The 259295-nt window shown below is 40.7% G+C and overlaps 27 protein-coding genes, 11 long non-coding RNA genes and 2 pseudogenes across 61 annotated transcripts; 19 read left to right on the forward strand and 21 right to left on the reverse strand.

The window, feature by feature from the left end:
* Nucleotides 1–491: 491 nt before the first annotated feature.
* LOC124196213 (DNA helicase MCM9-like) lies at nt 492–4149 on the forward strand. The gene is made up of 12 exons (XM_046591093.1): nt 492–650; nt 735–831; nt 902–1498; nt 1563–1782; nt 1855–1885; nt 1985–2077; nt 2139–2248; nt 2314–2460; nt 2591–2994; nt 3159–3179; nt 3248–3399; nt 3463–4149. Exons 1-12 carry the CDS (start codon nt 593–595, stop codon nt 4077–4079), a joined length of 2547 nt encoding a protein of 848 aa, XP_046447049.1. The 5' UTR covers nt 492–592; the 3' UTR covers nt 4080–4149.
* A 329-nt stretch (nt 4150–4478) lies between these two features.
* LOC124196216 (BUB3-interacting and GLEBS motif-containing protein ZNF207-like) lies at nt 4479–7560 on the forward strand. 3 transcript variants are annotated; one of them, XR_006875625.1, is made up of 8 exons: nt 4479–4775; nt 4862–4988; nt 5056–5407; nt 5492–5609; nt 5670–5928; nt 6001–6067; nt 6714–6863; nt 6991–7560. XR_006875625.1 is itself a non-coding variant. In XM_046591097.1 (7 exons), exons 1-7 carry the CDS (start codon nt 4608–4610, stop codon nt 6739–6741), a joined length of 1119 nt encoding a protein of 372 aa, XP_046447053.1. In that variant the 5' UTR covers nt 4479–4607; the 3' UTR covers nt 6742–6867. The 3 variants fall into 3 exon arrangements, 2 of the variants coding, with proteins under 2 accessions (XP_046447053.1, XP_046447054.1); XM_046591097.1 differs by lacking the exon at nt 6991–7560 and having other exon boundaries at nt 6714–6867; XM_046591098.1 differs by lacking the exons at nt 6714–6863; nt 6991–7560 and adding an exon at nt 6202–6535.
* A 544-nt stretch (nt 7561–8104) lies between these two features.
* Nucleotides 8105–11663, forward strand: LOC124196215 (18S rRNA aminocarboxypropyltransferase-like). 2 transcript variants are annotated; one of them, XM_046591096.1, is made up of 7 exons: nt 8105–8411; nt 8472–8545; nt 8608–8718; nt 8781–8994; nt 9064–9237; nt 9306–9344; nt 11372–11663. In XM_046591096.1, exons 1-7 carry the CDS (start codon nt 8234–8236, stop codon nt 11638–11640), a joined length of 1059 nt encoding a protein of 352 aa, XP_046447052.1. In that variant the 5' UTR covers nt 8105–8233; the 3' UTR covers nt 11641–11663. The 2 variants fall into 2 exon arrangements, with proteins under 2 accessions (XP_046447052.1, XP_046447051.1); XM_046591095.1 differs by lacking the exons at nt 8105–8411; nt 8472–8545; nt 8608–8718; ... (1 more) ...; nt 9064–9237; nt 9306–9344 and adding exons at nt 9800–10748; nt 10812–11059; nt 11123–11298.
* Nucleotides 11654–15312, reverse strand: LOC124196214 (probable aconitate hydratase, mitochondrial). Its single transcript, XM_046591094.1, has 12 exons — nt 15194–15312; nt 14492–14770; nt 14271–14420; nt 13974–14210; nt 13818–13908; nt 13503–13747; nt 13317–13433; nt 13067–13234; nt 12746–12989; nt 12340–12683; nt 11850–12277; nt 11654–11788 (listed from the first exon to the last, which is right to left on the reverse strand). The coding sequence occupies exons 1-12, from the start codon at nt 15224–15226 to the stop codon at nt 11761–11763; spliced, it is 2364 nt and encodes a 787-aa protein (XP_046447050.1). The 5' UTR covers nt 15227–15312; the 3' UTR covers nt 11654–11760.
* A 965-nt stretch (nt 15313–16277) lies between these two features.
* LOC124195330 (photoreceptor-specific nuclear receptor-like) lies at nt 16278–24656 on the reverse strand. Of its 4 annotated transcripts, none has more exons than XM_046589681.1 (8): nt 23614–24656; nt 18799–19468; nt 18612–18715; nt 18386–18500; nt 18028–18233; nt 17390–17871; nt 17000–17308; nt 16278–16933 (listed from the first exon to the last, which is right to left on the reverse strand). In XM_046589681.1, the coding sequence occupies exons 1-8, from the start codon at nt 23630–23632 to the stop codon at nt 16712–16714; spliced, it is 2127 nt and encodes a 708-aa protein (XP_046445637.1). In that variant the 5' UTR covers nt 23633–24656; the 3' UTR covers nt 16278–16711. The 4 variants fall into 4 exon arrangements, with proteins under 4 accessions (XP_046445637.1, XP_046445635.1, XP_046445634.1 ...); XM_046589679.1 differs by having other exon boundaries at nt 17390–17898; nt 23614–24634; XM_046589678.1 differs by having other exon boundaries at nt 18386–18715; nt 23614–24634.
* Nucleotides 24657–27055: 2399 nt separating this feature from the next.
* Nucleotides 27056–34209, reverse strand: LOC124195329 (spatacsin-like). The gene is made up of 10 exons (XM_046589676.1): nt 33970–34209; nt 33757–33904; nt 33482–33689; nt 32557–33414; nt 32344–32489; nt 32023–32284; nt 28613–31955; nt 27837–28551; nt 27618–27775; nt 27056–27552 (listed from the first exon to the last, which is right to left on the reverse strand). The coding sequence occupies exons 1-10, from the start codon at nt 34128–34130 to the stop codon at nt 27183–27185; spliced, it is 6369 nt and encodes a 2122-aa protein (XP_046445632.1). The 5' UTR covers nt 34131–34209; the 3' UTR covers nt 27056–27182.
* A 2563-nt stretch (nt 34210–36772) lies between these two features.
* Nucleotides 36773–75903, forward strand: LOC124195327 (protein dead ringer-like). The gene is made up of 9 exons (XM_046589675.1): nt 36773–37210; nt 46627–46731; nt 49451–50383; nt 63929–64001; nt 67294–67477; nt 69166–69494; nt 72457–72761; nt 72857–73112; nt 73399–75903. The coding sequence occupies exons 1-9, from the start codon at nt 37097–37099 to the stop codon at nt 73542–73544; spliced, it is 2445 nt and encodes an 814-aa protein (XP_046445631.1). The 5' UTR covers nt 36773–37096; the 3' UTR covers nt 73545–75903.
* Nucleotides 75904–78454: 2551 nt separating this feature from the next.
* LOC124195451 lies at nt 78455–78903 on the forward strand. Its single transcript, XR_006875197.1, has 2 exons — nt 78455–78595; nt 78694–78903. It is a non-coding gene; the product is annotated as an uncharacterized LOC124195451 (long non-coding RNA).
* Nucleotides 78904–80221: 1318 nt separating this feature from the next.
* Nucleotides 80222–81466, reverse strand: LOC124196165. The gene is made up of 4 exons (XM_046590979.1): nt 81436–81466; nt 81202–81225; nt 80924–81127; nt 80222–80863 (listed from the first exon to the last, which is right to left on the reverse strand). The coding sequence occupies exons 1-4, from the start codon at nt 81464–81466 to the stop codon at nt 80283–80285; spliced, it is 840 nt and encodes a 279-aa protein (XP_046446935.1). The 3' UTR covers nt 80222–80282.
* A 2736-nt stretch (nt 81467–84202) lies between these two features.
* Nucleotides 84203–87003, reverse strand: LOC124195562 (probable serine/threonine-protein kinase samkC). Of its 3 annotated transcripts, none has more exons than XR_006875273.1 (6): nt 86324–86955; nt 85351–85599; nt 84986–85296; nt 84590–84903; nt 84355–84529; nt 84203–84298 (listed from the first exon to the last, which is right to left on the reverse strand). XR_006875273.1 is itself a non-coding variant. In XM_046590043.1 (5 exons), exons 2-5 carry the CDS (start codon nt 86453–86455, stop codon nt 85007–85009), a joined length of 837 nt encoding a protein of 278 aa, XP_046445999.1. In that variant the 5' UTR covers nt 86456–86489; nt 86877–87003; the 3' UTR covers nt 84986–85006. The 3 variants fall into 3 exon arrangements, 1 of the variants encoding a protein (XP_046445999.1); XR_006875272.1 differs by having other exon boundaries at nt 85351–85821; XM_046590043.1 differs by lacking the exons at nt 84203–84298; nt 84355–84529; nt 84590–84903 and adding an exon at nt 85656–85821 and having other exon boundaries at nt 86324–86489; nt 86877–87003.
* A 1817-nt stretch (nt 87004–88820) lies between these two features.
* LOC124195560 lies at nt 88821–90494 on the forward strand (annotated as a pseudogene).
* Nucleotides 90495–93696: 3202 nt separating this feature from the next.
* On the reverse strand, nt 93697–97505 carry LOC124195554 (pollen-specific leucine-rich repeat extensin-like protein 2). The gene is made up of 4 exons (XM_046590034.1): nt 95627–97505; nt 94664–95371; nt 94545–94595; nt 93697–94481 (listed from the first exon to the last, which is right to left on the reverse strand). Exons 1-4 carry the CDS (start codon nt 96949–96951, stop codon nt 94046–94048), a joined length of 2520 nt encoding a protein of 839 aa, XP_046445990.1. The 5' UTR covers nt 96952–97505; the 3' UTR covers nt 93697–94045.
* Nucleotides 97506–106901: 9396 nt separating this feature from the next.
* On the reverse strand, nt 106902–113409 carry LOC124195561 (mRNA-capping enzyme-like). 2 transcript variants are annotated; one of them, XM_046590042.1, is made up of 12 exons: nt 113235–113409; nt 112913–113089; nt 112743–112845; nt 112430–112663; nt 112188–112370; nt 108575–108707; nt 108109–108320; nt 107863–108048; nt 107696–107793; nt 107437–107627; nt 107256–107344; nt 106902–107213 (listed from the first exon to the last, which is right to left on the reverse strand). In XM_046590042.1, exons 6-11 carry the CDS (start codon nt 108678–108680, stop codon nt 107262–107264), a joined length of 876 nt encoding a protein of 291 aa, XP_046445998.1. In that variant the 5' UTR covers nt 108681–108707; nt 112188–112370; nt 112430–112663; nt 112743–112845; nt 112913–113089; nt 113235–113409; the 3' UTR covers nt 106902–107213; nt 107256–107261. The 2 variants fall into 2 exon arrangements, with proteins under 2 accessions (XP_046445998.1, XP_046445997.1); XM_046590041.1 differs by having other exon boundaries at nt 106902–107344.
* Nucleotides 113410–113628: 219 nt separating this feature from the next.
* LOC124195568 lies at nt 113629–114720 on the forward strand. Its single transcript, XR_006875274.1, has 4 exons — nt 113629–113852; nt 113910–114153; nt 114220–114332; nt 114398–114720. It is a non-coding gene; the product is annotated as an uncharacterized LOC124195568 (long non-coding RNA).
* Nucleotides 114691–116498, reverse strand: LOC124195563. The gene is made up of 5 exons (XM_046590044.1): nt 116367–116498; nt 116152–116242; nt 115923–116088; nt 115638–115849; nt 114691–115568 (listed from the first exon to the last, which is right to left on the reverse strand). The coding sequence occupies exon 5, from the start codon at nt 115485–115487 to the stop codon at nt 114735–114737; it is 753 nt and encodes a 250-aa protein (XP_046446000.1). The 5' UTR covers nt 115488–115568; nt 115638–115849; nt 115923–116088; nt 116152–116242; nt 116367–116498; the 3' UTR covers nt 114691–114734.
* Nucleotides 116499–117167: 669 nt separating this feature from the next.
* Nucleotides 117168–121694, reverse strand: LOC124196166 (annotated as a pseudogene).
* LOC124195567 lies at nt 121230–122389 on the reverse strand. Its single transcript, XM_046590048.1, has 2 exons — nt 122198–122389; nt 121230–122033 (listed from the first exon to the last, which is right to left on the reverse strand). The coding sequence occupies exons 1-2, from the start codon at nt 122234–122236 to the stop codon at nt 121740–121742; spliced, it is 333 nt and encodes a 110-aa protein (XP_046446004.1). The 5' UTR covers nt 122237–122389; the 3' UTR covers nt 121230–121739.
* Nucleotides 122390–125054: 2665 nt separating this feature from the next.
* On the forward strand, nt 125055–127138 carry LOC124195574. Of its 2 annotated transcripts, XR_006875288.1 has the most exons (4): nt 125055–125449; nt 125528–126040; nt 126121–126247; nt 126340–127138. It is a non-coding gene; the product is annotated as an uncharacterized LOC124195574 (long non-coding RNA). The 2 variants fall into 2 exon arrangements; XR_006875287.1 differs by lacking the exon at nt 126340–127138 and having other exon boundaries at nt 125059–125449; nt 126121–126334.
* A 2169-nt stretch (nt 127139–129307) lies between these two features.
* On the forward strand, nt 129308–130393 carry LOC124195570. 2 transcript variants are annotated; one of them, XR_006875283.1, is made up of 3 exons: nt 129308–129382; nt 129797–129876; nt 130205–130393. It is a non-coding gene; the product is annotated as an uncharacterized LOC124195570 (long non-coding RNA). The 2 variants fall into 2 exon arrangements; XR_006875282.1 differs by having other exon boundaries at nt 130208–130393.
* A 528-nt stretch (nt 130394–130921) lies between these two features.
* LOC124195576 lies at nt 130922–131810 on the forward strand. 2 transcript variants are annotated; one of them, XR_006875292.1, is made up of 4 exons: nt 130922–131098; nt 131192–131315; nt 131381–131522; nt 131751–131810. It is a non-coding gene; the product is annotated as an uncharacterized LOC124195576 (long non-coding RNA). The 2 variants fall into 2 exon arrangements; XR_006875291.1 differs by lacking the exon at nt 131751–131810 and having other exon boundaries at nt 131381–131714.
* A 784-nt stretch (nt 131811–132594) lies between these two features.
* On the reverse strand, nt 132595–134446 carry LOC124195571. The gene is made up of 5 exons (XR_006875284.1): nt 134273–134446; nt 134110–134206; nt 133821–133992; nt 133528–133600; nt 132595–133058 (listed from the first exon to the last, which is right to left on the reverse strand). It is a non-coding gene; the product is annotated as an uncharacterized LOC124195571 (long non-coding RNA).
* Nucleotides 134447–150758: 16312 nt separating this feature from the next.
* LOC124195573 lies at nt 150759–153468 on the forward strand. Its single transcript, XR_006875286.1, has 4 exons — nt 150759–151126; nt 151189–151299; nt 151539–151708; nt 153245–153468. It is a non-coding gene; the product is annotated as an uncharacterized LOC124195573 (long non-coding RNA).
* Nucleotides 153469–156542: 3074 nt separating this feature from the next.
* On the forward strand, nt 156543–157675 carry LOC124195572. Its single transcript, XR_006875285.1, has 2 exons — nt 156543–156782; nt 156927–157675. It is a non-coding gene; the product is annotated as an uncharacterized LOC124195572 (long non-coding RNA).
* On the reverse strand, nt 157525–158909 carry LOC124195564 (eukaryotic translation initiation factor 3 subunit D-like). Of its 2 annotated transcripts, XM_046590046.1 has the most exons (5): nt 158715–158817; nt 158553–158659; nt 158351–158493; nt 158023–158291; nt 157525–157648 (listed from the first exon to the last, which is right to left on the reverse strand). In XM_046590046.1, exons 1-5 carry the CDS (start codon nt 158800–158802, stop codon nt 157638–157640), a joined length of 618 nt encoding a protein of 205 aa, XP_046446002.1. In that variant the 5' UTR covers nt 158803–158817; the 3' UTR covers nt 157525–157637. The 2 variants fall into 2 exon arrangements, with proteins under 2 accessions (XP_046446002.1, XP_046446001.1); XM_046590045.1 differs by lacking the exon at nt 157525–157648 and having other exon boundaries at nt 157902–158291; nt 158715–158909.
* Nucleotides 158658–160014, forward strand: LOC124195566. Its single transcript, XM_046590047.1, has 2 exons — nt 158658–159489; nt 159592–160014. Exons 1-2 carry the CDS (start codon nt 159413–159415, stop codon nt 159956–159958), a joined length of 444 nt encoding a protein of 147 aa, XP_046446003.1. The 5' UTR covers nt 158658–159412; the 3' UTR covers nt 159959–160014.
* A 122-nt stretch (nt 160015–160136) lies between these two features.
* LOC124195558 (GATOR complex protein NPRL3-like) lies at nt 160137–162823 on the forward strand. Its single transcript, XM_046590038.1, has 7 exons — nt 160137–160277; nt 160348–160437; nt 160508–160614; nt 160691–160867; nt 160927–161832; nt 161905–162170; nt 162232–162823. Exons 1-7 carry the CDS (start codon nt 160247–160249, stop codon nt 162398–162400), a joined length of 1746 nt encoding a protein of 581 aa, XP_046445994.1. The 5' UTR covers nt 160137–160246; the 3' UTR covers nt 162401–162823.
* Nucleotides 162684–166288, reverse strand: LOC124195555 (kinesin-like protein KIF2A). 2 transcript variants are annotated; one of them, XM_046590036.1, is made up of 15 exons: nt 166131–166288; nt 165962–166056; nt 165770–165871; nt 165514–165583; nt 165337–165450; nt 165114–165267; nt 164864–165056; nt 164598–164795; nt 164395–164529; nt 164164–164340; nt 163967–164099; nt 163753–163907; nt 163519–163689; nt 163277–163457; nt 162684–163210 (listed from the first exon to the last, which is right to left on the reverse strand). In XM_046590036.1, the coding sequence occupies exons 1-15, from the start codon at nt 166177–166179 to the stop codon at nt 163017–163019; spliced, it is 2121 nt and encodes a 706-aa protein (XP_046445992.1). In that variant the 5' UTR covers nt 166180–166288; the 3' UTR covers nt 162684–163016. The 2 variants fall into 2 exon arrangements, with proteins under 2 accessions (XP_046445992.1, XP_046445991.1); XM_046590035.1 differs by having other exon boundaries at nt 165328–165450.
* Nucleotides 166289–167638: 1350 nt separating this feature from the next.
* LOC124195559 (toll-like receptor Tollo) lies at nt 167639–170003 on the forward strand. Its single transcript, XM_046590039.1, has 3 exons — nt 167639–167874; nt 167967–168504; nt 168828–170003. The coding sequence occupies exons 1-3, from the start codon at nt 167695–167697 to the stop codon at nt 169769–169771; spliced, it is 1662 nt and encodes a 553-aa protein (XP_046445995.1). The 5' UTR covers nt 167639–167694; the 3' UTR covers nt 169772–170003.
* LOC124195557 (nuclear pore complex protein Nup54-like) lies at nt 169687–172882 on the reverse strand. Its single transcript, XM_046590037.1, has 8 exons — nt 172654–172882; nt 171914–172345; nt 171583–171855; nt 171354–171504; nt 170861–171293; nt 170527–170790; nt 170343–170459; nt 169687–170269 (listed from the first exon to the last, which is right to left on the reverse strand). The coding sequence occupies exons 1-8, from the start codon at nt 172709–172711 to the stop codon at nt 170171–170173; spliced, it is 1827 nt and encodes a 608-aa protein (XP_046445993.1). The 5' UTR covers nt 172712–172882; the 3' UTR covers nt 169687–170170.
* Nucleotides 172883–177241: 4359 nt separating this feature from the next.
* Nucleotides 177242–177774, forward strand: LOC124195575. Its single transcript, XR_006875290.1, has 3 exons — nt 177242–177426; nt 177497–177535; nt 177607–177774. It is a non-coding gene; the product is annotated as an uncharacterized LOC124195575 (long non-coding RNA).
* LOC124195569 lies at nt 177766–184742 on the reverse strand. Of its 7 annotated transcripts, none has more exons than XR_006875276.1 (8): nt 182021–184736; nt 181750–181952; nt 181573–181688; nt 181388–181502; nt 181120–181290; nt 180843–181036; nt 180580–180697; nt 177766–178266 (listed from the first exon to the last, which is right to left on the reverse strand). It is a non-coding gene; the product is annotated as an uncharacterized LOC124195569 (long non-coding RNA). The 7 variants fall into 7 exon arrangements; XR_006875281.1 differs by lacking the exon at nt 177766–178266 and adding an exon at nt 180257–180506 and having other exon boundaries at nt 182021–184742; XR_006875280.1 differs by lacking the exon at nt 177766–178266 and adding an exon at nt 180436–180449.
* Nucleotides 184743–203259: 18517 nt separating this feature from the next.
* Nucleotides 203260–204893, reverse strand: LOC124195383. The gene is made up of 7 exons (XR_006875164.1): nt 204737–204893; nt 204497–204672; nt 204357–204427; nt 204168–204274; nt 203948–204098; nt 203694–203882; nt 203260–203632 (listed from the first exon to the last, which is right to left on the reverse strand). It is a non-coding gene; the product is annotated as an uncharacterized LOC124195383 (long non-coding RNA).
* Nucleotides 204894–206129: 1236 nt separating this feature from the next.
* LOC124196522 (succinate dehydrogenase cytochrome b560 subunit, mitochondrial-like) lies at nt 206130–207515 on the reverse strand. Its single transcript, XM_046591644.1, has 4 exons — nt 207371–207515; nt 207200–207265; nt 206880–207106; nt 206130–206806 (listed from the first exon to the last, which is right to left on the reverse strand). Exons 1-4 carry the CDS (start codon nt 207382–207384, stop codon nt 206559–206561), a joined length of 555 nt encoding a protein of 184 aa, XP_046447600.1. The 5' UTR covers nt 207385–207515; the 3' UTR covers nt 206130–206558.
* Nucleotides 207516–208414: 899 nt separating this feature from the next.
* LOC124196518 (CD2 antigen cytoplasmic tail-binding protein 2 homolog) lies at nt 208415–209701 on the reverse strand. The gene is made up of 3 exons (XM_046591637.1): nt 209472–209701; nt 208614–209407; nt 208415–208548 (listed from the first exon to the last, which is right to left on the reverse strand). Exons 1-3 carry the CDS (start codon nt 209617–209619, stop codon nt 208447–208449), a joined length of 1044 nt encoding a protein of 347 aa, XP_046447593.1. The 5' UTR covers nt 209620–209701; the 3' UTR covers nt 208415–208446.
* Nucleotides 209702–209726: 25 nt separating this feature from the next.
* Nucleotides 209727–211494, reverse strand: LOC124196517 (28S ribosomal protein S29, mitochondrial-like). The gene is made up of 8 exons (XM_046591636.1): nt 211293–211494; nt 211012–211225; nt 210846–210938; nt 210639–210775; nt 210377–210537; nt 210181–210322; nt 210025–210117; nt 209727–209965 (listed from the first exon to the last, which is right to left on the reverse strand). The coding sequence occupies exons 1-8, from the start codon at nt 211419–211421 to the stop codon at nt 209765–209767; spliced, it is 1170 nt and encodes a 389-aa protein (XP_046447592.1). The 5' UTR covers nt 211422–211494; the 3' UTR covers nt 209727–209764.
* Nucleotides 211495–213306: 1812 nt separating this feature from the next.
* Nucleotides 213307–216047, forward strand: LOC124196515. Of its 2 annotated transcripts, none has more exons than XM_046591634.1 (8): nt 213307–213705; nt 213846–213952; nt 214132–214242; nt 214311–214502; nt 214573–214639; nt 214763–214837; nt 214945–215220; nt 215328–216047. In XM_046591634.1, exons 1-8 carry the CDS (start codon nt 213589–213591, stop codon nt 215613–215615), a joined length of 1233 nt encoding a protein of 410 aa, XP_046447590.1. In that variant the 5' UTR covers nt 213307–213588; the 3' UTR covers nt 215616–216047. The 2 variants fall into 2 exon arrangements, with proteins under 2 accessions (XP_046447590.1, XP_046447591.1); XM_046591635.1 differs by having other exon boundaries at nt 213308–213628.
* A 483-nt stretch (nt 216048–216530) lies between these two features.
* Nucleotides 216531–217778, forward strand: LOC124196523. The gene is made up of 2 exons (XM_046591645.1): nt 216531–217054; nt 217126–217778. The coding sequence occupies exons 1-2, from the start codon at nt 216645–216647 to the stop codon at nt 217568–217570; spliced, it is 855 nt and encodes a 284-aa protein (XP_046447601.1). The 5' UTR covers nt 216531–216644; the 3' UTR covers nt 217571–217778.
* A 3666-nt stretch (nt 217779–221444) lies between these two features.
* Nucleotides 221445–222917, reverse strand: LOC124196521 (tetratricopeptide repeat protein 9A-like). Of its 2 annotated transcripts, none has more exons than XM_046591642.1 (5): nt 222622–222917; nt 222298–222537; nt 221987–222156; nt 221740–221925; nt 221445–221637 (listed from the first exon to the last, which is right to left on the reverse strand). In XM_046591642.1, exons 2-5 carry the CDS (start codon nt 222459–222461, stop codon nt 221519–221521), a joined length of 639 nt encoding a protein of 212 aa, XP_046447598.1. In that variant the 5' UTR covers nt 222462–222537; nt 222622–222917; the 3' UTR covers nt 221445–221518. The 2 variants fall into 2 exon arrangements, with proteins under 2 accessions (XP_046447598.1, XP_046447599.1); XM_046591643.1 differs by having other exon boundaries at nt 222298–222553; nt 222622–222909.
* A 64-nt stretch (nt 222918–222981) lies between these two features.
* LOC124196519 lies at nt 222982–225457 on the forward strand. Its single transcript, XM_046591638.1, has 2 exons — nt 222982–224421; nt 224623–225457. Exons 1-2 carry the CDS (start codon nt 224244–224246, stop codon nt 225276–225278), a joined length of 834 nt encoding a protein of 277 aa, XP_046447594.1. The 5' UTR covers nt 222982–224243; the 3' UTR covers nt 225279–225457.
* A 315-nt stretch (nt 225458–225772) lies between these two features.
* Nucleotides 225773–226959, reverse strand: LOC124196520 (RRP15-like protein). 2 transcript variants are annotated; one of them, XM_046591641.1, is made up of 4 exons: nt 226851–226959; nt 226291–226780; nt 226037–226202; nt 225773–225973 (listed from the first exon to the last, which is right to left on the reverse strand). In XM_046591641.1, the coding sequence occupies exons 1-4, from the start codon at nt 226864–226866 to the stop codon at nt 225839–225841; spliced, it is 807 nt and encodes a 268-aa protein (XP_046447597.1). In that variant the 5' UTR covers nt 226867–226959; the 3' UTR covers nt 225773–225838. The 2 variants fall into 2 exon arrangements, with proteins under 2 accessions (XP_046447597.1, XP_046447596.1); XM_046591640.1 differs by having other exon boundaries at nt 226291–226783; nt 226851–226958.
* Nucleotides 226960–259295: the final 32336 nt, after the last annotated feature.

Raw genomic sequence — 259295 nt, forward strand, 5'->3', positions numbered from 1 at the left:
AATAAATGATGGTTATGTTTAAAATTCAATCATTGAACTTTATGTGTAAAAATAGGAACATCTGAGTTGAGCAAACTAAACGTAAATAACTTGCAAGGATATTGGACTGTAACAGAAAAATCCTGTTTTAAAACCAAAAAGTCTGTGAAGAAAAGTGTGAATTGTGGATAATTCCGACCTAACAATAGGCCCTGAATTTGTCATTTAAGACAGTTTTCAACTGGCTTACGACTATCCCTTCGCGGCGAGCTGATAAGCTTGCTTTTCTATCTTAGCACTTATCTTTAAATTGAAAATTGCAAAGAATTTCATGGGTTATAGAAAATTTTCAGCGTGAAAATTGATTTTGTAGAAATTTAGGGGGATTTACAGGGATTTTAAAGAATTTTGGGGTAAAAAGAAAAAAAATGTGTTTAGGGATATTTCTGGGGATTTTTCATTTTGTTTTCAGGGTATTATTTCCCTGATCTGGCAACTTCTAGGGGCGCCTGTTTTTTAGAAGTGGGAGCACTGAGTTTCACGTGATTTTTTGTATTCACATCAATGAATGTTGTAGAGTGGTTGATTGAATTATAGTAATAAAAAAAAAGTAATGGTGATGGATCTCACTGATTCGAATTGTATTTCTACTGCACACTCAAATTTGTCAGGTATGTTGTGATGTATAGAAGTCTTTGAATTAATATCAATTGCTTTGATGTATATTAATATATCTTATTGTTGGGGAATTGAAGAACTTGTTATTGAATATGTTTTGAATCAACATAGACAAGATTTGATTTCAATATTAGAAGCCCAAGATGTTGAACTACATTACTCTGTTGTAGTCCAGTAAGTAAATTTTGTTCCAAGATCATAACATTTATTATGATATGACATTTATTTTGAAATTTTTTATTAGCTTTGTGCTACTGTTGGAGACTTATCCTAAACTCTGTGAAGCAATACTTTCCAATTCTTCAAAGCACCTCCCTATTTATGATGCTGCATTAGTTAAAGCTGCAAAACAATTGCATGCATCCCTAGAAGACGATGAACAAATGGAATTAGTTCCCAAAGAAAACATTCACTTTCGTGTGACAGGGTTACCTCACTGTCCAGAAGTTCATAGATCTACTATGCCAAAGCTAAAGGATCATGGAAAATTCCTTTGCATTCAAGGTACAGTGATAAGAACAACTCAGCAAAGAGTTTTAGAATATCAGAAAGAATTCAAATGCAAAAAGTGTGGACATGAATTTTTGGTAAAAGCTGATTATGATCAGTATTACATAATCAAAACTCCACCTCAATGCCCAAATTCTGTAATAAATTGCAAGTCTACTGCATATCAGCCTGTCGAAAAGTCAACACCAACATACCGAAAAGATTATCAAGAAATTAAATTGCAAGAACCAGTTCACAAACTTGCTGTTGGAACAGTTCCCACTTCTCTTTGGGTTACTTTAGAAGATGATTTAGTTGACAAGTGCAAACCAGGAGATGACATAATTGTTTGGTAAGCTTCTAAAATGCAAAAGCAATTTACATGGATCATTTTAAATGTCAAAGGAAATATTTAGTGGATTGGTAAAGCGCCGTTGGCAGCCGTTTGTCCGGGATCAAAGATCGGTTTTAGAACTCGTCCTCAAAGGAAATTTTATTGAGGTCATGAATGAAGCTAAAGTTTTGAACAGCGTTGTAAACGAGGAGTTAAACGATGGATTTAAAAAATTTTGGCAGAAATATGCCACATGTCCTCTAGTTGGCCGAAATATTATTTTGTCATCATTCTGTCCTCAGGTGAGATATTATACATAAAATATTTTTTTCTGTTCCTGAAGACCTAGCTATTTATTATTATGATCTACGCAGATTTACGGACTTTACATAGTCAAACTGGCAGGTACTGACTGTTCGTGCATTTCTCCTTCCTTCTACAGCAATAAGCTATATTCCGTCAGCTGTAACCATTTATTATAAAAAATAATGACTTTTTTTTTAGCTGCCATTGTTCTTGCTGGAGGAGTCACCAGAAGGGACGATTCTGGAACCAAAGCAAGGGGGGAATCTCATTTACTCCTTGTCGGGGATCCGGGTATATTACTCAGACCGACAAACCCAACTTATCTTCCAATTAATCCAATATTTGATTTTAGGGGCAGGAAAATCACAAATCTTGAAATACATATGCAAACTTAGTCCCCGTTCAATCCTCACCACTGGGATTGGAACAACTAGTGCCGGCCTTACAGTTTCTGCAGTTAAGGTAATCCGTCTATGGAACATAGTAAAATTTATTCAATTGCTGTATGATTTTGGATGACAATGTAGGACTCTGGACTATGGCATTTAGAAGCAGGAGCACTTGTGTTAGCGGACGGAGGAGTGTGCTGTATCGATGAGTTTAGTTCCATCCAGGAAAGAGACCGAGCATCGATACACGAAGCTATGGAACAACAAACCATTAGTGTAGCCAAGGTAATCTTATTTAAATTTCTACTTTCATAACTGAAATGAATGGGGGCCAAAGAGCCAAAGAGAGAGAAAAAATGAAGAAATAACCTAGCAACATCATTTCCTTTGATTTATCATTTCCTTTGATTTATAGGCCGGAATGGTATGCAAGTTGAGTACCCGTTGCTCAATCATAGCTGCTACAAATGCCAAGGGGGGTCATTACGACACCAGCCTTAATTTGAGTGTGAATGCTGGCTTGGCCAGTCCTCTTCTTTCCCGATTCGATCTCATTCTTATCCTTATAGACGGTAAAGACTACGCTTGGGACCAAATTGTTGCCCAACACATACTTAATGGGAACGATACAACTAGTGACGATAAGTCTCTTTGGCCTTTTGAAATGATGAAGTCGTATTTCGGCCTCATAAAAAACTTGAGACCGTCTCTTACTCCAGCTGCTAATCAAATCCTATCGAAATATTACTACGCTCAACGACAGGCTGACGATCGAAACGCCGCTCGGACCACTGTGAGAATGCTGGAGAGCATGATAAGGTCTCGTATTCTTTGCTCATTTCTAAGTTTCTTTAAATCGTGTAGGAAATTTTGAAAAAAAACTGCTTTCTATTATTATATGTATATATTTTATAAAGTATACATGCATACTTATAATGGATATCTCCGCATCTTATTAATAACTTTAATTGTATTGTTTCCAGGTTAGCGCAAGGTCACGCAAGGTATTGTGTTTGTTTTGTTTGTTTTTTAACTTGCTTTTCGATGTAATTGAGTACGCTGTCGTATTTAGATTGATGTTCCGGGAGGAAGTTACCGTTATGGACGCAGTTGTTGTTGTGACTTTAATGGAAAGCTCAATGCAATCTGCCGCACTGATTTCGGCTGATAACTGTCTTCACTCTTCATTTCCCTCTGATGCTATGATGGAGTATCAACGTCAAAGTAAGCAATGGCGCATAAAAATTAAAAAAAAAAAAGTTTATTTTTATTGTTTATTTTTTTTAGTCGACCTAGTTTTAAAACGCTTGGGATTAGAGGAATTACTGAATTCTGAAATGAAACGTATGGAAGAAATTGCTGCCTTGCAGATCGAGAATTGTGATGCTGATCCTTTTGAGTTCCGCAAGGATTTGGTTTGTAGCGAAACCCACATTGCTCAAACTCAAGCGATTTTAGCAAATATTCATAGACAAAACCAAGAGAAGAGTGATTTATTTGTAAATGAAGAAAATGAATGCGGTGTGAAGAGGAAACAATTCGATGATGGGCAATCACAACCATCTAAAAAAATTCGATTTTCTAAGGAAAAAATTTGCTCATCATCTAGGTCGAAAGAAAAAACTTTTGATTGTACAGCTGCAAGCACTACAGAATACGACAATGGTAGCCTTTTAAAAGCCGTTAACGTCAACGAGAAAGACACAGAAATGTTAACAAATGTTTTTTCTGAAATGTCGACTTCATTTCCCGATCCAAAAAATGATTCATGCGAAGAAATTCCTTCCATTATAGGATCTCCAATAATATCCTCTACTTTCAAAGAAAACACTAATTCTTCTGCCAACACCAAGTCATCAATTTTCAAGTATGGTAGTGATGACGATACTATATTTGACCTTTGAAATTACTCGAAACTCATTTATTCTTGTGTAATTCGGATGAAAATAAAATACTGGAAAATTTGCCAACTCAGTATAGTTAAAGAGAAAAATAAATCTTTTAATACATTTTAGTAGCGTGATTTACTATGTAAGATATTATTTGATTATCGCAAATAACTCTAAGTACTTTATATTAAGGAAAATCCCTTCTATTCTGCATTCTGCATAAAATTTCGAATCTGGATGTGATGGAGAATATGATACGGATACAAGTATTTATGGAATTTGAATTTGACGCCATGATGTAGGCATGTAGCCCAGCATAGCTCTGGCCCAGCCCAGCTCTGCATGAACATGAATGCCAATAAAGCGAATGGAGTATACACGTGTGTTTAGGGATCAACCAATAGTTTCTGGCTATTGTGAATATGTGACATGATACATGAAGGTTTAATGCCGTAAGCAGTCGGCCATTAAAGGTTTTTTCTGAAGGTTCATCTTAAATTAAAAGAGTATCCAATCTTCTAAAGAAAACTATTTGGTATCGCAATGGGGAGAAAGAAGAAAAAGCCTTCAAAACCTTGGTGCTGGTATTGCAATCGAGACTTCGATGATGAAAAAATTCTTTTACAACATCAGAAAGCTAAACATTTCAAGTGTCATATATGCCACAAAAAACTTTATACAGGACCTGGACTATCTATACACTGCATGCAGGTTGTTACCCCGATCCAATAACTACTAATAATATAAACATTTTTGGTTAAATTCATGTTGCAATTTTATTTAAATCTTGACTTAAGGTACACAAAGAAACACTTGACCGAGTGCCGAACTCTCTTCCCAACAGAGGAAACATTGAAATAGAAATTTATGGCATGGAAGGAATCCCAGAATCTGATATTAGAGATCATGAAGCCCAAAAACAAGGTAGTTTTTTAAGGTCTTCATTTATTTGATTGATGTATTAATAAGATTAATGTTGGTGTTATTGTAGCTGGCAGAATTACAACTGCTGCAGGTGCAGACAGTAGTGATGAAGAAGGAGGTTCTTCAGCGAAACGGGCAAAGACAGCTCAACCTGCAGTTCAAGAATCATCAACACCAAGTATTCAATCCATTGGAACCATGCCGATAACCCCAATGCTTGCATCTCCTTTCATGGGAATGGGTCCCATGAATCCATACTTAGGACATTTACCCTTACCAATGATGGGATCTGTGCCACAAATGCCTCTCCCTGGTGGGGCGGTTTCATCACCTCAGACACCATCTAAGCCTCTTTTTGCATCCTCTAGTAGTCCTTCATCAAGCAACAGTGCCTCCAAACCAGCATTTGCTGCATATGGGTACATGTCTCATATAATTTTTGTAGTTAGAATTATGAACCATTGCTTTCTTCAAAATTACTAACTGTTAATTGTTATTAATAGTTCTGGTGGTGCTGGGGCAACTATTGTTGGTGAATCAACTGTTCCAAAAAAGTCAGGTGTCATTGCTACTCAAGCTGGTTCCAGCAAAATAATGCACCCAGAAGAGGATCTCTCATTGGCAAGTCTTATAATACACATTTGTGAGGGGGAAAAACTAACAAATTAAATGACATATTAGGAAGAGTTGCGAGCCAGGTGCCATCGATATCAAAGAAGCGCTGTACCTACAAGTATGCCTCAGGTATCGATTGCCAGCCCACAAAGTGCTACTGTTACTCCTGTCAGCTCTGTAAGCAGCGGACAAATGGGCTTGCCAATGGGGCATCTCCCAGCCGGGATGATGATCCCGATGCCTATGACGCACATGGCGCTCCCCCCGCATATGCAAATGGGAATGGCCCCTATGGGACTTCTCCGAGCACCGCACATGCATCCTGGTAACTTCTAAAATATCTTCACGTAATAAGGTAATCGTCTCAAAATTGATTTTTGTTTTTCCCATATTAAAGGCATGCCTGGAGGATTCTCTCCATATGGTGCCCCTCTTGGTTTTCCGATGATGCCACCGCGCTTCCGGTAGGGAATTTGAACTGGACTATTCAAAACTTTTGAAATTCCTCGTAGAAAAAAAAACTTCACATGTCGTTCTTTAATTCTCCCTCGCGATCATGACTAATAATTATTGATTTTTTTTTTTTTTTCATAAAAAGATGAATTACTTTTTTTCTACTTATTCATCCCTTTTCTCTCCCCGAGTATGCGTGGTCTTTGCAGGCGCCATCTAAGTGAGTGTAGACATTTTTAAAATTTTTTCTTTCATTCTTGATTGATCGGACTATCCGAATCGTTATACTTGATAACGGCAATGTCAATCACGTAAGTACGTTTAATCACTGATGGTCAGCTCTACTTTCTTTCGCTATCTTCACCAATCTCACACTATAGTGTACCATAATTTTAAGTAACTGGGCGTTTATGTGAATGTAGTTGGTTCGTCCTCTCCGTCTCGCTGAAAGAGAACAATACAAGGCAAGTCCCATCAAACAAAATTTTTACATATATTAATCATAATACAGCTGCTTATTGCTTGAAAAAGGTAAGGTTTTCCCTACATGTTGACTATGTTACTGGCGCAGTTTATGTTGTCTAGGACTAATCTAATGGATGGGTGTACTACAGCCATTGTGAATCGTTTTTTTTATCATTGTTTCGTTTCATACAGGGCTTCCCATGATAGCCTAATCAAATGATTTAAGGTTCTTCGGTGTGCAAAATCTGACGCGTTGCAGCGTTTGGTTATATTTGAGTCTTTTTGATTAATAAATATTATTCAGTTTTTTGTTGAAGAGAAAAAATAAAGAAATATTGAAAGGTGATAGCTTTTTTGTTAATTTTGTAACTCAATACGTGTCATATTTGAATTTATTTTTTCATTGTATTGAATGGTACGCTTCTGAAAAAAATATTACACTACTCACTACTGCCTTATGTTCATCAAGATAAAATAGGAAATGAAGATAATCGATTGGTGTAGAAAAAGACCCTCAAAACTCATTTTATTCGAAAGGATCAGGAGATTCCGATACATCGTAGTTTTCATTTCGATTAATTCTGCCGATTTATTGCTGTCACAAAGAAATGAGAAACATGAATTCGCATTGTGAAGCCACTAATATATTTCCTGACCCTCTGTGGCATTTTCGAAACTCATTGTTTATATTATTACATACGTATCTCATTATTATATTATATTGTTTACATTCTCAATGCAACAGTTCCAGCCGGGAGCTTCCCTGTCTCTATTTCGCCTGTTCATTGATTTTGAAGAACCTCCTTCCCGCCCCTGCCCCCTTTTTTCAAAAATCAAATGTACGTCAGCGCAACCAACTGATGAAACATGAAACAAAACGCTATTCCACATTATTCGGAAAATTTCTTTCAATGCCAAAATCATTTTCTTTGAAATATCAAAATCATTCTTCCAACTTACTTAGCTTTTATAATTGTAGATATCGCGAGGACGCCTTAAAGGTGCCAAAGATACGTGCAATAAAATTTTTTTTCTATGACTACTTCTTCTGTTGTTATTGAGTTGTTATTCAGCATGGGCTTTCAAGATGTTATATAACTCTGTTTAAAATTCTTTGAGAAACGAAGCTCGAAAGTTGTTTTAGGTACAGCGGAACGACCAGAACCCCACCACACGTATTCTTGGTTGTTCTAGTTGTTCTTGTGACAAGCCTAAAAGTTTCGGGTTCTTATTTGAATTAACTCGATCCCATACTAATTATTAATTTTGTTGATTAGTTTAACATTGTAGTGGAATGTTCATTTGACCTGAAGTCCTGAACTGTATAGTGTCTTGACGTAGAATACGTTTAGTCCATCTCCGAATACGTTTATATTTGACAATACGATATAACATGAAACAAAGAATTAGTTGCGGGTTTCCCCCAAATCAAATTTTACTGAACCAGACTACAAGAATAATAGAATAACTATAATGTTCAATTTTTATATTTATTAATAATTATCATTCTAAAGCTCTGACCGATCTGACTTTACTTTAATATTAAATATTTCCCAGGAGGGTTTTGATTTTTTAACAGTGATTATGACCCAATTTGGCAACCTTCATTAGTTTGTCTGCTTGATTGTTTGTTATCAAAATAAAATTTGCATGAAGCACTGTTCTGTGTTCTGTACTTCTGTAACAGTAACACAAACCATACTTTAAAAAATATGGGTAAACCTCGAGATCAAGCTCATCATAGACAGAAGGGTAGAGATGTTAAGAAAGGAGAAAACTCTACTAAATCAGTGCGTTCTAGGAAAACTGAGTGGTCAGAACAACCTGATGTTTCATCTGCAGATTTCGACCGATTGCGTATTTCAGAGAGCGAAGAAGAAATTAATAACGGTATTATATTTGATGAATAAGCTTAAACACATTGTTTTCCTTCTTTACATGTATATTTAGAAAGTAGTGATGGATCTGTTTCGGATGGTGATGAGCAACCTTCATTTCCTGTAGCTATGTGGGATGTAGAACAGGTGGTTTTTTGTCCATTTTTGTGTTTTAAATTGTTTATATCATATTTTTTTTTAATTTTTAGTGTGACCCTAAAAGATGTTCAGGAAGGAAACTTTCACGGTTAGGAATGGTAAAAATTCTACGTCTTGGTCAGAGATTCAATGGTCTTGTTTGCTCACCCATGGGAGAGAAGGTATTTATTTAGATCTACTCCAAGGGATAAATCATATGGATTATTGCAATTTTATCATCTAGTGTGTTTCTCCTTCTGATCATGCAATCATAAGTGAGCATGGTGCAGCAGTTGTTGACTGTTCTTGGGCTAAAATTAATGAGACCCCATTTCATAAAATGAAATCTGCAAACCCTAGATTATTACCTTACTTGGTTGCTGCAAATCCTGTGAATTATGGGAAACCATGTAAGCTCTCTTGTGTAGAAGCATTTGCAGCTATGTTTTATATTGCAGGTACTTATTGCATCAATTTTCCTATGATTAAAAACTGAGAAGTATTAAAGAAACGGTTTATGACCACAGGTTATCAGAATTTGGCTAAAAAATATCTTGACAAATTCAAATGGGGCAAAACATTTATTGAACTCAATCGTGATCTTCTGGATAAATACGCTGCTTGTAAGGACAGTGCTGAAGTAGTTCAAGTTCAACAGCAACATATGACGCTATTGGATGAGGAACGTAATCGCAACAGGGGTAATTTTTAATTGAACAATTAACAAAAGCGGCATTCTGGTTTTTACAGTGATGTTTTGATTTTACAGATTTTATTGATTTACCGCCAGAGGTATTAGATGAAACAAGTGATGATGACACAGAATAAGATTATGATTAAAAAATTAAAAACAAGCTTCTATTCATTTGCAACCAATAGCTGTTAGTTGTAATTAAATATTAAAGTTTGTTCATATTGTTGTTTTTTTACTGTATTCACGTAAGGAACAGATAAGGCATCATAGACTACAACGTAACTTCGTAGTCTATGGATAAGGAAACAATTTATTTCTTCCAGTCATAATAGCTACCATAAGTTGGTTGGAATGAAATTAAGTTGGAAATAAGACAATTAGACATCGCATCTGCGGAAAGTGAGATTTCATATACGAAGTATTTTTCTAAATTATTATTATTTATTAAAAATAGGTAACATAAAAAAATATAAAAAGAAAAGGCGTCGAAAACAATTTTTTAAAATTACAAACGTTTGAGTATGGTTTGATATTATCGGTACAAGAAAGAAATGACAACGTACGTGTACAGCAGCCTAGAGCGGTAGAGCCTACCAGTCTCTACAATCCACGGACTGGACAGTTTCTACTTCCTAAGTTCCTAGACAGTTCGATAAAAATCAGAGAGTGATTTATGTAGGCAAACATAGATTATTGATAGTTTTGTCTTTTGTGGGTTGTTAACAAAAAAAAATGTCAACACCTGATATTATAAAGCAAGAAGTAACATGTAGAAGTGAAATGGAAGAGGTTGATGTTAAGCCCGTCTTGGTTATGTCGAAGAAACTTTCCAAGCTCCATTGTCAAGAAGGTATTCCTGATTCATTGAACACTGAATCAGAACAATGGATTCTTCAAATTGATTGGAGACGAAAATGTCTTAGTTCACTGCCGGAATATCTTCAAAAATATCAGTTTTGTACTTCATTGAACCTATCAGAAAACAATTTGGAGGGTGGCATTGATTGGTTGATTCATTTGAAAAGACTTAAGTTACTGGATTTATCAAGAAATAAGTTTTCCAAAATAACAGATGTATGTGGAAGTGTTTCTACATTAGAATATTTGGATCTCAGCCATAATCAATTGAGAGAACTACCTGAATGGATTTTATTGTTGGAAAAAGTTCGTAACCTGAATCTCAGTTGCAATCCACTAGAAAAATCATTTCATGCCCATTTAAAGACAGCAAAATGGAAAAGCATAGAAATTTGCAACTTAGAAAATGTAAATTTAGTTTCTATTCCAGACTGCATTCAGTCAGCGTATAGTCTCAAGGAACTGTATCTTGGTAATGTGAATGCAAACACTTGTTTACACAAGTCATCATTCTATGGAAGTAACAATACTCTTTGGAAAATCCCCGAGTTGCTGCCATCTTCACTTTCCATACTTGATCTCAGTAATGTACAGTTGTCCAACTTTGAGTATGAATGGAACAATCTACCAAACCTAAAGGAAATGAGGGCCAGAGGAAATGTAAATATTATATTCCTGTGTTCATTTAAAATACCCTCAAATAACATTTAGCTAATTTTGCAGGATCTATTCTGGCCTTCTGAAAATTTCACTGTGTTGGAAATGCTTGAAACTTGTGATCTCAGTTCATGTAAAATGGTTCTATTGCCCAAAGATTTTGGATGTCTCAAAAACCTTTGCTTTATAAATTTGTCATTCAACAAGTTAACTATGCTTCCAAAATCTTTTGAACAGTTTCATAGCTTGAATCATTTAGATCTCTATCATGCTGGAATTGAAACCATTGAATGCAACTTAGCCAGTCTACCTAGGTAGATAAAAAAATTGTATTCTAATAATGCCCATAAATTTTTAAACTCCTTATTGTCATATAGGTTAGTGAAGTGTGATTTATGGATGAACTTAGTTGAACCTAGTGAATTTCTTCCGAATCATTCTAACTTATGCAGCAATCTCCGCGGATCTCTTTTTCTCGGCGAAAAAGAGATTCGGATCGACGAACGAATTAGCCCGTCTATCGCTTCTGAAGACGACAGGGATCATAGTGAAGGTATATCCATTTTTTTTTTTTCCTCTTGAAGAAAACGACTGGCATGTATGTCATAATTTTTATATTTTCGTAGAATCTGATGAGGGAATCAACGATTCGCGTGAAATAACTGCGTCAACCACAGGAACTGGAATTGAAGAATCATGGGACGATGAAGTATTTTCTGATTATGAAGCTGATGAATTCCAACTGGCGGGTCCACCTGTTTTGAAATCTGATGTTTTAAATAGCAATGGGGTTGAAAATCATTTTAACCTGCCTTCTCAGTTACACGCGTCGTCATGTAGTCTAAAGCCTAGTCGTTTCGGAACTATCCAAGGTCAATTTGACGATGTCGATTAAAATAAAGAGTGACTCGATATAAATTGTCTATTTCTCAAGACTATTTTAAATTACATACAATAAACACCAACTTTGCAATGAATTTAACCTAAAACTAAGTCAACGGGTTCAGGTTCCGATCTACTTGCTGGCAGCGACTTGCTTCATTCTAGAAGAGGAAACAGAAAATTAGAACTCTCCCAGTTACAACTAAACTGTAAAAATTTTACCTATTTAGAGCACTGCCTGCTTTAAACCATTCAATCTGCTGTTCGTTCATACTTTGGTTTAAATGAATTGTCTCTGAAGACCCATCGGCATGGTGAATTTGGCATTTCACTTGTTTGCCTGGTGCCAAATCGGCAAGTCCGAGGAGTGAAAGACGATCAGAGGGTTGAATGCGGTCATAATCAGCAGGGTCGGCGAATGTAAGTGGGAGCATTCCTTGCTTTTTCAAATTTGTCTCGTGGATGCGAGCAAAGGATTTTACAATAATGGCTCTTCCTCCCAAATGACGAGGTTCCAATGCGGCATGTTCTCGACTAGATCCTTCGCCGTAGTTATCATCTCCAACAACGACCCAGTTAACACCTTTGGATTTGTAGAAACGAGCCGTTTCTGGCACAGCGCCAAATTCGTTTGTTACTTGGTTTCTAACCTGCAAAAACAAAATGATCTTTATTACCGTGTCTTACAATTGATGAAAAGTATTTATCTCACTTTGTTCATTTCTCCATTTTCAGAATTAATTGCAGTAATCAACATATTATTAGAAATGTTGTCCAAATGACCACGATACTTGAGCCACGGACCAGCTGCTGAAATGTGATCTGTGGTGCACTTTCCCTTTACTTTAATCAAAACTACCATCTTCTCTAGGTCTTTGCCATCCCATGGCTTGAAGGGATCCAGCAGTTGAAGACGCAGGGACTTGGGATCTACGTCAACAGTAACTTTCGTAGGATCCCCTGGGGCTTGATAGGTTTCCTGGCCTGGATCGAATCCGCGAGCAGGCAACTCATCCGCAAACGGGTCGCTCAGTAAGAATTCTTCACCGTTAGCACCTGTACATTTTTTAAAAGTTATGACAATTCGTATTCAGTAAACGTAGTTATTACATTGTTACCCTTAAGTTTCGAAGTTCGTGGATCAAAATCCAAAGTTCCAGCAAGGGCCAGGGCAGTTGTTAATTCTGGCGATGTAACAAAGGCGTGTGTGGCAGGATTAGCATCGTTACGAGCAGTAAAGTTTCGATTGTAGGACGTAACAATGGTATTCTTTTCGCCCTTTTTAACATCTTTACGATCCCATTGGCCAATACAAGGACCGCAAGCATTAGCAAGGACAACGCCACCAAATTCTCGTAGCGTCTTCATTCCAAAAATTAAAACGTTTATACATTTTGAATTTCTGATATAGTTAGAAATAAACTTTGTAAATAAAATACTTCAGCGATGCCGTCGCGTTCAATAGTAGCACGAATTTGTTCGGATCCCGGAGTAATATTGAAGGCGGACTTGGCCTTCAATCCATGTTTAAGCGCCTCTCGAGCGATGCTGGCACATCGACCCATGTCCTCATAGCTAGAATTAGTGCAACTGCCAATAAGAGAAACCTGTCGAAATACAATATTATGTTTGAGGTACAAAGTTCGTAGAAGGAAAAATTTAATATATGCATGAAATATTCGAAATAACCTTGACATCAAGTGGCCAGCTATTCTTTTTGGCTTCTTCACCCAATTTCGAGATAGGATTGGCCAAGTCTGGTGTGAAAGGCCCATTGACATGAGGCTCTAGTTCAGACAAGTTCAGCTAAACATAAAATATTAAATGAGTAAAAAAGTAAAAATAAATATTTATTGATTAGGGAAAATATGTCACCTCGATGATCTCGTCATAAGGCGCATCTTCATCAGCAGAGAGCAAATCCCGGCCGTACGGGTCAATTGCATCTGCAATCGCCTTTCGTTCAGTAGCAACAAGATAGTCTCGCATACGATGATTGTATGGGAAAACGGATGTAGTAGCTCCAATTTCTGCTCCCATGTTGCAAATGGTTGCCATACCAGTGCAGGAGATTGAATCAACTCCTGGACCAAAGTATTCTACAATCGCTCCAGTACCACCTAGGGATCAACGGCATAAACCGAATTGTTAGGACAAACAAAAACGAATAAAATATGAATCGATGATTGCCTTTGACTGTCAAGATGCCTGCTACTTTAAGAATAACATCTTTAGGCGAGGTCCAGCCGTGTAATTTTCCCGTAAGTTTCACTCCAATAACCTAACATTAATAAAATCATCTCGTGAATTGTCATGCAATTACACAGGACTTATTCTTTTATATACCTTAGGACATTTAAGCTCCCAAGGAATGTTCGCCATGACATCGACGGCATCAGCACCGCCAACACCAATGCAGAGACCTCCCAAACCACCTCCATTAGGGGTGTGGGAATCGGTACCAATCATAAGAAGACCAGGGAAAGCATAGTTTTCTAAGATGATTTGGTGAATGATGCCTGAACCAGGCTTCCAGAAGCCAACACCATATTTAGCACCAGCTGTGCTTAGAAAGTTGTATACCTAAGTAGCAATTTTAAAATAGCAACAACAAAGACATGTACTATGTAAAATAAGTTATACTTCTTTGTTGATGTCTATGGCACGTGCCAAATCGTGAGCTCCACCAGTCTGAGCCTCAATTAAATGGTCACAGTGAATAGTTGATGGAACTGCAACACGAGGCAAACCAGAGGAGATAAACTGCAACATAGCCATTTGAGCAGTTGCATCCTATATTAAGAATTAAATATAAGTGTTTAATTCAAGAATGAACACCAGGAAATGAAAAAAAGTGATGTTACCTGCATCGCAACTCTGTCTGGTCTGAGACGAAGATAACTTTGACCACGAACAATTTCTTGTTTCTTAGGATCATCCAAGTGAGAATAAAGAATTTTCTCAGAAAGAGTCATAGGTCTCTTCAAACGATTTTTAACTATCTCCAACTTTTCCTGGAGCTGTGCATGAGGTAGATAACTGGAAGCATCTAACTTGCTCATGGCTACTTTCTGGGCAGCCATGGCCAATGGACTGATGTGAAAGCATCGAGCCTGCATTTCGCAAGCCACAATCCATGATTGCTGCAAACAAATTGAATAACACTGATTACTGATTTTCATTTAAGTATATTACGAACTGTTCATTAAATTTTAAGAAAATGGGACCTAAGAAAATTTACATGAAAATTACTTATTAGCAAATTTTCCAAATGGAACTAGCAGAAATGTAGTTTACATAATCTATTGTCAATTACTAATAGTAATATAACTTGCTGCACCAACACCAACTTGAAATCATAATTATTCTTATAATATTGAAGAATTATTATGTCTTGTAAAAAAAGTTCTATTTTGAACCTCCCTTCTCCTACAGCCAAATGTAATTCCCACATCACAACAAAAACTATAATATGAGACAAAAATAACTAAGGTTGCAAGGAAATTCAATAAATTGTCATGAATTTTCTAGTTGTAACATGAAAAAAATACCGCATAATTACTTGCCTTGAGAACGGTACCCTTCGCGTATAGCGCCATTTTCGCTCAGATCAGCTGCTGGGCTTCTGAGATTACTCAATATCTACTGCCTACTTCCGACAAGAATTGTAACGGAAAACATTGCCAAATATTTGATTTCTAGGGCCACACTCGCTCCCTTCGCTTTTCATTCAATAATCTTTCTCTAAAAATCTATCTATATCTATAAAGTATAATGTCATTCTTTAAATGCTGTGAACAGCTAAATCAATTTTTTACTTGGAAATCTTTTTCCTTTTTCTAGAAAATTTACAACGCGGGAGATAAAAAAAAATATTCGAACGAAACCTCCAATTTTAAAAGTTTTCAAACATCAAGATCAAGATGAAATAGCGTGTGTTGTGTAACAAACCTATCTCGAGACAATATTTACTAGTGAAATTGTTATTTGATCGTTCTTCGTTGTTTAGCCGTATTCTTTATGTAAAAAACGCATACGTCTTTTGGGAAATCATGTTACTGCATAGAAAACCCATCCATATTTTGACCTGCCTACTTCATATGTAAAAGATTGGAGGGGAAATAGGACACATCTGAGTCTACAATGGCGGGCTATATTTTTAATAAAAATATTGTAGCGCCTCAGATCGCACACAGAAACGGCGATAGCCTACTTGTTTAAACAGTTTGTGATAACAAAAGGAACTGGCAGATGTTACAAATGTACAGACATTCATCTCGTTTTCAACAGGATCTAGCGCGGGTTGTGTATATATCCTGAATCCTGTATTTGCACACGTCTAAGTAGTCTTCATAGTATTTTAACAGGTATACAATGATTAACAAAATAGCGACCGTCAGTATCAAGCGATATGTACACACAGGTGTGGTGTGCATTTATTACAACCCTGCAGCGGTTGCATCCTTGAACAATCGATCTTTCGACCACATGCTACATAATTTGGGCAGACGAATGACGACACGCTGCGTTTGTTGATTACATTACGTAGTCGACTGCGTGGCGAGCTATCATCTAGCTTAAAATGAAATCTTGAATTCCTCGAGCCTTTAATTTTACTTTATGTGTAAAAAAAAGAATTAGTTAACGATATTGTACGTTGACGACTGTATTGAATCGTAGGCTATCTATTATTTTAACAGTAACGAGCAAGACAGACAAGCATATACTTGGAACACATTTCTATTAAAGCAAACTAAAACATTTTTCTCAATTTCAGGTTAGCCCTTCAAAAAAAAGAAATCTAAGTCAGTTAGTAATACGTAAAGCTATATAGTTAACATAAACCATTAAATACGATTGAAAGAAGAAAAATATCTATGTGATGGCGAACGTTGACTTAGTTTGACGATTGCACTCGAGTTTTATTGGTTCTATTTTCACCCTAATATTTTTAAGAAAAAAATGATTTTACCCTGCCAGGGATGTGAGATTGCACACATAGCTTTTTAGGAGTAGGTAATATACTGAGGATCCCGGGTCAGCCCGTCGGTCATTCCCATACAAGCAACACCAGAGAATGGAATTTAATTTTTGTACATATCGCAGAGAACCTTTTCCATGGGAGTGGAGCCGATGGTGTGGCGAAAATACAACTGTTCCAATCGGTGGGCTGTAACGTGACGAAGCAGAGGAAGTGTGAGAAGAAGTCGACCGAAACGAGCAGGCCGCTGCGGTTGCTGATTGCGGATGTGCTGATTTAACATCACTTGCGCCTGATCCTGTAGATTCTCAACCTGTATTGGATCCTATAAAAGTCAAGAAATGTAGAAATTGCTCAACAGCCAACATTTCCAAAGTGAAATTAACTTTACCTTCAGTCCACGGGTTTCTGACTTGAATAGGATGATAGCCTTGAGGCATGCAAATTCAGCTGGATCAACAGCGACCACGCGGAAACGCGTAACTAGCTCCGCCAGAAAGCGCAAATCAGTCCCAGTTTGCTGTGAATTTTTGTTGTTGGTTCCTCCGTTATTTCCACCGCCATTGCCACAGCCTAAAGTTGCCGAGTGTGGCTGATTGAAGTGGGCCAGTGAAAACAGCGGATTGTTGTCCATTGGTAAACAGAACTGTATTGCGCAAATGAGGAATAATTCGCTCCACGATTCTTCCAGTAGAATGACCTAAACAAATTCGGTAAATTCAATTCTCAGAACCAAACGACACTGTCTCGTGCGGTGTTCTTTAGTGTCGAGTTAGCTGACCTGATCGCGGAAAGGTAGTCCAGCAAAAGAGGGCAAACTTTTAGCCCACTTGACAGCCATGAAGAGCAAGCGTGCCGCTGTTTCATAAATATTGTCCTGCGGTTGGAAAGTGGAGAGGAATGTCGCAGTAGATGTTTGTTGTTGTTGTTGCTGCTTGTGTTGCTGCTGATTTTCGTTCTGATACCATCCAGCGCTGCCGCTGGAAACAATCGAAGAGAGGGGCGGCATTGGGCCTGGAACAACCGGGGTAAGAGGCGGTGGTTGTGAGTGTGAGATGGAAGGAAGGGATGATGATGGCAGGGGGGGAGGAATGGATTGTTGTTGGATGTGCTGAGGTGACGGCGATCGACGAAACTGATTGACGCCGAAATGCTGATGAAATGCTCCCTCAATGCGAGCCAATTTCCTGGGCGGAGGGGCGGAAGGAGATGGGCTGTCTTCAACGGCGCTAGGAGTTCGTTCACCTTCTCCCGACGAAGTACCTTTGTAGGAGGGACAAGTCAACCAATCTAGTATCACAAGTGACCGTAATGATAAAAACTATATAGCATTTCAAAAATCCAAGTATACGTGAAATTCACAGGCAGCAATAAGCTAAAGATGTTATCTTTGATTAAAGGATGAATAAAAATGTGTACCTCGGTCACGGTCAATTTCTTCTCGTTCAATCTCGGCACGTTGAGCCGCTGCTGCTGAAGAGGCTGCGGCGGCAGCAGCGGCAGCGGCGGCGTGTAAAGCTGCAGCTGGATAATGATGTCCATCTCCTCGTCCACCAACCATCCCGTTGACGTAATGCGCATGAGCAGCGGCCGAGGCAAGACCCATGGCCAGCGAAACTGGAGGCCTAAACATTCAAAAGTTGATCAAATCAAGAAGCGCTTCCTTGTATAGAATAAATAGATGATCATTTTGAGAAAGGCTTATTCTTTCATTTGAATGGGCGTTATAGTACAAGCGACATTGTTAACAACAAACAAGTGTTTCCATGTCATTTACCCGAAAGCTCCGACAGCTGCGGCAGCTTCTCGAATGATCCTCTCGTGATCCATTTCGGCCAGAATTTCCGGTCGAAGAGTGGCGCTGTTACGGGGCTGACGTTCGTTTTGAACAGCTGCGAAGAGCAACGATGCAATATGGAGACCAAAAAGGGAAACAATCAACAGTAACAAAATACAAACAAAACACCAATGTACCACCACCACAACGGTAGACCACGGCTTACCGTCTTTGTTCATTCCCATTTGTAGACATTTTTTCAGGCGACATGCCTGGCACTGGTTGCGATGCGCTTTGTCAATAACACAATGGCCGCTACCAGCTTGACACCTATAACATTTTCGCACAAGAAAAACTACACGTGACTCGCTGTTCTTGTGGGGGAACATCAAAATAAATTCATTATAACGAACCTGTAGATGAGCCGGCGACGAACGCTCCGCTTGAAAAATCCGCTGCATCCATTGCAAGCTAAAATGCCGTAATGTTTTCCTGAGCTGGAATCGCCGCAGACGAGACAAGTCAATCCGGGAATGGCATTCTTACTGCTGGCTCCATTGTTCTCGACCGGCCTGGACGGAACTCCCATTGTGCTGACAGTGGTGATGTTGCTGTTGCTGCTGCCGCTGTTACTCGGAGTCGTGATGCCACCACTAGTGGAGACCGTCACTCCGTTGGGATACTGCGGATGCTGGGAATGATGGCTGGTCTTGCCAGTCGATCCCATTGCGTAGGACATGGGCATCGGCAGCTGAAAGGATCCTCCCAGCACTGGGATGGGGAACGGAAGAGGCGGATAGCCGGTTGCGGATGATGACGCAGTAGATTGAGGCCCGTAAAGAGAAACGTAGTTGTGCGCGTGTTGCGGTTGTTGCGGTTGTCCGTTTCCCAACAGCTTATCGCAGTGACGCTGTTGTTGATCCATGTCGCACGACGAAGTTGACGTCGACGTTGTGTTGGACAGACACGGAGATGGAGTCCGGCTCACTGGATGCTGGCGCTCGTAGTCTCGTCGGCTGTTCCCCAGGACATCTTGAATAGGATGGATCGGAGAATCGCCATCAGAACAATCCCGAGACTCATCTAATCCAATCGAAAGAAAAAATAATTAATTTGATATTACATAAAAGGCAATTTTCTCATTAGCAAAATATTCCAATTTTGTCGACGATAGTAAAGATCTGGTAGGGGAACAATTCAGTAAGCCAAAACCTCACAGATGGGACTCGATGGGTTTGGATTGTTTGCAGATCTTTTGAAGCCTCTGTTGATGATCTGAGGATTACATAAGGATGAAGAGGCTGCACCAAGGCAGAGATGATGATAGCTTGAACGCCATCCGTATGAAAAAGAGGGGTCCCTTTTTTGTGATCGCCCCATGGCCCTGCTGCACAGTCCACCAAACCAGGATTAGGAACCAAGTCCCTAGGATCATTTATGGCCAACTCATCATTTTCCCTTTGGTGCGGCCGCCGCCCACTTTGTGCAACACCACAGTCGACTCTGTCTCTCTCTATGCCACTCTAAATTGTGTTGACCGTGATTGGATCCCCTAGACCACCTCGTTTCTCTATCTCGATTTATGTACGACATTAGGTTTGCATGGGGGAAGACGGAATAAAATCGCTTGGTTGGATTAAGCTATAGGCATTATATAATATGCAGGGCCTGAAATACGTCGCAGTTGTTCCGTCTCGTTACGGCATCGACAAAATAGCAAGAGCCGCATCCATTCCATCAATTGAACGTTTTATTATTATTATTTATTTCCGCCCCGTGTTTTATTATGTAAATAGCAAGGACCAATATCACCAAGTTTAAATAGTTCCCCACTCTGCTTCGATTTCTGTATCGTCTACATGTTTATTGTAATGAGGTAACATAAAAAGCTCTTGGGTCGCGCTGTGAGACCGGCAAACCCTTCGTCACCCTTTTGTTCACACCCTCGTCTATAATCTCCACTTTTTTCCATGTACAGTTCTCTGTACGGATATATCAAGGTATCATTTTTGATGATGAATGAATTGATGCTATAAAATCTATAAAGTGTCAAGCTTTGTAAGTTTATGATAATCGAGGCTACTGGGTGAAATATAAACAGGCGCCCGGCCAATCTATCAAATAGCTGAATCGTGTACCACGGTGATAGATTGTCGGTGCCACCGGCGGCACCGAGGACTTGCTGCTGTCGATTGTCTGCTGCTCCAGCAATCCCGAGTGTACGACATCTGGCCGGTGGGGCACGTGTGCCAGCAGCGATCGTGCATTCGTTACTCTATATAGCTTGAAAGGAAAAGAGCCAACTCGAATGCTATGATTTCACTTTTGACAATCGTTCGTATAAATAACGCCAAAATAAAGTCTCCCAAACTCATTACCATAGAAAGGGTTTGTTGGTTCTTGTTAGTATTTCACCCAGCCTTTACTTTGGCTACAGCACATTCGAACAACTGATTTCATAGTTGATTGGAGTGGATATGTTTGGGGCAAGGTCTTTGCGCTACAAGAGCCTCCCTGGCTGGATCGATTTGACTCGTAGACGAAGAAGAAGTTGACCGACCGATCTTCTCTTTAACTGACTGACGGAGAGAGAGAGAGAGAGAGAGAAGTCATCGCTTTCAAACTCTCGAGACGCACCGCTGGACCACTTTGAGCGATTTCATTTGCATTTGTATATGTGTAGCCCGGCAAAGCGTCTATCCGTTTTCCTGTCGGCATTCATGTTGGGAGTTTCGCTACAAACTTGCAGCCGGAACTAACTATTTCGGGAAGCGACACGGCCTGCCACTTAGGTTCAATCAAATCATCCTAACCCCTGCTGGATGTATCTGCATCTCTTTTATGTATTTTTCCCTTTTTTTCTTTTTATTGTGACTCTTCTGCTGTGTTTGAATGTGTTTGTGTTGGGAGAGAGGGTTCACAATCCATTATTCTGTGGCGTTCGCACACTCTTTCACTCCCTCCTTCCATCCACGCCCCTTTTGCTCCATACATGCTACTACCAGTAGGCTATTATAGCCTCCACTGTATGTGTATATACTGTACACGGATCAGTCAGTTGAATAGAAGATGTAAAGCCATCCCGGATTTAGAATCATTCAATCAACCCCCTTCTCACTCACTCTTTCTTTCCCTTTGTTCCCTTTCTTTTTCTATTTACTCTCATAATTCTTTTTCTCTATCGTATATACTACGCATATCGACTTGTAACGAGTAAATCGATTCATTTAAGCACATTGAAAATGTAACCTTGTTTCCAAAGTTGACTATGCTAACCAGTACAGCTAGGTCATTTTTTAAAACATATATTTGTTTTTGTCTAGCCAACCGTGAGTGGACATTTGTTGTTTAAGATTTTTCTTTTTTCTTTTTTTTAATTCTGACGAACCATGTTATATGTCCTATTTTGTTTATTATGACGTCACAACTGCTGTTGTTTTTTTAAGCCTTTCGTACGGCTGGCTTAAGTTAAAAAAAAAGTTGTTTGGATTGCATCACTTTCACAATGTCATAGCGTCTACAGTTATCCGAAAGCGGATTTCGGCCTACTGATGGTGCATCCTAGTTATAGATTCAGCTGTGTGGTGGACACTCGGAAAATTGGGGAAACTCGTAATATTGATTTCATTTCCGAACGTAAATAGACGATTCACATTGGGATGAAGAGTGCGTACACGTCTATGCACCGGCCAAGAGAGAGATGTCGTATTGATGGGTTGGCTTTGCTGCTGAAGAGTATTAGTTGGCCTACTCTGTGAATTTGTACGGACGACGTGGTGAGAGTTAATAGAATGGAAAGAGTCCTGTGCTCTGCCTGTGCTCGGCATTTGGAAGTCCAGCAGCGAAACGGGACAGGACCCTTTGATTGCCGTCGTCGTCGCACTCGATGCAACAAAAGCTACACACGCGTACGTCTATAGGGGGTGCCGCTTTGTCCCTACTACTAGTTAGTAGGGTCCTAGTAGTAATGGAGGGTAGAGGGAGAACTAGTGCGATGGCCATCCTTTACTCGGGGCGTTCACGGTCGTTTCAAATTCAATTTCCATCAAGAAGCTAATTCAATGACTGGAAACTGGACCTTTTTCTCCAGCACTCTCCTTTCTCGTTTTCGCTCTGTTTATTCGTGTCTCTCGCCTATTCCGCCAGGCCGCCTATCGACTATTAGGTTTACTCTCTCTCCTCAATTCGTGTTAGATTATTTCTCCTCTTTTTTTTGGGTCTATAGGCCTGCTGGTTGTTATCATTGCACTCCTTGTCCGAAATGCATTGATTTTGTCAAATATAATAGGCCTGGAGTGAATATACTTACATGCACACGAATAGCAACTAGACGTCTTACTCCGATATACTCTCTTACTTTTGTAATGTTGTTTTACTAACGGATAATATGGTTTTACGTCTGCATTCGCGATTGAAAATTCAGCAATAGGATTAATTTCTGGGATCATATCTTATTTACTTACATCTATTAACTTGAAAAAAGAATAATTTGAAAAGCCGAAAACTAACTTGATATTACTCTGTGATTATAATATAAAAGACCATGTGTTTTTACAACTGAGTCGATGTACATTTCTGCCGAGATACACGTAGGCCCTAATATTAAAAAATTAGAGATATTGAAAATTAGAGTGCGCATGCTATGTCGTCGAAATAGTTTGTCGTTTGGAGGTAAGAAAATACGTAAAATTTATAGTCACTAAAAATATGTGTCATAGCGAATGTCTGCTAGGCTATCGTCAGAATGTGCCCCGTAACAAAAATGGTCAATGCCCTCGCTATTTACCAAGTAACTCTCAGCCACAGAAGCAAAATGCGTCACGTGTCGCACAGTGAGACGTACATTGTTATGGCGAAAATAAATCCAACTTTTAGCTAGTCGCATAAACGCTGTGCGCCATGAATCAGTACCACCAACAGCAAATGGTTTTGTTCTCCCGGCAAAGCCACATATAGAATGGCCGAGTTGGGGATTACGGCTGGCGGATGGCCTCGGCCACCTGAGCCCACTGATTGGTAGATTAGAAGGCATTCGTCTTTCCGACTCACTTGATTCTGCGTTTAGCTATTCGGCTTACAGAGTTATAAACCACATGCGTCACTCTTCGTTCACCCATCGCTTTTCCCAAATGATTTTCATCTTCTATCCTCTTAGATCTAAGGTCGCCATTTCTAACCAACATCACACTGATAATAATTCAATTGTAGACTATATATAAATGACTTACTTTGGTTATTTCTGTCCATGTTGGTCTGCCTTCCGGTCGAGTTCCGATTTACCTACTCAAACTTTCGATTCGTTAAAATCGTAAGATGCTGCTCGTGATGCACGCGCTGGTGGTGATGGAGAATCGACGGTCGCAATGAGACTGTCAAGTGGCAGAGCAAGTTCTGACTATCTCTAGCTCCCCGATCTCACCTCCGCCACATCCCAGCTTGGCCGCTTCAAAAATTGGATACGGGCTTTCGGGACTCTGGCTCCCCAGTCACCGCATATGAAGTCTCATGGCTTCATCACCCACACTGTTTTCCAGTGGGTGGGCTACATTCACGCCAAACCCCTCCCACATCAGCTCTCAAAAAGTTGCCGTGACTCGAGCCGCCACCGCCGTGGCCGGCTCCAAACTTCACACTTGTTTCGCCGTTGACCAGCCTGCTGACTCGCCCAGTTATTCGACTAATGTTAGACAACGCCAGCTGCTAGTAATGCACTATACGCTGTTGCCAAGGCAAGTCTGGTTTTTTTTTTTCTTTCTCACCTTATTCCAGGTATTTTTTTATAAAATTCATTTTGGCGTTCCCGGTCTAAACGGGGGCAAATGCTGTGTTCCGCCGAGCGTGATTTCTCCCTTCCAACCACAAACTCCGCCCCTCCTGAGTTGCCGCCGTCAAGAGCTGGACGTCAGACCGCACTGCACAGGCCACAGGATTGGGCGTCTACACTTGACGCAAGTTTCCGGCGGCCATCCGCCAAAACCGGCCCGCTCATTGGTTGCCTCTCTTTTCCTTTGATCTTGTGCCGCTCGACCTCCTATTGGCTCTGGCCCTTCTCTCTTTCAACCCCTCGACGCAACACAAAGTCACTGGGCTCCACTCACTCCCTGTCGCTTTTTTTTTCGTTGCTTTTCTTTTCACTTGTATAGTTCACCGAATGATGAATTTTTCTCTACTGGATTTGTCCGCTTTTTGTTTCGCACAGTGTAGCGCTGCTATACGGTCCCCAACTGGTTAACATATGTCTAGATCTCCCATACTTGTGTTGTGTAATGATGAAAGTTGCCGTAATGTCTGCGCCTTTTGTACTGATATCGTGTCTGGCCGGTGAGTCACGCTCAGAATCCGAATAGTCTGAACACTTGTGTAGAGCACCGCAGTAGTACAGCATATTGAGACTAAATGTAGAATTTTGGAAGCGTTGGATGCAGTCAACCGTATAAACGAATGAGCTGATGGGCATTTATATTACTGCGTCGAATTCAATCGCAGAACAAATGGAAATAGATGCTGTGAAACGCCACCAAGTATTGCAATTCAAATACGACAATTAGAATTTGAAGTTGGAATGAGTATTAGTTACTTGTTAGGAAGGCCTGATAGATCAAGCTGCTAGTTCGACAATTACAAGATATGAACGTGGGCTGCATCCAGTTCAAAACAATAGAAACAATCAATAATAAGCACAGTTCACTAAGTTCAAACCAAGGAGTTAGTAAAAGTTACAGCTGATTCTTTAATCCCGCTCTTTCTAGCTAGTGATGAACTTAACGCCCATGAAACTTTCACATCGACATTTTTAGATTTTTTAAATAAAAAAAAACGTCACTTGAGCAACGCACACACAGCTTATTACGTATCGATTATTATGAGCAACTTGTTTATATCTTGTGTGCTATTGCGTCATCTCGCTTGAGGAACAATTTCTGTGATTGGAAATTAATCTCGTCGGACTGAGCCATGACCGGGCTACTAATGCTTTTGTGTCAATCTAATATATGATATAGCACTATAGTAAAAACTCGAAAAAAGATAGAAAGCGGGTGAGGGTATCGAGGATGCGGCAATGTTATGTGGACCTGGTGGATGGAAGGGGGGGACGATGACAGTCTATTCTATAAAGTTACAAGGCAACCGACGATCCGATTAGTCCCGTCAGTGAACACGATGATAACATGCGATGACCGGTTTTACTAGTCATCTTTTCCACCGCCACCAAGGCTGCTGCTGCCGGAATCTCGCCGGATCAATGGTTTCAATGTGTGGCCCTCTTTTCATTGACGCTAGGTATTAGCAAGTATAACCGCCGTGGTCAATCAGGGTGGGATTTGATCCCATTTCCAACCGAGCCTCGGTAAATACATGGGCTATAGCATAAAAGAGTCAGCCGCTTGGAATTGATTGGGACCATGTTAGTCCATATTACTCTTCTAGATCTCTGTCAGTCAATATAGGCCCCCGTCTAAATATATTATGGATATACGTTTGCCGACTACATCTACTACTCGTTATAATCACGACCCGGAAATTGTCGTTCAAACCACTCAAATCAACAACTTTTGAACAACGGAAAAGGTTTCCATGATGAACACAGATTCGATTATTTAATTTTCGGTGTCGACCGCTAGTCACGGTAGCGTGTACTTCAATAAAAGTGTGCGGTACGCAGAAACAGAAGCCAACTCGCTTTCGATCGTGGGCTGTAGTACAGTCGTAACAGGGCAGACAGGAATGATGAAGGCATTTCAAACGCTGGCGAGGACATGGTTCCAGCATTAGTCGAGATTGGATTGCTGCTGGAGTGGTGCGGTGGTGAAAATGGGTACCGCGACTGTATAGAGGAAACCACGCAGGCAACGGCACTTGAATGATCATTTGTCATATCAATAAAGATTGGGAGGAGTTGGAAAGTTGTAAAAATAATCTATAAAATAAACAACACCCAAAATATAAACGTAGTATTTTTTTCCCCATAGTTGCTTCAGAAGTTCCCCTCTCCCAGCTAGGACGGTTGATTTATACTGCGCCCGAGACGGCTAACTTCACTTTGCTCATCGCGCACTTCAGATCGTCTAGTAGTTGTCGGCGAGGCAACAAAAATGGAATGGCTTCGAACTCCCGGGGTCTAGGGACAATCGATAATCCAATAACGAGGGATGTGCTCTCTAGCAACTCGCACTGTGATTTGGACAGTGCGACAGTGCCTTTCTCTGGCACCTCGCTTGCACAAAAGCCTCTGCAGCAGGGGGTCAACGGACAACAAATGGGGACCATAGCAGGTATAGCGTTTTTGATGAAGAAAAAGACCATGGGGTGCGACTGTCAACATTTTTTTTTTTTGGTGCGTGTGTCACCTCCCCCGCTGATTCAGTCCCTATTTACAAACTGTCAACTGCAACACAGAGCTCGCTGTTTGGTTTGGGCTTTGTTCTTGGCAGCTCTTCTTACCGCCTTTCCATCACGTCAATTCGATGCCAACTTTGAAAATTCTATTAATTGCGGTGAGAAACCTTATAGATTTATTCCTTTCATGGAATTTATGTGATCTATCACAAACAATATGAAAAGCGTGATTCTGACTCTATCTAAACACAAAAGTATTTTGGGTTTTCTTTTAGAGTTTTAATATCTAAAATATAACAATTGATTTACGACAAAAAGGAAAGATTTGAGACGTATTGCAAACTCTAAATATATTAGACTTTAACGTAATTTGTTTTGCAACCTAATAATAACAAGAAAATATTTCTCCTTAACTAAATGGAATTTAAAAAAAAAACTAGCGAAGGAATGTTCATTGAATCTATAAATCTTGATTGGCTTTTTTGCCCCATGCCGTATCTTTTAGATATGGAAGCGCCGATGAAGAAAGCAGTTCGCTGACGAGATGTCTAAGATTTAAGCGTGACGCCAGTCGATATTTGGCTTCGGCATCGGTCAACATTGAGACAAGGCGGGATAAACGATCCAGTATTTCCTGCTTTTTGCAGAGGCCGGATTCTTGTTCGAAATCTGTAACGACCTCTTCCACTATCGCCGGTGTGACGGTATGACGCCGCACGAATCGTTCCAAGTACTCTGTCCCACCATTAATGATGTAATGTCTCATCAACGCCTTCCCCCAGGAAATATTGAAGCCGTATCCACGTGAAATGATCTCAGCCTCCGGGTACCTGCCAAAAATCAAAACACTATCAAATGAAAGACGATGAAAAAGATTGTGATAACACAAACTCACGTTAGGGTTTCGCATATGAGAATATCAACTTGAGCTGAATTAAGCCCAAGTATACAATAAATTTGATGGCCATCAATAGCGCGGTTAACTAGATGGATCTGCAACGCAACCAATTCGGCTTGCAATGCGCACTTGTTAGCGTGATTCAATCTTCCAGCCTGTATGGAAAAAAAGATCTTTAGTTTGTTATCAACAATCCAAAACGAATTCTTTACTGACCTGGAGAAAGTATTCGGCAGCATGGGCTAGATTATGCATAGCAGATGTTAGAACCTTTTTCATCTCCGGTCCAGTTCTGAGCATCGGTAAACTGGTGGCGGAAGTGGCTACGGTTGTTTCTAGCGACCAATTCGATAGTGATTTTTTGGCTGGTGATGAATCCACTGTTTTAGGCATTGGCGATCCAATCGGTTTTTTGTTTATCTTAATAATCGATTTGAACGCCAAATCGACGATTGGCTTGAGAAGACCATTGGCCTCATCTTGCCACATTCCCGCCACTTCTGCGTGCATATGAAAATGAAGCGCTACTAATCGAAAAAGCTCTCGGTTTTCTAGGCAATTGGGTCTCAAGAAATCGAGCAACGCCTGTCGCAAGAGCGGGAGGCGATCCATTCCCTTCCTCAAAAGATATTCAAACTGATCGTGCTCCTTCAAGAGTTCGAATACATAGCTCATCTCAGTATAGCGCTGAATTCCGGTCGTGAGTCGAGTGATGAGGATCCACTGTTGATCTAGAAGAAGTTTGTCGATGAAGCATCGGGCCTGACTAAGAATTTGGCCAATGTTCTCGACGTCGCAAGCAAGCGTGAAACTGGAATGAGAGAAAATAAGCAGCTCTACAGCAACTGGCCACTCGTTATTTTGTTCGAGATTTAGCGCCGCTTCCAAAAGAGCCCGTCCTAATTGAGTGGGATCCGCACAAAGTGTTACCCTGAAATGAAATTTATTTAGCCACAATCCAATTTATTATTATTTTTTTAAAGTTTTGTTACCATCGGTTGAAGGTGCCACGAAGAAGTGATACTACCATGTTCGTTTCTGTGCTAACATGTCCATGAGCTGAGCGGGCAGCTTCAATAAGCTCGTCCTTGACTAGAGCCACCACTTGCGTCACAGCGATCCGAGAAGCTATAATCCAGCTTCGAGCTAAATTCAAATGACCGCCGATGGTCAATGGGAGACCCGATTGAGATGGCGTTTCCAATAACATTTTCAGAATGGATATCGGTCTTGAGTGTTCAATCACATAGTCGTATTTTAAATCTAAAGTTACAGCCACTTGGTGGAAAACCGAGAGACGCTGACTTAGTCGGTGTCCGTGCTGAAGTAACTGATTGTCAATGTATTCGACAACTGACTGTCGATCCTTCCATTCCACCTCTTTATCTTTCAGCTGAGTGATTTGTAATAGTCTCTCTTTCACTCTGCTGATATCACCGTTATTCTCCACCAAACCAATCATGAAGAGGATCAAGAGAAGATCAACACTTTGTCGTTGAAACATGGCAGAGAGCTTAAGAGCTCCAACCAAGTCTTCTGCATCCAGGTTTCGGCCGATCCATTCGGAGACTTTTTCTAGAAAAGATTCACTGTAATTTGACTTTGGTTGGGCGTAGGGTAATTCATCCGCTATTTCACTAATTTTGGCCATAAGAAGAGGACATGTCGAGGAGTCTGGATGTTGAAGATCGAGAAGAGACGGCGAAGGGGAATCGAGATCAGCTTCGATCCGCGTTTGCCACCACAATACCTCCAGTTCGGCCAGTGCTTCCTTTGGTAAAGGTTTTACAAGACGCATCCATTTAAGAGCGTGATCCATCATCAAATGAGATTCCCAAGGGCTTTGCGATTTGGGTAAAGTATCGCGGAAGAAGGCAGAAGCCAAATCAGGCCGCACATGGTGGAAGGTGAGGAGTTGATGACAGCGATTCCAAAAGGCCGTTCTGAAGCGAAGAGATACCGTCTGCGTCTCATGTTGATGAGTTTGATTGTCCAGAGTTGTCAAAAGCTGAGTTACAAATATAGAATCCGCTGGCAAATCCGCCATTTTGGCCAGTTTTAATGCTATGCTAAAATGTCTCTGATCAAGAAGAATTTCCACCGCATGCTGGCACTCTTGTTGGAAAGGCAGACTGTTACTTCCGTGCATTAAGTTGGAAATGTTCATCGCAATTCCAGAGTCGACGCAAAGGGTAACTATTTCGGCTAACAGTCCAAAATCTGGAACTGAAACGTCAACGGCCAACGAGTCGAAGGGCTGAACATCCGCCCACATAGTCAACATATCCTGCTGTTGATCGGCGTCTTGGATGAGGTAGCACAGTGCCCAGGAAAGAATATGCAAAGCAAATCCAAAGAGATTCATAGATTTGTGAAATAAAACGATGTCGCAGTCTTCTTCGTACAAGTTTATGGCATCGCGGACGAGTACTAATTTATCACGTTCGGTTTCGCCTTTCATAAAGGAATCGAGCCAATTGAGCATCCGAGTTAGCCAGTGATGAGGAACGAAGATGTTGAAAGCTTCCAGAACAATGTCGAATTTATTGCTGGTCATGGCCTCCAGTACCAAGTTGCTTAACGTTTCTGTATCTGGCTGAATCAAAGTTGTTTCGTTCTCCAACATTGGTGAATTTTCGTGCAAGTGTAATGATAAATACACGCAGACACAAGGGAATGTCAGTTGAGGTTCTAGTACTGCAGTAAGAACTGACAATTGTACGCTGCGGTTAACTAGGGAGGAGGTAAGAAGTTGAGAACCATTGGGGCCGTCCGGTGCTGAGCCTCGCAGAAGTAATCGATAGAAGATTTCGGTTGAAGACTCTACATTTAATGTGAGACTGGACGACGGCTGGACATTTTCATCAGTTGACGCTTGCAGTTTCATGGCCAGTTGGAGATGAAGCTTGATTGGAGAAGGAAATTCCGCTAATACTTTCCAATATCTATCTATGTGATATTTGTAGTTTTGGATGAAAATGAGAAATATCAACCACTGACTCCGACCAGCGCATCGACTTAAAAATTTGATCGGCAAATCGAGGCCGTAGACAGTGCAAAAATCTATCACTAGGTGCCAGCTGTCGACGAGGTCCACTGCATCAGAATCGTCCGAAACATTCTTCAATAAGCAATTTTCAATTTGCTCGCTCATGCTGTTGGCCACATCGACGTCGATTAACAAACCACGACTGACATCGATGAGACTTTTTCGATTTAAGGTGGGATCTTGAATTAGTTGTTGTAAAACGGCCAAGGTACTTCTGATGGGGTGTGAGTTACAGCCCAGCATTTCGATAAGCAAAACACACGATTGTAAAATAGCTTTGTCCCATGGATCTTCTAGGCTGATCGCTTGAATCGCAAAAGGATACGTAACCATCTCTTCCTTTGTTCTTGAGCTTTGCTGTAGATAGAAGAATGCCCGGAACGGTCGACTCTGTTTCAAGTAAAACGTCCAATCCAAGCTTGTTGTGAGACCATGGTTGGTTTCGCGGACACTCTCTTCCCGAGCCGGATGATGATGTTCTAATAAATCCCACTGTTTTTGAGGATTTTTGAAAAATTGGTTCACGTTGATCGGGACTTCTCCCACAAGCAACTGGCGAATTGATAAATCTTCTATGATATTTTCGCAAGCATGCGCCAGCATCGGGAGGCTCTTCAATGACTTGGCCACAGTTCTGCTAGGAAATAGAGTTGGATTCATAAAATGAAAAAACAAAGTCACAAATGGATGTTTAATCCAAAACTCTTCTTCCATAAGCTGGTCCGTCTCTTTAAGCAGGGTGTTATTCAAACGGCAAAGTTCCATAAAGCCATCGGCATCGCAAGAATCAAGTTTCCACGATTGAAATCGTTGCGCTAGTTTCATCCAAGTTGGGCGATCATTCAGATCAATGTTTTCTTCAGCAATCAGGTCGTAAAAGAATTCCGGGTGGAAACTTTGAGCGCAATAATCGAGAGCTGCAGTCGTTATTGTCTGCAATGAAACGTTTGACCGTGGTTGTTGTAGGATATTCTCCATTTGATGAAATCGACCGATGGCTAGTAGCCGGGTAACAAAAGCCACTAAATTTTGACGTTCACATTCGGCGAAGATGCCCTGAATAGCTAGTAGGTTCAACACTGATTCCCGTGTGTCGTTATTTGTGCACTCGGAAGCCATATCGACCATAGCGTTAGTTATTGGCCAGATGTACGGCAAACTTTCATCTACGGTATGACTAGACGGCGACTGGTTCTCAATCCATTTCTTCAGAGTGGAAAGGATCTGCTTATTCAACATGACTTGCCAAACATCTTCAGGTTGAATTCTCGCTAAAACTTCCTCGTCTAATGTAGATCAAAAGATAATTATAATGATGCATGTATAAAAATATATGTTTGACTGCTTCCTTACTCCTAGACTGTAGGAAGGCCTCTGCTAAATAAAGACTTCTTTGTTTTGGGTTCCATCCAGAAACAACTTCCATTGTTAAGACGGGCACATTACCAAGAGAGTCTCGAACGAAACACTCAACCAAAGTGATAAAGTCCAAACAAACCGTCAATTCTACAGTCCATAGATGGCGTTGTTGTAGGATTTCTACCAATTTTTTCCTCGAATTGGGATTGTCGACTTGAAGGCACATTTTCTCCCAAGTTCCAGGAACGTCGCAGCCCTAAAATAAAGTTAAAACAATATAAATCAATATTAGATAACATTTACAATTACCCATACCATATTTTTGATCATAGTTTCAGCCTCGTCAATCATTCGGAAATCATATTCTATGATATCCCGCTGAATTTCACTAATGATTGTTTTCTGAATAAGACCCAACTCTCGAAAGTCGCAGTTATCTCGACTAGATAGCACATACTGAGCTGAAAACAAAGAATATAAAATAATTCAACTTCCAAAGGAAATTATTCAGACAATTTGTAGTCTCACCTAATGGAAGATGGTTGTGAATAAGCGCGTCTTTGATGATGGTGTATTCATCCCATCCTTTCCACTTCACGGACAATTCTTGAATCAATTGATTACCTTGAAAACTGAATGGTTCTTGAGCATTTACAGGCAACAGTTCCTGCCACGCGAAGATTAAATTGAAAATGGTTGCGCAATCAGGAAATTTCTTATAAGCGCGTCCAGCGAACCCGAGACCAAGTCCTAGTATTTGCAACCCGAACGGAGAAGACATCGAGTTTTTCCTGTTGCCTTTCACCCTTAGATTTTCACGATCAACAAGTTTTGTAACCAAAAAATTGTCTAATACGTGAAGAATATGGCAAATTTCTGCTTCACTTCCTTGTTCGGCAATCTTCAAGATGTTGGCTGTACTTTCCAAATGTTGTGAAGTAAGTGCAGTGGTTAGCAAAGAAGCTCGAACATCGATGCTAACCATAACGTCGTTTTTTTCCGCCTCTTTTAGGTCTCGAACGGAATGCATTTTCATTGCTTTATCCACTCGATCAAATCGTTGAGCAAAAATGATAATCTCGAAGACGTCAATTTGGCATCGATAAATCCTTTGCAATGTTATAGTGTTGAAAAGAAGGTATTCATCAGGGTGTTTGGTAAAAACGGCTATACAGCTAGTTCCCATTGAAACTTCAGAAACATTTTTCCCATCTTGTAACAATAGTTTGAGGGCCTTCTTGCCAATCAAAAGATTATCAGTCAACACAGCAAATATCTTTCCATCTGGGCTGCTGCAAATTTGCCTGACAGGACTTATGGACAAACTGTCTGAAAATTCCAGCTGCACTGTTTGTTTAATCTTGCCTTCAAACAATGAGTATAAATCTGTAGAAAAGAAGTAGTATTACATGTTGTTATAGCTTGTTTAAAAATACAATCAGGTAGTACTTACGAAGACTTTTGGTATGAGGTTCATAGTTCACAAATAATTTATCACAGAAACTCCAAACTGCAAACTCTCCTACTTCTAGTGCCCAGATAATGTCAGTATTTTGATCAGATTTCCAAGATAGACAAGCAATTTGTTTAACAGAAGTTTGCAAAATGCAGAAATTCCTTTGAAAACTTAGGCATAGAATTTGTTTCAGACTATCAAATTCCTGCAATGAAAAGACCAATTTGGTATGAGAATTCAGCATTACAATAACACAAGAAGGTCTAAAGTACCAATCTCTTTAGTATAAGGTGTTTCAACAGGGTTTCTGCAGCAAGTCGAACTGATGTGGCAGGGGAATTTCTGCGAAAAGACTTCCATTCTAAATCCCCATTTCTTTTACTCAGAAGGACTTTTGATTCTTCATGATGCCAAATCGTACTATTATACACGAATATGTGAGGCTTTATTATGTAACAATGGCAATAAAATGTGTGTCTACCAACCTTCGAACGTTTTCGACTTCCCAAATGGGTTTGATTAACTCACTCTCAGCCAGCGGCTGATAACGATAAATTGACAATACATGATTTTCATTCAGCACTGAAATATGTTTTCCTTCTCTCGATATGTAAGCTCTCACGACAGATGGATTTTGAAGATCCATAGTAATATGAAGTATTAAGTTTGAACTGGGGAGGACTGCCAGTTTCAGATAACACGTTTTGTTGTTGTGTCAAAACAAAGTTAACAATCGCAATCGCTTTTGTTTATCGATACCTAACAAGTCATCGATTTGTAAACTAAATCAATTCTTTGATTGTATATCGATCTTTTACTAAATCAAATAAATCAAATTTACGGTTATTTTAATGAAATAAAGGTTAAAAGCTATCATAATTGAATGGAATCACAAAATAAAATGATAGTGAATCTAAATGAACAAATTCATGCATCTTAGGAAAAATCTTGACTAAAATTACGGTGTATTCAAAACTTAGTTATTAGTTAAATAAATATAGTAGTAGTTTTTTTTGTGGTTTTTACCAAAGGTTTTTAGTTGTTACCATTGGACCTTTGAGTATTGCTACACAGCAAATGACGGAAACTCACGTATATTTCTAAAACAAAAGGCATGGGTAGTTTATAATCCGTGGTTTATAATTCCCTTAGTCCCTGTAGTTGCATTGTATTATATTTTTTTGTAAACAGTGTATGCCTTTGTTCAATCAATACGAAACCGCGCTTTGCTGATATTTTTTACGCCCTTGACCACGAAGGATTTGACACTTTCCTTGTGATCGTTAGATTGCATGCCATGCATGGTATCATTAAATCGACCTTCAAGTAAAAATCTTTTTCACCATCCCCCCCTCCAAAAAAAAGTTTATATCAAATGCATACACCTGAGGGCTACTGGGGTTCGGATTAAAAAATAACACGTCCCATCGATTGGTTTGATATACTTTATATCCAATCCTAAGGGGAGTATCCTATCGAAATAAATTGGAATTCTTAACGGAGGTTTATACCACATTTTACGACACGTGAATATATTCATAGAGAAAACAGCTGCTTCAGCCGGTTTTCCCATGCGATATATTTGTGACAATGGTAATACAAAACATTTTTTCTGTGTGAAATTTACATGACAAAAGATCTTGGTTGGCGTCTCTATTTAATTACGAACCGTTTTCCGTCTACGGAAGTTTACGAGAAATTCAAGTAAGCATAAAAAACTGTAGTTTCTTCTCCTTATAGGTGGGAGACCAAAATGAAATTCCTAGTTTATATCTATCGGCTTAGGTAATGGAAAAGCGAACGGTTGCTTACCATTGAGGACATCTAATGCGAGTGACCTGAATTGATACCCAGTCCAAGAAGTCTATATCCCCCAGAAAAAGGAGAAATGAGTCGACGAAAAGGTCTCGCTCTCATTTCTGATAGCTTAAACTCTGGTAAGTGGCTTCTTCTTCCCATTTTATGCCTTTTTATTTCCAAATTTTTCCTCTCTTTAAGTAAAAAAACATTCGAGACATGTTCGGAAATGACTTTATGGCACCCACCATCGTACGGTCGTTGACGATACTAAACTGTCGAGTCCCAACTGTTCCATCCTCGTGGTTCAATGCTGTTTTACTATTATTTTTTAGAGCCGTCACCCTCTCTCTATCCCATCTTCATTATACTCTCTCTCCATACCATTCGTAAATCAATCTCATTTACAGTTACCAATCCGCTGCTTGGCATATCGGATTCAACATTTTTTTTTCTTCTTCGTCGAGGAGGAAAAAATTTTCAGCAGACTGTGTGTACACGTCAAATGTGTTATGGACGATCCTATTTCAGATTTTTTTCTCGTATTTTTTTGCCCTTTTTAAAGATCAATTTGAACTCTCGGATAATGGTCCCGACTTCCGTTGCCGTAATTTGCACCACCTGATGATGAATACGTCGGAAATGTTATTATGTTAACATTTGAGTGCAAACATGTGTTGAAATCAAAGATGGCCGACTTTGATTATATCCAAAATAGTTAATAGTGTTGACTATCTTAGAAATTTTGCCGTTCATAGACTTTGGAGTCGACTTACATAATCAATTCAAATGCTTGAGATTCACTGACAGCTAAAGTAATAGATTTTAGCTAAAAATGTGATAATGCACGAAAGACAGGCCTCCTGTGAAAGGTTTTCGTCCCACATGATTGGTGACAAATGATGAGTGTTTTTTTTTAAATACGCGTAATGTCATCATATCCTGCGGAGCGAGCGGATATGATGAAATTGATGGATTCGCTTTTGTTGTGATACCGACAGATTAATTTTCCTGGTGAAATGTTGATTTATCAGTCGGCTCATATCAAAATATTTCTTATTGCAATAGTGTTATCCCGGGTGTTGGCCGATAAAATATCGAAACCATTTTGAAACAATCTCTTATTTTTATTGAAGCATTTTTGGTTGCATCAAAAATAATCAAATGTGATATCGAGTTGATTTTCCAAAATTTGTCTTTGTTAATTTACATCGAGAGGCCATCGTCGTTCCATCACGTTTGATGATCACAGGAATGGGAGGAGCCTATTCTGACGGCAGTCAATGGGATTGGGAAAGCGGGTGGAGAAAGAGGAAAATGGGCGGCGCCAAGCGATCCCCAAGAGTCCTGGCACCTGGTTGGCTTGTTACCGACACCCCGACGAAGAAGAAGAGGGTGGAGGGAGGAAATGGGGGGGGTGGGCTGAAAGGGGGGCGCCACCACACGTTCGATAGAAAAGTTTGGCCAGCCCTTGCTGCTCCAAGGTTTTCGACTGCACTTCATTGATTCAGCTGATCTCGGAGAGACAAGACCACGCCGATTTTTCGACCGTTGTTTTTTTCCGCTTCTTTTTTTTCTTTTTCTCCTCCTCGTGTTCGTGTGTTTTGTTGGCGGCCGGATTTTGACAGTGCTCCTCGTTTGCCACACATAGTGTGTGTGTGTGTGCTGTGTTGTGTGTTTTTCAACTCGAACCAAACAAAGCCAAATTTCGCCAATACCCACCGGGATTTTCGGCAACCGGAAATTTATAGTTGCACATTATAATTCGTGTTGCAGTCGCACTTGGCAGAAGAAGAGGAACAAGAAGATTGATTGATGCTTTTGTCACCCGGCTCCGCTGAGAAAGTGTCCAAAATTCGCGTCAAGAACCGAGAACCCGTGCCCTCCTATCGGATGGATCGCAACGACGATGAAATCGATGCGATGATGGTAAGTCACACACAAAACATTTCCATTATTTTTCTTGTGTCGTTGCGATTTTACTTTATTTAAGCCGGTCGTTCTTTGACCTGTAATTGAAACGTTTTCCGTTTTTCCCCTTGACCAGTTTTATTACGGTTCATTTTTTTGGTGGGGAGGGTACGTTACGTGTTCATCGACCTGCCGTTGAGGGGTACACACGAAAAAAGGATTGCCGGTGACCTGAAAGGGCTACTCCATTTTTTTTAAATTCTGGTAAATTTCCCCTGAAAACAAAGTATGGCACCAAATTTTCTTTGACAGTCACCATGTGTTGTTTAGAGATTATAGCTGCTAGCACACCATGTTGAGGCGTATTTAATCGATGTTGTAGAGATGACCTTTGATGACCTCGCTTTCTTTTCGCATCTATCAGAAAAATCAAAAAATGTCCAGTCATTTTTTCGGGGGGGCTAGGGGGGGAAATTGATAATAGATAGGATTCGGTTGGTGGGGGGATGGAGGGTTAAGTGGTATCAACTCTTTTTGGTACGAAAAATGCCCTTTTCCATCTACTTGATGTTTTTCGAAAAAAAAGGGTGGGTAACCTTTTTTCCGACCCCCTCCTTTTTTTCGTATCGAAATTGGCGTCCTTCCGATCGATTCGAATTGACAAAGGGTTTTCTCTCTCTTGTTGGTGGTGGGCTGAGAAAATAGGAGGAGGAGAGGAACCTTTTTTCTTCTCTACCAACATACAGAGATAGCATTTTTATAATTGGGACTCGAACCATATTAAAATTGAAAGGTCGAATGCTGGGGTTTTTTTCTTTTTTCGTCGGCGGATAAAGAGAATGGACTTAATTTTTTATTTCATTTTATTTTGAATCTTTTTTTTGTTCGATTGTCACATGAAATGATTTCCCCGAAAAGAGATTGGTGCCAAGTTGACCTCTGATGAACTTGGTATGGTTTTTTGGCGATGATTGAAAACGTCTGGAATTGATGAATTAGGAAAAAAGCGTGGAATTTTTCATGTTTGGATCCGGCATATATATATAAGTTGATCCATCTGTATACCACCCACATGGTTCAAGGTCGAGTGAATTTGACCTGTCTCATCTTGAGTTGAGAAAATTAACGTGTATGCATGTTCTATCACAGTCTCGGATGACGAGGCGGATTCGTCAGAGTTTCGTTTCACATGATTCTTTTTTTTTTAAATAAAAATAATCTTTTCTTCTTCTTCTTCTTTTCGTTTTTCCCCAGTTGTTGTTGCTTCTCGATGCAAATGACAAATCGCTTATCATATTTTTGTTTATTTATCGAGTCACGTTCGGACGCCCCTCTGCCATGAGATGAATATCAAAGCTGCACATTTGAATGTCTGATTGATTGGCGCGCCATTGACTTTAAATCGCAAGCATTTGAATAGGCTCGTCCTCTCCCGCTGTCACGACACTTTGACATTTGATAAAAACGGCGTCCAGCCGCGATGGGCCTCCACCTCCCTCCCTCCCCACCGAAAGAATTGAATCGAGATAAAATAAATTCTCCCTCGAAAAAAAACGAAAAAGAAAAAATGATTTCAGCTCAATGAAATATCAATAGAAGCAACCCGTAGAGTGAGTCACGACTGATTAATTATGTCAAGTTGGCCATATGGCGCGGTCCGCGTTTCCTTGCCAACTATGTAATCTGCCAACGAGCAGCTGTAACGGGATCGATTTTAGCCATCCTCAGCGCATTGTTGGTGCCCGACATTATTGGTCACCCGAGACGATCATGCGTCTGAATCGCTTTGCAATTGAATTACGAGAAATAACGCGCGTTTGTGTCGAGTTTCGCCAACAGCTGTAGGGCATGGAAAATTTAAAAAATAAAATAACAACTTGACGAAATAAATAGACATCTTTTTTTTTAAACGTCGAGAAAAAACCGGTTTCGCCAAATAAACCTTTTTTTCTCTCTCTCTCCAACTTTGAAATTTTAATGGATCGTACCCAAAAGGCAGAAGCGTAGAGAAAAATATAAAAAAAAAGCCCGAGTAGAAATGTGCAAGGTAGTAGTAGTAATAGTAGGAATACATATAAGAAGGGGGAGAATATATATTGATGGGGGTGAAATAACCTGCTTTTGCTTCGAAGGTCGACGACTATCTTGTGTGTGTACATTTTGCCTATAAGGGGGTGGCATTAAAAACACCCACACTATAGACTCTTTGTGAAAAAAAACCCCCAAAAAGGGATAGAGGGCATTACAAGTTGGGGGGAAAAGAGGCAAAAACGAAAAAAGAAAAACGCGCGACTGGGTGTCGCCATAAGATTTATGTCAATTTAGACCCTGTGTAACCGATTGGTGTGTTTTTTCTCTCTTTTTCCGTTTTTCGGCTCCGGTCGTAAAAAAAACAACACACCCAACCCTTCACAGAGTAGAGGCAAAAAAAAAAAATCTGCAATTAATGAAGTCTGTATTCAAAACTACCCTTTCCTTTCCAATTGAGCTATTCTATGGCCGCCGCGCCATTGCAGCGGCTTCTTTTGGCTCTAAACCCTCTTTGGGTTACGGCGTTTGTTGGCGGCATTTGTTCCGATTGCATCACATTTCATTTATTTACCCAAAATCTTGAATTCGTCGTCGTCGCCAACGTGCGGATGTCAATCGATGGAGTTATCGCACTTGGTTCCGCTTTTAAACAAATTTTTTAAAACTTTTTTCCGGGGACCGGATGGAGCCATGTGTGTTCTGTCATTGGTGTTTTCCTGTACTCGGGTCTCCCCTATTTCGGAATTTTATTTTTCAGTTTCAACGGGGGGAAGCGTGTGGGGGGGGGGGGCTGCACAACACAAACAAGGGCGTTGCAAAAATCACAGAGTGGGGTGGGGGGAAAGAAAGAACGTGTGGATCCAACACATTTCCAAGCCGAGATTGAAGCATGACTGACTATGTGACGGAGCATGATAGCAGAGAGAGAGCGCACGTTATTTAGACAATCTTCAAATGACCCGCTGCGGATGTGTATCTCCCCGCTGCGTAATCACTCGCATCGTTAAAATATAAAAAGAAAAGGAATCTCGTAGAAAACAACAAAAAAAGGGGGGAGAGAATAGGCTTTCCTCAATAATTTAAATAAATAAAATGTCAAGAATGTGTGAGGTCATCTCTCCCAATATTTGAACAACGGCATCGACACGGGGGGAAAAAAAAAGTCGGAACGGGAAGAAGAAGAAGGATGACGACACACGGGTATGTCGTTATCTCTGATGATTTGTCACGATATCGAATGTAATAATGAGCATGTTTCGGATCAAAGGCCCCGTCCAAGAGAGAGTCCCAAAACATCGAAGAGGATTTTGTATCAACTAAACGACCGAAACCTTAGTAAAAATTAAAAACAAAGAAAAATGAAGGAATAAAAATATCAACACGGGGTCTGAGCAGCGTCGTATTAATTGAATCAGGCAAAGAAGGAGGAGGATGCATAAGCTCGTTATACCCGCCGTGTCGTCGTCGTTTTGATCGCATGCGATCAATCTTGGGTCCGTGGCGTATGGATCTATTTCTGATGACACACAAAGTGTCCACATGACTTTCATTTCTCTTGTCTATGTTTTGCTTCTTGGGTGATTGGATTACACACTGTCTGTCTGTGTCTGTCTGCTATACTGTGTAGGCCTTGTGTGTGTGTTATATAGAGTCTGAGCTTAACTCCCCACCTGAAAAGTTACAGGTCACACTACTATTAATAATAACAGGTTTCGCTCGCTTCCTTGTCTGCGTTTTTTCGTGGGTGGGGGATAGACTCTTGTGTTGTGTGTTTGTTAACGGTGGAGAGAGAGAAGGAGAGAAGCCTTTCATATCAAGACGTCAATGTTTGTAATGCCACCATGTCTTATCCGTCTCAATAGATGACCGGCCCCGACACAGGCAGGCAGGCAGGCAGGGGGTGAATGGGTATTAGCTCTCAATAATTTTTGCTTTTATACCGTGTTGATATCCAACGAACCCCAAAGTCGCATTCAAGTAGAGTCAAGAGAAACCTTAGAGGCGAAATATCATCCCCCAAGATATTGTGATTCCATTTGTATATCATTTCCTCCTCCACCTCTTTTTCTTATATACACGCCTCTCTCTCTCTTTTTCTCTGTTGACTAACGAACATGTTCGTGTTTTCCTTTTTTTTATTCTTGGTTATTTTTTACGCAAAGGAAAAGGAAAAAAATAAGTTTTTGGCGTGGTGATTGAAGCCTTGCATATAGGGGCCAACCTCCCCTGCCATGTCGGTCGTCTACTTTTATCCAATTCATATTCCAAACTGGAAATGTCATGACAAACGTTTAGGAAAATGAGTGTAAATGGCCGGTGTAAATGGCGTACAGTTTTGATGTCGGAGAAGAAAAGAACTTTTCTTCTTTTTCTTTTTGCACGAGGAGGCAACACAATTCTACGCAAACGTTGTTGTTGTTGTTGTCGTCCGGCTTTTTGGTGGTGGTGGTGGCGTGTGGGTGTGTAGTAGTGTTTGGCTCGTAAAACACTCTTCTTATCCCAACAACAAGGAGAGCCGCTGCAGGTCCTGTCTCTCTTGTGTCAAACCTTTTGGGCCTTTTTCCTCTCTCAACACTGCGTGTGCGTGTTGTTATATTATTCTAATAGGCGAGAGGAGAGAGAGAGAGAGAGAGAGTCAGGTGGTGCTGCATCGGAACGATGTTTAGCCGTTTATTCAAATTGGGACCAAGAGAGAGAGAAAAAGATTTGATATCTCACGATTCTCTTTTTTTTCTTCTTCTTGTTCCCGTCATTGATTATTATTTACAAGTTCCGCCCCGACGTCGTCTCTTCTCTGCTCTGTAGGAGAAGAAATCCTGCGAGTCTATTTCGAGCCGACTGGTATGCATGTATGCGCGCTCGGGCGCATAGACGACGCTTTATTTATTGCCCGTCGAGTCCGGCCAACTCAACGACAGGCCACAACGCGCTGAAACGCTGCCAAACTCGATTTCCATCCAGAGTCAATAATGGCGGGATGGACGGGATGACGACGACGCACAAACAAATTGAATCCGACGAGACTTGCCAGCCCCAGCCCAGAGCGAGCGAGAGAGAGAGAGAGACAGGTGAGATGTGTAGGAGACGACCCAGGTGGACCTTCTACACCGAGAGAATATCGGGAAATGAGCGTTTTATACGATACCTGGCGCGTGTATATTTTTGTCCAGGCCTAAACTCTAGCTGTATCATTTTGTTGGTCTTTTCATTGTCTGTGGGGCCCCACATTTGATATGAAGGTGGGCCCCCACCAACCCGACGATAGTGTTGTTTCTTGGCCTTACCTCGCTGGGAGGTTCTTCGTTGAGGGGGGGCGTCATGGGGCGTCGATGGATGGACCATTAGCATTTGCATATCACCAATTACCCCCGCTGATTCTTCACCCTCCTCGCTCCAACTGTGATGCTACATTCCTGGCATATAACACACGTTTGATTTATAGAGAGACACGAAACATCGCGCGCTGCTGCTGCTGCCCTCGCTTCCCATACACACACACACACACGCGTGCGCTGGTGAGAGAGAGAGAGCTATGCAGCGCCCGATCTCCACCCCCGCAGCAGCAACAGCCATTTTTATTTTCAAGAGCAATTTTTCAATCCCCCGGATCTTCTTCCCTTTTTTCTTCTTCTTCTTGAGATCCAGAATGGAAATCATCCATCAATGAGAGAAAGAGAGAAAAAAGAGACTCTCCGTGTTTTGACTATCATCCAACGAATGAACATGAGGGTGTTACCCCCACCGTGACTGAATCGATATGTAATGGTGTAGACTATTGCAAACAAGCCCTCGTCTCTTTTGTATAGGGAAATGAAAGGCCCCGTTTTGATTTATATTTTCTCTTTCATGGCTGGGCATTGAAAATATTTATATACAGTCTAGTCTCTCTGTATTTTTATATGTATAAAATCTATCCAGTAAAAGGGGGTTGGAACACAAAGGAATAAGACACAAGATGGATATCAATGGCCCGTTATATAGTCGCGATTGGCTCTTGATAGCACAACAGAGAGAGACCCTTCTTCTTCTTCTTCTTCTTGCTGCATTGCAGGGGTAGAAGAAGAAGAAGAAGAAGAAAAAAGCCCAGCAGGTGACATTGTCTTCTCTCTTTTCTCCTTCACTCTCACGGCTGATCGGACCTGGTGATAGATGCCGAGCATATACCACCGTCCTATCCCAAACAAGAGAGAGAGAGAGAAAGGGTCAATAAGAGGTCAACATTGTCTCTCTCTATCTATCTATATTATAGATAGATATACGTGCATTTGGCCAGGAATTCCAATTCATTTCCTTTTCCATAATTTATTCCTTTTCCCCCCATTTTTTTATTTTTATTGACGACTCTGAAGACGGATGGCGGATTTAACTTGTTTTGACAAATCCCTTTTCTTTATACTCGACTGGTTTTGTGTACCCAGTTCACTCGGACAAGAACAAAACAAAACACCCTCCATCCTCGGGAAATCGATGAAAATGAAACCGACATTGTGTGTGTGTAACGATAGACCAAAGAATGGCCTACAAAAAAAGACGACAAGAAAACAAATAATATTCCTTTGCACAACTCCTTGGGTTTTCTTCTTATAAAACTAGGTGGGCTTCCGGATAGAGAAGGGGTTGTTAGATAACAGGGTCTTGGGGGATGACATTCAATCCGGCAGTTGAATTTATAATCGGATTTCTCCCAAGTCGTGATCGTGAAAATCCCATTAGACGAATCAAGTAAAAGGGCACATTGAGCTGTTTGTTTGTTTGTTTGTACAACCGATCGAAGTTGATGACGTTTTTGGTGCCTAATAAAATCGAGTCGACTTTGATGCGTCGCTAAAATGATGATGGAAGATGACGCGACGATGCACACACAACATCCTGTGTGCTGATGCCTAAAAATAGGCCTTCAAGGTGGTGTTCATCACTGTCTGGCATCCGACTTGAATCACGTGATTGTAGAGGAGGAGGAGAAGGAGGAGGAGGGAGCATTAGGAGCAGCACTAGGAGTCTCAAAGAAGAAGAGGAAGCAAGCAAGAAAATGAATAAGTGAATGCGGGGGGTCGGTCTTCTTCTTCTTTCGACCTCCCCCGCATAATGATTCACAGTCAAGTCAGCTGCTACCGTCTGCAATAGCGTTGCGAGACGACGAGTGTATTTATAATACACGGGTGGCGAATTATTTAGAATCGAATATTGTGTCAGTGCTAGTCGAATAAACAATCCCCTGTGGCGGTGCCACCTTACGCCGCCGCTGCTGCTGCTGCTGCTGCCTCGGTGATTTATTGATGTTGGAATCGTTTGGGGGGGATAGAGGAAGGCCTATTTTTAAATCAAAACACTATTGGCGCGCAGGCTCGAGGTTTTCATTGGCACCCAAATTGATGATGGCGTATGCAAATGCTCTGTCCCATCTTGAAATAACAAACAAAACAAACAAGAGTCAGTAGCTCTATCGTAACATTTTGAAAAATAAAACTGGACAGAGGGTGGTGAGACGACGCTTGATCATCCGGCTGGAATGTGTAAAGAGCCAAAATAGATGGTTCTCGGAAAATTAGAGCTGATGGAAGAGGAGGAACAATTGTCTTGTGTGTGTTGGGTGTGTGTGTGTGTGGCTTGATTGAGCCGGGACGGCACGTGCAAGACGTTGGACTTCATTAAAATGTCGTTAGGCTCTTAACTCTTGTGTGCCCGACACGACGGTGCCCATTTTGACTGATGAGATCTCCCTCTCTCTTCTCAGTTCTCTGGAGAGAGAGTTTGTTTTGGATTATTATTGCAACGGGCGGACGACGAGGAGGAGGAGGAGGATGGCCAAAGGTTTGTTTGTGGTGTCACGGTGCAAGTCTGATTCAATCTGCCTCCTCCACCTCCACCACCCCGTGAAACGATGCAAGAGAGAAGAGAGAGAGAGACTGTTGTCCGCTATTTATAAAACGTTGTAGGGAAGTTAGAGGGTGGATTTCCTCCCAGCAGCTGCCACCTTCTCTCTATTCATAGCCGAGGAGGAGGAGGAACTGTGTGGGGGCCCAGCAGACGGAGCTGGAAGGAGGAGGATGATGATGTTGATGATATTCCAGAGGGGGCAACAGAGAAAGAGAGAGAGAGAGGAAACACAAGTTGTTCCATCTCACCCAAAGCCTTGATAGTTCTAAATCGGGAATTTAGAACCTCCGTACGCTCGTTTCGGGTTATAGAAATCGTCTCTCTCTCCTCTCTCTGCCCGACTGTCATTCGTCTTGCAACAGCGGGACCGACCCCAATAATCATTATTCATTAGCTTCACTTTGGCTGCGCTCCAATCTCCGGCCCTTTCCACCTGCAGAAAAGACAAATTGTTTCTGTTGGCCCGTTGTCTATTTCTCCATTCCCGAAAAATCCACCTCGGACCTATAACAATCATAAGAATCACGATAATATAAGACGACGACTCGTATTCTCCCTTGGAAGGTCTCACTTGTCCTCCACTCTTTGACACCTTATCATTCAGACGAAGGAAGGAAAAAGTCGTGAGTTATCTCTGTTCGATTTCCTCGTCGGTTCATTGACTGACGCCTTGCGTTCAAAAGAATTTTGTGACTTGTCCAAACAAAAAGATTTTTTTTTTTAATTTTATATTTGTGACTAGGGGAGTGATGGTGGGGGGAGCTCCTTAATGGATTCTTTATATATATTTAGATAGAGAAGACGCGTTTGTTGTACTCTTTGAATCAATATATACATATCCGCCCTTTAGCGATAGATTGAGAGGTGCAGAGTGGATGGAGGGGGGGGGGGAAGGAAGGAAAAGATAAGACATTGGTCGACAAAAAATCGACGTCAGGTGGAATTCCGGCCCTCCCTTATTTTGATGTCGGACTCGTCAACACATTTTCCCAAAAAGTCAAAGAATTGTGTCAACTCCACCCAGTCGCACACACACAAAGTCAAAAGAAAAATGGCGTCCCCCCCCCCAGTCAAAGATGATGAACCTTTTTTTCTTCCCTCGGTGTTCATCAGATTGATCCCCCCTCATTTCTTTGACCACACACAACATTTCGAATTTCCCTTTTTTTACCTTTTGTCGACACACACACAAGTGTTGGGGGGGGGTGAAAAAGTCTGAAAAGAAGTGTGTACACTTGGCAGGTTATCGCTAAAAGGTTTGTTGACACGGAACTCGACCAAACAAAGTCCATCTGACGCTATATAACATGTGCCCAGTGAAAATTTGTCGTCTCTCCTCTTTTTCATTCTTCTTTAATTTCTATTTTCGTCTTTCTTTCGTTCTTTCTATCTTTGAGGGCGAGTCGTTTTTGATTTCGCCCGTGAGTTTGTTGTTTGGTAACGAGGGCGCTGACGGATTTGTGCCATGAACTTGTGATGCTAATTCGTTTTTTTCTTTCTTTTTCTTTTCTTTTTTAATTTTGCAGTCGGACGGGGAGGGCGATTCGAGTGACAACTTGGATCGTGACGATTCGAGCGACGACGGAGATCTGGACGACGGTGTTGGCAACGACCACCAGCTGAAGCGACAGGTACCAATATTATTCATTTCCCCCTTTTTCCTTCTTCTTTTTCTTTTCTTATTGTCTCTAGCCTCAAGGGCCGTATTTTCTCTTGTCTTGTTAGTTTTTTTCCCGAGGAAAATCGATTGGCAAAGTCAGCCATAAATGAGAGTACAAGTTGATGTTTGCCTCTTCTTCCCAAAGTCGCAAACATGTTTATTGTTTATGTATGCGGTATTGGGAGAGAGAGAATGAGAAAAGTTGTTTCCTCTAGAGCCCCCCAGTCGAAAGGATGCCGTGTGATTTAAGGAGAATCTATCCAAATAAATGCGTTTCTCGGATAGCGCGGGAGTCGCGGTCTCCGTCGCCAATAATTGAAGTCGTTAACTCTTGCTACTATCCACTCGCTCGACAGATGAAATAAACAACCAATGGGAAAAGGCGGAAAAGGGGGAAAAAGATAGCGAGAGAGAACAACAACAACTTTTGGGAAAAAAGGAAAAAAAGAGTTTTGACTATATAGGCTCCTCCCATCTTTTCCCGTAAGTGTTTGTGTCTGTCTGCGGTGACACGCCGGGGCCTGCAGTGCAGGATCCCGACGAATAAGTCCAACTTGGCTCTCTTTCTCTCTCTCTGTCGTGGAAACAAGTCATAAAACGTTCATCGCACTCGCAGCTCAGTGCCGCCCGGCCATCATCTCGTCATGACGAGACACACGATCGCATGTTTGAAAACTATACCGTAGTATAGTGGGACCCATCGGTTTGGTGGAAGAACCAACCCTTTTTCGGCCAGAGATATATACCCTTGGTTGGGTGGGTGGGTGGGTGTGTGTGTGTGTGGGTTGCCCTTGCGATAGGTGGTGGTGGTGGGGTTGGTCGATGTGAAATGGTTTAGGTGGTGGTACCGCCGAGCGCTGGTGGGTTCTCTCTTCTCACGGTAGCTGAGCGCACCTGTAAATGGCCCTCTCATTAGACTCATTAGAGGCCGTAACGATGACAACAGATAATCAACGTACATTTCTACCTCCTTTTCTTTCCCCCCTCAATTTGCATGCTTCCACGACTAGTCTAGTGATCTATACACACACACACGCGTACATAGACAGTCGAGTCTATATATCTTAATGGCCCTCACATTTCTTTCTTTTCGAGCATTTTATTTCGTTTTATTTCCTCTGGGGTCTCAAAACTCGAACGTAGTACACAGTCGCGCGGTGTCTTCTCTCTCCGACGAGTTTTTATTTATTTTTTCCCGTCTCTCCTTTTACAAACTAATCACTTTGAGGAGGGGGGGATTATCCGGTGAGGAGGAAAAAAAGGCGGGCGCAAAGAAAGAATATCGAATGAAGAATTCCGTCACGAGCTTGCCATTATTGCACTCGCTATACTTTGTCCCTGGCCTTTTTTTCTTTTTTCTTTTTTCTATTTCTCTCTCCTTTATGTCTTTCCGTCTGCCTTCCTCTCTTTATCTTTTGCTTTGTCGAAAGAGTATATTTATTTATATATCTGGCTCATTCCCAGCAGCTAGACACACTACCACTAGTACTACTACTACTACTAGAGCTCTTCTCAATGACTTGTAATTATTTCCAAAGCTCTTCCCCAATTACCTTTTTCTTCGACTGCTGCTGCTGCTGCTCTACTCGAATGAAATGGATCGTAATATATTAGGCACACACAAGTGACATCGATACATAGCATAGCAGCGAGGTCGGTTGAGGCAAGGTTCCCATCATTTCCTATACATCATCGCAATTCTTCTCTAGTCAAACTTTGAACAGAAAAAGAAATAAAATTAAAGTGATAGCAACGCACCGAGCGTATTAACTCGGCTATTGAAGGTGGAAAAAAACCTTCATCATCAGGCCGTAGTAGATGCGGATGATTAGTCGACTACTCCGGTTTTTGTGTGTGTGTGTTTGTGTCGACAGACGACGACCGCAAGAAAATTCTCAACCGTTTCCTCGACTATCTGAACCTGTAATCTAGCCTCAACTCAAAGAGTAATATAATATAATATATAGTAGCCCTCGCATTAAATGGATGCACGACTTTCTTCTTCCTTTTTGTGTGTGTGATATCCTTCGAGTAATTACAACCTTGCCTTTTCTTTTTTGACTTTTGAAAACTAGAAATTAGATAAAAAACTCTAAACATTTTTTAACGGACGTTGAGGCCAAAGTGGCGCCGTTTCGATCTAACCGGAAGAACTTAATATACTTTTCTTGTGTTGTGCTGTTTCGAGGTTCTCCTCTGCCTTTTTCCCCTTAAGTTTATTTTTTGTGGATTTATCGAATTACCACCCGGATTCCTTTTTTTAAGAACCTGAAATAGAGACGTAAACTTGGCGCGGTTTAGAGATTTCTATAAAACTGCGCGTGTTTTTATTGTATTCTCTCTGCTCTTGTGTCGAACCTAGTGGTCTCTGGCTTATATGTGTGTGTGTGTGTGGATTTACCCCTATAACTTTGTGCGGCCGTAAAGTTTCAAAAAACCCGAATGTTACCCGAACATAAATCTAACCCATCTCAATGTTATCTCTCGAAAAAGACTGTGCTTATTTTTTTGTTTCTTCCTTTTTTTCCCCCAAAAATGCCCAGCGTCATTTCACAGTGTTTGTAGCATAAAATCGGACATTTCCCACTATGACGGTCGAGAGTTTTGTGTTTCTTCTTTTCTTCTTCCCCTTTCTAAAAAAATGTTATTTTTATTTTTATTTCATTTCATTTTATTTTTCTGCAAAATAGGACGGCGGTGATATGGAACAAGAAATGCAGGTCCATCAGGCGCTGTTGCGGCAGGCCGAAGCGGCCGCTCACATGCAAAATCTGATGCAGTCGCAATTGGGTTTGTCGATCGGCTCTGGATTTCCCAACTTGTCCAACTTCCCCGGCCTGCCGGGCATGGCCGGTTTGGGTGGTCTCCATCCCGACTTGCAGGCCCAACTCCAGGCTCACATTCAAGCCCTGAGTGGACAGGGCGGCGGTGGCGGAGGTGGCGGTGGACAGCAAGGCACAGGCAACGGGACGAGCAACGGCCACGGCAGCAGCAGCGGCAACGAGAGCCAATCTCCACCGGCCGGCATGGGTCCACCCAAGACGTCGTCTCCGCTGTCTGGCCTCAACAACGCCTCTCAAAACAGTTTGCTGAGCCTGGCCAATTCGAGCCACCACAGCCTGACGACTCCGGCCTCGTCGCCGTACAACAACAAGCAACGCCACCACTCGAACGCGGCCATTAGTCCCCGTCGCGGCGGCAACGGCCAGCAGCACCACCACAACCACCACCACCACAGCAAAGACTCTAAAGACGACTTGGATCAAGACTCGATGGACGGCTCATCGTCGCCTTCGCCTCCCGCTTCCATGCTGGCCAGCATCGCGGCGGCCGCTTCGGCCCTCCGCTCTCCTTCCGGCGGACTCTTGCCGCCCTCGTCGGCCGCTTCGCATCATCCGTATCTGGCCTCGGCCTTCTCCAACGCTCTCGGCGGCCTCTCCGCCCTGACGAGCGGACTCTCGGTCGGCGGCAGCAACGGCGGGGCTCACGGCTCGGCCCACGGTGGCCAGCACCCACCTCTGACCCCATCGCCTTCGTCCGACTCGCCACAGCAGACGGACGCACCCCGGGGGGCCCCCAATTCTTCTCAGCAGTCGTGGACTTTTGAAGAGCAATTCAAACAAGTAAGTAACCAGAGCCGCACCTGTTGAAAAATCAATGGCCATAGGCCAGCTATAGTAGGGCCGGATTTTTATCCTCTATTCTTCTTCTTTTGCTGTGGCCGTCCACCAATTGATTACGCACATTGGAGGAGGACGACGACTCATTTTTAATGACGGACTTGTAATAGACGTAGACCCTGACATTCCAAAGGTGGATGGGAGGAGATTGTTTGATGGCAGATTCGCCAATGGTTGAAGTTGGGAGATCTGATGGATTAATGGCCACTTTTCTTCCTTCTCTTTTTTCTTCTTCTCAAAATGGCTGCCGCCCGTTGATGGCTCACATTTACGGAGCGTCGTAAAATGTTCCAGCTCTCTTGCCTTCCACCCGTCCGTCCGTCCTCCCACCTTCTTCTTCTTTTTCGATTTATACATTCGCCAGTTTCGAAGAAGAAGAAAAACGTGTTGCATTTCTCTCTCTCTTCTCTACTACTTCGTCATGTCTATATTTAACTGTTCCGCTTGGCCAATGATATTGATAGGCAAACGGAATAAGGAGAGAGAGAGAGAGAGCTGCGTCGACTGCCGCCGATCAGACGCACACACACAATCCAGCTGGGCCCATGTTATTTCGGGGCTTAATTTTTTTTTACAACTGGAACATTCTTATCCATTGATTTAGTAGATGACTTACTACTACTACCACTACCACTACTAAGCACTCGGGGGCCAGGGCGGAATTCCGGATAGTTTATTTTCCGCCCAGCGCCCATCCAGCTGCATTTTGTAACAAATGTCGTCTTGACAGACCTTTTTTATTTTTCTATTTTTTCGAATCGCCTTCGTCATTGGTCAAGGGATTTGGCGGGATCATTTCCCAGATCTTTCCGCTATAAAAAGAACCGCATTTCTTCTTTTTTTTCTTAAATTGAAAATCTCATTTGGGGAAAAAGAAAAAAGAAAAAAAGATTTTTGCCTTCACCGTTTCAGTGTGAATTAGCATCTGGAGTGGGCGGAGCTTGGCGTCCGGTTTGTTTCGTTCAACCGTCAAAAAGCCTTGGATGCCAAGAGGTGGCCCCCCTCCCCATACAAAAAGCTCCTGGTCGTGCCCACCTCCTCGTTTCTTCTTGTTTCTTCTTCGTCGTCTTCTTCTTCCATATGGCCACCACATGGGCTAATGTTAAAGCCAGACATGATGAACCATATAGTGAACGACAACGACGACGGCCCCCCCTTTTTTCTTTTTCCGACTAGTTTTGGACTTCATGATTTTTACACCCCTCTTTTGACTTTGGGGTGAGAGGAGAAGGTCGTGTTGATGATAGGGGGGGTCGGAAGATATCTTCACCCTCCATGTTGTGTGTATTTGTGTGTATTGAGTTTTTCTTATCATTTCCCCCCTTGTCTTTGAATTCTGGCGGTGGCGGCGGAAGAAGGGGAAGGGAAAAAGATGGCGCGTCTCTGAGATTTATGCGAGCTGCTGCTGCTGCTGCTCCTGGCTGTTCCTCCTGACTGCCTCCTAGTTCCTTTCCTTCTCCCGATGTATGAAGATATTTCGTTTTGGGTTTTCGTTTTTGAGGGGGTGGGGGAGGGTGGCGTCTGTCCCTCATCGTTCACCAAGGTAGTTAATAGATTAGGCGGTGCGGAAACACATACGGCCGGAATCCGTTGCCATCTGCAGCAGCCGCAGCAGCAGCAGCCCCACCCTGTAAGAAGAAAGAGAAACTTTCGACGCTTCCCATCCGCACGTGTTGTCGACTTGTCTCCTTCTTCTCCTTCCTTCATTTTTCCTTTGATTCTTATTTTTATTATTTTGATCAGAGTCGACAGAAATAAAGTCGAATGAAAATGGAAGATGACGCCATCAAGTCGAGTTAGGATAGGCCGATCGGGACACAATAGACTTTTCCCCTCCTGTCGATGGATCGTTTTCCAGTCGATGAGCACGCGCTACGAGATAATACAATAAAAGACTTTTTTTTTCTTTCTGTTCCTTTTTTCCTTTTTTTTTCTCTACCCAATACAAGAAGGGAGGGAAAGGTGGTTGCGTAACTGATGGGCCCGACACGAGCGGCTGACACGTTCCAGGTGTTTGTGTCGCTGGTGGCCACCCAACAAGGGGCCGGCTCGTATATTTCGGGCTGGTCGGTGGCCGACCGACGTCGGATTAAAAGGGAATCTGCCGTGTGAAGGGACACGACAAGGATCCCCATCTTGATAAAAAGGCAAACCCAAACGTAAGAGAGAAAGAGATATTTATTCGGCGGCTATTCCATCCCTATCCCCACTACTGCTACTACTACTACTACTACTACTACTACATGGGCCTATTTGGAGGTTATACAATAGTGTGGCGGTCGGGTTCAACCTGACCGTGGGCTACCTGATGACAGCCGACATTTATCAGCGGGGTAGTGCCGACACACACACACACACAAACGGATTGATTTCAAGCTACTACATCCACCGAGCTACTACCTTTTTTTTCCCATTTTCTTTTGATTACAACGATTTCTACCTGTTGTTTTCCCTTTTTATCAAATTGGACACCGTTGGGCCGTTTAAGTGAAAACACGCCAGGCGACAGGTTGGACAGAGGATCCCAATGTAAATGTCACGAAATTCAATTAAGATATATATTTTGGTCGATTTCAAGAGTTGGAAAACATGGACATTTTATTTACTCTTCCCACACTTAAACCAAGGTTGTTTTCACAGAGAAGAAGTAGAGAGGGAGGGAGGGTGGGGGGAAATTCAGGGGGTAAAAGGTTTTTTTATTTTTTCTTGCTCCCCACACGCTGTCGCTAACTGGTTCCAATCTGAAAGAGAAAATAAAAACCACCCCACCATCCCTTCACAAACGAACCAACACACCCCATGAAGAAAAACGGAAAAAAAAGAAAAAGTTCTTATAAGTTGGTGCTGTGTGTACTCCTCCTTTATTTGTATATAAGGTCCCTCTATATATCTTTGAAGATAAGACTTTATTTTTTTCCCCTATCGCCTGCGTGTGTATTTTGGCCTCTCCCCTCGGCTTTTTTTTTTGGCCCCGGATAAAATCCGTGCGAAAATGAAGAAAATGGTCGAAAAAAGAAGTAAATAGATATAAAAATATATATATATGAGCTGATGGTGGGAGAAAATTTTTGCGGGGGGTTAGTTAGGAGAAGGAGGGGGGAAAAATAAAAAGAGGGTTCGGACTTGTTTGCCACGATATCGAATTTCCCTCTTCTTTTCGGGCTGTTTTGGCGGACCAATTCGCCGGGTTTGTCGACTCTCTTGCAGCAAATATAATATAATATTTCTATGCACAAAAGTCTCCACCCTCCAATGTTTAGCCTATCCGTTTTCCTCTTTCTTATTTTCTATTTTATTTTATTTTTTCTCCCCCCTTTTTTGTAAATGCAAAAACGGAAAAAAAAGAAGAAAAAGAGAGACGGACGCTGTTGTGAGATAAGAAGGAACGTCCGTTAGTGGCGTCTTATCAATTCACTCGCTGCTTATGAGCGGATCCCGCTGCGCCATTTTGCGCACGACAGTCTCGAAAAGTCTCTTTTTCTCTCTCTCTCTCTCTCTCTCGTGTGTTTGAGAAGAGAATCGTGAAGATGTTGTTTTGAATCGAGGACACAGCCCCACACACTTGGGGGCGACTTTTTCGGGGTTCCTTTTCACGCGTTATTTCCTTTTTCTATTTGAATGTTGCCGAGACACGCGCCGTGCCTTTCCCCCTTCTCGTCGAAGAAGGCGTGTGTGTGTTGTCGAAGAAAAACTGGATAAATATTCACCAGGGGGGTTGAATGTTGTCTATTAATAGAATCACATTAGTTAAGGAGAGAGACGGAACACAGAGAGCAGAGCAGAGCAGAGTTGATTGGAATTGGAGGGTGACTTTTTCTTTTTTTCCAGCCCAGCCATCCATCCAGCCATCCAGCAAGAAAGAAGCGTCTGTTTGTTAAAGCAACCCCACCCTATCTTCTTCGTGCTATCTGGGTGTCATTTGAGAAAAGATGGCCGACCCAGGGTCGACTCTTCTCTGCTCTCCTCCAACATCTTTCGTGTCGTTATGGCCCCCGACTTGTGTTGGAGCTGCAAATAATCTTTGCTATTTTTAACACACACACACGCACACACACACAGACTAAAGCACACACACACACACACACACACATAGAGCGTCATTAATCAATGGTGGATTCGTGCCTTCCCCTATCGCTCATTTCCTTCCCGTCATAACAAAATATTGAGCTGGATTGCCACTTCCGTTTCTCGACTACCCCCTCTCACTCTCTATTGGCCAATCTAATCATTCCCTTTGCCAATCAGGGTGGGTCGCGGTGGGCAATTGTTTTTTTTGGTTTGTGTTTTTATTATTGCGAGCTGACGATGAATTGGGCGCCATCGATGGAACGGAAGTTGACTTCCAGGCGGCTGGATGAGTGAGAGGGTGAAGGGGGGAGAATTGATTGTGTGTTGTTTCAAATATCGACGAACTGGGTTAGATCTCTTGCCACCAGCCCTTCGTTACGTTATAGCACAGTGGGCTAATACATTCCGGATGCAGCTGTTGCAAGGCAACAACAAGAGTGCGAAGATGTTCTTCTTCTTCTTCTGCCAGCCTCCCTGTTTTCATCCCTCTTCAACAACCCCCGCCATCTTGGCCCCCAAGAGAGGGGTTGAACCAACAACAAGCGCCTCCGTGCGTTCCTCTCGATGAACAAGAAGAAGAAGAAGATGTCTCTGATGTAAGGGGGGGGGGGTTAACTTCAAGATGTTGAGCGCCCACCCCTGTCTGAAAACGGGAAAGAACAGCAATAAGGAGTTTTTAGGGTGGCCAGATTGGTTTCTAATTTGGTTTCACCGGGTTTCAGGCACGTACCGGGCATCAACCCCTACAATTCTTCCTTCTTCTTCTTCTTTTATCCTTTTTTTTTATTTTTCTCCCTCTCAATTCCTTTTGATGAGTTTTCCAGTCGATTGTTTTCTCCCCGCCCATATTCATTAAAAATGTAATTTAAATAAAGGGAAAATGGCGAATCGAAACATTTCGATCTTTGGCCTATTTTTCGCCGTTTTCTTTTCTTCTCTTCTCTCCGGCTTGAAGCGGAGGAGGAAGAAAAGGTTCTCTCGATCAGTCATTAACTTTGAGAGGGGGAGAAAGAGAGAGAGAAAAAGAAGCGTGTGTGTGTGTATATATATATAAATATATATTCCCTATGGCATGTATTCCCCCCTCTAAGAAACAGATGGCTCCGTATTCAGCACTCATCAGTCAACGATATCGAATTAACTTTGTCGAGTGACTTTTTCGTCTTCCACTTTTGAAACACGATCCGGCCCAGGCAATATCAGGGGGGGGGGGAAGTCGAGGAAAAACGGTTCCAATGACCTTTTTTCTTTCTTTTTCTTTTTTCGTTTTTTTTTTGTCCTACACAATTTCTGCCAATATTTTTCTTGACTTGTTGTGTGGATATTTGGTTTTGATTGAGGCACGGCCGATACGGTCTCGTTACGCTTCAAAGTCGTAAAATTCCTGTTGATGCATTGACTTTTCTGTTGCCTCTGTGCGCACACAAAGGCCCATGTCGGACGTGTGTGTGACTGTGTGTGTGTATTAGACACAATAGCCCCGAAGAAAAAAGAGATCAACGGGGTGGGTGTTGTATCTGGTCGACCTTTGGAGCCAGTCGATAGCTACAATAAAACATTATACTGTACCCTGTAAATCCCTTCCCAAATAACTGGGATGGATGGATGCATGGATGGATAGATGGATAGAGAAAGCAACAATTCCAAATCTCTAGGCTGGAGCTTCAAGATTTTCTGTTTTTTTCTTCTTCCAATTTTTTCGGGGTTGTTGTTGTTGTTGTATCTGTTTGATCGCCGTCCTTGGAAGATAATCAACAGTCGAATGTGTTTGGCGAGTAGATTTCGACCGTTGGTCACAGAGAGAGAGACACAGAGATGAAAGGGATGGCAAGAGTCAAAAGTCAGTTGTCAATTGTTTCAACGATAATGGCCGGCCGACCTGCTACCCGATATCGAAATGCAAGTGCTGCTGTGCACTGCGGGGGGCACCAGACGTGGTACTTATAAGGATGGAAAGGCCTATTCCGTGTCACATTGCAAGGCCCTTTTGTATATATGATTCGCCCCCATCTCCTCCTCCTGCTGCTGCTGCTGCCTCTTATCGCTTTTCCCCATCTGATTCCGCTAAAACTCTTGACTTGATTTTGACCAGAGACTTTTTGGGGCTTTCTCTCTCTACCCGATGCGCGATCTGTTTTTTTCCTCCCTCCCTTCATTTATCCCCCCTCTTCATTTCCACCCTCAGATCGGCCGTGGGAACAACGGGACTTGTGTGCACTATTGGAACATTTCTGGCGACATTCCTTCTGTTTTTATGATAGGTCCGACACTCGACGACCCCTAGCCGAAATTCAATTTTTTCTTTCTCTTGTAGGCGACAGCTTCTTCTATCCTCTAGGACCTGTGCGCATTGCGTTTTAAATTTTGAATTGATTCTTCAAAACGTAAAAGAAGAAGAAGAAGAAGAAAAGATTGGATTTTTATGGCGTGTCGCTCTTTGTGTCTGCGTACAATTTTCCGCAGGCTTAATATTGCGATTGACGGAATAACCGGTCTTGTAATTCCCGAGTCGATTCGTCGACAACTGGAAAAATGTTTTTTTTTTCTTCTTCTTCTTTTTCTTCTTATTTTATAAGGGGAGAGATGGTGGGGGGGAATAAAAAAAATCTCCCTCGCTGTTGGATTGTCAACGATCTTTTTACTTTTATGGCGTCTGCTGCGGAACGGATTGATTGTAAATAACCTGCCGTGTTCGCTTCCACCGTCTCCTCTTTTACGATCATCTTCCAAAGTGGCGAATTCGCCATCTCTTCTTTTTCTTCTTCATTTTCTTTTGTTGCAATAAGAGAAGGGACCTTGGCCAAAAGGTGTAGATTTTCGACGGCCATCCACGGGGAAGGCCGATTAGTAGTGGATGGACCATATGGAAAGTCTCTTTGCACTCCGAGAACCGTGTGTGTGTGTGTGTGTGAGAGACTGTTGGTGTTTTATTGCCCGTCTGTCAGTTGAGGGTAGGTTCTGGACTCCGGGATGCAGTTGTCTTGACCACTTCCTCCACTTGGAGGGAAATTCACATCTCCTCCAGTTCTTGATGCATTTCAAATGTCGCCGATATTCGATATCCTTCGCAGACTTTTTTTCTCTTTTAAAACCCCCCGAAAGGCTGGTTGGGGGAGGAGGAGGAGGAAACGGGTGGCTGGAGTGATTCCAACGCCAGCACTCGACTCTAACCAGCTGCTCTCCTCTGAAATGCTCTAGGAATGAGATGTGATGTTGTAGATAATATTCAAGATATTCTTGTTTTTGTTTTCGTTTTCGTTTTTCGCCTTTTTTCTTATACAAACCGTCTGGCTGACTTTGCTTTTCATTTCATTGGGCAATCTCAATTAAATGCATAGCCTCAAGTTGTTCATTTTCCCGTTTAGACAGAGCGCGCGTGCTGTCTCAAGCCAGAAAATTAGTCGACCAAAAGAATAAGAAAACGAACAAAAAATCTCTTCGATATATTCTCGTCTGGAAATTGACTTTTGGATATAAAGGGGCCCCTCTCTCTCTCTTCAATCTAAAAAAAGTAAAAAAATTTAAAAAAGAAAAGATGGGGGCGCCACGAACTGGCGATAGTCCGGCTGTGCGTGACTATCGGTCGTATTGTATCTATACGTGTCGGAGTTCTCTGGCGCGCGCGCGCTTATTTTTCTTCTTATTTTTTAAAAAGGCGTCGCGTTCAATATTATTACACTGCGGGGCCTCGTCGGAATTTATACGATCAAATTATCGGTGAAGAGGGGCAAGGACAAAGGGGGCGGATTGATGGAACGCCATCGGTGTGCGCGCAACACTGTTTATTCGGTGGGCCATGATGGGCGGGAAGTTTGAAACGAGGAGGGACGGCCCGGATGACAGCAAAGTCCGTTTGCTGGCTCACTCACTAGTTGCGTACACACTACAAGATTCTTTTTACCTTTTTTTCTTTTTAAAAAAATATTTTTTCTTTTATCTTTTCAACCAAACGGATGTCTGACGTTGGTTGTACTCCCGGAAATATTCTTCCCTCCTTATTGTCCGCCTCCTGCAAACATTTTACCCGACACTCCGCCTCTCGTTATCTATCGCCGCTTTCCGTCCGTGCGGATTAAATCAACTCTCCTTTCCTTTTTTTCGAATCGTCTTTTTTCAAAAGAAATTTGACTTGTCGTAACTCGGTTGTTTTTTCTTCTTAATTGCAATAAGTAGCGCAACGAGCTTCGTGTACTTATTGAACTCGAAAACACACCTCTTGTGTTTTCATGGCAACTTTTGATTGTAATTTTTGTCTGAGAAAAGATTGAGGAAGATTGTTGTAGAAAAATGTGGCGGGGCCTTTTAATTCCATCGGAACCCAAGCCAAAACAAACTTAGTCTGCTAGTGTGAGGGCAATTCCTTCGGTTCCAGCACTCTACATATAATTTTGAGGTTGTTATTCTTTTTATTGTTTAAGAATTCGAGTCGAAAAAAAGGGGGGAGAGGATAGGAGAAGAAGAAGAAGAAGAGAGTTTGGTGGGGGTTTGGTCCGTCGAGTCAGGGGGCGTGTCGCCGTGCACGAAGTAGCTGTCGGGACCCGGGCCAAGAAGGAATTCTCTCCATTGAATTACGATGGCCGTTTAATACACCTTGTATTATGCATATATATTATATATATATATATATATAATTTATATAAAGAAAACGAAAAACCCACTACCTTCTTCATCTGCTGGCCTGTGAGGTCAAGCGATCTCGCGTGCTTCTCTTCTGTCTAGCCAAAAATTTCGTTTTTTTCCTTTTTTTTTCTTTTTTTTTTAAATCTTTCTCTCCTCTGTGCCTTAGAAAAAGAAAAGAAAAAGTAATGAATGTTTTTGATTGTTGTGTCTAATCAACTTGATATTTAAATGGCGCCACTATTTTCCCCCTGCCCAGTTCTTAATCGCGTCGAGAAAAACAAAATGGATAGAAAAGAAGAGGGGCATTGAATGTAATCAACTTTGATTTTTTTTCTTCTGCCTTTTCGTACCTCAACGCATTTGTTTTACAAGAGATAGAGCCGAGGAAAAGAAGAAGAAAAAATCATTCGAATGGCGGTTGCCTGTCGGTATAGGGCAATAATTGCTTTCTGATATTGGAGATCGAGGCATCATCAACTGCAACTAGTTTTTGGTTCCCCCCTCTTCCCATGCCAAATTGATGGATGATATTTTCGCCAAATGCGCTTTTTTATTTTCCAGGGTCCGATATGATGGCTGATGAGTTTTCGGTGTTCGGATCGTGTTTCGGTGATCCTTTTTGGCCGTGGTGGATTTGAAATTGGCGCTGGAAAAGAGCCCTAGGTCGTCGGCTCGATAGACTTAATCAGTCGATTTACATACAGTTGGGAGGGTGTATTTTTTTATTTTTTTGGTTTCTTTTTCTATTTCTCTCGTGTGTATGTGTGTAGGAGGGGGTTGGGAGGTAAGGGCTGCTCTTATGATCCTTAAATGGCAGGGTCCCGAGTTTTTTCGGACTTGCGGCCGCGCCGCCGCCGTTGCTGCTGCCGCCTTCTTCGTGTTTCTTTTTTCTCTCTCTCTCTCCCCTCTTTCATCCGCTTCTTTCTGTTTTTATTTATCGTTTTATAGCCCTTCACTCATACACACACACACACACGCATATCCACATCGACACAAACGTCCGCCAACCCTTCCATTTGGCTGGATGGAATACCTGTTCCATTTCCACCGGTCGTCTTTATTTTCTCTTCTTCTTCTTGTTCGTTTTCTTCTCTTGCTGTTGTTATATATTTTTAATAGTCCACTATAAGACGAGGAGAGATGTATGGGCAGAGTGAGGGAAGATGGAAAAGAGCTCAAAGAAGAAGAAGAAGATCTTAATACCTGTGGAAATGTTCATCAGGCCCCAACAACAACTACACGGCACACACACAGTTTCCCCCCGTATCTCTTCTGTTTTTATTTTATTTGGTGAATTTTTTTTTCTTCTTCCAGGATGGCCGAGAAGATAAGAACATGAAATGAGGTGGGGGGGAGATTGGGTTGGGAGGTGGGAGTTTGAGAGTAGTAGAAGAAGAAGAGAGACGTAAAGAGATAAGACAGGGTTAAACCATCACCTCTCTTACTTTTCTTTCTAGCAAACCATTTTTTTCTTCTTCTTCTTCTTGCTCACCATCTCTTTTTATTTTGTCTTCTTTTCCCCCTTCTATATACTCTACCTGTTTATGAACGATAGCCTGATCTGGAACTGCGATATCGATCGTCGACGGAATGCGCTTCTTCTTCTTCTTTATTTTTTGGGGTTTTCTGGTTCTATCTGCAGCGTATAAGCTCATATACTCGTTCGTTTTTTTCTTCTTCTTCTTCTCGATGGCTAGAGAGAGAGAGACGTATTGTGTTGTTTGCCCAGTTTTTACTTTCTATTTGTCCTATTGTGTCCCTTTTCTTCCTCTCAGCTAAGAGGTTACCTCAAAGACGCACGCACGTAGCCAAGGAGAGAGAGCCCCCACATGATATATGGCTACTGTTTTTTTCTTCTTAGCTTCTTCTTCTTCTTGTTTTATTATTTTCTCTCTTTTTTTCCCGTTAATATGTAACCGGTATGTGGCTGAATAGGCCAACATGTTTGCAACGACAACAAGTCGCAGCCATTGTGTTGGCCGTGGCGTAGCGTAGCCGTGCGGAAAAACGGCAAAGATGGCGTCTTTGTTTGTTTGTGTCTGTTTGTTTGTTTGTTGTTATTATTATTCCGATTGGTCTGTTCTGTGCTACCACCACCAGGAGTGGTGGCAGTAGTAGCAACAGCTACTGGAGGGGTGGGGAAACGTGCAACAAGAAATGTTGTTGTGGGATGTACTGGCAAGTCATTTGAAAGCAAACAAAATGAAAAATAAAAACAAATGTTTTTCTTTTTTTGCCCGTGTGTCCGCACACCCCCCACCCGCGCCGATTGGTTTCAGGTGCGCGTGTAGGAGGGTCTGCGGTCGTAACGAGGTGGGCTCCGTTTTACGCGCCGGCAACTTTTTTTTCTTTCCAATCCCGTGTGAATTATTTTCTTTTTTCTTTTCTTCCGTATTTGCTTTGATCGTTACAAACATAAGACACAGCCGATGATTCCGTTTTTTCCCAGAATTCTCACAAAAAGAGAAAAGAAAGTTTTGTAACAGTTCCGAATTTGGTTCGAGCTGAAAAACAAAAAGGAAAAAAAGAAAACAGAAAAATTGAATGGCATTTGACGGTTTTGTTTCCGCCCGTCGGATCGAAGTAGCATTGTCGATGGAGACTCGGCGCTAGCTCTGGTTAATGAATTTTCGATTTTTGCGTTTGTCTCCAACTCTTGTGTGTCTTGTCTCTTAACGATCTCCTTTGCTCCTGCCTCATCAAGGCCCCCATGATTAATGATTGTGTTTGTCTCTGAGACTGGCTGTGCTCAGTGCTGGCTGTGCTGGCTGGCGCACACTCTTTGATCCTGTGGAACAGGAAGAAGAAGAAGAAGCAGCGTCATTAAATTCTCGTTAGAATCGAATCCATATGGCCTCGCAACATATTTCGAGACTCTGCTGCAGCCAAGAAAATGTTAAAAAGGGTGATGGCCGTTGATGGACTTGACTCTCGCGCTCCTTTTTTTCTTCTTCGTCTTCTTCTTCTTCATTTTTATAAATAGTTTTGGTGTGTCTCGGGAACGGTGTGTGTGTGTGTGCGCGCGTGCGCCCCGGCTGCCGGAGTTGATCGTCGGTTATGCTAACGAGTTTAGGGTAAAGATATATATAAAAACATATCTGTTAGCGCCCACCTCCGAGTCGCAGGGCAGAGAAGAAATCGGCCGTGATGCGCCTTGACGCAAGAGCCACAAGAAGAAGAAGAAGAAGAAGAAGAAAGAAAGAAAGAAAAGAGGAGAGATGGTTTACGGTCTATCGGTGGTTAGGCGCCGCCGAAGAAGCTTCTTCTTCTTCTTCTTCTTCTTCTTCTCATCTTCTTCTTCTTTTTCCATCGAGACGTTGCGCAGGGCACAATAGAAGCTGATTCATCCATATTCATCGATGGCGAGAAAGAAAAGAAATGAAGAATAAGAAGAAGGGTTCATTGCCAATCGGCCGCTGTCCGAGCAGAAGGGGCTCTTGTGTGGTGGCTATAGCTGCCCTTTGGGTTGAATTAAGCTGCCCCTTTTTTCTCTCTCTCTCTTTTTCTCTTTGGATTTGTTTTTTGGGCTTTGTTTTTTTGGGAGCTGGCTTATTTTTCGTCTCGGATGGTTTATGCATATTGGTTTCATTCTAATTTTCAACGCAGCCAGCCAGGGGACGCCAAAAGAGGGGCTACTGTATTCTTCATCATCTGGCGATTATTTATTTAAATCGAGCGCGCCCGCAATAGCGGCGCCTCGACTTCTTCTTCTTCTCCTCTTGCAACTCGGCTTGGCATTTACATTCCAGCATCAACGGCAGCCAGCCCATTTAATAATCTGCTTGGCATATTCATTTGGCTAGAAATTTATTGATTTGTCCCGTCCAAGAATTTTTTGGGGTTTTTTTTTCGACTTTTTGGGACTCGACATTTCCTTTTCGACTCTTGCCTATTCTCTATTCTTTTGTTCAATTTCTTCTAGGCAGTCTGGCAGTATTCCTATCGACGTTTTCGAATGCTGGCCATTGTTTGCCCAAGACACTGGGCGAGCGTAATAAAATGCTATCGTCGATAAGCCTACTCATATTTAAATGCATCTTATGGCGTCTCTGCGGAGACTGGAGGAGAGAGTCAGTCAGTCAGTCAAGTCAGATGTTGAAGATGTTGTCGAGCAATTGTGTGGCCTCGTCTTGCACACGCCACCAAGACACACACACACAAGTACAAACAAAGAGCAAGACAACGGGCCGACAAAATGCATTTTTATTTTATTTTATTTTATTTTATATTTTCGGAGGGATAAGGTCTTGTGCAATATCACCTCCAGCTGCGTGGGAGGGAGGAGATGACGGTCCACCTTTTCTCCGAAACATTTTTCCCTTCTAAATGTTCTCTACAATAAATATGTACAAATATCTATCTTGTATATATGTGGTGGAGCTTGGGAGCTCTCCGTAGGATGCGTATTCGTCTTGTCAAAGTGATGAATCTGGAAACATTACGCCATAACTGTTTGACCCCCCCCTGCTGCTGCTGAATTGGTGGTGTAGTGCTGGTGGTGGTGTAGTTGGTGGTTGCCCTCCTGGTTGGTGGCTTATTCCTTAACGGCCGTCTTGTCTCGATAAATTTCCCTACAGACTGTGAAATGTGGAAAAAAATGTTGTGTTACGATAATTACCGGCGATTTGTTTAGCTGCCAATCGAATTCCTCGAACGTCTCTTTTCTTTTTTCCCTTTTTCTTTTTTCTTGGTGGCTCCAAGTCTATAGCTCGGCTCGTTCTTGTACCTCTACTACTTTGTACATGCCCGTCTGTGATTTGCTAATTTGGTTTTCTTTTTTCTATTTTTTTTCTTTTGCAGCTGTACGAGTTGAATGACGATGCCGGACGCAAAGCCTTCCTCGACGAACTCTTCGATTTCATGCAGAAAAGAGGTAAGATCTCCCCGCCAATTGCGGCCTGTAATAACCGGCAGACATTGAATCTAAATGACGAAACGGATCTCGTTGACTGGGGCGGGCTAACGACTTTGACCTACTGTTGTCGTTGCTAGCCAAGTGCTGTACCCTGTAGAGTGCGCATTCCATGGCCCATCTGAATCAAGATGTCCTCCTCTTCATCATAAAACGAACGAAAGAAGAAGAAGAAGAAGAAAAAAATAAGGGCCAAGAATTCTGGCAAAATGGGCTCTATCAGTTTGGGTGCAGTATGCGACGGGAAATTTATTTCTATATTTCCATGTAGAATGGGAAATAAAGGGACACGTGGATAGGAGGGGGGGGGAGGATGGTCTGAAGAAGCAAATATGCAGCAAAGAAGAAGAAGAAGAAGAAAAAGAGAAGAGGGAAGATTTACAGCTCGAGAGTTTCCGATCAAATCCTTCAAAGTCAATAAAACAAAATTTCAACCTTCGAAATCCCAGCGAAATCCGCAGAGCCCCATCGTAGAGATCCCGGCGAGCGATAGGTCCTCCACCACCACCAGCACCAGCACCATTTCCCTCCTTTGCTCGTTCTCTCTTATTCCCCTCTTTATTTTCTCTCCTTTTACCTTTATTTGGCCATTTCTGAAAAAAATAGTAGAGGGACCACCTGTACGTACGCACCGTGTGTTGCAGACTTGGGCTCCCAAAGTTCATATCAAAATATGACCGAGGCCATATAAAGCCAACCGAGAGAAACAGAGAGAGAGAAAAAAAAGGAGAATTTCACCCCACTTGAAATGGGGGGGGGGGGGGGATATCACAGGTAGACACCCGTATATAAAAAGGAGAAGCCTGAAAACAGGGACATATAACCAAAAAAAAAAATAACTAAATCTGGAGAATAGTTGATGCCGAGTAAGAGGTAGTTTCCTAGTCTACTAGTGATATTATATAGAATAGAAGCGAGCCAAAAAGAAGAAAAGAAAATAAAAAAGATACACATTTATATGTTTATATATGTAATGGCGCCCGTGGTCCGTCTCTCTTTCATCTTCTGACCAAACGAATCGACGGACGGAGTGAAAGGATCCGATGTTGTACACCTCGACTCTTAGACTGGGTAGACACTAGAGAGAAGAAGGAGAGAAGGAAAAAAAGGTGTTGTTGGATGGCGACTCTGTCTGCTGCTAGTTAGGCAGCAGCCGTTTTCCCTCGCGTCGGACACAGGGCGCGCGATTTATGGGCACAATAAATCACAATGGCAGCTTCCGATACGGGGTGGTGGTCGGGGCCGTGCTCTCGTCCGTTCCTCGCAACGATTCAGACACGGACACGAACAAGGAAAGAGAGAAAGAGAAAAAAAAATAGAAATCACAACAACAACAACAGCAATCCGACAATAACGCTGGACATGTTCCACGTCTATAGAATCAAATGAAACATTCTTTGAGCCGGTTGGGTTTTCTGGCAATCGATCGATGGTAATAATAATAACTGGCCCCCTCGTATGATTGACCTTTCCATCATTTACCGACGTCCAACTTGCGCCGTTGAATGTGCGAGTAAATGAGAAGAAGAAATGAAAGAAGAAGGAATGAAAATGGAGTAGTAGGGAAAAAAAGGGCAGCGATCCTTTTAAGGCGGGATTTGATAAATGATCCGTTTGAGATAACAAGAAGAAGAAGTTGGAAACGGGTTGGCCGTATGAATCAAAAATTGAATAGAGTCAGAACGGTCAGAGAGAAATTGAGGTGGCCAGTAGAAATAGATAGATCGAGAATGAAAAAAGGCAGCAGCCAGTTCTTCTTTCTCTTTAGTCTTCTTCTTTTCTATTTTATAAACTCTCTCGTTTATAAAAGTCTGCATCGGATTTTACGCCTTTTTTTCTGCTTCTCTTCTTCCCATCTTCTTCATACACACACAACAACAACAATACAGTAGAGACCAGCAGATGTAACAAATATATTTATTTATTTATTTAGATAATATATTACGTTAGATAGTGTGTGCTGTTGAACTTTGCGGTTTGATTCACTGCTCTTTTATTCATCAGCCGAGATCCCCTTGAGAAGAAGGAATAATAAATGAGAGTAACTTACAATGGCGACTAGTTGTGGATCAATGGGCAAAGTCTCTCTCTCTGTTGATTTATACGCGCTACACGCCCCTCGTGATTGTTCCGTTTTCTTCTCTCAGCCCAGCCATCCACTTTTCCCGGACTGCGTGTTTCTCCCAGAATGGGGATCCCGTGGCTTGTCCACTCGCTCTTCATCTTCGCCATCAATTCACGATTCAAATTGATGGTGTCGAGCTCGTTCCAGCGCCCAGCTTAGGCTATATACACACACACTCACGGCACGGGTCGCATTGCCCATTTGCGGGGTCCTTCGACTCCAAAATTGGTCGCTCGATTGGGACGGGATTCTTCATTACGATATGCCCGTCTTGGAGATATTATTCGTTTTTTTTTTGTTTTTTTCTCGCCGTTTTTTAATTTCTATTTGAAATAGCCCGCCAAATAGGAAGAGAGAGAAAGAAAGAAACAAGGTCCCCGTTGCTTTTCTGTTGCGAGATGTAATCGCTACTATACACGCAGCGGGCTCTTTTCATTCTCCAGCCCCGACTGTTTGAATTGTCGAAGGGCTTATTCATGTTGCCCAAGGAATAAGAAAAAAGAAAAGAAAAAAGGGCAAATGAGAGTGTGAGAGGTCCATTGTGATTGGGAATCGGCCGCCTTTTAATGGCGCATATTAAAAAAACACGACGCGGACCCAAAAGGCTTGCCCAATATAAATGCACAAGTATATAATATAAATATAAAAATAAATGTAATGAATCTTCCATTTTTGATATCGCGCGGGGGGCGCTTACGTGCTCATTTTCCGTCCGTGCGTGATTCCCACCCACTCCGGCCAGGCTGGCTGGCGGCTGGCCTCTTGGGGGCTCTGACGACGGTGCGCGCGCAGACCCCATTATTCTCGGACCACATAAATACAATATCTTATCAAATACGAGGAGGGAATCGAAGCTTTTTTCCAAGTTGCTAAGACCAACCGAAAGAAAAGAAGAAAACAAAAAAGATGAGAATAAATAAAAACTAATCAACGGTTCTTTGTATCTATAAAGCAACGCGATAAGATTGAAAAGAAAAATATCCCAAGAAAAAACCTTCGTCGCTTATTCGTTTCGTGATCAAATAATTTGAAAAGCGCGCCCGCGCGTGTGTGTGGTTCTTTTTGATTAAAAATACGTCGAAGACTAATAAATAAAAAATTGTTTGGTTTTGTTTTGTTTAAAAATAGGAACGCCAATCACCCGTTTGCCGATCATGGCCAAGCAGGTGCTGGACCTATACGAGCTGTACAACCTGGTGGTGGCCCGCGGTGGCCTCGTTGACGTCATCAACAAGAAATTGTGGCAGGAGATCATCAAAGGCCTACACCTGCCATCATCCATCACATCTGCCGCATTCACTTTGCGCACTCAGTAAGTTTATTCCGCCTATTTTCTTTCTTCTTCCGGATTTATTTGTTTTCTTTTTTTGTTGGCCGACGTGTCGTCGGAAGTGATCCGGGGTCGTGGGTTTGTTTGTTTATTTTATTTGTTTATTTTTTTTATTTTTTTTTTTGTAGTTTTTATTTTTTTAATTCCCGTTCGATTCCTTTCTTCTTTATTTGGGTGTTTTTTCCCCGCTGTGTTTCGGCCGTTTGGCGGCACACGGGCAATAAACCAGAGAAAAAAAGAAAAAAATCTGAAAACATGAAGAAAAGACACCCAAGCAGTTGCTAACGATATGTCTTGCATGATCCTCCTCATCTCTTGATTTACGCACTAGCACTTGGCGAGAGAGAGAGAGACTGGATGGGTTTTTATTTCTCTTGCGCGCCTTTGAGCCGCTTGCAGCTATTGCCTCAACTCGCCAGGGAGTCTAGGCCCCCCTCTCCTTTTTTTATTTTCAAAAGCCCCGCGCGCTAAAACAAAAAAAAAAGGCAAAAAGAAAAAAGAAATTAAACAGACAGTCGGAGAAGAAGAAAAGACCATTTCGGGGTGGTCACATTTAAATAACAGGCCATCACAAGTATTTTTTCTTCTTCTTTTTTTCATACGATTTTTCCACCGAGTCTATACACATTTCAAACGATTGGCCAAAGCTTACCAAAAAGCAACCCATCCATCCATCCATCCGCCTGAGCGGAACCCCAAAAAATAACCACCCCCTCCTTTGGAAAACATTAGATTGTCCCCTTCCTTCTGAACTCCTACTCCGCCCTCTTGGTAGATATTTGATGATGGTATATATATCGTGTGTGTATGTATATATATCTATCTATATGTCTGCATGTGTATACATATATAGATAGATAGAAAAAGGTCAGAAGGAGAGAATAAGAAAAAGAAAGGGAGAGACAGACGAGCAGACGAGGGAAACAAAAGACTAGCGGTGGGAAGGTCAATTATAGACCGGCACTAGTCAAGATAAATAGCACATCATTTCAACAGAGACAAGGTCTCTCTCTCTCTCTCTCTCTCTCTCTCTCTAGATATACTTTTTTTTTATTATTATTCTCCTTTCTCCTCCTCTTCCCAATATGTAGATTTATATCCTTTTTTTCTCTCTCTCTTATATTCCCGTGGGTTTGAAAAGAAAAAAGAAAGAAAAAGGTATGAAGTAGAAGAAGAAGAAGAAGAAGAAAAAGAGCGTTGCGATATTTGAATTTTCCACGCGCGCTGTCATGTGCTGCTGGGCTGCAAACGACCTGGCGCCAATAACAATATATCTTGGGCGCCGCGTAAACCATTACGTGCTTCGTCAGTTCATTATTACCTTTGATGGCCTGTTGGGAGGCAGTTGCACCACCAGCAGCAGCAGCAGCTCAGACGGACCCGAGAGTGTGGAGAGCCCAAAGGAATCGCACGTCCAGCACCGGCTTCTCCTCTTCTCCCGTTTCCACCCCACACCCCATTTTCTGGGCGTCGCTTCACGTTCAACAACATTTCGGGACTCTCTTTTTTTTTGTTTAACGTCTTCATCTTTGCCCACTCTACTTACTACTTGCTGGCCCCTTTTTGAATGTCTGATTCAATTTTCAATTGTTTTTTCAATTTTCAATTTTCAATTTTTGGCCGTTTGTTTCTAATTCTTTTTTCTTTTTTTTTCTTTTTGCAATCAACAGGTACATGAAGTATCTGTATCCGTACGAGTGCGAGAAGGAAAAGTACAGCTCGCCCAACGAGTTGCAGGCGGCCATCGACGGGAATCGGCGAGAGGGCCGGCGTTCCAGCTACGGCGCTTACGCCGACTTGGTGCCACGCGGCAACGGAGGCGGCGGCGGCGGCGGTGGCGGCGGATCGAATGGCGGAGGTGGCGGCGGGAGCGTGTCGGGCGCTGCCCAGCACGCGGCCTCGCTTAGCGCTCTCGCTTCGCACATGTCGCACATGTCGCCGCTCAGTCTCGTCTCTCGTCCGTCCGCCCTCAACGGAAACGGACACCACCACCGACCAGGTAAGTCATCGTTGCTGCCAAAACGATTTCATTCACTTTTCTTTTGTGGAGCTGGCCGACAAAGTTTGGACTGGTGATCACGGCCTGGTCCGGCTGATGAATGGCTCCGAACGACTAAGAGAGATCAGATTTTGTGTGTAACTTTGTGGGACCTTTGAAAGTCATTTCGAATGGCATCTAATGATCGTGATGAAAGAAAAGGAAAGAAAAGAAAAAAAATAAGAGAATGGAAACGAGCGAAACGTTTTGAAATGATCGGTTAATGACGGAACGGGAAGAAGCGAAAATGGAAGGGCCCCGCCGCTTCTCGGTGGGAATGACCGCGCGTCTCGATGCAGCAGCGCCCGGCTCCCAACATTTTTCATCGGCTTATGGCCAACACACACATACACAAGTGCACGGGAGTAAATAGAGTCGGCGTCAGTTATAGTAGCCACCACGACCATTTCATGCGTATCAACAGCGCGCCCCAACTCTTTTTTTTCTTTCTTATTCTTATTTTTCTCCTACATACTACTTATTTATGCGATGATTTACATGAGCCTCATTATCCATCTCTCTTTCTCTTATTCGTTTCTTCTTCTTCTTCTTTTTTTTGCCTTTCTGTTGTCCGTCTCGCTTTCTATTCTCCCTTGTTTTTTTCATGATATCAAAATGGCCGTGGTCCTCTGTGTTACGGCCACCTCTTTTGAGACATAACAAATAAAGAAGAAGAAGAAGAAGAAGAAGGACGGAATAAGAAAAAGGCGGGAGAGAACACAAGAGACGAAGGGGTTTTTTTTCTTCTCCTTTTTGAATAATTTGAGAGTAATTACGGTGCTGGGCCGTTATGTGGGAAGCGGTCGCGCAATCAGCCCGTTCACTCGTCCCCCTAATCCCCAACACAGTATGTTTATTACCGAAATGTGTACAAAGACATATTTCAAGTAACTACGGGCTATAGATATTCACGGCAGGGACGTATACAGACGTCCAACGCGGAGATAGTTGCAATAGATGCACACACACAGACACACACACAGAACATAGAAATAGTCTTGGGGGCTAGTGTAGCCGTTAAAATAAGAAATAAGAAGAAGAAAAAAAAAATACCGGCCCTGGCCGTTTTCTCCGTTCAATGGCAATTGAACGTGGTGGTGGAAGGACGTGGTGGAGGGACGACAAACCACCGGCAATGCCGAAATGGCATTTGTTCGTTTTTGAGTTGAAAAGAGAAAGAAAGAAAAAAGTGCCAGACAAGCCGAGTCCCACAAATCACAAGTTGGATCATTTATATCCGATTCGTTTTGACTTTGTGTGTGTCCCCCCCCCCTTTTTCCCTCCACATCTCTCTCTCTCCCTCTCTCACTTGTTGAGTGACTGTAGATATTTATGAGCCTACTCACGTGATCAGAGCACGCACCTTCCAGGAATGACCACTTCTTTCTTTCTTTCTTTCTTTTTTGAAGCTGTTTTGGGCTTTATTTCTCTGGCTGGGAAAGTAACGATCATTTTTGAATGATTTACGATTCAATTTATGCACTTGACTCTGGCAATGGCACCGCGACCACTTGCCACCCGTCAAGAGACTTGACCGGGGCAAACGGGTCGGGACGACACCACCGCCGACATTCGATGGATTCAGGTGGGCAGAGCGCTGGGCATTGCGATATGCGCACCGAGACGTTACGTGGAACTCGTTGACGAGGATCGCGGCGCGAAATTTATGGCCTTTTTTTTTCTTTCGAACGGGGAGAGAGAGAGACGGACTGGCACTGGCCGTAGATTGTTGGTTAATATGCAGACTGTTGAAGGCTATCCACGTGTGGTGGGAAAAAGAGTATCGAAGTCCAAGTTTATTTTTTTTTTCAGTGTAATAACGGGGGCCCCCCCTCTCTATCATTCTCTCTCTCTCTCTCGTCTTTTACTTTTCTGACTCTTTTCCAACAATCCTTGCTCACGCCTGATTTACGACTGTCATTATCCGTTAATTACAATGGTTATGACTGCTCTTCACCATGCGCGGAATACCAATACTCGACCCAGCAGGCCAACAGCACAACACACACTACACACTGCACACACTTGCAGCCGCCGATTTACATTCCCAGCCGAAACGCCCGTTTATAATGGAAACGACCCAACACTTTTTCTCCTACTATTTCCCCCCCCCCCCCTATCCTTTTTTTTTCCTTCAAATTTATTATTCTTTTCTCTTCAACAAACTCAACAAAAAGAAAAAAGAAAAAAAAAAGTCGACTGGGTCGTCTACTCGTTTATTTCAATAGACCTTTTTCCTGTATCGTCGTAGCTTGGGACCGGGCCGGATACCAAATCGACGGAGCTCAACCAGACAATTACGGCTCTATTCCTCGTCGACTTGATAACTGGGCATACACACACACACACATGCCTCTACACACTTTTATGCTGATATAATGCTCTCTCTCCTCGGCCGCTTCTCTTCTTTCTATTTTTCTCTCTTTCTCTCTCTCTCTCGATTTTCAAACGACTACCGCAACCAGGAAGCCGCACTCTGGTGCAACTGCACTGCTGTGAATGATGTGGCGTGACGAGATAGACGACTGGCCACCAGTGTCCGCCTCGGCATTCCCGACAGCGATCCCAGCCAGCAATAGGATAGCGTCTATTTATTAAGAAATGCGGACAACTATCAAGCCGAGTAATAGCTCGTGATAAGTTTATTTTATTTTTTTCCACCAAGTCCCGGTAGAGTTGCGTTTGTTTTTAGCCAGTGACTTGCGCTTGCAGTTAAAAAAGAAAAAGAACAAGAGAGAGAGAGCCATATGGTGGGCTATTATAATTGCCCGTTTCACGGTCTCGGTCGTTTTGAATGATGGGAGGAAATCTGACCGATGCGTTCAACATTTTTTGAAATGTTCTTTTTATTTTGAAATATTTTTATGATTATGATTACGATTCTGGCGTATTTCTAATATCGCTGTCATAACTTTTGACTTAGGATCGGATTCGCCGCCCAGTCAATCGCCACATGAAGCCCTGGCTGAGTTGAATATGTCACGCATCCACCTGTGGAACATTTACAACAGTTTGGGCGGTGACGTAGGCGGCGATATGGCCGCCGCCATGGCCGCCGCCTCTCGTTTCCTACCCCAAACAGCCGCCACTGCCGGAACAGGATCGTCGGGATCCCAGCCACCTCAGACGGAAGCTCTCAACCTGGCCGCCGAGCAGCACGCTGCCGCTCAGGCCGCTGCCGCCGCCGCTGCCGCTGCCCGCGCCCTCGAACTCAACAAGGAGAACAAGGTCCGCCTTATCTTTTTCACACTTTTCCAGCTGTTGATTTGTGTTGGCTAACGTTTTTCTCTTTTCTTTCAATGGAAATTGTTGATGATAAACAGGACAAGGATCGCGAATCTGGCGGAAACAAGAGCCGACGCGAGCGGAAGGAGGAGGAGCGCGAGAAACGGGATCGCGATCGCAGTTATGAAATTCACGAGGACCGTTCGCAGTCTTCAATCCGCATCAAGGAAGAGTCGCTCATGCAGGATGGGCCCCCGGCCAATAAGCGCCTTCTTCTCGATGATGACGTCAGTCTCAACATGCGAATGACGCCCATTGGACTGCCCGGAGCAAACATCAAAATTACCAGCAGAGGTATGTAGCCATGGATATAGCTTAAGAAATGTGGCTTGCAAGGGAAAAGAAAAATGGTGGGAAATTGGGCTGTTAAAAAATAAAAAAATAAATAAGAAGATAACTTTTTTGTTTTGTTTTGACAAAGTCGTTGTTGCCAGCGCAACTCTAACGGCGAATAATAATTATTAAATGGGGGGTTTGCCGTTTGACAATTTAAATTTCCACTGAATAGTTGAATATAGCTTCCTGCCTGATGGTTGTGAAGGACACATTTAAAAAAAAAATGTCTTTTCTCTTGGCACAGGTGACACCCGCACAAATGACAATTCTCTTGTGGTCAGTATGGAGATCAACGGCATCGTTTATCAAGGCGTCCTGTTCGCCCAGGCGGCGGCCGCCGCTGCTGCCGCCACCGCCGCACTGACACCGGCGCGAGGTCGATTAGCCTAAGACTGTGCCTCATCACACACATCGCCCTTCAGCCTTCACTAAGCCTTTATCTCTCGTTCTCTATTTCTCCCAATATGTGTGTGTGTGCGTGTGTGACTGTGTGTGTGTGTTCAAACTATCAATCGTGTCCGTTCAATTCACACAATCCCAGATTGACCGAAACAAAATCCATTGCCGAAGACAACATGAACAAATATTTTGCCGGCCCTTATTAATAGCCGTACGTTCTCTTTTCTCCTTGTCCTCCCCCGCCCCCCGACACCATCACTTCTATCGTATTACTTTGGTTTGTTGTCCGGCGACCCAATTTTCATACTTCAGCAAAGAGTCAGCAATTTCATTATGACGAGTGTAGATCTGTTGGGTATTCACTTATTTTTTTTTTTGTTTTTGTTTTATTTTTATTTTCTTTTGTCGCCTTCACGTTGGGTGTAATCAAGTCGAATGTCTTCATCGTTCGAACCAGACGGAAACCGTTTCCCACCTACTCTGACACGATTCAAACTAGTTTCAGATGTCGACCGCGATCGTGATGATGATGGTGTCTCATCATCATTTGCCCTTGCCTCAAACAAGTTAAAAAACAAAACAAAAAAAGAAACAAAAAAACAACGAAATGAAGTTCTATTTTTTTCCCTCTCTGACTTTCAAATTCTCTTCGTGTCTTTTTGTGTCGAGTGTCGATTCAATCCGTTCATCGCGGCAAAATGTCACAAGTTGCGCATCATCACTGTCGAGTGGAATCCCAATTGTGTTTAGCGTGTGTCTTGTTCATTCACGGTTTATTTAGCGTCGTCAGAGCAGATCAAACATGATGGCCGTAGCAGGGCTCTGCAGTGCAATGTTTTTAAAAAAATCAAAATACTAGATCGAGAGTGTGTACGGAGATAGTTCCAGCCGCCGCCCCCCTCTCTACCCCCCTTTACCCCCTGTTAGTTAAACTCTGATCCCGATTTCATTCATCTTCAAAGCCTTATTATTCTTCTCTTCAAACATGACGCGTGGAAATGGGGGGATTCATAAGAAAGAAACAAAGAAAAGTTAATTGAAATTTATATTAAGGTCGTAGATCTCAGGGACTGACTTTCTTTTTTTACAAAATTTGGGTTTCGAAAAAAAAATGGTATGAATTAAAAAATAAATAGCAATCAAACTAATGAACAATAAAAATACAAACTATGTCGATGACGAATTGATCACATTACGGGAGAGGGGCGAATCTACGATTTTTGTGCGTTACCTTCCACCCTTTTTTTGTTCTGACGGAAACAATCCCGGCAGAAGATGGGTGCGTATTTGTAAACTAGACCCCCTCCACACACAATCCCTCCCCCCACTACCACCACCACCCACTCCACCCCCCAACCATTTGCCTATCTACTTCGGCCGGAAACATATCCCCTCACTACCCAAAGCTCTCTCCTTCAATGTTTGCCTTCGTCGAGTATAGCAATTTCTTAGAGACCGTTAGTGGTTTTTTTGTCCTTTTTAACTGGAAATCGTTATCAATAGTTTTTTTTTCTTCTCTTGTTTTGTTTACGGTCTTCACAATGTTCCCATTTTCGAGCGAAGCAGCTCGTTCGTCAGTTGTTTCTATTTGTCATGATCTATTTTCTTTTGTCTTCTGAATATGTGCGGTATTTTTTTCTCTCTCTCCCGTTTTTTTCATTTTCATTTTCATTTTCTCGGTAAACGACGTCCTCGTTCGTTTTATTCACATTTTCCACCCCATGACCCTTTTTTCAGTGAATCCGGGTGGTTTTCAGTGACAACTGAAATTGTGTGCGTGTCTACCTTTTTTTTCTCTCTCTCTCTTTCAATTATTAGTATTATTATTATTATTATTCATATCCAAATAAGGCGCCATTATTTTGAAAAAATGAAAAATAAAAAAAATCACGTCATTACTACGTGACATTACGGTTTCTTCTCAACGACTGAATAGTTTCACACACAAGAATCATTTCGACTGGCCACGATCAAACGAAAATCTCCAAGTGCCTTTTTTTTGTTGTATTCAGAAAAAATCCATTTCACAATTGTTTGCCAGTAGTTTCTTGTGTGCGAATTCTAATCGACCTCCCCCATCTTTCCCCTCACTTTAGTTTTACCATATTTTTATTAGTTTTCGATGATGACGTTCTCTACCATTTCTGTTCCAGTGCGTTTGTGTGTGTGTTTGTTCCTGTGTGTGTGTGTGTGCGCGCGTGTGTGGGTTTGCGAATATGTTAAAGCGTATCTGAACTATGGCTTCTCTTGTTTGTTTGATTTTTTTTTCCACCGTCAATCACGTATTCTTATAGGCTGTTTCTACTCTCCAAGTGTGTATAATAAATACAACAGAAAAACCTTTAAAAAATGACATTTTCTTTTATCTTTTACTCTTTTGGTTTTTTTGGTTTTTACCGCCGAACGGCATCTCTCACGCAACATCTTGAAGGGGGAAATGACCGTTTTAGCGGTTCATCACGCCATTATGATTTCGTTCCTCATGACTTGATTTTTTTTTGTCAGACAATTGTTTTGTCGACTGTTTTCAGGCTTGGTTGATTATAAAGTGAAGCCGGTGGTGATCTCGACAAACTTATTAGCAATCTGAATGAGTCATTCATTGTCAGCTTGGCCTGGAGGCTGCCCTGTCGGCTCGTCCCTTTTGATGTTCACCTGTCACTTGACACCATTTGCCTGGGAATCACGAGATATCCATCTCCAACAGTTAGCCGCACGCACAACACGGACAGTCGTATTCTTAGACGCTGGCAGCTGAGATGTATTTACTCCGTGTAGAATTGTTGATGAACTGCCAATTCTACACGAATTTCAGGTTTTTAATTCCTTACTGCTGCTGGATCATCCAGAGATGATGTTCTGCGGCAGCACTATTTCCGTTTTCCGATTTAAATCATACTGTGCCTGCGTATCACGAGAAGAGATAATTACACACCTGGAACACAACTGGCGGATCCAGGAACCACTGCCATTCATGCGCATGGGGACAAAGTCATTGTCCTGGCCGAATGACAGCCGATAAACGTGATTTAATTTATTTTTACAATGCGAAGCATGGAGAGACGACGACAGCTGGCCGTGATATTCTTTCACTGCGAAATAAAATGCTGATAGCTAAGAAAGCCTGGTTGTTCTTCTCTATCGAGTATGATTTGAGTGGCAATAAAATGAAGGCGAAATGGCGAGCCAAAGAGAGCAGAAAAGAAAAAGAAACGAAACCCGCAACGCAGCCTAAAAAGTTGTTGCCGAGTCAATAAAGCGAGACACAATATCATGCTGGCGTTGTTTTGCCCGGGTAGACGGTCGGTATCGTCTGAACAGTACCGGAAGATTAGATAAATCAAAACAAACTTCCATCTCCAACGTTTTCTACCTCGGCAGATGAGGTCGTCGCTTATTTGTGTTGCGGGGCCACGTGTAGGGCCGGCAATCGACTAATATTCGACTGGTCTCGCATCGAAGAAGGGAGTAAGTCCTCTTTATTTATTTCCAGCGTTTCTCTTGTTCGAGTCGACGGAAAATAATCCAACATGAGCGCCAACCGTTCCTATTCCTTCAGACTAACCCAACAAAAAGTCTTTCCTTATTTAAATAAGTTTGTGTGGACGGTATGTATATGACCCGGACTGGGAACTAGAATCTATCCGCTCTGGTTTTTCGTTCCCCCCGTGTTTGCTCTGAAGCGGCAACGGTGACGACTTGGGGGTTTCGCCTCCCTTTGGAAGGTCTCGTCCGCGACATCGAGAGTCAACACTCCACGTACTGTTTCCCCTTGGAGGATTTTGAAGCATTTCACAGATAAAGACTCGACCAGTTCAAATGTACAAACACATAGAAGGTATCTTGCTCGATCGCCAATGGATGGACAGCAAACAGTTAAATTACTTGCAATGAACTCATGACACTGCTCGGCCGTTTTACCTGACCACCAAATGTCAACTTAGTGAAAATATTTTAAAACACTGAGAACTCGGCAAAAATGTTTTGACCGAGAGAGCTACACTACAAACAAGTTTTTCAAAATAAATTATTTACTTGGTCAACTTTAAAACGAATAATATAAAGCCACTCTAAAACTTTGTGTAAGCATCAAGTGTTCCGTTGGATCACAAAGTATTTAATTTTTACATAGTAGTGTTAAAATTTACTCTCATCCATGGTCCTCAAAATATAATCTATATTTTTTCTGGTTTTCATCCTTCATCTATTCGTCAAGATTGATCGACCCACTATCCCGCTAAAAATGGCTGACAGTTAAAGGATGTATTACATGAAATATTGTCTAACTCAGCGATTTTTTTTTTTTTTTTAATTTTTATAGGTAACCCAATAATGGTTTCTGATTAATGCAACGATTAATAGAAACTTTTAAAAATGTTTCTCGCGTATCGTTCAAAGCCATGTAATCGTGGTTATGCTCTTCCGTACTGAATTACATCGAAATAGTTGTAAGTTACTAACTTGATCATTACAAATAATTTTTCGGAAATCCAAGAAAGTAGTGTCATCTAGGATTAAAACGTGAACGTCATACCATATTCCCAACATCATCTTCACTTCTACAGACGACGACTTAAAAGAGCGTCTCCCGTGGAAGTAGTAAAAGAAAAAAATTGTCTTCAAACAAGTTCAACAAAGAATTATTGCACTTTCTTTCCGAAATTTGATATGTTAATTCGCAAACCTAGAGGTCCATACGGTCCCGTTACGGTGGGAGTAGTTCTTTTGATTGGCAAGTATTTCCTCGTCTTCGATAATTGTTTACCTCTGGCAAATTCTTGTCGCATGCTGACGACTGAATGTCATTTTTCAGTTATTTGATATCTATACATTTCAAAACTGCTGTTGCGTTTTTATTTATAATGTTAAAGGAAGACAATTAATTACTATTTATTTATAGGAGTAGCAGCGGGTTCATATATTTGGGGACCGACGATGCAACGATACATGAATACAGATCCAGAAGTTTTAGCTTTCAGAAAAAAATCCCAATTAGAGCGAGAGCTCAATCAAATTGAGAAACAAACGAAATAAATTTATGAGTGCGTAATTTGAAAATTCTCTAATAAAATTTAGTTTTGATTTGATTTGACATTTGTAACAGATTTGTGATTTTGACAATGCCATTTGCTTTTTTTAGATTTTGTATTGCTGTAGCATAGCCGCCATTTTGCTTTCTTCAGAACAGCTGATTGAAAAACTTGTAAGTTGTAACTGGTCACAGTCACAGTCACAGTCACAGTCGCTATCAGGTGAGATGTTATCGGTGTTATTAACTTTTTTATTCAGTTGTATGAGACTGCTAGTCTCACCAAATTTTGGCTTAATAAAAATAATATTTTATATTTTATAGACATGCTTCGTGTTAAAAGTATAATCATCCAAAGCCGCCGTCTAGCATCTCATGGTCACGGTCCAAGTGGACCTCCTATTACTATCACTTCCCTAAAAGCTATGTAAGTCTTTGTAACTTATGTTTTTTTAAATATAACAGTTGTATTAAATCATTGTAATTAAAATAGGATTCCGTCAGCAGTAGGCTATGGATCTGCTGCTGCTGCACTTGGCTTGTACTTAACTGACTGGAAGCTCGTGTTACAATATTTGCCTTTCTACAACGGTAAATTTGAAGAATAATGAAATGTTGGCAGTTTCAGCTGTATGAATGGAAAATTTGTAGATTATGAATAAAAGTTGGAAAAAAGAGAACAATTCTTAAATTTTAGAAGGTAAATGTGATGCAAGTTATTAGTTACTAGTTTTTTAGTAATAAGTACTAAGTAGGCTCATCTGATGATGTAAAAAGGAACATAGAAGGGACCTTGTTCTTTATTATTTTTAAGGATGCTCAGATTTTAGTTGCAAGTTTGAGTTTGATTCGATTTTTTGTTCAGACAATACAAAATTGAAAATAGGATATTTCATATTCTGAATGAGTTCTGAAGTTGCTTGTATTAGAAAATAAAACATCTGTATAGGTTTGTCACTGGTTTGTCATATCTATAGGTGTTTCGGGTGTGAGGGGACACTAAATTGCTCACGTTTATATTCGTTAGAAGACGGGACTCGTATACAGGAACGACACATTACCTTGATTAATATACGATGGATTGGAATGTACATAATTTCAATAGAATAAAAACGCTATGACATGGACATTCTAATATCATAGTTTTTTTTGGGGGGGGGAGTAATACGTGAGTGAACTATCACGATGTGTAAGATGGATTTTAAAAATTAATATAATATAAATTATAAAGAATGAAAAAATAATAAAAAAGATCGTGATTCGTGAAGAGGCAATTGCTGCCCTCTATCTTCAACAGTTCACATTTTGTCCAACAAAAACAGACTGAATTGTCAGCTAGACAGTATGGAAGCCCAAAACTATGGAGGCCCATGGTTGTAGATATAATGGTTCCCACTGTCTGTGTTATAAGGTCCCATAAGGCAGCTGATTTTTTTGTGATCTTTGGTTACTGCGACAGCCCCGCGACCTGGTGTTGGAAGGGTGGAAGCTTACACTGAAACAACACAGAAATTTTCTAAGTCCCTCGTAAACAAATCAGAGCTATGCGTACTTTGCGGCTTTGCGCATCCGTTAAACAGATTGATTGACGATTTTCTAATTAAGATTAATTTCAGATGATAACAATAGATTTCATTGGTTCAATTTATAACTTGTAATGTGTATTAACATACATACAATTTACATTTAGAAAAAAAAAATTAAGCAAGTTTTGCCATCTTGAAATTTTGTCGCACGTTACTATCAACTTCTGCCAAATTACGTTCTTGAAAACGCTTTGATTCAAAATGATATATAACTTGTACGAATTCCATTATTAAATAAGGATACGAGTCAGCACGGTGTGTGTCACAAAAAAAAGGACAAAGATTGAGTACTTTGATTTTTGACATACAAATTTCGTAACTATCTCTCACTAAATAATGACCGTCATCTTCAAATTGAGACGAAATAATCTTTTCCACTTCCCGTATTGATTGAAAGACTGGGATTGTAACAAAAATTAGTCCTCCTCTATTGCGAAAAGCTGTGTACTGCTTTGCAGTGAAATCGTCTGGCAAATCAGCCACAGGTTCAGCTGCTTCTATATCGTTTGGTTCAAATTCTACTCTCAATTGAGATTCAGATTCAGATTGTAGTTCTTTTTCAGGTGGAATGTGTAGGAGTGTTTCAGTAGTAGGTTCCTGGAACATGTCTTCTGTTGTTACACATGGTAATGCCACAGGTTCAGCTGCTTCCATATCATTTACTTTTCCTTTTTCAGCGTCAAGTTGGTGTATAGCTGTAACATAACATGTCATGTTTTTAAAAAATATCTTATTACACTTAGTTTTTAATTTACCTATGCTATTTGACGTTGACTTCTTTGCATGTGATGGGATCAATACATTGGTGTTGTTATTCGACAAAAATGATTGATTGTCCAACTGCAGCTTAGGATTAGCAGCTTTAGACTTTGCTGTTATATTTCGATATGGTGACTTAAACCTATCACTGTGAACATACTTCTTTGCAGCAGGTCTTTCGAGTACGCTGACATCATTTCCTGTTAGAAACATACAGAATTAGCAGTATTAGTATAACTTAACATTGTCATGAATAATTAAAATTTGAGAATACCTAGCAATTTACTGGGCCGAGCACCTGATTTTAATTTTCATTTCGGATAACTGTAAAACACGCCTTGAATTTCTCTCCCTTTGAGTATGTCGTTCTCTTCAAAATGAATACTGCAAATTCTGGACTGGCAAGTGAGTCCTGGCTTTTTAATAATTTCCTGCCAGGAATTTAGACACAACTTCGGTGGATGGAAAAACGCAAGACTTTCATTTTCTTTGTTATAAGAAGATTTACAATTAAAAAAGAAACATGGTTTGCGTGTCATTTTTCATTAATCTGCATTTCCGCCATTAAAACGTGAATTCTTCGTTTCTGCAGTAAGCCATTCAGTTAGAGATTGTGTGGGCAGATGGCAGCACTTTCGTAGTAACCATGCCCTGAGGAAAGATCATTGACGGAGAACTTTCAATTTTTTTCTTATGGGACCTTATAACACAGACAGTGGGAACCATTATATCTACAACCATGTGGAGGCCCAAAACCGCCACTTTTTCAATATAATAATGATTTTCAAAATATCATTATATAAAACAGAAAAGAATATATAAAAAACAAATTCAATATAAAACTGAAAAAAGTATTATATAAAAACCAAAAAGAGTGTAATTAATATAAAAAACAAAAAGTTGATATAAAAAGCAAAAAAAGTCAATATAAAACCCAAAAAAAAGTCAATATATATAAAAAAATATTCAATATATATAAAAAATGCAATATAAAAACTGAAAATGTATTATATTAAAAGCAAAAAGATATAATATAAAAAACAAAAAGTTGATATAAAAAGCAAAAAAAAGTCAATATAAAACCCCAAAAAAGTTCAATATATAATCCCAAAAAAGTTCAATATAAAAACGGCAGCCACCTAGCGGTCAAAATAATTACTTCATGCCACATCTCCACCCCCTTTATAGCCAGTTTGAATCCAGTAGTACAAACGGGGATTTAATCACAAAATAAAAAAAACGAGCAAGCGCTTAAATAACGCTACCTAATGCACGTCGCTCTAAATTATTATTTTTTTAAATGTAAAGCGAAGTAAAACGACTGCGGCTGACTGCGGCGACTGGTCAGACGAGTAACGTGAGCCCGTCCGATTTTTTAAAGCGCTTATCGCTGGTCCGTCCACTATTTTAGCGCTGTCGCCCGTTCGCTGTTTTCGGCGGCTCATTATAAGCTTGCGAAAAATAAGCCATTCAAATGATTTGCACTAAGCGCGCGTTGCGCTAGCAATTGGTTTGCGATAAACTTGCGCGCGATGCGCTAAATATATATTTAGCGCAATTTATTTTATTGTATTATTTACGAAACGCCCAAGCGCTTCGTTAATAAAAGTAATAAATGCGACAGGGAAAACGATTGCGGCGACTGGACAAGTTGTGCACACCCGTTGATAATTTTAGCGCTTGTCTCGAGTCCGTTTATAACTTACGAAACACGCAAGCGTTAAAATAAATGTTTAACGCTTCTTGCGCGATATGCGCTCAATTTGAGCGTATTATTTAATCCTATATTTAAAAAAGCGAAAGCGCTTAAATAACGCTACTTAATGCGAATGGCTCTAAATTATTTGTTTGTATTGAATGCAAAGGGAAACCACTGCGCTGACTGGTTAGACGAGTAATGCGAGCCCGTCCGCTATTTCCGCTGGTCCTTCCGCTGTTTTCGGCGGATCATTGCGTGAAAAATAATTCATTGAAATGTTTCGCGCTAGATCTAGCGCTATCGAAGTGATCGTGGGACTAGCTATGTGTTTCCGATAAACTTGCGCGTGATGCGCTATATTTAGGGCAATTAATTTCATTGCATTATTTAGGAAACGCGCAAGCGTTTCGTTAATTTTAATAAAATGTTGCGAAAGGGAAAACGATTACCGCAAATGGACGAGACGGTACGAGAAGCGCGCGCCCGTACATCATATTAGCGCTTGTCGCGAGTCCGTTCGCTATCTTATTAGCGCTAATTGTCTCCCGTCCAAAGTTTTATACGGCTCGCTGGGCCAAACATTTTAAATAGTTCGCGCTAGGTGTAGCGCTTTCTAAGCGCACATTGCGCTTGTAATTAACTAAAGATTAACTTGCTTTTAAGATTTAAGTTAAATGAGGGAGTGTGCATAATAAATTTTTGGGGGTTAGGGGTAAGGTTATATATAGTTTAAGTATTTTTTCGCGCAATGTATGGTGATTGCTGGGCGATTATTATAGACATCATTTTGGGGTGTAACTATAATCCAGGAGCACGCCTAACTAGGCCTATTTTTTTTCGGTTACCTTTTGACCAGTTTCACAACATGTATCATTTGAATCCCTATCATGTTGGAATTGAAGCCATTTAATGCAACTTTAAAGCCGGACTATCTAGGCAAAAATTTTGTTTTCTAATGAAGAGAGGGCAGAATTTTCTTCAACTCACTTATAGATTAGCGAAGTGTGATTTATGGATCAACTTAGTTGAGTACCCCAGTGAATTTCTTACGAAGCATTCTTATTTATGCAGCCAACTCCGCGGATCTATTCAGCGGATTATCCTCCACGAATAAGCAATTCCATTCGTCATCATTTTACTAAAAACATTTCTTATGATCAAAATGTTAAGATCTATGGACCGCTTTTCTATTCGAAACTCGGTGTCGTTGGATATCTGTCACAAGAAGGGGTATGGAGAGAAATCGAATAAAGTTTTTAGATAGCAAACCGCGATAGACCTCTTGCACCGTGCGGATAGCAGGATTCTTGTAGTCCGACAACGCTGCAATCCACCATCTTAATAAAACCACACCCTTTTTTTACATGGGCTCTAATGGAAGTATTTTTTTAAAGTGCTTTTTCTCTTAGCTGGATTACAACTTCGACCAAAGAAAAATATGGAAAAATACTACATCATTCAGGTAATCCGTAGCATGTAAGTTTTCCACTATTGAAGTAGTTAGTGGAAGTCACATTAATAAAATGTTTTGTACAGGGCATATGGGCATTGTTTACATATTTAGGACCCACAAATGTATAGTTTACTTTTTAACATATATTCGAGTATTCTTCATCCCACAAATCTACAAATTCTTCGTCTACATTCCTGTTTTCTGATTCTCTATTGCTACCTGAAGAACGAAAATTAAGTTTTTTAATTCTTTTTTGTTAGTAGAAAAGTAATTACTTTGTTGTCGACCATCTCGCCGACATATCCCCTCCAAGTGGTTATCCCAGTCCGCCATTGTGAAGATGTTTCTGCAGTATTCACATTTCAGGTCTTCTTCGCGGACTTCTTCCGCGACGCCTTCCACGCTGATATCCCTTACCATGGGGACGAGGTACAGGGTTTTTGGTAATTGCTAGCATAAGAAAATAGATATTAATAGCTGAAAGGAAAAAAATTGGGTGTAAAATATTACAGTAATAGTTGTTCCAGAAGCTGGGCCCACATTAACCATTCTTAACTCTTGGCTTCGTCCCCCCTTGTTACACATCAGATGTAATATTTTTGTTGGCACTCACGGAGACGTGGATACAGCTGTACCAGCTTTTCATGTACGCTTTCCTTGTTGTAATTGAAACGAATTGACAACGACATTTTTTCGCCAACCGAGGCCGTTTTCTTCCAGAATATCCCAATAAAAAAATTCTGGAGCATAATAGGGTTCGTCGGTAGAGAAATCGTGTCGAATGTTGCACAGGAAGAAATCCTTGGTTTCCTTATCGTTTTTCTCTATGAAAAACATTTTTTCACGAATTAGAATTTCCACATTTCCCCTGTACGAATTCCGAAAACTTTAGTTAAATTTGATTACTTGATTGAAATAGTTGTCTTATCAGATTTCTTCGTCATTTTCCCACGTAGTTCCTCCTTCACAGTGGAGTATTTCTCCGCCCCCCCCATAATTTAGTTTTGGTGGCGACCACGATCTTCTAGAGGGTCCTGGCCTTGGGGACGTCGATCGGGTAGACGGGCCTGGCCTAGGTGACAGGGATCGTCTAAACGGTCCCGGATTTGGTGATCCCGCACGTGGAGACGGGCTTGAAGAAGATGCCTTCGATTTTCTGGCCGATGGTGGGGAATTCATCCTTCTCGACAAATTCACTCGAGAATACGGGGAATATCCTAAAAAAAAATCATTTTATTGACCGTGCCGTTATTGTTGAATTTTTTTGTTACTTGGCGTAGGTTCCGCAAATAGTTCCCCTCGTCCGCGTGTTCTACGTAGAGATAGCCTCGACGAATCACTTAACGTACCGGGATGACCGCGGGCCCTCCCTACAGATGGCATCGCTTGGTCTCTAGGCTCAGCGTCCAATAACATACATTGGTCACGGGTGGGGTAATTTAGTAGCGGGGTTATATCCTCCACGGGGGGGGGACGCAGGATAGGTTGCTCAATGTTAAGATTTGATGGTTTTACTGCTGCTGTAAATGTAATTTATTGTTATTTTGAGTTTTAAAATAAATGAACAAATAACTACTGTCTGTAGCAGTGGGTGCCACCACCCTTGGCAATTTCACAAGGTACAACGTCTGATACGATTCCAACGTAGATTCTCTTATAGAAGAAGTAATTGAATGATCCTTTTTGCAAAGTGGGCAAGTCAATTCCTTCCCCCCCCCCAGATGATTTATAATACAAATTCTCTAATAAAAGGCGATAAATTATTAACGACATATAAATACCGAACCCTCATTAATGTATAATATTACTTAAAACATGTTAAAATATTTCTACTACTTGCATCTTAATTTCTACGCAAAAATGGAATAAAATGAAGAATTATCTATAAATAAAAATCCAAGTAGTGGAAATTTTTCAACGAATTTTAAAGGAATATTGAACATTGGGTACTAATTATGTTTTATTCGATCTACACAATTTAGGGGTCAGTACTAATTATTGCATTATAGATGTTATTCCAACTAAAATGTAGTAGACTAAAAGATTAGACTACTACTTTTTGATTGGAAAAACATCTATATCACCTATTATACCGATTTCTTCCACTAACAAAATATATTCGTAATATAAATTAATGTGATAGCACATTTGAAAAAAATAGGTGTTTCAGAATTCTCCTTTGCAAGCACAAGCAAACATTTCTATTGCAACAGAAAATAACTTTTTTAATGAATTCCATTTTACCTCAAGACAATTCAGGCAAAATATGTGTCCACATGGAAGAGTACGAGGCGAATTTTCGGTCTCGTTAAAAGTGTTGGTGCACACCAGGCAAGTGATTAAGCTGTTAAACTCCTCTTCAGCTCTATCCGACATTTTCTTGAAAGTGGGATCGTGGGTTAGCGGAAAACTGATGAAACAGAATGAGAAGTATTGTCTAAGGGGTACAAGTAATACTAAAAATACAGCGGTGCATCATGGTTTAATTGTGGTCATTTTGAATAGCAATAATGGATAAATTATGACAACGAGACTGAAACGAACGTAACCTTACTTATTATTATTTTTTTTTAAATAGCTAAGTTAATTTTTGAGCTATACTCATAACGTTATTCTTTGCCATCTCTAGATTAATTTGACTATTTTCTTTCGGTGGCTTGGTGAGTACATGACAGCAGTCATGTTCGTGTCACTTGAACCAGCACTTTCTGTTCTATTCATTATAGATAGTGCTTCGTCGAAAGTAAAGTTTAAATTAATTAATAACAGAGATTAATACTTTTTGGCCTACATTCACCTTCATTGAAAAGGTATCCATTTTATTTGTGGTTGTATCTGAAATGACAACATTAATTTTTTTCACTTTTAGCTTTTCAAAACAAGAGGAAAGGGAAAGAACAAAGAACCAAAATATTGAAAATGGCTAGTGTCAGTTCCAAATTTAACACTTCGATTTGTTCTCCCCATAGAACAGGATTCAGACAGTGACAGTACAATCACTGAGCTGATGAAAAAGGTTCAGTTTCATAAGCCTGGTGAAAATTTCAAAACTGATGGCTATGTCATCCACGACAAGACTACGGATTTACTGAAACAACATTTAAAAGAAACTGACGGCCAAAGTAATTACTTTTCTACTAACAAAAAAGAATTAAAAAACTTAATTTTCGTTCTTCAGGTAGCAATAGAGAATCAGAAAACAGGAATGTAGACGAAGAATTTGAAGATTTGTGGGATGAAGAATACTAAAACATTTCTATAATGAAATAAAATAAACAGGCAGATAAATATAATTGTGAATGCAAAAATTAGTCATTTCCTTATAAAAGAAGGGATCCAAAAATAATTAATAAAAAACTTTGTTGACATTGCAATGAAGTGTCAAATGGATTTACTGAAGGCGGGATATCCCTAATGAACCAAAAAATAGAATGGAAAAATACAAACTGTAATGGTAAAAGTTGTTCGCAGTCCTATTTGAAATGCTAAAAGTTGTTCTCAGTCCATCTAATTGTAAAAGGTTGCACGCAGTGTAAATTGAATTGTAAAAAGTATCCAATCCTATACCAATTGTAAAAGGTTAGTCACAGTAGAAATGGAATCGTAAAGTGTTGCAGTAATTGAAAAAGGTTTTTCGCAGTCCTAACCTAACTGCAATAGTTGTTCGCAGTACTATGTTAATAGTGAAAAGTTGAAGTTCTATTTACATTAGATTAAAATGTCCCTAATGAACTTTCAAAATACAACAGAAAATTTCAAACAGTTCTTTTGTAATTGTAAATCTTGTCCGCAGTACTAATTTTTAAAAGTATTAGTCCAATTTCAGTTCGCAAAGGTTATTCGCAGTCTCTACACAACAGCAATCTTCTCAATGATTTGTTGTTGACAAAAGGGGTAGGTCTCAACGGAAAATAAATTTAAAAAATGGGCACTACCCCAGCATCTGGGTGCCCATACAATTCAGCAAAATCCGACTTAACAATAAAAAAATACAGTAGAGCTCACAATAATCCATTTGGTATCCAGGGCAAAAACACAAACCAAGAAATTTCAAAAATGGGCACTACCCCAGCTAGCCCATACAATTCAGCCAAATCCGACTTCACAATAAAAAAAAACACATTTGAGCTCACAATAATCCATTTGGTATCCAAAGCTAAAAACACAAAAAAATAATTAAAAAAAAACTTCAGCACCTCCTCTCTGGTGCTCTGCGACCACGCGACTGAACATGTGAGAAACAGAATTTGGCTTTAAAGCGTTTGTGCACGGTGGCGCGCTATGCTTATCGGAAGCATACTACTAGCGCCACTGGCCTGTAAAGAACTGTTTCCCTTCTAGTCAAAAATTAAATTGCAGTAATTAGACACTTAAATTTACGTAATTGTGACACCAATCACGCAAAAATTTTGTAGGCATTAGATTTAAAAAATAAATCTCTTTAAAATGGATCACATTTGCAGGCCTAACAAGAAGCGAATTTGGTGGCAGTTTTTACGAGTGCCCGACGGCCTTGTATACATGTAGATCCCCACCCAACGTGAACAGAAAAGCGTCCGGTTTGTTTGTTTACGTTTTAAAGCAAAGTAAGTTATAATACTGGTTTAGACAAACAAATTGGTTATTTACACATTTTTTGGTATGCCTCAAGTTCATAGATATGTAGAATTTCAATTTTTGAGTGTGATCTACCACAATTGACAAAAATTTCTTACTGAAATATTTTCCTTTTCCTTTTTTGATGCCTGGAGAAGTTAAAATGTAAGACGAAACTGAGACTTTCACATTCCAGGCCAAGATTGCTCAGCTTATGAGCTTGATTATCAACACCTTCTATAGTTGATCTCCAACTCCTCAAATGCCCTAGACAAGATCCGTTATGAATCCCTGACTGACCCAAGCAAGTTGGACAGCGGTAAGGATCTTAAAATCAAGATTGTCCCCAACAAGGATGACTGTAGTCTCACTCTCATGTAAATGTAAGTTGAGAAATTTAGTTCCTCCTATTTGAACACAAATTTGACTGTTCTGTTTTGCTTTAGTGGTATCGGCATTATCAAGGCTGATTTGGTTAAAAACTTGGGTACTAATGCCAAGTCTGGAACTAAAGCTTTCATGGAAGCCCTCTCTGCCGGAGCTGACATCTCCATGATTGGTCAGTTTGGTGTGGGTTTCTACTCTGCTTACCTGGTTGCCGACAAGGTGACAGTTCATTCCAAGCACAATGATGATGAGCAGTACTTTTGGGAATCGTCATCGTCGTTCTTTCACCATCAAGCCTAATCACAGAGAACCCATGAGTAGAGGAACCAAGATTGTCCTCCACTTGAAGGTATGTTCATGGCATAATATCCAATATGCTCATGCCTGTTTTTTTTTCTTTATTGACAGGAAGATGCGATGGATTACCTGGAGGAGAAGAAAGTCAAGGAGGTTGTCAAGAAGAACTCACAGTTCATTTGCTACCAAATCAAACTATTGGTTGAGAAGTAGCGCGACAAGGAAGTGCGACGATGAGGCTAAGAGGAGGAAAAGAAGGATGACAACGAGGAGAAACCAAAGGTCGAAGATGTTGGTGAGGATGAGGAAGCCGACAAGGAGGCTGGCAAGAAGAAGAAGAAGACCATCAAGGAGAAATACTCTGCTGATGAGGAACTCAACAAGACCAAGCCCGTCTGGACTCGCAATCCCGATTACATCAGCCAGAAAGAATACGGAAAGTTCTACAAGTCATGGACCAATGACTAGGATGATCATCTTGCTGTCAAGCATTTCTCTATTGAAGGCCAGCTCGAGTTCCGCGCTCTCCTCTTCGTCCCACGCCGTGCTCCTTTCCATCTGTTTGAGAACCGCAAGCATGAGAACCGCATCAAGTTGTACGTCCGCCGTGTCTTTATCATGGACAACTGCGAGGAGCTCATACCCGAGTACCTCAACTTCATGAAGAGAGTCGTCGACTCTGAGGATTTTCCTCTCAACATTTCTCGTGAAATGCCCATCGTCGAAGCCCTGCGCGTCCAAGCAGAGGCTGACAAGAACGACAAAGCCGTCAAGGATTTGGTCATGTTGCTGTTTGAAACTTCTCTGCTGTCATCTGGTTTCTCCCTGGAAGAGCCAGCCGTCCATGCTTCTCGCATCTACCACATGATCAAATTGGGTTTGGGTATCGATGAAGATGATGTCCCTTCTGGTGGTGAGGAAGCCAAAGCCGAAGAAGAGATGCCGCCATTGGAGAATAATGAAGATGCTTCTCGCTGGAGAAAGGCGATTAAACGTGTCAATTACTGTTATAAAACGCAAACTCAGTTTCTCCCAATTGTTCTTATTTCAGCGTTTTTTTCGAACTGGAATGAGGGCATTCATATAATAAAACTAATATTATTGTCTTAAAAATCATGGCTAAACTTCATTGCGTTGCTCCCTCATTCCTGGCATTGTATAACTAAGAGTTGGAATTTAATACAACCAATCGCGGTTTGCTATCTAAAAACTTTATTCGATTTCTCTCCATACCCCTTCTTGTGACAGATATCCAACGACACCGAGTTTCGAATAGAAAAGCGGTCCATAGAGCTTAACATTTTGATCATAAGAAATGTTTTTAGTAAAATGATGACGAATGGAATTGCTTATTCGTGGAGGATAATCCGCTGAATAGATCCGCGGAGTTGGCTGCATAAATAAGAATGCTTCGTAAGAAATTCACTGGGGTACTCAACTAAGTTGATCCACAAATCACACTTCGCTAATCTATAAGTGAGTTGAAGAAAATTCTGCCCTCTCTTCATTAGAAAACAAAATTTTTGCCTGGCTGACTGCGGCGACTGGTCAGACGAGTAACGCGAGCCCGTCCGTTTTTTCCAGCGGTTATTTCCAGCCCCAGGAATCACCATGCACCCCCCGATGCATGACTACCGGCTATCTCGCGGATCTGAATCTAGTATGAATATTCTCCCATAAGCACATGTCATTCAAGAGGTTATCGGATAATATATTTCCTTTAATTGTAAATCAATCTACATGGTCATAGATCTATTTAGTTGCTTTACTTTTTTACGCAAATCCTTTGATGAATCAAGAAAGTTGCTAATTTTTTACTTGAAATATTCATCAGTTAACGTTTTTTTTTTCAAAGCCTTTTCTGACGGCACCCTTCACAACAACACATAGCTCAGTATCGTAGAATTGCGAAGACCAACCTTATCGCCCCTTTCCTCCCTTCCAGTCCAACAGTCAGAAACCAGTTCCAGTCCAACTTTTTAGCAATGGAAATAGTTAGGCAAACATTTAAAATATTACTAAGAAGTTTATCCTCGTTTAAACCTCCAATCAGCGCAAACCTCAAATACTAAAAAAAAAAAATTATTAAATATTTTTAACAAGAAAAAACATTTAACATACCAAATCTTCATGAGCTAGCTCTTTGTTCAGAACCTTTCTTTTCAACCTTCTTTCAAAATTATCGAAGTCGGATAACTCGTTCAAAGGGAACTTTTCAATTAGGTCATCTACGGCAGTCATTCTTTGATTTTTTTCGCTCGATCCATCTGCGTCAACCCTCAGCTTCGCAACGTAATCAGTAAGGATATTAATTTTAAGCGCCATATCCCCTTGACGTCTCAGCATTTCTTGACTGTTTGTGTATGTTGCAGCTATCATTCTGCAGTATTTCTCCTGATTCAGTAGTTTGGATGCTGCTGAGTTAGTTCGCGATTGATGGCCTTCTCGCACCTCTTCATCAACACGAGGTCTTTTACTTGCAACTTCTATTGAGATAAGTCAGTATCAATTAAAAAATGAATACGGAATGTTAAAAGTGTTACCTATTAAGCATCTGATTCGCTTCTCGCATGCGTCCCACTTCATTGCTTACAATTTTTGATTTTCCGGACTTCCCATGCGGCCATAGCTTTAGCGACCACAACTGGAGTCAAACCTCCGAACAAATCTAAGAGGAGAAAAAAGTTTTTGAAACACGCAACTCTTTTTTCAGAATTAATGAGAGTAACCTTTAATACCATGGTTATGTATTGTGTATCGTCGTATAGTCATACACCTCAAGATCAAATACAAATTATACTACACTAATGTTCTTTACTAATTCTCTAATCTCCAACACCAACAACCTTAAATGAGAAAGGCAAAATTAAAAACTGCTGGAATAGTCGTTATTAGCCGTTAATATTTACCTGGCGTATTTTTGATGCTCGAGTACATAATGGTGCAAACTCAAGTTTTCTTTATGTTTCAAAATGAGCTCGCCTTCCATTTCACGAATAGGAGTTCGGACTTCGACACATTTCTTCATCTTCTGCTCCTGGCGACTCCGTTGATTATAGATTCGCACCTTTGAGAAACGAATTACACACGTGTATTTATTATTAAATAAATAAATAATTATTGTCAAATGGCACTTCTGATTGGGGGTTCGAAATTCCACCCTGCAAAATCACATTGAAGTTAAATATAGAAAACTAATAAACTCGCATTGATGGAATAAAAACCTGTTCCAGTTTGCGATATGCTTCAATAACACGATTGGCCTTTCTGCGGCCTAAAATAAATGCGGAGGTAAAGGAGATAAGGGAGAAAAGGAAACGTGGGTCCACTGGGTCCCCTTTTTTTCGTACCCCCCCCTCCCTCCCATTCGTCCCATTCTCCCTCTTCTCCCCGTTCTTTCCAAAAAAAACGTAAACAACGCGTTTAAATATATTTTTAACAAAAAAACGTGAATTAAAAAAAAAATTACATAAAAATATTCCCTATTCATTTACACACTATCACTAAAAAGTTCTTTATAGTAGCAGCGAGAAACTTCTCCAGAGATGAGCAAAGCAAACTTAATTAAATCAACTAAACTGAACGGAAAATTAAGAAAATGAAAATGATCAATGGCATCAGAAAAAATAAACACTTAACAGTAACATAAAAAAACAATGTCTGCTCTAGCTCGTTGACACTCAGTTGAAAGAACTAACAAACAAAGGCAAGTAACTTTGATACTCACGTAATATTTTCTCCAAGATAGATGGTGACTTGCGACTTTTCTTCAGGTTCAGTTAATACTCCTAAACCACACTTTAACTGGGCTAACTTTAAATATGCTAGCAATACCCAACGACGAAGGTTGGTAATACTTAATCTGCTAAAACAAACATTACAAAATGTTCACCTAATATTGCAACGAAACGTGAAAGACGGACCACTAAACAACAACTACCAGTCACTAATCACTGTGGGGAATGGCAGCCATTGTTGTTTTTAAACTGCACTGGCTCCTAGTGGGGGATTTCTGGAGCTTTCTTTCCTCCAATCCGAATTGTTAAAAATCGGTTTGGGAATAATGCGTTAACGAATTTCAGCAATCTTAATAAATGCTCCTTAATCTTAAATAAAATTTCATTAAAGCTGAGTCAGTGAAAAATCTTTAAATTTTAACAATTAGTGAGTGGATTTATCTGATCTAAACCAAATATTCGTGATCTCCATGAAATTTGGGGTCGAAATAAATTTCTAAAAATTATTTAAATATTGGGGTTCTATTGTCGGTGAGTTCTTCTGTCAGCATTCAGCAACCCTCGATCTTTATAGTAAATCTGAGGATAACATACACTAACCAATATTCCCAATTGTGTGTATTGCCACTTGTTATATTCCGTCAGAAATCAGGTAGTTTGCAAAAAGATTTTGTAGAAAAGCACATACACTGCAAAACAAGACATCCCTATTACATTAAACTAAGACCAATTTTGAAACCGTGACAAAGGAATATAAATAAGCAATAAATTAAAAGAGTGAAATTTAAGAACAAGCCATCCTTTTTTTTCTGTTCTGTTATGCAATTTAAGTGAAACCCAACCATTTTGTGTTGCAATTCAATCTGAGTTATGTGATGACATCGTCAGTCGATTGCTTATTGGCAATTATTTACAATAAGGAAGTAGATTGGAAAAACATTATAGGTTATTAAATGTGATTTAACTGGATTCCTGTCAAACCAATAAGTAAGAATAATGCGGAAGTAACGGAGAACCAAGGAGCAAATTTAGTGGAACTACTGTTATTGTTTTGATGAGAATCGTTTACTTCCTCGTCGTCCAATCCGCGGTGTTCAACTGGCAGCTGGCTCGAATCCTGTTGAGGAATTTTATCCAAAAAATGATTGTCATTCCGTTCATCATCGACGGCTTGTCGCTTCCGTCGCTGTGATGCGACGCTTTCAACAGGATCGATTTCTTTATTGTCATCATCATTTAAGACATTATGGGACTTTTCGTCGACAGAGGAAATCTCTTCATCATTGGTTGTTGGTAAAGTGGTTGAGGCATCTGGTTCAACAGTGCTATCTTCTTCTGGAGAAATATCCGTCGAGGCTTCAACGGATAAAACTTCGGCAATTTTACTACAAGGACAAGAATCAACATTAGATGGGTACCAACAGAGTTATTAAAGAGTTATTGTGTACCTTAGTAAAGATTCGGAAGGAGCTTCACCGGACAACCATTCCTCGAGGTTGCTTTAAAAAGTAAAACATATAATTAGTAGGAAAGACAATAAACATAAATTTTTAAAAAATGTGACTACCTTAACAAAGACTCGGATGGAAATGATCTTGGGGTGTATTGTTCTGATGGCCCAAATAAAAATCGTTCCAACTGAGCTCTCTCTTCATCCGTGATGACGGGCTTGCCTCCAGTTCCCAAAACGGATCCTCCTTTGATAATGGATGCTGAAAACTGATCTAGAACGTTGGGGTTCTTCAACGGGCGCTCAGAACGGCGGACTCCGTCGAAATTGGGCCTAGTGGCCGCCTGAACTTTAGAGGCAATGATGGGTGGAAGCGGCCCTTGGAAGTTTGGTGGAAACGGAAAATCAGCTTTTCCATTTATCGAGACAGGAGGTGGACCTTTGTGTATTGCATGAGGTCCATCTGCTTTTTTGTCCATTTGCAGTGGTCGAGAAATATCTTTGCGTCGGTCCCCACCGCCCAGGAATCTTTGAAGAAGGCCCGTTAGTCCTTGATTTGGCTTGGACTGCGGTTGTAATGACGGCTGATTTTGCGCCGGATTATTGCGGTTCTTTAGTTGACCCTCTTGCTGCTGTCGCTGCTGCAGCGATAACGGCTGTTCACCTTGATGTTTGTGTCCTTCTCCAGCAAAAGGTCGTTGAATATGGAGTCCCGGTGGCGGTCCTTGTAGAGGTTGCGGTAGCAGCTGTTCACGGTTTTGTCCAGCTGACGGATGTCTCAGTTGAAGGAGAGGACCGTTCTGAGGTTGCCAATTTAGCGATGGCCTGTTGTGAATAATATAAGAAATATGGCTGTCATTAAAATCAGTCCATTCATTTCATCGTTTCGGGAAACAAGTCAGTCACAAAATGTTTCGATCCTCATCAGTGTATTGACTGTTTTAATCTCATCGAATACTGGACAATAAATAATACTGATTGGTAAAATAGATAGTGTTCAAAGTTGCTATAGCTATACAAGCTTGATTAACAAAATTTTTCGGTTACATCGAAAACTTTTGTTCTTTGAAATCCGCTCACCTATTATTAGGAGAAGGCCCAGATGGTCCAGCAGCAATCGGCGTAGCCAGGGGAGGGGTGTTCTGCTCCTTCCGGCGGTTACCACCAAAGCTGAAAAATGCAGCCAAACCTGAAGACTTCTTGCGAGCAGGAGGAGAAGGTGGAGGTGTGTGGGGACGAGCATTAACATCCTGGCCGTTGAAATGAGGTCGCTGCTGTTGCTGACGCTGGGAAGGAGGCGTCGGGTGCGGTCTGAATTGTTGTTGATTGAAGTGGTTCACCTGCTGCTGGTTGGCTTCGTGATTAGGAGGGAACCTCGGAACAGGTGCCGATGGTCCGGGAACAACCGGTACAACAGCCTTGGGCAACGTGATGGGAACGGGTTCTTTGGGTCTGCGGTGATCTTGTTCGGAAGCGACGAAAACGGGATCCAATGTTACCAAACTTGGTGAATCCGTCGTGAATCTCGGATCTTCGGCAGAGATTCCTTTCCCTTGCGCGTTCTGCTGAGGCTCGACGTCAAATCCAAGCGGTGGGATCGGCCCATCCGCATTCCGGATAGGTTTGAAACCACTCTCGAGAATGATGGTGTTTGGATTGAAAATACCGCCGATCTGGTCGTTTTGTTGTCGGTAAAACGGAAGGTTGGAGGATGCGGACTGCTGGTTGAAAGAGTGCGACTGAACCGGAGGTGGATTGATCCTTGTTGGAATCGTTTCCTTGTTGTTGAAATGCGTGCTTTCTTGCTCGTTTGATGACGGACTCCATGCAGGTCTTTCCGGCTGCTGTGGGCAATCACGCGACCTATCCGGAGTCAACGGACGGGGTTCCGCTAAATCGTGATTGGGTGACGATTCTTTCTGATGATTCTGCGAATTGGGTCGCTGGCGGAAGTTGGTGGAACGCTGGATGAGCTTAGTTAGTTGTTTGACAGGGCCCGCGATGGACAGGCCGGAATGAGGCTTCTGTTCTTCCGTTTTGACGTTTTGCGATGGAATTTGCCTCTGAGGGGGTTCGGTCGTTCTCACAGGAACGGGAACGGCTTTGGTTGGCTTAACAGTGGGAGGTGTCGGAGGTGCAGTTGGGAGTGGTGCTGGATAGCGTACTGTTGGACGTTGCGGAGCTGTAGGGCGGGGTGAAGGTGACGGGCGTGGTGGTACTGTAGTACGTTGTGGCACTGGCCTTTCATCTTCTCTACCGCCAAAGCTCGACTCTTTGAAGAAATCTTCAAAATCGGTCGGGAAGTTACCCCTGAACGGATTTTCCGGGAAGAAATCGCCGCTGTCACCTGGTGTTCGAATCTCCGGCCCGAAATCAACATTGTTCGGAGAAGAGGCGGCATCCATTTTCTTGATTTCTTGGAAACGGGGTGAATCATCTTCGTAATAATCCGGATATTCCGGATACTCTTTCTGTTCGTCTTCTGAAGGCTCTTTGGGCGAGGGTTTCAACGGAGCTGATCCGGGATGGGATGGTAATGCCGAAGGACCAGATTTCGTCGAACTTTAAATCTGTTAAATGACCCCTCCCAGTCCGGCAAAAAGGCCTTCACCGTGCCTCCTTACATCATCTTCCAGACCCTGGCATTGGAGCGCACCCGGAAATGGACCAAGACAAAAGAAGCGGCAGCAATAAGCCTCAACAGTCACCTGTTCGATGTCATCGTCGAGGAATTGGGACCATCACTGAACCAATTTATAAAGGCAAATCGCCTCCGAGACGATTGGTCTTCCACTATGGATGTGTATAAAGATAAAAATCTGCTTCTAGACGACTGCTGTGTAGAAACTTTCGTCGTGCCCCACGGAACCACCAACCAAGAGGAATTGATAAACAGACTGGAGAAAGCAATCGACGGTAGACATGCCGTATGTCACGACGAACACAGACATGTCATTGTCACAACCTTCCGTCATTGGAGCAGCGTCCAGAAAGGTACTGAAAAAAATGACCAAGCAGACCATCACCATGAGCTAAATGAGCTTTCGCTTATTTTTACAGTTTTGACGTTTCGTTCGTTGTCTCGTCTTTCAAATTTCAATGTTCATTTCATAAAAAACCAAACAAACAAAAAAATACAAAAAACTTTCGAAAAACTATCAGATCTTAACTTTAATGACTTAACTTAAAAAATAGCTCATACCTATAGACTGCATCATGTTTCATCAACACTTTTGACGAAATTCGATGAGGCACAACTGGCACGACGATCGGACATTTTGGTTTTGAAATTTCAAGACTTTTCGGTCGACGCTGCTGCCAGATTAGATAGAATGTTCTTTCTTTAGTTTCCAAATGACAGACTGGCCGGTGAATTGGTAGGCTTCGGAGGCATATAACTAACTACCCACCCATTAAATTACGATCAAGATTCAGAAAAAAATATTTCTGAAGCAAATAAAAAAACCTACAATGTTCAAAGTTCAATCCCTTTCATCGATTCATTAAAAACGCAGAGCCCAATCACACACTTGAACAATAAGAAAACCATGAACGTTGGCGGTGACTCGAAATTGTTTTACAAAAACGGGAAAATTCACGGCACCATAAACAGGGAAACCCTATTTCTCGTTTAACACGAAAACTATAAGTCAAGTGTCGATCACTTCTTGACTTTATAATTCCAAGCCATCAACTCATATGACTCGAATATCAAGTAAAAAAGGGCACAAATTCCGAGAGTATCAACTTTAAAATACTGTAACGGGAAAATGGACAAGAAAAAATGAATCAAACAACATTAGTATTTTCCCGTATTTTCCTATCCACCTCGTGTCTCTCAGCAAACAAAATCGCATTTCAAAGATTCATCGGTCATCCCGACTTTCAATGTCAGCACGTTGATATACTCGCACAGACTGGTCCCATGTGAATAACTAACTGTCTGGAAAAGAACTGTCAATCTCTTTGCGATTGTATAGAAACCGCCATACTTTTACTACGGCATGAATGGAAATCTCGTCGATAAATAGAACAAATGAGCAACAACTCGGCCGAAAAACATTTCCCCTTTCCGATTCTTCCTTTTTCAACAACAAGAAAATTAAAAAAAAAAAAAAAAAACGAAACAAAAAACAAATGATTCCCATTCCCGAACCTGTCTTCACAGTTCTCCATGAAATGCACCAAACTTTCAAGTAGGCAAACAAGAGCACTCGATCTCATAAGTGACTGGGGCTCGCTTTCATCTTATCGAAACGTCACCAGTCACATTTCATAATATGCTTCCTAGCCACCAACGCACACTTTCCGAATCAAACGTAGCTACAGAAAGAGAATTTCAACGGCGTCCTACCTTGGAGGTGACTACTGGACGGCGGATCGGGGTGCTCCATCCGAAGTGAATCTTGTCGTTAGCAGACATCATGAGGTGGAAATCAAAGTAGGGAATTTGTTGATTATGACACAGTCAGAATTCCCATCTTCTCTCCATGGTAATACATTTTTACAGGTTGCCACCAACGTATTTCTAAAAGCCACAAAATTCGAAAAATCAGTAAAAAAGTTGCTTTGCGATGGAACAGTAAAAATGATTTAACCTGGTTTCGTGTGAAGAAGACTAAAAAGCAAAGTGGAGATTTAAACCCATTTTCGAATTCTATGTCCAGAAAATCAGCTGAATTACAGTCCAGGCATTCCACTATATCCAAATTGAAAATCTCGTTCTTAATGGTTAATGGATTTTGTTTGTTTCTTCAATGCTTCCAATCGCGGCTCCATCACATTTTCCTTAATACAAAAAGGTTGATAAAAGAATTTTTACGTGAGGAATAAGGAAACGTAATGATTAATTACTTTGACAAAAGCGATGTGTTGGAAAACGTTCATTTTCGTAATGTCTTGACCGTTGCATCGGACAGCATCGCAGATGACAAACGTCAGTTTTCCGGCATTATTTTCAGCATCCTTTTCCCTGGTAAAGATGCCGTCGAGGACAGTGTCGGTAATTGCTCGACCATCAATGGAGATGAATTGAACGGCACGATCAGTGTCCACGCGGAAGAAGTATTGACGAGTCATGTTCTCCAAGGAAGTTTGGCCGGAAGAGTCGATGTAAAGTAGAAAACGCGATCCGGATGGTTTAGGCATCATAAATGAGGATTCGACTGGACCTGCTGGATATTTTCCATGGATCATGGAGTGGCCCACAAGGCTGAGAAGAAAGTGTATTCAAAACCACGGGCTCCAGCAAATTTGCCCAGCAGGACCTTCATCTGTCGGACCTGTTGAAAATCTCTAACGAGACTGACTCCCTCAACAGTTTCATCCTCCATAAAGTGGATGTCAGGTGCCTTGGTTACGATAGCCTGTGATTGATTGATGTGATAACCAGTGAAATAATACCCAAACAAAATAAAGGCAAATCGGAAGGTTAAGCTTTATCAAAATGTGCTTTAAACATCATACATTTTACCAGTGCTGTTTTGCTTTCTCTATTGACTATATTGTGCACAATACAAGACTTTTTACTAATGGAAGTTGCCGATGATTTCCTTGTAGTTGTTTACCCTGGTTGTTGCGTTTGTTGAAGGAGAACAAGCTCCGAAAATTTCTAAATTGGGTAACGACGGTCTAACGGAACTTGTTTTTTTTTCTGGATCCACTACGATTCATTTTAAAATAATTATGAAAATAAACAGCGACAAGTATTACAAAATCAGCTTTCAGCATGTGCTTCAGCCACCACGTCTTTCCTTACCGCTATATCACTCAGTAAATCAACAGAGAGCATGCAGAGACAGGCAGACAGCACAGCATCTAATTCGGGAGTATCTAATTTGCGCGAAATAACGTCAGCGCCTAACAAACACACTAATTTGCGCAGAATTCAATTGTGCGAGCGCGCGAAAAAAAAAAGGAAAACGATAAGGCGGAGTCTAAATGGATAACATTTCTTCAACTTGTTGGGACTGACGATTGGAATTTGTACGTCTGGGGTAAATTATTTTTTGCAGTTGTGATTCTTACACTGGAATTACCCGGATTTACAGAATCGCTTTAAATAAGAACTGGAATCATCCGTTCCGTCCTGACGATCCTTTTCTCCGTCGCATCGCCAGTAGAGCGGAATGCAACGATTGTCTTTGCCTCCGCAACAATGTTGTCCTTAAAAATACAACGAAATTTTGAATAAGAATTATTAACGATGAATTTAATTGCATTATGTTAAAACACTCACCTGCGGTGCAGTTGGCCCCAATGAAAGTCGTCTTCAAACGTGAATGCAGGCTTAGGCTGGATCGTTATCATTCGCTTTAAAGTAAATAGCTCAGATATTGAATTGAAACGGACCGCTTTGGAAAAAATAATAGAAAACAAATCCAATAAATGTGAGGACCGATTAAGACAAGTGGCTTTTACCTAAATCTGGACACATGGACCAGCAATCAATCAATCCCACCATGAAAAGGGACATTATGTACTGGGCTTCAACCATGTTGGAACAAAAATAAATTATTTCAAAAAAGCTCGGCGTCTTGCATTTATCATTTGGAATTTGTTATGTTCACACGGCCACTATTAGGCATCACGGGTCGGCCAACAGACCCGGTGGAAGACGACTTGATACCATCAAGCATGATGTTACTTGCTACATTTTTTCTACAGCCAACTATGCGTTAGACGATAACTGGTACCCGTAAGGAAATCTCAACCCAACCCCAAGAGACTCTTTTTACGTGCAACAACCCCTTAGCCAATCCCCAGCTAGGGACCCATAGTTTAAACTGCCCAAGTGTGTCCACCGCACTACGGCGATGGCCTGCCCTGGCTGTAGCAATTTGTTGAAACAGTTGACGCTACATAATCGCTTCCCGAGGGAGCCACAGCGGCTGTATGAGCAACTAACAATTCTCACTCGGGGGATCGAACCCTGGTCTCATCGTGCACCACTGCACTATAATCATACATGACGCCTTATCCAATACACCCACTCGCTCCCTCTTAATAATAGAAAAAGAAAATGCTTTTGTATTTCAGTGGATGATGAGCAATCATGGAATAATCGGGTGTATCGATGATGAATCGATATCGATACTGTAAAATGTAAACACACGCCGTGAAACAAAAATGCGGCGAATTTAAAAAGAGGCGCACAAAAAAGCCCAAACTGCTCTGGCTATAGTCGATGGCCGCCGACCCGGATCACTTCCTGCGGCCTATGTTGATTGAAATTTAATAAAAAAATTCTTTCAGTTGTCCCTAGAATTCGATATTTATGCCACTTCACTGTATTTAATGTTAAAATTTTAGTTCGCGTTTCAGCCTTAAAAAAAATACTACGTAAGTAGTTGGTCGCCCGACCCGGATCTATTTGAGTCGTTTTTTTAATTTTAAAATTGCAGTTTAAAAAATTACAAAAGGTACAGCTTGATTCAAAGTACCTAATCACAACAGTCAAAGAATTTTGTCCGAGGCGAAACAAAGACAACAACAACAACACACTCCATTTGCTTGTGTCTCAATAATTCAAGCGAAAGGTAAATCGACCCAATGACTTTACTAATCCTACAGGGAGGGGATCAGTGCCGATTGGAAAGACAACTACGAAAAGAACGCACTGCATGACTTGTGCTTTTAAAAAAATTTAAGCGACAAATTAACAGAGGCAATAAAATTAATAATGGGACATGACTTTAAACACGAACGGAGCGAGTAAAGTCGGCCTACTCATAGAAGTATTGTCACCTATGAGCCAGAAATCGAAACCACAGCCGGGGTAGGGCAACTGCAATCGCAATCCTCTCGTCATTGAACTAAACCTCAGCCTCTCATAGTCTTACGCGGCGCTACAGACGACACAAGCAGTCACGTAATCAGCAAAGCAATGCTGACGTTTTCAGTGGGTCTACGAAATTAGCCCAAGCACATTCTTTACGGGTTTCCACATTTCTATTGTTTCATCAAAGCAAAATCTAGGCTAAAGAAGTAGAGATCACAAAAACATGATCAGAATATATAAGATTCCAAACGAAAACACCGACAAATTCAACTGCTCGTTAAACTGGCGACTTCTCAAAATAATTGTTAAATAAGTCAAAATTTTAAATAAAAATAAAATCCAAATCAAAAATTAGCTGCGCGAGTAGGCCTACTCTATCTGCAGCTAGAAAGAACTTGTATAATCGTTTGGACGTGAGGGAGGTAAAAGTTGTGGATGTTAACTCGAATGATGATTACAATCAGACGTCGTTAAACTACGCTTGTTGGTGGTCAGATATTCCGGCCGACGTGTTCAAAATTATTTTGGAGAAATCAACTGATGTCAACGGACAAGATCAAATTGGAAGGACTGCTCTCATTGTGGCTTGAATTAGTAAAAACAAAGTCGCCACCGAAGAACTGTTTAAATATAACCGGAAACGTGTGGACGGAACAGAAGAGTGTGTGGACGTTAACGTTAGGAAAAACAAGGATGATTCTGCCCTTCACTGGGCTGCTGCATGGCCAAACATTCCCGTTCCGTTATTCCAGGCAATTCTAGATAAAACCGCAAATGCCAACGCTAACGACGATAGTGGGAGTAATGCGTTGGATTTCGCATGGAAATATAAATTAAAGATGGCAGTTGAATTATTAGGCAAATGCCAAAAAAAAACGAATAAAAATAAATGAAACGATTTTCTTTTCATTATGTGATATTTCCTGTAACTATCTGCCCTCTGTGGGATGAAGTAAAAGGTTTTTTCCACCCAAATCAAATCTAAAAAAACCTTTGAATGCGTGATAGTATTCAACTTAGATTCGGCCTTGAAACTTCTAATCGATTTTCGTCGCAAAGATGTACTAGAGTATACGAAATACAAAATAATTTAATGTCGACAATACCCTTTCACTTGAAAAACCCATTAATTTATTAAAATAAAATCTCACCTCCACCAAACGAACGCAATTTGACCGTGGACGTTAAACTGCTGATCGCTCAACCGGTTCAAATAAACAGATTAGACCAATTTAAAAACAAAATTAGAATGATTCCCCAAGGCATGATGATGATGAATACAAGTTAGAGAACACTTCGAATAAATTCCCAAACCCAGTCGTTAAGGCAGGGCGAATCTATGCCAATCTATTTACCCCAGGCGGAGCATGAAAATTAAAAATGTGAAAAAACGACCGCTTTTAAAAACAGTTGATTGGTTCGAGGATCGAAAAGACAGGCTTCAGCAGAAGAGACCCAGCAGTCAACAATCATCCATCAAAATTCAAAAGTGCTCGATCACAAAAAGGGGAAAATAGCAACTGACCTTTCATAGGCGTTGCTTCTCGTCGTGGAACTTTACTGGAACAGGTTCAAATTGCCAATGCGCTTTTCCGGATGAAATATGTCCCCGTCTCCTGGCAGCAACACTAAAAGAAGCATAGAAGAATTCAAATGAGTCAAAGCACTTCCAAATTCATGTACATTCCAATACATTCATCAATAACCTATTTGCTATTGAATTGACCCAGTGAATTCGTTTGTTAGCGACTTACTAATGACCAGGCAGTTGGCAAGAACACGATAAATTAACTCCCTGCCGAATAAAGTTTTCAAAAAATGCGTAACTCAAATAAATGTTGCATAACTCGAGGACAAAATAGACAGGCAGCGATGTTGAAAAGTTGGTCAACAAGTAGCCACAAGACCAAAGTGGTCGATCACCAAAAGGGATAAAGGGCAATTTACCTTTAATAATCTTTCTCATCGTAGAATACCATTGATGAGACACAATCTGTCGATGCATCAAACTGCGAAAGGGTCCAATCAGAAGTGTAATTACAGACACGACCTACACTCACCGGGGCTAATTCTTCATTGACGACAGCCATTTTAAGGAAGCTGGGTCACGATCAATTGTCAAACAAAAAAGTGTGGACTGCAGCCCCCGGCATGAAGAACACAAAGGCAAACATTCCTCGTCGTCTCTTGAATGTTACAACGACGATGCCGTCCTCTTTCCTATGGGCTACCAAGATAACATACTTGGGACTCTTCCGGAATTGGTAACCCGTTGGGACGTTCGGCAGTTGTTTCTATCATTGCCAGAGGCAAAAAGGATTAGAAGGGGAAGTTTATTCAAAGAATTAAACACTTATAACTATATAAACGTACCTCATAGCTTCTGACTTTCTGAGATTGGTGCCAAAATCAATCAGCGATGGAAACATCATCCTTCATGAGAAGGCAAGGATCTAAAAGTTTTGATTGTAAGAGCCTACAGCCTGCTAGACAAATTAGCAATTAGCAGAACAATTGAAGACCAAGGAGATTAACAGAATATTCAATTACCTTGTGTTAAGCTTTGGGGCTTGAAGAACCTCAAGCAAAAATAAAAGGCGGAAATCCTGTAGGAAAACAAACAAGTTAAATTTTGAGTCTGCAGGCCGAGGACAGGCACACTACACATGCAATGCTTTCATGCCTTTCCAGTTGATTAAGATGCTGGCTGTCCTTTACAAAAATCACTGCACTAATAATTAATTCAAAGCATTAAAAATAGTCTAAGAAAAGTACCTTCATGGCATTTGCAGACTGCAGTAGACAGTAGGACTATAGGCATACTAGAGGATTAATCATAAAGAAATTTAGCACATAGATCTGGACCACTTTACCCCTTTAATTCTAACTGTTAATGGAAAAAGTCTAGTTTAGTGACCTAAATCTACACTCTTTTGCTACAGAACAACACCCCAACACTACACTACTACATTGGTAAACTACACTATCACACTAAATAAGCGCACTACATTACTGCATTACATCACTACACTACATCATAACACCAAATCACTATACACTCACAGTAAACATTACAGAAGCTACACGCAAAACCGACTTTTAAAACAATTTTACATGAACCTAAATCTTGATTTTACGATTCTTTACTTTAACCCTTAAGATAACTGATAAAGGAGACAAAAATTAACCATTTAGGCATTTACATTTACATCAAACCAATTGATTTTAACAAAATTCCAAAGTCTACTAATTTAAAAAAAATATTGTTATAAATTCTTAACTGATGAAGAGAGGCAGACATAACAAATGTGCAACTAATCAAATTGATTTTAACAATATTCCCCAAGTTTTTTAACATGTACCTTTAACTAAAGAACAGGAATTGCCCACCACATTGCTGGACGAACAAGCTCATACTGATTTTTTTTTCTTTTTGTTAGAGGGGCGTTTTTTTGCGTTGTCAATTTTTGTTTAATACGCAAAGGTGGGAAGGGAGATCAACGGCAAACGAGAAAGCTATTTAAGCAAAATATTCAAATTTATCTCCCCCAGCCTCTTTTTCCAGAACTAGTAAATCGACTTCTTCGCCACCAACAGCGTTGCCTAGTGAGAATGTATTTGTTCCCATTTAGAATTTCACTGGAAAAAAAAATCGAAATAACATATATTTCGACGACTGCAATTACTTCCCCGGGATTTCTTTTTTTGCATTTGAATTTTCAACTTAAAAAATGTACATTGTTTGGAGTAATTGTAATTTAAAGGGGGGTAAGTAAAATGTTAAATTTCGCTATTGTCAACATGGCAGGGCTGCAAATCGTCTGCTGATCACCCCCCATTTGATTTTTGATATTAGCGAGGTAAAGACCTCTTGTCTTGATTTGTTTAAAGTTGAATTCTAATTATATTCTTCTACTTTCTTGTTTCCTACAGTAGTTTAATAATTAGCTACACCAGTTTTCTTAGTAATTTTTCGGTAAAGTTGAATTGTGTCGGTCGTGGTGATGTGGTGTTGTGATTAGGTAGTGTAATGTAATTAAGTGTAAAATGTAGTGTTCAATCATCGATGTAGTGTGGTATTGTAGGGTGATACTGTTAGGTGATATTGTGATAGTGTGATGTTATGCCGCTGTGTTGTGGTGTTGTGCTGTAACAAAAGAGTGTAGATTTAGGTCACTAAACTAGACTTTTACCCTGTTAATCGCGAACTTAATTTAAACAAACCTTTCATTCATACTGCATCACTTTTTATCATCTACTACACTTTTGATGTTCAAGTTAGGAGAGACGAGACGATCAGACATCTTGTTATCGACATTTCTTCTACTGTCTTCGTAGACGCCGCTGCCAGATGAAATAAATGTTTTTTCTTGTAAATCCAAATGGCCGGTGAGCAGTGACCAGTGAGAGCAGATAAAGACCACGAAAGTCAGTATTTAAAGCAATGGTACAAACAATAGAACTAAATGGTAAATTTAGTAGAAACGTACGAAAAAGTTAATCTGCCTTGTAATTCGGGACTTGAGCTATTTTTCTTCTTAACGCTCTTTAATAGGTGAAACTTCGCTACGCAAGTATATCGAGGCAATAAATCGGGATAGATTCCCGATTTATTTGTCCGGATTGGTTAAGCCCTCGTCATTCTTGTGAATGTTAAACTTGCGTTTTAATGACCTACATCTACGTATTTCGTCGATGTACTACATAATTACGAGACATTACGCTAAAGGTAAGCAGTCTGACAAAATGCATTTCATGATTCTGAAACCAGAAATACAAACAATCGCAAACAATATTTAAAAAATAACGATAAACGTAGTTTTTGGATTCACTTACAGTCTTAGTTGACAAGAAATTCTGAAAAAGGTTGGAGTATTTAATTGTGATTCTGGGTGACATTCAGAGCTGACAGAATAGTGTGGAATTTATCGATTTTTATTGGATTTTTCCTTTAGACTTGTCTAAACTTGTCTTCAAAATTTCCCGCGTCACGGGATTTTTCAGCATGTTCATTTTGTCTAAAGAAATGAAAGAATTAATTAACAAATGTTCCTCTCACACTCGAATTTGTTTGCTTTCATTTTAAAGAAATAGGGAAATATTATATTACTGATAATGGCACGTCTGCTGTCAGGATGAGAGCGATCGTTTCTAATTATGACCAAATCCCATTGTCCGTTAACGAAGCGACAATCAACGATGCGATGGTCTAGCTGTTGAATTACATCCGTCATGTCGATTGAGGCAAAATAAATTTCTTGATTATACGGACCAACCGCCTGCAATCCGGCAGTGTCAGTCCTACACAAAAGAAAAAGAACAAGTAAAAATGATGTTACATTTAGTAATGGAACTCACAGACAACTTACCCATTTGACCCTTTCTGAATTACAATACGAAAGACACAGTCATAATTCTCATCTTCTCTCCATCGTAATACATTTTTACAGCTGCCACCAACGTATTTCTAAAAAGGCACCAAATTCGAAAAATAAGAAAAAGTTGCTCTGCGATGAAACAGTAAAAATGATTTAACCTGGTTCCGTGTGAAGAAGACAAAAGAGTGAAGTGGATATTTAAACCCATTTTCGAATTCTGTATCCAGAAAATCAGCTGAATTACAGTCCAGACATTCCACTATATCCAAATTGAAAACCTCGTTCTTAATGGATATCGTTTGGTGCTCGTCCACCGCATCCAATCTCGGCTCCATCACATTTTCCTTAATACAAAAAGGTTGATAAAAGAATTTTTACGTGAGGAAGACGTAATGATAAATTACTTTGACAAAAGCGATGTGTTGGAAAACGCTCATTTTCGTGATGTCTTGACCGTTGCATCGGACAGCATCGCAGATGAAAAACGTCATTTTTCCGTCTTTATTTTCAGCATCCTTTTCCCTGGTTAAGATGCCGTCGAGCACAGTGTCGGTAATTGCTCGACCTTCGTTGGAGATGAATTGAACGGCGTGATCAGTGTCCACGCGGAGAATCTCTAACCAACCAAACGAAAACACCGACAAATTCAACTGCTCGTTAAACTGGCGACTTCTCAAAATAATTATAAATGAAGCCAAAATTTTACATTTCAAATGAAATCAAAATAAAAAAAACCTATCAGAGCCAGTACTTTTAGTGAGACCAATTGAAAATCTTGACCCAGAGAGCAGTCACGATGATGACAACAACTCGTACACTTGTCCGTTCAAACGCATCTAGAGAAATCATAATAGAGCAAGTTTCACCTACCAGAAATGTGCTGCTGTCTCTGCATTGGAATTTGATGGTTTTTCTCCATCCCATCTTCTGGCGAGGTGCAAATGGAGGCGGTTGTTCTGTCCGCCGGCATCGCCATTCACGCATCCAGACAAACACCAGTGAACTAAAAATGGCGAAACAAATGTGATAAGACATATAAAGGGAAGTAACTGGGCTGATGTTAATTAAGGTTTGACGCCTTTTAACTTATTCTTAAAGATTAACCAAAGCTGAGTGCACTTGTAAATTGCAGTACCGTAAAATATCGACTGGACAACAACCGGTACTTGGCAAAAAACAACAACAACAAAACTTAGCCGTCCGCACAACAAAAGATATAAAGATGAGGCATTTTAACCGGCCATTTTAACGACAAAAAACATCCGCACTGGATCTCTTGAATTCCGCCTGCCTTCACTTTCATAGAAAGTCGATTCGTTGCGTCCGAGTCGCTCGAATGTATTTCAACGCAGGAAGAAGGGGAGGAATCCTTTCCCCCAATTCATCTTGGCTTTTCATTTGATGTTTGACGCCATTCCTATAATTCACACACACATTCGTTGGGCGACGAAACGAAATTTCGAAAGAAAAAAAAAAGGAAGAAGAAGAAGAAGATAAGGAACGGAATGCCGATAAAGGTGAAAATGGATAAATTAATAAAAACAAATGTCGCGTCGAATTTGCATATTATAGCATTGCCTAACTATGAAGACAAATTATTCCGATAGGCGGCGCTCATCAGAATTGACAATGACTTTTCAAAAGAAGATCAAAGTCCAACTGACACAGATTTAAAAGTAAAATGAATTAATTGAGGAAAAACAAAGTCAACGTGATTTAAATGGATAATTGTTGGTAATAATGTGGCCATTACCATCATGCCAAACAATTAAGTTTGGCGAATGTATAAGTAAATCAAAAAGTGCGAAAACAGTCACAACTGGCGTTTGCTGACCGCAGTCACCCGGGCGAACCCTTGATAAAGGCTAGCGCTTCAATGATCAAGTTCAGTTTCGATTCACGCTCAATTAAAATCGAACCAGTCGACTGAGAACTTCAATTCCTTAAGATTCAACATTGTTTTTAAATATGACTTCATCAGCTGAACGCCGGAAGCAAAAGGAGAAGGAAAGGAGAGCACGTCTCAGGAACCTTCTGCGCTTGAAAAAATTAGCCCTCAGCAGATTGACTCGTCAAGAAGAGAATCTGGCCGTTGAAACGTGCAAGCATTTGCACAGGTGTTTACTATTACTAAGGGGTGAAATGAAGAAATTTCTCAATTCCTGGGGATTGGCCCCGCGCAGAGACGAAGACACGTCCGCTATGCTCAAAACTTTGATCGAATACAACCAAATAATTCCAAACTTTATTTCTTTGACCACAAATCAAATCAAAATCGACAAAGCAACTCTTCTACAGGCCGTTTATGCACGCAACGCAATTTGTCACGGCAATTTGCCGGCTGTCTTAAGAGAGCATCAATCCTTTTTGCTTGCGTGGATTCAAGTGGCGATAATGATAGGGGCCCACTCACTGGCCACCAGGTTCCGTCAAACTTTAAATCTATTAAATGACCCCTCACAGTCCGGCAAAAAGGCCTTCACCGTACCTCCTAACATCATATTCCAGAGCCTGGCATCGGAGCGCACCCGGAAATGGACCAAGACAAAAGAAGCGGCAGCAATAAGCCTAAACAGTCACCTGTTTGATGTCGTCGTCGAGGAATTGGGGCCTTCACTGAACCAATTTATAAAAGAAAATCGCCTCCGTGACGATTGGTCGTCCGTTATGGATGTGTATAAAGATGGAAATCTCCTGCTAGACGACTGCAGTCCAGACACTTTCGTCGTGCCCCACGGAACCACAGACCACGAGGAATTGATAAACAGACTGGAGAAAGCTATGAACGGAAGACATGCCATATGTCACGACGAACACAGACACGTCATCGATAATTGGCCAACCTATCTCACTGACTTTGTGTTTTTGCTCACAGCGATCGATTGCCCCAGCGCCGCCACCCGCGTACAGGCCAAACTCGACTGGTTACTCGCTGAAAGAGAAAAAGGGAACACAACACCATTACCGTCCTCTCAGTTGGCTTTCCACCGCCGATCACTTTCCGCTGGTAAGCCGCCGCAAGGAGGTCAATGGATCAGCCGAAATTCCCTGTGGCTCAAAAAGAGATCTCCACCTTCCATCATTGGAGCAGCGTACAGAAAGGTACTGAAAAGAATGACTAAGAAGACCATCATCTAAAATTCTAAATGAGCTTTCGCTTATTTTTACAGTTTTGACGTTTCGTTCGTTGTCTCGTCTTTCAAATTTCAATGTGCATTTCATAAAAACAAACAAACAAAAAAATACAAAAAACTTTCGAAAAACTATCAGATCTTAACTTTAATGACTTAACTTAAAAAATAGCTCATACCTTTAGACTTTGCATCGTGTTTCATCAACACTTTTGACGCAATTCGATGAGGCACAACCGGCACGACGATCGGACATTTTGCGATTTTGGTTTTGGAATTGCAAGTCTTTTCGGTCGACGCTGCTGCCAGATAGAATGTTCTTTCTTGAAATTCCAAATGACAGACTGGCCGGTGACTTGGTGAGGCTTCGGAGGCATAACTAACTAACCACCCGTAAAATTACGATCAAGATTCAGACGTTCAGAAAAAAATATTTCTGAAGCAAATTAAAAAAAACCTACAATGTTCAAAGTTCAATCCCTTTCATGGATGCATTAAAAACGCAGATCCCAATCACACACTTGAACAATATGGAAACCATGAACGTTGGCGGTGACTCGAAATTGTTTTACAAAAACGGGAAAATTCACGGCACCATAAACAGGGAAACCCTTTTTCTCGTTTAACACGAAAACTAAGTCAAGTGTCGATCGCTTCTTGACTATATAATTTCAATCCGAGAAGCTCCACTTGCAATCCAAACAACCAACTCATATGACTCGAATATCAAGTAAAAAAAGGCACAAATTCCGCGGGTATAAACTTGAAAATACCGGAAGGGGAGAATGGACAAGAAAAAATGAATAAAACAACACTGGTAATTTCCTATCGGCCTCGTGTCTCTCAGCAAACAAAATCTCATTTCAAAGATTCATCGGTCATCCCGACTTTCAATGTCAGCACGTTGATATACTCGCAAACACTGGTCCCGTGTGAACTGGAAAAGAACTGTCACTCTTTTATTTCTTTTTGCGATTGTATAGAAACCCGCATACGTTTACTACGGCATGAATGGAAATCTCGTCGATAAATAGAACAAATGAGCAATAACAACTCGGCCGAAAAACATTTCCCCTTTCCGATTCTTCCTTCGTCGACAACAAGAAAAATAGAAAAACGTGAAACAAAAAACAAATGATTCCCATTCCCAAACTTGTCTTCACAGTTTTCCATGAAACGCATCATACTTTCAAGTCGGCAAACAAGAGCCCTCGATCCCACAAGTGACTGGGGCTCGCTTTCATCTTATCGAAACGTCACCAGTCACATTTCATAATATGCTTTCCTAGCCATCAACACACACTTTCCGAATCAAACGTAGCTACAGAAAGAGAATTTCAACGGCGTCCTACCTTGGAGGTGAATACTGGACGGCGGATCTGGGTGCTTCATCCGAAGTGAATCTTGTCGTTAGCAGAAATCTTGTGGAAATCAAAGTAGGGAATCCTCGTGAATACACCGACATTCACACGGATGTACACGAGGATAGAGAAAGGAAAAGATAGAAGAGACTTGGTGTGTTCCTTGTCCATCAGCTAAATATCAAACGATCATGTCAATCAGAAGTGTAATTACAGACGCGACCTTCACTCACCGGGGCTAATACTTCATTGACGACAGCAATTTCAGGGAAGCTGGGTCACGATCAATTGCCAAACAAAATGTGTGGACTGCAGCCCCCGGCATGAAAACACAAAAGGAAAACATTCCTCGTCGTCTCTTGAATGTTACAACGACATGCCATCCTCTTCCCTGTTGAATCCCCTTAGATAACAGAGTTGGGACTCTTCCAGAATTGGTTACTCGTTGGGACGTTCGGCAGTTGTTTCTATCATTGCCAGAGGTTAAAAGGATTAGAAGGGGAAGCTTATTCAAAGAATTAAACACTTATAACTATATAAATGTACCTCATAGCTTCTGACTTTCTGAATTGCTGCCAAAATCAATCAGCGATGGAAACAGCATCCTTAATGAGAAGGCAAGAATCTAAAAGTTTTCATTGTAGAGCCCCTGGTAGACAAATTAGCAATTAGCAGAACAATTGAAGACCAAGGAGATTAACAGAATATCTAATTACCTGGTGTTTAGCTTTGGGGCTTGAAGAACCTCATGCAAAAATAAAAGGCGGAAATAATTCTGTATGAAAACATTTAGAGTTTGCAGGCTGAGGACAGGCACACTACACATGCAATGTTTTCCTGCCTTTCCAGTTGATTAAGATGCTGGGTGTCCTTTACAAGAGTCACTGCACTACCTAATAATTAAATTGCAGCATTAAAAATAGTCAAAGGACTTGAGGCATACTATAGAGGATTTATCAAAAACAAATGTTGCACAGGATTGGACCATTTTGCCATTTTTTTTTCTAACTATCAATCACGAATTTAATTTGAACAAACCTTGCATTCAAACTGCATCACGGTTTATCATCTACTACACTTTTGATGATGTTAGGTGCATGGCCATGGTTAGGTGAGACAAGACACAAGACGATCAGACATCTTGTTTTTGACATTTCTTCTTCGTAAACGCCGCTGCCAGATAAATGTTCTTTCTTGAAAATCCAATGGCGGTGAGACCGTGAGACCAGAGCTATAGATACCTGGTCAGTTCATGGCTGTGTTGGCTTCCCTATCCCGGTTTCAGGGTAAACGTAAGCCGATTTGGGAAAATGGATGAGCGCCTCTAGTGAGTGTGTGAGCTACTACGTGAAGCCAGCCAATCAGGAAGGGTCTATGAAAAACTCATTGGCCAATCACAGCTTACTTTTCTACAAGAAGTGAAAAACAATAATAAAAGGTTTTCCATAATAAAAAGGTAGAAATATCCAACTGTCAAACCTCTAAGTTTCAAGCCGAATTTATATTCGATTTTGAATAGCCGGTTGTTTTCGCACAATCCTAAATTAATTTGCCGTAATTTATAAAATGTTGTACTATTTTCAATGAATGTTTTTACTTTCCAACTATTAGGCTCGTAACTTCAGCACCAGTTCATCATCCCAGCAGTTGGTGAAGGTAAATCATGTGAGTGTGGTACAGGTACATTTTAACCTAATTGTGTAATTGTTATAGGCTCCAGTCCAAGTTTTTGGGTTGTATGGTCGCTATGCCTCAGCACTCTACTCTGCTGCTTCCAAACAGAAATCTTTGGACAAAGTTGAAAGCGAGTTGAAGGACTTTCATGCAACTATCGCCAAAGATTCTCGTTTGGCAGAATTCATTGCCAACCCCACTTTGAAGAGATCACTTAAGAAAGATGCTCTTATTTCAGTTGCCAAGAAATTGAAAATGAGTGCTGTTACAGGCAACTTCCTTGGTAAGTTTTTCTTTTCTATTGGTTTTCACTTTATTCTAATTGTTATTCATATGGCTATGATTACAGAACTCCTTGCTGAGAATGGAAGACTTAACAAATTGGATGTTGTCACTGGCCATTTCTTTAACATGATGGCTGCATTCAGAGGTTAAGTTGTATGTGAGGTCACCTCAGCCAAGGTAAAATATAAATCTAAAAAAAATTAAACAATTACATGTTTAAAAAAATCTATTCTTATATCAAGGCCTTGGATGCTGCTACATTGAAAGAGGTTACTGCCGCTCTTTCTGGATTCTTGCAGAAAGGACAGTCTCAAGATTTCAACCAAGGTGGATCCCTCCATTGTTGGTGGACTTGTAGTTGTCCTTGGAGATCGCTACATCGACATGAGTTTGGCATCAAAGATTGAACGTTACACCACTCTCCTTAAACAACCCGTCTAGAAATTTAAGTTGGCTACGTTATAGTGGGAAACAAATATGTACATCAAATGGCAAAGATATGATGTAGTGGATATGAAAAATAAAAGAAATCGTATCACGAGGTTCTCCTTGTATGCAAACAAAATTGTCATTGTTATTTCAAACACCACATTCAGCTAAAGACAATAATTTGTGCACATTATATCTGGTTGAAACATTTGTCTCTTCTTGGTCCATAAGTTCTCGCATATACCTGTGTCTTCGTTCCCAGTTTCGACTAAGTTCTGTTGGGCAAGCCGAGGATTTCTTTTTGGAACTTTCAACTACTGCCAAATGATCCTTTAGATCGGGAAGATTACTCACAAAGCGGGATGAGACTTCAACGAGCTGTCGCATCAATTTAACATTCAGCATGCAGGGAGGGGTAACAAACCGGACGGTCTTCAAATCCTTCTCCTGAGCTGCTTGAATGATGCTTTTGGATTCGTGAATGTGTGAAGCGACGGAGCATAATACTCGGGCGTATTTGTTAAACGTAGCATAGTTTGGCTCAGCTTCATAGAGTACATGCCACAAATTGACCATCAACTGCATTAGCTCACACATGATCCAGGGAGCAATAACTTGTTGCTGCATAGGAAGTAAATTCCAAATAGGTTTTCTGCTACTGATTTTAGCATTCTGCATCTTGGGTTTGTTAGTGGTTTTGTCGGCGGTATCTTCGTCTTCGGCTTCCATCATTTCGACCTCCTGTTCAAGTTTTGCAATAGCTTCTTCGTCGTCCTTTTCTTTCGACTCTCTCTTCTTCAGCATGTGAGTGTAGAGCGTGTCCCACATTGTCGTCACCACCGACACCATCTGACTAGCTTCATCTGCAACGGTGTCGGTCAGCAAGAGGCTGTCAAGCCACATGATAAGGCCACGATGTTGAATCAAGTCATAGGTAATGATTGAATTCTGAAGTGAAGATTGTACGACTTCAAGTATGAGCCGCTGTAAATCAAATAAAGAAAAATGTCTCGATGAAATCTCAAACTAAAATTCAATTGCTAAAAAAATAACCTTATCAGTTTTGTCGGACAATAGATTGGATGGCTGCAAGGAGAGAAGGATTCGAAAGACTCTTCTTCGAGCACACACTAAATAGTCCTGACGACTTTTCGAAGAAGGCTGAGTAAAAAACTCCTTTGAAGCGACCTCTGTTCAGGTAGTTCAGTGTTATGAAGCATGACGAAAAATTCGGGAACTTGGGTCACATCCATAGCCGATTTTACCTAGAAACAATGAAAGGAATGGCGTTTAAGTTTTAAACGAGAAGGAAATTGCAATCAATTAACAGGAACATACCAGTAGAAAGTTATTGATTGCACGGTACATTGGGTGAGAAGGATCTCGAACGATGGCTGCAGCTTTGGCAAGAAATAATGCAATGATATTGGACAGCTTTGGTGGTAGCTGTCGAGCACCACTGAATCGCTCTTTGAAGTAATCAGCAGTTGTTGACTAGATGTATCTAAAATGAAAATGGTTCGGTTTCTGTGCATTACAGATTGTACAGAACATACAATATTACTACCATTTAACAGAAAATGTTGGTTTCCAGGGCATTGCTCCAGCGTTAAGAATCCTACGTTTGAAAGGATGGAACACGTTCAAAATTTCAATCCCTGTTTGAAAGTCACTTTCGTTAAAATGACGGGAGCAAATATGTGAGGTGCTCGTCAAATTACTACATGGAATTAGTTCTCGCCATTTTGATAATGAAGTTTTAGGAATTGCAAACAGGGTAACCTCGTTTTCTTTTTTATTTCCTTTGAAATATGTTGATTTACAACCAGGAACAGCACACCTGCCAACCATTTTTACAGAAATTATGGTTAGGCTTCTTTCACGTAATACACGAAAATGGCCGCCGAAAGTATTATTTGAAAGTCAACGTCTTATCACTAGATGGCGCTGTCTCATTTTTACCACTTCACAACTTCTGACAAGCTCCGCCCCAGAACCCCCTGAAAATCGGCTTACGTTTACCCTGAAACCGGGATAGGGAAGCCAACACAGCCATGAACTGACCAGGTATCTATAGCTCTGATGTAAATGTTGTCAAACTTTTTCTACCTTCATTGCTAATGCTGTTCGCAATGTTCTAGAAAGTCATAATTAATATAAAAGTGAAGGTCCGTTTCTTTTGGTAATTTTTTAAGGGATGTGAATTCAGAATAAATAAACCAAGTGACAGAATGCGTTTGATTATTATGTATTTAGAAGTTGACAGATGACGCTGACATAAATACCCACAACTTAAATCATTAATAAGCCATTGGGAAGTATGGGAACTATCTAGAAAGGAACAATATGTAAAATCAAACAGAGGATTAAATAAGTTATATTTATATCATCATTTTCTACTGATAGCCATGTTAACTTCAATTTTCATGTCTCCTATATGGCGTGATATCATCTGCATATCAGAGGTCTCAAAGAAGATGGGTAGAACAGCTTAAACCGAGACAGCATTTTATTTATCACTAAGGGAGGATTTGCGATTTGGTTTCGTCAACTAAGATGGAAATTCACCACTTTTATTTGATAAAGATGAGATATGTTTTACGATTGAGGGCAGTCGATAATTACACAATCAATTGAATATGTCCTTAGTACTGTTTTGGTTTAGAAGTTGTTGTGTTATAACAACAGAGAGAACAGGCATGAAAGAAAAACACAATCAATCGGTAGTTAAATTTCAAAAAAATGGGTCGAGAATCACAATGACGATAATCAAGATTAGTTTTCATCCGACCCTTCGGAGTCTTCCGACTCTGTACATGGCACAGAGTCCAATGGGTCTTTCAATTCAACGGCGGTCGTGTTCTCCGAGTCTTCATTGTCCCACTGCGTCGGTTCCGGCATTTCCATCGCCTTGTTCCGCAAGGCTTTCTGCAAATATAATAAATAAAACAAAACCCAGTTAGTTGCGGCCTTTAACACAAAAATGGCAGACAAATGACATTCTGTTAGTATAAATGTTCCGTGTAAAGTTATATGGATTCGCATTCGACGGGAGGGTGGGTGTTTTCATTCCACAATCAAAATCGGCAGAAAAGAGTCGCCTAAACATTTAAGAAGGTCGTTGGATGGCTCATTTGATGGCTCTGTTGGTGTTTCTGTCGACTCCGCATTTTGGTGGTCCGGAGAGCTTTCGTCATTATCTTCTTCACCATCATCATCTTCATTCAAATTTAGCGGCTTCCCGTTGACTGACACGATGTTGGGTTTCCTGCCACCGTAACGCTTGAAGAAATCTGCTTGGTTCTTCCTACGTTCGACCTTCAACTGTTCCACAGCTTCTTGTTTATCTCGTTCGATTTGAGCCAGATCAACATCCAGCTGGACACCCTTCGTCGATTCGTCCCACCAACCGTAAAGCCATTGGCCTCCATTCTTTTCGCTTACCTTATGATCGTTTTCGGCCATCTTGTTGAAAATGCTAGAGTACAATTTCTTGTCCTTTTCGCGTTGCTCGCGAATCTTGGCGTTGCAGATCACCACTTGATTGGCGGCCGCCTTGTTGTTTCAATCAAGTTGGAGAATCGCCTCGAAATGTTTCTTGGCGTCCTCCAGCTCGTGGATGCCCAAAAGTGCCTACAAATGGAGAGACAAAATCTGTGAGTAATAAATCAGAACAAATTGCTGGTCAATTGGTACGGATACCTGGCCATGCGGAATAAACCCTTTTCATTTTTCGGGTCCATCTCGAGCGCCTTGTGGCAATGATCACGAGTTGCACAGAAATCATTTAACTTTAAACAGCACATGGACTGATTGAGATGTGCTGCCAGCATGAGCTGTTCTCGTTCCGTAGCTTTCTCGTCTTTAAGAGCTGAAATAAAAACGAAAAGTTTTATTTTTTTACAAAATGAAATCAAATTGTTGCGAAAAGCAAAACTTACTTTTTTCAAACTCGAGGAGGGTGACAATCTTGGAGTAGGCCTACTGTTTGTTAGCCAGAGCGTATTTGGTAGTTTTAAAATGATTGATTCCTTTTCCTTTGCAGAGTTTAGCCTGCTCCAGCTTTTTCTTCGGCGTCCATGCTCCAACTCTCTTTGGCCTTTTCAAAGCTCTTGACTCGAGTTCAACATTCGAGGTTGACGTTGGGAAACACCTTGTTTCTCGTAACCGGCAGAGCCGAAACCGAATGCAGGTGACAACTTAAGCAAGCTCCAATCTTGCTTCTTGAATTTCAACAGAGCCTATTCAACACCGTTGGGAATGTTGTGTTCTAAATCTTCTCCAAGGTTGAAGCTTAACTCAAGTTGATCATCAAATACCGTGTCTCCGTGTCGACCGAGCAGTAAAACTAGAACAATTAAAAGGGAGAAAAAGGAAACTATTGTTTAATTTTCACTTTAAATAATTCAGTCAAGGAAGCATACCTTCAGCAACAAGCACCTTTTCATTATAGGATTTGAATGACTTTAAGGTTTGATTTATAATTCCTCCATCACTTGCTTTGGTGAGATCTTCTATCTTTCAACCTAAAGACAAATATAAATTACAGAATTTATATAAAAATGAACAGTGTGGATCTAACCATACCTCAAACATCAGCAATTGGCATTTGAGAGGAATTTTTAGGTGGACTTCCATTTTCACCGTAAGCATAATTGGATTAACAAGACAAGACTGCACACTTCAATGGTATTTACTCCAGTAAGGTCTTGCATGTCTTTTTTACACTACCTGTAGAGAATTACATTTAAAAATGTCAATAAAAAAGACATGAAAATTCCAATGAAAAAGACATGACGAAGAACTATCACTTGTCAACAACACGGCCGGCTGCTGGTACTAGGCGCGGCCCTTCCCCGTAGTACCCAAGGCACAGGCAGTGACTTCAAAAACAAAAGACTGCTGTGAGGCGCGATCCTTTTCCAGTGTCCCCCTAGCGGCAGGGGCCAATAGCATTTTTGGCTATTGGCCCCCGAAATCCGGGGGCCAATAGATTTTTCCTAATAACTATTTTAAGAGAATCTATAATGAGACACATTTTTCGTGCAGCTATCGCCAGTCACGTTTTGAAACTAAGCAGACGACGCCATTTTGCAATCAGCTATGGTTAAGATATCGATATAATCAAATGGTAGAATCTATTGCAACGAAATCTTTCGTTGCACTAACTAGCCATTTTGGCTATTGCAACGAAATCTTTCGTTGCACTTACTAGCCATTTTAGCTATTGCAACGAAATCTTTCGTTGCACTTACTAGCCATTTTAGCTATTGCAACGAAAGATTTCGTTGCGCTAACTACAGATATTGACTATTGCAACGAAAGATTTGTTTTTTAAACATAAGAAGAAGAAGGAAACCATTATATTAAATAATAAAAAAAAATTTCTTTTTTTTACGAAATTCGACTTAAACTGTCATTCTGTGAAATTGTTCGACTTCGACTGTGGCGCTGATTTGAAAAATTTTTTTACATATTTTTTTGTAATATGTGTCAATTTTATGTTGTGATAGGTTTATCAAGTAACCATGAAGTAACCTTCTTTTCGACATTGTCTCAGTGTGTAGGCTATAATTTATATTTCTGATGGTGCTAAAAAGTTGTACCCTTTAGGTTACCATCAAATTTTAATCTAAAATAATTAAATAACATTTGACGTTTTCTATTTTCAAAATTCTTGGCAATGGGACTCTCTTCTATGATTTGGCCATTCCCGGCAGGTACAACCTCGGTTCGATTACTCAACTTTTTTCTTGTACATTACATGCACATTGGGAAGATGTTATCACAGTCTGACCTCAGTGGACTACCATCACCAGTTACTAAATGAAGTTTACTTTCATCATGACAGGGAAATGTAGAATGGGGAAGTGTTGAATCTTTGAGTCGACCGACAAATCGACAAGAGCTAGCTTTTTCCCTCCTGCTTCCCAGTGCTTGCCAAAGTTCGTTTGCCGGCTTAAATTCACGGCGACCTTAAAAACTTCCAGGTTAGCAGGGGGGAAAATCCAGCTGTAAAGAATCAAGGGAAAGATGGAACCAAGTCAACCAACGACGCTTCCCCATTCTAAGTTACTCTGCCTTATTTAATGATGAAAGTATAATGAATTTATGTACAGGAGTAGGCTAATAGTGGTACACTGTTGAGTGTCTTCCAAATCTGCATAAGTCTGCCTAGTAATTGAAAAACATAGAATGTCGAAAGTTAAAAATTAAAATTGGATGGTAACCCTTTAAGAGTACAAGTTGTTAGAAATGAAGGTTACTTGATGGTTACTCGATAAATCTATCACAGCATAAAAAATTGAAGCATAATATAAAAAAAAATATGTAAAAAAAATGTTAAAAAAAAAAGCGCTACAGTCGAAGCATGAAGGAGGAATGGGTCGAAGCGGCACAGCATGACAGAAGTCAAATTTCGTAAAAAAAAATTGTTTTTCGATTTAATATGATGGTTTCCTTCTTCTATTTAAAAAACAAAATCTTTCGTTGCAATAGCTAAAATGGCTAGTAAGTGCAACGAAAGATTTCGTTGCAATAGCCAAAATGGCTAGTTAGTGCAACGAAAGATTTCGTTGCAATAGATTCTACCAAAATAAATCAGTTGCAAAACATTTGATGAAAAAGACCAAAGTTAAACCCACGACAGTTTGCTGTTGTACCAAGCGATTTCATAATCGACTGCCGCCGCCAAATTGCCTGGCACCTGAGTGAAATCGACCACAGTAAACATGTTGCGCTTGGAATCAAAGCGGACCATTCCGTAAATCCGTAGTCTTCCAGCGACCGGAGAATTCCGGCCTGCTGGCGATAGACACTTAAAGACTCGTCGTAATCCAGATGGATCTCCACGGCCAACTGCCTCACCTTGTCCATCATCCCCGACTCGATGATTTGTGGCAAGACCCGCCACTCTGTGGCTTCAAAGTCCATTTTGAGATAATCAATGATGGAATCACCACCAGGGAGGGCCTTCAACATGTTGTAAATGGACGACAAGGTTCGTGACGGCACATTGGCCTCCTCATTCCATCCATCCCTGTCCACGTCTTCTAAGGCCATTTGATAAAAATGGATGGCCTCTGTCCGGTTGTGATCCGACACGTTCATGGACGGATCGAAGGCGTACACTTGGCATCCGTAGAGTTCTAACTTCTATGGCTTGGTCGAAACTCCATTCGTGGCTGATGCCAAACTAGTAGACGAGACAGTTTCCGGAATTGGCGCCACTGCAGAGTCCAGGCAAATGGCCTTCTGCCCGTCCAGGGCCACCGAGAGTCCGTCGGCCGACGTCACCATCCGCCCAACGAAATACTGGGCCATTTGACACGACGGCTGATTGGTCCACAGCAGGTAATCGATGATTTGCGAAGGCTCAAGTGTGTCCATGGCCGTTTTTTCGTAATCAATCACTTTGACGATGGAATAAACTGGCCCTGATGTTATTATCTGTGTAAGAGTATTGTTAATATTATTAGATGGACTGGTGCTGTCGATTAATTCAAGTCTGTTCTGTTGGCCAGCGATCGGCTGGACTCTCCAAGATGAATGCCATTCTCGTTGTAAATAGGAATGAACATGTTGAGAGTTAAACAAATAATTATTAAACCTACAGTAACAATAAGACCGGTTTTTCTTCTTCGTAGAGTCATCTATAATTTCTTCAATTAACTGGAACTACTAGCACTTTAAATGTAAAATTCTTTCTCGCGATCGCATTAATGTGCTACTGATTACGACTGCTGGTGGTTTCACTGTGAGATGGATAGCCTTGTATAACTGAGCTGGCAACTTGATTTAATTATTGCGTCCCTCGGTTCGTGCTGGTCTCTAGCGGCGTGAGTCTGTTATCCTACCTTGGCTATAATATCAGATTCCGTGTTAAACTGGCTGATGCCCATCGACTAGTGTCTGGTGCAGTCCTTTTTCTTTCTCGCCTGTGCCGACACCAACAATCAGTTACGTCATTGACGACAGAAAAAAGTGATTTTGTTATATAGTTACAGTTGCCAGCAAATGAATATTCTTGAATTGGAGTCGCTGGGCAGACAATCGACGCAATCGTTGCTAAGTATTCTCTTACAAACTCTGAGTCATTATAGTTAAATTAATAAAATAATAACCCAGCCAACACATAACATGTCATTGCCACAATTCTTCTCTTTCAAACGCACCAATGTTTTAATCAAAACTGTTGTCGGCATTATTGTTATTATATCGGGTCTCATATTAGTGACTGTTATTCGTTCGCCATGGTCGCCCAGCCTGGAATTAAGCGACGAATTAAGAAGCACAACATGGGAGCAAATGTTTCAATCGGCCACAAATGCAGTCCTATTAGGTAACATTAATTTTAAATAGCCGAATTGCCTTATTCCGTCGACTGACTGGGACGCCCTGCTGGACTCTGACACTTTAACCGGCCCTCAACTCGTCGAATATTTTATGTGGACCAATCATTCCTCGTGCAAATTGTCCCACGATTTCGGCGGGGTCATGATGGACAATCCGTCGGGATTGGCCGGCCAAAAGGCCGTCTGCATCGACCCCGAAGTGGCTCCTAAACCCGGCGACTGTCTCGTCTATTCCTTTGGCATCAATGACGACTAGTCGTTTGACGAGAAAATGGCACGTTACGGCTGCCAAGTGTACGCATTTGATCCTTCCATGGATATGGACCATCACGACCACAGCCCTGGCAATGTTCACTTTTACAACTGGGGAACTGGGCAGCCGGGATGAATACGACCATCATTTCAACTGGACCATTCATTCACTTTCTTCTATTTACAAGAAATTGTCGATCCGTCACGGCCGCAGGATCATCGACTATTTAAAAATCGACGTTGAATATTCCGAATGGATTGCACTGCCGGACATTATTGCGTCCGGGATGTTGTCCAACATCCGCCAGCTGAGCATGGAAGTCCATTTGGACAAGCTGCTCTCGTTGGAACAGCATGTCGCCTGGGCTAAACTGTTGAGGTCCATCGAGATAATGGGGATGATCCGCTTCGATGCCGAGTACAATCCCTGGTACAGGGGCAAATTTCACGCAATTTTCATTGTCGGCACCTTTGGGTTACGAGATCGCCTGGTATAATGGCAACCTCGGGCAACCTTACGCGTGTTTTAGTGTCAAGTGTTGTTTCTTGAGTCTGTTTTTATTGTCCGTTTTAAATAATAAAAATCCATTGAGAATTGTTATCAGATTAATTTTTATTGTTTAGATTTATTATTTTCACAAAATTAATTTTGTGATTTGGTTGGGAATATATAAGCATGTTGCATCTTGTCCACATAAGAATTTGCTCGGTAGAAATGGAACGTACTGTATTTCTATAGGCCCCAAATTAACTGTATGGAAAACATTGACGAGCTTTTGATTACATCAAATCTATGCTAATACATCATGGCTGTCTCGATTGTTCTCCCCCCGAGCAATTCTACACACGAACTCGGTATATATAATAATGACCATTTCTATCACTTCAAGCAACACATATAGCCTACGGTCAAAATTGAAAAGAAACTAACAATTCGACACTGAAACTGTCTGCGTCTGTTCACCTCGTCCTGTGGATCAAATTGACGTAAGATTTGATATTGTTCAGAATATATCTTTTTTTATTATTTCACCGCCAAAAAAGAAAGTGAACCGAGCAATATATAGGTAACAGTGTAACATGTAACAGTGAATTTATTTCCTTGGTGCGTTGAATAATTTTATACGCCCATCACCGAGGATGTCATCGATTCATTCTTGTTTCACTTACTGGAAACGGAATAACTCAACCAGGTTATTCACATTGACCTTCATTATTTCCACATTGGCTGTTTTATTCTTCGTCAAAGTGTTTCAATCGACGATTGTCAATGTGGCCCGGAATGACATCCATGATGGGCATCCCATCAATTCCGTCACCACCGATTGGGACAATCTCCTGGACTCGGCGACATTGACAGGCGCGGAGATCATCCAGTACTTCAAATGGAGCAACCGACAATCCTGCCAGTTAGTCAACGACTTTGGTGGGACGATGAGGACAAATCCGAGTCCGGCCGGGACGGTCAGAAATCGGTTTGCCTCGACCCGGAAGTGGCGCACAAATCCGGCGACTGTCTCGTCTATTCGTTTGGCATTAAAAACGAATGGTCGTTTGACGGTTGCCAAGTCTACGCCTTCGATCCTTTCATGGCCGGCCAGGATCACTACGACCACAATCCCGGCCATGTCCATTTCTACAAATGGGGACTGGTTGATCTCTGGTGGGCGTCACGTGACCAGACTAGCAGACTACTCAATCGTCAAGTCACTCACTATGCCTCTCAGGTGTTTAACCGTTTATACATTTCCCATTTAATCAGACTTGGATTAAATCAAATGTTTAATTCCTGACACATGTTAAGAAACAGACGTGTAACTGAGTATGGGAACAAGAAAAAATTGTGTATTCCAGTTGTCAAGATTTTTGCGTCAACTTTGAAGTGATTTGATTGAGGTTTTATTATTTTATCAGTATGTCTCTCTTTATTGAATCATCCACTTTGATCGTCGACAATCCCATTTTGGGCGAACTGTGTTGGACAGCACAAGCCGGATCTAGTCGGCCAATCGAAATGGCTTGGATTGATGGCAATGATGCTTTTTTTATTATAGCTTTTTCTATAGCTTTTAGTTTAAATTTCAATTTGTGATTATTGATTTTTCCCCTTTGATTTCTTTCAGGTAAGAAACGGTAAAGTTTTGAGCACGCCCTTGTGGATATCAACCAGCAAAGGAGAACTCGGGCGACAAGAAAAGTTTGGCCGTGGTGTTATGGTCTTACTCGTCAAAGACATTGCCACGCCCAGTACCGTAAAAGGTAGGAATTTTAATTGATTCCGATTCGATCCAGCTGATTGTTCATGTTTTAAATTTGTTCATTTCAAACAATTTTCAGGGAATATAGTACGACGGTGAGCAATCCTTGCCTCAACAGCCCATGCATTCCCTTGTGTGTCCTTATTCCGGGCGGATATCCTTGCTCCTGCCTCGACAGCACGATCCTGGTTCAATCTGGTGAAGAAATGTCGTGGGACGCGACTGAGGAACGAACTCGACCGTCTCCTTTTGCGCTGCCCTTGCCAGAATCGTGGGGTCTGCACCGGTGACGGCCAAGTCCAAAGTTAGAGTGCCCCAACGATTATACGAAGGCGTCCATTGCGAGACCAACTTGTTGCACCGTCCCACTTCATCCGAAAGTCTGGCGCCAGCTTAGATCGTCGTCCCTATTCTCCTCATCATCCTCGCCGGATCGGCCAGTGTCACCGTTTACGTATTCTTCTTCCGACGATCCGGCCGGGGCCAAAGGCTCTGGGCTTTACCGGATTCAGCTAAAAAGTCCCAGCGTCTCCTTCCGGCTCCAACGACGAACTCCGTATCATATAAACAGCTCTAGTGCCTCCAAGCTATGGTATTTCATAATAGTCTGTCCATTTATCGATCTCTTTATCACGTTTGATGATGTATAATCAATTAAATTCATTCAATTAGAAACCGGTGGATTCTGAATTCAATGGTCGTGACGCCTCGATTGAATTGCGTGATTTCTTCAACGTGGATGGACCTGTGGATGCTCCCGAGGTTGGCATCTAACAAGTCCCGACAGAAATGATTCGAGGTAAAATTGTTGACCCAGCAGTTGACCAATTTCAAAGAATTTCGAAATTTGAACTTGGAATTTGCTGAAATTAAATTTTCTCATGTACTTAGAGTTGTCACGTGCATTTGGGTTCGCTCTGAATGAACAGTGGTATAGTCAATGACAAGAAACCTCGTATCTCTTTACCCACACCCCCTCACAACCAACCCCCACACCTCAAGAACAAGTGTGAAAACTATAACAGCCACTGTAGCCTGTTGTTACTTTTGAAACGATTGAGCGACATCCTTCTGCAGCAGTCAGTCAGTCAAGTGGGTGTAGTGGTTTCTGTTATCGTGTGGATATTCTACATCAGATGATCTTAATTCCTGACTAGGCTGTATCCAAATTTGATCACCGGCCCGTAGATGCAGCGTTGATCGGAGAGAGTAGAGCCGTCGGTACTTAATTCAAACTTGAGTCATGGACATTTAAGTTTTTTCGCCCAATTGGTTTGCTGTTCCTCCTTGTCGAAGTGTGGCCCGTTCCTTTTGATCGAAACAAAATGCTGGGGTAGCGAAAGAATCTGGGTTCAAGTTTGGGTTGAACTTTGGCTTATCCCATCAGGTTAGATTAAAAAGCCTTGGTTAAATGCATTATAGGTTTCATCAGCGATTTGATTATTTCATTTACCATTTGTAACACCTGCGGCTTCGTCCGGCAATTGATTTTAGTCCGGCCAAAGTTTCATTTCATTATTGGCAGCAATGTCTTTATTCCGTTGTAACACCTGCGCAAATGTGAAAAGAATTTGGTTTTTGATTGGGTATTGCTACTCGCCATTCAAATTCACCGATATCGCCTACTCAATATTAATATTATTCGATAAGGTTTCGATGAGAGATATAACAAAAGAGTACGCAAAACAAAGCTCTCGTAGAAAAAAATAAAATGTAGGTTAATAAAATAGAGGTTTAGGGCAACTTGTCTCTCATTGGTTGTCGTCCCGCCGTCTTTTTATTCTTCACTAGCATATGGTAAAACTGTGAAAGGGGAAAATTAAATTAAATGATTTCTATTGATATGTACGCAAACCCGAAAACGCTTCTTGATATCCAAATTTCCCCCTAAACCTTCTCGCTCTACTACATGTTTTAAACGCGATCCTGATTGCTTGTTCTAAGAAAATCGCCGACAAAGTTGCATCATAATCAATTAAATCATGGCCATTTTTTTCACGACGTGTGTTAAAATTTTACTAGGATCGATTTACACCAGATTCAATGTCTGGTGATCATCCACTGAAACTAAAACCATTTTCTTTGTCAATAACATCTAGGGGAGAGTGGGTGAATTGGATAAGGTGTCGATTAGGAAGAGGAGGAAGAGAGGTGCACCTTAAGACCAGGGGTTCAAACCCCCTGGAGAGCATTGTTGGTTGCTCATACACCCGCTCTGGCGCCACTGTGGCGTCACATGCAGGATTATCTAACCCCGTGCTGGAGAGGGAACTCTGGTGAGTAGCTGAGGGACCGTTGGTCGATATTGGGCTCGGTCCAATATTCCTCAGCGCAGAGGACGATGGAAATGTAGAATGAGAGGTGAATTAGAGGCTATTGGTGATGCGGTCTGATCTGAGCCAAGGGCCTTTACTTACCAGCATTTCCTTCATTAGTTCCGCTTGATTGGGTAGTTGAGTGTCGTGTTGAATGGGTGTCGTTATGAGGCCACCCATCGCATCTAGTTTAAATGGATAGACGATGACCATTTCACATGGGAAGCCACCATCCGGTCGGGGTGCGGGTGACTTACCCAAATGTTGTCTTCGTGAGCACCGAAAGAAGAGAAGAAGAAGAAGAAGAAGAGGATCCAGCACCGGATTGGTATCACGGAGATAACCTCTTGAATGACATGTGCTTATGGGAGAATATTCATACTAGATTCAGATCCGCGAGATAGCCGGTAGTCATGCATCGGGGGGTGCATGGTGAATCCTGGGGCTTCGATATTCGATATTCGGTAACAACACTCACAGCGATGCTCAACTATTGTGCTAGTCAAGTTACCACTAGGTCGTTTCTCTCCTTGCTATTAATGTTGAAAAATTTTCTTTTTTTTTTTTTTACTAATTTGTTTTTCTCGGCGGTGCAAATACAGATATATGATGGTAACGTGTGAATAGATAATATCGTGCGATGTTATTGTGGTGCGATAATATCTCTTCATTCGAAAGTTTCGTATTAATTTAATATATTATTGATATATTGCAGGGAGCAACGGCATTTTTGGTGACTGCCAGTCTGCTGCCGAAAATCGTCAATCTGATGCCATTGCGGGTGAAGATGACGCTGGCGCAACAGCCGAAAATTTGCCCGATCCTGTAAAGTAAACGCCAGTTCAAAAGCTCGAGCGCGAGACCAACAGTTTTTACCCGTCGAGCCACCTATCCGTCAATTATTTGATTGACCGCCCAACATCCGCTGCCCACATCACTTCACCACTTCCGCCACTGGACGCCAAGTGGGAAAAGAAATTTAAACTATATAAGCTGATGTCATTCATATCCAAGGGGTCCGCAACTCAAATTTACTACAATAAAAAAGGTAAAAAAGCAAAAAAAAGTGAAAAAAGGAAAAAAAAAGGAAATTTACTTTACGTGCTAAAAGAAGGGCGCGCGCGAACGAACCCCCCCTCCTCCCCATCCCCTCCCTACCCTTTTATTTTCGCTTGAAGGAAAGCCTATCTCAAAAGTAAAAAAGGAAAAATAAAGCAAGGAAAAAGTAAAAAAAATAAAAAGTAAATTTGAGTTGCGGACCCCTTGTTCATATCATGGATTTTTCGCGAGTGACAGCAGGTAGGGAGCCAGCAAGGTAACTCCATTTTCGTTAGATTTATTTGATATGTCCCAGGCTCTATCCGCTCTATCTATATATTTAGAACCGTCACCTTTTAAATAAGAAACTAATTACATGTTTTCCTTTAACATTTTTAAATGAAATGGAAATAATTGCGGGAAAAAATTTGAGATTCTAGTCGAGTGCAAGTGTGGCGTTGGATTCAGACCAAGGACGAAGCTGAAGGATCTATCACTAGGTGGCTAAAAAGATGTGTTTTCTTTTTAGATTTCGCCATATTTTTGAGGCTTGAGTGGGCTTGAGAGACAGAGTGGAAAAGGTATCGTTAAATTCATTAGGGTTAGACTTTACTGATAAAGGTGTACTTTTGGACTTACTTTTCGTCATAATAAAGTAATTCCAGCTTCGATTCTGTAAGGTTACTGAATGTGAATTTTTTTGTGTTAGTTATTAGCCTATAATACTTCAAAACTTAAAAGTAATTATATTGATCAACGCTTTTTAACCATAAGGTTACATATGATGTTGTTGATGACAAGCACTTTTCTAATGTTAGGATTTTCAGTTAAGTCTGTTGGAAAAATGAAAAACTTGAGCCTGCTAACTGTGGATTCCTTAGTTACATTATAAAAGTAATTCTGAGGGAATGCTTAGTTTAACTTATCATTTGTCATTATATTGTCTCACAGGACTGTTATCTGGTAGTAAATTATTCTTATCTTTTTCCAAGTAGGACCAACAGCCTGGTGAAGTCTGAGCTTCTTCGTTGCTGTCCAATGTGCACATGGATTTGCTGCAACCAGCCGGGTTAAGGTGTTTCTTTTCTCATTTGCTACCTATATAGGTTGTGCCCTCCATTACATACAGAAACCCTTCAGAATAAAATTATATGTTTACATTCATTATAATTCCTTCATTATCTCCAATTTTAAACAGTAAGGCTACAGATTCAGTTGATTATCTCTGCTTCATAACTGTTGAATTTTCAATTTTCTGGTAAATCTAGGTTTTGGCAAATTTTTGTAACTGTAGATCCCTTTGTAACATATTAAAAAGCAATTTTTATGGATTGCTTAGTTTAACTTTGCTTCTGTCATTATGTCACAGGAGACAGTTTCTGACAGTAATTTTGTTTTCCAAGTAGGATCAACCCATCAACAGCCTGGTGAAGTCTGAGCTTCATTGTTGCAGTCCGATGTGCACATTGATTTGTTTCTGCCAGCTGTTGAATGGTGTGGCGAGCCGTTGCATGCAGACCGTGGTGCTGGTGTGTTGAGCTGCTGCAAATCATGTAGAATGTCAATGTTGAATATATCCAACGTCAACTCGGCTACTTATCTCCCTATCTATCTTGGGCTTAGGCTTGGTTGGTTAGTTCTTAAAAAAGTCTCCGTACCATAACCGATCTGGACCTTATAGAGATTAACCGAGATGATTGGCCGCGATTAAAAAAAGTATGATGTAAATGTAGGCAAGTACATAATCTGGGCCTCCTTCCTTTAACTAACCAACATCCGTCGGAGAATTGAATTTTGGCCAAATGAAGAAAGGGAAATAGGAATATGAAAATAATGATAACAGAAAAAAATGATTTGAGTGTTGAAAACATAATTAACTTGCATTTATATTATATTATTACAAAATATGTAAATGCTATAACTCCAGAATATCTAACTAATTGTTCAAACATAAATGTTGTAACCAACATCTTTATGATTGTTGTTTGTTACCATAAATATGATAAGGCGCTATCGCCTACTTCCGGCACACTTCCGGAAAATTTGCATAAAACTAGTTAGTGAGCTTATTTGTTCTCTGTATAGTTCTTAAGATAGAATGCTAGGTTTTAGACTTTTAGCAAACAAAAATGCGCTTTTTAAGTTTTGTGAACATCTTTAGACCAGTCCTTCAAATATTGAGTTTTGGGACGTGTCAAATAGATGGCGTGTTGATTGTGTCAGTTATGGGCTTATGGCGGTTTGCTGTCAAAAGTTATAAGCTATCTTTTCTTCGAAAATTAACAATGAATTCATAGGTAAACTCGAGTGATTTCGTGTGTAACTTGTCGGTGATCTGTTCTCTTCCGTGTATATATTGGATAACCTTAATGTTTCTCATCAATTTACAGTATGAAACGTGTAAGAGTAGTGCAGCCTACTGTCAACTATTTTGTTCAAAATTATTGTTAATCATCTACTGAATCATTTCATTTACTGAAATCATTTACTGAATGTGCCATTGAAATGATACAGGTAACAACCAACACTAGCTTTATTACAGTATTGCTGAAAAATGTGTTCTTCTCATCTTTTATTAGGATTCATCATAATTGTCCGCTGTTTGTATTTGACTTGCAGACTTGCTAGATCACCAACCCCAGCGTGGACCAATCTCTCATTCCATTTTCTGGTGAACCTTGGATTTGGTTCGATGGTTGATTTGGATCGATGGTTTCATGTGTAAGTTTACTTGTCATGTTGTCACTGAATTTTCTATGTAGCAGTCTAATATGTATTTAAAGTATCTGCACTTTATCTGCAGCCCAACTATCTAATGTTTTACTGTTTTAGAGACGATTTTGAGTGTATACTACTAACTGTTTAATTATTCTTTTAGATCATAGATGTCAAGCAAATTGATGAAACAAATTATAAACACAATGAATTATTTTGTTTTTTAATTTACAGGTTTCTAAATTGGCATTTGACAGACTTATTGAGAAGTCATGTCCTTTCAAGAAAAAGGACAAGGACCATACAGTCAGCAAGATTCCTTGTTTGCTAACCCGTTGGCTGCTACCCTTGAATCTCCCACTTGACTTCCTACACAGCCCTCTTGATTTGAGGTATTGCTTTTTTTTTGTTACAATCTTGTTTGAATATTACTGTCATCCAAATAATAAATGTTCATTCTGCTTACAGGGTAATTCCTTCTAGGACTTCATCTTTTGGTGAAAACCGACATGATATGGAGAGAATGCTGTAATTCAAGACCGTTAAATTGTGTAGTTAGCTAAATTACATTACAAGTGCATATCTGGGCTCCCTTCTTTTCTGTGGCCCCGTTTCCCTAACTAACCACTAACCAACGCCCGCCGGTGGTCACTCACCCGCTGTGAAACCAGGAGGAGGGGATGGCTCTGGTCGAACGGGGACTTGGAAGGCGCATGATCCGATGAAAACTTTTGGAGGGTCATGTGTCTAACCCGGAAGCCTAGTATGACTACATCTCCCCGGAAAAACTTGCCTCGTACTTCTCTCTTCTTCTCGGTCCAGATACTTATCTCTGGGGGCCGTAGACATGTCCTATAACAGCATGTGCGAGTTAAACAAAGCAACCCACTACCCAATGAAAGAAAAAGCCGGTTTATTACTTGCTATCTACCATTGCTTTTTGTCTCATTGCCGCAGCGGTGGTGGCGGGTTGCGTTTAACTCGTACAGAAGAAATGCGTTTTGAACCGGACGTTCTGTTTATTGAATTTATTGAACATTTTAAAAATAAAATAAAAATTAGTACATATAATGTTTATTTTTATTTATTACAGATATTTTACATCGTTATGGTTTAACATTGGTTTATGGGGTTTAGGGCATAAATTTAGGGTTTGGTAGGTGTATGTTTGTGGGGTTTGAAGAATTGGAAGGTATAAGTTTGTGGGGTTTGCTGATTAGTTGGTAGGGATATGTTTGTAGGTTTATAAATTAACTGATTTTTTGTCCCGACTTGAAATATCCTCCCCCACCTCCACTTTCCTTTCCCAATCCCGAAAACATATTTATTATTTGTTTGACATAAACATCCGATATTTGTTTTTGTAGCTTCTTAACTTATCAACTGTAGTAACGATGACAATTTAGCAAAATAATGATGCAATTTCGGTAACACGACACCAAGGAACGACCAATTGAACTTGTTGTAGAAAGATCTTTCGCCAGCATAGGCTGCAACAACGAGCCACAGCGGACAGCAACTACGCAAACTTACACGATAAACCTGTAACCGAAATTAAATGAATTAATGTTCAGCATCAATGGAAATGCTGTCAATGAAAATACAAATAGATGTCACTTTTATGTTATTAGCTTACCATTAAGAAAACTGTACATGTCAAATTCAAAATGCTAACTGAAAAAATCCATGTGTGAATAAGACTGGAACGAAGAAGAAGGTAAAGCTAAGACTTCAACTAGCTGTTAATCCTACTTGTAAAAATTAATTACTATTGAGAAATTTAGTCTCATGTGATGCTCACAAAAATGACAAGTATATATCTTAACTCCACATCCTCTCAGAACTATTCTTAGAACCATTACAAAAGAATCTACAGTTGAAAAGCTTTACCAATAATGAGAAATACAATTAAAAAATTTATTAAACTAATTACTTCAATAGTTCTTAAGTGTTTCTTCAAGGGACTGAGCAAACAGCAGTAGGCTACAGGAAGCAAGAGAAAAATCTTTACCTGCCGCTTATGTCAAATCCATGTGAACATTGGGCAGCAACAAAGAAGCTCAGACTTCACCAGGCTGTTTATCCTATAGGGAAAAAAAAATACCAACAGGAAACAGTAAGTGACAGCATATTTACAGAAGATAAGTTCATACAATCGTTCAGAATTACTTTTAAAGGAATTACAGTTGGCATGTTTTTCCTTTGTAAACTAGACTGAAAATTCTACAACAGATGGGCAAAGAACTAGTCATCAATTAAAAATGTTGGTAGCATTCAAGTTAGAAAGCTGATCACCATAATTACCTTCATTGTTCTGAAGTGTGTCATTCATTGTGTTAAGTGTTTTTGTATGATATGAAACATACAGCTGGTACAGGTAGCAAGAAGAGCACCTATCACCGGCTGGCTGTAACAAACCCATCTGCACATAGCACATTGGACTGACACAAAGAAGCTCAGAAATCACCAGCCTGTTCTAAGAAATATATGAAAAAAAGATTCAACGAGTCAAATACTCATCACAACAGTCAACTGCGAAATTCTCTCAGGTGTGAGTGACAATTTTTCAGGTCCAGCTATTAATATGCATTACTTGACATTGAAAACATCATGAAAGGGGGTGGCAGCAAATTAGCACCAACTCCACATCAACAGTTAGGGCTAAGTTCTTCATCTTAGTTTTGTCATATCTGTAAAAGTAAATAAAATTTTATTAGATATGGCTTTGGAAAGAGATGAAAATGTATCCTCTTAACTGAAGCTTAGGAACTTTAATATATTGGATTTTTGATGTTGTTAAACCCTCTTCAGGATAGTCCTGGGCTATTTCAAACATTTAGAACCTTGGCTGCTTTGTTTCAACCACGTTGTTTGTTGAAGGATGGGAGTATACTACGATTGAGCAATGAGGGAGCATTGAGAATCGATAAAAACAGCTGTTCTTTTTTAGCAGACTAAAATACAGTTTCATCGCCATCTATGATTCAACTTTACAACTTAACGGAACAATAAGTCTTCGTTGCGCTAAACCGCCGCCATTTTTTTCGAGCACTGATTGAAAGCGCAAAGCGTTTAATTTTCTTAAACCCAAGACGGGTCAAACTTTTTGCTTTAGCCACTAATTTAATACGAGAAAGTCAACTTACCAAGTTAGTTTCAACTTCTGTGACTCTTTGCAACAGACTATAAAGAGACTAGCCTATAAAGCGTGCCGTGAATAAGCAATGAACCCCGGATCATTCGGTCCGCATCCGGATGTCGGCGATAGCGACCCGAGTGGAAAAATCCCATCGGGTGACGATCCATTTACACATGAAACATTTTTGAGGCAATGAAACTAACATTAGTAACTCTTTTTTCATTGTTTGTTGTGAGTTGTGACCGTGACGCATCAACCCGCCACCTCATCCGTCTGTGGTCGACAGTCAGCTTCCGCCTGAATAAGCAAGCAATCCGCGCATCCGGCTAAGACAAAAGGCTATCAATTCCGATCAATCCAACTGAGACCCATGCATGTGATACGCCAACAAAGAAAGCTACGCCTCTTTTTTAGTCCCCTCAACCACCGAAAAAATATTTGCAGCGCCATTATAATCCTCTCTTTATTTCCCAAATTTGCCCAACGTGTGATGGCCCAACGGAATAATAATTTGTCTTCTTGGCTTTTCCGTACTGAAATGACGCTGCAAGTCAAAGATGAGTTAAGCAGCAATTCCAATCTATTTCAATTCCCTTTTTTTTTTACCAGCGAATGTGATGTTAATATTACAAGTCATATCAACCTTATAGGTAAAACAGTTAACATTTTGAGGGAAAAAATTGTGAACTATTCACCGTTTTTCAGAGGCACCGGGTAGGGAAATTTCGTACTATCTGTTATCGTTGTTGAAACAGTTTAACAACATAAAAACCTATCGACGGTAATGAATTAGACAACAAGTATAGTGTTTTAATTTTATGAAATTTTATTTTACAGTATGTACAAGTCATTCAATATGACGATTGGAGAAAAAAAAAGCCTGCCGAGAGAAAGATTCAGAGGTTTGGCGGGGGAGGTTAGTTCCCGATGGTCTGAGCTCGACTGATAACTATTATCAAGTATCAGACCTGGTCAGATCGTCCCGGGCCAAAATAATCCACCTGCAGGCTAAAGAAAATGTAATCATCAATTAGCACGTTTAAAATAGAGTCGGAAACAGGCTCGGACGTACTTTCTTGCCGGTTTTCTTCAGCTCAACCAAGATATCTCGAATTATTAGAAACGGCTGTCCATTTGGCAAACCCGCTTTACCCCCTTCCCCTCCTTTGAGCAAGTGACGACGCCAGGCTTTTCTTTAAGTCTGGCAACGTGGGTGGGAGTCATCTTAGAAAAGGGGGGGCTTCCTTTTTCCTTCTTCTTGTCCGTGATCTCGTGGAGTGTGGTAACGCTGTATGTGCTCTGTGTTTCGTATGTGTGTCTCAAATGTTGCTTTGTGTACCCCTTGTGTCATCGACAATATACACTCAGTGCATTATATCTTATTTATTTTAATAGGTTATGGGCCCAGGACACGCCAATTAATTGACAAGAATGAATCACGAAGCCTCGAGAGAAGTCAACAGAATAACGAAGTTAAGCGGTCCGGAAAAATGGACCTCGTTTAGATATGGGTGTACACTGCTGCTGCAACGAGCACGTGTTCTCAACGTCGTCACGAGACTTGAACCTCGACCCGAACCGGTAATTATTGTCTTTCTATGTAGACGTCTTGCGAGACAAAGAACAAAGCTTGAATTTTGAGAATTTCTTCTTTACAAAAGAAAATGAGAGAGACGAAAATTGTAATGATGGCAAAAGACTAAGCTATTTCCTGGACATTGAAAAAAAAAAAGATTTGACGAGTAGTTGTAAGTGATGTTTCTATCCAACGGCTGCTCAGAATGAAGTCAATGACCATTTTTTTTAAATTATGAAACGTTTTACAGTAACTGTGGGGCCAGACTTGCTTCTTTGCAGCCACGTGTTGGTATAGAAACATGACACTACCTGATGATGGAAAAACATTAAATGCTTGGCTTATTGTTCAAGTTTGCAGTCGTAAATAGTGTTTCTATCAGATAGGCAATTCACATGATACCTGTAAGCTTGACTTTGTTTTCAGCCGGCTAAAGCAGTCCGAATTAATCCTCTTACTATATAGCCTCTGTCTGAAATAGAAACACTATACTGCCATTATAGCATGAATTGTGAAGAAATTTTATGTCGTTGTAAGTCGGGTAAACGCATTTTCTTGGGACAAATTATCGTTCACGTCACTCAGGCCTCACACACGCCACACTCGCATCTAACGAGTGGTGAAAGTCACGATCGTTTGATAAAAACAAAATATAAATATATATTTATATATAAATATATGTATGTATACATATTTTATGCGCGTACCACGACACGACAGAGTACCACCGTTTGTTCTATTGAGAACTCACACATGATTATGCTGTTCATTGAGAGCTCATCTACGCAGACGCGGCATATTACGCACGCCAGTTAATTAACGTTATGTTCAATTATTGACAGAACCTCAATGAGAACCAGGAGGTCGCGAACCAAAATCTGATAGACGCTTGGGACATGAAGGATGCAGAGGCGAGAATTATAATATTCTGCAACGTTGAGGGGCCACAGCAAACTCTCATCGAAGGATGCGCGTCCTCCGCGGAAATGTGGGAGCGTCTGATACTGCAATACGCCAACGCTGCTCCTATCAACGGCAATCTACTGCTAGAGAAATTTTTCAACTACAAATACAATCCTGGTATACTAACTCTACAGTTCATAAAACTAAAGAATCTTGTTAACTCACATATGATTACCGTTCACAGAGCACAGAGTGCTGGATCATGTGGCAGTTTACACAAACTTGGCAGAAGAGCTGAGAAACTTGGAATCACCTGTCACTGAACAACAACTCGTTGTGAAAATTATCCAAACACTGCCCCCCAGTTTTCGCTCATTCCGTTCGGCTTGGGACAATCTACCAAGGAACGAGCAAACAATAGAAAACCTAACACCAAGACTGGTAAACGAAGAAGCCATCAGCAGAGCGGCCAACAACGGCGCGATGGATCCGACCGATGCGGCCTTCTTTGCGTTCCACACGCCTAAGGCAGCCGCTTTCGCCGGGGAGAGTGCTGCAAAGACATCCCCAGGGCAAAGTTTCGACAACGCAGCACACGCGCAAGGGGGATTCCGTGGCCGCGGACGAGGCCCCTACTTTACGGGTGAATGGCGAGGACGTGGCAGAGGCAGAGGAGGAAGAGGAGGTAGAGGTGGTGGCAGCTCCAATCCGCACAACCACTCATACGCACGAAAAGATGGACAACAACAAAACGATCAGCAGCAAAGCAGCCAACATGCCGGCTCAGTCGTCTGCTTCAACTGCAATGGAAACGGACACAAAGCTTATCAGTGTCCAACAAAAAGAGAAGAAGAACGTGGTCAGGCGAGACAAGAAAATTTCAACAAGAAAAGAGGTTTTGGCTGTATCTCTTCGTCATTGTGTCTGGTTGCACGGGAACACAAGGTCTGGAACGCTGATTCGGGCGCAACTAATCACATGACTGATCAACGGTCCTTCTTCACCACTTTCAAAATAATTCCACCCGGAACATGGAAAATCAATGGAATTGGTGGTGTTGAACTACAAGCCCTTGGTATAGGAAACATCGACGTCATTACAGAAGTAGATGGTGCGAAGCTTGAAGGAACATTCCACGACGTGTTATACGTTCCCGGTCTTGGAATTAATCTTTTTTCAATTGGAGCAGCCACCGACTGTAACGTCAATGTTGAGTTCACTGATACACAGGTATGATACAACTCGTAAAAATTTGCAGTCATGACTCGAGATTTATGTATATAAATATTTCCTTACCAACAGGTCTTTTTCGCTAATAAGGAAACTAACGAAAAATTCATGACTGGCTCCCGTGTCGAAAACTCCCTCTACAGGTTATGCGCTACGACCAAAAACCCAACGGAATTGAACGAAGAATCTTCAACAGCGCTCTACGGTGTTGGTAATGGAAGTACCAAGGCGTCCCTCGAACTTTGGCATAGAAGATTCGGCCATCTCAACTGTCAAGACATTTTAAAGATCAACAAATCTAAAGCAGTATACGGCCTGCACCTCAACGACGTCAAAAAACCACTCATATGCGAAGGTTGCATCTTTGGAAAACTCCACCGTAGCAAGTTCCCAACCGGATGCGGCCGCGCGGAAAATATCGGCGACTTGATCCACTCCGATGTCGGGGGTCCATTACACGTGCCAACTCCTGAAGGCCATCGATTCTTCGTCATCTTCAAAGACGACAACAGCAGTTATACAGTAGCCAAACTCATGAAGACGAAAAATGAAGCTGGCACGCATTTCATGGAATTCGCAGAAATGATGAAAACCCAAACCGGAAGGCCAATAAAAATACTCAGGACGGACCAAGGAACCGACATCCTCGGCGGAAACTTTAGCGAATACAAAAAACGTACTGGCATTATTCATCAAACTACTGCTAGGTACACTCCACAACAAAACTCTCGTTCCGAGAGAACGATGCGTACAGTTGTAGAGGCCGTGAGAAGTGGCCTGTACACTAACGACAACAGCAACCAACTTCCGTGCAACATCAGAAATGAAGTCAGAGAACTCTGGGGCGAATTTCTTCTGGCTATCGTTTACATATTCAACCGGACTCTCACCAGCCACACAGAAGTCACTCCGTTCGAGAAATTATTCGGCAAGAAACCATCGGTTGCCCACCTAAGGGTTCTCGGCTGCCGCGCATACGCGCACGTTCCCGACCAGCTACGCAAGAAACTAGATCCTAAAGGCGAAGCATGTTGGATGGTCGGCTACGGTGAAAATCAAAAGGCCTGGCGACTTTGGAACCCTGTTGAGAGGAAAATAATCGTTTCCCGTGATGTCACCTTCGATGAAACAATCCTGATTGGAGATCACCCACTCACAGCTGTAAATGACAATAGCCCATTGGAACCAATGCAACTATTAGTAGAAGTACTTAATCAGGTATCTTGCTTATACTAGTAGCCATACATAAACGAACAAAATCTATTTTTTGTGTATATATATTTATATATGTGTATATATGTATATGTGTATATGTGTATGTGTATATATGTTTATATATATTTTATATATATATCCATTTTTTTCCACCAGACTCAACTAATCGAAGGTGTAGATGAAAGCCAAGACACTCCCGATAATCAAGATGCATCAGTCGAAGAAGCTTCCCAAGTCGAGGCCTTAGAGGAGGAGATTGAACGGGCTCCTGGCGGCAGAAATGAAGAGGGTATGGAAGTCCTCGACGTTGCGGATGCGGAACCTGTTCACGTTGCGACTCCTGATGACGCCAACAAGAATCTAGAAGTGGATGAAGTCCCCAACATTGACGCCCCACCGATATCGAGTCACGATTCACACAATTATCGAAGGTAAAAACTAATCGCTGTTTCGAAAAAAATTACTGGCGCTCACCACCTTCTATATATATTTCATAGACCCACAAGATCCGGCCGCGTGCCAAGATATACGGATCGATACGTCGAATATATGGAATCATACGGAAATGCAGCATCCACTGATCCAGCCCCTAAGCGCTCTTCATTTTTCGAACTAGAAGTTGATGAACCACAAACCTACAAACAAGCGGTGGAATCAAGATATGCGGAACAGTGGTTACCCGCTTTCAAGGCAGAGTATGACTCTCAGATCAAGAACAAATCGTGGGTGCTCATCCCAAAATCCCAAGTACCAACTGAGTGCGCTATACTGCCTCACAAATGGGTTGGGAAATATAAGCCGGGCTATGGAGACCCACTGCAGCCAGATTTCGTGGCCCCACGCTTTAAAGGAAGATTAACAGTTGTTGGATGTCACCAGCAGTACGGCGTCGACTACGAAGAAACGTACGCACCTGTGCCACGCCTTGACTCAATTCGATCTGTTCTATCACTCACCGCATCGCTCGGATACAAATCATTTCAATTCGACGTGGCCACAGCGTTCCTGAACGCGGATGTTGACAAACCAATCTTTATGACCCAACCCGAAGGATTCGTGGTGTCTGGAAAAGAAGACCACGTGTGTAAGCTTTTGAAAGCAGTCTACGGCATAAAGCAGGCTCCCCGTCTTTGGTGCAAGACCTTCATCGCCGCCCTACTCAGATATGGTTTTAAGGCACTGGACGCAGATATGTGCGTGTTCATCCTGGTAAACAACAGCATCGTGTCATATCTCTTCATCTGGGTAGATGACGGATGGTTTTCTAGCAGTGCTGATGAGGAGTGTCAACGCTTCGCTGCTTGGATCGGTAACTAATAAGTTATAACCCTTTTTTTTCCCATTACTCACAAATCAAATTTCCTACCTCTTTTGTCAGGTAACGAATTTGAAGTAAGATGTCTCCCCCCGACCAGATTCGTTGGTATGAACATCGAGTACGACAGGGAAAATAGCCAAGTATTTCTCTCGCAGCAGCACTCGATACTCAAGGCACTGGAACAGTTCGGCATGACGGATAGCCATCCCAAGCTGACCCCAGCCGAATCCAGCGTTCACCTTTCTAGTTCGATGGTGCCACGCAACGAGGGGAAAGTGGACATGTCTTTAATCCCCTACCGTGCGGCAGTTGGATTCCTGCTCTATCTCTCATCTACCACTAGACCGGACATTGCTTACGGCGTTGGACAAGTGTCAAAATTTTGCGAAAACCCACAGCCGGCGCACTGGAACGCAGTCAAACGTATATTCGCTTATCTGAAAGGTACGCTCGACTTCGGTATATGGCTGGGTGGACGGAAGGATGAAGGAGCCGTAGTCTATACCGACGCCGACTACGCCAGTGATGTAGACGACCGAAAATCCATCTCAGGATGCATCGCTTTCTACAAGGGAGGGCCAGTCGCATGGTCGTGCAGGAGACAAGAATGTGTTTCTATCTCAACTACCGAGTCGGAATATGTGTCCTTATCTGATGGAGCGAAGACAGCTCTTTGGCTCAACGCGCTGGCTAACGGCCTAAACTCGTCTCCGGTCCCAATGGAAAAGTCTTCAGGCGACGAGGTACCACCAAATCCCGTTAAGATGTATTGCGACAATCAAAGTGCTATTTGTCTGGTCAAAAATCCGGTCCATCCGAGGCGATCAAAACACATCGACGTGAGATACCACTTTGTAAGACAGCTGCAAGAAAACAACAAGATCGCCGTCGAATTCGTTAGCTCCAAAGACCAACTGGCCGACATCTTCACGAAGGCTTTGCCAGCGCCAAGGTTCCAAGAGTTACGTGAACGCATCGGGGTAGGACCATACGAGAAGAATTGAGGAGGTACGGGTTTGAGAGAGGGTATTAGAAACGGCTGTCCATTTGGCAAACCCGCTTTACCCCCTTCCCCTCCTTTGAGCAAGTGACGACGCCAGGCTTTTCTTTAAGTCTGGCAACGTGGGTGGGAGTCATCTTAGAAAAGGGGGGGCTTCCTTTTTCCTTCTTCTTGTCCGTGATCTCGTGGAGTGTGGTAACGCTGTATGTGCTCTGTGTTTCGTATGTGTGTCTCAAATGTTGCTTTGTGTACCCCTTGTGTCATCGACAATATACACTCAGTGCATTATATCTTATTTATTTTAATACGAATGAGTCCGACTTCTATTGCCGCTTCTGGGGCTCCTAGCAGGGGCAGTAGCTCGATCACTTTGGCCAGTTTATTTTCAAATGGGTCAGTTGGGATTGTTGGGGGAATGGAGTGAAGACATTGACTGTCTTCTAACCACCCGTCCCGCCCACGTCATTCCCGTTTTTCATTATTATTTTTATTTTTTATTTAATATTGAACTATTTCTAACTATTTAAATACTTAACTCGAATTAGGTGCAGCCATTGATTGTCGACGGCCCACTAATTCTCTTTCATTTTGTCTTTTTACTAGATACAACAACGGTGGCCAAAGATCAAATTCCGGCCATGGCGCAGCCAATCCCGCCAATAAAGGCGACGAGAACAACAACAACAACAGAAAATAGACCATATTAACCGTGGATCGCCTTAAACTCTTTCCGTTAAGCCAGACCCACAGTTATTATATGCTTCCAATGCTGACGTGTCTAAGGGGGAGATCCGCCCACCTGAGCGCCATCTCTCACCTATCCCCCGTTTTGTTGTTCTTTTGATTGCTGAGAAGCAGCTAAAATATAGAGGTCGCACACAGTCAATGTCTTCACTCCATTCCCCCAACAATCCCAATTGTTCATCGCGAGCTAAAGCTCGCTCGTACAATTTACCAATTATTTAGCTAACCAGCAGCTAAGTGTTTTTTTTTTACAAAAGCAGTTTGTCATCATATAAGTGAAGATCGTGTCTCGCCGTCTCCGCCCACCATACGCAACATACATAATCTCGCAAATAATAGCACCCAACAATTATTTTAAAAAAAACGGAGCGAAAACAGATATTTAGTGTATATCATCATTGCTGTTGATGAATGTTACGTTTTCCTTGGTAAAGTTACAGTACACCACAGCGGAATATAGGAAAAATTGCTTAATTCAGCTAAATTCAGCCCAAAAGCGCTCTAAAAATTTAAATATACTCGACATCAACACCGAAAAATGTCAATAACTGTTGTATAATATAATAAAGATGAACGATACACTTAATAAAGTTGATGGATACTCATATGAAACAATTAGTTTAACGTAAAATGTTAAATTTAAGCGAAAAAACCTTCCTTTCCGTATACTTTCCCACGGAAAGTATGACTAACCCGGACAGCCAGCGCACCAAGCGGATGCCCCAATTTTATTTTCAAGAATTAGCAGACGAAACGTCAAAATCGGGTCTAGCAGACTACAGTTCGTAGACCTCTTATTTATAGATCATAGTTAGTTCTTCGATTGAGTGTCAACGAGCCAGAGGGGACATTGTTTTTTCCTGTTACTATTAAAGGTCTCTTCCTTCTGACGCTAGACAGCCTAGCCTTTGATCATTTCCGTCAAACGCATCAGTTTAGTTACGTTTACTTTGCACATCTCTGGAGAAATTTCTCGCTGCTACTACAAGGAACTTTTGGGTGATAGTCGTCAGTTTCTGTTATACCAACAAAGATCACTTGTTAGATTTTAAATTATGTGTTTTTTTCTACTTCCGGTTCTCCCATTTCAGTCAGTAGTTCAGTAAATATGCATTCGACGCACAAAATAACCACATATTCGTGAACCTCGTTGAATTTGTGGTAAAGTTCATGTTTTTTTTTCTACGCACACGTACTTCCGATTTTGAGAATTTTCCAATTCTCGATTTTGACCAAAAATTGGATTTCGTTTAAATTACATTTTTTCGACCCCAAATTTCACGGAGATCACGAAAATTTAGTTTATTTTAAAAGGAAGCTCAATGGATAAGGCGCTATCGCTTACTTCCGGTACACTTCCGGAAAATTTGCATAAAACTAGTAAGTGAGCTTTGTTCTCTTTTGTTGAACAACATAAAAACATATCGGTAATAAATTAGATAACAAGTATAGTGTTTTTATTTTATGAATTTTATTACTATTTACAAGTCATGCAATATGACGATTTGAGAAAAAGAAAGAAAAAAAGCAACAAAAAAAGGAAATATCTTATGCCTGCCGAGAGAAAGATTCGGGTTTGGCGGGGGAGGTTAGTTCTCGATGGTCTGAGCGCGACTTACAACTATCATCAATAAGTCAGACCTGTTCAGACTGTCCCCGGCCATAGGAATCCACCTGCAGGCTAAAGAAAATGCAATTATCCATATTAGCAAGTCTCAAAGAGTGACGGAAACATATTCGGCCGCACCTGATGTCCAAATCTTTTCAATTCTACCAAGATATCTCGAATCAGTCCGACTTCTATTGCCGCTTCCGGGGCTCCTAGCAAAGGCAACAGCTCGATCACTTTGGCCAGTTTATTTTAAATCCGTTATAAGTGTTTTCGTAATGTCCGTGGGCCAGATCCAGTCGTAATTCCTTAACTGACGCCAAAACGAGGCGATCGTTACGGGTATTTCCGCTTGACCACCTATATAGGCCAGATCCTTTGTTCGACAAGCAGACGGTTCTGGTCTCGTCTCATCCTCTACATAGGGTGTCAAGCGTAATAACAATGTTAGTTCTACTATCGGCCACTTTGGTGCGCATCGGCGTAAACTGCGCACGACTTTTTGGCATGTCAACTACTTTTTCATTGGAATAACATCTATACTATAGATGTTATTAGATTCTATAGGCGTATCGTGGGAATAGACAATTTTAGTTTCGACCGTCGCGCCACGTCATATGTCGTGGCAATAGATCTAACAAAAAAAAACGTGATTAGAAACATGGTGTTTGACTACTCAATATTAAGGACGGGATTCTTTGCTATGTCGCCGTGTTAAAGCTAGTCGGGTGGGGCATTTTCATGAAAACATTAATAAAAAACATCAATAAATTCAGTTTTTTTCGCTGATTCCAACTATGGATATATATGTCAAAAAGAGAAATTCAAAAACAATTGAAATTTTAAAATTTTAAAATGGAAATAGCATCAGTCACTGCTATATCATGCGGTCATATGTTGCATTACATAAAGCTATGTTTGTGGGGAGCTAATACCATACTGCTCATGCTTTCCCTCATCTCACACATGTAAACGGTAGCCTTATGGTCAGCGACCCGTGTTGCCATGCCAAAGGTCCCAGGTTCAAAACTCGGTCGAACTAATTCGATTTTTGATAAATTAAATTTAAAAAGCTTCCCGAGTTGATGGAAGTTGAAGATCGGTGGTAAACTGGTAACTCACGACCGCGACAAGAGCGGGAGGACGTGACCGTGATTACGGAGAGGAGAAGGGGAGAGGAGAGAGATGACCCATAGCTGCAAAATGAGTATAATCTAACATTTTAAAAATGTTCCTCGACTTCTTCGGCGATGACCAAATGCTCCCTGGGGACAAGGGAGTGTGAAAGGGGTGTTATGTTAAATACATTAAAATTATAACCTTATGACATCATGGATTACGGCGGATTATGACTTGAACAGATTCTAAGTCCAACCATAATCCTTCTTTTCGTCGACATCTACCTCTCTAAGTCCAACTGTAATCCTTGTTTTTGAATTTCTCTTTTTGACTTGGCCGAGATTCGAACCTCGGTCCTTCGACATATCAGCCCGGGATGCTGACCATTAGACCACCGGTGATATGGGAGCAGATGGGGAAACATGGGCTCGTATAGTATGGCCCAGGTATACCCCCCTTCACTCACCCCTCTCCCATGGGTACGCGCCACCCCCCCGCTAGACCCCCTTTCTGGCCGGCGTGGCCCCGTAAAACTCGAAACTTTGAACGCGTTTTACGGGCACTCCCGCTCATTTGCACACCCTAAACCATATATGAAAAATGATCAGCATAAAAAGATCTACAACCCTGTATTAACGTTTTTCGATAGCAGAAAACTTGTCTTGGTAGGGAAGAGCCGACATCAATTAATTCTTTGTTATTTTCCCCAGGGCGAGAAATTTCACAAACGAATGTGCTGCATTTCTCCATATGGGTCAGCAGGAATTCTACAAGGCCCTGTAACATGGATGTCGAGCTGGAAATCTTCGGAAGGGTTTCCTTCACAAAAAGATACACCGCCCAAGTAGAACCAGTTATCTTGTAGATATCTTAAAGATATCAACATGTCTATCTGCTGTTTTACATTTCTAAGATATCTACAAGATACCATTAAGATAAATCAAATTATATATCTAAGAGATACATGCGATTCTATCTTAGAGATATTTTGTAGATAACTTGGATTTACATCTTTTTAGAGATATCTTTTTCTACTAGGGAAGACTCTTTCCGTAAAAAAAAGCGCCCCTTTTTCTTTCATTTTCATTTCACACGATACTGTAATTAAATAAAACAAAAATATCAGTGTGATGAAGTCGAATAGAGAGAGAGAGAGATTGCGGCTCGGATCAGTATATTGGAACGACCAATGCTCTGTGAAGAGCAGACAGAGACTGAGAGGACAGGGAGGGGGTCCTCTCCTATATATGGAGCCGACGGGTGCCGTGTTGCCAGATGGTATCATTACACGCCCCTTTCAACGAGCAAAGCTAACACAACATAGTTAACTTTGCTCTTTAAGATTTTAAAGAAACACGACTGGTAACACGCAATACACAATACACACATAACCATGAATGGGTGAGCATGATAATGGGATGGGTGTTATTGCGTCAACTCGGCTGGTAAGAAGTGACGCCGCGGCTGTTTTGTTCTTGTTGAACGGCGTAAAACAGGTGGAACAGGATTTTCTTGCACCGGTGGAACAGGATTCTCTTGTACCGGTGGCTCGATGTGTTCTGGTTGAGGCGGGTGAACGACTTCCGGCTGGATTGGTGTAGTAGCTGGTGTAGTAGCCGGTGTAGTGGTCGGAAATACGGGTACGCGGGGGCGAAGAAAACGCCGGTTGCGCCGAAAAATCCGTCCGGCAGGAGTCTTGATGAGGTAGTCTCGATGATGGCCGACTTCTACGATTACTCCGGGGGTACACCACAGCTTGCTGGTGGGATGTTGGATCAAGACGTGGTTCCCGATGACAAACGGAGCAAGCGGTCGCGTGTGTTTGTTGTAGTGAGCTATTTGTAGCTCCTTGGACCGTCTCGCACGTTTCTCGAGTACGTCGGCTGCTTTTTGCCATTCTGGCGCGAATGAGCGGCGATGTGCTGGCAGACAGCCACGCATCGGGCGGTTGAAAATCAACTGTGCTGGGCTTGCACCACCAGATCGCGGCGCGTTTCGAAAAAGCAGGATACTTTTGGCGAATTTTTCTTCGTTGAATGCGCCAGCTGTCCATGATCCACGGATGAGCGCCTTTATCGAGTCGATTTCTGCTTCAGCCCGGCCATTGGACTGAGCGTAATACGGTGAAGACGTGAGAGAAGTAATCCCCCAATCCGTTAAAAAACGCTGGAACTCCGCTGCACCAAACTGTGGCCCGTTGTCGGACCAGAATGTGACTGGGGCTCCTACGTTAGAGAAAAAACTACGGCAATGGCCGATAACATTGCGTGCCGTTGTTTTTTTGTCACGAAACGCAACAACATGTGGCCAACCACTGAATTTGTCAACCATCACTAGAAAATGGTGGCCATTTAATTCACAGAGATCCGCATGGATCTGTTCAAATGGGCGAGTCGCTGGTGGGCGCACTCGAAATGGCTCTGGTTGTTGTGAAGGTAGATGTTTGGTACACGTTTCACAATGTTTGGTGGCGTTCACTATATCGTTGTCAATGTTCGGCCAGTATACCGATAAACGGGCTCGTTGGCATGTTTTTGTCGCACCTTGGTGCATCTGCACTAAATCACGCAGAATGTCAGCACGAATGGAATGCGGAATAACGATGCGAGGTCCCATTACGATCATGTCATCAGAGTCATCTATTGCTAACCGCTCTTTTACACTCCAAAAGGGACGCAAATCACTATCTAAGTTACACTTGTCGTTAGGAAAACCCGAGATGATTTGATTTCTCAGTTTAACCATAACCGGATCGTTGGCTGCAGCACACTTGATTTTTTCTAACACTGGGTCAAGGTTCGGATCAGCTTGTGAAAGCTGATTTCCGGAGAGGCTCATCAGAGCGATTTTTCCCTGATATGATGGTAGTCCTTCACCCAGTTCGTCACTAGTGGTTGCTTTGTTGACCGGGGCTCGAGAGAGGGCGTCCGCGTCGGAATTTTGTTTTCCTGGGACCCAACGAGCAACAAATGCATAGCGCTGCATCTTTAGGCGTAAGCGAAGCAAGCGGGGGTTGTCTAATTTGTCTAGAGAGTAACTGTTCAGTATGGGCACTAATGGTTTGTGGTCCGTCACTAATTCGAACGAAGGAAGACCTTCAAGAAACTGACGACACTTATTCATGGCCCAAGCGGCACTTAAACACTCGAGTTCGATCATGGCATAACGTGTCTCGGCACTGGAGAGAAAACGAGATCCTGCTTGCACCACACGCCACACTTTTGAATCGTCGAGCTGTTTTAAGAGAAAACCGAGTCCGTTAAGCCGCGATGCATCAACGTGAAGGCTTGTTTGGCGCTTTGGGTCGTAAAACGCTAGATCACGCACGGTAGACAAAAGTGTCCTTGCTGCCGTGAAAGCTTCTTCATGTTGAGTGGTCCATTCCCACGTGTAGCCAGTCTTGAGCAGTGGGGATAATGGATCTAATACAGCGGCCAGTTGGTTGGAGAAGTTGCCGACTTGCTGACAGAGTCCAAAGAATGAACGGACGTCTGTAATCGAGCTGGGTGTTGGGAAATCGCGGATTGCTCGGGTGAGCTCTGGGTCCGGTCGAAAACCGTCAGCATCGACGACGTAACCACCGAAAGTAACGGCGGGCTGAGCGAACACTATTTTGGCGGTGTTGATGGCAACGTTGTGAGCTGCTGCTCGATGGAATAATCTTCGTACCGCTACGATGTGCTCATCGTAAGTTGCGGAGAAGACGAGTACATCTTCAACGATGCGTCGGCAATTCGGGAGATCATCAAACACTTCTGATACACGACGGCAGTAGTCGTCACCTGCATGTGCGACGCCGAAGGGAAGACGAAGGTACTGGTATCGCCCGAAAGGAGTAGAAAAGGTTGTCAGGTCGATCGACTCGTCATCTAGCGGTACCTGATGATAACCTTTTAGCGCGTCAATGATGGTGAAGAATTTCATTCCGGGCGGAATGGTGCGCACTGCTTGAAACGGTGTCGCCGTCTCAAAATTTGGCCTGATTATGCACTTGTTCAACTCACGAAAGTCGATCACCAGACGGATGTCGCCATTTTTCTTCAGCGGAACTAAGAAAGGATGCACCCAAGCCGTCGGCTTTATCACTTTTCGGATAATGTTAGCGGATTCAAGATTGTCCAACTCTGTTTCACTTTTGGTAACAAAGGGACGGACACTGGGCGTGAGCCTCGCATTGCCACTGGCCGCGCGTTCTCCACCAATTCGAAATGACATGGTGGTCCCGACATCTGGTGGCATGTTCCGTCAAAAATCCGCGGGCATTCGTTCATGAGAGTTTTGAGATCGGCCTGTCGTTGAGAGTCGGTAGGTGGCGTGCTCGCCACCATTCCAACGTACGTATGCGGGTAGGCGGCTGGAAGCATTCCCATCATCTGCTGGCTCCTTTTGGACAACACTGGCTGCTTTAGTTCACGTAACACGTGAATGGCGGTGTTCACTGATCGGGACACTTTGTCACGTGTCGTCCACACGATAACCGCGCTGAAAACACCAATGCTGATGATCGGGCTCCCCACTGCTGTAACTGGTTGTACACCTTTCTGCAGCGCCACCTTGCTGAACTTCCGCTTGTAGAGTGCTTCTGGGATGGCGTCGAGGTCAGTGCCTGTATCTGGGAGAAAATCGATCACAACAGATGATGTCCATTTTTCCGGATTGACGGCCAGTTCCACTAAATCACTCGCGTTTAAAGCCCCCACTGTCGGAGGGGAGGGGTCAATGTAAATGCCCTGTTGTTTCTTGGCTGCTGCTTTGTTCCGGCAAACTTTGAAGTAATGGTTCAGTAGGCCGCGCTTTTTACACTCCTTCCCTTGGGCCGGACAGGCCGTCAAAGGCTTACAGCGTGTCTTCGATCCGCAATTCCAGCAGCCCATGAACTTCGCGCCTGCTGAACTGCTGCCACCTGCTGGCGGCTTGCCGGACTTTTCTTTGAAACGCTTGTAAGTAGAGGTTGCGCCTTGAATTGCCGCAGCGTCACCTGTCTTTAAGTTCTTCGACTGCTTGTTGGATGCCTCTGCAGTTCGAATGATTGTTAGCGCCTGATCCAGCGATAAAGTCGCACCTTGTTCGAGGAGTTTTACGCGCACTTCATCACTCTCAACGCCAAATATAAGCTGGCCTAAAATGCGAGTTTTTTCACAATTAGCACAACAATCCGTAGCTAATTCACATTTCCGGGCTAAGTCCCGCAACTCACACAACCAGTCGTCTGCAGATTGTTGCACGCCTTGTGTCTTTGCCGCGAACTGTTGGCGCCACACGTGGCGGTTGCGGCCGGCATTGCAACGAGTACGGAGGTGGTCGATGATGACCGTGTGGTTGTCAAGCTGCGTGTCGGTTAAGCCCATGGAGAGAACCGCTATAACTGTAGTGGCGTGCTGGTATCGCACTTGATTGCCACTCAGACGATCCGGGTTAAACTCCCGAGAAATGCAAAGATTCTATATATGGTAAATCACTTCAAATGTGAGCAATATCGGTTACTACGAAAGAAAAATGAAGTAAAAAAGTAAATCTTGAGTATTAGGAAGGTGTAAGAAGCGGAAATACTTTATTAATTCATTAAATTGAGATGTCTTGGGCAAGATATCTTGGAGAGATGACATTTGGCTACTGTATAGCTTGTACAAAGATAACATTAGTTATCTTTACAGTAGATGTAAATATATCTAGAAGATATCCGCAAGATATCTTGTTCTACTTGGGCGTCCAGAGCCTGGACACAAATTCGACTGTGGGATACAGAAGGGCACCCCGGTCTGTAGAAAGAAATTTAAGCATTGTTATTCATAACATTAAAATTTTCATTCTTTCAAAAGGTTAAAACCTAGTCGATAGATGAGCTGCATGAGTGGGTCTGTGGTTCTTATCCCCTGGCATCGGGCTACACAATCCCCACAAAACTCTTGCTCCAATAGGACCCGTACTAGGTATCCAGAAAGTAGTGCTACAGTGCAAGCTTGTGATGTTGGCTTCGGCGTCACTGAAAATTCAAGAAAAATTGAAACTGGTAAGTTACAATATGTAATACACGTATTCTCATTCGAAAACTGTACCTGGAGGTTTGGTTAGGTCATTAGGAAACTAGATGATGGTAACAAACGGAGTGTTTGTACCATTGACGTTTTCGATTTTTCTGAATGTCTTATTAATTTGTACTCTTTTTCAGGTTCGCGAGACAAGGTGGTATTGCCGTATATTGAATTTTAGGCGATGCCCGTCCGCAGTATCTTTTCGAAAGCCTGCGAAACAGCTGTAGCGTCGCCCTTAAAGTTGCCGCCGATCAACTGACGAATAGCCCCAAACAACTGTTCAATGGGGTCACTCGAGAATCTTCTTGTAAGTACAAATTTGAAGCCTAATACTTCTAGCAAATATCGTATGCATGCTACCGTTGACATAGTAGTATAAGTTAGGGCCTCGTATGTTTCTTGCGTTAGAAACTTCGTTTTCGTTTTCTTTATAGTTTCTTTGTCCGCTTTGCTATTGTTAGGCATAGTTTTGATTAGATTTTGAATTTCCTTGTGCCATGCGTGTAATTGGGGATTGAAGTCGAATTCCAAAAAATGTAGTCGCTCGTCCGTCGTCGAAGAGTAGTATGGCATTTTGTCCGGTAATCGGTACCGTTGATGCTCTTTTACGCTGCTTACGTCATGTAAGCTAATCCATCGGTGCTGTCGTTTCATAAATTTCACCGTGCTTTCGACGTCGACGAATCCTTCTGTTTTAAGTGCGGCGTGCATTTCGATGGCTGATGTCACTTCAGGACGAAACATGTCCATTGCTGGTTTTACTTTCTGTTTTTCAATGTTATTAGGCATTACATGTTTCGGTGTCCAGCTCCTTACAGCAGTTAGAAGTTCTCCCGTTTGTACCTCGAATAATCTAACTGCAAAATCGCCCGTCACCCGCTTCCCCTGTATATGTAAATTCCGCTCGAGAAGCTGGTTGCGTACGTTTTTTGTAACGTGGCAATAATCAAAGCTACAGAAAAGAGGCCGATAGACCCAGGGTTTTAGTAGTAGATCTGCCGCACTGTACTCTTGAATTGGGTGGCGGATTACTGGGTGCAGAACACCTCCATTCATCCTCTTGAACATGTTGGTATTGACGGCTAAATTGTCGGTGACCAACCGATTGATTTTGAACCCACAGTCTTCAACATCTTTGAAAACTTGTAGCGTAAGAGCCTCCTGTTCTTTCGCGGTAAGATGACTCACGAGGAAATAGGCCACCGGTATTTTAAAGTACCTGTTGAGTCCCATCACAATATATCCTAGCATCTTGTTTGCTAGCTGATATTGATCTTTAGGATGTATTATATCCCCCATGTCAACTTTCCCGACAAATTTGTCCAACTGTGGGATATACTCTTCACCTGGTCCAATCGTCATTTCATCCAGAACAAGGGAACCATTTTTTTATATGTCGGATAGATTTTCACCCTCAGACTTCAAATGTTTTTTCACTAGCGATCCCACACCGGTTTCCAAAGTAGATCTTCCAGTGTAGGCTTGAAGAGTCTGTCGGCATGGTAGGTGCAAGATTCGCGACTAGCGCAGAAATTCGTAAGCCCCGGGAGCACGAGCATTGAAAATAATGCAATGTGCAATAGTTATTTCGGTCCAGCATGCCCCTTGCAATTTTCCGTAATTCTGAATTTGATCCAGTAGGAAAATCTCAGCTTTCCCACCGTTGTACGCGCTTACAACCATTCGCGATAACTGTTTCCTTATTTTGAGGGGAACGCAATCCCTCTCGTTTTCAAGTTCAGTAATTTTCTGTTTTAGTTTAATGGAATTTTTCTTCTCTCTTCTTAGCAATTGCAGTAAATTTGCATGTCTTAATTTTTTTTGTTTATCTGAATTCATATAGGAAAGAGTTTTTTCAACCGCACGGCCAGCTGCCTCGTTCGTTTGCCAACTGGAGACATCCACCCAGTAATCACAGGAGTTAAGCCGTCGTGTTATTCGGGGACGAACTAGCCTCGCACTTTGACATCCACGCGTTGCTATCTCCGGAACGGTCTGCACACCCGTTGTCGCAATGTTCGGGGCATCCGCCGCAATGGTCGAGGCATCCGCCGCAATGGTCGAGGCATCCGCCACTATGGTCGAGGCATCCGCCGCTATGGTCGAGGCATCCGCCGCTATGGTCGGGGCATCCGCCGCTAAATATGGTCGGGGCATTCGCCACAATCTCCGGAACGGGGGCTGGAGCAACAACCGTCAACGAAACGTCCATCGAGTGATCATGATTGTCAATGCCTGAGTCATCTAACCAGCCGCCATCCGCTAATTCGTCTGCGGAAAAGTTTATTCTTCGGCACAGTGCTGGATTTGCTCTTGGCGGAACTGCTGCTCCGTGCGTCGGCGAGGGAAGAAGCCGGCGGATTGGGGAAAGAATAACTCTATTGTTGGCTGAATTCAAATGTGGGGTGGATGTTGCAGTCTGCTGAATATTTGGAAGTAGCCGGCGTTTGAATGAGTTTATCAACTCAGGATTTTCCACTGCAAAAACAGAAGAGAGGACGTGGTAATGAATGCGTTACATACACTATTATTCATAGTTAGTACTTTAATTAATTAAAAAAAAATTTAGGAATGTGGAAGTTCATACAGAACAGGAAAACGCAAGAATGGTAGGAACAGGAACGGGAAGAGCAGTTTTATTGGTCTAATGAATACACATTCCCGACGTTGGTGTCAAGAAAATACCCGAGCAAGTCGTAATTCGTCAGGTATTAAAGTCAAAACGTTGTGTGTGAAATGCAATGATTCGAATTCCGTTTTTCCGCTGCCCCAGGACGAGCGTAACAAAGCCGTTTGCTTAAAAAGGGAAAAACGCGTAATGTTGTGCTGGATCTGCAGGTTGAATGGCCGTGCATCGTAAGCCCTACGACGCAAGCACTAAAAATAAGAGTACCGGAGCAAATGATATTCGTAATATCAGCATTATGGATTTATGGTAGCAGTTCCTGGGAAACGGAAGTGAGCTGTGTCTTCGACTCGACCGTCGAAGCGAGTGATAGGTCGACTACCATCGTCGATGTGAAGCTTCCAATATCGACCTACAGACCGAAGCGTCATCCACTTCCAATCCATCACGTCCTAGGCGAAGCTTTCACCTTGAGGTCGGTTATCCTTTATTTGGTGTTCGCATTTCACATTTTTGTAGCAAAATTCTTAATTTGATTCTACTGTTTCTATAGCGTTATCATCCATCCATCGCCCGAAATGAAATATTCAGCCACCTTCTAGTAAAACCGGAAGCGGTCGACGATGACGTTGAGTTGATCCAGCAACTTAGCCGCGCCACTGGCAGTGAAGAGGAAGGTCACAACTCCAGTTAGACATTGCCCATTCTTCGGTTGCGTGCATCATTTTCTTCCGCGATTACCATACGATTTCGGGTGCAATTTCGCCGTTGAAACCGACGTCAGCGATATCGAGAGTCGCCTATACCAGCTCTGTGGGCTTCAATTGGAATTCAAACTTAACGGACGTCATTCATAAAGCAAAAGGAGGCTTAACTTTGTGTTTCGTGTTTCATAGTTTTCTACATTGCACTTGTTGTTGAGTAACATATTTATGAGAAAAGAACGTTGGGGTAAATATAGATTGAACACTAAACGAAATAGAGCAACAAACTTACGGGGTTTTTTTCCAATTGTCGGGTGCTGCATCAGCTTTGAGGCGCAATGAGGTACTACCGTGCATCCGATAGCTCTGCCCAGTGAAATGTTCACTACAAACACAATTTTTTTCAATAATTCATCCCCATCTGCAAACTCTTTTTTAAATCCTTCGTTCTTCCTGATTTCATTAATCCACCGTGCACGCAAAGTGTTATTGGAGGGGAACTCGTGAAAAGAAACACCTTTTTTTTTGTAGTATTTTCGCACTCATGCACTTCACAAGTTTGTGTGACCATTCTATAAAGACTAAAGAAACACGTGAAGTAACGATCCTTTATTCCATTCCCAAACCCCCCTAATTACAGTTCCCAGCCTTATGTATTTCCGTTTAAGTCGTGAACAACACGGCAAGATTTCTTTAAATTAGGCAGGTTAGACATGAAAGAAAACATTACTTTTATTTGATAATTCCTATTATGGAAACATGTCTTGATCATAACCCTACATAATTGTTTTTAATTTTTCAAAATTTATTACTTATTGAGTTATTGGGTCTTTGGCAAATTTTTTAAATTCCCCAGCAGTTTTTGTTTATTTTCTTATGAGTTTCATTTTCGAACGCCAGATGGCGAAGTTGTACCCTCCATTTTTCGCCTGATTGGCTCTCACAGGGACAGGGCTAGGGAATTTGGCCACGCCTCTCGCCTTCATGGCAGTGGGTGGATACATGGACTACTAAAGCTAGAGGACGGGTCACTTCGTCAAATCCTATGTCGGCTACCATTTTTTGTTTGTTACTTTAATGAATCGAGCTTCAAAAATGAGCTACAGTCTATTAAATTATCCCTATGCAGTTTCCCGATAGGGATTTATCGGCAAACGACCCTGTCTCCTCCCACCCACCACCCCACCCCACCCGACCCCACTCTACCCACCTCCTACTCCGACTGTGCGACGACGTCTCTTTCTTCTACGGCTCGATAGCTGTTTTCGGGGTTTTTCACTCGATTTCTCTCTGGGAGGTGGCGCTGTTCCTCTCGGAGAGATAGGGAAACGATTTTCGTTTGGGGGGTTCCATTGTTCTTTTATGCGATTTGCGGGGGTTTTCGTCACGGTATTCAAATTGCGACCGTCTTGTAGAGGGGATGCTTTTACATTGCAACGTCGTGATCCCGCTTTGATTGAGATAATGGGGTCGTTGTGATTTAAATGTAAAAAATAATCGCTTATTTTTAGTTAGTTTTTCTCCCGACAGGTGGTTCTGACGCCAATCCATAATTCAAGGCCGTCGAACTTCAACGCGGCCTTGGATTGGATTCAAAAACAAAACAAAAACAAAACAAGGCTGGCTGCTAATCAATCAAATCAACAGAATCAAGGCAAGTTTAAAGCAAAATGTAGTCAAATTTTAAATAATGTAGGTAGTATAATCCTTTGATTGTAAATTATTTTCCCTACTACGTAAAGCTGGTACAATAGCCGTACGGTTTTTTATATACCGTAAAGCATTCATTCATCATGGAGTCCAGGTATAAATAATTAAATTCTGTTGGTCTCTTATTGAAATAAAATTGTCCTTACTTAACGAAATTCAACTTTGGATATATCAATGGATGATTTACGATGTGATGGTAGAACAATGCTGGATTATCACCCTATAATTCTTGAAACTACATTAGTTTCCAATGCCAGTGGATCGGCAAGGCTGAGACTTGCAAACTCATCAACATCTGGAAAATGAAATTTGCAAATTCCTACAAAGATCCTATGCTTCAGGTGATACTTAATTAATTTATGTCAACTTTCTTTATTGACACGACAGCAATGTTGGGTCATGTATGTTGACATATTGATATAGCTGATGTGATATTTCCACCAATCAACAATTTCTCATGAAACATTTTAATGGTATTAAAAAAGATCATGAATCAATGTGGAGGGAACCCTTATGATGCAGTGTCATTGGCTGTGAAATCGGCCCTTTATGCAACATAAATTCCATCTATTAAAATATCAACCATGGATGGATATCAACATGAACTGGAGGTATTCAATAACACTCATACTCAGGCTCATCGTTGTCGAAAAGCACTTGGAGGAGGAATGCGGCAGGCGGGTATTTTGGCCGCAGCCGGAATTTTGTCACTTTCAAAGGGACCTACCAGGGTAGCTCAAGATCATATTTTCACCAAACAATTGGTCAATTGGCTGTTACTGCGCAAGAGGTTGGAAAAAGCGTTGTGGAAGTTGATCGATATACCGTAGAGACGAATATGGTTATGCTAAAAGTCGAGCCCATATCAGGTGCTACCCCTAATTCAATTGTGAAAAGATTTGCTGAATCTACTGAAAAGGAAGTTCACGGGATCGGTCAAGATATTCGTTGGCTTGCTTACCCGATGACTGAAACGAACATCATAATTGTTGTTCACTGCAGTAACCCACCTGAAGACATCAATCTCGCTCAAGACAAATAAGGGTATGTTTTTGATGAAATCAATCAAAGTAACGCTGTATAAGTAAACTGGAAGCTTCATAAGTGCTTTATTCCATGTAACGATCATTACAAACGTAGTATTGTTGTAGATTGGGGAATTAGTGGAAGAGCTGTTCTTTTGTTTGTATCAGCCGTTACTCGTCTTCTATTCATGTGTAAAAAATGAATACATGTGCATGTACATGTTATTTACCATTTCGTAGTTGTCGTTATGAAATCATGCGTTTTATAGCGCTTTTTTTAAAACTACCTTAAGTCATGTCGCATATCTAATTAGGTTTTTTTCCCCCAAGAAGCCAAGCACTTCCACTAGTGGTTAGATATTATACATAAATACAAAGCTCGAGCTTCGAATTCAAGCAAAACGTAACACGGCGTACAAATGTAGGGAAATTTGATTAACTGCTTGGACGTGTTTATTTAATCTTTGCTAGTAAAAAAAAAGAGAGGCCAACACCCAAGCAATAAAAGTAAGCCAGCAGTTACACACGCACGTTACGATATTGATTGGTTTCAAACCTTCTCCTTCTCCGAAAAATGCTTCATCGTCGCTCTCAAACGTGTTATCGGGCACCTTGTAAAGGCGGATGACGGGCTTGTTAGGATCCTTCACCAACAAATATTTGCCATCCTCTTCCTTCATACACAAATAATTAATCCAACGGAGAATGCCCCAAGCATTGTCGATATTAAGGTTGATTTGCGATGCGAAATCTGACAGGTGGAACTGCTGTGTTCCAAGGATTACACGACGCGATGTATCTCGTAAGTGCATACGTGAAACATATCTGAAGCAAACAATATTAGTTACAATAATGTTCGAAGGACAACAGGAGCCTTCACATACCCGAATTTAATCCAATCAGAGTTGGCGAGCAGAGCTTGCACAGTCCATTTTGCTAGCTTGCATGCATTATTCTTCAGCTCGTTGGCCTGAACAGCACCTCGCTGAGTGTCCAGTTTCTGGCGCCATTCGACTTCACCAGACAACTTGAAGTACTAAATTATTTTAAAGACACAGTTTCATTACGAACAGTAAATATGCATACCCTTGAGTCCCATTCATTAAGAGCTTTGATGTTGATAAATTGGTTATCACCAGCCGATCCAACGGTGACAGCGTCATGTTCGCAACGTGCCACCAGGACACCACCTCCTGAAAACTTAGTATTAGACTATTTATTTCAAATTCAAAGTTTTAACCTACAAACCTTCATCAAAGTCAGTACACAAGGAATGTTCTCTGTGTTTAGTCTCTTGGTATTCATGATCTATTTTAATGCCATTAAAATGATTCATGAGAAATTGTTGATTGGTGGAAAAATGAGAAATTGATGATTGGTGGAAATATTGACAAATTCCCCCCAAAAAACCTAAACCCCGTGAAAAAAACACCCTATCGGGAAATAAATATTTAATTTCGGTGATATTTTAATTAGAAATTGACGTAGGTGTTCGTTAGTTGTCGCCGCCTAGCGGTGATTGTTGGTTTACCACTCTATGATTCTCTGGTTTTGTTTTGGTTTGGTTTGATTAGGTGCGTCTGCTATCTGTGATTCTCTGGTGATTCTCTGGATTCTGTTTGTTTCTAAAAACCATAGTTTACAATTCTTAGCGCTAGGTGGAGACAACCAACGAACACCTCTCCCGTCCCCTCAAAATTTAACCGCAAATATCTTTTAATTTAATATCTTCACAAGAAAGGTGCTTTGGAGACTTAGAATAGCTTTTTTAATCTCTATCGATTGACCCTTCTTAAAAAAATATGATTAAAAATACACCCGACAAGCTATAACACGGCGGGATAGGACGTGAGTCCCGTCCTCTAGCTTTAGTAGTCCATGGTGGATACAACAGGCCTTAACCATAGAGTAGGCCATGGGGTAACTAGGCTACTACTACTATAAAAATGTTGGCTGTTAGATCTTTCAATAGACTTATTTATTTCAAAAGGACACAAATTGGAATCCAAAATGAACAACTGAGGTATGAATTTTGAAATATTAACTTGTGCATCTGTGTGAGTGTGACCTTATTATGGAAAATGAGTATGTGACAAATAAATAATGATGGTATATTTTTTTCTAGGACTGTTATGCAATCTTGTTGCAGTAGATCCACTAAGCAACCAGAAAATCCTGATATGCCTTTGTCATTTTCCAACTCAAACGCTGCCAAATGGTCAGCACAACAATCATTTAGTGGTGGAGGAAATACTGGTGAATCTCCATGGTATGAGCCATTTGTGATTTCAGCTAGTGTTACTGCCATACTAGTGTGGTTTTGTGTCCTGAGAGAAGAAAATGATGTTGATGATAAACTTGGAAAAAGTTTATATGACAGAGTTGATGGTTTGGAGAAGAAACAATTGGAATTGGCTTTGAAGCACAATATCCAAGGAGTGGATACAGTAGCCATTAAGAAGAGACTAGATGAATTGTCAACAAATAGTTGAATTTCCTATCTGTAAACATAATTTAATTGAAGTTGAAATACATTAAGTAAAAACCAGTTTATTGTTTGGTAAATTTTTTGCGATTCTCCTTTTCAAATCATTTGTTTGCTATTTATTTTTTTTACGTTGAATCTGTGAAGAAACCGTAGATGGCACTGTTTTGTTTTTGATTTTTAAGAATGCAGACGAAAATTGAAGCAAATCTCAAAAATTGACAGTTTGCGTCTTGCGTGGTGTTTCTGCCTCTAAACGCCTGAAGTTAGCGAGAAAATTCATAGAAAAAGAAGCATGGATGTCAATCCGTTGGCGGTAATTTTGGGTAAATATATTATTTACAGATAAAGCTTATTTCAAAAGAAAATATTTAATGGGAACAAACGTGGCTTTAGTCGAAAACGGTAGCAAAGGTGATCGTTTGTTGTTTCGCTATCCTTATGATACTCAAGCTACACCAAACTTTGCAAAACGTACACGCGCAAGTAAGTTCCTTACGAAACTCCATAACTTCCAGCGCAAGTCTCCAAGTTTTTTCTCTGTTGTATTGTATAGAGCAACTGCAAACTCCATACCCCCAGATCAGTGCTGAAGATATGCAAAAAACAAGTGCAGCATATTCCAGTACAATTAGTGGTAGTGTTCACAGCTTTCCAAGCAAAGTATGTTAATATACTCTCTTAATATAATCTGTTTTGAAACATTGAAGGTTATTAAAACATTTTTTCAACTATTTAGGTATTATCCAATTTGTTTGCTGTGAAATCAGAATTGTGTGGAAAAAAATTTGAAATAAAAATAAATGACATTCGGTTTGTCGGTCATCCACTTCTTGTTTACCACCAGGGTGAAGGCAAATCTGCTGGCTCTAGCCAGGAATCAATTTTGTCTTTCAATGTAGTTTTTGCCTTAAAGGTAAAGAGATTCCATTTTAAACTTGCATGATTTTCATCAATATTTTTTACACTTCTAAGGCATCTGCAAGTCATGCAGTAGTTGACTGTTATCATGAAGTAAGCAAGAGAATAGCAGCTGCACTTTGGCATGAAGAGCGTAGAGTGGCATATTTGAGTGAAGAAGCCAAGGTCATGACATCCACTCAAGATGACATTTCTTCGGAATTGCCCGATGATCCACTAGATGTGCCGTACCATTTAATTTTACAACGAAGTCAGCTTGCGCGCGACTTGCGTCGTGTCTACGAAGATTTACAAATTTCTGGGAAGATACATTTGCGCATCAATCGATGGATTCTGATCAGCTGCTGTTTACCTCAAAAAATCTACCACCTTCTTGACCCTGGACTTGTTATTGAACCAGCAGACATTCATGCTTGCATGGAAGCATTGAGACCATACCACGCCATTTTGCTGCTTGGGGACAAAGAAAAAATCATCAATAATCTACCTCTTGATTCGTCCCCCGCTTTGAAACGACTCATAAATCTTGCGAATCCCCTAAAAAGTTTACAAACTTTAGCAGCCGATGCTGACTTGACGCTATCACACGTCTTTCAATTAGTGGGTCACATGCTATACTTTGGACACGCAACCATTATATATCCTCTTTGTGATAGCAATGTTTACGTCCTTGCAGGCAGTGCCAACACTTCCCCACAATCCAAACTTGCTGATGTCTTCTCCGAAATGTTCAATAGTGCTTGTTTAATTCAGATTATGTCCGAATTTTCCGTTCCTGTATCATTGAGCCAGAGAAGGAATCCACTCGCCACTCCAGAGCAAGAATCAGAGGAAATTAAAATTATTATTTGGATGCTGCAACATCATTTGCTCATACAATTGCACACATATGTACATATTGTCGTTGATGACATGCATCCGAGATCATTTAACAAGGGTTCATTTCGTAGTGCCAAAACGGTAAGTTTTTGTGTTTAAAGTATAACGATTACTGTAGTTAAATCAGACAGTATTGTTTGAATTATCCCCTAGACGCGTGTAACGTTTGCAAGTCGCCAGTCCACTCCAGATGAATTGAATGCTGGATCCAGCCTTACACGAATGCCCAGCGATAGCGACATGGCCTCTGTTATTAGTGACGAGGCTTTGTCCAGTCCACCTTCACATAAGAGCATCAGTAGTAAAGCTCCGTGGTCAATCGAAAATATTCTTTCGGCCTCTCTGAGTAATGCTGAAAGAGAGGCTGTCCTTCAAGTTGATGCCGCTGCCAACTCAGAAGACTTGGAACTTTTTGCTCGGTAAGCTAAACTATTATTTAAAAACATCTTTTCATGAATAATCTAATAGAAGAAAACACAGGCTTTGCAAATATTTCCGCGGGAAACACCATCTAGAGGAAATCATGTACTTGGAAAATGTTCGAAGATCGGACCTACTTCACCTTATTGACAAATTTCGAACTATTCTCATTACATTCGAACATGAAGATTCAGCTTGCTCCGTTTTCTACAAGAATTCTACAACTTAAATATCATATTTTTCAGTGGAAATCAAAATTGGTGAATGTTATATGGAAGTCGTTTTCACTTGATTTAAGTTAAAAGCGGTATGTGAACATTGGCGTTAACACTAGCTCGCATCAAAAACCCTCCCTATTGGTCTCCTACGAAGCCGACTGTTGCCGTAGCTCAATACCTGTGTCTACATCGCAGCTTGCGAGGTAATCTTACGTCAGGAAGTCGGTTGGGGGCTAGTGACAGATAGGCCAATGTCGCATTCCTGTTCAACCTTTGTAAACTTTAAATTTTATCTCAGGACAGTATATGTTTTATTTGCTATTAAAATATGAATTTTCCTAAATATTTTACAAAATCCTTAGAATCAAATTTGGCAGAAAGTGAGATTGCTAATTGTTTGGTAAAGCAAGAATAAATATATCTACTTTTACATATGTTAGCTCTACTTTACAATTGTGCATGGTAATATTCACCTTTATGAGGAAGCAAAATAGATGGCAATGAATGAAGTGATGATGACGTACAGTGGTGAAATATTACAAGCTAAAACCTGTTTAAAGAATCTTTTTTCGGGAAAAGCTCAAAGAGGTAGAAAGATAAATAAAGAGATCGGCTGAACGACTGCTATTATTCGCAACGTTCTGCTTCGCGGAGCTGATTTCCTTTGTATGCCATTGATCTCGGATGGCGGAGCATCTTAGGTCGAAGGTTATCTACATCATCTTCCTCCAACTCTTTTCGGGCTTGGATAAACTTGGTTTTGAGAGACATAACATCATCGCCAAACTCAGTCAGTACAGTAGACATCTTCGAAACATAGGCTGCAATCAATTAAGAAGTTGCATGTGTTAGAAAATAAGAGTAAACAATAATTTTACTTGACAAACCTTCAAGATCAAAATCAAGTTGATCGGGAAGTTCGATTAGCTTAGCAATCGTTTCATGCCATTTCGGAAAACTCTCAAGTAAATTACGATGACTTTCAACGACATCTTCCTCCATCTCTTGTAATCGGAATGCCGCTTCATGAAATGAATACAATTCTGCCGAAAGTTCTTCTTCTTCTTCCTAAAATACCATTGTAGCTGGAATAATGAAACACAAAAAAAATAAAAATAAACTTCCGAACCATGATCAATTGTAGATTAGGCTCCGAGAATGATGGGCTCGATTTCAACAGGTTTGGTTCATTTTCGGAGGGATCACTCACATCCACTGCTAGCTCTTTCACACGATCAGCATACCTGAGTGTATTCAGTGAATTCTCACAAGAGGACATACCAGGACTTATCATTGCGATCTAAGAAAATAAATAAATTAAAACGCATATTAATCCATTTATCACCGCTGTATTGAAATTTACCATGCAAGTTTTGGATTTTTCTCCTATAAAAGAATCTTTTAACACTTGGGTTAACTTCGAAGCACGAAAGGGAAGATGCGCTCCTCGCCGCCCAAGAGCCCTGATACATTCCTTCAACGCTAATAGGGACTTGTTGATTTCTGAGCCCTCCATTCCTAAAAACTCATAAATCACTTGAAATAAAATAACACAAGGAATTAAAATGAGAGCTAACTTGTCTGTCGATCCGAAGAGTTAGTATCCGCTCCACGTTCGTTGCCAGCAAGATCAACAAGGGAAAATTTGCCATAAAGCCGAGAAGCAGCTCCAGTGCGCAGAATAATTTGAAACACAGCGTGAGAACGTGACTACAATGACCAAATGAAAGACAATTAAAAGAGGAACCTACACTATCCTAAACTAAACCACTACCGAATTTGCATTTGCTGCTGTTTGACCACTAGTCCTCATTCGACTACCATGACGTATAAGATCCAGAACCTGATCAACAGATTCAACAGTTCTTTCACTTAAACCCACTACTTGAACTTGTTGTTTTCCATCTTCCAATACGCGTAGCTTTGCTTTACCATTCAGTAAGTCAAAAACCTAAGAAAAATCTTGAATAACGGTGAAATAGAATAAGCGTGTAAATAAACTTACTTTTCCTGAATAAATTTCGAAAAACGATGCCGATACTTTAAGATTAAGGTCGCGGTATTTAGGCTGTTGAACATTTTTAAAAACATCAGTTGCCGTTAAAACATAAATTCCGTTACCACAATTCTGATTCTTCCCCTGAATGAAAGCACATTAGGTTATGTACTACAGTTAACGTGGCAAAACAATTTTCTATTATAAAATACCAGAAACTCTCCGCCCATAGTGTGCGTCTTACCACTTCCAGTTTGACCATAAGCAAAACAAGTGGCCATGCCTCCTTCGAAAAGTGTGCGTACCAACGGGCGTGCAGTACATCGGTAGACTATTTCGTTGTTGCAATTTTCGTCGAAGGCATAATCATATCGAAATAGCTGGTTTTCCAAAAACTTGGTCAAATCAACCTTTAAAAGTTAATAGCAAGTTGTTATATCAAGATTAGAAAAAAGATATGGACTAGTTAACTATTTACCTTCAATTTTGGCTCATGTACTATAATTCTCTGTTTGTCAGGTATAGATACTATGTCAACTTCCTTTAGATCTGTTTCTTTTTTGTTCATTGGTCGTTTTCGAACACAAACAGTGATCTGTGGATCAGAGTTTCCTATATCAAGAAAATCAGTATCACGAATAGGATGGTAATCCAATGAAGCACAAAATTCCCTAAAAAAATTTAAATGATTAAGATTTAATAATAGTAAACTAAGACAAAAATTGTACTTAATCATGGCAGAAAATTCCCAGTTAACATTTCCTGGATCTTTCTTCATCATTGTCTTTTTCTCTTCTCTTGACTCTGCATTACGGATTTTTCTTTCTTCACGATTCTTCTCTAACCTTTCCACTTCTTTAATGGGATTAGTACGCCGTCTTGCTAAAAAGAAAAATTTAAAGAAATGATTGTTAACTATGAACTATTACTAAAACAACATACTTGCCATACTGTTTGTCACTGTTGGTTGTGCTCTTGTATGAAAATTTGGTAATCCAGGTGACAAGTTTTCTCCAGATGATGGGGCAACTGCTAATTTCGGAGTACTATTTGATTTAATACCACCTATTACAATGCATACACGCTATATGATTTGGATAATTTCATTTGAATATTTTTCTACATTACCTTGAGGAGTGTGACTCTCTCGTAAATTAGAAACAGCTGCATTCTTCGAGCCTGTTGTCGCCCTTCGAGACTTTAGTATTGGAATTGAAGAAGGAAAAGTTTTTCACGTCGAAGAAAAATAACAAGATAGACTTTCTCATAATAGTATAAGAGTAATAGAAATAGTTCTAAAATTTCTCAGTTTTAAAATACCATGTGTCAAAAGAAATCAACATTGCCAGAAAATATGTCTAAAACAAATGAAATTTTTACGAACCACGTTTTTTGGTGTGGATTTGGTAGTCGGGTGATTTGGTGTGCCATCTGAAGATCCCGTAATCAGATGAGGATTAAGCGCAAGTATTATTTCGATTTCAATCTACATATCGTAAAGAGAACATATTATTTTAGTCTGATTCATCACTCATACCGCACGCTTTAAATACTTATTTTTTATTGCTCCATTTACCTCTTTAGCTTTAGTTTCTCCATTCTCAAGCCACTCTACTGTTACGGTACGATTTAAAGTGTTTAAGCAACTTATTTTGGCGGGATGAATTCGACCTGAGAAGTAAGAAATCAACATATTGTTTCAGTTGCTTGCGAACGCGTTCATCTCGAAAAATAACTTCACTTACGATCAGTCCTTTTTATATCAACATTTAAGCCTACAAAAACTCGATCCATTTTAATGAAACGTGCGCTCGAAGTCACTCTCAACAACCAACTATTGGACTATCTCTCAACAATCCCTGAGTTCAACTGCTGCTATTTCCATTGCAAAAAGCGGCAAAATGACGACTAGGATTATTATGCCCTTCGGCTTCCATCAACTTAGAAAATTTGACAACGTTTAATGAAGTCAAAATAATTTTGAAGTTTCCTTTAGTTGTCTGCTTGTTGTTATTACCGTGTCATATGTATTCAAACAATCGAGTCTTCTTAGAAAGCAGCACGTTAATAAAAAAAAATCCCGATTTTGTATTCCTACCATTTTCCGCCAATAATGAACTCTACATCAAACTTATTGTTCGTGACAGTTCCCAAATCCGTCGAGCAGCTGTCAAAACAACTGCAATCGAAGATTGTTGACCCACTCATTCTTCAGACACTGATTGATTGTAATTTTGTTCCTTGTAATGCAACCTTCGTAGACTAATCAAACACATTTTATAACAGTTTCCGTACGATACTGGAAAGGAGAAGAAATATGCCACAAAGAATGGGAGGCTCTATTAAAAAACTCATACCTCCCACTCACTATGATTGAAAATCTATTCTCTGGAGTTCTTAATCTAACTCTGGCAGTTTTTCAAATTCCTGAAAAATTATTTACACCAGAATTGGTTCTTGCTGAACTAATTCAGTTTGGGTATAATATTTTCATATGTGCAGCATAATTTAAAAATTGTTAAATATGTTTATTAATTAGAATGGCAGTTGAACAAGCAGAACAGATTACTAAGTTAAAAACCACTTCAGCTCCTAACATACCCAAACTTCCTAAGCTTAATAATGTCAAGTGGAGAATTGATGTCACTATATCTACTAGGTAACTAAGAATTTTCTGCATGTGCATAATTACCTAAAAATTAACAGATCTTATTTAAATCAGTGATGTAAGCCGGATATTAGAGCCTTGGATTTTGATGGAAATCAACTTAGAATCAGGGGATCAAAAAACTGTACATATTCCCGTAGCTCAATTTCATAGTTTGCGATATCAAGTTGCTTCGTGTTTAAATCAGTTCAGTAAAATGCCCGTTTAGTTATGTAGACTTAAGTCATCCTATTGTGAATCCTGGCGTGCTGAAATATAAAAAGACATACTCGTTACAATTACGCCTTTACTTTATTTGTTAATAATCGTACGAGTAATATACAACCCGCCTGCCTTATTTAGTCAATAAAATAATCTCGTTTCTAAGATATTACTTCACCGGAACCTTTGTAACCAAAGTGACATCAGTCGACCTAATTAGTAAGAGACCACATGAAATTGCTTTGACATGTTATTCTGATGAAACTAGAGTGTCAGACAAACGGTGGAACAAACGGAAATGGTGTGGTTGCGTCCTTCCGGAGTCCGGATGCAACTAAAACATATCTTATTAACTAGTTATTGCGCACCAAAATCGTCTATAAAAGAAAAACACTATTTTCGACAGTCTCAGTTCGTGTTTGTGTTGCGTGAAATCAAAAATGAAAGCTTTCGCCGTGTACTATCTGCTATTCTCTTTATTCGCTGTAGGAATATCGCAAACAATTAAAGACAACGGGAGTTCAAAAGGTTCATCGAAGTTCCAGACGAACTGTGCATTCCCAACGTCCACGTCAGCCCTTTGTACCCACTGGCCGAATGCAAAATCTTTGAATAAAGAGGTAAGTCATCTTTTTTGCATGTGCTTGTAGAATAGAGAAGAAAACATAAAGGTATTGAATGTGCTAAATTTGACCGCCTTTATCCTTTACAGGTTGTCTCTTTAACGATTACCATGGCAAACATAGGACGGGTTTCTTCATCAATGATTATTAACCTTGATTTAAATCTCATTGGACTGCAAATGGCTAAATGTAATATATCTTACATTGAACCTGACGCTTTCAGTACTCTTGTTAGTCTAAAGGAGATAAACTTGAGTGGAAACCGCCTGGCGTACATTCCCCCTGGGCTTTTTGCCAATACTATTGTGAAAATAGATTTGAGCAACAACAATCTAGAGAATCTTGACGGCGGCCTATTTCAAGAACTTCAACATCTTAATGTTCTTGATCTAAGCGGTAACCACCTTTCAAGCTTTCCAACAAATCTTCCCAGGGTTCTCACTCACCTTTACTTGGAAAGCAACTTGATAACTGAAGTTCAAAGCGGCGTAAGGCTGTCTAACTTACAGCATTTAAACCTTTGCCAAAACAGAATCAACCGTTTAAAATTTACCGAAATGGGCTGTTCCAAGCTTCACTCTTTGTGCTTGGACGATGGAGTAGTTCGCCTGATACATGCAGATGCAGGTAAATAATTTTGACCTCTATTGATTTATATGTGCATGCTGGAATGTCCGGTAATTGGGGAGAAAAAACGGAAAGAGAAAGATTGAGAAAATAGTTTTTTTTGTAAAAAATTGAAAAAAATATATAAATTAAACTATAAGCGACAGATTTATCAGAATACCAATTAGAATTGCAAATTTAAAAAAATATATTATTGTATGGCGAGTGCAGTAGTATAGTTTATACGTTTTGACTTCATATTGTTTTTCGGTTTTTCCTTATGTATATTGTGTTCGTTTGAAAATTTAAATTTTTTACTATATATTTATTTACGGTATTTTAAGGATTCCATCAATTGGTCAGCCTACAGGAATTTACAATAAAAGGACAAAAATCTAGGAATGAAAAATTGGCTGTCGAACACCTGAGAAGCATCGGCGGTTGTACAAAACTCCAAAAGCTGAGAATTGAAAGATGCGACCTGGTTTCTTTAGAAGTTTTGGCTCAATTCAGTGAACTTGAAACACTTGGGTTGAAGGAGGTTTATGTGGAGACTACTCTCTCCCCTTACTTTTTTAATAGCTGCTCAAATTTGAGGACACTTGATTTGACAGGCAGCGCCTTACTCGCTCAGTCGATTCTAGGAAATCAAGACATCAGAATCAAGTTGCAAAAATTACGCACGCTGACGGCAAGAGATTGCAACATTGACAATTTGAATTGGATACCCGAAAGAATCGACGTAACTTCTCCGTCTGGTCCCTTACCCTTTCCGTCGCTATTGAATGTGGACATTTCTGGCGATAACAATTTCAATTGCAATGACCAGCATGTAAAGCAAGCACTTTGCCGCTTTGATAACTTAAAGCGGACTGAAAATCCACAAGGGAAAATCGTTAACAGGAAATTTATACTTGAAAACGCAAATAACACAAACTGTCGCCAACAAATGGCAGCACAATCCATTCTCCAAATGAATTTCAATGACTGTGAGGAAGAAACTGGTTTTCCGTATTCTGGACAACCAGATATTGCGACGCCAAGCAGTAAAACTGATGGCGAATCAGTGACGGAGGAAATTTTCAAACCTAGAACTGATGATGAAGAGGCGCATTCCTACACCATATATATAGTTTTGGGTGTCCTATTAATCCTTTTTATTGTGCTGGTTGTTTTGGCTTTTTATTTTTTTAAAAAGCGTAAAAGTCAAACTGTTAAAGTTCCTGACTGTAGTACCACGACTAAACAAAGTTTTGACAACCCACAATCCATTCAAAGTGAAGTGTAGGGGACACGACCGTGAACTAAACCATCGAAATTGCCTATCTCGTAAATTTCCATTTCGAGAAATAATTAGTATACTATCGGACAGCAATATTTTGTCACGATTATTTGCTGTTTACGTAAAAGTTTAACTTCTTTGTATTGTAATCGCGGTTTGTATTACCCAATGTGTAATGTAATGAACTATTGATTGTAACACGCTATATTATCTAATAAACGAGTACGAGTACGAGAAATTGGCTAATATTCTTACGAAAGTAAAAAATCAAATACGATCTACTAATTTTCAATTATGATATGAATCTAAAGATTTTTTTTTAATGAAATTTTTTTTCCGTGTATTAGACCCTTGAAAACAGTAAAATTCGTACTTAGTTGATGAAGAATATTTTCGGTCGCTATTTTAGTGTTTCAAAGCATTATCTAAAACAAGCAAATCATTAAAATCTTCTTTCAATACATTCATTAACTGAGCCATTCCTTCTTGCTGTGACTTAAGGACCTATAGGAACGAGATCATTCAAAATGAGACAAAGCTAACAAATTAACTTTAAAAATTGTGACAACTTCCTTACTTGTTTCAGATCATCCAAAACATTTGGTTCAATGTTGTACCTCTCAGTCATTCGTTCCGCTGGCGTAAAGGCAGATTGGCGCATTCTTATTTGCGAAAGCAATTCGTTTAAGCGACCCTGATGTTGACAGTGTAAAACATTATTCTATAAACTTAACATTTAATTAGAAAAATATATATGTTACTCGAAATTGCGTAGGGATGCTTAGTTCATTGTGCACAGACTCTAGCTGCACCCGCAAACGTTCCTCTTCTGGCTGTAGAGCAAAACCTTCTTTCCGAGAACATTCTTGCTTTATAAGAACTTTGAGGATTCGATGTTGCAAGTCGATGTATCGTCGTCGCTGTTCACTTAGCGCAACCGATGTTTCTGATGCACGAGATTGCAGGCTTGCTAATTCCTCAGCTAACTTGTCCAGGGTTCCTTGGTGTCGTCGAGTCTCTTTCTCCTGCAATGATTTATTTTTTTCAACTCAACTATTTGCGTAGTGTGAATAAGTTAAATATAGAAATGCGAACCTGTAGGTGTAAATGACGAACAAGGTCACCAAATCCGATCAGTGGTATGGGTATGAAGTTATCGTGATCAGGATTTTCTGATTGAGCTTGTTTCCAAATGCGAGCGTCAATCCCAGCTGGAGGCGATGCTAGATATTCGCGCAATTGTTCGGGTGATGGTCGGACTCTAGGAACACACGAAACGACTCCAAGTGCGCTGAGCTGACCACGAGCCGACTGCATCATCCCAGATGGTTGTTGATTCCAAAGGAAGTTAGACAATTCAATGGCAGGCACTTTATGAATTGCGCCAGTTGCTGAGCGTTCTTGAACACAAATCAAAACCTCTGTCTTATTTGTGTCTAGGCCAGACACGCCCTCGACGGACACATTCAGATTGGGTTTATTGCCCAGCGCCGTAGTTATCACACTGACTAACTGAGCTTGGTCTCGCCTGCAAATTGAATCCATAAATAAATCTATATGCAATTACGGTTTTTATAATTTTATCTACCGAATATCTGTTTCGGGTTTGTTAAACAGCAAAACAATTATTCCATCTTCATTCTTTCCTTGTGGTAGTTTGCTGTAGCCAATGGCTTTAAAGCGACACAATGAATTCTCTGCAGTATATTGGATAGCACTAGCCGTGCCAGAGTAAAATCCTAGACACCAATAACAATGTGAGTAAAATGAAGACATTCTAATATTTAAATTGAACCGCAATTAAGGTGGAGTCAAACCTTTTCCGGTTCCCCAAGCTGCTTGAAGGAGATTCCAACGAGCCAAGATTGCATCGCGCTCATCACCGTAAATGTTACAGTAAAGTACGGATGAGAGAACAGATTCGACAACAGTACCGGCTTGCTGAGCAGGAGCAAACGTTTGTTGTTGTTGTTGACCAAACAGGCCTGTTGTTGGGGCTGTACTTCCAAATGTAGTTCCCAAAGAAAAGCTACTAGAAGCTGGTGTTGTTATCCCGGTTCCTCCCAGAGATGTTCCAAAAGATCCAAATCCTAATACAGAAAAGTAGTCAAATAATTCGTTCCAAGTCATTCCATAAAAAAATATTACCTGTTCCAGAAAAAAGTCCGGACGACGATGAGACAGCAGGGGCTCCAGTGCCAAAACCGAATCCAGCGTTGCTTGTCTGTGGCTGCCCAAAGCTGAATGATGGAGCTCCACCAGTATTAGTTCCACCGAATCCGAAAGCAGGTGTAGTGGTATTTGTTTGTGTTGCACCAAATCCAAACGATGGAGCAGCTGTGCTAGTTTGGGTGGTACCAAATCCAAACGCTGGAGCACCTGAAGTAGGTTGGGTACTGCCAAAACCAAAAGAAGGTACTGTTGCAGTGGTGTTAGTTTGTTGAGAGCCAAATCCTGATGTTGAAGCAGAATTTTGAGGAGTTCCAAATGAAAAGGACTGATTTGCTGTGCTAACTTGCTGCACACCAAAGCCTCCAAATGGAGTAGTACCAGTCTGACCAGTACCTCCAAACAGCCCTCCTAGAAGTGAAAATGAGTCAAATGCATTGCAACACATAAGTTTAATTCTATAAAATTTTATTTGTTATCTCCTATTTCTATGATAAAATAATGAACAATTCTCAATCAGTGTTGTGCTTGAACAAAAATGATTGCAGCATTTGGTTGGACTAGAAAATGTAATCTCAAGAAAAACTAATAAACAGAAAATAAATGAAAAAGCCATGCATTGTAGCATGTTCAACAACGAAGGCAAAATGATTTCACTTAGATAATTATCATTCAAATATATAGTAATGCTGGAGTTGACACTAGTTTGTGTGTATTACCTGTGTTGGATGTAGTAGACTGGGCTGGTTGGAAAAGACTTCCACTAGAAAATGCCATTTCAAGAATAAGTTATCCTTACTTTCTTGTATAAATCTTATTTGGTATCTGTCTAATTGGTAAAAAAGTCGACAAGCCGATTTTCAATGATATCGTTAGCGTTCACGTTCAAAACTTGAAACTACATTTTTTCTGTGGAAGTAGCGAGAAGAAAGGAGGTATATGCCATCTAGCGGTTAACGATGAAGAACCAATCCTTTAACTTTGGCGGAAGACAGAAAAGCGAAAGTCCACCGCAAATATTTCTATTCCGTTCAACCGAAGAAATTTAAATCAACCTCGTCATTCCCGAAGGTCGTCCATTCTCTCCCCTTTTACACGCAAAAAATTAACACAAGAAATTGATCAGAAAACAAGTTTATTAATGATGATTTAACCAAGACAATTTGCATTACATTCCAATCAATTATTCCAATTTAAGAATGAGTGACGGTTGACAAACGAAATTAAACTGGACGGCAGGTCGTCGAATGGGATTCCATGACGGCTCACGACTTGGGCAGCTAAACATGTGAGGGGCCGCACTTTATGAATCAGTCTTTGAAGGGGGCCGTTCACATATGACGTCACGGGCCGAGGGGGGGGAGGGGGGTGCACCTTGTATGACGAATTGTGACGAGGGGGGGTAGGGGGGGTATTCACAGTGGGACGTCACAAGGCACTACACAAGCGCCACCAAGTGGGATATGTTGGCAACTTCCTAAATTTCTTTTAGTTTTTTGGATCGTTAGAGCAAAGCACCTCGTTTGCTTGACCAATTAAGAAAATAATGAACAACATTGTGTTCTGTATTAAAAACTACAGAAAATACAGAAAATAAAGAATTTTTAGGGGCTCAAACAATTTTTAAAAAGGGAGGGGGGTATCTGACTTTGTGACGTCATATTAGAGGGGGGGTATACCTACTGTGATGAATTGTGACAAAGGGGGGAGGGGGGGGGGTGTAAAATCGTCAAAAAGTCCGTGACGTCATATGTGAACGGCCCCAAGGTAAACATTTGAGATCCCGTTTTCAGCCAGTTCTTTTTCCTTTAGTTTAAAGAGGTCCAAAGGTGTTATGCCCACATCATCGGGCTGGTCGATATGAGCATCCGAGTCCAACAACTGTAACTGGATGGCGTCTATGGTGTTGATCGACCAGCGCTCCCATTCAATACTGGCCAGCACGTGAAGGGCCGTCATTCCGTTGGACGAGGTGGCACTTGGGTCGACTCCGAGTTCCAGTAACAATTTCATGACGTTTAGGGGAAAGAGTTTCGTTATAATTGTGTAGGAGCAGCAGGCAAGATGGAGGAGATTGCCCTTTTCGACTATTTTAAATCTGTAGTCGTCTCCAATGAAATTGTAGAGAGTCCGCTTGAATCGGTGAAGTTCTTGTTCATTCAGTGTTGGAAGGAGTTCAGTCAAAATGTCGATCTGGTCGATAATCAACCATTCGACTCCACCAGTCCATTCGTTTCCGATATAGTAGTCCAGCTTCACATGATGTTCCAAGGAATATTCCATTACGGTCATAATATTGGCGAAGGTGAACTCTTCTCTGTCGGAGCTCGGCAGGTCCATGAGCTCGATGAAACTTCCAACCATGATTTTAATTACTTTGGTGATCATACTGTTGACAAATGGATCGTCCCATTCTTTTTCGAGTCCTTGGAACTGACCCATCATGTACATGCCGATGCTGATGGCTCGATTGAACTGCCTTTCATGGTGGAATGCACCGGCGTATTCGCACATGTGGGCGAGGATATATTTATGTTGCTCAGGATCGGATTGATGCAGCATCCTCTGACTGACTAACAAGGCCTGAGTGTCGAGATTCATTTCAGGGACGACAAAGTTAAGCTGTGCTTCCAGTTGGTCGAGGTGTTCCAGAGTCGTGAATTCGGAAGTGAAGCCCATCGCCTTGGCAAAAAGATACGAGGACTGAGGGGGAATTACTTTGGGGATCACCGGTTCTCCATCGACGGTCGAATGACGAAGTCTCATGGCTTCTTTCCAGATGAAAATGGCGTACTTCGAGGAATCCCTGTTGTAGAAAACGTAGGCGGCTCCCATCAATTCCAGCACTTCGATTTTATCCTCTCGACTGATCGAACTCGACTTGATTCCCTCCATGTCGGCGATGACCTTATCCAACTGTCCGTGTTGGATGGTGATAAACTGAGATATTATGCCCAGCTGGCGACTTATGATGGCTGCGCACAAAGGTGAGACATTGCAATACTTTGTTCCATTCCACTCAAATGTCCCGTGACATCCCGTAACATCGACTCCGAAATTGGCTATCAGAAATGCGACGACTTTATAACACTCGTGCCGAATTGCGGTCATCATCATGGGGGAAGTTCCATGCTCGTCGACTGACGTGGCTAGTACTTTTGTGATTTCTGGTCCTTGAGTGGCAAGTATTTCCTCCAATTCAGTTATCGATTCCGATATCACTGCTGCAAGAAAGATGAATTGCAAAACTCTCCAATCATCATCTGATGTGTCCATTTTGATTTTCAAGTAGGTTTCGAACTAGTTCGAAAAAGTTCTGTTGAAACATTTGTAAAGGTTTAATACTTTCACAAATATTTAGGAACTCTACACTTCTAATAATTAAAAGTGAAATGCCAGTAGGCGATTTCCCACATGTAGAATAGTGTATTATTGGTTTTTAAGGAAGTGTGAACATACCCAAATGACAACGGAAGAAGAGCAATCAACAGCAACTCGTTTCTTGAATGAGACTACAACAACAAATGGCACAACTAACTGATGACAGGTGCGGAAATATAATAATACTTGGGTCACGTACTTTGAATCGTATATCCTTTATACGTGACATTAAACGTTCATAAAGGCACGTTTAGGACACCCACAACGCTCACAAATATGAGTCAGAATGACATCATTAATCAATTAACAATTGGGTGCAACGTGATCCGTTACATCACTCCCGGCCCCGTTGAATTACGCCCCGTAATTCCATGTCGGAAGCAGGTTGCGCGTGTGAACGAGATTTCGAAGAACGGCAATTCTACTTAAACAAACTACAACACCCACCAGCAGCAATACAAACACGTAGAATAATCAACATTGCAACAATTATAGTGACAAGAATAAAATATAATTAAAATTTTTGAATCCACTTCGGATACTCCGGGATGTCTTGCGCCTCTATCAAGACGTTATTCGTCCGTGGCACATGGGACGAGCTGAAATTCCCGGACGAATGATCGTCCAGTAGCAAGGATCGAACAGCACTAGCTCCCATCCATCCCGATTGTTAGTAAAGTTTTTATATTTTGATTGTGGCCCGCAAGCCGACAGGTCAACACTGAAATCGAATTCCTTTGCTTTTGCACGAAAGGGCTAAAACGGAACCACTTTTTTTGTAGCAACAGGGTTTCATTAGTCTTCCAATATGCGGTTAATTTAGTACATTTTGGTAGGCGAACCATTGACGCGGCCAGCCACCCGTTGTACTACGGGGTTGAAATTAACCCTTCGTGCATCGCTTTTCGCGAATAGCACCGCAAAGTTTCAATCACTTACACTGGATCATTAGAAAAATCGATCAGCTGATCTTTAAAACTGCATGTTTGCAATAACGTCGTTGTTCTGAACTGGTTTCAACAGTTGGAGAGATTTGAAGAAAGTACTAGAAGAATTTCTTTTTCCACAAGTAGGCACATCACAACCAACTTATGCTGACCGATCACTCTTTAGCCGAAAAACGAACAGTAATGTGTTTTGGTTGTTTCCAGCGTGCACATAAAATATAGTAGAACTTAAACCTGTTCTCTGCAAAAATTTAGGACGGGAGATCCCTGTTCGTAGAGGCTCACTGCAATTACACACAGTGACCTCAAAAATTTCCGGAACGATGACTTGGAGTCGAGGAAGCAGCATGACTTGTAGCATAAGTATTCTCACACAATAATCAATGATACAACATGAACGAAAACAAAACAATAAACAGCAGGAAAAGAAAATGAAAACAAAACAATGAATTGAAATTGGAAAAAAAAGATAAACAGAAAAACAATAAGTGGAGACGGACAAATAAAACGAAAAAGATAAGAAAAAATCGAGGTAAATGGACAAGAACTTGGAAGTAGGCCTAAAGAAGAAACTCATGAAAAACGAACATGCAAAACGAAAAAATTTAGAATAACTAAAAATAACAACAAAAAAAACGAAAAAAAAAATAACTGTAAAAAAAATAATGGAGGAGCGAAAAAATTTCCAAAGAGAGACTAAGATCAAAACACATAAAACAAATAACTTGGGTTAGATTAGGTTGCAATTGAAAGGCTGGAAAATAAAATAAAAACTAAAATAAGATAAATAGCATAGAAATAGTAATAAAAATGGGGAAAAGACGGAGAAGAAAAGAAAATGGGAGAAAAAAAGTGAAGTATTTTTATAATTAAACGAAGGAAAACAATGAAATAGAAAAGATAACATAAAATTGACAAGAACAGGAAATATATTTGAGAAAATAGTGTAAAAATAAATGAGAAAAGGACCTTGCAATAGACCTCTTGCACCGTGCGGATAGAAGGATTCGTGTAGTCCGACAATGCTGCAATCCGCCATCTTAATAAAACCACACCCTTTTTTTACACGGGCTCTTATGGAAGTATTTTTTCAAAGTGCTTTTTCTCTTAGCTGGATAACAACTTCGACCAAAGAAAAATAAAGAAAAATACTACATCATTCAGGTAATCCGTAGCATGTAAGTTTTCCACTATTGAAGTAGTGGAAGTCATAATAATTAAATGTTTTGTACAGGGCATATGGGCATTGTTTACATATGTAGGACCCAAACATGTATAGTTTACTTATAATTTTTAACATTTTCCCACTGAAAACTTGGTAATTGATTTTTCCTTATTATTTAGATTGTCATTTGTGACGAGGTATTGGTGGAAAATGCTGTAATCCATCTATTCGACCTCTAAAGAAGAACTGATGGTGTTTTTTAAAGCATTCTTCTATGGCATTCCAAGTTGTATATGTATTGTTTGGATAGTTTATTCATACATAGATTTTTTTGGTGTTTCAAATGATTTGTATTTGTTAGCATTATTATTCAAAAATAGAGAATATGGATTAATACAAAATAAACAATTAGGATGCTTCATCATCGTTGAGAACCTTGAACCTTGGACAGTTGAAATGAGTAAGTGAAATTGTTTGCATCTTTGTTCTAATTTAGCTCTTTTTTCTCCCATTTCTGACATTCACATTCTGAGGCTTCCAGTTCCTGTCGCAATAGTGATAATTTGTCTTGGTTGCTCTTTCGATCACGCTGTGTTTGAATAATGACAGCCAAAGCATCAGATTCCATTTTATTCCTACGAATCTGTCTTGCTTCTTGTAACTCCTTCTTTGTTGCTTCAATGTCTTTTTGAGCTAAAACGATTACTTCTGCAATCTGGTTGTAAAGGTCATGATAGTGATAATCCTCTGCAGTGTTCATTTTACAGCACCTCAAGGCTTTTGTGGCAGCAAATTTACATTGGGCCATTTGACCGATCATTCTGGCATAAGATGCATGTCTGTAAAACATAAAAATACATCACATAAGCAAGTATAGGAGAAATTTTACACAAAGTATAAATTACGTTTTAAATTACCAACTTCGAAAGATAGCGTTCTTTTGCCTCGGTTGGCAAACTATCAGAATAGTTGGAGAGGTCGAATAATTGGATGCATTTTTTTGCAGTTTTTTCTGCCATCATTTTTGTGATTTCAAGACTTTACGGTCACACCACAGGCTTAAAACTCAACACCAAAATGAAAACTAAGTCTCAAAAGATTGAGGGGACTGTCCTCTATTACCTAGGTTTCAAATATTCAAACACCAAAATAAATTTCAAAAGTTATGAGCATTTGAAGTTTTTTCTGCCATCATTTTTGTGATTTCAAGACTTTACGGTCACACCACAGGCTTAAAACTCAACACCAAAATGAAAACTCAGTCTCAAAAGATTGAGGGGACTGTCTTCTATTACCTAGGTTTCAAATATTCAAACACCAAAATAAATTTCAAAAGTTATGAGCATTTGAAGTTTTTTCTGCCATCATTTTTGTGATTTCAAGACTTTACGGTCACACCACAGGCTTAAAACTCAACACCAAAATAAAAACTAAGTCTCAAAAGATTGAGGGGACTGTCCTCTATTACCTAGGCTTCAAATATTCAAACACCAAAATAAATTTCAAAAGTTATGAGCATTTGAAGTTTTTTCTGCCATCATTTTTGTGATTTCAAGACTTTACGGTCACACCACAGGCTTAAACTCAACACCAAAATGAAAACTAAGTCTCAAAAGATTGAGGGGACTGTCCTCTATTACCTAGGTTTCAAATATTCAAACACCAAAATAAATTTCAAAAGTTATGAGCATTTGAAGTTTTTTCTGCCATCATTTTTGTGATTTCAAGACTTTACGGTCACACCACAGGCTTAAAACTCAACACCAAAATGAAAACTAAGTCTCAAAAGATTGAGGGGACTGTCCTCTATTACCTAGGTTTCAAATATTCAAACACCAAAATAAATTTCAAAAGTTATGAGCATTTGAAGTTTTTTCTACCATCATTTTTGTGATTTCAAGACTTTACGGTCACACCACAGGCTTAACTCAACACCAAAATGAAAACTAAGTCTCAAAAGATTGAGGGGACTGTCCTCTATTACCTAGGTTTCAAATATTCAAACACCAAAATAAATTTCAAAAGTTATGAGCATTTGAAGTTTTTTCTGCCATCATTTTTGTGATTTCAAGACTTTACGGTCACACAAGAGGCTTAAAACTCAAGACCAAAATGAAAACTAAGTCTCAAAAGATTGAAGGGACTGTCCTCTATTACCTAGGTTTCAAATATTCAAACACCAAAATAAATTTCAAAAGTTATGAGCATTTGAAGTGTTTTCTGCCATCATTTTTGTGAATTCAAGACTTTACGGTCACACCACAGGCTTAAAACTCAACACCAAAATAAAAACTAAGTCTCAAAAGATTGAGGGGACTGTCTTCTATTACCTAGGTTTCAAATATTCAAACACCAAAATAAATTTCAAAAGTTATGAGCATTTGAAGTTTTTTCTGCCATCATTTTTGTGATTTCAAGACTTTACGGTCACACCACAGGCTTAAAACTCAACACCAAAATGAAAACTCAGTCTCAAAAGATTGAGGGGACTGTCTTCTATTACCTAGGTTTCAAATCTTCAAACACCAAAATAAATTTCAAAAGTTATGCGCATTTGAAGTTTTTTCTGCCATCATTTTTGTGATTTCAAGACTTTACGGTCACACCACAGGCTTAAAACTCAACACCAAAATAAAAACTAAGTCTCAAAAGATTGAAGGGATTGTCCTCTATTACCTAGGTTTCAAATATTCAAACACCAAAATAAATTTCAAAAGTTATGAGCATTTGAAGTTTTTTCTGCCATCATTTTTGTGATTTCAAGACTTTAAGGTCACACCACAGGCTTAAAACTCAACACCAAAATGAAAACTAAGTCTCAAAAGATTGAGGGGACTGTCCTCTATTACCTAGGTTTCAAATATTCAAACACCAAAATAAATTTCAAAAGTTATCAGCATTTGAAGTTTTTTCTGCCATCATTTTTGTGATTTCAAGACTTTACGGTCACACCACAGGCTTAAAACTCAACACCAAAATGAAAACTCAGTCTCAAAAGATTGAGTGCACTGTCCTCTATTACCTAGGTTTCAAATATTCAAACACCAAAATAAATTTCAGCCTCACCAGTTGACTCACACTAGAAGGTATTGGAACAATTAAGAAGAAAATAAGCAAACACGAAAAAGAAATTTCTAAAAAGGAGAACTCACGATTAAATGTAACTAGGGCGACCAAGGTCGGTGTTGTCAGAGATGGCGGGACCATGATTGGACTAAATTCGATCGACAATATCCTTCGCTTAGTGGCACCGCCGTCACGGTTTAATCGCTAAAGTTTTATTAATTTAAAGGTTATAAAAGATTCACAAGCTAATGTTTTTATATCATTGAGAGAATGTCGATATTTTTGGCCGGATTTCAAAATATATTATTCAAACATGATTAAGGCGCAGGGAATTGGGTGGTCGAAATACCTAAACGGTGATGGGTCGATTGCCAGAATTTATCACAAAACTTTTAAGCGTTTTGTGAGGATCGTTGACATCGACTACTCCAAAGTCAAGGTAGGTACTGCTGAGGGCAAAAACGTAACGGCTGACTAGTCACTTCCAGACTGATGGGCAACATCAGTGAGCCGTGAGTATGAGCTGTATAGTTGGTTCGTATCCTACGCAAATATATCCAATATATTTAGACAAGTGTACCACTGTGCCTACATCAATACAATATGCCTATTCGCTTGACATCTACCTTACGAAAGCAGGGACGTTAAGCACTCTCATGGCCACAAAGTTGACTTTGGCAATAGCCTTATTTTAATGTGGTGGGATGAGCCACCAGTCGAGCGATTCGTTTTCTTGCTCTCCCCACAATCGGTATTTCCAGATGGATGTCTCAGCTACTGCCAAACATTTCTAGAACCTAAAAATGTCATCCCATTAGTTGCATTGCACGCGCTACTGTGATTTATATCATTGAGACATCAAAGAAATGCTAATTACGACTATTCTACACAAACCTGTAGTGCGGATGCAAACGAGATGAATTAGTGGGGAAAAAGTTGTATTGCCCGCAGTGCGTACGTTCACGAATGGCTTAGCAAAAAAAAGATTGGGAAGACTACGGGCTTGTATCTATAAAAACAAGAAATTATCAAATGAAACAGGTTTTGATGAGTCTTCTCCATGGCTAAATTAAAGTTACTCGATAGGGGAATGAACCCCTGGTGGTGTGGATGTACAAGGTGTCTTTCACATATCCCCCCTCTCTTCTAAGGAAAACTACTTCAAAATAAATATTTTTCGATGACTGTCAAGTACCTGAAATATGATTCAAAAATTAAAATATGGTCTGCTTCACAGGATGTTGATTGAAACTTACGTTATCCTCCACAAATGAACAGTGGAAATGAAGAGATTAACCAGAGATTTAAAGGATGTTGATGGGCTTTTCGTTAATTCTGTTGTTGTTGGGATTAATGGTTCGCATGAGCAAACGATAAATTGCTATGAATACCAGTCTCCAAAATCAAGAAGCGGAGGATTAAACAACAGACTTCCATGACTATCTGTTATTAAATTGCTCTGTAAACAAATAAAAACAGACCAATAAAAAAAATTTCTTGAATTCTGGGAATTATTTGATAAATCACCTGTTACTCTTAGGAGACAGAATCTTTTCTTAGATAGGGAGACGAAATCTTTTCTTAAATTGGGTGACGTTACATGTTATAGCTACACAACATTATATGACAAATTAAATAACCTAGATTGACAGTTGAGCCTGACGTTCCACAAGCAGACGGGCGAGAGCTGTCGTCTACTAGTCAACAATAAACTAAAAGTCAATCTGGGTGTGTTTTTCTTTCGCAGATATCTCGAGAATAAGAAAAACCACAACGCAAATTTAGTCTTTTCGGTTAAATGGAAAGTTCTTCTTTCCATTAGAACTGATTGGACCCTTTAATCTTGTGGAATCGTATGTGCAATCTATTTTTGAAGTTTTCCCTCTTTCTACCCCTTTTTGCTTCCAATCTCCCGTTTATTTTGTTAATTGTTGTAAAATTTAATCATAGTATATGTAAAAAGTCATTCTACTTGGAATGAGATAGGTCGTGTCGTGATCGGTGGATAACGAGAGCGTGAAAGTATGAAAAACCATTTTCGTCGCCCCCCGCCCAATTCCCCAGGGACCTCTTAAGGTTAATAGTATTTGGAGGACTGTCTGAACCTTTTTTCTCTAAATTTCTCGGCCAAAAAGGCGGTAAGCCTTCCCTTCTCAGGGAAATTGGATTTATGGGGCTGCTTATAGTCTTGGAGGTGTTTTTCTCTTCTTCGGTTTCTATTGGATCTCATTTTCTAACATTTTCTCTCTCGCTTGAATATCATCAAATGACAAATAATGACCTCCTGAAAAGAAGAAATGAAAGGGACTTTTTTTAACTCTTTTTCATTTTTGTTTTGTCCCCCTTTTTTATTTCGCTCTGATATTACTGCAATTGTTGTCGATTTTCATTTCTAAGTGCTTTAACGGTTTAACCCCCTCTTGAAAGGGAGGTGAACTTCTGCCGACAAGATGTTATATCCTCCTCCCTTTTTTTATAGTCATCCGTGAAAGTTTCTTTATAGTGGAGTCAAGATAATTTTTGACCGTGAACAAATTGCAACACAGAATTTTTTTCATGAGCTTTGTTTTTACTATGATTTTATATTTCTTGTAAAAACCCTCATCAAAAATAATTATTTTTGCTATAACAAAAATATAAAACAAAATGTAAACATTAGAAAATGTGTTATAATTGTGCTAAGAAATAGAAATAAATTTTTTTTGACAGCTAATAAATGTTCCCCGTCTTTTTATTTATCAGGGTTCAAATTTTGAATCTTCTAGCTTTAACGATTTTTTAGTAATTAAATATACTATGAGGGACTATGCCTCAATTTTTATAAAATCACCAAAAGGAGTTTACAAGGGACCTTATGTCGGATAGTCCCTCCGTAAACTCATTATATCTAGTCATGTAGTTGTCCTAAAATTTTGATCTTTTGTACATTTTTAGTTAAGATAAAAATTTTCCTAACTGTAAAAGTCGTTTTTAAAAATATTTAATAGCTCTTTAGTTATTTAATGAGAAAGTTCACAGAAAAAAATTATTTGCCGCTATGGTTCATAAAAGAGCCGCCGCATACAGGTGCCGTTTCGTTTCGTTTCACGTTTCGTAAAAACGCCATCTGTATCTGGTAGCACAAATTCCCCGTGACCCGCTTGGTCCCGATCAGCCATGTTAATCGTTTACTGTAGCAAAGGAAATTTGACAAATATTCGCCACCAATTCCAATCCCAACTAATAGTCGAAAATAGGGAGGGAGCTACTCGCAATTAATAAGTTTTGTGGTGGGTATTCAACAAGTGGCCATCAACAAGAAAAGAGTCCAAGACTCACAAACAAACAGGAGCCAATGCTCTCTCACTCTCAATCAAAACGGCTATCAAGCCTCAAGTACCTGTAAGAAAAAGTCTATGAGGGTTAGGGAACACAACTTACCAGCCCTTGGGTCTGGATCACAAACAAATCAAAACGGGATTATCCAAAAACCCAAAAGCCAATAATCTTCAACTCAAATCTAAATAAAAAGCAAAAGAGAATTAATAAACAAATATCAAAAAAAGTTATGAATCAAAAATTCTCCGCTCGCCACACAAGACCAACGTCGGCAAGACGTAAATGGAAAAAATGTTGGATGGCTCATCTCCGTTGGATGACTCAGCACCCACGCCACGCCAACGTACTCAACGTCGATACTACGTCGATTCCAAATTCCAATCAATAAAAATTTCCACGATGATAAACCTACAAAATAAAAAAGAAACAGATAATCGTGTCACACAAACAATTTGGAACGATACGTGACCACAAAAAGAAGCGAAGCGTTGATGTTGAACGGGCGAACGATGCAACGTAACATAAACGTTGACTATGGGACGCCTCAATCTTCCAACACAAATTTGTCCAAGGTTTGTTTCACACACACAAAATCAAAATGTAAATTGTTCTCAATCAACGAGTGTAACTGTACCCTGCATCTCCACCATTGTCACGGGCAATCTAGTTAGTTCACTCGTTGATGAAAACCACTTGTAAAAAGCACCGTAATGCTGGCCAACGACACGGTACAGAACAAGACGGTGGCCTTCACCATTGGCTAACTACACTATTTGTCTTAAACACTACACTAACCTAACCAATGGTGCCCTAATGGAACTAACACATTCACACACAAGCTAGAACTAACACGCACACAAGCAAGAGATTAACATACACACAGGAAAAGAGAGAACTAGCATCCACTCAGCGTGCTCAGCAGACGAGAAGTGAAGAAAGATCTGGACTAAATCTAAGGACGCCAAGCGACACAAGGCCATCTAGCGCCCATCTGGTAAGCAAAAGTAAGTCGAACAGAACGGAACGTGACAATATATTGTCTACAATCAACCAACTAACCGTGTGCTTATGCAGTATCTAATTACTATCAGTGACAAATTAGTCCTTCAATTTAAGCTTGTAAATGCTGGATTCTCAATTAAGAAATGGTAAGAAAAGCACGACAGGAAAAGATACCTTTATTTGTCAATTTGCCCTGCATCTGTGTTAACCAAAACAAGAAAATATTTAGTCGAGAAAGAAAGGAAGAAGAAACGTCGGAACTCTTTATGAGCTGAAATAGGAAAAATCAAAATTGAATGGGCGTTGTCATCCCATTCAAATGGGCGCAGCTCCAGCATTGGCCGGAGGAGGAGTAGTCATCCTCTGTCGCTGGGACGAATAACGTGACCTCGAGGCTCCTCAAACGACTTCGATGATCCATGCGCAAGTCCTGGGAAGCACCGGGTTTTTTTTACCGGTTTTAACCAGGGCTGATTGCTGAAATCAAAAGTCATCTTATTACAAGTGGCAACAGAGCTTAATTACAGACTTCTCCTTTTTCTCATGTTTTGATCATTGGCATGCAAGTGCATGCCAGGTTATGTCGTAATAAGGTGAATAATAACAATGCAATTAATTTTACTCTTGCGTCTTATTAGTTCAATTGATATCTACACCTACATTGATTAATTCGCCGTAAATAATTTCATGTAAACGACGACAATGAACTGAAAAGGTATCTGTATTTTAAATCAACTCGGTACAAACTCTCAGAACGTCGATGTTAAATACGAGCAAGAAACATACAATTAGTAGTTTTTCTGGAAGATATACTCAACTATTTATACGTTCGAAAACATTTCATTTGGAATCTAAAGCAAGCATGTAATTACAAGATTCCTTCGGTTATGTCCTTCAGGAATTTTTTTAAACGTTAAAGAGACAAAAAATCAAGGTTAAATAGTAGATTAATACATACTATAATGTTTGGAAAATTCTTTTTCCCTTTATTCTCTTTAAATAATTGATTCTTATTAACTAATTGACTAATAATCTGTCAATATTTTGAGTGGTGCGACTTAGGTGTAGCGGTCGCCCCGCCACCCCACGTCGCACTTCATGTTTAGATTAAGTTAAAGTAACACTTACTACTATAGTAACAATACAATTATATCATACGGTCACATGTTGCGGTACATGAAGCTGGGCTAATAGATAGCGAGCTACCATCACACCCATTTTTCCCCTTCCAATACCATAATAATGAGGGTTGAATGGTTATCAACTCGGGCTGACACTCGTATGATTCGGGGTTCGAACCTCGATCATGTCGGAAAGGAATACTAAGTTTGTAATTTTTGAAAAATTACTCTTTAAAACCTATCGGAGGTAAATGGAAGTGGAAGATCGGTGGTAACCCTTCAACCGCAAGAAGATCTTGATGACCGAGGAGAGGACAGGGGAAGAAGGGAAAGATGACCCATAGCTTCAAAATGAGTATAACCTAACATTTTTAAAATGTTCCTCAACTTCTTGGTTGATGACTAACTGTTAAAAAAGGAGGCAAAAAATTTTACATGGACAAACAAATTTATTAAAATCAAGATAAAAAACAGTAAAAAAAAGAGGTAATAATAAAACAAAAGAGTTAAAAAAAGTAATAGTGGGAAAATACAAAGTAAAAAGAAGAATAAAGACGGAATCGAACAAGAACATAAAAACCAAATCAAATCAAATAAGAAATACTCTCCACTCCCATAGCAGAAAACTTGTCTTGCTAGGGAAGATCCAAACTTTTTTTTTATTTTTGTTTACACTGCTGAGAACTCACTGAACTGACAGTTGGAAGGTTACGCAAAAAGTGAATTCACTGCCTAGGATTCGGAAACCAGCTAGGTAACAAGTACGCAAATTAATTTTTTAAAACAGTAATAAAAACAAATGAAAACCCCACGTCGCCATGTATCAAATTTAGACAGAATTATGTACAAAATTTGGTGACGATTGGTCATTCAGGGAAGAAACGTGTAAGCAAATACATAATGGACATTAAACCCTCTGAATTTCACTACTAGCTACTATTACCCTACCCCCTATACCCCACCCCCTATATTGTTAAGGACCTTCGTATATAAATATACCTCAGCGATAATTTATGACTTTTCGAGGGCGTAGTCTAGCACGAGGATTTCCACTTGAACTTTCCACGACTTCTGGAATGCCTACAGGTGGCTCTTGTTCTCCTAGTTGTTGATAACTTGCTCCAAGTCCAGAAGCGTGCACCCGTGGACGACCACGTCCACGTCCACGAAAACCTCCACGAGTTTCACGAGATGAGATAACTCCGACTTGATCAGCTAAACCAAATGAGAGTTCATTTTTATTTATTAAATTTAGAGTTAATTCAACTAATTAATAATGTAGCATATTAATATTTATAATAAATGCGCCATACCTAACACAACATCCTGAGAAGACTGTGGCTCTACTTCACTTGTCGATTCCGACGGTGATGAGCGGACCAATGCATCCAACAACGCAACAGAGCTAGCCTTTGATAAAGTAGAGTCTTTTTTTGACGTTTTAGCCGCAGACATGTCAACATCACCATCATCATCTGAACTGACGAGTCGTGCTACTTTTTTCTTAGCAGCCGTTTTGGGCTTTCCAAAGTCTTCGTCCAAATCGCTGCTTTCAGGGACGGATTCATTATTGGGAGAAGTTTCTTCATCAGCGACAGCGGCAGAAGCATATATAGAAGGACCTGGCTGAGCTACAAATGACAATATCAAATTAAAATCCAGAAATACATGTGACTATTAGATAAAATTTTTTAGACTTACCATCGCTGGGATGTAAAAGTGGCTCCGGCTCGTCTCGACCCGGTTGACGGAAATCAAATTTTGACCTAAAGTGGTCAATTTCCTCACGTAGAGAGCAGTTGCAACTGGAAGGTTTACCACAGTATTTTTTGGTAAACACTGGGAGAGTATAATAATAATAATATTGTCACGGGCAAATTCAAATGGCTATTAATACACTTGTTGAATGTGACACTCCAATGCAAATCACTGAGACGCTGGCCGTCGACACTGGCACAGTACGGAACAGTGAGTCACACCATCGGTCTACACTATTCTAACTTACTAACTACTCCGATGGTGCCCCTAGTGGGTCTAAACTAACTTGAGTAACACACACTTCGATAGAGCGAAACACACACACACAGGGAAAGAACACGCACAGAAAATAACAGAGCAAACTAGCTTGCGACCGGACCGGGCAACAGCAGGCGAACTTATATAGAGAAAGAAAGACGAACCCGGTTTAACTAGCCAGCCAAGCAACCAACACCATCTAGCGGCCACCAGGCAGACACAATAGAAGGAAGGAAACATGATTAGACTACACGAAACAGGCTGAACGTGACATCTCCCCTCCACGGAAAATGATCGTCCCGATCATTAAGTCATTATTACATTTATTCACATCATTCACAGCGATCGCACCATTCACACCATTCATACACACACACACACACAAAAAAAGGATTCCAGATCAAAACCAACACGTCTTAGTCTTAATTTCTTAATCTTAGTTTACACTTAACTTTACTCTTAGTCGTTACTCTACGCTAACTTAGCAGTAACTTACAACTAAGTGCACTCTAACTTAACTCACACATCCCTTCAATCTCGTCGTCTTCGCGCATTCATCTCTCCAACTTGTGCTCCGTCTTCGCACACACTCTCCCAGCGCTCCGTTTTCCGCGCCCTCTCAAACCTCTCCAGCGCTCCGTTTTCCGCGCCCTCTCAACCTCTCCAGCGCTCCGTTTTCCGCGCTCTCTCAACTCCTCCAGCGCTCCGTTTTCCGCGCTCTCACTTTCCATCCTTGCGCTTCGTTTTCCGCGCATTTTCACTCTCTCTCAGCGCTCCGTTTTCCGCGCTCTCACTCACAATCACAGAAACAATTCAACAAGGTACAATGAGCACAAACAAAAAGACGCAGACAGAACAAATAAAAGACCAATTGACACTTGGCAATGTCTTCGCAACACGACACACTTTTTTTTTAAATCTCCGCTTTGCCCATCCAACGAACCAATTATTCATCCAACGAATTAATTATTCGACTACTCAGATTGGGCCCCGCTTTTCCGTTCACTATTTGAGGACGTACAATACCGAGCAATGTGCCCCGAACCTTGGCACCGATAACAGATAATCTGGGGATTGGGACAGTCCCGAGCGATATGCCCCGGTTTCCCGCAAGTCCGACAAATCGGTCGACCATCAAACGCTCTTTTACCCGACCGTTCCCAATTTTGACCACCTTCTGGTGCACGTCTTTTCGAACCGAATCCCGATTCCCCAGCGGTACGCATCGATTGCGTTGTCTCCTCTAATTTACGAACGATGGGATCTAGACTCTTGGACACCTCTTCCCGGACAAGCTTTTCGATATCCGCCTTACTACTCGCAGGGGGGGTTGGGAGAATCTGGTTCACAGGGATGGATCGTCCGGCGATCAGGGCGGCCTGGCTATGTGCTTGAAGCCTTCGGAACAGTTCAGTGGTATCCATCCGATCCATTTGGGGAAAGACCTTCTGCATGAGGGCTGGCTCCATATTCTGGAAGATGAACTGGACCTTGCGCTCCTCCGTCATGGCCGGATCTACTTTCGAGCATAAGTAGATTATGTCGTAGCAATACGACATGACTGGCTCGTCAACCCCCATTTTCCTTGAACGCAGTTGGGATTCTAATTCTAGGGCATAGTTATGGTGCCGAAAGGCCGCCTGTAGTGCTCCCATCAACCCATCAATAGTTTCCGGACGGGGTCGCAATCCCGAAAACCACCTCGCCGCCACCCCCTCTAGGCTGAACTCAATGTGTCGAAGCTGTTGTTCGGGCCCCCATTGATTAAACGCTGACACTCTTTGAAATTGATAGCTCCACTCCATCACGTCTTCGTGCGGCAACCCACGAAAGATCGGAGGGTCCCTCTCTTTAAAATTCCCAACATGGACTAAAGGGGCCGCCTGAATTACTTCATCGTTTACCCCAGCGGGTCCGGGGTGGAGTGCACGTCGCACCAGGCGTCTGTCATCTGCGTCCTGCCCATGCTGTTCCCCACCAACCTGTCCTTCTCTTTGCTGCCCATCCGCCATTTTGTGTTGTCAAGGGCCCTGAATTACTCTATTCGCCCAAACCGATTCCCACCCAACACAACCTGAACTGGGAGGAACGGAGGGAAAGGAACCCCAATAATGGGACCAACACTTTGACTGCTGAGTGTTACAGCGGTATCAAGTCGGAGTCAAGCCTCTCTCCTGCAAAATAAAGTTGCTTGATTAGGGGGACGCAACTCACCGGCCTTTGGGTCTGTTTATCGTTCAATAGCAATCAGCAAGGGCTCAATATTCGGCGTAATCCGTCTAACAATCCATCCGACGATAAGACCCAAAGAGCGGAATCTTCAAATTCTAAATAAAAATAAAAATAAAATTAATGAAATGGTCCTCAAAAGCAAAAATAGGAAATTAAAGAATCCTGTCGCAACGCATCAGCAACGTCAGTATTCAAACGGACGGACATAACGTTGATCAAACGATCGACACCAACGCCACTCCAGCGTCAGGGAATCAACATTTTTAAAATAAAAACAAAATTCTTCCATCAAACCTAGAAATAATGAAACGACAAATTAACTTTCTCGATTAATAAACTGAAACGATACAAAACCCGAAAAGATAAAAAGAAGAGGAGTGCGTCGAATGACGAACGACAAAAAACAAACGTTTTAACAACGTTGGCCAACGGTCACCTCAAATTTCCAACTTTTCCACAATTTTTGGGCAAAATCTAAAATTAAAAACAGGCAGATTAATTGCTCTCAACACAAATAGGAACGATACGTGACCGGAAATTAGGAAGCAGGAGTGATGTACAGAGAGACGAACAATAAACGGCGTGATGAATCATCAACGTTGATCAAAGGACGCCTCGAGTTTTTCAGACACAAAATTGTTCACAAAAAGGGCTAAAAGATGAATTGTTCACAAACGACAAGTGTAGCCATTACCCTGCATCTCCACCATTGTCACGGGCAAATTCAAATGGCTATTAATACACTTGTTGAATGTGACACTCCAATGCAAATCACTGAGACGCTGGCCGTCGACACTGGCACAGTACGGAACAGTGAGTCACACCATCGGTCTACACTATTCTAACTTACTAACTACTCCGATGGTGCCCCTAGTGGGTCTAAACTAACTTGAGTAACACACACTTCGATAGAGCGAAACACACACACACAGGGAAAGAACACGCACAGAAAAGAACAGAGCAAACTAGCTTGCGACCGAACCGAGCAACAGCAGGCGAACTTATATAGAGAAAGAAAGACGAACCCGGTTTAACTAGCCAGCCAAGCAACCAACACCATCTAGCGGCCACCAGGCAGACACAATAGAAGGAAGGAAACATGATTAGACTACACGAAACAGGCTGAACGTGACAATATATTCGATTTATATAGCGCCCTTTACATAAAATGATCAAAGGCGCTGGGAAGACATGGGTAATACATATCAACTTGGCTGGTTGTACAGACGAAACAAGTGGGTCTTTAATTCAGCACAGAAAGTATTTAGATCAGAAGGGAGCTTAAGGAAACGGGGTAATGGGTTCCAAACTGAGGGAGCAGCAGACATAAAGCTTCTACGACCATATCGATTACATTTCATCTTTGGGACACACAAGTCATTAGAGTGGGAGCTACGCAGAGCTCGGGCAGGGACGTACCTCGTGACCAAATCACGAAGGTAACTGGGGTCACATCCATTGATACATCGGTAGACAAGGACAGCGATCTTATATTGGATACGGGCGCGGACAGGAAGCCAGTGCAGCGATTTCAATAGAGCTTTGGACGATGCGAATCGGTTGGCACCAGTAACAAGTCTTGCAGCTGCATTCTGAACCCTTTGTAGCCTGTCAAGGAGATGCTCGGGGAGACCGTAGTACAAGGAATTTGCGTAATCGAGATGTGGAGAAACAAGCGCACACAAAAGACTATTGCAAGTTGGAAGATCCAGAATTTTCTTATCTGACTGATGCGACGAATCTGGTAGAAAGCTTTTTTGCAAACACTGCGAATCTGGGCTTCAAGAGAAAGATGCGAGTCGATAACCACCCCCAGGTTCTTAACACATGAAGAAGGAATGATGACATCAGCTCCGATGACCAGCGAAAGTGTAGCCGGTGGGTGTTTAGTTCCATCAGCAGAGACAATGAGGGCGTCCAACTTGCCAACATTGTTTTGCAATTTGTTTTGCTGCATCCAAGATCCAGCGCCTGCAACACAGTCAGCCATCCGTTGAAAGGCGTTACTCTGCGAAGATCCATCGTCCTTAGTGCTGAATCTAGTATAGGCCTGGGTGTCGTCAGCAAAGAAGTGAAACGAGACACCATAGTCGTTCATAACACCAAAGAGCGGAGTGGTATAGAGGATGAAAAGTACTGGGCCGAGAACGGATCCTTGCGGAACGCCATACACAAGAGGGGTTGGGTCAGAAGTAACACCATTAATCCGCACTGACTGTCGACGGCACGATAGATACGAGCGGAGCCAACTAAGTGCCTTGCCAGTCAATCCAAAATTGGACTCCAGGCGAGAGAGAAGGATCAAATGATCTACAGTATCAAATGCCGCACTAAGATCAAGGAGGGCAAGCACAGCACAGTCACCACTGTTTACATACAATAATAGGTCATTAAGTACACGCAACAAAGCCGTCTCGGTGGAGTGACACGCCCTGTAGGCCGACTGAACAGAAGCTAATAGATCAGAGTCAGACAAGTGACGAATGAGCCTCTTGAGTACAACCCGTTCAATCAACTTTGAAATAAAGGACAGTCCAGACACGGGTCGGTAGTTTTTTAAATGCTCAGCAGAAAGAGATGGTTTTTTCAATAGCGGAGTAACATATGCACATTTCAAACTACTGGGAAACACACCAGAGGACAGTGAAATATTTACTAAGTTGGCAATTGATTTTGCGAGGACATGAATAACCTTTTTTAGTAGGCAAGTGGGGATTGGGTCGAGAAAGAAAGATTTGGAAGGGCAATCCAGCACAAGTTCAATAATCTCAGCAGCGCTCACCGGTTCGAAAACCGACAGCGTAGTGGGGGATGCGAATTCACACGCCGGTAACATAGGCAAGGAGAGCATCTCAAGCACGGATGTCAGCAATCTTCTGGTTGAAGAAGCGGCCAAACTCGGTCGCTAGGTCACCCGGGGACGAGTGGCGTGGCAGCGTCAATTCCTTTCTCCCAGTAAGACACCGATCCAAGAGAGAAAATAGAGATCTTCTATCGGAGCCACACTCGGCTATCTTGTTCCTCAGAAACGAAGATTTGGCAGTAGAGATGATACCAGCAAGGGAACGCCTATGATGGAGCATGTCAACAGTCAATCCACGTCGCCGCCAGATACGTTCGAACTTTCGCCATCGTCTTCTCATAGCCGCAATGTCACTGGAGAACCATTGATTTTCAGGACGAATGACGAATGACCTTATTTTTGTTGGAGCATGCGAGTTGATAACACCGGCCACACCAATGTTGTATTGCTCGATCAAACCTTCCATAGTAGAAGAAGGCTCGGCAGTCATTGGTATCAGCTTAAGGTTAGCCGTCAGTTGATTGACATCGATAGACGATAACGATCTGAAGGAGACCACCTTTCTAGGTAGGGGTGGTCGGTGTGCACGCAGGACTGATATAACAGCAAAATGGTCACTGATTAGCTCTGAAACGAAGGCATCGCTCACCAAATTCTCGGATTTTTGTATAGTTGATTGCCTCTGCCGCGTTTGAGCGCAGCTTCTCAAATAGTTTCTCCAAAGCTTTACGACTGTATTCAGGCACGCTACAGTATAGAGTAAATTACAAATTTAAATATACAGGTTAATACAGCGGGCACCGAAAGTGTCCGGACACCCGAGAGAACCTTATGGAAAACCGCTGTTTTCGCAAGGCGAAAAAGTGGTAAAATTTTCATTCGATTTGAATGAAAATTTTTTCGTAGGTTCTCTCGGGTGCCAGGAATAACCCTAATTTTTTATAGAATTTTAAAATTATGGGCAGGTTAGGTTTTTGTCCGAGGCAAAAGTGTCCGGACAGTAGAGAGGCCCATATTTAAATGGGCTGACTTTACGTTCAAATTGTGACTCACTGGGAAATGCTAGAGAAACGCAAACGGTCTTTAAAAAAATCTGCGTTTCCTCTATGGCACCCGTGAATCACGATTTTTTTACATAATTAGAGTTGTTTTCCTACCCACCCTCAAAATTGATTTCGTTCAGATCTCCGTTTCTGAGAGCCGCGCACTGCTGCCGGGTCTACGGAATTACTTACTCTCCCCCACGTTTTTCTGAAACAAAGGGTTTTAGTAAGGACTGGGGGAACAGTAAACAATTCCGTAGACCCGGCAGCAGTGCTTCAAAAACTTCAAAATTTGACGAAATTTCTAATGCCTATGGGGGCGACAGTGCAAGTGTGTAGTAAAAAGTACAAATTTGGAAGTGGAAAACTTTAGGGTATAGGAAAGGGTTCTCTGAGTTGATTTTATTGTAAATCATTCTGTATATTTGTAAAGAGTGAAGAATTCTGCATCTTTTGGCACAAAGAAAAAAATTTTAGCTTGATTTTTAGTATTTTTTGTAAATTTTTGAAAACGCCGTATTTAACACGGCGCATATGGGGTTAATCTTACAACAATTTTGTGTGTAAAAAATGTAGATCGTCATTAGATCTACTCAAGAAAAAAAGAAAAAAAATCTAGCCCAAGCCGTTCGGGTAGTATTTGCACTTTTTCTAAGACACGTAGTGCCATAAGAATGCACTGAAAAAAGGGGGGTGTACCTAATAGTTTGGTGGGTACTGTCAACTCGAAACGACTACAGCTTAAACAATTACTTTTTTTCAACTGCATTTCTTTCTGCAACAAGAAGATCAGGGATCTAAGATTAGAAATGTTTCAAGTTAATGAAAAATAAAAATAAAATTGACGATTTTTTTATTGGAAAAGGTTTTGATACCACACATTTGTGGTTTGCGTACACATTTTAAAAATAAAAAAGGAAAGGTTTTGATACCACACGTTTGTGGTTTGCGTATACATTTTAGGAATAAAAAAAAAGCTTTTGGTCCCACTCGTTTGTGGTTTGCGTACACATTTTAGGAATAAAAAAGGAAAGGTTTTGGTACCACACATTTGTGGTTTGCGTACACATTTTAGGAATAAAAAAAAGGTTTTGGTACCACACGTTTGTGGTTTGCGTACACATTTTAGGAAAAAAAAAGGTTTTGGTACCACACGTTTGTGGTTTGCGTACACATTTTAGGAATAAAAAAGGCAAGGTTTTGATACCACACATTTGTGGTTTGCGTACACATTTTAGGAATAAAAAAAAAGGGTTTGGTACCACACGTTTGTGGTTTGCGTACACATTTTAGGAATAAAAAAGGAAAGGTTTTGGTCCCACACATTTGTTGTTTGCGTACGCATTTTTGGAATAAAAAAGGAAAGGTTTTGGTCCCACACATTTGTGGTTTGCGTACACATTTTAGGAATTAAAAAGGAAAGGTTTTGGTACCACACATTTGTGGTTTGCGAACACATTTAAGGAATAAAAAAAAAGGTTTTGGTACCACACGTTTGTGGTTTGCGTACACATTTTAGGAATAAAAAAGGAAAGGTTTTGGTACCACACGTTTGTGGTTTACGTACACATTTTAGGAATTTAAAAAAAGGTTTTGGTACCACACGTTTGTGGTTTGCGTACACATTTAAGGAAAAAAAATTGAAAGGTTTTGGTCCCACACAATTGTGGTTTGCGTACACATTTTAGGAATTAAAAAAAAAAGGTTTTGGTACCTCCAGTTTGTGGTTCGCGTACACATTTTTGGAATAAAAAAGGAAAGGTTTTGGTACCACACATTTGTGGTTTGCTTACACATTTTAGGAATAAAAAAAAGGTTTTGGTACCACACGTTTGTAATGACTTGTGTGAAGACCTGGCCTACTGCTTGTAGTATAGAGCAATCTACTACGCAGTATCCCAAGGTCAATCTACTACGCCGTACCTCAAGGTCGCTGTACTACGCAGTACCTTGATGGCTTTCTCTATTGCACCATCTCACCTGTTGCCTATGCAACTACATCCGGGATTGCGCCACACTCTGCAGTGATGGTGCAATCCCAACAACCTTGACAACCGCTTATAAAAGCCCGACGCTCTGTTCATCCAGCAGAGTCGTACCCGGCATTGTATTCCAACACATCTGTTAATAAACTGCATTGCAAAGAATCTCCTCGTTGTTTTGTTACTTAGACTATTGTGAATCATCACACGTTTGTGGTTTGCGTACACATTTTAGGAATAAAAAAAAGGTTTTGGTACCACACATTTGTGGTTTGCGTACACATTTTAGGAATAAAAAAGGAAAGGTTTTGGTCCCACACATTTGTGGTTAGCGTACACATTTTAGGAATAAAAAAAAGTTTTGGTCCCACTCGTTTGTGGTTTGCGTCACATTTTAGGAATAAAAAAGGAAAGGTTTTGGTACCACACATTTGTGGTTTGCGAACACATTTAAGGAATAAAAAAAAAGGTTTTGGTACCACACGTTTGTGGTTTGCGTACACATTTTAGGAATAAAAAAGGAAAGGTTTTGGTACCACACGTTTGTGGTTTACGTACACATTTTAGGAATTTAAAAAAAGGTTTTGGTACCACACGTTTGTGGTTTGCGTACACATTTAAGGAAAAAAAATTGAAAGGTTTTGGTCCCACACAATTGTGGTTTGCGTACACATTTTAGGAATTAAAAAAAAAAAGGTTTTGGTACCTCCAGTTTGTGGTTCGCGTACACATTTTTGGAATAAAAAAGGAAAGGTTTTGGTACCACACATTTGTGGTTTGCTTACACATTTTAGGAATAAAAAAAAGGTTTTGGTACCACACGTTTGTAATGACTTGTGTGAAGACCTGGCCTACTGCTTGTAGTATAGAGCAATCTACTACGCAGTATCCCAAGGTCAATCTACTACGCCGTACCTCAAGGTCGCTGTACTACGCAGTACCTTGATGGCTTTCTCTATTGCACCATCTCACCTGTTGCCTATGCAACTACATCCGGGATTGCGCCACACTCTGCAGTGATGGTGCAATCCCAACAACCTTGACAACCGCTTATAAAAGCCCGACGCTCTGTTCATCCAGCAGAGTCGTACCCGGCATTGTATTCCAACACATCTGTTAATAAACTGCATTGCAAAGAATCTCCTCGTTGTTTTGTTACTTAGACTATTGTGAATCATCACACGTTTGTGGTTTGCGTACACATTTTAGGAATAAAAAAAAGGTTTTGGTACCACACATTTGTGGTTTGCGTACACATTTTAGGAATAAAAAAGGAAAGGTTTTGGTCCCACACATTTGTGGTTAGCGTACACATTTTAGGAATAAAAAAAAGTTTTGGTCCCACTCGTTTGTGGTTTGCGTCACATTTTAGGAATAAAAAAGGAAAGGTTTTGGTACCACATATTTGTGGTTTGCGTACACATTTTAGGAATTGAAAAAATAGGTTTTGGTACCACACGTTTGTGGTTTGCGTACACATTTTAGGGAAAAAAAGGTTTTGGTACCACACGTTTGTGGTTTGCGTACACATTTTAGGAATAAAAAAGGCAAGGTTTTGATACCACACATTTGTGGTTTGCGTACACATTTTAGGAATAAAAAAAAAGGGTTTGGTACCACACGTTTGTGGTTTGCGTACACATTTTAGGAATAAAAAAGGAAAGGTTTTGGTCCCACACATTTGTTGTTTGCGTACGCATTTTTGGAATAAAAAAGGAAAGGTTTTGGTCCCACACATTTGTGGTTTGCGTACACATTTTAGGAATAAAAAAAAAGTTTTGGTACCACACGTTTGTGGTTTGCATACACATTTTAGAAATAAAAAAGGAAAGGGGTTGGTCCCACACATTTGTTGTTTGCGTACACATTTTTGGAATAAAAAAGGAAAGGTTTTGGTCCCACACATTTGGTTTGCGTACACATTTTAGGAATTAAAAAGGAAAGGTTTTGGTACCACACATTTGTGGTTTGCGTATACATTTAAGGAATAAAAAAGGAAAGGTTTTGGTCCCACACAATTGTGGTTTGCGTACACATTTTAGGAATTTAAAAAAAAAGGTTTTGTACCTCCAGTTTGTGGTTCGCGTACACATTTTAGGAATAAAAAAGGAAAGGTTTTGGTACCACACATTTGTGGTTTGCTTACACATTTAAGGAATAAAAAAAAGGTTTTGGTACCACACGTTTGTGGTTTGCGTACACATTTTAAGAATTAAAAAAAAAGGTTTTGGTACCACACATTTGTGGTTTGCGTACACATTTTAGGAATAAAAAAAAGGTTTTGGTACCACACGTTTGTGGTTTGCGTACACATTTTAGGAATAAAAAAATGGTTTTGGTACCACACATTTGTGGTTTGCGTACACATTTTAGGAATAAAAAAAAAGTTTTGGTACCACACGTTTGTGGTTTGCGTACGAATTTTAGGAATAAAAAAGGAAAGGTTTTGGTACCACATATTTGTGGTTTGCGTACACATTTTAGGAATAAAAAAAAAGGTTTTGGTACCACACGTTTGTGTTTTGCGTACACATTTTAGGAATAAAAAAGGAAAGGTTTTGGTACCACACGTTTGTGGTTTGCGTACACATTTTAGGAATAAAAAAGGAAAGGTTTTGGTACCACACATTTGTGGTTTGCGTACACATTTTAGGAATTGAAAAAAATGGTTTTGGTACAACACGTTTGTGGTTTGCGTACACATTTTAGGAATAAAAAAGGAAAGGTTTTGGTACCACACATTTGTGGTTTGCGTACACATTTTAGGAATAAAAAAGGAAAGGTTTTGGTCCCACACATTTGTGGTTTGCGTACACATTTTAGGAATAAAAAAAAGTTTTGGTCCCACTCGTTTGTGGTTTGCGTACACATTTTAGGAAAAAAAGGAAAGGTTTTGGTACCACATATTTGTGGTTTGCGTACACATTTTAGGAATAAAAAAAAAGGTTTTGGTACCACACGTTTGTGTTTTGCATACACATTTTAGGAATAAAAAAGGAAAGGTTTTGGTACCACACGTTTGTGGTTTGCGTACACATTTTAGGAAAAAAAAAAGGTTTTGGTATCACACGTTTGTGGTTTGCGTACAAATTTTAGGAATAAAAAAGGAAAGGTTTTGATACCACACATTTGTGGTTTGCGTACACATTTTAGGAAAAAAAAAGGTTTTGGTATCACACGTTTGTGGTTTGCGTACACATTTTAGGAATAAAAAAGGAAAGGTTTTGATACCACACATTTGTGGTTTGCGTACACATTTTAGGAATAAAAAAAAGGGTTTGGTACCAAACGTTTGTGGTTTGCGTACACATTTTAGGAATAAAAAAGGAAAGGTTTTGGTCCCACACATTTGTTGTTTGCGTACACATTTTTGGAATAAAAAAGGCAAGGTTTTGGTCCCACACATTTGTGGTTTGCGTACACATTTTTGGGAATTAAAAAGGAAAGGTTTTGGTACCACACGTTTGTGGTTTGCGTACACATTTTAGGAAAAAAAAAAGGTTTTGGTATCACACGTTTGTGGTTTGCGTACACATTTTAGGAATAAAAAAGGAAAGGTTTTGATACCACACATTTGTGGTTTGCGTACACATTTTAGGAATAAAAAAAAAGGGTTTGGTACCACACGTTTGTGGTTTGCGTACACATTTTAGGAATAAAAAAGGAAAGGTTTAGGTCCCACACATTTGTTGTTTGCGTACACATTTTTGGAATAAAAAAGGCAAGGTTTTGGTACCACACGTTTGTGGTTTACGTACACATTTTAGGAATTTAAAAAAAAGTTTTGGTACCACACGTTTGTGGTTTGCGTACACATTTGAGGAATAAAAAAGGAAAGGTTTTGGTACCACACATTTGTGGTTTGCGTACACATTTTAGGAATTGAAAAAAATGGTTTTGGTACCACACGTTTGTGGTTTGCGTACACATTTTAGGAATAAAAAAGGAAAGGTTTTGGTACCACACATTTGTGGTTTGCGTACACATTTTAGGAATAAAAAAGGAAAGGTTTTGGTCCCACACATTTGTGGTTTGCGTACACATTTTAGGAATAAAAAAAAGTTTTGGTCCCACTCGTTTGTGGTTTGCGTACACATTTTAGGAATAAAAAAGGAAAGGTTTTGGTACCACATATTTGTGGTTTGCGTACACATTTTAGGAATAAAAAAAAAGGTTTTGGTACCACACGTTTGTGGTTTGCGTACGAATTTTAGGAATAAAAAAGGAAAGGTTTTGGTACCACACGTTTGTGGTTTGCGTACACATTTTAGGAAAAAAAAAGGTTTTGGTATCACACGTTTGTGGTTTGCGTACACATTTTAGGAATAAAAAAGGAAAGGTTTTGATACCACACATTTGTGGTTTGCGTACACATTTTAGGAATAAAAAAAAGGGTTTGGTACCAAACGTTTGTGGTTTGCGTACACATTTTAGGAATAAAAAAGGAAAGGTTTTGGTCCCACACATTTGTTGTTTGCGTACACATTTTTGGAATAAAAAAGGCAAGGTTTTGGTCCCACACATTTGTGGTTTGCGTACACATTTTTGGGAATTAAAAAGGAAAGGTTTTGGTACCACACATTTGTGGTTTGCGTACACATTTAAGGAATAAAAAAAAAGGTTTTAATACCACACGTTTGTGGTTTGCGTACACATTTTAGGAATAAAAAAGGAAAGGTTTTGGTACCACACGTTTGTGGTTTACGTACACATTTTAGGAATTTAAAAAAAAGTTTTGGTACCACACGTTTGTGGTTTGCGTACACATTTTAGGAATAAAAAAGGAAAGGTTTTGGTCCCACACAATTGTGGTTTGCGTACACATTTTAGGAATTTAAAAAAAAAGGTTTTGGTACCTCCAGTTTGTGGTTCGCGTACACATTTTAGGAATAAAAAAGGAAAGGTTTTGGTACCACACATTTGTGGTTTGCTTACACATTTTAGGAATAAAAAAAAGGTTTTGGTACCACACGTTTGTGGTTTGCGTACACATTTTAAGAATTAAAAAAAAGGTTTTGGTACCACACATTTGTGGTTTGCGTACACATTTTAGGAATAAAAAAAAAGGTTTTGGTACCACACGTTTGTGGTTTGCGTACACATTTTAGGAATAAAAAAAAGGTTTTGGTACCACGCATTTGTGGTTTGCGTACACATTTTAGGAATAAAAAAAAAGTTTAGGTACCACACGTTTGTGGTTTGCGTACACATTTTAGGAATAAAAAAGGAAAGGTTTTGGTCCCACACATTTGTGGTTTGCGTACACATTTTTGGAATAAAAAAAAGTTTTGGTCCCACTCGTTTGTGGTTTGCGTACACATTTTAGGAATAAAAAAGGAAAGGTTTTGGTACCACATATTTGTGGTTTGCGTACACATTTTAGGAATAAAAAAAAAAGGTTTTGGTCCCACTCGTTTGTGGTTTGCGTACACATTTTAGGGGGAAAAAAGGAAAGGTTTTGGTACCACACATTTGTGGTTTGCATACACATTTTAGGAATTAAAAAAAAAGGTTTTGGTACCTCAAGTTTGTGGTTCGCGTACACATTTTAGGAATAAAAAAGGAAAGGTTTTGGTACCACACATTTGTGGTTTGCGTACACATTTAAGGAATAAAAAAAAGGTTTTGGTACCACACGTTTGTGGTTTACGTACACATTTTAGGAATAAAAAAAAAGTTTTTGGTCCCACTCGTTTGTGGTTTGCGTACACATTTTAGGAATAAAAAAAAAGTTTTTGGTCCCACTCGTTTGTGGTTTGCGTACACATTTTAGGAATAAAAAAAAAGGTTTTTGTACCACACGTTTGTGGTTTGCGTACACTTTTTAGGAATAAAAAAGGAAAGGTTTTGGTATTACACATTGTGGTTTGCGTACACATTTTAGGAATAAAAAGGAACGGTTTTGGTACCACACGTTTTTGGTTTGCGTACACATTTTTTGAATAAAAAAGGAAAGGTTTTGGTACCAGCACACGTTTGTGGTTTGCGTACACATTTTAGGAATAGAAAAAAAGGTTTTTTCCCACTCGTTTGTGGTTTGCGTACACATTTTAGGAATAAAAAAGGAAAGGTTTTGGTCCCACACATTTGTGGTTTGCGTACACATTTTAGGAATAAAAAAAAGGTTTTGGTACCACACGTTTGTGGTTTGCGTACACATTTTAGGAATAAAAAGGGTTAAGAGAAGGCAGAAAGCGGCAAAAAAAGGCATAAGAGAAGGCAAAAAAAAGCAGACAGAAATAAATAGTTACAGCGAGACCAAAGTTCTATGGCTGTAGGTGTTCTATGGTGTCTATCCATGCAGACGACGAACAAGCCATTGCAACGATAATTAACGCGATCTTAATTAAATGAAATGATGCCATTTTCTCTTGTACAGAGGTTACCTTTTCAGAGATGCACCGGGCTGCTTCAAATGCTGATTAGCTACTAATCAAAATCGAATACAACTGCATTGTTTTATACCAATTAAACATGAGCTGTGCAACATATTTTTGGTGACGTTCGCCACAGACGTGTCAAGTTGACGAGTACTATAAACGCCAAGAGTTTGGTATCAAAACTTTCACTCTCGGATTATTTTTCAGATATTCGATCGTATCGAATGTGACGTTCGCCACAGACGTGTCAAGTTGACGAGTACTATAAACGCCAAGAGTTTGGTATCAAAACTTTCACTCTCGGATTATTTTTCAGATATTCGATCGTATCGATAAATCTCCAATTAGATTCTGAAAAAAACAGTGGCTCTTTTTGTATCAAAACCTCACGTGATTGATTTCAAACGATAAGAATCACCATACAAAACTTTCCATCCGTCAAAATCTTGTTTTTCTATTTAGCTTCTGTTCCGGTCGCAGCCATTTTTTCCTCCGCATTGATTCCATCGCGTCATCAACTATATGATAGGCCGGGATTACACTTGATGAAGTTGTTGGGGAAGAAATAAAACGATCGACGATCGTACACTCTCGTCCTTTTGGGGTGTACAAAGGGTGTACATACTTGGTGTTAAATGAAAGTGGGTACAAGCTTGTACACCCGGGTATACATAAGGTGTACATATTTCTTTTGTACGCCCTTTGCATACCCTGGCACAAGGTCATAACGTCTTTTTTTTATCAAATTCGCGCGACGACCATTTTTCTCACCCATTCCCCACTTTCAAGAATGAAAGGAAATTTTTTTTGCATCCCTCTATTATAACTCTATTTCCTTTTTCTTCCACTTAATCGAAATGCGAAAGAGGTTTGTTAGCCAATGATTGTATTTTTAATTTTTATAAACAAATAACAGACACAAGGATAGATAACAGCTCGAGGAAAGTGGGATGCACGCAGAACAAGGTGAACGATGGCGGTTATACGGATCTGGATCTCGGTGGCATTGAGGATCAGGGGGAAAATAGCAGACAAGAAATTGTTGCGGTGAACGGCGGCGATGTGCTGCAGAGCAAAGATGACGTGAGGTGGACGAAGCGGAAGAACGGAGCCGCGGTGGCGTGAAGAACGGAGCCGCTTTTGACGTGAGATGCTCAATGGCAGGGATCAAGTTGGTGTTATCTTTGACGACTTGCATGACATGCTATGATGGACTTGTTGATGGTGTCGGTTGTCGGTTCCCTATTTTTTACAATTAACAAATTTAGAAAAAAATTCTGATAAAATGTAACGTCAATCCTACTTGATCTTTATGTTGAGGCTCTCTTTCAAGAGATCCTCCCGTGAGGTGAACAGCTGCTCAGATGGCATGCGCAAGTAATTAATAGGGTACAACAGGAATCATAAACGTGCTTTTACTCAGAACCAATTCTTTGATCAACAAAGCAGCGGGTTTGGTGTCAGTAATGGGGAGCATCTCAGAGAACAAGTTCTGAATGACAAATTAATAAAAATCATCAGCAAACTATTTTGTTGCTGGATTAATAGAAACTTTACTTGATCCCTCGTCGTTTTCAACCTTTTTTCAGACAGCTTTCTAATTTTCGAAACTGGAAAGGCGGTCATAGTTGTGGGATTCAAAAGAGTTTCATCAGTAAGGGCTGATGATACAATGACTTCTTTCAGCTTAGTCAAAGGTAGAAACAGCCTAAAGAATCACAATAATCAAGTCAACAACAATTTTTCAACCACAAAACTAGACAAATTCATCTTTTACCTGCTTGTCAAATTTCAAAGTTATTAGGAATGAATTCCCAGCTACATGTCAATTTGTTCAACATTGACTGGTGGCGAAATTATGTCATCTGACAAAGACTCAATCTCCTGTAAAAAATGAACACAACTGATTGAAGACAATATATACACAAATAAATTGAAGCCATAAATAGTTTTGATGGAATTTTACCAGATAGCAAGTGTTTGCTTTTAATACCAGGGGAATTGTCACTAGCTTGTACCTGAAAACTGAAGGACCAGCTGCAAATAGAAATGGTATGGTTAAATTAAAACGATCTCCATTTGCTATAGCCAAACTGCCAAAGTTACCTTTAACAAGCATATGAGGAGTCTTCTCCATAGTGATGTTGTACTGAATCCTTGATTAATCCATCTTTGAATATTTACAGTAACAGGTTATTATGTTAATCTTCTTTGTCGGACGTATTTTCCTGTAATGACTTCATGTGTACAGATTAACTTCACACATGCGAATTTGACCTGGACTAATTTTTCGAAAATATTATATAAAAAACACAATACAACGTCCTCGTCTTAAATTTATCTTACCTTATACTACTGAGTAATAGAACAATGTAGGAAAAAGATCGAAATTCGTAAAGGATATACAGTTTAATACCGACCGATCCGAGATTGTGGCCAAATTGACAGATGACAGCTAAGTACCAACGTGATGCTAAACAGAATCCCTCAGTGACAGTTTGACACGAAACTTCAAATTTGCTTTCTTTGTTTATCACAAGTTTGAGCAGTATTTTTGCTGACTTTATGTAAATCACGCCACTCATCATTTAAAGAAATATTAAGAAAATAAAAAAAATCGCTTTATTTGGAAACATCAATTAAAAAGTTATTAATGTATCAGTATTCAGTACTATATCATTATTTCGACTAGATTTTTTCTGTTTTGTATCCATCTCTGAACTGCGATTTTTATAGACCCATTTTTTTCTGACACACATTTGAGTTTTGATAATGTCTGTAAAGTTCATCCATATTTACATAATTCCATATCTCGTATCCGTTCAAGTCTCAAAGATTTAAAAAAAAAAAAATTCGAATTGAAATTTAAAGGTCATTTGCAATAATATTTATTTTATACGTCGTCATCGACAATCTAAGATTTATTAAAGCGGGAATTCACCTCCACATTTCTGGGCAGCATTTTTGTAAGCATTTTTGATCTGGTCAAATAATGCAGCAACCGTATCAGAAATTGATTAACATTAACATTAGGACGATCGTTACCCATTAAAATCCTTAGAAATGTGGCAAGAACGGCTTGACTTAGGCTACTTTGGGCAGCAGAGTAAGAGTCACGATGGTAGCGGTAGCGGATTCTGCAGGATCCTGCGTCGAAAGTTAATTATTCTGTCTTTACAAATAAGTAGGTTTTTTTTAACATGGGAGAGATGCATGGCGGATGCGAGTTTTTTCATTTTTCAAAAATAAATCTTCTATAGAAAATTAAAGTTTAGAACTTTCTTCATCTTAGATAAAAGGCATAGTTGCTGTTGCTGATACTTTATAGACTGAAAAATATATTATGTCGTAGTACATAAAACGATCAAAAAGCCTTTAGTGTAAACGTAGGTTTGTCTCACGATATAGCTTTTGGTGGTCAAAATGAAAATTGAAAAGTGGGGTTTTCGCACTTAACTGTTTTTAGCCATTTATACGAATGAAGTTTTCTTATGATTTTGAATTTATAATCCTTTACTTACTTATCCTTACTTAATGATCTTTACAATCAAGAGTAGATCGTCTTTCTACGCAGCATTTGAGAAAATGTGAAAAGGGCCGACAGTGGTGTTTTTTTTTCTTTTTTTCGCTGATGTTTTCAGTATTTTCAGGAAGTCTTATCTCTTATGATGATAAATTCATATTTCGATTTTTCGTGCGAAATCCATACTAACTATCGACAAATAAATGACCAATTAGCTTTTTTCTTGGGATCATTATTATTTTACACACTAAATAAGTTACAGCATTTTTAAAAATTTAAGTTGTATTTTTTAAATGTTGAGATGCTTACATTTAAACTATCCTCGAAGACACTAGAAGGTAGCTGTAGGAACACTAGACCTAGATTCATTTTAACTTGTAAATTTTTGACGACACTAGAACTGACTAATTTTTATGTTCTCTAAAGGTTTATATGGTCTATAGTGTCTATTCGGTCCATTGTCGCTTTCCCAACTGGACACGCGAGAGAAAAATAAAGGACAGAAAATTAAAAAAATTCTTGGATATACGTTGGAAGTTCGTAATTTGCGTTTTTTATTACTTGCGCGATTAATTTTCGATCGATCGATTAAAACGATTACACTAAGAATCAAGGGACGAAGGTCTAGACGTCTTTTAATTCTTATTATAACAATAGAAGATGAAACGCTAGGAAAACCGCAAGCAACAAAACAACGTAACCAGACCGATCCACTTCCTTAATTGTTAACCAATATCCCAAATCCCAAATAAGATGTCGGATTCCATTCAAATAGTGAAATGAAAATGGCAAGACTACAAGAAATTTTCCAGTCGTGATCATAAACCTGTTGAGATTCATGCTTTCCAATATTTCCAAATAGTACGGATAGGATTCCGGCAGTAAGATAGCCACTATATAATAAATTAAAGATCTTAAAATCCAAAATGAACAACAAACAACTGATAACAGAATATGGCACTTTACCTGTGGCCAATCCAAACGGAATCCCGCAAAGAATTACGCCCGTAAATCGATGCGTCATGGAAAGAATCATGTTATTTTGGAGCTTATGAATGGAAAGATGCGCAGAGAGTGGTCGTTTCAAACGTCTATTTTTATTTTCAAAATCTTCTCCAACTTTAAGCTCTGGCTGCTCTGCAACGTTAGGAAAGTTACTGGCTTTGTTACTAAACAAGAATTTCTGCTGCCGCCTTAAATAATCAAAAACGGTTATTTATAAGCCTAATCTATTCTTATAAATTAAAATAAATTTCCTGTCGATTGATCGTATTGAAAATTCACACCTTACTAATATTGAAGGGGAACATGCATTGATGCTTTTGTATACCAATGGGCTGAGTTTTAAGTACCTGTATCCAGAAATAATTACTTGATTTAGAGAACTGTTGGCTTATAAACCATAGTACCGGTAAACGGACAGTTGGAAAAATTTGCTGTAGCATTTTACATTTTACCTTAAAAATAACATAGTGTTGCTTGTTCCTTGTTGCCTGTAACTCTGTAACTCTGAAGACTGACTATTTAATCATCTGAAAAACGTAGCCTACGTATTTTTTAACCCCAGGCTAGACAACGTTGACTACCAGGCCTACTGAGAATGGTCCCAAGTCTCCAACGTTAACAATGCGCAAAAATTTGCCTTGAATATTATATATTAGTCTGTGATTCCAGATGAAAACGCGCATAACCTGAGACGACCATCTCAAATTTAAACGCGATTAGGCTCATTGAGATTTTGAAGCAAAATGAGCGAAAATGAGCGCGTTCGGCAGGCTGCGTGAAAGTTTAAAATTTGAATAACTCCGCGCGACTGTGTTATGAATTCGATTTAAAAAATGCAAATTGAATACATAACTTGGTTGATTTTTCAATAAAGTTGAAAACCTTCGCTCTAGCCGACGAATTGCAATTTTTTTTTTCAAAACTCTTCGAGGAAATTTTTTTTTCAATTCAATTATTACTGAATTATTGAAATTCAAATAAAAAAGCTGAAATGGGCATAATCTAACGGGGGAAATTTAATGGAAATTTGTTTGTTTATTTCCGAAGGAAAGCGTCGACTTTCAATTCCCATGCAACTATACGTATATAAAGTACTCTAAAATGGTTTCTCTTGTTTTTGAATAACTAACTATACACGTTATATGTAATCAATTAGACGGCTATGTTTGGTTCACAGATGGTTCACATTATTTGTTAACGTTACGTTATCGAAAATTAAAGCTTTCGATTTTTGCTTGTATTTTACGCTGAATCGTGGTGAACCGGTAGATCTTGGTATTAAATCAATATACATGATACATGAATAGTGATGATAACCCGTGCCACTAACACATTGCAACCCGGTAGTACCGTAAACCGGTAGGGCACCGTTTAATTGTTAAAATGAAGATGTTTACTGAAGTAACTAAACTAAAGAATAAAAATGTCTGATATCTTGATCAAGTTGCTGAAAAATAATTAATTAAATAGCGTCTCATGCTCTCATCATTAGGTAATAAAAGTGAAAGGACATGTATTATTATACGAATCAAAGGTATAGATCAAAATCGATTCGCCGTGAGGTATAGAAATCTCCTGGTTGTCCGACACGGCGAACCCAAACACCCGATTCAAAGTATCCTTGGTTTACCTATAAATATGTGGTATATTAGAACAATAATTAGCCAAAGTAACACTAATAATCATATAACAAACCCAGTCAAGCATCTCTGATGTGCTATGCGGTCCGTGTATTTCTGCATCTTCTTCTTGTTTCCATTTGAATTCCCATTGTACAGTTTCTGGTTTTACTTCGTCTTCTTTAGCTTGACCTTCGCCTTCATCAAACCGAACCTTCTTGGTAATGGGTTCTCCTTGGACTGACTCCGATTCCCGTTTATTGGAGTCAGCTTTATTTTTTTCATCGAACATATCTCCAAACATATCGAGATCATTTGTCGATTGCGTCACAGGTTCTTCTGATTTTTTAATCTTGAAACGTATCCCTTCAAAAGTTTCTTGATAAACATCCATGTTTCCCATATTAGAAAGAATGCTATTCGCATGTTCAGTTAATTTGGCTATGTTTTCCTTATTCAATTCATTTGTTTGGTGGTCTCCTTCGTCTTGCTGCTTTTTCTTTTTCTTCCATCGCTCAGATGCTGTTTGAACTTTACCACCTCCTAATCTTTTCAAAGCTTTTAGAACTGTTTCACCAGGTAAAAGTATGGCCAGCATTTCTTTATATACAGGAATGGGATCAAATTTCTTCAAGTAATCATTTGTATCCATACTTTCTTCATCTGATGGATTTTTGTTGGAAGCTGCTTGAGAATTCACTTTAACCCAATCTATGTTGTCCAGCCAATGGTCTTTCACTTCATCTTTCTCCCGCTTTCCAAAAATGTATGTCCCTTCTTTATCGAAGTGCCCTTCTTCCATTTCTTCTTTCATGTTAAATGGTGTAATCTGAACTTCTCCATCAAATTCTTGGGTAGGGTCCTCTTGGCCTGTTGGGACAGTAGAAATGAATTGTGGATAATTTCTTCGAAACTGATATTTTATTTCTATTACCTTCTATATCATCTTCTCGCATCATCTCATACTTTTCAGTTTTTTCATCATCTTCACCACTGTCATCTCCGTCAGAAAAATCTCCTTGGTCGACATTTCCTGTTTCTAACGTGTCTTCTTCTAATTCCTGGTGTTTCCTTTTCGGCATTTTCTTTGATAAAACTCGAATTGATTATTCTAGGATAAAGGAGACAAACAGATTTAAAGAACGCGTCTTCTCGATGTATTTTTAAATAAATGATTTCGGACTAAGAATTATTTGACTTTTATTTTTATTGTTAATAATCATCCAATCAATATGGAGCAACAAGTCTCATTAAACTGTATGGATGCTTGCCACTAGTAAAACTCAGTTCAGCTCGTCCATTGTCCGTGCGGGCTTTCGGTTGCTGAAGCCAATTTCGTTCAATGTAATAGTCGATTTGCGAACGAAATTCTTTGTCATTATAGTTCTGTACTTCGATCGGGACGAAAGGATCTAGATGTTCGAAACCCTAGATGGATGGCAACGGAGTTGTTTAATTTGTTGTATGAATACCATAAATTGAAATACTGTTTTTCCAAGAAGATATCTAGGCAGAGGTGATTCACGCAGTTCCGGAGGATGAGCCGATGGATCAACTGATACTACGACGGCTCCGTTATTCTAAATTCAACCCATATTTTGAAATCAAATAACATTCCAATAATCACTATTTATGTTTTATACCCAATCATTTCTTGTAAGAGACAATAATGCATCCGTTAGCAAAAAGTCTGAGGGTAAAACCATGGATTTGTCTTCCCTGATCACGTTCGATTTCCGTGAAAAGAAAGAATTAAATCCATCGATAACCACGAGAACGCGGCATCTGCGTAAGATAACCGTGGTTTAATATGATTCAAAATTGCATTATGAAACGTACTGTTTGCTTGAAGCGGCTTTTTTAAGTTCATCTAACAAAGCAACAATACAACCAGTTGCATATTTGGCCCTGTTGAGACCCAAATCTATCAATTCACTCAGAGGAGATCCTTCAGCAGTCACTTCTCGTTTACTCCAAGTGTAGGTGTTACTTGTCTTCAGCTGTTATTTTAAGTTCAGAAAACCCATAATGAGTACACATAGAAAAGCATTGGCTTAAAACTACTGAATACAAAAAGAACATATAAATATGTTTATATCACCTCTAATTTATCCAACAGATGTCCATTCTGTGTGCTAAAATGCTTTAACCATTCTACTGCTTCAATTGGTTGATCATACTTATTTGCATGAACTGATGAAGGAGTGGCAACCTTCACGTATTGAAACCATTTGGGAACTAAAAATCAGTTGAATAGGATGGTATTATTAGCACAAAATATTTAGTAATAATCTTCCTTAGTTCTTACCCCACGGAACATGAACTAAAACAAATCCAGCACTGCTACCATAATGGACAATATGAGCTAGAGAAAGAGATTTTCCAACTCCAGTCTTTCCATCTGCAATAAATGGTGTAATACTTATAAAGGGTTTGTTAACATTATTAAAGGCATGAAAAAAAAGGTAACTTACACAGCACATATCTAAGAACTGGAGCATCAAAATTTGTTTTGTTCAGATAATGTATAAGCTCAATTGCAGGCTTTCTTACCATAATACACAATCCATTTAATGTTTCACTTAGCGATTGGTATTCTTTTGGTAATCCTCCTCCTGCAAAGAGTTGCTTCTTGACAGGTTCAGAAATACTATAGAAACGGCTATTGTGCTCAACTCTGTGATTTACCTTTTCAATGACATGAGAATTATAAGAAAGTTGTTAGAACAATACAACAATGATGAAAACAACTTACTGGATTAGACTCATTGGTTCGAAATATATCATTTGTTATCGATTCTGTTACCGGCACCGATTCCGCAGAGATGGATGAAAATCTTCGCCATACTCGAAAAATGTTGCACGTTCTCGAGTAACGCATCATTTTTAACTCAAAGATTGTGTATATTTAACAGGCAACTGGTTATATTTATTCAATGGGCAAAATATATTTCTCATCTTTGGGAGGTTAAGAGCCTTTTAGGAGGACCCCAGGAGGGAGATGTGCCGTGCGGGATTATAAGATAATTTTTTCTTAATTTGTCTTCAAGGGGCAGGACAATCATTCATAACAGGTTAACAGCATAGCTGATTTCCCAAAGATAAATTACCCAAGCAAGCGTTGAATTCCCGTTTTCAGTAAACTTTGACTGTAGGCCGGAAATAATGGGACCGGAATGGAACTGTTTTTCTTACAATTCCGGCCCGATTTAATAAAAAACTTGGGGGCTGGAAAAGTTGGGTGCGGAAAGTTTGGGGCCGAATTGACTACGGACCCAGTTGTTCTACATTTCCCACTACATCAACCGTCATACGCAACTCTAGAATAAAATATTTCCAGAAGGTGGAAAGCGGGAATATGTCTTGACTATTGTTCGGCCAAGACAAAAAGTTGAGGTAGCCTGAAGAAAACCATTCGGCTGCGGCTCATCTGGATCTGTGGACAGGTTTAGGACTGTAGGTAAATGCGCCACATTTCTTGAGAAAATACCCTCGCTGGCCCATTCCAGAATTTTGAGATACTTGGTCGATTTGAGGTTCCCTTCAATACGGCCAATATATCGGGCTAATCGCGAGAAACCGTCCCGCAAGTGAAAACACAGTGTCGAGCAAATCCAAAGTTGGGTAGCGATATTATTTTTTCCTCTGGCTTCAATTTGAAAATAACAGACGACAATAAAAGAATTAAATTATAATATACAATAAAAATGAAAAAACAAACAAACAAATAATCAAAATGATATACAATAAAAGAAGGTAGAGAATTCTAAGTATAATTTACCAAAGAAATATAATTTTCACCAATTAAAATGGTGTTTCTCCAAAATGAAAATGAATGATTTTGGAACTCCGTAGCAAACATGTCCTTATCGCTGTTGAACTCGTGTATAAATGAATACTGTTGGCCAAGAAATATTCCCCTTGTATTTTTTTGGTCTGTCTCTCATCAATTTCGGTACGCAAACCAAAATTACCTTGGTTCATAAGTGCAACCATTTTTGGGTAGAAAAGGGTGCAAAATCCGTGACTCATATGACGAAGGTAAGGATAGAGATTTTAGAAACCAAAATCTGTCCCTTCCCTAAGTGTCCACAATATTCCACAACATTGTTTTTTTTTCTTTTTTTTCATACACTTACCCCATCATTTCAGTAGACTACCTATTCCACTATATGTATAGTTAGTTCAGCATTCTTGGGCATCAGCGACATAATGTTTCGTCCCAATCTTAGTCGTAAGCACGTTAGTCTTTCAGAAAGCGCTGGAATTATTGTGCTTTCTTCAGCGGGGATATCTTTCAGAGAAATTTCCGCCGCGCTAGATGTTTCAAAATCTGCCGTCCCTTATCGGCACCAATGATTCCGTGAAAGCGGGGAACTCAAAAGGAAATCGGGTACCGGTGGGAAACCAAAACTTATTCGTGAGGTTAAGTGTATCTTCCCCTACCTTTTTGTCTCACTGTTTTGTTTGTCTCACAGGGAAACTGCAGACTTTGTTCGATGGTATATTCCAGTAAAATGTAAACATAATTCAAACGTATATACTGAAATGCATCTATACATAATTCAAATTCAAAGGGATCTGAACGGCTCCTATCTCCAAACAACTTTTTGTCTCAACGACAGAAACAATCATCTCTAGATCAGAAATTCACGTTTTGTAATTTCTAAATCAGTAAGTTGTTATTTGAGGTTAAAATTTGTAAAACAGCTTTAAAAATTCATATTGGCAAAACTATATAATAAGAAATGAAAAAACGAGGACTAGTAAAAGGGATAGAGAATACAACGAAAATAACATACCAATTTTAATGCCTGGATATGGAGGGGAGAGAATCGTGTCCCATGATACTCCTATCTCTGCTATCAAATCTATATCACTGTGCTACATGGGAGAGAATTTAATCTTATCTTCTGTCAAAAAGAATCCACCCAGACAGATAAGTATCAAGCAGTGGTGAATTTTGAATGCACACGCTACGCAACTGAATCATTTATTATTTACACTTCTAGAACAAATTTGTAAACGGCAGAGTCTTGACTGGTTTTAAAATGGGAAATAGCAGTAGTTCAGCAGCACAACCATTCTCCTGTAATAATTGCAGCCAATTATTTAAAATTCTTATTCCAAATCCGTGCAACATAAAGTTATGTCTCATCTGTAATGTGGTAACCTATTAAGTTGTTAATTAAACCGTATAATAAATCAACAATATATATTTGATGTTATTGTCGGAGCCAACCTAAAATTATGGATGATATACAACAAACACTTGAGCATAATCTGATGGAATTTTTTATTGTTGCAGAATCATCACGAAATCTGCTTGCCATGCTTTGGGAATCTATCATCAACCAGTGACGAAAATGACGAGATAAAACAAATTTTTGTTGGTGTCATCTTAAAAATGAAAAGGCAACGAATCTCTCATATCTCCATTTATGAAACATTAATTGGTTCAGGCTATTAATTCAACGGCTTGAAAAGACATAATGGCTTTATACTGATGCCTATGCCTGGATCTGAATTATTAAACTTCTATGTTTTTTGTTTATAATTTAAAGTACTTTCTTTTTCCATGATTTTAATTTTAGTAAGGATAAACAGCTAACATCGTTGGAAAAAAACATAAGAGAAATCAAAGATACTACTAATTCCGCAAGAGAAATTAAAGAGAAAGAAATAAAAAAATTAATGGAAAATACGTGAGTTAAGACATACCGTTGGTTCAATTAAAAAAGTCCGAAAAACTTCCAATTTGTAATCAATTTAGTGTATTGCTTCAAAATTGTGTTTTAAAAATCAAATCGGAGAAAGTCGTGGTCGAAAAGGAAGCAGCAAAGTTAAAACACGAAAATGGAATTCTAAAAAAAAATATTGAACCAAGTTTTCAAGTAAATCCTCTACAGTCTGTGGGAGGACATTTAACTCACGATGAATGTCAACAAAAACTTCATCTTTTGTCGTAAGAACAAACTTAATAAAAAAACGTGCATTTCATTCTGATTATAATAATAGAATTTCTTATATTTTAGTGACGAACTTTACAAAAAATCATCGCTTATTGCTACTTATGAAAGGAAAATGAAACAAATAGAACAGGTATTTCATCGTCTCATTGCTTCGTCGTGTTGATTTTTAAAACCAACTTTTGCTTTAATTTCTGTTTACGTACCTGGTTCTTTGATATATATTGCACTTTAAATCTAAAAATATTCCTTATAGGAAAATAAAGAACTGCAAACAGAAATAAATCGGTGGAACTCACACCAATTAAAGATGGAGAACAGTGGTGAACACGTAAGTACGAACAAGTAGAATAAGAACTTTACCGTATATCTTAAAAAATTTAAATTGAACCCATGTATTGCACAAATTAAACTAATGGAAATTGCATTAAAATAAAGACACAACAGGAGGAACGAACTAGTCTAGATGAAAAAACAGACAGTAATCAGATGCAGACATTTCCGGTACAAGTTCCCCAGCACATTCCAGTTTTACACCGAAGCCACTCCACTAGAACGAATTACTTTTTGGATGTTAAATCCAATAGAAACGATTGTTTGCTGGGGAGAATCGTTATCGAATCCAGGCCAGAGAGTGCTCCAGAAATGTGCCGAGTATTTCACAATTTTGTTTGTGGAATAGGAGGGATATATTTGGGATCCAAAATGATGAAGGTATATAAAAATCCAAGCCAAAATCAGAAATATGGCATTTAGACCACATTACTTTTGTTACAGTCATAATTAAAAAGAATAATTACACCTGAAATTTCTATTACCAGGGAATTCAAGACAAATACATCATCTTCCAAAATGCAATTGTGAAGGACGGAGGTGGTGCAATGTTTCCTGCTGATGAAAATGACTTGGTCATAAGACGTGGAGCAATTGGAATGCGTAGCCAAGGTTTCGAAAACGGTCGCAAACTAGTAAAATCTCAGTTTTACATAGTTCTAAGTGACAATCCTCCAAGTGATGGTCAATTTTCGTATGTATTCGGATATTTAACTGCGGGATATTCAGTTTGCGATGAACTTAATAAAAAATGGGCCATGGTGAAAATGTCATAATATCCGATCTTGGCATTTTAGTGAAATAGCATTCCCCATATATAATACAGCGAATAACTCCGGGCAGTGAACCCGAGAAAAAGGCTACTATTTCAAATAGTTCGTGATATTCTTCTTTTTGGAAGACTCTTTTTATAATCCATTTAATCACTCAGATTTACACATTAGTAGATTTTCATCGAATAAAGAAGTAGAATCTTTCGTCCTCTCAGTGATCAAAATCTTTCACTTTATCAAGTTCGCTGACCTATATTCTTCAAATCATAATTTAACGATGGGGCATGTTGTCGACCCCCACAGAGATGTGCAATATCTTTTTTCTAGTAGCACATTTGCTCACTTGAACGACCAAAGGATTTTTTCCATTCAATCCATATCTAATACGTCCAACTTGAAAATTATGCATTAATACAAGACAGCCGTTAATATCGATTGTTCATAGATGTCCTTTTTCAAACATTTTTTGTTTACACACCCAATAGTCCGAGAGCCTGTGCGGATTTGGGGTCAATGGATTTAACATTTTGCAGACCCCGAAAAATATTTAATTCTCAATATTTTATCGTTGGAAATGCAAGTCTACTTTGGCGCTAGGGTCCCCCTGGGCTGTACCAGCTAACTAAATTGGAGGTAGTATTAGATGGCTGTCAGATCTCCCTCCTCCGCCGTCGATTCAGTTTTCCCTAGTGGGAAAATTTGTTTTATTCCATTTCTGGGATTACAAAAGCCCCTCGGCAGCTTCCGTCACGCCGTCTTGCTACGTCGATGTAGATATGGGTATGTTCACCCCACCTCTTTTAGATAAAGATTTTCGCCTCTGCTCGATTAACGATTATCGAGAGCTATAGCAATCTCTAGTTCTTCTATCTGCCACGGTGGTTTGGCGGTGATAAGAAATTTGTCTGTAGCATTTAACTTAAATGTGCCTCACATACTCTGAATTTGATTGCCAGTGTCGATATCGAACTCTCTAAGTTTGACAACAAGACATTTCCGAAACGAAATGCCCTGCGACAAGCACTTTCAAAAATGCAGGCTCTTTGGAATAAAATTGGTCGTTCTATAACTGCAGCAGAGAAATGCAAAGAAGAGTTTGGCGTGTCACTTCAAACACCGTGTCCAACGCGGTGGAATTCGTTGTATGATAGTCTTTCGTCTTTTCTTAAGCACTACAAAAGTCTGGATACGGCCAACACAGTATTCCGTTCACTTGGCATTCCAGCTCTAACGAAAGACGACTTGGAATTGTTGCTTGAGTACATGCACTGCGTAAAACCGTTAGCTGCCATTCTAGACATCTTTCAGGGAGAAAAAGGGTGTTTTCTTGGTATTGGCGTTGTCTTGCCTTTGCTTACGAAGCTAAAAAAGCAACTGAAGCAGCGTGTTTTTCTTAATGTAGGACCGTTACGTGACAAAATACTAGCAAGAATTGAAGATAGGTATAATATTATTGAAGTTAACGTTAAAAATAGTAGATGAAATAACTTAACGATAACTTTTAAAATTACAGGTTCGGTCATCTATTTATCGACAACACGTACTTAATAGCTGCTTACACGCATCCATTTTTTAAATTGAATTGGGTAGAAGACTCTAAAGATAAGGAGGATGCTGTCAGCAAATTGAAATTATTGTTAAGCGATGCAGAATCACCTCTCTCAGAAAAAAGTGCATGCTCAACAGAAGACTTTCTTAGTTTTACTCGAAGTAAAAATTCGGTAAAACCTAACGAGGTTGACTACTTTTTAGCAGACAATGAAGTGAGTATAGAGATGCTTAATCGATATCCCCAAATTAAAAATCTTTTCATAAAACACAACACCTCAATTCCAACTAGTGCTCCAGTGGAACGTCTTTTTAGTCAGGCTGCACTTGTTCTAACTGTTAGAAGGAACAAACTGTCTGATAGTTTTCTTGAAATTTTAATTCTTCTAAAAATAGCCCTCCATGTCTAATTTTCATTCTTATTTTTTCCAAATGCAATCTGTGTATATTATGGGCAATAGCAATAAATAATGGAATGATGTATATGTGACGTAACGTCATACGTTTGAAGTATGAAAAAATTTACGTTACGTTGACGTTTTTTTTTTTGACTTATTACGTAGTACTTTTAAAATACGTATGACTTCTACGTTTTTTTGGTACGTCAACAAATCCGTTGACGTGCACATCACTGCATTTAAGTAGATCTTCTGTTGCCTCGAAACATCGTGTGGCCTTTTTGATGACTCTCGATTTCATTCTTTTTTGAACCAAGGTTTGTCAATTTCTCTCAAGGGAAGTCAGAGGGAAACCGGCTTTGGAGCGGATTCTTGTGAGATGTTGCTGCTGGTAGGTTTCTCCTCAAACTATAATAACAATCTCAACTCCTTCCATTCATAATTCTTCGCTTGTGGTTTATCTTGATAGACCGAGACACACCCTTACTCACCTCTTTGCTTCAATAAAGTCCAGTTTATCTTTTATCGCAAACATTGCCGACTAGGCGGCTCAGCCCCGTAGACAATTTTGAGCAATGCATTATTTGGTTTGAATGTGCTCCCATTTCTTTCCACTCAGCATTCCTATGATATTCCTTGATTTGTTGTAGCTTGCTTCCACCTCTTCTTTGTGTTTCCTCCAGCTCAACTTTCTGTCGACATTTAATCTTAGTATTATCTTAATATAGTATATAGTTTGGCAGTCGACGGCTCTGGGAAGAACGCGTACCATAGAATCCTATACCATGATATAAGTGTTCACCAACAAAAGAGGAATCATAAACACGATACCTACGGATATATAAGTATTCACCAACAAAATAAGAATCTTAATTTTACTTCAAAGTTCGGGTGTATAAAAAAAATGTTTTATGTGACCCCCTTTTCCGTATGAAAAGAGCCCTCACAACAGTGTTGCAAGATTAAATATTTGATTTTTAAAAGAAATTACCCGAAGGGTTACTGGTCAAAGTTTCGTTTGCAGTATGGTTTACATTGGTATGGTTTTTACATGGGCACCCTCAGTTCTCGTAACACTACACAGATGGCTTTTTGCAGTTCTCGTAACACTACACAGATGGCTTTTTGCAGTTATCGTAACACTATATAGATGGATGCACTAGTTTTTGGCAATTATTGATTGCAATCAACAATTTAATTGCATTTCAATGGCAGTAATCGGTAGCTTACAATTTTTTACATCTATTTTGAAAATTTGGCTGCAATCGATTCAGGCGTTTGATCAAACGGAGTTCTTGTTACTTTTTGACAGAATTTCAATAGCTGTTACAGCAGACGATAATACAGAGACATGTGACAGCTGACAGGGATATAAACGTAACGTGACAATCGACTTGAAGCCCGTATGATAAAATAAAATTGATAGTCAAAGTAGTAGTCTACTGTGTTCTCTGTCGGTTATAGTTCAAAACGAGTGTTATTATTTCGTAATCACCAACTATAGCGACTATAGCTGTTGGAGTAATATTGTACGATAGAATATAAGTCACTGTATGTTATCATTTAAACGCTATCAATCTCCAGTAAAAGAAGTGCTGATAGGTAGTTACTTACATTTAATTTTAACAAGATCCGGTGTGACGTGGGGTGGCGGGGCGAAGCCTCCGCCGCACCAAAGTCACGCCTTACCCTTACGCAACGCCATATCATATTGAGTTTTTTGGAATTTAATTTTTATTTAATGTTTGGATAGAAACATGCGGAAAAATGCTTTTCATCTCTTTCTCGATTTCTGCGTATTACATTCTTCCGGAAACTAAGGGCATAACATTTTTTTTAAATATTATTTATTACTCTTAATAATACCTTTATAACAGAATGTTATTATTATTCTATAACTATTCTATAGCTGCCTTTATAAAACTATACCAATACTACTATACCAACTAGTATACCCTTAACATTCCCTTCGGGTACCTTGCGGCGTACGTTCGCTGCCTACAGTCGCGCAACACTGTTGTGAGGGCTCTTTTCATACGGAAAAGGGGGTCACATAAAACCTTTTTTTTATACACCCGAACTTTGAAGTAAAATTAAGTAAAAATTCAAGGGGCACAGGGAAGGGCTAACCAAAATTATGGAATTAAATCGAAAAATCCATATGAATTATTGCGAGCCCGAAGGGCGAAGCTAATAATCGCATACGCAGAAAAAAAAAGCCATGTCACTTTGTCTGTAACGCTCTATAGCTCGGACGTTTCACGATAGATTTCGGACTTTTTGGGCTTAAAAATTACACAAAAAATATGCGGTGCGACCAGAACAAAAATAATTTCATTTACTTAATTAGTTTTCCCGTAATTAATGAAAAACTGATAAAATAATTGTTTTACGACTAGTGACATCTGGTGGTTTCGACTACAACTTTTACAATTTAGGTCAAAATAAATCACCACCAGATGTCCATAGCATCGCCGTGGTGACGCAATCTTTGATTTGATAAAAGTGCACCTCTGTCGTGCAAATTTACCACCGTAGGCTATTCGTGAAAACCCTCTATCCTGCAAATATATATCGCCGGAATCCATTTTGCTCTCTGCTTCTGGCGAAGATGACTGGTTCAAGTCCGCCTCCCACCAACATCGTTTATCGTGAACATCGGCGTGAATGGGATAGGGTATGTGTAGTCTAGGTTCGGAACTGACGAAATATCGTGATGAAAAATTTTTCAATAAAAAGCACGACACTGTCGCACAACAATCAATTTCTTTGATAATGGATGGAATTAAAATGCGATAAATAGATTGTTGGTTGTAGCGCTGGCATGATCATGAAGAAGGCCATGGTTCAAGTCTCATTATAGATTTACTTGTTTTAGAATAAAAATATTGTTTTGACCCATGCCCTTTGTTAACCATGACTCAGACAAATCAAAATTTCGCGATAGTATTTTTTTTCACAAAATTTCATAGAAAAAACAATGAATTTATAGAAAAATTCTGAAAAATTAGGATAGCATTCAGCATTTAGCAAAAAGTCCGACTTAACAATAGGCCCTGAATTTTTCATTTAAGACAGTTTTCAACTGGCTTACGACTATCCCTTCGCGGCGAGCTGATAAGCTTGCTTTTCTATCTTATATACCTGAAAATGCGTGTGTGTGAAGCACGTAAACAGTAGGGAAACAGGAAAACGAATATCACCAGCCTAGTCCGTACGACCTGACCCCTACCGGCATGCAGAAGCATCGCTTTGGACGATTCCTCTCAGGCTTATGGAGCCGATCGCCGTCTTTACTTCGTAGTCTATGGTCATAGGCTGCAAAATTGGGCAGAATTATCGCGCGTTAACAGAGCTATTGTTCGTTTTCATTTATCTTTTATTCAATTCTTCGTATAAAACTACGTGTCTGAGCAGATTTTCAAATCTATTGGTGTTTGTGTTCATTTTATAACTTTTATTTTGTTAGACGGTTTGTTTACAAATATCGTAGGCGACTGTCGTTTGTCATTTGTTCTTGGCTGTCCCTTATTAAACTGCGAAAGCGAAACACGAAACGCTTAAAATGCGGAACAGCTGTGCGAAACGGACCAAATATTGAAGGGCATATTAAAGTTTTTGCACTTAATTAACTACTATAATCTGTATTTGACGGGTTTCATTTACGATATAGTATTGTCCAATGTCCACTATCCGATGAAACCATTATACAAAATTTTGATTTCGCAACAAACCGGCGGTCCGGCCCACGCAGCCCCACATAAATCTCGAAGGCCGACACCCAGTGGCGTTTTTACCAACATCACTATTAACTAGGTCTCAATCCTGCACTAGAAATTTTATGAATTCATTCATTCATTATAAAATCATTAATTTAACTTGTAGCTCTTGTAGTAAAGTATGTATTGAACACCACGCACAAATCTTTTATATTACAATTTTTTGATAATTTTAACAATATTAAAATTCTTGTTTGTTCATTTTCAATCCTAACATTTTACTATACAAAACTTTCTCCTGTGAAGTTTGCTTGGCAAGGTGTGCAAGACAGCTTGTTTTTAAACTGATAACTTGGGAATCTAAGAAAGTTATAATTTATACATACATATACATGAATAGACAGGTGGGAAATTTTAGCATACTTGGTAAGATATTAATTTAAACAATTCAAAATATTATACCTTGTTGAAGTTGGTTTTCTAGCGACTTTTGGCAGGACTCTAATGCTCGATTATAATCGCCAAGTTTAAAAAGGGCTTGCGCCATTCTAAAATGAGTCTTAGGATTACATGAAGTTAATTTTATGACTTCATCGCAATAAAACACAATTTTATCAAAATCAGGATGTTCAGTTTTCAGCAAACACGCTGTTAATTATTTGAAAAGTTTATTATTAAACAAACAACACATCTTTAATTGTAGGATTACCTGCCAAATTATTGTAGCAATCAATTTTCAGTTGTGTGTTCCTTTCAATGATGTTAGGATCCATTTTTTCTTCCAAATTTTTGGTTTTCATTGTTTCTGTGAACGCAGCACTTAAATTTTGTAACATATTAGATCCATCACTTTCTACACCTTTGATGTATAATAATGCTCTAAAGTTAGACAAAATGATCATGCACACATAAAAATATTTAATAATTATTTGTTTGATTGAAGAATATTTTTTAGGCTTCTAGAATTTGTTTAATTAAAATGTAAATGAAACACTATTAGCTAAATTAGTAAATTCTAACCTGTGGTAGTGGCGAATAGCTTCCTTTAGATTGCCTTGCTTAAAAAAAGTGTTGCCTTCCAGTTTTAATGAGTTTGCTAAACATAGTTTGTTCTCAGCTCTTTCACTTATATTGGGGGATGAATCTGGCGATGCAGAACTTATTAATCCCAAATCTTTATTCATGTTCAATGTTTAGGATTATTGTTTATGTATGTTCTAGTTCTAGGACAGGAATAAAGATTTTGAATCAGCCTGTGCCCTGTGGTAGTAAAACACTTTGGTAATATTTTGTTTGTTGCTTCACACACATTGGGTTTAAAACAGTCAAGGTGTGATTACTTACTGATATAACGATGTAATTTCCAACTTTCAAGTAATAAATTAATTGTGAAGCTTGATAGTAATGATTTCAGTCGCGAGGATTATTTTGGCACATGCTTTTGCAAAACCCCAAACTATCGAATCGGAAGATCTTATTAAGATAGATAGGTAGATAGAAAGCGGGAAATCCGTATTTCCGAATTTTCAGATCAATCAAGTAAAAATAAGTTAAACGTGAGACGCGAGTGAAGTGACACTTGAAAACAAAAGGAGCACGATTGTCGCGGGTGGGTCAGACGCAGTCTAAACAGTAAGCAGTCATTACTGATAGAAGGGTAGAAGGCAAGGCCGCAAGGCAGCACAAACAATACAGACAGATATATTTTTTAATTATTAATTCATTGGGCCTATTAGTGATTGATTTTAAAATAAAAAATTTTGCTTGGCGGGAAACCCAATCCACGTTTTTCAAGAATTTTTAAAAGACTGTTTGATAAATTTATCGTTTCAAATTTTCAATTTACATTATAAGCATGTCCAAATGTAAGAGAATCAGTTGATTTTGGAAACTCGAAGGCAGAAAGTGGTTTAGGTCATCGGTAAAATTGTGAATGAAAAATAAAATTTTAGTAATTCCTTTGATCGAAGTCATATCTAGTTCGAGTTGCGCAGATTCAGCACTTTTCCTCCTGTGGCAGTGGGCCGAAACTGCTAACTAGGATTCCCTTCCCAGTTCCCACTCGACTTCTGTTGAATTCGATTTGATTTTCTGGATTTGGTTTGTATTAATAAATAGTTAAATACGTTTAAAGAAAAATTCGGTTTTTCTTACTCCACCTAAATTTTAATCATATTAATGGCAATACAGTTGCCGACGGCAAGTTATCAAACAATAATCCTCTCCATGAAATATCTAGTATCCATTAGTTTCACCACTTAAAATTAAAAAAATTTTTGTGGATAAATTTGTTGGTGTAGATTTTAAAAAACCTGGTTAATGTGTTAATGTCAGAAGGTAGGAGGAGCCTAAAAATGGACGGTGGCGACTTATAAACATTATAAATCGTGTTTAGGCGGAATGTGCATGTCAAATTCTTCTATACTAAAACCGTAAAACGGGAAGGTCCACACGAACTTAGCGAAATTCAATGGGGGTCATAAAAGCTGTTCTGTTTCCTCTTTTTTGTATCGACCTCCAAAAGTGATTATTCCGTAATTCCCTTTCCTCTTCCTAACGTTGTTGAAGTGTGCACACCGAGGGAATAATTAATAATATTTTGCTTGTTACTTTTAGCATTATTAGGCGATTATAGCTTAAGCAGTATCCATAGGTTCTCTTTCCGCCCAAGGTCTATAGAATCGTTTGGCGATGTTTAGAAGATACTCATCATTTCTGACCTTGCTTCGGACAAGGTTAAACGGTTAAACATTGCCTAGAGCATAGAAGAGCACTGGATCAAATGGTTTTTAAGAACTGGTCTCAATTCGAATCGGAACGTCGTAGGGCTTACACCCAGTTCGAAAATCGTTATAAGTGTATCGTTCCCGCGATAAAACAAAAATTGGAAGTGCCAAGCATAAGCGGACCCAGTAGAAAAATCGTACGGAGTTATAAGAAAAGCAAAAAAAAGTCAACAATTTACGATGGAAAATATGATGGAAGACGAATCTGGAACTGTAGACGTATTGGCCATGGGTGATTCCATGTCAATCGATTACGGAGTTCTCATAGCGATAAACTCAACCAGCAGCAGTAATTGTACCATTCGATTTAAAAATGGATGCAGCCCACGTGAAAAACTACATTTTCGCTTCTGGCCAGGTATGTTTTGTTTAGACTTTTTACGTGAAATTTGTTGGAGGGTGACGTGTCCTTTTTTGTTTTGTTTTAAAATTAAATATTGACCAATGAGTAATAGACAGTTGTAAACTGGAAAACGGTAAGGTTTTATGTAAATGTCTTGTCCTCTTTTCCCAATTATGCACATTGAATTTGTTAATTAATAACTTCTTTGTATTACAGGTCAAATCAGCCCTTCACAGACATCCCAAGGACTAATGGCTCTGACTGTGATGCTGATACTCCTTTGCTTAGTAATAACTTACTGCTGCTGGGGTACTTGCTGCAAATTGATTCAGAAGCGAAGATCGAGGAATAGAAGTAGGAGTCAAGCGTCATTTGATTCAAGCATCTCGTGTGCATCCGATCCAAGATTAATGATGATGTGGTCTCCGCATCATCACCATGAAACGTGCGCGCATCATCCTGACTCAAGTCGCGCCTGTGACCAACAACGCAATCACTTCTTAGTCAAACCCAGACTCTTGAGATCAGAAATTCTTCCACCACCTTATGATGCGCTTTTTGGCCAAGAAAACACCTGTGCTCCACCTACGTACAGCTCACTGGCATTGAATCAGTCCATGTATTCAGCAAGTTTGCGTTCTGAAAACCATGGACCGATTGTTTCAACCAGCGGTCCATTCGTCTCTGTAACGGTAGAGCGGGAGGCAGACATTTCAGGTGCGGCAGAAGACATTCAACAGGGCGGTCGGGTTCTTAGATGTCAAAGCGTACCTGCCTTCGTTGACAGTTCTCCAAATAGCCATTTCGCAATTCACTTCAGATCTGAAAATCCGGAATCAGAGACATTTGAACAGCATCTAGAGGACAACTAAAGATAAACTAACAATCGATTTTAACTAAATCCATCTTATTCCAACTATTATAATTTCTTTTTTATTATTGTTCTTTAAACTATGACTTACCAATGAAAACATTGTGCTACTCAGGCCTATAGTGATTGTTCAAAGTATTGTGTAATTGTTGACTGTTGTGCGTCCAATATACTTCATATTCGAAATAATGTTTGAACCTATCCAAAGATCTAGGATTAATCTTGTGTTAGTTAAGACTTATTATTGGAAGAAAAATATTTTAAGGGAAAATAAAAACAAAAATCCCTTGAAACAAGCTAGTTGCTTTTACCAAGATGTTTTAGACAGCATCTGTGTTTGAAGCCAGATTAATAAACAAAGGCATCAATTCCACAATTCGATTCCAAGGTTGATAGTTGATACAATGATACGGTAAAAGTATAATCGTTTACGGAATGCATCTAAGAAATCGATATAAAAAAACTTTCAACCAATAAATGTGACTATTTCAATAATTATAGGAAAAATGAGTTATATTTGACAATTTATTAAACCAGTCAAAAAAGAACTCGTGAAATGTTTTATGCATCTTCTTCTGAATCGCTACTGTTTTGTTTGTCCCAATCTCGCATTGTCACTTCAGGCATGAAATCATCACGTAGAACACTCCACGTTGCCTCTTCCTGTTTGATGTTGGTTGAGTGTTCCGTCTTTACCTGGAGGTAATATCATTAAATCATTTTTTGAACAATTACAAAAATAAAAATTTATCAATGTACCTCTCCTTTTCCATGTTTTCCACCTTTTAACAGTTCGAGGAAATCAGCTTTATTTAGAGATTTTAAGGCTTTTTCTCGTTTCCGCTCTAATGGACCAGCTTCTCTTAATTTGTCTTGAATTGTTTTCTGTTGAATTTTCACAGAATTGAACAACTGCACAACACCCCTAAAGAAACAAATGTTAGTAAATAAATATCACATAAAAGTAACCTAATACTAAAATGCATATTCGAATAAGATTTCAGCTATCCTACCTGGTGGCTATTTTTGAAAGAACTCTTTCCCTTTCTCGGTCATCAGTTATTGAAGGTAGAACTCTTCCAACAAGATCCCATTCTTTTCTTCGTTGTCGTCTTAACATTTTTTCCAAGTGTGCATTTCTTCTAACAACATCTGGATCTTCAACAATTTTTTCTTTCTTCACCTCATCAATCTCAAACGATACACTACTAATTTCTTGAGCTGAGATGATCTTCAATATGTCTGCATCTTTTTTTGCTTTTGACAGAATAATAGACTTTTTGGCTTTCGGTTTAGATGATTTGAGTACTTTAGACATAGCATCAGCCCAACCAAAATTTCCATATACAACATTCTGATCTTCTTGATTTCCATCAACATTTTCATTCGCCTCCGAATCAGAATCACTACTCCCTTTTGTGTATGAATCACCATCGTCCGAGAGACTTGCTTCTAGTCCGCTATTTAAGTCATCATGTTCTTCGTCGGATCGTAGATCTTCATCTGCTGATAGAATTAATAAAGAAAAATGTAACATAGTAAAATTTCGTGAAATGAACAGCTTTTTGTTTACCATTAGAAAAGTCCATTTCTTTAAATTTGTTTCTCCACGTGAGTTGCCGTTTCAAGTTGTCTCAAGAATAGCAGACTACTCAATTTGACAATTGGATTTTGAGTAAGGAGTTCCGTTATTGGCGTACAGATGGCGAAAGAAGTGACTTAATCACTTAAATCATAAATAAGTAAAACAATATCCTCTGTAAAGTTTTGTTTTACTTAAATTAATTCACCTTAACGATAAATCCTGAAATTTATTGGATGAGCGGATTTGCGTGATGAGTTAATCAAACAACTTACACACCTTTAAAACTTCAAGGGCTTCTTTTTGAACTTCTGTCCAATAATTAGTACGGTAATTTTACATTTTTTCGAAATTAGAAAGTGATACTGTGATAGCAGTTTAGATTTGAACGGATTTAGTCAAATAATTCTACGCGTCTGTAATAATTGATTGATTCCACCGGGCGAAAAATTCTACGAAAAACAGACAGACAAACGTTAAAATTTTCTTTTTTTTTTTTTCTTTTCAATCTGGCCGCACCGTATATTGACCGTTGAGAACATAAAAGGTCCCGTGAGAAATTGCTGTCCTTTGATATAAATTTCATCAGTCGATTGACTGACTTGGGCTTTTCTTTCACATTTCCAATGAAAGAAAGATTTATAATCATTATGATCCCTATGGAAATAACCGGGGGAAAAAATGTTTTTATTGATTTTCGTTTCGTAGTACCCCCATTTTAAAAGGTATTTAAGGTAGTCCAGATGTTTAAATCGATGTTGAAAAAATTGGTTCGATCCAAAAATTTAAACACAAACTGTTTGTAATATAATAGCTACATGACGAATGTTTGTAAAGTTATGACCAGCGCAGTGCCGCCAAGATAATTCGTAAAAAAACAAAAATATATATATATTTTTATTCGACTGAGATGTAAAGTTATAGGCCTGATCGAAGTTCTGGATATGTAGGAGCGACGACAATGATTCGTATAGCTACGCGCTTTCGTCGAAATGCAGAAAATATCAGGCATTTACCATGTCATTGGAAGTCAGTTTACGTATTCGTATTTCGTATACATTATAGCTATCGATGGACTGGGAGACCATGGATTTTTATTTTTCGTTTTGTAGAGAATAGGCGGGAAAAAAGTTGCCGTACGAGGGTCTACATGTAGTATATCGAAGGAACGAAGGAAGGGGCTCAGCAGGACATGGAGATTGGGAGAAGAATTATTAAATTCCCCTTCTGTTCTTTTCAGCGTTCTCCGTAGGGACGCGCCTAGCTGTTCTGCGGACGAAACGTGTCGAATAGAATAGAGATGGATTTCACGTATGGACTCAACTATTCATATACACGTGATGGAGACCTTTTGGGTTCTGCTCGCTCTGGTCCCTCTTTCTGTTTTTTTTATTCTCATGCAAAATGGCAACCCTCCACCGTATTTTTATTGAGCTGTACCCAGATCTGATTTCCCCCCTACTATACTCGACTATACTACTACTACTTTTCCTGCCGCTACACCCCGCTCGGCCCCGGATAGAAGATGATGATGCTGTCCAATTCCTATCCACTGTGCTAGTCTCTGGCCAAATTCAATTGAACATGTTTCCAACTGCTCGCCCCTTTTTTTCTAGTTCTTCCATATTTTCCCCGGACGAATCCCATTCGATTATTGTCGTTCTATCCACAAATGAAATCGCCACTGATGCTTACGTCACTAGGCATTTGCTTTCCCCCACTTTCCACATCTCCTTTATATCCATCAGTTCTCCTCTCTTCAGCTGTGAACTTTTATACGCGTAACGCCGGAGAGTTGAAAGTCGGCGACGTGATAGATACAGGAATTTGAGGAATCAACTGACGCTTGACTCTCATGTGAGTTGTGATGCTGCTCGTGAAGCAAATCTAAACTGGCAGCAATGATTAGGAAATTTCTTTGGCAATTACATCAGGCCGCGTCGTGCCCTTTATGTCCTTAAGTGGGTGTTTGTTGGTGTGAATGGCACAGTGAGAGAATGCAGCCGATATATATCCCCATGCTTAATTTGGGTTCTTTTTGGTTCGCTTCCAAATGCCATACAAGCGCCAATGAAGTCGACCGCTTAACAAATGTTTCAACAAAACCACCATTAGCTGAATGCATAAAATAATGCCTATACGTAAACGCGACGTAAACGAATGGAGCACTCCGGTCCAGAAGAAACAGACAGCGACTATTTAAAGTTAAGCCGATTGCCTCACATATAGAAGAACACATGTATAGAGATCATCTAGCTAAGAAGAAAAACGAGAGACAAATAAAAGTGGCATAGCATGCGATGTTGATAAAAAAAATGAACTTGTTTGGATTCAAACAATTTTCTACAATTTTGTTGGTTGCTGTTTTTTCTGTATTTTGTGCGTTTCCTTTATGAAAAGTACAAAAGAACGACTCCGTGGGGTGGCCGCCGTTGTTATCTGCATGCCAAAAAGATATAAGATCGTGTAATGGGCTAGACAATAGACGATGGTGTCTTACCCTTGGCATGTTTCAATCTCGACCGTAGCCAAATATACTACGCGGAGGATTGTGCAATTATAGCGTAACAACCCGATCATTATGTCAAACGCTAACTTCCCCTCCCTCCCCACAGTCGAACATGGAGCAATGTACACTGCTGCACACACACACACACATATACTTTGTAACATCCAAGCAGCAAACCTAGCTCTATTCCCTCATTCTTTCTTTCTTTCTCTCCCCTCGTGTGCGGCATAATAGCTATATATATATACGTACTACACCGCCTTACCTGTACACTTGATTCGTGTTTAATGCTCGTAATGGACGTGCATGCATTGTACATTATATATTACGTTATGTGTTCGTTATCAACTGCCATGACTTCCCGGCTGTATCATGACCGCGTCCGAATTTGCTGCTCTCGGGTTATAATATAAGAGAAACAAAGTCGGGGATATGAGGATCGGTTCATTATATGATTAATGCTATCATTGCTTTATATAGTTGTTTACTATTACGTTTCTCCACGAGTGGTATTTCATGTTTTGGGTTATTTTTTTGTTTTCCTTCATTTGGAAGTGGACGGAAGTACGGCGATTGTTTAGAGGGGAATAATCTGATAAACAAAAAATAAAGAATAGATGTGAACTCTGGAAAAGAGCCCATGAATTCTTATAGGGGAAAATCTAGAGATGCTCCAAAGAAGGAAAGAATCAGATATTGAATAAAGTAGCACTATTACTACAATTTGTTGTGTTTTCTCCTTCTCTGCTCTCTCCGAAAAATAAATGAGTCTGAAAGGAAGGAAGAGAATAAGAGAGTGAATATAATCCGCTACTTCCGTCTGTTGTCCTCGGGATAGTCGGTCGAGTAGGGTTGTGTTACGTCAAATGTGTACGGGATTAGCGATCCATTTCGTGGGAAGGGCCAGTGTATACCATATAAGCGGACGGAGCTATAGGGCCCACAATCAGCCGATGGATTGTGCTTACATCTATATACGCTAGCCTGCGCAGCAATATCAGAGGATACAGCAGTAGAGTAGCCTATATACTTGCATTTTATGTCTCTCGGCTTGCTGCTGAAGCACCAAGCACCACCGAGGGTGTTGATTGGAAGCAAGCAAGCCACAATTCAGCTGTTGGCTCTCCGTCTAGAAATTTAACATCGAGCCGTCTCTTACGAGAGTAATTACGTAACCAAGTTGACTGTCGAGACGCTGCCTGATCCACTGGATTGAATTCCCTCCCCCCTTCACAGTGCGGTCGGCTGCCGTCTGCTCCATTAGGTCGGATGGGCTGCGTGTAACTTGTATAGACCAGCGACATGATGTCGAAGGTTAGCCGGCTCTTCTAGATGAAGAAGGAGGCTGTAATAATAACTAATAACCGGGGCCGCGTATATATATACACTATAGACTATAGACTCTAGTACTATAGAAGAGCAGACACGAGAATCTCAAAGCGAGCCGATGCTAATAAGCTTATTGCGGCTGTCATATTTAACGGTCAAGTTGCTGGCTTGCCGGCGCTATATCCTAGTGGCATGTACTACACTACACTATAGACGCACACATATTCCATATAGCATTGGCTTAATATTTCCCTTTTTCTCATTACCCAAAGCTCTTCTCGGTTAGGAGACCCCGGCCGTGGATTTAGGGCGCTCATTGTGCGGTATTCGGGTGCTTATTATTATTAACTTGCTGGGCCATGTAGTACTCTCTCGCTAACGCTGAGACTCCGTCGGTCGGTCGGCCAGATCTTTTCGAAACCCCCCGCAGTTCATCAAAAAAATGGGCAGGACGCGATCGAAAATAAGAGACGAGACAAAATATGTAGACGTACCAGTTTTTAAAAAAATGTGGTCATCAGTCTACAACTACATGGGCCAGCCAAAGAAAAAAGAAAGTTCTTTTGGGCCGTCAAACGTATAGTTACAAATAATACGGCCGAGTCCGAGTGGTACCGTTTAAAGACCATATGGTGTTTGTTTTTTCTTTTTCCTACGTGGGGCTGAGAAAAGATTTCTAAAGAATAAGAAGAAAAAATATGTATGAAGGGGAAGGAGATGACGTCGTTTGATTTTTTATTTTTATTTTCCCTTTCACTCAATGAAGAGGAAGAACAAGGCCCGGTAATCTGAAGAGGAGCCACCAAATGTCGTATTTATCAGAGAAGGAATTAAGAAAAAAAGCGACAGATATATTCTCTTGGAATTTTTTGTCCGTCTCCTGCCTCGTAGATAACTGCTGAGGAGCTTTGGTCTAATCTCTTTCTACAAGTTGCGGCGGCTGTGCTGTGCAATATAGAACCAAGCAAGCAGCTGGCCCATGGTCAGAGCTAGATGGAGACAAGACTCGTCCGTTCGGTAGATATCATTCAACACGCTATAGACTCTACAGCAGCTCCCCTCGCTATTTTCTCCATTTCCATCAACTCTTTGTCTGTCTATACCGTTTCATCAATATTGACCCTCGGTAATTTTTTATTTTTTATTTTTTTGCTCCCCTTGATCCTTTCGAAAATCTCCGACGGATCCGATTTCCATTACCGGTACAGTTCCAGTTCAATTAAACTCCTTTTTCGATTTTCCAAGTCAAACGACAATCGAGTCGAGATCATTACGTCACGTATGTACATATATGTAGAGCGCAGGGGTTTTTGGGGTGTGTTCAGCTGCGCCAAATTGACGGGAGAGACATCGATCAGGTTTTTCCAGTGTCGTTTGGTTATTTGACGTAATTTGGTGTTGTCGGGTGTTGTGTTTTCTCAGCAGTTAGCAGACGGCATCTGATTTCCTTTCGGCTGTTTATTTTTTCTCGGATAGCGCCGTGTGTTATATAGTGAAGTATAGGGTGGACGAGCGGCTACTGACGGCTACTTCATTCTTTAGTTGGCCGGCCTATAGCTCTCCCCTCCATTTATCAAGTATCCAGGCATTATGAGAATGCAGACGGAACATGTCCGTCGCCCGATGCAAGAGAAAATGGAAGCAACTCTGCTGGGAGCTGAGAGGGCTGGCTGGAATGACCATCCATCGACCATGCTGGCCGCGTCGGAGCCGAGGCAAGTTTGTCATCGGTGTGGATGCTTTTCTTGTGCCAGAGTTGCGGAGGAATAATTCTCTCTCTCTCTCTCTCTCTCGTTTTTGGCTCCCCTCGTTTTCGTTTGCTAGAAGTCCCTAAAAAATAGAAGGGTCATTAAGGTCAGACCAATGTGCGAGGGGAGAGCCAGGCAGGGCAGCTGGTGGATGTTTCTCCACATTTCGATGGCCGATGTGTGTGTGTGTGTACGTATATACGTCTACAGCACCGTCGTACGTAGTACTGTATAGTAGACGTGTGTGTGTAGGCTCTTCTCGCGTTTCTTTGGCTATAAGGGAAACATATTTCTCTCCCCCTGAAGCTCACATATATATCAAAAATGCCTTATTCCTCTGCCACTACTATACTTCCACGGCCCTATAGCAGTAGTAGTAGATATATATAGATGTCTATAGATGTATATATATGCACGTATATTCTCCGAGTTCTCTTGTTCATCTTTCGTGTTTTTCGGACCCGGAGTTTTGACCGAGACGACCCCGCCTCTCCCACAGTTAAAAACATATGAAAAGAGAAAAGAGGATGACGGTGGGGTCGACCAAGCTGGGGGGCTTTACCGACTGGCAAGAGTCATCTATACTATAAACTACACGTATTGGTTTGGGTGGGTAAGTATAGACCGTCTATATAGAATATAGATTTTGTGAGCCTATATTATTATTATTATTATTATAATACGGTGACTCTTTTTATCCCTGACGTTCAAAAATTCTTTTTCATATCCATTGCATTTCTAATACTTTGCTGTAACAATCGGCCCTTTTTCTTTATAGAGAACCAGATACATAGACTGAGAGTGACCATATGTGGGCCACGTCAAAAATAAGGGGAGAAAAAAAAAAGAAGAAGGCGGGGTTCTCACAATTGCGTGACCTGTGAACCGAGATCGGTTGTGGGACGGGCGATGGCCATTCTTCATCGGGATCTCCCAACGGTGGACTGGCCAACCGGGGGAAATAGCTCAACGCTAAACGCCTATTGTGTTTTGCGCTTCTAAAATTTTTGACTTTTGTGTTCGTACTTTTGATTTTCATTCAATTTTTCCCCACCTCCTATTGAACTCCTGTGCTGGCTTGTCGATTGATGTCCAGCAGTGCCCTCACATTCCCCACTGCTGGTCAGAAAGGGGGCCATGCCATTTTTTACGATTTTTGATTTTCATTGCAACGGTTATTTCCACGCGAGTGACTATATATGCACAGGGAGCTGGGTGGTGCAGGCCGGGCATCTCACCTGACCCTTTTGACACCGGCCGCCTGACATCAGCAGACGCACAATGGATCGTGCGCTGCTGCTGTTTCCGTCAGCAGCAGCCAACTGAAGACGATGGAGCCTCCCCCCTTTTCTTCCCTTTTCTTCTCTTTTATTTCTTGTCCACTCGACACAACACGCAGTCCACGACTGTAAGCAAATCACACGAATGTCCGCCATTCATCAATTGTTGCCTGTGTACCGTTGTGTGTATACACCTCCTATACTGGCATGGGGTCTTCTCTCTTTTTTCATTCCTTCGGCGAACGTCTTCAAAGAAAAAAGTGGGCACAACGAAAAGTTGCCGGACAAATGACTCCGGGTGCGCCTGCATGGAAGTAATGCCATGCCACCACTGCTGGGCAGAAGCAACCTTCTTCGATTATTACGCGAGATTCCCTTTTTATTCTTTTGTGTCTCACTTTCTACTCTGTTTAAAACATTCGAGTGAAAATAAAATTAAATTCACATAAATCAACGGAAATATCAGAATTCACTGTTCAATCGGAGCCCTCCTCTTTGGCTATTCCAAAACACATCCCTTTGACATGACGGTCTTTTTTTTTTCTTCTTCTTCTTCTTCCATCGGTGAGTTATATAATATTAGAGCAGCTCGGACGGGCAAAGAAAGGGATACAGCTTCTCTTTTGTGATTGTGAATCGGAACGTCGAGCGGCGGTGTGTAAGAGCCATTGAAAAATTCCCAAAGAAGGAACACAGCTAGCGTCCATCTATGAACACACACACAGTAGTGGCACTCGAGGCTACTGCTGGTGTTGGGAGATCCCCGTTTGTGTTGCTCGGCTGGTTCCCATCATATAGCGCCTTTGCCTAGATTTTCCCTGTTCGATTGTCCGTCCGGGGCGATACTTACGCACACCGCGGCCGGCGTATCAAAACGAAAAACGAGAGGGGAGCCTCCCTTTCGTCCTTTGGCCAGCCCTCTCGAGTCTCGACGGATGGCCACGGATCTTTAGCCGGTTATAACTGCGATACATCCATTCGGAGAAACACAGCTCAAAAAAGACAGCCGCTGGGCATTTCATTTCATTCAAAAGCACCGGACCTATCTATCTCTATACTATTTATATATCTAACAAATAAGGTCGTTTTCCCATTCTTTCACTGACAAGCGATTCAACCATTGCAGTCATATACGCAGTGTGTGTGTGTGTGTGTCTAAGGTTATGGATGCGATCCGTGTACATGTACAGATGCAGCAAGTCTCCTGCCAAGTTTCACACGGTTTAGGTCCTAATCTGTTGCTTTCTGTTGTGCTGCGTCTCTTGCAGATAAACGACGCCGGTCCACTGAACTTTTGTCACAAGATTTCATACAATAAACAAGAGTCCGGTTGCCATTTTTTTTTTAGTCTTCCATTTAAGGAACAAGTCCATATAAACCGCATGGCCGAAGAAAAACTGCCAAACTACCAGCCCGACCAAATATACTGATGCTGTCTCTTTTAGCTCTGCTGTCTTTTTAACGATCCTTATTCGCTATCTGGCTTTGATTTCCCAAGTTATTCTTCGTATGTAAACCTCAGAAAGAAAACTCTGTCTGTCTAAAAGAGTTTGGTAGGTCCCTGGTAGTACCGTATAATACATATTGTTTTGATTGTTTTAAAAATAAACGAATCGTCAGCATCCCACACATATAGTCCTGATCAAAGTCGCTTGAAACTCTGCCGCTCTTGTGCAAACAACTTTTAATGGTCTTTTCAGATTGCATCACGCCGTACGTAGTTGACTCGCCGAGATTCTAGACGCTTTCGTTTTCGCTTCGTGAAAGGATTAGAAGAGAAAAAGACTATAGGCATACCGCATACGTCTATAGGAAATTATCGGCAAGCAGAGTCCTGCGCTGTGTAGCTCCTTGATGATATAATGGAGATGTGCCGGTGCGAAACCTCCCGCTGTGATCGTCGTTCGTTGATGTTCAATCTCACGCCACCGCGTGAACTCCAGCCGACGCGGGGCAATCTACCTTTTGTGTCGGCCATCGTTATCACGGAAAACTAACCAAAGTCACCAGCCATAAGGAATGGGAAAATTTATTGGAGGTCCCACGCAAAAGGTCAGGGAATCTGACGGCAGAGTCGTAATAAGCGCCCGATCGTCCCTCTGTCTATCGCACGTCGGAATTTCGTTTTTTTTTTTGTTTTTTTTTTTTTATTGCAAAATGTGCGGGAAAATGTCGCCGAGTCTGCGCATGTGTAAAGTTTGACACTTAAAAAAGGAGAGAACAAAACAAGAAAATAACAGCTTTCATTTTTTGGGGGTTCTTCCTATATACTTCTTTCTTATCCACTTAGTTTTTTTTCTTCTCCCCTTAAGATTTTCACCAATTTCCATAGGAGATGGGGGGAGACCGGGAGAGTCATTCGACTGTCCTGACGTCAAGTTATAATTAACTTGAGCAGCGGAGGTTTGTGGCCGTCGAGCTGCGAGTCTGCGACGCTTAAATAAAGGGGGAGAAGAAGTAGAAAAAGAAGAAGAAGAAAAAAAGTAGGCGGACGTAGGGAATTACGTACTTTGACTCCGGTGTATGGTATACATACTACCAAAGTACTAACTAAAGATATAGTACACAGAGACCAACCCCTTTTTTCTTTTCTTTTCCTTTTCTTTTTTTTGGGGGTTGTGAGATGGTTGCATCTTCCTGCTCGATGGTTGTTGGCGGTTGCCCCAATACTCCAACCGTTCTTCTTAGCTCCCTGACCCCCACCATGCTCTTGCACGTACCTCCTCAGGAAGGAATGCTTTTTTTTCCGCGAGACTCCCGCACAGAGCGCACACACGCACACAGCCCCCTATTTCGTCCCTTATTTTTTTGTTTCTCTCTTATTCTTCCCCTCCCTGTTTCTCTCTAGCTGACTCTGTGCGACGCGCTGTTTTATTTTGGTTCACCACAGATGTCCACAAAGATTGACTTCCCTCGGCCCCTGTCGCACCGCGCACCAACCATTGCTGCTGCTGGGGTGGGAGAAATTAAAAAAAGAAGTTCAAGTCACTGGAACATGAACGAGAAAAAGAGAAAAAAAAGAAGCCGAGGGAAATTCGATGTTTTGCTGGGACTCTCTATAGCCTCTCTCATCCACGAGGAGGAGGAGGGGAGGTTCGGACGACCCCAAGAAATTGTCACGCGGACGTGCTGTCAAGGAATGCTGCTGTCGGATAGGGCCGTTGCGACCAACTAAACGATGCATTGCGTTAACGTAGAAACGTCTGGTCGCCTCTCATCTACTTCCCCTCGTTTTTTTTTCTTCTTCTGGAAGGAAACAAACAAATAATAATAATAAACAAAATGGAAGAAGAAACTGGACTGGTGTTATATGTTGTTGTTGTTGTTTTTTGGAGGGGTTGTTGCGTGCGCGCCGACGCACGCTCTCCGTCCACAAAAAACATCCAATTTGATTCGTGTGGCAGATCCGTAATGGCTAGTGCGGGACGCGCTTGCAATTGAGGAAGGAAGTCCATCATTTAGTGTACATACACGTCCTCGTAGTTGCCGGTTGTCCTTCCACAAAAGGATACAGAGCAGCCGAGGATGGAGCCCGCGTGAGGTGCCAGCACGAGCAGCGAAAGAAAACAGAAAAAGAAAGAAAATAAAAAAGCAGAACGATAGAAGAGCAGCAACCTGCAGGTCAATGAGAATAACTATTCCATGATAAGATGGAAGGAGAGACGGACGGACGGACGAACGGCCGGAAAGGGATGGAACGAGATATATAATAATCTATTTGCGAGCGAGTGAGGGAGACCGAAACAAACAAACACACACACACACAACTAGAGAAGAAACACGGGGACCCAACCGAAAAAAAAAAAAAAAAAAAAATACACATCCACAAGGAGAGAGAGAGAGTGAGGGGGGGAGAGAGGTTGTTACGCCAAAGAAAAGACGAAAAAAGAGAGATGGGCTGGATGAGAAGGAACGGGACGACGCTGGTAGACGCTGTCGACGCCCGTTGAGGACGCTTCGCTTGGGCTCCATGTCAAAGGGTCATTATGCAGCACGTGGGAAGCATTTCCGGTGGCAAAGCCCAACGCCTATATCTCTCTCGGCCCCTCTCCCGCTCTCTATATACCACACGGCCCCCACTTTGGCTTCAGACTTTTTTACCCAACATCCTCTTCTACTTCTTCTTCTACTTCTTCTTCTTCTTTTTCTTCTTCGGCCTCCTCCTTCTCCTCCGGGAGAAACCCAAAAGAAAAAAGGGAAAGAGAAACAGAGACAAAAATCACGATATACCCAACAGCTTTCCTCATCCGCTTCCCTTCTTCTCAATCCCCCCCCCCCCTCCGACGCCATGCTCGTACCATCTCCAAGCTTTTTGTCTTGTTCACTACGGTACACAGTCCTGCCTTTGACTTGTTCGTTTTTTTCTTCTCTTCTTCTTTGGCTTTTGTCACACAGAAAAAAAACCCCTCCCGATTTCGGAGTGGAAATGATGGGCCTACTTATTTTAATTGAATGACGTCATGTCTGTGAATCATCCGGTCTTGTTGATTTAATGAGCTCACGAGCCATCCACAGCGCAGCAGCTGGTAGCTGGGTAACCGTTATATATCTGATGTAGTACACTCCCCAACGAAACGAACTACTATTGTCTCAATTTAATTACACGTTACATTGAGGCTATCTCTCGATTTCAGGTTAGGTATATACTAACTGCGTCTCGTCAAAGGGGCCAAACTCGACAAACTTCCTTTTGCTTCGATACTCTGTCGATTGCTACCAAGTTACGGCCAAATAAAGTAATGACTCGTGTTCCATCCACCTTTACCTATTCCTTCCAGACAGAGGCCGTTTGAAGTTGCCAGTTCTTTCAACACAGTCGCTGCATGCTGTCTGGGTCTTTTACTACTGAATTCATTCCGCTCCTGAAAACTATAATTATATAATCGGATGTTGATGTTGTACGTTTCAGACGATATAGATTTCATTTGGTCCAAAATGTCTGGCGCAGTTTACGTCATTACCATGTATTCATTGAAATTTCAGTAGTCAATTGAATGTCATGAGCGCGTTCAGTGAGAAGATAAGGTACGGAATATATACTTGTTTTTTGCTGCTGTATTCCGTAGTTAACAAATGGCATAAATTACGTCTATAGAGTAATAAGTCAAATGACATAAGAATACAATGAGGAATATTATGTGGAAAGAGGGTCCGAACGTTGGCCGTTTCCTTCTTTTTCGACATGTAAATGTCCGTGTTTTTCTATTTCTGTACGTGTGTGGACGACGGAATTGGAGAGAGAATAAGGAGGAGAGAGGGCGGAGACGGATGGGTGGACGGATGGAGAAAAAAGAGAAGACAAAAACGCAACGAGTTCTGAAATAGATATAGAGAGCTGACCGCGGTCGTAGTCCGTGAAACAGAACGGAAGAAAGAAAAGGAGGGAGAGACCGTCGTGTGTCAAATCAAGTCAAGTCGAGTCGATGTCGACTGATGCGGTCGCTAGCTCTTCTCTTCGCCGCGATGCGATGCGCACGTGGACCCTCGACGGTCCACATCTATTTTTTGTCCGCCCCTTATTCTCCGGTTTTTCTTCTCTTCTCCCGAAATTATTTACGCCTTCACGTCGTCCACTGTTCTTTCCTCGAAACGGTTTCAGCAGGGCTGTGGCCTGTTCCTCCACCATCTGCAGGATCTCGTCTAGTCCCTCCCAGCCTTTGGGAGTGAGGTTTGAAGCATGAAAACGGACCCCATACCTCATGGCATTGGCCGATATTCAAACTGGAGGATCTGGCAGTTTGCTGGATGTATAAAACGGCTAAATGCAAAAGAAACGCTTTTTAATTGAAAAATAGAAAGTAGTTTCTCCCCAGAAAAAGAAGAAAAAAAAAGAGTAAATAAAAGAACCTTCATTCAACATCGTCCTGATTGAAAAGAACTTGAAAATTTGTTTCTGAAAAGAATCCATTTTTTCTTCCATCCTTTTTCTCGTTTTACTCTTTGCGCTTTCATTGAAACGTGTGTATCGGAACTCGTTCTTGCGTTAGGTCACACACACACACAGTTTCCTTATAAAAAGTCACCCCCCTTCTCGAGCCTCTATTACCTTTGCTGCTCTACACTTTCCCCCCTTCGCTTGGAAAAAATTCGGCCGGCTCTTGTGATGTGTATTTTTACAGAAAGGGATAATGAAGTAAAAAAGAGAAAAAAAAAAATATCCGGATACAAAGGGAAAGGCTGGATGCCAGACTGAAGAACAGATCGTCCATTTAATGCGGCTTTTTGTGTGTGTGACCACCGAAGAGTTCAGAGGCCGAAAAAGAGACCGTCCGTCAGTCAGGGAGAAATGGATTGAAAAAAAAAAAAAAAATTGTGAACCCATCAGATCTTGATCCCTTTTTTTTTTCTTTCTCTCCCGTCTGTTTTGTAAAGAAATAAAAGTGCTATTATCGGAGTGGGGTTGCCTGTGTCGAGTTCCCTGATCGAAAATGGGGGAAATTTCGACGCAACTCATTGCATTCAGATAGGGAAAAAAAATTTTTTTTTTTAAGACCAAAGGTGGTGGACAATAGAAACTCTTTTTACCTCCCTTTATCCCTTCTACTATGTGAATGCGCGTGACTGTTTCCCAGGCCTTTTTCTATAATACTTTTTTTTTTTTTCAATATGCTGAGATATATTATATATCTTCACTAGCTTACTACTACCGTGCTATTTCGGATTCCGCGGTAGGGGAGTACTGGATCAAAATGTGAGGGTTAAGAATCAAAAAAGAAGAAAAAAAAGGGTAGATTCTTTTTGTTATTCCAGGTTCTCTTCATCGGCGTATATGTATAAACAACCATAACCAAAGAGTTTAGAAAACCTTTTGGTAGAGAGAGAGAGAGGCCTGTGTCTGTGCGTGTGACAAGGTAGTAGGTCTATTGTGCCGACATGAACCTCTGAATAGAAGATGACCATAAGGGACTTCTTTCATTCTTGTCTGACAGAGGAAAGTGAAGAACGGGGGTCCCGGTGAGGTCTCCACCCCGTTATTTTTTTGGAGGTTCCTGTTCTGACAGGCGAAGAATTCTTCATGAAGCAACAACCCCCTTCTTCACCGGCCGTGTGTACTATATATATGTTGGAAAATATTATTTTCTTGTTGCGTCACACAAGTTTCCCCTATTTTTTTTTCTTCTTCTTCTATTTTTCCGATCATCGAAAAAGGAGAAAGGATCGGATTATATCGGCATTCTCAAAATCCAAAGTCCACCTGGTCTCATGTGTATAGCCCTACTTTTGAGTTCAACAGCTAGCAGATTTCCTATTCTTTTTTCCTTCATTCATTCTTTTCTTTTCTATTTTCTATTTTCCACTTTTTTATTTTCCATTTTCAACTTCTTTTTTTTTTCATTATTATTAGAAAGTGTGTTGCGTCATGCAATCACAAACAAAACGTACACAACACGCCCCTGCGAGGATCCTTCAATGAAAAGGGATTAGATTATCTTTCAGTTCTCTGCTGGTGAGATCTTGTGTTGCGCCCAACAGAATAATCGCGCCCGCCATCGCAGCAGTGTGGTCATCTCGACACAACGGCATTTGCTCTTTTCTTTTCCGACGACCCTCCTACTCCTCTCTCTCTCTCTATCCTCCTTTCAGCTTCTTAAGAGGCCATTTTTTCCCCTGTCGTTTCTGTCAAGCTTTGTAACATGCTGCTGTTAAATGGAACGCGAAAGACGCCGGAAGTGGCCAAAATTATAATCTATAAATAATTCGGCCAGGCCGTTTCCAAAAAAAATTCCCAACTTAAATCTCGGCATCACACACATAAAACAAACGTACTACACTTACTACACCAGTTGTTTTCATCAGATTTAATAACATCTTGCGACATGTAGTAAGTCGCTGTCCCCCGCATAAAGTCGCAGTTGGAAGAAAAATGCGGATGTTACGGGGGCCGGCCTGATTTACGGAAGCTCATTACAAGTATGGAGCAGCAGTAGCAGCAGCAGTAAGGCACGGCAGTTGAGTTGGTGCACGACGAACTGGCGAACGGAAGAAGTCGACCGGCTTGGTGTAACCCCATAGCAGCTCGCGAGGAATGTGGCCCACTGACAATTTACGACTACCAAATGGCAGGAGACGCACTAAAAAGCCGATAGCTTTTTTTTGCTTGTATATTCTCTCCTTATTCTCACTTTTACTTTTTTCCTTTTTTTTCGTGGGGTTCGATACACAGGACAAGTCGACAGAGCCGAGCCGAGGGGAACGACCGAACGAGGGAAATCTTATTTTGTTAATTGATTTATTCGCCCGACTACATAACGGACGTGCTCGCTAATTGGACGCGTCTCTGACCGCTGTTTGCTTCTCCGCGGCAGATCAAGCAGTCGATATTTAGCGCTTTAGAGCTCAAACCCACCTCGAGCGACTGACAAATCGGTGGACGGCGACTAATTGAGAGGTAACGTGTTTGGAAAAGGCCCTACATAATCTGACAGCGCCAAGTTTCTGTCCCACGTCCAGCATGCAAAATTATAGGCTACCTTGACAGGAGGGTCTGAATGCCCTGCGTATAGTTCGTTCCAGTCATTTGTCTTCCCTTTTTGTTGGCCTCCCTTTTCTTTTTGCCCGTCCTTCCTCGCCTTTCGTTACATTCAAAGGGATACAAAGGTAATAATAACAGTCGGCTGTGGAAACTAACTGACCGTAACGATGTCAAACACACACGCCAGTGTCAATTTGACGTTGATGATTTGGATATCGGAAATGGAGGAGTTGCGGGGGAGGTTGAACACCGATTGGCCTCGCAGTTCAAAAAAGGAAAAAAAGGGCCAAAAATGGAATACGCAGGCGATGTAGGAGAGAAAAAGAGCTCCGCCCCCTCCTTTACAAAGCCATTGTCATGTCTGGTCATTTTTATGTCCGTTTTCTGGACAATGCAACACCCCCGAAAAACGTCAGCGTTTGCATGGTTGTCTCAATTTGTTCGGTACACACACATTGCGTCCAACGCACCCCGGGTTTGCCCGGCTTTCCAGCAGCCCCAGTCATGCCTCCCCTCCCCCCAAACTTACAACCCTTACAACTAATAACGACATACACCGTAATCGTTTTCCATGCTGGGTTCAACTGGTGATTTTTTACGATTCTTTCCTTATATATTCGTTTTCCCCCCTTTTCTCTTCTTTTTCGGGGATTTACTTCCCGATCATGGTTTTTTAAGTTTCAATAAAACATGAACCGACTGAATGAGAGAGAGAAAAAAATATAGAAGGGTTGAATAAATGAAGAATTCATTGACAAGAGGTTTTTTTTTTATTATTTTTATTCAGCCGTCCGATTTCCCGTAACGTGTGTATTGAATCTCCCCAAATTACATGAATGGGGTTGAATGTACAAGTACGTCTCTACATCGACGAGCTTTTATGTGTGTAGTCGCGGATCAAAGGGCGTCCAACATATTTTTTTTCCCGTTTATTTTTTTTTTTCCTTGGGAAGAAGAAGACGGGAGGGAGGCCCATCAGTCTAGCCAAGTATACGTAACAAAACTGACGAAAATAGCCCTTTTCGGTCGCTATAGTGTATAGGCGCGTACTCGTCGCGTCAATCCCCTCGTCATCATATCCATCCACCAAAAAACTGAAACTTCTTCCACCCGACTCCTTCTTTTGGGATTTCTATTGAGGCCGAGGGACACGGTCCTCTTCTCCGTTCCCATCGACCGGTTGTTTTGTTGTCCTGTTTAGCAGCTAGAATGCTTTAAAAAAAAAAGTACCCCACATTATATTTCAGTCCCATTTTCCCACTTCTTTTCCACTCTTTGGTTCCATTTGGTTGTTTGATAGCCAGATCAGTTTTGTTTTCAATTTATTTACATTTTTTTTAAATTTTCCTAGTTTTTTAAATTATGTAAAGCTTTTCAAAGTTGTATTATTTCCATTTTGTCACCCTATCGGACGTGAGAGATGACGGCTAGCCAGTTCTCAAGCTTTTGTGTTGGTTCGTTGCTTTATGCAGGGAGGCCAAAAAGAAAAACAAGGGAAAACAATAGTCAGAAATGCAGTGAACGATTAAGAAACGTTCTCGGCCCGTATCTTCATTTACAAAAGGGCCAAGAAGAGAATGACGTATATTCTCTTAATTGAGCAACAAAAGAGACTCTCTTCATTCGCCGTTTCCTCGGCCACTATTGAAAATGTTGATAGTTTTATTTTTCAGATTCACGGTCGAGAGGAACGATTTCGCCAGCGTCGACTGCGTCCGAAGACTTTGGCCATTATGTCAAACGTTTTCGAGTCTGGCTCTCATCTCTCCCGGAGTCTTATTATGATGATTCCCCTTTTATTTATTTCAGGAGGAATCCATCAAAAAGAAGCAGAAGACAAGGGTGGAGGAGGAGTAGGAGGAGGTCATCTGCCTCATTTTACGGACTTTGGCTCTTTTAGTCTTTTTGCTGGCTCTTGTGGGAGAGAGAGGCTGATGGAAGAAGTTGATTGTTTTCTATATATTTTTGGGCGCCGGTGCTGGGGGGCTCTTCTGGTGACGCCACCGAACGTAAAGTGGGAAATAATACAGAAAACCCAAGGATAGAGGAGATGAAGGGAGGGAGTTGTGGTCGGCCTCCCGCTGAGAAGATGGTCATCCACTTGTCAGCCTTCTGTCTTATCCGCCTTACTCACTCGGCTCTCTTAGGGAGAGAGAAAAAGAAAGGGGCCATCTTCAACCGCACACAACTGAAGAAAAAAGCCGTGAAATTTGAAACCCTCTTGCCGTCTTAGAGACCAGTTACGAAGACGGCGCTGATGGAGGGTGCTGGTGGTGCTAGAGAGCTAGCTGGCCGGGGCTGAGGACGAAAAAAGAAACAAATCTCCCAGTATACTACGTACTCCGGTACTCGGCTCCTCTCTTTTTCCCTCCCTTTCAGGAATAGTACACAACACGAAGGAAATCTCCAAATAATTCCAATCTGTGATCGAGACGGAGGTATCTCACCGTACGGCTTATCGTGGCTCTTGGTGTACAATCGTAGTCAGTCTTGCAAGACTAATCGCCCAACAATGCCTACAACGGCAGAGAGTCTCGAGATGTCCCGGATGGTGCCGGTGGTGCCGGTGGTGTCGCTGCCGATATCGAGCCATCGACACCCGTGGAGTGTCGAGATCGATCAACTGAGCCCCGGCTCTCTGTTCTCCGTCTTCGGTGCGGGTGGCTCCGTGACTGCATTTCAATTGAAGAATTTTCCGGAAGAGAAAGGCCATTATTACGCCATACAATAGACATTTCTTCTTCTTCTTCTTCTTCTTCTTCTTTTTCTTCTTTTTGAATTTATTTTCTATTTATTTAAAGATGACGAAGACGACGCGAAGAATACTATATCTCGGAATTAAGAAAATATCGTCAACGGTTATACATACGCTGTGCGTTTCAAGTGGGAAATATTGTCAGGCGCCTTACTTTTATATAGATTCATATGCGTCTCTGTCGCCTATTCTCTTTTACAATACACAAACATGAAAAAAATAGTAGTGCACATGCCGTAATTTTTTATTCATTCGAGTTGCGTCTATTAAATACCGTTATGCCTTGTGTTATAGTTGTGGGAGGCCGACGACGAGAGTCTTTTGATATAATACGTAAGAACACGTGTCCAGGGCCGCAATGATGATGATGGTCCCCAATTATTTAGGCTGCGTATATTATATTCATTTACAACTCGATATTAGGACATGGGAGTAGCCATCAGCCTATCTATATACTTTGGTGCGGATGGAGGGACGGCATTGTAGTTGTGACTCGTTTTTTTGTGTGCGCCAGCTTCTTAACGGAACGGTCGATTTCCATGCTATCCATCTTTTTTGGCCGATGGCCCGGCCTCAATCCCTCTGCTTGTAGACTAGGCACTCCTCCTCCTTATAATATACATTTGTCCCCCTCTATGTCATTGCTCTTGCTGGTCTCTTCTCTGCTTTTTCTTTCTATATTCAGCGGCACACACGGACACACACACACACACCCAAAAAAAAGAGAAGAGAAGAACCAAAGCGAAAATACACAACATATATATAATATCCCAATCCATTACGCTAGTCTGTCCAGTAGCCAACTGTCTCCGGAAGGACTCCATAATCCTCTTCTTGGACCCCCTCTATTTTTTTATATACAGCACATCTCTGCACATATAGCGGGGCCTTCCCCCCCCCCCCCCCCCCCCTTAGTCCTCCTCGAGTCTCCATGTCACTGGGAAGGAGCATTAGTAGAGAAGAGAAGGGACTATTATAAGAATAGGAGGGAACCAAGAAGCGATTCGCTTCCTATGCCAGTCTCAGTTTAGCTGTGCGTATATACGTAACCGTTAGATTGTCCAGGTGAATCGCTTGGAGTCGAACAGATAATAAAACGACGTCTATGGCGCTACGATAGGTCTGATTGTTATACAGCGCTGTAGGTGCGCTTGTTGGAGAGCTATTTCCATCGCATCAGTTTGCAAAGCATCGAGATGGCCCTTTCCTAGTATATCTGTGGAGGTCGAGCAAGGAATATGGTAGAGATCTATAACATATCCATGTGTTGGTCGATGGTCCCCCGTCTCTCTCTCTTTCTCTCTCTCTCTCTCTTGGGGGGTTACGGAAGAATGCATCATACGCGGTCATCACTCATCGCTGGTCCCCACTGACACAAGGGTCACACACAGCCAGAGCCACACAGCAATAGCGAACCAAGCTAGTCTCCCATAGAGGCCAACGAAGGCCACATAGCGAACAACACACACACACACACAAAAAACGAGGGAAAACCTCGTCCATTGTCAGCGGAAAGAAAAAAGGGAAAGAGGACAACAAAAAATATATAGAAGCGAAAGAGAGAAAAATCTTATACCAGAAACGACGATGGAGGGAAAACGAGAAATATCGTTAGGCAGGAAATCCCGGAAGAAGAAGAAAAAAAACTAATCACAGTTATAATGCTAAGCTAACGCTCGAATCGGACGGATTTTTGTGACGGTCTCTATACCGAGATAGAGGGTTGACGACATTTTTTTTAGCCCCATGTAATAATTTCCTTTCATAACTGTTGAAGAGAAGAGGTGCGGATGGAATAGGGTTGACACGGCGCATTCGGTGCTGGCAATTGTTTTTTCTTTCGTTGTTTGTTGTCTTCCCCTCACGAGAGTTGGAGCACTTGTGTGTTGTTTTTATTTGTTTGTTTGTTTGTGTGTGGGTGGTTGGGTGTTGATGTGTTGATATTGCCCGGGTTTATGGCGCGCACCTCCACTTGGCGCGGATATATATACCGTACGATGACCACACACTCTTGGCTGGTTGGTTGACATATTACACAGCGGCGGAGACGGAATAGAACGGCACAGCTGCAGACTGCCGCAACGGTACTCTTTAATGGGTATATGGGTGTTTATATGCGAGCAGCTCCATGAGGGCTCCACAATAATAAGTCAAGTAGCAGCTCTACTCGTGTACACGCCAGGTTGAAAACACTAAAGGTGCGTAGATAATCTGTACGGCTGCTGCTGCTTCTGCTGCTGCTGCTGTTGGCTCGTCTCGCATTCAGGTTCCGTTTCGGCCGCCATGGTCGGGTCGAGGACATTGTCCGTATGACGGGTCACACAAATTATACTGGTGTCAGCGGTGCCCTCTCATTTCTTCGTTATGTCATTTCTATTTTTGTTTGTTGTTCTCCTCTCTTATTTCTCTCTATTTCCCCCCTCCCGCGTAGTTGTGTCCAGTTTTTGTGCGACTTTTATACACCGAGCGCTCAATATGATGGGAAAGAAAAAGAAGAAAAAGAAGAAGAAGAAGAAGAAGGAGTCGAGGATGGAGCCCTCCACTTAATTTCTTGCCTGTTGGTTGTGCAATTATATAGAGGACAAACATAATGTTGGGATAAGTGGAGAGCTACTGCTACCAGCCCCGCCACCGCGGCGGTCTCCTTTTCTCTCCCTTTCTCTCAGTTCCATGGAACATGGAGCTAAAATCATTTTTTGACGGGGAGGTCTCGTGATGAAGAAGAAAAAGGAAAAAACTATGCGCAACAAATAAGAAGAGGAGAGCTTGCTTTGAAAAAATATATAAATATAAATTATCGAAGAAGAATAACAAAGAAAACCCAAAAGATACTCAATTACCGATTAACGTTCATCATATCGTCGGCACGGCCTTTTTGTCCGTCAACTGACTAGTTCACTTTGTGTTACAGCAGCTGAGTTGACCCTCGAAGCGGCAATTTTGAAAGTGAGTTTTTTTTTTCTTTCACAAAAGAATTCCACCTCTCTCCCTCCATAGAGAGAAAAAAAGGGGAATTAAGATTGAAAGTAAACTTCAACAACCGAGTAGCAGACGGTAATAGACGAGGGAGGCAAATATTGCTGCCGGCCTACGGTCAAGCCGAACTTGTTGGGCTGGGCGAGTATATGTATGTATAAACCGTCGTGTACTGTACAAGCCCATTCCATCTGCGCCTCCAATAGTTGTCAGATTCCTTTAGCCATCCGACTTCATTATAACTGCTCCACGCCCAATCCGTGTCTACTCGGCTTCTTTCGGTTCTTCCGCCCTCGCAGTCTCCCTATTATGTAACGAAAATTTCCAAGTGACTTTGCTTCTATTATTCGTCGTCAATATGGCCAAGTGTTTTTACAGTCGTTTCCGAATTCTTTTTCAATAGTCATCGACCGCCCTGGAAAAAGCGCTCTACCTCACTGTGCAACTATACGTACTACAACATTTGAACTGAAAATCTCTGCGCGATTCGATGAACTTTGCTGCGTTTATAGCGCCCCGCTGAGAACGCTCGCACGCCCTTTTTGTTTCTAATTTTTTTAACATCGAACTGTGAAAAAAAAAAAAAAAAACGAAAAGATTCCACAGCCGAAAAAAAAAGTGCGGGGAAGACAATCATAAAAATAACGAAAGCCCTTTCACACGGCTCGAATTGTTTCGAGATGGCGAGTAACGTTCAGCCGAAGCCCTTTTTTTCTTTCTTTCTTTTATACACACATAGACAAATCTACCGGGAGAAAAGCCGCACGCTGCCGAGGAAAAAGAAAAATCCATTGGCTAAACCACAAAGACCTGACTCGTCGTCGAGGACGTGATGGGAGGCGAAAAACGCACGACAGACAACGACCGCCTCTTCATTTTATTTGGCAAATGATTTTTTTTTTCTTTCGTTTCATTTGAGTTTCCCCTGTTGACTTTTTCGCTCAGCTTTTTCTTTTTTTCTTCTCTTCTTCTTCTTTTTGATGGTTTCAAAGTGCGCGTTAACCTACTTTGATCCTCGGTCCGGATGGCGATGAGTCCCCCGGACCACGACTATAAAAATGATCGCTCACCGGATGATGGATACCCATGACCGCGTTTCTAGAGCGACGTGATGAGCAGCTCTGCTCGTTTCGCTAGGCCAAGGTAGCCGCTTTATCCCACTTCATTCCATCTCTACGGCAAAACACACACACAGGGCAACCTCATCTCCTTTTCCCGAAGGTAGATTGAATCGTTGCGAATTGCGCTGTGCTGGCCTCGAGTCGTCGCGAGTAGTAGTGCAGACGTAAAAAGCAATTCCGATCAAATGGCGCTTGCCTTTAAACACTATAGCGTCAAATGGAGAGCTCTGCTCCTATAGCCCAAACGAATAGGTGACCGGTACCGGTTATGCTTTTTTTTAAATTCTCCGTTGCTCTTTTTTCCCTCGGCATTTTTTTCCTCTCTTAGCTATATTTTGACATTCCCCCAGTGCGCACAGCAATATCCATTAAAGATGAGCGCTTGAGAACTGAGCAATCGATCATTTCATATGGAACCATGCAAGGTTTTTTTCGTCTCGGTTCTCTATCTCTCATTCTTTTTGGGCCCATTCCCCTATTTATTTCCTGCATTTCTTTCCTTTTTTTTCGTTCTTTCTTTCTTTCGTTTTTTTTTCCCTTCTTCTTCCCATCTATGCACTGCGAGTGAGTTATAAATCGACCGAAGGCCGGCTGTAAATTCAGCACGATTCGATTTGTTTTATTATTGCACTGCTGCTTGCTTATTGTGCGCGTCCTGGTAACATTTATACCAAATTCCCTTTTTTTTCTCTTTCTCTTTCTTCTTTTCCAGCAGTACAGTATATCCGTCAGATATTTTCTATAAAAAGGACCAGATTCTCCAACTATTTTTTTCCTTTTTTTGTGTTCGAGTATGTGTGACTGGCCCTTTGATTATGAAAACAACAATCGAAGAAGTGAAATGGATTCGATGCAAATGAGGGCCGAGATTTGATGGATGCCACAACTCGAACGGCCCATTCTTTATTTATTGTTATTTATTTATTTTGATTTTCATATTCTACAAAATGTTTGTGTGTGTGGGGGGTTGGAGGCGCTCGAGGAATTGAAATGAAACTCGTACATATGAAGATGTCCGCTGTCGAGATCCTGCCACTTCTGGAGGAATATAGACTTAGCATCACGTAGTTTTGTATAGTCATCGCGGACGTAATATTATGTAGCGTTATAGCACATGGCATCAACGATTTCCTATTCCATCTTCTGAAATGTTAATTTGGCCCTCAAACTCAAATAATGAATACCTAATATCTCGGTCCGGTTGCCGTGATTATCTGTCGAGGAATGCAGCCGCGGGAATCCCAGCAGCTCTCGGTGTCTACGGCTATGACTTTGAATGTTCGACTCTCAACCGACGGTTGATGCACAATCTCAACAGCATGACCGGCATCCAAACTTGCGAGTGCTGCGCGTTGTGACTGCAACCAACAATTGTGGTGGTGCAGTATAGACTATACGTAGGTACAGACTTTGATGATAGTTGAAACAAGCAACTTGTCGATCGTTATTTCTCCCGTCGTCACTCGTTCCGTCGTTTGAAACGTCTTCCATTTTCCTATTTTTTGTTTTTTGTTGTTTTGTTTCCTTTCCGCGACTCGTCGGTCGTTGTCGAAAGCGAATGCCTCGCGATGCCTCGCAACCCAAATGTCGATCTCATTGCCTTTCCAGTGTCATTTTCAATGATCGATACGTCATTCACTCTCTCTCCAAAAGTCACAATTCATCAGATTCCAGGTAGGAACCGACGAGTCTCTTTATTCTCCCAGTCTCCCACTTTTCCCTCCTCCCGTATATTTTTGTGTACATTTCCCCCCCTTTCGTGTGGCTGAATTCCATTTGATCGCCAGAAACTTGCGTCTTTCCTATTGACTGATACATTCAAATTTGAATGGATGGTTTGTCCTCCACGGCTCGCCACGGCTTCATAGGTCATAGCTTGCCAGGCCCCAACCAGAATTATACATCACACAACTATACAAGGAATCCTGCAATGTTTTGTTTTTTTGTTTTTTTTGGGCATGGAACAACGATAGAAAGACAGAAAAGAAAGGAAAAACAACCAAGTTTGACATTTAATACATATGCAGTCCAGGCGTATATAGACGGTAAGCGATCCGTCCAATATATATAGCGAGAGGTCAGCATTATTTGGCCACAGCGGGATGTGATACCCATCGCCCAGCCCCAAAGATAGCGCGTGTGGGTGCGCACACATATACGACCGGTACAGATCGTTTATATATTTATATCTTGTCATCGTTTTGGGACAACGTGGAAAGTGAGATCGCCGACTGGAGGGGAGAGAGATATACATTCTATATTGTACGCACTAGCTGCTAGCTCTGATTCGGTTGGATTTGTTACATTTTTTTTCTGTCTCTCTTTTCTTTCTTTCTTTCTCTTCTTTCCTTTTTTTTATTGACCATTTTTTTAGGGTCGATCCTTTTGGTCTGCTTTCTATCCAATAATACGGCGATTCTGGCGTTTATTGACGAGGAGAGAGGGTCCTGCTTGGGTTGGTTCCTATGACGGAATTGCGCTCGTAGACAGATCTCCATCCCCAGGCTGCGGTGATACCTGATTGATATCGCTCACTTTTGGAATATCACGTTCAGACGTCCGCCCTGCCAAGCCCACCATCTCCTTATCCACAGCGCAGATTCCCGCAGCGGCCGCAGTGGGGACAGACAGACGAAAAAGACAACATCACATCGAAGGAAAAGACTGAAATTCAATTAATGACTTTTTCTCTGTTTTTCCTTACTTCCCTCCTCTTTTCTTTGGTGTTGTTTTTGGTTTGCCCTTCATTTATTTATTTGGCTGTGCATCTGTTATAATCCGAAGAATTTTTGGGTGGCGGCTCACATGCGGCCACCCCATCGGTTAAGAAACAATGTTGAAATGTCATTTCTTGACGTGGACAACCCAAAAAAAGAAGAAGAAGAAGAAATCTAAGAAGACGGGGCTGTGTGTTGACGATGGGAGGGACAAAAGTGATCATCTATATATAAATAGAGGCTAGCTGAAAGAAAGAAAGAAAGAAAGAGAAAGAAAGAAAGAAAAAGAGAGAGAGAGAGCAATCGGCTGGCGAGCATTTACAGTAACCCAATGATGGATGAGGTCCGATGGCGTCGTCCGACTTTTTCTGGAGCGAGCGGAGAGAAGCGAAAGGACATTCACCACTGCCGCGGCGTGTCCAATTGTTGCGATGAAAGAAGCAAATCTCGTGACAGCACCCCCACCCCCCGTCCCCCCACTGGTTGTCTGTCGCTGTTCCCTGGTTCCGTATTACCACGTCTGAACTATATATATGAGATATACCGAGTTATGGACGCACACACACAAAAAACCAGGGGGCCACGCACATACACACACAAAAAATGAGAAGATGAGGGAAACAAGAGGTCGCGGAGGGGGCCACGGTGGGGCCTAGGGGACGTGAAATGAGGATCTCCTCGCCGCCACTACCGACGAACAACCACAAAGGACCCAGAAAGAAGAGAAAAAAAAAATAACTAACAACATGGCACTAGGGTGGGAATTATTAGAGGGCAATAACCAGTCGAGTGAGCTTATAGCGTTGATGACGCGCAGTCCAGTTTCTGCCCTGAATCAATTTCTGTGTCAACTTCCCCTCCAAAAAGGCAAAAATATATTATGGCCGAGTCTCGGTCGTGTCGCGATGACGTCAAATACCTTATTTGGTAATGTCGACGAAAACACGCACTTGTTTTCCTTTCGCATTCGGACAACTTCTGCTCCTCCAAATGTTTATCTGATGGAAATATAAGATAAAGAAAGTTGTGAAATAAATTTCGGAATGAATTGAAAAGTTCATGACCAATTAGATAAAACCATCGATGGCGAAAAATTTTTTTTTGTTTTATTTTTTTGCTGGTTTTCCGTTCTTGACGAACGACTTGGATTCGATTCGGGGTTGCATCCGCGTATCTATCCAGATGGAGGCGAGATCCATTTGGCAAGCGCTTCAACAAAACATGTAGGTATATAGCTTATACTGTATCTAATATATAAAAAGTCGATAGCGGGGTGGACACACACACACACACAAGGAATGAAAGAAAAAAAAATATGGAGAGAACGGAGGAGGGATATGTTGGCTCGTAACTCATTCTTCATTGGTCCGCTTATTGGCCGCGATGGATGCCGTCCGGAAGTTTTTTTTTTTTTTTTCTCCCTCAGTTTGTATCTTTTCTTTTAGGTCCAGGCACACACATAGAGAGAGAGAGAGAGAAAGAGAAAGAGTATCTGGGCGTTATCCCCCAATATCTAACAGCTCCGCCATATAGCCCTTCATTGTTGCGAGGACCCTAGACAGTGGTTGTATCTCTTATAGCGAATGGTTACGTTATATCCAGTCTATATCTATCTCTTTCTCTATCTATATATACACGTATTAGACATGTATACAATATGTATGTATATATATATAAATGTATGTACAACTGTTTGTTGGACTGTTTATTCCGGAGCCACCTCCACCCTCCGTATAGCTTAGCCTCCTCCTTTTTTGTGAGGGGAGAGAAATGCTGGATGCATTAGGTCTTTGCCGAGTTGCGGTGACGACGGCTGCTGGTGTAGTAGTGACTCTACACCACTATGAGGCGAAATCTCTCGAATGTACTGTAATAAATGAGCCGGGTTTTGGAAGGAGGAGAGAGCAGAGCAGAGAGAAGGGATCCTTTTCTTGATGTTCGGTAGTTTTCTCTTTGCTCAGCATGGCCTCAATTACTCGGCTATGGATAATTAAGCTCTTTAGATTCCACTATCGCTGATTGGAGACGGCAGAGAGACGTTTGTGTTTCCGAGTTTGTTTGTTTTTTATTTGATTTTTTCGCATAAGAGACAAACTCTTGTGTGTAAGCCTCTTGAAGTAGGATCAAACGACAAACGGGTTCATCGCCATACTGGAATGAAATCCAACTCTACCAGTTCTCCGGCCACAGCCTATACTATATCTATAGCTTAGATTTCCCAGTTACAGTTCACAAACACCGACGTTGCATCAGCAGGTCGAGTACTATATATGTGCAGCGCAATCTGCGACCATTACCGCAGTGATATTATTATGAAGAGGTATTACGTTGGTGAAATGCACTGGTGTGGACGAGTGCACAATCTGGACCCGCCACTAAAAACTATGCACAATAATGGCCCTTTCTATTACATTCATAGAAACCTCGGATTGCTGGTAAACCGAATGATCTAATGGGTAGTCCACTACTCTTTTTCGTTCGATGCGGAGGGATGAGGAGGGGACGAGGGACGCGGAGAAGACACATGTGTCCAACAGCTGCTCTCCTGAACTCTGCTTGGACCAGTCTTCCAACGACCCACGTAAGTTTAACATTCATCAATTCAGGTCGTCCGAGGGACTCGGCCTGCTGATGTGATGATTCTATACATGTCCATGTGCTGGCTAATGGCTCAAGTCATCTACGGTCGACAGAGTCCATGACGTAATAATACTGCGTCAACATGTCGAATCGGCAAGACCACCATATAAGAATTTTGTTTTTTTTTAAATATTTTTTTCAAATAAATGTTTGTCGCGAGGTCACTAGATATACCTTTCAAGCATCTATCAACAGTGCACAAGGCAGTCGTGAGAGTTTCAGGGTAAGCGACAGATTTGGAAATCATATTGGAGAGATTTGGAGAAGGAGGAAACCTATATGGTTGGCGGTTGGCGGTTGTCGGTACCAAACGGCCATGGCCGGTATATGAGTATGCAGCGCAGACATGCCAGTGTTGACATCTTGACCAAGTGGGTCCCTCGAGATAAGACTTTCCTCTTTTTATTTTATCAGAGTAAAAAAAACCACACAACATCCAGTCTCCAGAGTGGAGCAGCAGCAGCAGCGCGATGCTGTATGGCGCGGCTGCGGCGGAACACGGCTGCAATAACCCGGCAACAGCCAGCGGAAATGTCACTTGATTACGATGACTAGTCCAACAACCAAACAACTTTCCCACATCGAGGCATACTTGCGTAGTATATAGTGATTGCTACAGCTAGGGCTGACTTTGTTCCTTGGGTATTTTTCTACTTAATCGTCTATGAAGTCTCCTTGTGACATTGCCATGATTACCAAGTTGAACAGTCGCCTAGACGAACTGGAGAAGTAAAGCATAGGAAGAACGATAGACGGAAGGGGGGAAGAAAGAGAGCTAGAGAGACAATTTAATTTGCATAGTTACTGTTTTCGAGCGCGATAGCAGGTATCTCGCGGAAGCGGCATCATTATCCAACAATTCTAGCAGTGGTATGTGGGAGGGTGAAGATCCAACCCGAGCAGACACTTCTTCTTCTCTCTTGACAAAGCCAATTGAAATGGCGAACACCATATTATATCCGCCTGCAGCCCATGCATTATTATTATTTCTTTTTTTTTATTCTTTTCGGGTCGTGATATGTTATTTTTCCTTTTAGTTAAAAGTCTAAGCGACGATAAGCGGAACGTTCTAAAATCGATATATCTTATACGTATATATTCTTTCCCCCCTTTTTATTTTATTTATTTTTGTCATTCTTTTTTTGAAACGATAGCCAGGTTCGAGCAGACTAGTAAAAAAAGAAACGTAAATGGTTAGCGTCGGCTCATACAATTAAAGGAGCGATTTGCGCGTCTTTTCTCTACTGTTTTTCTCCGGTGTATTTTTTTTTCTCTTCTTTTTTCGTCACGCGTGTTTATGACAGTGCCGATATTTCCAGAGAATACTGCGGTTCGCTCGCCGCATCAAGCAAAACCACTGCAAAGTTTTGATGTCCGTTGCGATTGGTTATCTCTGATTTACAGGGGACCGGGGTCGGTAAATTTCAAGTTAACTGATAAGAAATCAACCGCAACCATTAGGACACATCGTTTCTTTTTTTTTTTTTTTTCTTTGCTGCGTCGTCGGCGCTCGTCTTTTTTCCTCCAAAAATGGCAATAACACAGCAGTTGGCCGTGTGTTAGCTGGCGGTCACGGGAGATTAGTGGTGTGGAAGCTTTCTTCTGACTATTTCTCTCCTTCTTCTTTTCATTCCTCCTGTCTCTTTCCAGTTTCTAATAGGTAGTGGATTTATATCCAGGTTACACTGTTCTAGCCTCGCTCTATCCATTGCTCTCATATAATCGACAACGCATAAATCATAGCGGAGAATTCGAAAGCGGGAACAGGAACTATACACACGACGAGATGGTGGAGGGTTATAGCGCTAGCTATATTGTATCGAGTACGGAGAAGCAAAAGGAAAACAAAACAAAAATATGGCAATATACAGTATCGTTTCTACTAGGCTATTATATAATTTATTGAAAAATTCCATAGCATCTCCTGTGGTGTGGTGTCTTCAATGCGCATCAATGGATTATTTTTAGAATGGGACCACGGTTGCTGGTCAAATGGTGTCATTCTATAGGGACAACAAAAAGCATTCTGACTCTCGTCCCAGACCACCGTACTAGCTACTGAGAGTGTGTGTATGCCATGTGTATATATACATCCAAGAAGAAACTTGGAAGAGTTTCGATTCGTGCGACCGACCGTGAAATTCAACACTAAACACGGTGTTATTTGTGTCGACTATAGATAGAGAGTCTTTTCACAAATCGGCCCATCGACAGAGAAGGGCAACGAGACAAGGGGCTTGTGAAAACGGTGGGAAAAAAAATCTATTCACTTGATCAGGAGGCAGCGACCATTGGGTCGCTTCTGCCTTCTACTTGTTCCATAGTGACCAGGTCTGAACGCTGAAATCCTAGAACGCTTGAAAAGAGACAGCTCAGGCTACTGCCTGGCTGTGTTGAGGTTTTATAGGCGGGACTATATAGCAGATATTTTTTTTCCCCTTTTTCTTATGTATAGTTTCTTTTTTGACTAAAGAGTAAAGACCAGTATTTGCTACCGGAGCAGAAAACTATTGAAACTACCGTGCAGCATTTTGAATGCGCCGAATGATAGAAAATCGCCTGAGCGGAACGTGTATACAGCTCAAAAGATGAGGATGAAGGGATTTTGAACTGCTGTCTGCTGTCTTTATGATGCCAATGGATAAATGTATCCAAAACCAACGGCATCATCATATAAAGGCATATTGACCCCGAGTTGAATGCTTGAATCGCTGGTTATTGGCTTCCAGAGTCTCTTGCTGCCAAAAAATCTCGTTTCCTTTAACGACGACAACTTTTAGAAAGATAACGGACGATGATTTTTTTATCGTCTTCTCTCTGGTTTCATCTTAGTTGAGTGTATTTAAAAAAAATTCAGTCTGGTGATTTTAAAAAGATGGCTCTCTGTCGATTTCCGAAATCGACCAAATAATTTTTCTTGATAACCAAAACGGTTTTGACCGATTATATGCGTATAAGTCGATTTTGAATGCTGAATTGTTAGGGAATTGCTAGAATTATCCTCCATTAAGCTGAAGGCTGCCCTGCCCTAATAACTGTCTTTTCATAGTGATTAATTTGTAATTTATCCAGAACTATCAACAGAAATGTAAAAGTTGTGCCATAAAAAAAAGATAAACTTCACTCGGACAATATCACTTACTGACGAATGTTCTTTTTTAAAAAAGCCAAAAACAAATGCGGACATATTAATTAGACCGCTACTTCAAAATCCAGGGTAATATACGGTAATTGTTAGCTTTGGCAACAATTTGAGTCTGATTACAGGTCGCTGATTTGAAAAAAAAAAGTTTGTCCTTTTTCCGCAAAAAACTTGTTTGATGTTGAAATTATTCTTTTTTTGGTCTGATAAATCAATGCGTTCAATCGCGTAATCAAGATGAAATTCAGCATAACAAGCTGCCTTCGTTTCATCGCCATCCATCAGAGATCCAAACTTGAGAGTCGCCCTTTCTCAGGGCCGGGGTTGAGGCGATAAATATCGGATCTTGACGTTTTGACGATGTTATTGGTTTATTAGAGAGACATTTTGGTTTCCTGCGTGCCAGACTGCCAGCAGCGCTGCTGACGAAACGTTCAAATTTCTCTTTCAATCATCGCGTCGGTCGGTCGGCTATGGAAAACGAAAACCATGTTCCACGTCGTCCAGCGACTTGATAGTTTCCAACAAATAGCCGCACAGAAAGGCACGCATAAGCGAGCCAGAGGAGGAGAAGCAGAAGAAGAAGAAGAAGAAAAGTCATGAAGAGAGAGAGAGAGAGAGAATGCGGGAGGGAAGGAAGAGGTACTGTAAAAGGGATAGAAGGAAACGAATGAGTGATGCAGCCTCACGGCCAAAAAGGGGTTGTACACGCGCATCGTAATAACCCGGGCTCCGCGTCAGTAACAAGATCATAAATATCTAAGATGGCGTAATGTTCTAGCCAACGTGGGTGGCTCTTTGATGGCTGTCCAGTGCTCAGTTTCCCGAGTCTCATCTTCAGCAGCACACCACGATACATAATCTTGTGTGGCGACTCGATTCCCGGCCCACTACTACTGGCAAGGTGGGAAAAATGTATAACGCAGAGCCTTGACGTAATACGAAAAAGAAGGGAGAAACAAAACCAAAAACCAAAAAGAAAAAAATGAAGCAGAACACGGTACTCTTTGCCAACCAGTTTATAAGAAAGAAAGAGCGAGAGAGAGGAGAGCATAGACGAGAAAACATCAACAACGCAACAATGCATCATTATAAGTTAATATGATAATGAACCAATCTTTCTGTTTACGTGAAAACAAGCCCAAGAGCCAGAAAAAGAAGAAGAACAAAACCTAGAGAGATGGGCAAAGAAGAACGAGAGGCTCGTCGGGAAGAAGAAGAAGAAGAAGAAGAAGAAGAAGAAGAGTTTCACCCAGAACCGTTGACCACCAGCATCGTTTTTGTTCTAGCGAGAGAGTCAGCAGGCTGGGAGCGAGCAGCAAGAGAGAGTGGCTATGCGTGGGTTATATGCACGTTTCTCTCTCTCTCTCGACCGGATCGAGTCGAGCGTCTGAGATGTTTGTGGGTTTTCTGGAATGAGAACCTTGAACTCGACTCTTCATCTTCGCCTCTTCTCTGGCTGGCGTCGTGCGGACCCGAAAGTCATTAGCTGGTTATATGCGACCATTGGTCATTCCGTGCTGCACCGAAACAAGAAAGAAAATAAACTCGGAGCCCATCCGCACAGCACAAAAGCATGAAGTGACCGTGGCGAATCCGTCACGACAGGCGAGGCCTTCGCTCTTCTCTCTACCCGGCGCCCCCCGACTTAAAGGAGAGAAGGAGAGAAAGGGAGGACACGCTCACGCTGATTACGGCGTCTTTTCTTGTGGTGGTCACGGTGTCCCGGGCATATCCCGCACCGCC

Source organism: Daphnia pulex, chromosome 6 (assembly GCF_021134715.1).
Source record: "Daphnia pulex isolate KAP4 chromosome 6, ASM2113471v1".
Classification (NCBI taxonomy): domain Eukaryota; kingdom Metazoa; phylum Arthropoda; class Branchiopoda; order Diplostraca; family Daphniidae; genus Daphnia; species Daphnia pulex.

Excerpts from the sequence above, each read along its gene's own strand:
- LOC124196518 (XM_046591637.1), bottom strand. The coding sequence starts at position 209,619 with ATGCCGAAAAGGAAACACCAGGAATTAGAAGAAGACACGTTAGAAACA. Across the intron at positions 209,408-209,471 it reads GCGAGAAGATGATATAGAAG|GCCAAGAGGACCCTACCCAA; the intron begins GTAATAGAAATA and ends CTGTCCCAACAG. Across the intron at positions 208,549-208,613 it reads CATCAGAGATGCTTGACTGG|GTAAACCAAGGATACTTTGA; the intron begins GTTTGTTATATG and ends ACATATTTATAG.
- LOC124195563 (XM_046590044.1), bottom strand. The coding sequence starts at position 115,487 with ATGTGGCTTGACAGCCTCTTGCTGACCGACACCGTTGCAGATGAAGCT.
- LOC124195561 (XM_046590042.1), bottom strand. The coding sequence starts at position 108,680 with ATGGCGATGCCGGCGGACAGAACAACCGCCTCCATTTGCACCTCGCCA. Across the intron at positions 108,049-108,108 it reads AACACATCGCTTTTGTCAAA|GAAAATGTGATGGAGCCGAG; the intron begins GTAATTTATCAT and ends TTTTGTATTAAG. Across the intron at positions 107,628-107,695 it reads ATTCAGAAAGGGTCAAATGG|GACTGACACTGCCGGATTGC; the intron begins GTAAGTTGTCTG and ends TCTTTTGTGTAG.
- LOC124196165 (XM_046590979.1), bottom strand. The coding sequence starts at position 81,466 with ATGACACGCAAACCATGTTTCTTTTTTAATT. Across the intron at positions 81,226-81,435 it reads ACCATGTTTCTTTTTTAATT|GTGCTCGGCCCAGTAAATTG; the intron begins GTAAATCTTCTT and ends AATTAAAATCAG. Across the intron at positions 81,128-81,201 it reads TCGGCCCAGTAAATTGCTAG|GAAATGATGTCAGCGTACTC; the intron begins GTATTCTCAAAT and ends TGTTTCTAACAG.
- LOC124195329 (XM_046589676.1), bottom strand. The coding sequence starts at position 34,130 with ATGGATCTTCAAAATCCATCTGTCGTGAGAGCTTACATATCGAGAGAA. Across the intron at positions 33,415-33,481 it reads ACCTCATACCAAAAGTCTTC|ATTTATACTCATTGTTTGAA; the intron begins GTAAGTACTACC and ends TCTTTTCTACAG. Across the intron at positions 28,552-28,612 it reads CGTGGCACCTTCAACCGATG|GGTAACACTTTGTGCGGATC; the intron begins GTAACAAAACTT and ends ATTTCATTTCAG.
- LOC124196215 (XM_046591095.1), top strand. The coding sequence starts at position 9,963 with ATGTCAACACCTGATATTATAAAGCAAGAAGTAACATGTAGAAGTGAA. Across the intron at positions 11,060-11,122 it reads AACTTAGCCAGTCTACCTAG|GTTAGTGAAGTGTGATTTAT; the intron begins GTAGATAAAAAA and ends ATTGTCATATAG. Across the intron at positions 11,299-11,371 it reads CGACAGGGATCATAGTGAAG|AATCTGATGAGGGAATCAAC; the intron begins GTATATCCATTT and ends ATATTTTCGTAG.
- LOC124196517 (XM_046591636.1), bottom strand. The coding sequence starts at position 211,421 with ATGATGCGTTACTCGAGAACGTGCAACATTTTTCGAGTATGGCGAAGA. Across the intron at positions 211,226-211,292 it reads GAACCAATGAGTCTAATCCA|GTAAATCACAGAGTTGAGCA; the intron begins GTAAGTTGTTTT and ends GTCATTGAAAAG. Across the intron at positions 210,776-210,845 it reads TTTAGTTCATGTTCCGTGGG|TTCCCAAATGGTTTCAATAC; the intron begins GTAAGAACTAAG and ends ACTGATTTTTAG.
- LOC124195557 (XM_046590037.1), bottom strand. The coding sequence starts at position 172,711 with ATGGCATTTTCTAGTGGAAGTCTTTTCCAACCAGCCCAGTCTACTACA. Across the intron at positions 170,460-170,526 it reads GCATCCCTACGCAATTTCGA|GGTCGCTTAAACGAATTGCT; the intron begins GTAACATATATA and ends TGTCAACATCAG. Across the intron at positions 170,270-170,342 it reads TTTTGGATGATCTGAAACAA|GTCCTTAAGTCACAGCAAGA; the intron begins GTAAGGAAGTTG and ends TCGTTCCTATAG.
- LOC124196523 (XM_046591645.1), top strand. The coding sequence starts at position 216,645 with ATGCAGGCTCTTTGGAATAAAATTGGTCGTTCTATAACTGCAGCAGAG. Across the intron at positions 217,055-217,125 it reads CTAGCAAGAATTGAAGATAG|GTTCGGTCATCTATTTATCG; the intron begins GTATAATATTAT and ends TTAAAATTACAG.
- LOC124196515 (XM_046591634.1), top strand. The coding sequence starts at position 213,589 with ATGGGAAATAGCAGTAGTTCAGCAGCACAACCATTCTCCTGTAATAAT. Across the intron at positions 213,953-214,131 it reads GTCATCTTAAAAATGAAAAG|TAAGGATAAACAGCTAACAT; the intron begins GCAACGAATCTC and ends TTTTAATTTTAG. Across the intron at positions 214,503-214,572 it reads CAAAAACTTCATCTTTTGTC|TGACGAACTTTACAAAAAAT; the intron begins GTAAGAACAAAC and ends CTTATATTTTAG.
- LOC124196214 (XM_046591094.1), bottom strand. The coding sequence starts at position 15,226 with ATGGCGCTATACGCGAAGGGTACCGTTCTCAAG. Across the intron at positions 13,748-13,817 it reads AGGCATCTTGACAGTCAAAG|GTGGTACTGGAGCGATTGTA; the intron begins GCAATCATCGAT and ends GTTGATCCCTAG. Across the intron at positions 12,278-12,339 it reads AAAATGGAGAAATGAACAAA|GTTAGAAACCAAGTAACAAA; the intron begins GTGAGATAAATA and ends TTGTTTTTGCAG.
- LOC124196216 (XM_046591097.1), top strand. The coding sequence starts at position 4,608 with ATGGGGAGAAAGAAGAAAAAGCCTTCAAAACCTTGGTGCTGGTATTGC. Across the intron at positions 4,989-5,055 it reads TCATGAAGCCCAAAAACAAG|CTGGCAGAATTACAACTGCT; the intron begins GTAGTTTTTTAA and ends GTGTTATTGTAG. Across the intron at positions 5,408-5,491 it reads CCAGCATTTGCTGCATATGG|TTCTGGTGGTGCTGGGGCAA; the intron begins GTACATGTCTCA and ends TGTTATTAATAG.
- LOC124196522 (XM_046591644.1), bottom strand. Across the intron at positions 207,107-207,199 it reads TCCCCTTCAATATTAGTAAG|GCGGCAGCAGAAATTCTTGT; the intron begins GTGTGAATTTTC and ends TGATTATTTAAG. Across the intron at positions 206,807-206,879 it reads TCCGTTTGGATTGGCCACAG|TGGCTATCTTACTGCCGGAA; the intron begins GTAAAGTGCCAT and ends TTTATTATATAG.
- LOC124195558 (XM_046590038.1), top strand. The coding sequence starts at position 160,247 with ATGGATGTCAATCCGTTGGCGGTAATTTTGG. Across the intron at positions 160,868-160,926 it reads ATGTAGTTTTTGCCTTAAAG|GCATCTGCAAGTCATGCAGT; the intron begins GTAAAGAGATTC and ends TACACTTCTAAG. Across the intron at positions 162,171-162,231 it reads GACTTGGAACTTTTTGCTCG|GCTTTGCAAATATTTCCGCG; the intron begins GTAAGCTAAACT and ends AAGAAAACACAG.
- LOC124195567 (XM_046590048.1), bottom strand. The coding sequence starts at position 122,236 with ATGACTCTACGAAGAAGAAAAACCGGTCTTATTGTTACT. Across the intron at positions 122,034-122,197 it reads AAACCGGTCTTATTGTTACT|ATAATAACATCAGGGCCAGT; the intron begins GTAGGTTTAATA and ends ACTCTTACACAG.
- LOC124195327 (XM_046589675.1), top strand. The coding sequence starts at position 37,097 with ATGCTTTTGTCACCCGGCTCCGCTGAGAAAGTGTCCAAAATTCGCGTC. Across the intron at positions 64,002-67,293 it reads CGATTTCATGCAGAAAAGAG|GAACGCCAATCACCCGTTTG; the intron begins GTAAGATCTCCC and ends GTTTAAAAATAG. Across the intron at positions 67,478-69,165 it reads GCATTCACTTTGCGCACTCA|GTACATGAAGTATCTGTATC; the intron begins GTAAGTTTATTC and ends TGCAATCAACAG.
- LOC124195564 (XM_046590045.1), bottom strand. The coding sequence starts at position 158,802 with ATGAATCATTTTAATGGCATTAAAATAGATCATGAATACCAAGAGACT. Across the intron at positions 158,660-158,714 it reads GTGTACTGACTTTGATGAAG|GAGGTGGTGTCCTGGTGGCA; the intron begins GTTTGTAGGTTA and ends CTAAGTTTTCAG. Across the intron at positions 158,292-158,350 it reads TCTGATTGGATTAAATTCGG|ATATGTTTCACGTATGCACT; the intron begins GTATGTGAAGGC and ends TGTTTGCTTCAG.
- LOC124196521 (XM_046591642.1), bottom strand. The coding sequence starts at position 222,461 with ATGAATAAAGATTTGGGATTAATAAGTTCTGCATCGCCAGATTCATCC. Across the intron at positions 221,926-221,986 it reads TTGCTACAATAATTTGGCAG|CGTGTTTGCTGAAAACTGAA; the intron begins GTAATCCTACAA and ends AATAATTAACAG. Across the intron at positions 221,638-221,739 it reads AGAAAACCAACTTCAACAAG|ATTCCCAAGTTATCAGTTTA; the intron begins GTATAATATTTT and ends TAACTTTCTTAG.
- LOC124196213 (XM_046591093.1), top strand. The coding sequence starts at position 593 with ATGGTGATGGATCTCACTGATTCGAATTGTATTTCTACTGCACACTCA. Across the intron at positions 1,499-1,562 it reads GGAGATGACATAATTGTTTG|TGGATTGGTAAAGCGCCGTT; the intron begins GTAAGCTTCTAA and ends GGAAATATTTAG. Across the intron at positions 2,249-2,313 it reads TTACAGTTTCTGCAGTTAAG|GACTCTGGACTATGGCATTT; the intron begins GTAATCCGTCTA and ends ATGACAATGTAG.
- LOC124196520 (XM_046591640.1), bottom strand. Across the intron at positions 226,203-226,290 it reads CTTTCAAAAATAGCCACCAG|GGGTGTTGTGCAGTTGTTCA; the intron begins GTAGGATAGCTG and ends TTGTTTCTTTAG. Across the intron at positions 225,974-226,036 it reads GAAAACATGGAAAAGGAGAG|GTAAAGACGGAACACTCAAC; the intron begins GTACATTGATAA and ends TATTACCTCCAG.
- LOC124196519 (XM_046591638.1), top strand. The coding sequence starts at position 224,244 with ATGGAAAATATGATGGAAGACGAATCTGGAACTGTAGACGTATTGGCC. Across the intron at positions 224,422-224,622 it reads ACATTTTCGCTTCTGGCCAG|GTCAAATCAGCCCTTCACAG; the intron begins GTATGTTTTGTT and ends TTTGTATTACAG.
- LOC124195330 (XM_046589677.1), bottom strand. Across the intron at positions 18,716-18,798 it reads CGTCGCCGGCTCATCTACAG|GTGTCAAGCTGGTAGCGGCC; the intron begins GTTCGTTATAAT and ends AAAATGTTATAG. Across the intron at positions 16,934-16,999 it reads CAGAAACCCGTGGACTGAAG|GATCCAATACAGGTTGAGAA; the intron begins GTAAAGTTAATT and ends TGACTTTTATAG.
- LOC124195554 (XM_046590034.1), bottom strand. The coding sequence starts at position 96,951 with ATGGATGCCGCCTCTTCTCCGAACAATGTTGATTTCGGGCCGGAGATT. Across the intron at positions 95,372-95,626 it reads GGGCCTTCTCCTAATAATAG|GCCATCGCTAAATTGGCAAC; the intron begins GTGAGCGGATTT and ends TATTCACAACAG. Across the intron at positions 94,596-94,663 it reads CCATCCGAGTCTTTGTTAAG|CAACCTCGAGGAATGGTTGT; the intron begins GTAGTCACATTT and ends TACTTTTTAAAG.
- LOC124195559 (XM_046590039.1), top strand. The coding sequence starts at position 167,695 with ATGAAAGCTTTCGCCGTGTACTATCTGCTATTCTCTTTATTCGCTGTA. Across the intron at positions 167,875-167,966 it reads CAAAATCTTTGAATAAAGAG|GTTGTCTCTTTAACGATTAC; the intron begins GTAAGTCATCTT and ends TATCCTTTACAG. Across the intron at positions 168,505-168,827 it reads CCTGATACATGCAGATGCAG|GATTCCATCAATTGGTCAGC; the intron begins GTAAATAATTTT and ends CGGTATTTTAAG.
- LOC124195562 (XM_046590043.1), bottom strand. The coding sequence starts at position 86,455 with ATGTCGGATAGAGCTGAAGAGGAGTTTAACAGCTTAATCACTTGCCTG. Across the intron at positions 85,822-86,323 it reads TTTGCCTGAATTGTCTTGAG|AGAATTTGTATTATAAATCA; the intron begins GTAAAATGGAAT and ends GCCTTTTATTAG. Across the intron at positions 85,297-85,350 it reads ATTTGCGGAACCTACGCCAA|GATATTCCCCGTATTCTCGA; the intron begins GTAACAAAAAAA and ends ATTTTTTTTTAG.
- LOC124195555 (XM_046590035.1), bottom strand. The coding sequence starts at position 166,179 with ATGGATCGAGTTTTTGTAGGCTTAAATGTTGATATAAAAAGGACTGAT. Across the intron at positions 166,057-166,130 it reads TGATATAAAAAGGACTGATC|GTCGAATTCATCCCGCCAAA; the intron begins GTAAGTGAAGTT and ends CTTACTTCTCAG. Across the intron at positions 163,908-163,966 it reads CTCTTCGGATCGACAGACAA|GAATGGAGGGCTCAGAAATC; the intron begins GTTAGCTCTCAT and ends ATGAGTTTTTAG.
- LOC124195566 (XM_046590047.1), top strand. The coding sequence starts at position 159,413 with ATGTTGGCTGTTAGATCTTTCAATAGACTTATTTATTTCAAAAGGACA. Across the intron at positions 159,490-159,591 it reads ATCCAAAATGAACAACTGAG|GACTGTTATGCAATCTTGTT; the intron begins GTATGAATTTTG and ends ATTTTTTTCTAG.